The following is a 288,358-nucleotide window of genomic DNA, read 5'->3' as shown; positions in this document are numbered from 1 at the left end:
AAGAAGAGAAGCAAAAAGCAAAGGAGAAAAGGAAAGATATAAGTATCTGAATGCAGAGTTCCAAGGAATAGCAAGGAGAAATAAGAAAACCTTCCTCAGCAATCAATGCAAAGAAATAGAGGAAAACATCAGAATGGGAAAGACTAGAGATCTCTGCAAGAAAACTAGAGATACTAAGGGAACATTTCATGCAAAGATGGGCTCGATAAAGGACAGAAATGGATGAACCTAACAGAAGCAGAAGACATTAAGAAGAGGGGGCAAGAATACACAGAAGAACTGTACAAAAAGATCTTCACAACCCAGATAATCACAATGGTGTGATCACTGACCTAGAGCCAGACATCCTGGAATGTGAAGTCAAGTGGGCCTTAGAAAGCATCACTATGAACAAAGCTGGTGGAGGTGATGGAATTCCAGTTGAGCTATTCCAAATCCTGAAAGATGATGCTGTGAAAGTGCTACACTCTATATGCCAGCAAATTTGGAAAACTCAGCAGTGGCCACAGGACTGGGAAAAGTCAGTTTTCATTCCAATCCCAAAGAAAGGCAATGCCAAAGAATGCTCAAACTACCGCACAATTGCACTCATCTCACAAGCTAGTAAAGTAATGCTCAAAACTCTCCAAGCCAGTCTTCAGCAGTATGTGAACCATGAACATCCAGATGTTCAAGCTGGTTTTAAAAAAGGCAGAGGAACCAGAGATCAAATTGCCAACATCCACTGGATCATGGAAAAAGCAAGAGAGTTCCAGAAAAACATCTATTTCTGCTTTATTGACTATGCCAAAGCCTTTGACTGTGTGGATCACAATAAACTGTGGAAAATTCTGAAAGACATGGGAACATCACCTGACCTGCCTCTTGAGAAACCGATATGCAGGTCAGGAAGCAACAGTTAGAACAGGACATGAAACAACAGACCAGTTCCAAATAGGAAAAGGAGTATGTCAAGGCTGTATATTGTCACTCTGCTTATTTAAATTTTACATGGAGTACATCATGAGAAACGCTGGGCTGGAAGAAGCACAAGCTGGAATCAAGACTGTCGGGAGAAATATTAGTAACCTCAGATATGCAGATGACACCACCCTGATGGCAGAAAGTGAAGAGGAACTAAAAAGCCTCTTGATGAAAGTGAAAGAGGAGACTGGAAAAGTTGGCTTAAAGCTCAACATTCAGAAAACTAAGATCATGGCATCGGGTCCCATCACTTCATGGGAAATAGATGGGGAAACAGTGGACACAGTGTCAGACTTTATTTTGGGGGGCTCCAAAATCACTGCAGATGGTGATTGCAGCCATGAAATTAAAAGTCGCTTACTCCTTGGAAGGAAAGTTATGGCCAACCTAGATAGAGTATTGAAAAGCAGAGATATTACTTTGCCAAGAAAGGTCCGTCTAGTCAAGGCTATAGTTTTTCCAGTGGTCATGTATGGATGTGAGAATTGGACTATGAAGAAGGCTGAACACTGAAGAATTGATGCTTTTGAACTGTGGTGTTGGAGAAGACTCTTGAGAGTCCCTTGGACCGCAAGGAGATCCAACCTGTCCATTCTAAAGGAGATCAGTCCTGGGTGTTCTTTGGAAGGATTGATTCTAAAGCTGAAACTCCAGCACTTTGGCCACCTCATGCGAAGAGTTGACTCATTGGAAAAGACTCTGAAGCTGGGAGGGATTTGGGGCAGGAGGAGAAGGGGACAACAGAGGATGAGATGGCTGGATGGCATCACCGACTCGATGCACGTGAGTTTGACTGAACTCCGGGAGTTAGTGATGGACAGGGAGCCCTGGTGTGCTGTGATTCATGTGTTTGCAAAGAGTCGGACACAACTGAGCAACTGAACTGAACTGAACTGAAGTTTGGACAACAAAGCTATAGGATCTCTTCTGTCTATTTGGATGTATGTATGTCTCAGTGTGTGTCTTTGGTTTTGTTTTGTTTTGTTTTGTTTTTTATAATATTGCTGATTGCTGAGATTAGTTTGTAAATGAGCTCTAATCTAATTGGCCTTAAAAAAAAGTAAGCACTTACAAATCAAATAATTCTAAATACAAGAGAAATTAACCTAATTGAATTTCAGATTCATATGAAATGGGAAATATTCAGTGTCAAATACCTGATATTAATGTTTATTTGTTGATCTAAATAATGTAGACATCTCTAAGAATACTTAACATTTGCAGAATATTTTCATTGTACCTAGGTTTAACATAAGTTAAATATTATTATATCTGTTATAAGTTTGTCAGCAAGGAAATTACCTTGCTAAGTGAAGAAGCTTCTAAAAAATCTAAATGAGATATGGCCTTAGACAAACTTTATTAAGAATAATTATGCTTTAATAATGTCTGTCTAGGAGAAGGCAATGGCACCCCACTCCAGTACTCTTGCCTGGAAAATCCTATGGATGGAGGAGCCTGGTAGGCTGCAGTCCATGGGGTCGCTGGGAGTCGGACACGACTGATCGACTTCACTTTCACTTTTCACTTTCATGCATTGGAGGAGGAAATGGCCACCCACTCCAGTGTTCTTGCCTGGAGAATCCCAGGGACAACCGGGCCTGGTGGGCTGCCGTCTATGGGGTCGCACAGAGTCAGACACGACAGAAGCGACTTAGCAGCAGCAGCAGTAGCAATTTCTGTCTAAAATAGTCTATCCAGATTGGGGTAACTTGAACTTCTAAGGGTTCTGCTAAACTAAGTGTTGGAAGTCTGTTGAATAGCTAAGTAATTTCCAAATAAAATAAATAAAAAGATTTTGAAACATTTACTACTAAACACTAATTACCTCTTACAGAGAAACTAAAGAGATTTGGGATTAAAAAGAAATGATGTTTGGTGCCATCCTAAAATGTTCTAAGAAAACAAAGGTTTTAGAAATTATTACTGGTATTTATGCTCACCAATCTATAAAATGCTAATATAAAAGTCAGTTCTTGGTTGGTTAAAGGAAGTAGGAAGTGTGTTTTCAGTAAAGAATGTATGAGGAATCAAATTAAATTTTGTGAAGGGAAAAGGAAGCAAGCCTGACTTACAGGTGGCTTTTTAGGATGGAAGAACACAGTAACGGGTACAGAAAGTGATAAGGTTTGTGAAAAGTGAACCATGAGGAAAGAGTTTTGTATATGGTTAGGACTAAGTTTAAAATAAAGTTAATTAAGTTTAACTTTTAAGTAAAGTAAGCTGGTGCAAAAACTTGAATTTAGCTTTTCTCTGTCTTCAGATACAAGGTGTCCTCTTAACAGAGAGGAAAGCTAAATTCAAGTTGTCTGTGTTTGATAATAGATTTAAATTTCTTTATCTGTTAAATGATCTGTTCTGAAATTCTTTATTGTGACTTTGGCTAGGTGAACAGCTATTGTTTCACAATGACCTATAGCCCTATCTGACTGAGTGTTCTAAACCTTTTTGATATTTGTTGACAAAGCTTCCTAAATCATTCTAATGAAGATTTCTAGCTAACTTCGGGATGCTTCAGAGGGCCCCTGAAACATTCCAAAGAGAGATACTACACTAATTAGGTTCATTTTGTATACAGAATTACATGGGGAATATTGTTAAGTAAGTAATAAGTCTCCGGTTATATTGTATGGTAAATGTTACTAATATAGATATCCTAGAAAAACTGTATGGAGTTCCTAAAATTTTGATATGTTTGGGTAAAATGTTATCAGGCATAATTCTAGTTACTATCTCAAAATATTGTCATAGCACTAACCAAGTTTCGCAAAAATACTTCCTCTTCAAGATTTATAAAAAGGACTTTGGGATAAATACCAGTTTCTGAACTGGGTAAAGATTCTAATGAAAAACCTCATGACTTCACAAAGGTTAACAAAAGGACCTAATGAACTGGTGAATATGCTTATAACTTTTATGGTTTTTATCTGAAAAATTACTGGGTTAAATCTGTGTTTTCCAGGTGTAAGAAAAACCTTCCCCTCAGACTAATTATAATGGTACTTTCATAAAATTATATTTTATAAACAAATTGAACCAATTTATCTTTTCTCTCTATCTGAACACTCCAGAGATTGGAAACTCTTAGTTTCCAGTAACTTTATCATACAAGTTAGGAAGGATATCTCACTAACAGGTACAGAAATCTGAAGGAACTTGAAGGAATCTGGGACCTTGAGAAGGGAGGAATTCACTTAGATCTGTTAGGCAAAATCTGTGATAAACCTTTGGCATTACTTTCCTAGCCCTGAAAGGTTTTATTTTAAAATTTCAGTCTGAGACTTTTATACTCTCAACAAAGCAAAAGTTCTATGATCAATTGTGGTTATATAAATCATCAGGCCAAGTTTATTGCAACCAGATCTATATTACAAACAGGTCTTAATTTGGTTATATTTGGTAAAAATGACAGTGATTTTAGGTAGAAAAAGATGTTTCAATGAATGTGAAATCCCAGTTTGTTGATGGAGGTCTGTATCTACTAAGACTCATTTCCTGAATAGTTCTTCGTTCTTAGGGTATATTAATGTAAAATTTAATTGCATTATTAAAGGACACTCTAGGGTTGTTTCTGAAGCTTATCTTAGTAATCTATCTTTGGATGAAGATCAGATGCCTCACACATGACCTGCAGTCAAGACTGGAAGAAGACATAATTCAAGGAACTGTTTCCAACCTTGATGGAAGGACCTTTCTATCAGGAACCCTTAACTAGCTCATGCCCAGTGAAATTGAAGGGAAATTGACTCTTGGATTAACTCCCACTTCCAAAAGGCCCCTATGCTGGACTGGTCTATAGAGAGGCCTGCTGACCTCAAACTCACCTTAAAACAGAGGAAACTATGCTACAAATGCATAGTTTGAAACATAGCTACAAATGCTACAAACACCTAATGCTCAAACAGAGGAAACTATGCTACACTAGGACGAGAAGAAGATGACATCAGAAGCAGACAGCTTGCCCAAGATGCTGATCTGACTTTTATGATCATTTATAATGTTTTCTTGATTCCTTAGACCCATGCCTATCAATCAAATTTTTTCTATCATGGACACGATTCTATGCCAGTTTAAAATGCAATCCAATTGTTCACTTGTGGCCAATTTCCTGTGTCTAGTACTTCTGGATTACCTTGGTGAATTTCTGTTCTCTAGGGATACCCACTAGGAAATTTATTTTAGATGAGTGTTCAGTCCTGTTCTATCTTCATGATATTACTAGATGGGATTCTCTCACCTGGCCAATTAATAATACCTGCTATGATCCTGGCCATAGATTAAGTTTTCTCTTCAGTTCAGTTTGGTACAGTCTCTCAGTCGTGTCCGACTCTTTGAGACCCCATGAATTGCAGCACGCCAGGCCTCCCTGCCCATCACCAACTCCCGGAGTTCACTCAAACTCACATGCATCGAGTCAGTGATGCCATCCAGCCATCTCATCGTCTGTCGTCCCCTGTTCCTCCTGCCCACAGTCCCTCCCAGCATCAGAGTCTTTTCCAATGAGTCAACTCTTTGCATGATGTGGCAAAAGTACTGGAGTTTCAACTTTAGCATCAGTCCTTCCAAAGAACATCCAGGGCTGTTGGATCTCCTTGCAGTCCATGGGACTCTCAAGAGTCTTCTCCAACACCACAATTCAAAAGCATCAATTCTTCAGCGCTCAGCTTTCTTCACAGTCCAACTCTCACATCCATACATGACTACTTAAACTCAATTGGAGTGATGAGCTAAGTATCAATAAAAAAATTAACCTCTCATCTATGAAAAGGAAAAATCCCACAGTTATGGGGTGGATCTACATGGTTAACAGCAGGCTATGGTCATTTAAGTCTAAAAGCTCCTCTATGTTGGTAAGGGTTAAATCTTACCAGAAATGATCAACCTGGTAATTAAGGCTCGGTGCTTTATGAATTATGTCTATTATTACCCTTAGAGAGAGTGGTTGGTATGGAACTCAGTGGATTTGTGGCACTAATTTATGGCTTTCACATCTACAGGGTTGGATATGAAGGTGTAGCCTGGGATTCCCATTAATTTAAGGTCATACATGTTAACAACTTAGAGGTAACCCTAACCAATCTAGCACTGGTATGATCTCAATGGGTCAAAGATCTGTATTCTACTAGTATGACCATTTAGCAGCTTGTGTGTATGTGTGCCTTCAATGGGGTTAGAGAATGTAATTGACCATACCTAAGCCTTAACAGATAAGGCAGAGGAACAAGAGATCAAATTGCCAACATCTGATGGATCATCGAAAAAGTAAGAGAGTTCCAGAAAAACATTTATTTCTGCTTTATTGACCAGGCCAAAGCCTTTGACTGTGTGGATCACAATAAACTGTGGAAAATTCTGAAAGACATGGGAACATCACACCACCTGACCTGCCTCTTGAGAAACCTATATGCAGGTCAGGAAGCAACAGTTAGAACTGGACATGGAAAAACAGACCAGTTCCAAATAGGAAAAGGAGTATGTCAAGGCTGTATATTGTCACTCTGCTTATTTAACTTATATGCAGAGTACATCATGAGAAACGCTGGGCTGGAAGAACACAAGCTGGAATCAAGATTGCCAGGAGAAATATCAATAACCTTAGACATGCAGGTGACACCACCCTGATGGCAGAAAGTGAAGAGGAACTAAAAAGCCTCTTGATGAAAGTGAAAGAGGAGAGTGGATAAGTTGGCTTAAAGCTCAACATTCAGAAAACTAAGACCATGGCATCGGGTCCCATCACTTCACAGGAAATAGATGGGGAAACAGTGGACACAGTGTCAGACTTAATTTTGGGGGGCTCGAAAATCACTGCAGATGGTGACTGCAGCCATGAAATTAAAAGACGCTTACTCCTTGGAAAGAAAGTTATGACCAAACTAGATAGCGTATTAAAAAGCAGAGACATTACTTTGCCAAGAAAGGTCCATCTAGTCAAGGCTATGGTTTTTCCAGTGGTCATGTATGGATGTGAGAGTTGGACTGTGAAGAAAGCTGAGCACTGAAGAATTGATGCTTTTGAACTGTGGTGCTGGAGAAGACTCTTGCAAGTCCCTTGGACTACAAGGAGATCCAACCAGTCCATTCTAAAGGATACCAGTCCTGGGTGTTCATTGGAAGGACTGATACTGAGGCTGAAACTCCAATATTTTGGCCACCTGATGCGAAGAGTTGACTCATTTGAAAAAAAAACCCTAATGCTGGGAGGGATTGGGGGCAGGAGGAGAAGGGGGCAACAGAGGATGTGATGGCTGAATGGCATCACAGACTCAATAGACGTGAGTTTGTGTTAACTTCAGGAGTTGGAGATGGACAGGCAGGCCTGGCATGCTGCGATTCATGGGGTCGCAAAGAGTCGGACATGACTGAGCGACTGAACTGAACTGAAGCCTTAACAATTTTCATAAGCTTTAAATGATAGTAAATGGGCTGTTACCTATTGAATTTACTTTTAATTCCACTAATGTTATTAACTATATCATTTGTATTTCACTTATTTCACACGATTATTATTTTTTGTATTACCAAGTGTATAACTAAGACGCCAACGAAAATGAAGACTAGATTCGAAGCAGTTGATCAAATGTATAGCTCTATATATGATCAATGTTTGTAGTAGTGTAACTCTAGGTATGAAAATTTTGCTGGCATATTGAGTGCAGCACGTTCACAGCATCATCTTTCAGGATTTGAAAGAGCTCAACTGGAATTCCATCACCTCCACTAGCTTTGTTTGTAGTGATGCTTTCTAAGGCCCACTTGACTTCACATTCCAGGATGTCTGGCTGTAGGTCAGTGATCACACCATCGTGATTATCTGGGTCGTGAAGCGTTTTTTTGTACAGTTCTTCTATGTATTCTTGGCACCTCTTCTTAATATCTTCTGCTTCTGTTAGGTCCATACAATTTCTGTCCTTTATCGAGCCCATATTTGCATGAAATGTTCCCTTGGTATCTCTAATTTTCTTGAAGAGATCTCTAGTCTTTCCCATTCTGATGTTTTCCTCTATTTCTTTGCATTGATCACTGAGGAACGCTTTCTTATCTCTCCTTGCTAGTCTTTGGAACTCTGCACTCAGATGTTTATATCTTTCCTTTTCTCCCTTGCTTTTTGCTTCTCTTCTTTTCACAGCTATTTGTAAGGCCTCCTCAGACAGCCATTTTGATTTTTTGCATTTCTTTTCCATGGGGATGTTCTTGATTCCTGTCTCCTGTACAACATCACAAACCTCCATCCACAGTTTAACAGGTAGTCTATCAGATCTAGTCCCTTAAATCTATTTCTCACTTCCACTGTATAATCATAAAGGATTTGATTTAGGTCATACCTGAATCGCCTACTGGTTTTCCTCACTTTCTTCAATTTAAGTCTGAATTTGGCAATAAGGAGTTCATGATCTGAGCCACAGTTAGCTCCTAGTCTTGTTTTTGCTGACTGTATAGAGCTTCTCCATCTTTGGCTGCAAAGAATATAATCAGTCTGATTTCGGTGTTGACCATCTGGTGAATGTCCATGTGTACAGTCTTCTCTTGTGTTGTTGGAAGAGGGTATGACCAGTGTGTTCTCTTGGCAAAACTCTATTAGCCTTTACCCTGCTTCATTCTGTATTCCAAGGCCAAATTTGCCTGTTACTCCAGGTGTTTCTTGACTTCCTACTTTTTCATTCCAGTTCCCTATAATGAAAAGGACATCTTTTGGGGATATTAGTTCTTAAAGGTCTTGTAGGTCTTCATAGAACCGTTCAACTTCAGCTTCTTCAGCGTTACTGGTTGGGGCATAGGCTTGGATCACTGTGATACTGAATGGTTTGCCTTGGAAATGAACAGAGATCATTCTGTCATTTTTGAGATTGCATCCAAGTACTGCATTTCAGACTCTTGTTGACCATGATGGCTACTCCATTTCTTCCAAGGGATTTCTGCCCACAGTAGTAGATATAATGGTCATCTGAGTTAAATTCACCCATTCCAGTCCATTTTAGTTCGCTGATTCCTAGAATGTCAACGTTCACTCTTGCTATCTCCTGTTTGACCACTTCCAATTTGCCTTGATTCATGGACCTGACATTCCAGGTTCCTATGCAATATTGCTCTTTACAGCATTGGACCTTGCTTCTATCAACAGTCACATCCACAATTGGGTATTGCTTTTCTTTGGCTCCATCCCTTCATTCTTTCTGGAGTTATTTCTCCACTGATCTCCAGTAGCATATTGGGCAACTACTGACCCGGGGAATTCCCCTTTCAGTATCCTATCATTTTGCCTGTTCATACTGTTCATGGGGTTCTCAAGGCAAGAATGCTGAAGTGGTTTCCCATTCCCTCCTCCAGTGGACCACATTCTGTCAGACCTCTCCACCATGACCCATCTGTCTTGGGGGGTCCCACACAGCATGGCTTAGTTTCATTAAGTTAGACAAGGCTGTGGTCCATGTGATCAGATTGGCTAGTTTTCTGTGATTATGGTTTCAGTGTGTCTGCCCTCTGATGCCCTCTCCCAACACCTACCATCTTACTTAGATTTCTCTTACCTTGGAAGTGGGGTATGTCTTCACGGCTGCTCCAGCAAACCGCAGCCACTGCTCCTTACCTGCACGAGGTCACCTCTCCTGACCTTGAACGTGGAGTAGCTCCTCTCAGACCTCCTGTGCCCACGCAACCACCACTCCTTGGACTTGGGCATACTCCTCTCGGTAGCCACCCCTGACCTTGGGTGTGGGGTAGCTCCTCTCAGCCGCGCGTTCTTCTGCGTGGTCCATTGCAGCTGTCGCGCTTCTGCAACTGGAAAACGTCAGTTTTCATTGCAATGGCAAAGAATGCTCAAACTACCGCACAACTGCACTCATCCCACATGCTAGTAAAGTAATCCTCAAAATTCTCCAAGCCAGGCTTCAGCATTACATGAACCGTGAACGTCCAGATGTTCAAGCTGGTTTTAGAAAAGGCAGAGGAACCAGAGATCAAATTGCCAACATCTGCTGGATCATCGAAAAAGCAAGAGAGTTCCAGAAAAACATCTATTTCTGCTTTATTGACTATGCCAAAGCCTTTGACTGTGTGGATCACAATAAACTGTGGAAAATTCTGAAAGAGATGGGAATACCAGACCACCTGACCTGCCTCTTGAGAAATTTGTATGCAGGTCAGGAAGCAATAGTTAGAACTGGACATGGAACAACAGACTGGTTCCAAATAGGAAAAGGAGTACATCAAGGCTGTATATTGTCACCCTGCTTATTGAACTTATATGTAGAGTACATCATGAGAAACACTGGGCTGGAAGAAGCACAAGCTGGAATCAAGATTGCCAGGAGAAATATCAATAACCTCAGATATGCAGATGACACCACCATGATGGCAGAAAGTGAAGAGGAACTAAAAAACCTCTTGATGAAAGTGAAAGTGGAGAGGGAAAAAGTTGGCTTAAAGCTCAACATTCAGAAAACTAAGATCATGGCATCGGGTCCCATCACTTCATGGGAAATAGATGGGGAAACAGTGGAAACAGTGTCAGACTTTATTTTGGGGGGCTCGAAAATCACTGCAGATGGTGATTGCAGCCATGAAATTAAAAGATGCTTACTCCTTGGAAGGAAAGTTATGGCCAACCTAGATAGCATATTAAAAAGCAGAGATATTACTTTGCCAACAAAGGTCCATTTAGTCAAAGCTATGGTTTTTCCAGTCATGTATGGATGTGAGAGTTGGACTGTGAAGAAAGCTCAGTGCTGAAAAATTGATGCTTTTGAACTGTGGTGCTGGAGAAGACTCTTGAGAGTCCCTTGGACTGCAAGGAGATCCAACCAGTCCATTCTGAAGGAGATCAGTCCTGAGTGTTCATTGGAAGGGCTTATGCTGAAACTGAAACTGCAATACTTTTGCCACCTGATGCGAAGAGTTGACTCAATGGAAAAGACCCTGATGCTGGGAGGGATTGGGGGCAGAAGGAGAAGGGGACGATGGAGGATGATATAGCTGGATGGTATCACCAACTCGATGCACCGAAACTCGATGAATTTGGCTGAACTCCGGGAATTGGTGATGGACAGGGAGGCCTGTTGTGCTGCAATTCATGGGATTACAAAGATTTGGACATGACTGAGTGACTGAACTGAACTGTACTGAGGTATGAAAAGATGCAACAAGACGGAATACTCTCCTGGACCATAACTAGAACACAGGTGTCTGGAGATATTTGACTATTAAGACCTAGTCCAGTAATAGCACATTGAGTTTCTTGGAAAAAAAAAAAACCTTCTTCAAAACTGGGAACAAGCCTTCCCAGCAATGCAGGACAAAATGGTCATGAAATGCCCCCCAAAGTATGGTCAGATTTATGACCACAAGGGGGCCGTGTGAACTACAAATTAGCACTTACCAAGAGCATTGCCAAGGACTGAACAACAAAGGCCTTTGCCATATGCCTCTATAGCTATTGACCTTCAACAATCCCTGAGGGAGTTCAGGGTGGAGTGAGGCACTCTGTGCTCCAGGGAATCTGATGGGACAGGCTGTAGATAGTTGGATGTTTTTAGGAAGAGATTTTATGCTCTCAGTCCTTGCATCTCCTCATATCTACAGTTCAGTTCAGTTCAGTTCAGTTCAGTCGCTCAGTCATGTCTGACTCTTCGCAACCCCATGAACTGCAGCATGCCAGGCCTCCCTATCCATCACCAACTCCCAGAGTTCACTGAGACTCACATCCATCGAGTCAGTGATGCCATCCAGCCATCTCATCCTCTGTCGTCCCCTTCTCCTCCTGCCCCAAATCCCTCCCAGCATCAGAGCCTTTTCCAATGAGTCAACTCTTCGCATGAGGTGGCCAAAGTACTGGAGTTTCAGCTTTAGCATCATTCCTTCCAAAGAAATCCCAAGGCTCATCTCCTTTAGAATGGACTGGTTGGATCTCCTTGCAGTCCAAGGGACTCTCAAGAGTCTTCTCCAACACCACAGTTCAAAAGCATCAATTCTTCAGTGTTCAGCCTTCTTCATAGTCCAATTCTCACATCCATACATGACCACAGGAAAAACCATAGCCTTGACTAGACGGACATTTGTTGGCAAATTGATGTCTCTGCTTTTCAATATGCTATCTAGGTTGGCCATAACTTTCCTTCCAAGGAGTAAGCGTCTTTTAATTTCATGGCTGCAGTCACCATCTGCAGTGATTTTGGAGCCCCCCAAATAAAGTCTGACACTGTTTCCACTGTTTCCCCATCTATTTCCCATGAAGTGACGGAACCGGATGCCATGCTCTTCGTTTTCTGAATGTTGAGCCTTAAGCCAACTTTTTCCCTCTCCACTTTCACTTTCATCAAGAGGCTTTTTAGTTCCTCCTCACTTTCTGCCATAAGGGTGGTGTCATCTGCATATCTGAGGTTATTGATATTTCTCCCAGCAATCTTGATTCCAGCTTGTGCTTCTTCCAGCCCAGCGTTTCTCATGATGTATTCTGCATATAAGTTCAATAAGCAGGGTGACAATATACAGCCTTGACATACCCCTTTTCCTATTTGGAACCAGTCTGTTGTTCCATGTCTAGTTCTAACTGTTGCTTCCTGACCTGCATACAAATTTCTCAAGAGGCAGGTCAGGTGGTCTGGTATTCCCATCTCTTTCAGAATTTTCCACAGTTTATTGTGATCCACACAGTCAGAGGTTTTGGCATAGTCAATAAAGCAGAAATAGATGTTTTTCTGGAACTCTCTTGCTTTTTCGATGATCCAGCAGATGTTGGCAATTTGATCTCTGGTTCCTCTGCCTTTTCTAAAACCAGCTTGAACATCAAGAAATTCATGGTTCACGGTATTGCTGAAGCCTGGCTTGGAGAATTTTGAGCATTACTTTACTAGTGTGTGAGATGAGTGCAATTGGGCGGTAGTTTGAGCATTCTTTGGCATTGCCTTTCTTTGGGATTGGAATGAAAACTGACTTTCCAGTCCTGTGGGCACTGCTGAGTTTTCCAAATTTGCTGGCATATTGAGTGCAGCACTTTCACAGCATCATCTTTCAGGATTTGAAAGAGCTCAACTGGAATTCCATCACCTCCACTAGCTTTGTTTTTAGTGATGCTTTCTAAGGCCTGCTTGACTTCACATTCTAGGATGCGTGGCTCTAGATGAATAATCACACCATTGTGATTATCTGGGTCATGAAGATCATTTTTGTACAGTTCTTCTGTGTATTCTTGGCACCTCTTCTTCATATCTTCTGCTTCTGTTAGGTCCATACCATTTCTGTCCTTCATCAAGCCCATCTTTGCATGAAATGTCCCCTTGGTATCTCTAATTTTCTTGAAGAGATCTCTAGTCTTTTCCATTCTGTTGTTTTTCCTCTATTTCTTTGCATTGATCACTGAGGAAGGCTTTCTTATCTCTTCTTGCTATTCTTTGTAACTCTGCAATCAGATGCTTATATCTTTCCTTTTCTCCTTTGCTTTTCGCTTCTCTTTTTTTCACAGCTATTTGTAAGGCCTCCCCAGATAGCCATTTTGCTTTTTTTTGCATTTCTACAGAAGCACTCAATATCTACAGAAGCACTAAATCCCTTCATGGTGACATCAGATCCTCATGACTAACAAAAAACCTTTTGTAAAATGAGTGCTTCGTGGTATTGAACTCCCCCTTCACCAAAACATTATATATTGTCTTTCCCCCACTGCTGCTTTGGAGCAGTCTCTCAGAGCTCTCTGAGATGCTGCCTGTTGGGCTGCAGTCCTAATTTTGCCCCAAATAAAACTTAACTCACAACTCTCAAGTTGTACATTTTTTTTAGTCAGCACAGGTCTTTTACCTCCTTGGTTACATTTACTCTTAGATATTTTACTCATTTTCCTGCACTGGTAAATTTCCCTTTCTCATAGTTCACTGTTAGTATGTAGAAACACACCAGATTGCTGCCTATTGACTTTGTATCCTAATGTATTGATGAAGTCAGGTAGATTTTTGGGTGGTGTCTTTAGACTCTTCTATACATAGTATTCTGTGGTCTCTGGCTCTAGACTGTGGAGTTTTGGAGTTGGTGCTGGCCTGCTCATAGGCCATAGATGGGGAAACAGTGGAAACAGTGTCAGACTTTATTTTGGGGGGCTCCAAAATAACTGCAGATGGTGACTGCAGCCATGAAATTAAAAGACGCTTACTCCTTGGAAGGAAAGTTATGGTCAACCTAGATAGCATATTAAAAAGCAGAGATATTACTTTGCCAACAAAGGTCTGTCTAGTCAAGGCTTTGGTTTTTCCAGTCGTCATGTATGGATGTGAGAGTTGGACTGTGAAGAAAGCTGAGCACTGAAGAATTGATGCTTTTGAACTGGGGTGCTGGAGAAGACTCTTGAGAGTCCCTTGGACTGCAAAGAGATCCAACCAGTCCATCCTAAAGGAGATCAGTCCTTCCTTCATTGGAAGGACTGATGCTGAGCCTGAAACTCCAATACTTTGGCCACCTCATGCAAGACACATTGGAAAAGACTCTGATGCTGGGAGGGATTGGGGGCAGAAGGAGAAGGGGACGACAGAGGATGAGATGGCTGGATGGCATCACCGACTCGATGGACATGAGTTTGAGTGAACTCCGGGAGTTGGTGATGGATAGGGAGGCCTGGCGTGCTGTGATTCATGAGGTCACAAAGAGTCAGACACGACTGAGTGACTGAACTGAACTGCTCATAAGCAGGGTGTGTGTGTGTTCAGTCCTTGTTGCAACCCCATGGCTCCTCGCTCCATGGAATGCTCCAGGTAACAATGTTCCTAGGCAGGGCAGGATATCAAAGGCTGGCTGCAGGGTCCTGAAGGTGTGTGGGAGGTTCCAAGGCTCCCTGGTGTAGGGGGCCTAGTCCTGGTGTGGCTAGAGGTTCAAGGGTCTTAAGGCAGGCCGCCTGTTGGGGGGTAAGGCTGTGTCACCACCTGGCAGCTGCTTGTCCTGAGTTGTCTGAGTACTGGTGCCAACAGGCTGGTAGGTCCCAGTGCAAATAGGTTAGAACGATTCCAGAATGATATTTGCCAGTACCAGTGTCTTTATGGTAGAACAAGCTCCCAAAATTGGCTGCCAGAGTGTCTGTGACCCTTGGGTGAGCTCCAGTTACCTCCTGCCTCACTGGGAGGCTTTTCCAAGGTCAACAGGTAGATCTGACCCAAGCTCATCCCAAATTATTCCTTCTTTCCTGGGTCCTGGAACATGTGAGCTTTTCTGTGCACCCTTTAAGGGAGGAGTCTCTATTTCCCCTAGGCCTCTGGCTCTCCTGAAACTAAGCCCTCTGGTCTTCAAAGCCAAATGTTTTAGAGGCTTGTCTTCCTGGCTCAGAACCCCCAGGCTAGGGAGCCTGATGTAGAGCTTGGACGCCTTCCTTCTTTGGGAGAACCTCTGCAGTTGTAATTATTCTCCCCTTTGTGGGTTTCCTGCTCAGGGAGTTATTGGTCTTAACTATACCATATATCTGGCCCTCCTACCCAACTCTTTGTGGTTCCTTCTTTGTAAATTTCATTGTAGAACTTTCTGTTAGTCTGCAGGTCTTACTCTTCAATGGTTGCTCTGTAAGTAGTATAAATTTCATGGAAGGAGGTGAGCTAAGGGTCTTCCTACTCCACCATCTTGGCCACTCCCTCATTAGACTTTTTACTACATGGCTAAGAAATCCCCAAAATGAATGTTTCCTTCAGCCTTCATAAATACTAGGCCATTTTACCTTTTGCTTGCAACAAAAGCAAAATGTACCATGTAGGACTACATCAAAAATAAAAGCCACTGCCCAACAAAAGAAATAATGAACAAAATGAAAAGACAAGCTACAGAATGGGAAAAAATATTTGCAAACCATCTATCTGATAAAGGGTTAATATCCAAAATATATAAGGAACTCATAAAACTTAACAGAAAAAACAAATTATCAGATTTAAAATGGGCAAAGAATCTGAATAGCCATTTTTCCAAAGAATATATACAAATGGCCAACCGATACATGAAAAGGTGCTCAACATCACTAATAATCAGGGAAATGCAAGTCAAAACCATGATAAGATATCCTCTCAAATCTGTTAGAAAGTCTGTCTACTATAAAAAGACAAGTCATAACAAATGCTAGCAGAGATGTGGAGAAAATGGAATCTTTGTATACTGATGATGGAAATGTAAATTAGTACAACCCCTTTGGAAAATAGTGTGGAGGTTTCTCAAAAAATTAATACTAGAACTACCATATAATCCAGCCACCCCACTTCTCTGTATATATCTGAAGGAAATGAAATTACTATCTTGAAGAGATGGCTGTACCTCCATATTCACTGCAACAATATTCACAATAGCCAAGACATGGAAACAATTTAAGTGTCCATTGACAGGTGAATGGTAAAGAAACTGTAGTGTGTGTGTATGTGTGTGAGTGTACTCATGTGTGCATATACACACAAGGTGGAATATTATTAAGCAATAAAAACAAGGAAATCCTGCCATTTGTGATAATATGAATGAACTTGGAGGACATTATGCTTAATGAAGTCACACAGAGAGAGACAAATATTCTATGATCTCATTTATACATGGAATCTGAAAGAAAAGAAAAACCCAAACTCATAGAAACAGAGGGTAGATTAGTGGTTTTTGCAGAAGCCAGGAGGAAGAAATGAGTAAAGGTGGTCAAAGGGTACAGACTTCCAGTTATAAGATGAATGATTTCTTGCCTATCTAATGTGTAGCATGATGACTATAGTTAACAATACTGCATAGAATACTTGAAACTTGCTAAAGATTAAATCTGGAAAGTCCTCACCACACAAAAAAGGTAGCTATGTGAGGTGATAGCTGTGTTAACTAGCCTTATTTTGTGGTAATCATTTCACAATATATGCATATATTAAACCATCACATTGTACACCTTAAACTTACAAAGTGTTATATATCAATAACATAGCAATATAGTTGGGAAAAAATAAAGGCTGAATATTAAAAAAAAAAAAAAAAAAACAAAGACTGGGTCTGGAACTGACACAGTATCCCTTACATAGCATCCTATTGGTTCATGCCAGCCAGAAGCTCATGCGGCAGGGACTGTACAAGGGCACAAATACCAGTTGATGCGGTTCATTGAGGGCAATCATCAGAATCAGAAAAGCAAAAGAGGAAAGGAAAGATATACCCATCTGAGTGCAGAGTTCCAAAGAATACCAAGGAGAGATAAGAAAGCCTTCCTAAGTGATCAATGCAAAGAAACAGAGGAAAACAATAGAATGGGAAAGACCAGAGATCTCTTCAAGAAAATTAGCGATACCAATTGAACATTTCATGCACAGGTGAGCACAATGAAGGACAGAAACGGTATGGACCTAACTTAAGCAGGGGATATTAAGAAGAGGTGGTGAGAATACACAGAAGAACTATACAAAAGAAAATAAGATGGCTGAGTAGAAGGATGAGCACTCATCTTCTCGTGAGAACTCCAAAACTGCAACTCACTGCTGAACAACCATAGATAGGAGAATGTTGGGTCACAACAAAAAACGATACCTCACATCCAAGGGTGAAAGAAAAGCCCAAGAAGACGGGAGGGGTGAAATCTCACATAGAATCACACTCAGTCAACCAGCAGTTATATTTTCCAAAGAATAAACATAACCATAATTTGCAGCTACCGAGTTAGCAGGGTCTATACACTTTCTGGCCAAAGAAACCTCTAAAACAAATTCCTGAAAACTCATTCTCACCCATCTTTCAGGACTCCATATGAGAGTCCACATGTGCTTCAAAAATCAATTTTAAAGTCTGATATTCAAAGAGGAATTGACAAGAAACCAGTGAAGGGGTGATAAGAAAGATATTTTGAAATAATCTTCTGGAAGTTCATTCAAATGTTAAACCTATCTGATAAAAGATAAGAAGCATAAGACCCAGTGTGAATCAACTTGGTTAAACTTAAAACACAACTTCACCATATTATATGATGCAAACATTGAGAGCTGGTCAGAGATCAGCACTGGCAGGTGGGATCTGGCAGATTTCACAGGTCAAGTCAGGTAAGATATGAGGTACTGAGAGGCTAGCTAACTGGGCAGCAGTGAACTCATTGCATTACACCTGTGGTGATTTTTTTCTCTTCTTTAAATGTACTAACTTCTGACCTGACTCAGAACGCTTTCTGCTATGATCTGAATGTTTGCGTCCCCTCAAAATCCATATGTTGAAATCCTAATATCCAATATGATGGACGATGGGAACTTTAGGAGATGATCAGGTCATAAGGGTGGATCTCTCATGAATGGTATTAGTGCCCTTATAAGAAGAAAGCCCCCGGGAGCCCTAGTCCATTCCATCCTGTGGAGATACAAGGAGAAGTCTGTGACATGGAAGAGGGCACTTACATAATCAGGCTGGCACTCCAATTTTGGACTTCAGCATCCAGAATTATAAGTAAGAGATTTTTTTTTGTTGTTTATAAATTACCCGGTCTGTGGTATTTTGTTATGGTGGCCCAAATGGACAAAGAAACTTTTTAAAGTGGTTCATCCATCTGGAATACTATCCCTTTGCCCCATTCAGTAACTCAGCTTAAGGCCATTGACTCTGGAAACAAATTTGACAAACTCCTAGTAATCACAGTGACATACCACTTTATTTTACACTCACTAATTTGGCCAAAATGTAAAGTTATGGAAAATTCAAATGATAGCAAGAATTTGCGCCAATGGCAACTCTCACATACTCTGGTGGGACTAGAAGTTGATCCAAATATATTGGGGAAGAATATTAGATTATCATGCAAAAGTTGAACATCTGCATCCCCTATAATGCAGCCACTCTCTTCCAGGTATGTTCTCAAGACAAACTCCCAAACCTAGGCATCAAGAGGCAGGTACATGGATTTACAGCAGCACTGGATATAATAGTGGAAAGCTAGAAACAAGTAAAGAGTCCATTACCAGGAGAAGGGAATGAGACCATTCTGGTATAGTCATATAATAAAGTCCTATACATTAGAGGGGAAAAGAACTGAAAGTACGCACAGGAACGTGGATGGAAGTCACAAGCAATTATGAGTTGAGTAAAGCAAACTACAGAAGAAATGTAAAATATTTTCCCAATTTTATAAACTTAAAAATTAAGCAAAACTAATGACACGTACTTCTGGGATAAAGCATCATTGAAAACCAAAGTAATGTTCTAAAAGTCAGGATCAGGAATTCCTTGGAAGTCCAGTGGTTAGGATTTTGTGCTTTCACTGTGGAGGGTGCAGTTTCAATCCCTGGTCAGGCAGTGCAGCCAAACGAAAGAAAGAAAAAAGTCAGTATCTAAGGGCAGTGAGGCAGGACTATAAGGATACACTGGGAAATTTAATGGCACTGATGGTGTTCTCAGGTTAATAGGTTTGTGAGGATTCATGTTATTTCTTGGCTGAGTGCAGAAGAATCGATGCATTTGAATTGTGGTGCTGGAGAAGACTCTTGAGAGTCCCTTGGATGGCAAGGAGATCAAACCAGTCAATCCTAAAGGAAATCAACCCTGAATATTCATTGGAAGGACTCATGCTGAAGCTCCAATACTTTGGCTACCTGATATGAAGAGCCGACTCATAATAAAGACCTGAAGCTGGGAAAGACTGAGGGCATGAGGTGAAGAGGGGCAACAGAGGATGAGATGGATGGATGGCATCACTGACTCAGTGGCCATGAGTTTGAGCAAAATCTAAGAGTTAGTGAAGGCCATGGAAGCCTGGCGTGCTGCAGTCCTTGGGGTCACAGAGTATCAGACGTGACTTAATGGCTGAACCACAACATACAGACAGATAGATACAACCTAGATTATTTCCATGCAATGTCCTAATGATATGTTATATTTTATATTTCCCATTTACATTTCCAGTTTATTTTCAAAACCTCCTGCCACTTCCTGGCTTTGGGGAAGTGGGCACACTACTTAGCCATTCCCAGCCTCAATAGACCATCTGTAAGATGAAGATAATAATACAATGGGCACCAGGAGAACTGCTGTAGGAATTCCTTGCCTGGTACCTGGCAGTGCTAATAAATGCTAGATCCTCTGAGGGACGCTGCATTCAGAGGAGCAAATCCTCCAGTCTAAACTGGTTGTAATGATTCAGCAAAAGGAGTCAGTCTTACTTGGTTTAAAACTCATGTTTTCTCTAGGTGTCCTTCCCACTTCTCCCTCACCCCTGGAGGGAAACAGATCTCTGGCCATTAGAACTCTTTTCAAATGGAACTTGGGGCTTAAATCCCAAAGCATTTGTGTCCCTTGCCCACAGGAGGGCAGAACAGGCTAAGAATGGTGAAGTGGATACTCATCTGTCAGGATCTCCTTTGGTGGATGCTCAAGACCTAGAAAGTAATCAACTGCCAGTTCATTAATGTTGGACACTGAATAAAATGAGACTGGACAGGCAGCTGAGATCAAAACGGCTTCTTGCCATTTATGTGGCAATAACTCGAGCACAACAGGCATATGAGATTTAAACACCAACGATTTAAAGGTCAACAGACAAAATTTTTTGTCCTACAGATGCTTTCTTTTATGAAATCTCACCTGAGTTCCCATGGATACTGACGTGTGTGTTCGTGAAGGCATTTGAGGGCACATGTGCACACATGCTGTGAGCATGTGCAGGTGAGAAGATAAATGCACCGCACTGGCAGGGAAGTCTTGTGGGTAAGCACAGAGGAATTGGGAGGGGAAGTTGAGAACATCCTTCTCACTGGAAGTCCTCAAGCCTGCAATGATGGTGCACTGCCAAATGTGGGAAGGGGGCAATTTGAAATTTTGGTCAACGTTGGCCTTGGCCTCATCACACCTTAGCAGCAGGCCCTGTGCCACAGAGGTGTGGCTGGGGGCTGCTGTCCTATGAACTAGCATGTTGGGCTTCCCTTTGCCCCACTTTCCTTTATTAATGGCCCAGGAACATCCTGTGGCATTATCCTATTGTTTACACATACCACACCAGTTCATATTACCTACAACTCTTGTGGCTGAAATGACATAAGCCCCAATTCCAATCAGCAAGAGAAGGAATACAGTTCATGTTTGAACATGTAGTTAGGGGCAGGAATTCTCGATTCTCCCTGCAGTTGAAAACTTCACTGTTGACCTCTATATCCACAGCTCCACATCCTGGGATTTATTGGGAAAAAGAAATCCACATATAAGTAGGCACATGCAGTTCAAGCCTGTGTTGTTCAAAGCTCAAGTATATATGGATGTATATAATCAACCCACCCAAAAGGCAGCAATGCAGATGACCTCAGGAACAACCAGAATTGTGACTCTCCTTGGAAAGCTCTCTCTGTCTCACATCTCTGTTTCTCTTTATGTCAGTTTGATTCTTTCTAGTTAGCTTAGTCCTACCAACAGTTCCACAGCACAGGCAACTCTGAATTCATATCCTTGAATTTACCATATCATGAATTCAGGCAATCTTGGTTCCAGCTTGTGCTTCATCCAGTCCAGCATTTCTCATGAGGTATTCTGAATATAAGTTAAATAAGCAGCATGACAATATAGAGCCCAGACATACTCCTTTCCTGATTTGGATACAGTCTATCATTTCATGTCCAGTTCTAACTGTTGCTTCTTGACCTGCACACAGATTTCTCAGGAGACAGGTCAAGTGGTCTGGTATTCCCATCTCTTTAAGAATTTTCCACAGTGTGTTGTGATCCACACAGTCAAAGGCTTGGCCTAGTCAACAAAGGAAAAGTAGATGTTTTTCTGGAACTCTCTCACTTTTTCATGATCCAACAGACATTGGCATTTGATCTCTGATTCCTCTGCCTTTTCTAAATCCAGCTTAAACATCTGGAAGTTTACAGTTCATGTATTGTTGAACCATGGCATGGAAAATTTTGAGCATTACTTTGCTAGCATATGAGATGACTGCAATTGTGCAGCAGTTTCAGCATTCTTTGGCATCGACTTTCTTTTGGATTGCAATGAAAACTGACGTTTTCCAGTCCTGTGGCCTCTGTTGAGTTTTCCAAATTCTCCCTGCAGTTGAAAACTTCACTGTTGACCCACCACATCCGCAGCTCCACATCATCGGGAAAAAAATATTGGGGAAAAAAATCCACCTATAAGTAGGCACATGCAGTTCAAGCCTGTGTTGTTCAAGGCTCAAGAATATACAGATGCATATAATCAACCCACCAAATGGCAGCGATGCAGATGGCCTTGGGAACAATCAGAATTGTGACTCTCCTTGGAAAACTCTCTCTGTTTTGCATCTCTGTTTCTCTTTATGTCAGTTTTATTCTTTCTAGTTAGCTTAGTCCTACCAACAGTCCCATGGCACAGGCAACTCTGAATTCATAACCTTGAACTTACCATATGGTGAATTCAGGTTTCCCATATCAGGTTTACCACCAGTGGTGCTAAAGGAACTTCTTAGCCCAAATTGTTTGAAAAAACTTGAAGACCTCTGGTTCACCTGTCCTGAGTCACATGGCCAACTGTAAACCAACCACTATGGCCAAAGATAGGAAATGATTACTGGTCTAGCCTGAGCCACATGCCCATCCTTGTTGCCAGTTAGGAGGGATTCTATCACTGCTACCCCTTTCCAGAACCAGGCTGGGATGGGGAGAAGTGGTTTTCCAAAATAATCGATTTCCCATTCCAAGCAGATAAAACAACTCATCATGCTTGTGAGAAAATAAGAGGAAGTGCAAAGTTCTATGTATATCCATAAGATGGACTCTATCAATTATTTCATTTACATCTTCTATCTCCTTAATAATTTTGTGTCCATTTGATTTGTCTTTTACTGAGAGTAGTATATGACAGTCTCCTTTATTACTGTGCCTCTCTCTGTGTTTCCTTGTATCTCCTCTACATTTTGTTCCATTGGTAGATGCTAGATTTGATTGGCAGCCATTCATTTCCTTTCTTGGGTTCTTCTGCTGCCCTTTTTGGCCCCCCTCCTCAAATTTCATCCAGTCCTTGCTTTCTGCTTTTATGGTATTATCTGCTGGCTTACTTTCCTCAATCTCTAAAGATGAATGCACTACATTCAATAGCAAGCTAACATTTCTTGACCACTTAAGTGCTAGGTACTGTGCTAAGTGCATTATCTAATATAATCATCACTGGGACCCTCATTCAGAAGCTTCAATTACCATTCTTCTTTTACAAGTGAAGAACCTAAAGCACAGAAACACTACCTTGCCCAAGGGTCACTAAGTTAGCCAATGGTAGAGCCAGGATTTTAACCCAGTCTGGCCCCAGAACTTTACTCTGTAATGTATCTCAGTTCACAGATAAGACTCAGAGCACACACCAGACCGTCTGCAAGCATTTACCTCAGGAGACCAGAATGGGATCGAGGGGGGAAGTGGTCAGTGGGGTTCGTCATTTTTTACACTGCAAATGTTTATGTTTGACTTTCTTACAAGGAAATCATTCAGGTACTAGTTGTGTGATTTTTTCCCCAGTTTTTAAATTATTGTAAAATATACATAACCTAAAATTTACCATTTTAACCCTTTTGAGTGTATAATTCAGTAGTATTAAATACATTCACACTGGCATTAAATACACTAAAAACCATCACCACCATCCATCTCCAGAATTTTTCTAGCATCCTAAACTGTAACTTGGTATCTACCAAACAATAACTTTGCATTCTCCCTTCTGCCCAGTCCCTGGTAACCATCATTCTACTTTCTATCTTTATCAATTTGACTATTTTAGGGTAGCTCATGTAGGTGTGCTGCTGCTGCTAAGTTGCTTCAGTCGTATCCAACTCTGTGCGACCCCATAGATGGCAGCCCACCAGGCTCCCCTGTCCCTGGGATTCTCCAGGCAAGAACACTGGAGTGGGTTGCCATTTCCTTCTCCAATGCATGAAAGTGAAAGTGAAGTTGCTCAGTCGTGTCTGACTCTTTTGTGACCCCATGGACTGCAGCCTACCAGGCTCCTCCGTCCACGGGATTTTCCAGGCAAGAGTACTAGAGTGGGGTGCCATCGCCTTCTAATCATACATTATTTGGTCTTTTGTGACTGGCTTCTTTCCTAGTGTAATTATATTCAAGGTCCATTCATGCTCTAGCATGTCTCAGAATTTAAATCCTTTAAAGGGTGAATAATATTTCACTGTATGCACATACTAGAGTTTGTTTATCTATTCATCTGTTGATGGGCGTGTGAGTTGTTTCCACCTTTTGGTTCTTGTGAATGATGCTGCTTTGAATAGGAGTGTACATGTAGTTGTGTAATTTTCTAAAACTCAGAAAAACTATACTCACGGAATTATCCCACTTATGTTCATTATGTGGCTGTGTCTATCATGTACTTGGTAGTTACGTAAATATGTAGAAAAATATTTGAGTGATGCCCATGAACCATTTGTGTCATCACCTCTAGAATGGGAAAAGAATGGGGTCATCAAGGAAAAGGCTGTGACCTTTTTTTCAGGAGCTAGCATGTTACTTTGCACAGGACAAGTGCTCAATAAGCAGATATTGGATCATGATAAGGAATTTTCCTTTTTTTTTTTTTTTTTGAGGTTTTCCAAGTCTCAAACCAAAAGACTATAAAGAGCCATAGCAGAACTAAGGTGTAATGTGTCAAAAGAACAAATATTTTGGAATCATTCTGATCATAAAAGTGAATTTCACTTGATAGTTCTATCAACTGTTAAGTCTGAAATGAGCCATATATTCGTAGGTCTAGACTTGAGCCAACACCAGCAAATGCAGTTTAAGGATAGCTTTTCAAAACCATAGTGTTGTGAGGACATAGGGAAAGAAGCGAATCTAGGTTCTGGAGTGGAAGCCCTCTTAAGATACCATCAGATGCAGTAGCAGACACGGCCCTCAAGAGAAATGTAAAAATGTACCTGGCTGAAAATATACACTATTCATTTTCTAGATATTTCTGTTTTCCAGACCACTGTCTGTTTAGAGAATCCTCAAGCTATTCCTGCTTCTTAACAAAGTCTTCACAAGGAGTAGAAAGTCATCTATTCACGGCAAGAAGTTGCTGTTACCAAGGGAGTAGAGTGTCCGAAGTGTGCAAACCTCATGATCTGGTAGAGAATGTATACCCCTCCAGAGGCTTTCATTTTTGGGTGGAAAAACAAACCCAGTGTCACCTCCACATTGGGGCCACACAGACCTCACCAGCATTACAAAACCAACGTGCCAAGGGTGCAGAATGTGAAGCCAGAGGCACTCCCAGGCCAGGATCGAGCTCCAGGAGGGAAAAAAAAACAAAACTGAGCATACAGCGCGAAGCCCTAGGCTGCCTCTGGCCTCACCACGCACCCTAGGCCCTTTCGGTCAGAGTCCAGTCCCAGGGAAGTCTGGGACGGGCCGGGCTTCCACCTGAGCCTGCGGATTCACAGCCTACTCTTCCAGGTGCCTTCACTGGGAGTCTGCCACCAGCTGACTGGGCCCCTTTGGTGCAGAGGCCCTTCCCCCACTGGCCAAGACTGTAACTTTTTATTCTGTATAGTTCTTTAAGATTTTTTCATATGGACCATTTTTTAAAGTTTTCATTGAATTTATTACATACATACTGCTTCTGTTTTATGTTGTGTGGGTTTTTTTTGTTTTTTTTTTTTTGGCCCCACAGCATATAGGATCTTAGTTCCCCAGCCAGGGATCCAACCCACACCCCTCCATTGGCAGGAGAAGTCTTAACCACTGGACCAGCAGAGAAGTTCCTATTCTGCATATTTCTATATTTTTGATTTTTCATAATGAGAATAGATTCAAATATTCCTCACAGAATTTTAAAATGCAATAAAAAATTAAGGTATCTTAGCAGGCTATGGGTAACAAATATTTAAAGCAATTTTCAAGGGGTCCATAGAACTGAAGGGATAAAGAAAAGGTGAAATACTTCTGTGTGATTTGAAACTTTTATAAGGTGCATATGCTATGTTTTTAATTAGAAAAAAAAATCTAGTTGGAAAAATGAAATGAAGGCCTGCGGTGGAACTGCAGTGGTAACTGAGGCCCAGAGGAGGGCAGTAGAAAGCCATGAGGTGGAAACCCAGGAAAGGTTCTTCTTCCTCCCTCTCACCTGGAAAAGGATTCTAATTTAGCCAAGAGGGAGCTAGGACAAGTTTGGGTACTATCCAGTGGGGACCGTGCTGGCCAGACTCTGGGAGGAAGACAATTGGATAAAAGGGGGGAAATCAGAAAAGTTTAGAGAGATCTAAGGGGAGAGAAAGCAGGAAAAGGCATTCTTCACAGAGGATCATCAAACACAAGCCCAGGAGCAGAGTCCTGGGGCAGAAGGCTAGAGACATTTCTAGAGCTCTTGGGTTCACAGGCCTGTTTAGAAGCAGTGGCTGAGTCTTTGGAACCTGCCCCTCTGCTTTTGAAAATGGACAAGATAAGGATGGCCCTGCAGATTTAAGACACAGAGTTGGGATTGGCAGGGGCTAGCACAGGGTCAGATCCTGTCTTTATTTAAAATATTTCATATTTTGTACAACATGGATTTTTTTTTTGCATTCATTTTGATTTTTAAAATAATACTTGAAAATATTTAACAGCCCAATCTCTTCCAAACGAGGTAGGACAAAATATAAAAGAGGGAAACAGAGACAAAAGATATAGGAACAGAGTCCCATCCTGGGGAGGAGTCGTGAAGGAGGAGAACTTCCCACACAATAGGAAACCCTCTCACAGATGTGTCTGTGGGGAACTTTGGAAGCTTAAAGTGAAGTCGCTCAGTCGTAGCGACTTCATGGACTCTTTGTAACCCCATGGACTGTAGCCCACCAGGCTCCCCCATCCATGAGAATCTCTAGGCAAGAATACTGGAGTGGGTTGCCATTTCCTTCTCCAGGGGATCTTCCCGACCCAGGGATCAAACCCGAGTCTCCTGCATTGCAGGCAGATGCTTTACCACCTGAGCTACCAGGGAAGCCCAGATGGTAGCTTAGAGGGCAACAAACCGGAAGGGAAAAAAAAAAAACCCATAGGACACGTGCCTAACCGCAACTACCAGTGGCAAAGTGGCACAGACACGCGCATCCTTGACCAGTGAGTGTGGGTTGGGCAGGAAGGCACGGGGTGCTTTGTCAGTTGGTCCTTAGGGTAAGGACCAGGCTTGCATGCCCTGAGAACAATCTGATGGAGCTAATGTGACAGAGCAACCCAAACCCTAGGATTGCCAGAGAGACAAAAAAGGAAGAAAAGGGCCTTTCCCCCCATAAACTCTAACATTGCATGGTGACCCCTGGCGTGAACACACAACAATGGATTGTGCCCTGCTGCTTCTGCTGCTGCTAAGTCGCTTCAGTACTGTCTGACTCTGTGCGACCCCACAGACAGCAGCCCACCAGGCTCCCCCGTCCCTGGGATTCTCCAGGCAAGAACACTGGAGTGGGTTGCCATTTCCTTCTCCAATGCATGAAAGTGAAAAGTGAAAGTGAAGTCACTCAGTCGTGTCCGACTCTTAGCAACCTCATGGACTGCAGCCCACCAGGCTCCTCTGCCTATGGGATTCTCCAGGCAAGAGTACTGGAGTGAGGCGCCATTGCCTTCTCTAGATTGTGACCTAGCAAATACCAAAGGAGAGCAAGCTGGCTGCCGGTTAGGGTCCTTCCTCCTGGGAAGTAGAGAGGCAGCTGTGAGATAGCCAGAGCCAGAAGGAAAGGGGTTGCTGCAATCTTGGCTCCAGAGACCGCATCATCCACCAAACTGTGAGCAAGCTGCCAATTGTTAACCATGCCTCCCTGAGATCCTGGAATGTTCACATCTACCAGGAGTGTCACACCCTCTGATCAGCTCCCCAGAGGAGATACACAGCACACCTGGGACTGCGCCCTCACGGCACACCCAGGAAACCGAGCAGCCAGGACCAAGGAGGTGCATAAGATGCATGGCCCACCTGGGACAGTGAGGTTGCCAAGCACCCGGTCGACTGAGCGGCTTGCACCTGGGAAGGGCACAAAACACACAGCCCATCTGAGTCTGTGCCCTTGTGGAGTACCCTAAAACCTGAGTGTCTTAGAACTGGGTTTGGACAAAATGCAGGGCCCACTTGGGACAGTACACTTTCAGAGCACCATGAAGCCTGAGCAGTGTGGACCCAGGAAGTACACACCACCTTAGGATGTGGCAAACCCAGGGTGATCCATCCACTGGGAGAACTGATGCCTTTGAACTGTGGTGTTAGAGAAGACTCTTGAGAGTCCCTTGGACTGCAAGGAGATCCAACTAGTCCATCCTAAAGGAAATCAGTCCTGAATATTCATTGGAAGGACTAATGCTGAAGCTGAATCTTCAATACTTTCACCACTGATGCAAAGAACTGACTCATTTGAAAAGACCCTGATGTTGGGAAAGATTGAAGGCGGGAGGAGAAGGGGACAACAGGGGATGAGATGGTTGAATGGCATCACTGACTAGATGGAGATGAGTTTGAGTAAACTCTGGGAGTTGGTGATGAACAGGGAGGCCTGGCATGCTGCAGTCCATAGTGTCACAAAGAGTCGGACACAACTGAGTGACTGAGCTGAACTGAACTGAACTGAAGTCTCAATCCAACTATTTTTTTTAACTTTGACATAGTGTCCTCACAGTTTAAGACTGTTTTTCTGTGGTGCCTAGTGCATGCCGGAAATAGCTCTGTGTGCTTGGTTCTGGCTGCGTTGGGGAAATTCCTGATAAGCATTTCCTTTTTAAAAAAATATTTATTTGACCATGCCAGTTCTTAGCTGTGGCATGCAAACCTTTGGCTGCAGCATGTGATTCTCTGACCAGGGATAGAACCCAGATCCCCTGCCTTGGGAGTGTGGAGTTTTAGCCACTGAACCACCAGGGAAGTCCCAATACTCATTTCTAATACCACTGCCTCTGATGACTGCTACCAAAGTAAGGGTCCAGGCTCCAGCCCCACTCTCAAGGTTTTTGATTCTTTTTGTTACCCTTAAAAATGATAAAAAAGAGTTTGCCCTGTTGTGCATTCTCAGAATGGCCCAGATAGAGGTCGGATATCTACCCATTTTCTTCACATGGTACCTTCCCACTTGGAATCAGCAGGGCTGGGAGGCCAGGGGAAAACCTTGGATTTAGGTTTTCTAACTTCCCCACTGATGAGAGGTTATCCCTGCCCACTTCCAAGAGCATGGTTCAGAAAAACAGACAAAATCCTGGAGTCCCAGCCTATACTCTAGTACAGTGAGGTCAGTCCCCTGTCACATCCAGCAGGATCAGTTAAATTCCATAGCTAGCATATATTGAATGTGTACTACTTGCCAGACATTGTACTAGTCCCTTTATGTCCTGGATATTTTTATGTCCTATACTAGACCCTTTATGTCCTCCCCTCAATTTGGGTGATTTAGCAAAAGGACTCACAAGACTCAAAAGCAGATTATAGTCATGGCTGAGGTTTATTAGAGCAAAAATATACAAACCTAGAGCAACAGGAAAAAGACGTCTTTTCGGGTGAATCAGAGAGGTTGGACATGCGCTTTTGAGTACTTGCCCCTCTGGGGCCATCTAGGACATTCTTTCTCCTCTAATAATAAACTAGAGGCATGTGTACAACATGGCTCTGCCCAGGGAAGCCTCAGCATCTGAGGCTTTTTGAGAATGGATCCCATAGTAATGTCATGCTCCATGACCAGCCATGGCAAGTGAAACTCAGGATCCCAACAATGACACCAGACGCACATCGATGTTGATGTTTGTACAAAGCAATCAGGTGAACAAAACATTATCATGAACCAGTTAACATTAGAACATTCCCCCAGGGTTGGTCAATAGTCAAATCACAGTTTCCAGTTCCCTTGATATACAAGGACCAAACAACCAGACCTGCTGTGTTAACACTTTCCTCACATTTCACATATTTTATTTAATCCCCAACAGTCCCCTATTATATGGAGTATTATATGAGTTAACTGATGCTCTGTAACATATAGTAAGATCATATCTAGTAATTGATTGAATCAAGAAATGAATCTATGATGGCTTTAGATCAATCACTCATTCATGTCCAACTCTTTGCAACACCATGGACTGCAGCACGCCAGGCTTCCACGTCCATCACCAACTCCCAGACCTTATTCAAACTCATGTCCATTGAGTTGGTTATGCCATCCAAGATCTCATCTTCTGTTGTCCACTTCTCCTCCTGCCTTCCATCTTTCCCAGCATCAGGGTCTTTTCAAATGGGTCAGTTCTTCGCATCAGGTGGCCAATGTATTGGCGTTTCACTTCAGCATCAATTCTACCAATGAATATTCAGGTCTGATTTCCTTTAAGATAGACTGGATGGATATCCTTGCAGTCCAAGGAACTCTCAAGAGTCTTCTCCAATACCACAGTTCAAAAGCATCAACTCTTTGGTGCTCAGCTTTCTTTATAGTCCAACTCTGACATCCATACACGACTACTGGAAAAACAATACCTTTGACTAGATGGATCTTTATCTGCAAAGTAATGTCTCTGCTTTTTAATATGTTGTCTAAGTGGATCATAAGTTTTCTTCCAAGGAGCAAATGTCTTTTAATTTCTTGGCTGCAGTCACCATCTGCAGTGATTTTGGAGCCCAAAAAATAAAGTTTGTCACTGTTTCCATTGTTTCCCCATCTATTTGCCATGAAGTGATAGACCCAATGCCATGATCTTCGTTTTCTGAATGTTGAGCTTTAAGCCAACTTTTCCACTCTCCTCTTTCACTTTCATCAAGAGGCTCTTTAGTTCTTCTTCACTTTCTGGCATCTACATATCTGAGGTTATTGATATTTCTCCCAGAAATCTTGATTCCAGCTTGTGCTTCTTCCAGCCCAGTGTTTCTCATGATGTACTCTGCATATAAGTTAAATAAGCAGGGTGACAATATACAGCCTTGACTTAATTCTTTCCCAATTTGGAACCAGTACATTGTTCCCTCTCTGGTTCTAAATGTTGCTTCTTGACCTGCATACAGATTTCTCAGGAGTCAGGTAAGGTGGTCTGGTATTCCCAGCTCTTGAAGAATTTTCCACAGTTTGTTGTGATCCACACAGTCAAAGGCTTTGGCATAGTCAATAAGGCAGAATTAGATGTTTTTCTGGAACACTCTTGCTTTTTCAGTGATCCAACAGATGTTGGAAATTTGATCTCTGGTTCCTATGCCTTTTCTAAATCCAGCATCAATTTCTGGAAGTTCACAGTTCACATACTATTGAAGCCTGGCTTGGAGAATTTTGAGCATTACTTTACTAGCGTATGAGATGAGTTCAATTGTGTGGTAGTTTGAACATTCTTTGGCATTGCCCTTCTGTGGGATTGGAATGAAAACTGACTTTTTCCTGTCCTGTGGCCACTGCTGAGTTTTCCAAATTTTCTGGCTTGTTGAGTGAATCACTTTAACAGCATCATCTCATAGGATTTGAAATAGCTCAACTGGAATCTGTCACATCCACTAGCTTTGTTCGTAGTGATACTTCCTAAAGCCCACTCGACTTCGCATTCGAAGATGTCTGGCTCTAGGCAAGTGATCACACCACACACTATCTGGATTATGAAGATCCTTTTTGTATAGTTCTTCTGTGTATTCCTGCCACATCTTCTTAATATGTTCTGCTCTTTTTAGGTGCATACAATTTCTGTCCTTTCTTCTGCCCAGTATTCTTGCCTTGAGAACCCCATGAACAGTATGGAAAGGCAAAAAGATATGACACTGAAAGATGAATTCCCCCGGTAAGTAGGTGTCCAATATGCTACTGGAGAACAGTGGAGAAATAACTCCAGAAAGAATGAAGAGACAGAGCCAAAGCAAAAACAACACCCAGTTTTGGATGTAACTGGGGATGGAAGTAAAGTACAATGCTGTAAAGAATATTGCACAGGAACCTGGAATGTTAGGTCCATGAATCAAGGTAAATTTGAAGTGGTCAAACAGGAGATGGCAGAGTGAACATTGACATTTTAAGAATCAGTGAACTTAAATGGAATGGAATAGGCAAATTTAATTCAGATGACCATAATATCTACTACTGTGGGCAAGAATCCCTTAAAAGAAATGGAGTAGGGGCAGTCCTAAAATGGCAGAGAAATAGGACAGGGAGACCACTTTCTCCCCCACAAATTCATTGAAAGAACATTTGAACGCTGAGCAAATTCCACAAAACAACTTCTGAATGCTGCCAGAGGACATCAGGCACCCAGAAAGGCAGTCCATTGTCTTCGAAGGGAGGTAGGACAAAATATAAAAGATAAAAAGAGAGACAAAAGAGGGAGGGACGGAATCCGTCTGGGGAAGGGAGTCTTAAAAAAGAGAGAAGTTTCCAAATATCAGGAAATACTCTCTCCAGCAGGTCTGTGGCAAGCCTTGGAATCTCAGAGGGTAAAATAACTGGGAGGAAAAATAAATAAATAATTAAACCCCACAGATTACGTGCCTAACAGCAACTTCCAGTGGAGCAGCAGCCCAGACGCTGGCATCCCCCACTAGCAAGCGGGGCTGGACAGGGAGGCGCAGGCTGCATTGCTTAGGGTAAGGACTGGGCCTGAATGCCCCAATGGCAATCTGAGGGAACTAGCTTGAGATAGCAACCCACACTGTGGGATAGCTATCCCGCGAAAAGCCCTAACCTAAGACACTGCCAGGCCTGCTCACAGAACAAAGGACTGAACAGAGCTAGCCAGCTGCAGACCGGCCCATACTCCGCCAGAGACAGGCAGGCGAGGGCAGCCAGAGCTGAAAGGGGGCAATCGTGGCCCCAGAGAGGCATCCTATACCAAACTGCAAGCAGGCTTTGTTGCTAACAAAGACTTCTTGGGATTCTGGACAGTTGACATCTGCCAGGAGGGTCATAGCCAGAGATCAGCTCCCCAGAAGAGACACACGGAACACCTGAGAAGACACACCCATTGTACATCCAGAAAACCGAGTAGCTGGGACAGGTAGGGCGATAAGTCACAGCCTTCAACTGGGGGCAACTCTGTTTGCCAAGCACCTTATCATCTGAGCTGCTCAGACCTGGGACGGGCAAAAAACGCATGTCCAACTAAGTCTGCACCTTTGTGGAGTACCTGAGAACCTGAACTTGAGCAGCTTAGACCTGGGGAGTGCATACAACCCAGGGCCAGCATCAGACAGTCCCCGGCGGAGCAACCTAGAGCCTGAGCAGTGTAGACTGGGAAAGCACACATGCCATGAGCGGGGCCAAGCCCAGGGTGGCTGAATCACTGTGAGCACATGCCAGTGATATTTGTTTGCTATGTTCCTCCATCCCCACAGCACGACTGAACAAGTGAGCCTAAAAAAAGTGACCACCACCGCTCCCCTTGTATCATGGCAGAAATTAGACACTGAAGAGATCAGCAAACAGAAGAAGCTAAAATAAACAGAGGGAACCACTTTGGGAGTGACAGGTGCAATAGATTAAAACCCTGCAGTTAGCCACCAACTACACAGGAAGGGGCCTATAGACCTTGAGAAGTACAAGCTGGACCAAGGAACTATCTGAAAATGACCTGACCCCACACTGTCCACAACAGCTCCAGAGAAAGTCCTAAATATATTTTTACTGTTACCACTTTTTAAATTTTAAAAAAAATTATTTTTAAGATCCCTATTACTCCTTTAATTTTCATTTTTATAACCCACTATAACCGTGCCAAAAAAAGCCCCTATTTTTAAAGCAAACATCATATATATATATATTTTATAATTTTTGTGACTTTTTTTTTCAATATTGTATTTTTGAGAATCTAACCACTACTCTAGATTTTTAATTTTTGCTTTTTGGTATTTGTTATCAACTTTGTACCCTTAAGAACCCAATCTTCAGTACCCATTTTTACTTGAGAGTGAGATCACTGGCCTGATTACTCTCTCTCCCTTTTAACACTACTTTCTCTCCACCAGGTCACCTCTATCTCCCCTCTCCCCCTTTCCTTCTCTACCCAACTCTGTGAATCTGTTTGTGTGTTCCAGGCTGTGGAGAACACTTAGGGAACTGATTACTGGCTGGATCTTTCTCTCTCCTTTTGATTCCCCCTTTTATCCTCCTAGCCACCTCTGTCTCCTTCCTCCCTCTTCTCTTCTCTGTGTAACTCTGTGAACATCTCTGAGGGATCCAGACTGTGGAGAGCACATAGTACTGGCTAGCTTGCTCTCTCCCCTTTTGATTCCCCCTCTTCTCCTCTTAGTCACCTCTATATCCCTCCTCCCTCTTCTCTTCTCCATGTAACTCTGTGTACCTCTCCGGGTGTCCCTCATTGTGGAGAAACTTTTCATCATTAACCTAGATGTCTTACCATTGGTTCTGTATAGATGCAGAAGTTTTGAGGCTACTGTAAGAATAAGACTGAAAACCAGAGGCAGGAGGTTTAAGTCCAAATCCTGAGAATACCAAAGAACTCCTGAATCTAGGGAACATTAATGGATAGGAGCTCATCAAATGCTTCCATACCTATGCTGAAACCCAGCACCACCCAAGGGGTAACAAGTTCCAGAGCAAGACACACCATGCAAATTCTCCAGCAACACAGGAACATAGCCCTGAGCTTCAATATACAGGCTGCCCAAAGTCACACCAAGCTCATTGACATCTCGAAATTCATTGCTGGACACTTCATTGCACTCCAGAGAGAAGAAATCCAGCTCCACCCACCAGAACACCGACACAAGCTTCCCTAATCAGGAAACCTTGACAAGCCACCAGTTCAACCCCACCCAGTGAGGAACGTCCACAATAAAGAGGAACCACAAACTCCCAGAATACAGAAAGGTCACCCCAAACACAGCAATATAAGCAAGATGAAAAGGCAGAGAAATACACAGCAGGCAAAGGAACAGGATAAATGCCCACCAAACCAAACAGAAAAGGAAGAGAGAGGGAATCTACCTGATAAAGAATTCCGAATATTGATAGTGAAAATGATCCAAAACCTTGAAAACAAATTGGAGTTATAGATAAATAGCCTGGAGACAAGGATCAAGGAGATGCAAGAAAGGTTTAACAAGGACCTAGAAGAAATAAAAAACAGTCAATATATGATGAATAATGCAATAAATGAGATCAAAAACACTCTGGAGGGAACCAACAGTAGAATAACAGAGGCAGAAGATAGGATAAGTGAGGTAGAAGATAGAATGGTAGAAATAAATGTAACAGAGATGAAAAAAGAAAAAATAAATAAATGAGGACAACCTCAGAGACCTCCAGGACAATGTTAAACGCCCCAACATTCGAATCATAGGAGTCCCAGAAGAAGAAGACAAAAAGAAAGACCATGAGAAAATACTTGAAGAGATAATAGTTGAAAACTTCCCTAAAATGGGGAAGAAAATAATCGCCCAAGTCCAAGAAACCCAGAGAGTTCCAAACAGGATAAATGCAAGGCAAGACACTCCAAGACACATATTAATCAAATTAACAAAGATCAAACACAAAGAACAAATATTAAAAGCAGCAAGGGAAAAACAATAAATAACACACAAGTGGATTCCCGTAAGGATAACAGCTGATCTTTCAATAGAAACACTTCAGGCCAGAAGGCAATGGCAGGACATACTTAAAGTGATGAAAAAAAATAACCTACAGCCCAGATTACTGTACCCAGCAAGGATCTCATTCAAATATGAAGGAGAAATCAAAAGCTTTACAGACAAGCAAAAGCTGAGAGAATTCAGCACCACCAAACCAGCTCTCCAACAAATGCTAAAGGATCTTCTCTAGACAGGAAACACAGAAATGGTGTATAAACTCGAACCCAAAACAATAAAGTAAATGGCAATGGGATCATACTTATCAATAATTACCTTAAATGTAAATGGGTTGAATGCCCCAACCAAAAGACAAACACTGGGTGAATGGATACAAAAGCAAGACCCCTATATATGTTGTCTACAAGAGACTCACCTCGAAACAAGGGACCCATACAGACTGAAAGTGAAGGGCTGGAAAAAGATATTCCATGCAAACAGAGACCAAAAGAAAGCAGGAGTAGCAATACTCTTATCAGATGAAATAGACTTTAAAACAAAGGCTGTGAAAAGAGACAAAGAAAGAGACTACATAATGATCAAAGGATCAATCCAAGAAGAAGATATTACAATTATAAATATAAATGCACCCAAAATAGGAGTACCACAATATATAAGAAAAATGCTAACAAGTATGAAAGGGGAAATTAACAATAACACAAAAATAGTGGGATACTTTAATACTCCACTCACATCTATGGATAGATCAACTAAACAGAAAATTAACAAGGAAACACAAACTTTAAATGATACAATAGACCAGTTAGATCTAATTGATATCTATAAGACTTTTCACCCCAAAACAATGAATTTCACCTTTTTCTCAAGCACACACGGAACCTTCTCCAGGATACATCACATCCTGGGCCATAAATCTAGCCTTGGCAAATTCAAAAAAACTGAAATCACTCCAAGCATATTTTCTGACCACAATGCAGTAAGATTAGATGTCAATTACAAGAGAAAAACTATTAAAAATTCCAACATATGGAGGCTGAACAACATGCTGCTGAATAACCAACAAATCACAGAAGAAATCAAAAAAATCAAAATACGCATAGAAACGAATGAAAATGAAAACACAACCCAAAACCTGTGGGACACTGTAAAAGCAGTGCTAAGGGGAAGAAGTTCATAGCAATATAGGCTTACCTCAAGAAACAAGAAAAAAGTCAAATAAATAACCTAACTCTACACCTAAAGCAACTAGAAAATGAAGAAATGAAGAACCCCAGGGTTAGTAGAAGGAAAGAAATCTTAAAAATTAGGACAGAAATAAATGCAAAAGAAACAAAAGAGACCATAGCAAAAATCAACAAAACCAAAAGCTGGTTCTTTGAGAAGATAAATAAAATTGACAAACCATTAGCCAGACTCATCAAGAAACAAAGGGAGAAAAATTAACATAATTAGAAATGAAAATGGAGAGATCACAACAGACAACACAGAAATGCAAAGGACCATAAAAGACTATTATCAGTAACTATATGCAAATAAAATGAACAACTTGGAAAAATGGACAAATTCTTAGAAAAGTACAACTTTCCAAAACTGAACCAGGAAGAAATAGAAAATCTTAACAGACCCATCACAAGCACGGGAAAGTGAAACTGTAATCAGAAATCTTCCAGCAAACAAAAGCCCAGGACCAGACAGCTTCACAGCTGAATTCTACCAAAAATTTAGAGAAGAGCCAACGCCTATCCTATTCAAACTCTTCCAGAAAATTGCAGAGGAAGGTAAACTTCCAAACTCATTCTATGAGGCCACCATCACCCTAATACCAAAACCTGACAAAGATGCCACAAAAAAAGAAAACTATAGGCCAATATCACTGGTGAACATAGATGCAAAAATCCTTAACAAAATCCTAGCAAACAGAATCCAACAACATATTTAAAAGATCATACATCATGACCAAGTGGGCTTTATCCCAGGGATACAAGGATTCTTCAATATCCACAAATCAATCAATGTAATACACCACAGTAACAAATTAAAAAATAAAAGCCATATGATTATCTCAATAGATGCAGAGAAAGCCTTTGACAAAATTCAACATCCTTTTATGATTAAAAAAAAAAAACCTCCAGAAAGCAGGAATAGAAGGAACATACCTCAACATAATAAAAGCTATATATGACAAACCTACAGCAAACATTATCCTCAATGGTGAAAAACTGAAAGCATTTCCCCTAAAGTCAGGAAGAAGACAAGGGTGCCCACTCTCACCACTATTATTCAACAGAGTTTTGGAAGTTTTGGCCACAGCAATCAGAGCAGAAAAAGAAATAAAAGGAATCCAAATTGGAAAAGAAGAAGTAAAACTCTCACTGTTTGCAGATATAATGATCCTCTACATAGAAAACCCTAAAGACTCCACCAGAAAATTGCTAGAGCTAATCAATGAATACAGTAAAGTTGCAGGATATAAAATCAACACACAGAAATCCCTTGCATTCCTATACACTAACAATGACAAAACAGAAAGAGAAATTAAGGAAACAATTCCATTCACCGTTGCAACAAAAAGAATGAAATACTTAGGAATATATCTACCTAAAGAAACAAAATATATATATATATATATATAAACTATATATATATATATATATAAAACTATAAAACACTGGTGAAAGAAATCAAGGAGGACACTAATAGATGGAGAAATATACCATGTTCATGGATTGGAAGAATCAATATTGTGAAAATGAGTACACTACCCAAAGCAATCTACAGATTCAATGCAATCCTTATCAAGCTACCAACGGTATTTTTCAGAGAACTAGAACTAATAATTTCACAATTTGTATGGAAATGCAAAAAACCTCGAATAGCCAGAGCCATCTTGAGAAGAAGAATGGAACTGGAGGAATCAACCTGCCTGACTTCAGTCTCTACTACAAAGCCACAGTCATCAAGACAGTATGGTAATGGCACAAAGACAGAAATATAGATCAATGAAACAAAATAGAAAGCCCAGAGATAAACTCACGCACCTATGGACACTTTATCTTTGACAAAGGAGGCAAGAATATACATTGGAGAAAAGGCAATCTTTAACAAGTGGTGCTGGGAAAACCGGTCAACCACTTGTAAAAGAATAAAACTAGAACACTTTCTAACACCATACACAAAAATAAACTCAAAATAGATTAAAGATCTAAAGGTAAGACCAGAAACTATAAAACTCCTAGATGAAAACATAGGCCAAACACTCTCCGACATAAATCACAGCAGGATCCTCTAGGATCCACCTCCCAGAATATTGGAAATAAAAGCAAAAATAAACAAATGGGACCTAATTAATATTAAAAGCTTCCGCACAACAAAGGGAACTATAAGCAAGGTGAAAAGACAGCCTTCAGAATGGGAGAAAATAATAGCAAATGAAGCAACTGACAAAGAATTAATCTCAAAAATATACAAGCAACTCCTGCAGCTCAATTCCAGAAAAATAAACGACCCAATCAAAAAGTGGGCCAAAGAACTAAACAGACATTTCTCCGAAGAAGACATACAGATGGCTAACAAACACATGAAAAGATGCTCAACATCACTCATTATCAGAGAAATGCAAATCAAAACCACAATGAGGTACCATTTCATGCCAGTCAGAATGGCTGCGATCCAAAAATCTACAAGCAGTAAATGCTGGAGAGGGTGTGAAGAAAAGGGAACATTCTTACACTTTTGGTGGGAATGCAAACTAGTATAGTAACTATAGAGAACAGTGTGGAGATTCCTTAAAAACCTGGAAATAGAACTGCCATATGACCCAGCAATCCCACTGCTGGGCATACACACCGAGGAAACCAGAATTGAAAGAGATACATGTACCCCAATGCTCATCGCAGCACTGTTTATAATAGCCAGGACATGGAAGCAACATAGATGTCCATCAGCAGATGAATGGATAAGAAAGCAGTGGTACATATACACAATGGAATATTATTCAGCCATTAAAAATAAGGCATTTGAACCAGTTATAATGAGGTGGATGAAACTGGAGCCTATTATACAGAGTGAAGTAAGCCAGAAAGAAAAACACTAATACAGTATACAAATGCATATATATCGAATTTAGAAAGATGGTAACAATAACCCTATATGCAAGACAGCAAAAGAGACACAGATGTATAAGATAGTCTTTTGGACTCTGTGGGAGAGGGCTAGGGCAGGATGATATGGGAGAATGGCATTGAAACACATATATTATCACATGTGAAACGAATCACCAGTCCAGGTTCAATGCATGATACAGGGTGCTCGGGGCTGGTGCACTGGGATGACCCAAAGGGATGGGATGGGGAGGGAGGTGGGAGGGGTGTTCAGGATGGGGAACACATGTACACCCATGGTGGATTCGTGTCAATGTATGGCAAAACCAATACAATATTGTAAAGTAAAAAAATAAATAAATAAATAACACTGGAAAAAAAAAAAAAAGAAGACATGGAGTAGACATAGTCAATGGAAGAGTCCAAAATGCAGTACTTGGGTGCAATCTCAAAAACGACAGAATGATCTCTCTTTGTTTCCAAGGCAAACCATTCAATATCACAGTAATCCAAGTCTATGCCTCAACCAGTAATGCTAAAGAAGTTTAAGTTCAAAGGTTCCATGAAGACCTACAAGACTTTCTAGAACTAACACTCAAAAAAGATGTTCTTTTCATTATAGGGGACTGGAAAGCAAAAGTAGGAAGTCAAGAGATACCTGGAGTAACAGGCAAGTTTGGCCTTGGAGTACAAAATGAAGCAGGGCAAAGGCTAATAGACCCTTGCCAAGAGAACGCACTGGTTATAACAAAAACCCTCTGCCACATCACAAGAGATGACTCTACATGTGGACATCACCAGACGGTCAATAGTGAAATGTAATTGATCATATTATTTGCAGCCAAAGATGTAGAAGCTCTATATAGTCAGCAAAAACAACACCAGGAGCTGACTGTGGCTCAGATCATGAACTCCTTATTGCAAAATTCACACTTAAATTGTAGAAAGTAGAGAAAAACACCCAAAAAAGTAGAGAAAACCACCAAAAAACAAACCCCCAAAAGATGTATTTTTCATTACAGGGGACTGGAATGCAAAATCAGGAAATTAAGAAATACCTGGAGTAACAGGCAAATTTGGCCTTGGAGTACAGAATGAAGCAAGGCAAAGGCTAATAGAGTTTTGCCAAGAGAATGCACTGGTCATAGCAAACACCCTCTTCCAACAACACAAGAGAAGACTCTACACATGCACGTCACCAGAGGGTCAATACCCAAATCAGATTAATTATATTCTTTGCAGCCAAAGATGCAGAAGCTCTATACAGTCAGCAAAAACAAGACTGGAAGCTGACTGTGGCTCCGATCATGAACTGCTGCTGCTGCTGCTGCTGCTAAGTCAATTCAGTCGTGTTCGACACTGTGAAACCCCATAGACAGCAGCCCACCAGGCTCCCCCATCCCTGAGATTCTCCAGGCAACAACACTGGAGTGGCTTGTCATTGCTTTCTCCAGATCATGAACTCCTTATTGCCAAATTCAGACTGAAACTGAAGAAAGTTCAGAAAACCACTAGACCTTTCAGATATGACCTAAATCAAATCCCTTAGGATTAGACAGTGGAAGTGAGAAATAGATTCAAGGGATTAGATCTGATAGACAGATTTTCTGAAGAACTATGCACAGAGGTTCATGACATTGTACAGGAGACAGGGATCAAGACCATCCCCAAGAAAAATAAATGCAAAAAGGAAAAGTGGTTGTCTGAGGAGGCCTTACAAATACCTGTAAAAAGAAGAGAAGCCAAAGGCAAAGGAGAAAAGGAAAGATATACCCATTTGAATGCAGAAATTTCCAAAGATTAGCAAGGAAAGATAAGAAAGGCTTCCTCTGGGATCAATGCAAAGAAAGTGAGGAAAACAATAGAATGGGAAAGACTAGAGATCTCTTCAAGAAACTTAGACACCAAGGGAACATTTCATGCAAAGCTGGGCTCAATAAAGGACTAAATAGTATGGACCTAACAGAAGCAGAAGACATTAAGAAGAGGGGGCAAGAATACACAGAAGAACTATACAAAAAGATTTTCAGGACCCAGATAATCACGATGGTGTGATCACTCATCTAGAGCCAGACATCCTGGAATGTGAAGTTAAGTGGGCCTTAGGAAACATCACTACAAACAAAGCTAGTGGAGGTGATGGAATTCCAGTTGAGCTATAATCCTAAAAGATGATGCTGTGAAAATGCTGTACTCAATATGCCAGCAAATTTGGAAAACTCAGCAGTGGCCAGAGGACTGGAAAAGGTCAGTTTTCATTGCAATCCCAAAGAAAGGCAATGCCAAATAATGCTCAAACTACCACACAAATGAACTCATCTCACATGCTAGTACAGTAATGTTCAAAATTCTCCGTGCCAGGCTTCAACAGTACATGAACCATGAACTTCCAGATGTTGATGTTGGATTTAGAAAAGGCATAGGAACCAGAGGTTAAATTGTCAACATCCGTTGAATCATTGAAAAAGCAAGAGAGTTCCAGAATAACATCTACTTCTGTTTTACTGACTAGGCCAAACCTTTGACTGTGTGGATCACAACAAACTGTGGAAAATACTTCAAGTGATGGGAATACCAGACCACCTGACCTGCCTCATGTGAAATCTGTATGCAGGTCAGGAAGGAAGAGTAAGAACTGGACATGGAGCAGCATGTTGGTTGGTTCCAAATCGGGAATGGAGTACGTCAAAGCTGTATAGTGTCACCCTGCTTATTTAACTTAAATTCAGTGTACACCATGAGAAATGCTGGGCTGGATGAAGCACAAGCTGGAATCAAAATTGCTGTGAGAAATATCAATAACCTCAGATACGCAGATGACACCCCTCTTATGGCAGAAAGCAAACAAGAACTAAAGAACCTCTTGATGAAAGTGAAAGAGGAGAGTGAAAATGTTGACTTAAAACTCAACATTCAGAAAACTAAGATTATGGCATCTGGTTCCATCACTTCATGGCAAATAGATGAGGAAGCAATGGAAACATTGACAGACTTTATTTTGGGGGGATTCCAAAATCACTGCAGATGGTGTTTGCAGCCATGAAATTAAAAGATGCTTGCTCCTTGAAAGAAAAGTTATGACCAACCTAGACAGCATATTAAAAAGCAGAGACATTACTTTGCCAATAAACATCCATATGGTCAAGACTATGGTTTTTCCACTATTCATGTATGGATATGAGAGTTGGACTTTAAAGAAAGCTGAGCACCAAAGAATTGATGTTTTTGAACTGTGGTTTTGGAGAAGACTCTTGAGAGTCCCTTGGACAGCAAGAAGATCCAACCAGTCCATCCTAAAGGAGATCAGTCCTGAATATTCATTGGAAGGGCTCATGCTGAAGCTGAAACTCCAATATTTTGGCCACTTGATTCAGAGAACTGACTCATTTGAAAAGACCCTGATGCTGGGAAAGATTGAAGGCAGGAGGAGAAGGGTACAACAGAGGATGAGATGGTTGGATGGCATCACCGACTCAGTGGACATGAGTTTGAGTAAACTCTCGGAGTTGGTGATGGACAGGGAGGCCTGGTGTGCTGCAGTCCATGGGGTCACAAAGAGTCAGACACAACTGAGTGACTGAACTGAACTGAACAGAGAGAAACCCACAAGACCATTCAGGTATGCCCTAAATCAAATCCTCTATGATTATACAGTGGAAATGACAGATTCGAGGGATTAGATCTGATAGACAAAGTGCCTGAAGAACTATGGATGGAGGTTCGTAACACTGTACAGGAGGCTGTGATCAAAACCATCCCCAAGGATAAGAAATGCAAAAAGGCAAGATGGTTGTCTGAGGTCTTACAAATAGCTAAGAAAAGAAGAGAAGCCAAAGGCAAAGAAGAAAAGAAAAGATATACCCATTTGAATGCAGAGTTCCAAAGAATAGCAAGGAGATATAAGAAAGCCTCCCTCAGTGATCAGTGCAAATAAATAGAGGAAAACAATAGAATGGGAAAGACTAGAGAGCTCTTCAAGAAAATCAGATATATCAAGGGAACATTCATGCAAAGATGGGCACAATAAAGGACAGAAATGATTGGCTTAGTTTCAAATTTTCATTATGCTGTACTGCCTTCTCACTCTCGGTTTCTAGGGTATCTGTTTATTCACAGATCACCCAGTGCACTGGTGTCAGCAAAATCCCTACTTGACTTTTAATCAATCTGGACATTCTCTTAACCTATCAAGAGCATATAAAGATGTCTTGTGTTCATTCAGATCTGACTTCCCCATAGCCTCTGCCTCTACCAGGTAGTACCCTGGTACTCTGACCCCTGGTACTCTCTGACCCCACCAGGTAGTACCCTGGTGGGGTCTGTAAGGTTATCATGAAATTCACAGATGTCATGAAGTAGCTGCTGATGCATAAAAGTTTTAAGAGTAGAAAATGCAATTAAAAAGCATCATGGGAGCTACAGACTTGATTTCCTACTGCTATTACACTTTTGAAAAGATACACTGTAAAGGGTTAGAACTGTTCTGGGCTACCCTGGTCTTTTTAAAATTCACAAATAGAAGCAAAAGTTCTGATCAAATTTTTATGGTTTAGTATGAAAAAAGTTCAAACAAAAATGTAGAAGAAGGAGTATGAATGAATGCCCATATAAACATTGCTCAGATTCAACAGTTATCACCACGTGGCCAATTTTGTTTCATTTATACTTCTATCCATTGCCCTCCCATTTATATCTCTAAAAGATAATAAATTATATATATATATAAACACAATAGTATTATCTCACATAAAAATTAATGCTATCTTAACATAAATTATCGAATCAGTATGCGATTTCTTTGTTCAGATGATGGTGACCAACATTTGACAGCGCCTGAGTCTAAACTTTTTAAAATCAAAATTAAAATTTGATTGGGTAATCTGGCTTCATATTGCAAGATGATTTTGGAGTTTATCTGAGCTATCTGTAGCCTGGAAAATAGCCAACGTCAAAATTGTATAATTTTTCAGTTTAAATTCAACCAAAGTCTTGGTAGGCAAAGCCAAATAATCTAAGCTCTCTTTACCATTCTTAAGCTAAAGAGTTGTAATACTTTAAAGGTGGGAATAATAATATCTGATAAAAATGACTAGCTGCCAGTGACAACCAATGATAATGACACCTTAAGAACAAGTTATCAGCATGAGTATGTATGTTCCTTTTTAAATCACACTTAATTACAGAGCAGAGTCTACAGAATATTTGAAGCTCATTCAACGTGCAAAATTCTAGGTGCATACATATAAAACCAATATAAAATATGTAAAAAAAAAATGTACCCTGAGTTAGAGAAGAATTTTTGCAAAAAAAAAAAAAAAATTTAGCAGTGAAAGCTTATACAAGTTAATACCTAAAATAACTCCTATGACTTCAAAGGATAGTCTATAGGTCTTCTTGGAAATGTCCTGGTTTAAGTAAGAGGGCTCTGAATCTCTATTTCCTAGCCTTCTTGCAGCGTTGTCTTATGCGTCATGATACCTTTCTTCCGTCTGGCTCCCTTTTTATTATTTCCCGGTTCAGCAAGTGTCAGAGCTGTATCTCAGTCAGTCCTTGGCTTCCTTACATTTCCGTCCACCAGGGGTCGCTGTGAAGCCAGTTTCAATCGTGGTTCTTCCCTCTAAGACCTTCCGCACTGTGTTTCCCTTTAATCCGAATTCCTTACCTTCATCTCCAAAACTCATACATTTTTCCTGGCTGTGGAACTAAAATTGCTAATTGTTCAGTCGTGTCCAACTCTTTGTGACCCTGTGGACTGTAGCCCACCATGCTTCTCTATCCACGGAATTCTCCAGGCAAGAATACTGAAGTGGGTAGTCATTCTTTTCTCTAGGGGATCTTCCAGACCCAGGGATCCAACTCAGGTCTCCAGCATTGCAGGCAGATTCTGTACCATCTGAGCCACCACGGAAGCCCTGGGGTCACAGAAAGTCGGACGTGTCTGAGTGACTAACACAACAGTAACAATGGAACTGAAATTAATTATATTTTGCTCCTTTTATTCAGTAAAGTGCTTTCTAAAAATCTATCACTTGAAAAAAAGTGTTAAAAGATCAGATTTCAAACACTTCTCACATATATTTCTACATGAAATTCGATAAACATGGAAGTTAGCACATTGTAAATCAACTTTACTTCCATAAAATTTTTGAAAATTAAACAATTTTAAAATTTAAAAAAATTAAGAAATTATATAAACAGTGGAATATAACTCAGCTACAAAAGGAATACATTTGAGTCAGTTCTAATGAGGTGGATGAACCTAGAGCTTATTATACAGAGTGAAGTAAGTCAGAAAGAAAAAGACAAAGACTGTATAGTAAGTGAAGAGGAACTAAAAAGCCTCTTGATGAAAGTGAAAGTGGAGAGTGAAAAAGTTGGCTTAAAGTTCAACATTCAGAAAACTAGGATTATGGCATCTGGTCCCATCACTTCATGGGAAATAGATGGGGAAACAGTGGAAACAGTGTCAGACTATTTTGGGGGGTTCCAAATTCACTGCAAATGGTGATTGCAGCAATGAAATTAAGACGCTTACTCCTTGGAAGGAAAGTTATGACCAACCTAGATAGCATATTTAAAAGCAGAGACATTACATTGCCAACAAAGGTCTGTCTAGTCAAGGCTATGGTTTTTCCAGCGGTCATGTATGGATGTGAGAGTTGGACTATAAAGAAAGCTGAGCACTGAAGAATTGATGCTTTTGAACTGTGGTGTTGGAGAAGACTCTTGAGAGTCCCTTGGACTGCAAGAAGATCCAACCAGTCCATCCTAAAGGAGATCAGTCCTAGGTGTTCATTGGAAGGACTGATGCTAAAGCTGAAACTCCAATACTTTGGCCATCTCATGCAAAAAGTTGACTCATTGGAAAAGACTCTGATGCTGGGAGGGATTGGGGGCAGGAGGAGAAGGGGACGACAGAGGATGAGATGGCTGGATGGCATCACTGACTTGATGGATGTGGGTTTGGGTAGACTCCAGGAGTTGGTGATGAACAGGGAGGCCTGGCCTGCTGCAATTCATGGGGTCATAAAGAGTTGAACACGACTGAGCACCTGAACTGAACTGAACACATATATGTGGAATCTATAAAGATATTACCTACAATCCTATGTGCAGGGCAGCAAAGGAGACACAGATGCAAAGAACAGACTTTTGGGCTTAGCGGGAGAAGGAGACGGTGGGATAATTTGAGAGAACAGCATTGAAACTTATATATTACCATATGTAAAATAGATAGCCAGTGTGAGGTTGAGGTATAAGGCAGGGCCAGGGCACCCAAAGCAGGTGCTCTGTGACAACCTGGAGGGATAGGGTGGGGTCGGGGCTGGGAGGGGGGGTTCAGGAGGGAAGGGATACAAGTATACCTATGGCCGATTCATGTTGATATATGACAAAAACCATCACAATATTGTAAAGTAATTATTCTCCAATTAAAATAAATACATACATTTTTCAAAAAGAAATTATATAAACATGTAGCTGAAAGGATACTTTGAGATCCTCTCTTCTATCTCCTGTGGGGAGAGGGGGCTGTGAAGAGCTGGAGGAATGCTCATTCAGCTAAAAGACCACGTTTTACTGGGCTAACAGGGTTGAGGATGCTAGCTTGCGGTGGCATGTGCCTGGTTGGCAGATCTTTAAGTGGCCACAGAGAAGTGATACACCAGATGAGGGATATTTAAGTCTCCAGTTTTATCGACTCTCAAAATCCTCCAGTCCCTGCCACATCGTGAAATTCCTAAGAATTAGAAGCAACAAAGGAAGGGAACTAGAAGTAGGAAGAAAGCTTTCTGAGAGCTTCAGTCAAATATCTCCTTAAAGGCAACCTATTTACAACCCTCAATTATTCCTCTGCTGTTGCAACCTTACAAAACAAGGGTTAATCATGATTAATTAGTTTTGCAATTATTTATATAATATATAGTAAGGGCCATCTTTGAAATAAGCAAGGGCTAATAATAGCTTCGGAGAAGGCAATGGCACCCCACTCCAGTACTCTTTAACAACTTTGAGGTACTGTTACTTGAGAATAGTTCTACTTAGAATTATTCCCTGATGTGCCTGAATCAAAATAACACATTGAAAAGACAGCTGAAGGAGATGAAGAAATAAATTGCCATAAATCTGTCATATATAAATATTTTACATTAAAAAGTAAGATATACGAACCATATAGTCACTTTTCTCTAAACAGAAGAAATTTGCTGATAATAAAAAAAAATGTAGATACCTTCTATCATCAAACTATTCCCTTAGTCACCAATTTTCCTAGCAAAATGAACTACTTTTTAATCCATATTAAAATTACCAAAAGGCTGGGAATGTAAGCTGGCACAGCCACTGCGGAAAACAGTAAGGAAACTCAGAAAACTAAAAATAGAATTACCATATGATCCAGCAATCTCACTCTTGGGCATATATCTGGACAAAATTAAAATTCCAAAAGATACATCTATCCCTATGTCAAAGCAGCATTATTCACAATATCTGAGATATGGAAATAAATCTAAATGTCCATCAACAGAGGAATGGATAAAGATGGAATAATGATGGAATACTACTCAGTCATAAAAAGAAGGAAATAATGTCATTTTCAGCAACATGGATGCAACTAGAGATTATCACACTAAGTGAAAATAATAAGAAAGAGAAAGGCAAATACCATATGATATCACTTATATGTAGAGTCTAAAATATGAAACAAATAAGCCTATCTATGAAACAGACTGATGGATATGGAGAACAGATTGGTGGTAGCCAAGCAAGAAGGGATTGAGGGGTGGGGGTTAGCAGATGCAAGCTTTCATATATAGAATGGATAAATAACAAGGTCTCAAATATATAGCACAGAAAACTATATCCAATTCAGTTCACTTCAGTCACTCAGGCTTGTCTGACTCTTTGCAACCCCATGAACTGCAGCACCAGGCCTCCCTGTCCATCACCAACTCCCAGAGTCAACCCAAACTCATGTCCATTGAGTCGGTGATGCCATCCAACCATCTCATCCTCTGTCATCTCCTTCTCCTCCTGCCCTCAATCTTTCCCAGCATCAGGGTCTTTTCAAATGAGTCAGCTCTTCACATCAGTGGCCCAAGTACTTGAGTTTCAGCTTCAGCATGAGCCCTACCAATGAACACCCAGGACTGATCTCCTTTAGGATGTACTGGTTGGATCTCCTTGCAGTCCAAGGAATTCTTAAGAGTCTTCTCCAACACTACAGTTCAAAAGCATCAATTCTTTGGCTCTCAGCTTTCTTTATAGTCCAACTCTCACATCCACACATGACCACTGGAAAAACCATAGCCTTGACTAGACGGACCTTTGTTGGCAAAGTAATGTCTCTGCTTTTTAATATGCTGTCTAGGTTGGTCATAACTTTCCTTCCAAGGAGCAAGCGTCTTTTAATTTCATGGCTGTAATCACCATCTGCAGTAATTTTTGGAGCCCAGAAACATGAAGTCTGACACTGTTTCCACTGTTTCCCCATCTATTTGCCATGAGGTGTCGGGACCAGATGCCATAATCTTAGTTTTCTGAATGTTGAGATTTAAGCCAACTTTTCCACTCTGCTCTTTCACTTTCATCAAGAGGCTTTTTAATTCTTCTTCACTTTCTGCCATAAGGGTGATGTCATCTGCATATCTGAGGTTATTGATATTTCTCCCGGCAATCTTGATTCCAGCTTGTGCTTCCTCCAGCCTAGCGTTTCTCATGATGTACTCTGCATATGATGCTAAAGCTGAAACTCCTGTACTTTGGCCACCTCATGCGAAGAGTTGACTCATTGGAAAAGACTCTGATGCTGGGAGGGATTGGGGCAGGAAGAGAAGGGGATAACAGAGGATGAGATGGCTGGATGGCATCACTAACTCGATGAAAATGAGTATGAGTGAACTCCAGGAGTTGGTGATGGACAGGGAGGCCTGGCGTGCTGTGATTCATGGGGTCGCAAAGAGTTGGACATGACTGAGCGACTGAACTGAACTGAACTGAACTCTGCATATAAGTTCAATAAGCAGGGTGACAATATACAGCCTTGACATACTGCTTTTCCTATTTGGAGCCAGTCTGTTGTTCCATGTCCAGTTCTAACTGTTGCTTCCTGACCTGCATACAAATTTCTCAAGAGGCAGGTCAAGTGGTCTGGTATTCCCATCTCTTTCAGAATTTTCCACAGTTTATTGTGATCCACACAGTCAAAGGCTTTGGCATAGTCAATAAAGCAGAAAGAGATGTTTTTTCTGGAACACTCTTGCTTTTTCGATGATCCAGTGGATGTTGGCAATTTGATCTCTGGTTCCTCTGCCTTTCCTAAAACCAGCTTGAACATCTGGAAGTTCACAGTTCACGTATTGCTGAAGCCTGGCTTGGAGAATTTTGAGCATTAGTTACTAGCGTATGAGATGAGTTTAATTATGTGGTAGTTTGAGCATTCTTTGGCATTGCCTTTCTTTGGGATTGGAATGAAAACTGACCTTTTCCAGTCATGTGGCCACTGCTGAGTTTTCCAAATTTGCTGGCATATTGAGTCCAGCACTTTCACAGCATCATCTTTCAGGATTTGAAATAGCTCAACTGGAATTCCATCACCTCCACCAGCTTTGTTCATAGTGATGCTTTCTAAGCCCCCTTAACTTCACATTCCAGGATGTCTGGCTCTAGGTGAGTGATCACACCATCGTGATTATCTTGGTCATGAAGATCTTTTTGTACAGTTCTTCTGTGTATTCTTGCCACCTCTTCTTAATATCTTCTGCTTCTGTTAGGTCCATACCATTTCTGTCGTTTATTGAGCCCATCTTTGCATGAAATGTCCCCTTGGTATCTCTAATTTTCTTGAAGAGATCTCTAGTCTTTCCCATTCTATTGTTTTCCTCTATTTCTTTGCATTGATCACTGAGGAAAAATTTCTTATCTCTCCTTGCTATTCTTTGGAACTCTGCATTCAAATGGGTTTATCTTTCCAACCTATGGTAAACCATAAAGGAAAAGAATGTATTAAAAAAGAATGCATATATATATATATATATATACATATATATATATGTAAAACTGAATCACTTTCATACAACAGTAATTAACACATTGCAAAACAACTATACTACAATTTAATTTTTTTTTTTTACGAAAAGGCAGGTAATCACAAAGAGCAAAAGAACAAAGAAAGGCTTATGCTAATGGTGCTGCTGCTGCTGCAAAGTCACTTCAGTCGTGTCCAACTCTGTGCAACCCCATAGACGGCAGCCCATTAGGCTCCTCTGTCCCTGGGATTCTCCAGGCAAGAACACTGGAGTGGGGTGCCATTGCCTTCTCCTTATGCTAATGAATGGCTAGAATAATTAGTCCTGAAAAGACTGAATGGACTCTATCTATCATATCTATACCTTCTCTGCCAGTTTGCAAAATAAGAAAATCAATGTCCCAATTGTGGGACTCCCCGGGTAGTCCAGTGGCTAAGACTCTGCACTCACAATGCAGGGACCTTGGGTTTGATCCCTGGTTGGGGAACTAGACCCCACACATGGCAACTAAGAGTTCACATGGCACAACTGAAGATCCTGCACATGCAACGAAGATCCCACATGCCACAACTGAGACCAGGCATAGTCAAATAAATAAGTAAAAATGTCCAATTGTGTGGCTGTGCATCAGATCAATAGAACGTGACTGACACCCGTGTTCATAACGGCACTATTTACAATAGCTAAGATATGGAAACAATCCAAGTGCCTATCAACAGATGACTGGCTTAAGAAGAAGTGCTATATATATATTAAATGGAATATTACTCTGGCATAGGAAAGAATGAAATAATGCTATCTGAACAACATGGACGGACCTACAGGTTATCATACTAAGTGAACTAAGAAAGAAGAAGACAATATTGTATGATGTCACCTATATGGGGAATCTAAAAACTGATACAGATGAACTTATTTACAAACAGACACAGACTCACAGATATTCAAAAAAATTTATGGTTACCAAGGGGAAAGGAAAGGGGGGAGGAATTAGGAGTTTGGGATTAATAAACTACTATACATAAAATAGATATTATAAGGGTTACAGTAGAGCACAAGGAATTATATCCAATATCTTATAAGAGCCAACAATGGAAAACAATCTGAAAATATATATATTAAATATATAAGTGAATTTGCTGAACACCTGAAACTAATACAAAGTTGTAAATCAAGTATATTTCAATTAAAAAAAAAAGAATGTGACTGAAGTACTTACCTTAAATTTCCACATGTTTGTATAAACAAAAAGTATCCACAGCAAAATGAAATAAAATTCTTAAGTACCAAAGGACTAATGGAAGATATTGTAAATTAGTAACAATGAAGGTATGAAGGTAGTCAACTCTTGATATTTGTTCAAAAAAGGACTATATCACTGTTGTGTAAACAAGTCTTTTTTATAAACTTTGGTTTCACTGAACAAACAGTGAAGACAAAGTGAAATTGTCAAAAATAAAGGCTTCTTTTTTTTTTTTTAAGATTTTCTCATCATGTTTAATGGGAAACAACTAAAATGTCATGAAAACAGTGCAGTAGGGAGACGTTTACTATTTATCTTTCAGATCATATATTTTTTTCTTCAAAATCTGCACATATTCTTCTGATATTTTCAAAAGTAGGTCCTGATATAGATTTGACTCATCTGTAGGTCCTAGAGGAGACAGTCTTTAGGAACCAGATTCAAATTCAGCAGCAGGTTTTTCTAGTTCTCTAGTAATATTCTTTTGCAACTCCCACTGCATCTTGGTCAAGTAAGTCTCCATGCTGTTATTTGAAGGGCATAGAATTGAGACAGAAAACACTACATTTGCTCTTGGAGTAATATTTCTATTGAACACTAAACTACTATTGATATTTCGAACACAAATGGGCTCCAGGACTGGCCTCGTGGTAAGGAGTGCTGATTCAAGGTCTGTTCTGCTGTTTCTCCACCACAAGTTTGCTGCTGATCTCTGCTAGCCTCTCATTAGTCTTGTCTAGTTTGTTTGCCAATGACTTTCTAAATTCTAGCTCTTACTAGGTAGAGTGGCTTATATTTTTCCAACTCTCCTGTATTAGAATCTTCTTGAAATATTTTCACCTTGGAGAGTTCAGATTCCAAGTCTTTAACTCTGAGTTCCATCTGACTTCTTATTGAAGTATTATTCTTCTCTCATAACTGCTCTAAGTTTCCTTGAGATGCTGCTTGTATTTTCATAGATAATAATTCCTGTCGAAGAACTTAATTTTTTGCATTCAGGTGCAGACATTTTGAAGATTTCCAGCTCTGCTGTAAGATCATCAGTCTGACTTGTGAGTTGACGTAACTTCTTCTTTCAGTCTTGTACCTCATCTTGTAAGGTAGCACGATAACGTGACATGGCCTCCAGTGAAGCTTCCAAAGTAAAGTGCATTTTTAGGGTATCAGCCAGTTATTGAAATTGTCTCACAACTGCTATGGTGATCTGCATCATCAGATTTCTGTAGCTGCCGCTACCAGAGGTCCCAAGCCACCCAGGCTCCCAGTCCCGTCTTTCTCTGGGCAGTGAGAGCCCCAGCAGAAAAATTAAGTTTTCTATGCTGATCTCTTGAGGTTACTTACAGGAAAAAAAGAACATACTGCAAGTCACTTAAAAAATTAAAATGGTGTGGGGTAAGCTATTTCAAGAGCCGTATACTAATTGCTAGACTCATGGATTGTCAGAAAACCAGTCTTGGCTACTAAACACTAATTCAAGCTACTTTTCTTTTTAAATTACTGTTATATGCAAGAAATCATGCAAGTCTGATACAGATTTATGGTGTTCTAGAGCTTTCAACCACTTTTATGTTGTAGGCAGCTTCCCAAAAAACCCCTCCCCTGTTCACTAACTAGGTACTAGATGTTGGACTGGAGGGAAAAAAATATTTTTTTGTGACCATAACATCCCATGGGTCCTCTATATATGCCAGATTTTGTGGTTTAGTTTCTCTCTCTAAAGCTCATATTTTGTTGTACACTTCTGCTGTAGCACAAATAATATAGATTAAGTTTTATTCAGGCATATAAGGCCTCAGAAGGTCTGCCACACAAACATCCACACTGAAACACTTTTGTAAGAAGTACTCATAATAAGAGAAGAAACAAATTCTGGAGACACTGTAAGGGATGCGTGGATTACAAGCACTGGAAAACCTTGGCATTAGGTGTTGAACTATGCCCCTCCCCCAAATTCCTAATCCCCAGAATGTAACACTTGGAAACAGGGTCACTGCAGGCGTCAGATGAGGACCCATCATACTAGAGTGGGCCCCTGATCCAATATTACTGGTGCTGTTATAAAAAGTGTAAAGTTGGACCCAGACAAGAAAACAGAGAGAATGCCTTGTGAAGGTGAGAGCTGTGCCACCCCGGGCTAGGGAGCTATCAGAATTGAGGAGAGAGGGCTGGGAAGTATCCATCCTTAGTGCCTTCAGAGGAGGGCATGGCCCTACTGACACCCCCATCTCAGACATCTAGCCTCTGGAACTGTGAGAGAATAAATCTGTGATGTCTCAGTGATTTCCCTGCTGGACCAGTGGTTCAGATGCAGGTTAGATCCCTGGCTGGGGACCTAAGATCCCACGTGATGCCACCAAGAATTAAAAAAAGTAAACAACTGATGTTCCAGCCAACCAGCTTGCAGTACTTTATCATGGCAGCCCTCAGAACTAATATACTTGGTGAAGTCTGCTGTAGCATTAAAAATAACTAAGATCAAATAATGGAAAAAATAATAGGGGAGTGTTAGGGAGGAAGTGTCCTTTCATACCCCATCCCCACAGGAAAAGGAGTGACTAATCTGATTGTACAGAGTTCAACAGGCCACACATCATGAGTGTGTAAGGTCATTATTTTGAAAGGTGATTGTGTTTGCTATTCTCTCTTTGTTTATGCTATGCCAGCAAAGGTCTGTCTAGTCAAAGCTATGGTTTATCCAGTAGTCATGTATGGATGTGAGAGTTGGACCATAAAGAAAGCTGAGCGTGAAAGAACTGATGTTTTTGAACTGTGGTGTTGGAGAAGACTCTTGAGAATCCCTTGGACTGAAAGGAGATCAAACCAGTCAATCCTAAAGGAAATCAACAGTGAGTATTCACTGGAAGGGCTGATGCTGGAGCTGAAGCTCCAATACTTTGGCCACCTGATGCAAAGAACGGACTCATTTGAAAAGACCCTAATGCTGGGAAAGATTGAAGGCAAGAGGAGAAGGGGATGACAGAGGATGAGATGGTTGGATGGCATCACTGACTTAATGGACATGAGTTTGAGCAAGCACTAAGAGATGGTGAAGGATAGGGAAGCCTGGCATGCTGCAGTCCAAGGGTTTGCAAAGAGCTGGAAACGACTGAGCAATTGAACAAGAACAATGCTCTTTTTACCACCTTGGCATGTGATGCAGTCCTGGGGTTCACATCCATTTTTCTGATTGGGTAAGTGGACTGAATCCTGATTTAAAACTCTAGTCATCTCTCTCTCTTTCCCTCTCCTCTCTTGTCTTTCCTTCTGCACATGAATATGTAGGTTGGTCTCAGGATTATAATTTGAGTGGAAAGTCAGAAGTCTCCTTCTTAAGTCACAAGTCTAAGCTGCATCCACAATCTACCTCTTAAGAGCACTGTATGTTGGGTTATTGGGTATTGGCCAACAATTCATGAATAAATCAGTCCCTTGTAATTAGTACTTTGGTTTTGATTTGATTATTGAAGAGGAATGGGTAGTTCCCCAAACCCTAAACAAATCCAACTCAAGAAAGTAGAGATGATAGTCTCTTCAACTTCTTTAAAAGAAACTCTTCCAGGCAATATATTTTTTGAAGTTGGGGCATTCGTGATATACTCATAGTGCTCCAAACATTCCACTGAGTGACATCAAATTACCACGAGTCAGACTCTGCCCCTCAACAGCTTCTATTCTTTGGAAGAGACAATCCACCCACTCCACCAAAAAATCTGTCCTAAAATCAATCTAGAAGGAAAAACCAAGTCTTCAAAAATAGAGCCAATAATAGTAAACCATGCAATATTCTAAATGTGGACTATTGCTATGGCCATACTGAATCTCTGCTAGTCAAGAGTATATTTCAGTTTTTGGATTTTTACTCACCCTCTATGGATAACACCCAATGATTTATTAGAAAACATTTTGCTGCATCAGCCCAAGAGGTGAGTCCAAGAGAGGACTCAGGGACAAGGTTGCTAAATTTAGCAACTAAAACACAGGATGTCCATTCGGGTTTGAATTTCTCATTAACAATGAATAACTTGGGGGGCATACATATGTCAAAGAATATTCACAGTTGATCTGAAATTCAACTATAATTGAGCCTCCTGTATTTTGCTTCGCCGATGACTCAGGGGGTAAAGAATCCACCTGCCAAGACAGGTTCAATCTCTGGGTCAGGAAGATTCCCTGGATAAGGAAGTGGCAACTCACTCCAGTATTCTTGCATGGAAAATTCCATGGACAGAGGAGCCTAGCCGGCTACAGTCCATAAGGTGGTAAGAGTTGGACATGACTGAGCAACTGAGTACACGCCACTCCTGTATTTCATCTGGCAACTGCACTCAAGGAAGACAAAAAGGAGAATATAGTAAACAGATTATTAGATAGTCAGTTTGCCCACCAAAGCCCAACTTTTTCAGCTTTCACTTGGCATGTTCATGGCTCTGGGAAGGACAGTACTTCACACAATAAGAGTCCTCTCTCTTAAACCTGATTGAACCAAAAGTAGACAACTGACATCCTAGAAACACAAATTAATTGGCTGTCAGAGTTTGTCTCTTGAAAATTTTTAGTAGAAGACACAGAGACTCTAGTGAGAGAACTATGTAGATGCTTGAATTAAATAACAGGAAGAAGGACTTTCCTGGTGGTCCAGTGGCTAAGACTTCGCAGTGGTGATGCAGGCGGCCCAGGTTCGATTCCTGATCAGGGAGCTAGATCCTACATGCTGCAACTAAGACCTGGCACAGCCAAATAAATAAGTTTTTTCAAAAGTTAAAAAAATATAACAGGAAGAGTCAGACTGGGAAGGCAGTTAGGTAGAAAGTTGAAATGACAGTCAAAGGAAATAGAGAGAAGCATAGAAGAGAGACACTATGTGATCACCGAGAAAAAGAAAAGCAACCTCAGTTTCTGCTTGCCGATTCCAAATTCAATCACTGTATTTCATAGACCAGATAGCTGTAATATTGGTTGTCATAGTCTTATAATAAATTTCCCCTTCTAAAGATAGCATGAAAGAGTTTCTACTCATTAACACCACTGATCCTTGACTAAGAAACAATATCACCCCTCAAGGAGAAAAAAAGAAAGACAAATGGCTTTCATCTCAGGTGACCCATGTCATCTATTTACACAGCTGTGTATAGAGCTGGACTGCAAAAGGTTATGCAATTACTCCAAATTCAGTGACAAAGATGCCAAGATGGACTACCACTGCCTGCTGTGAAAGTGGGAGTGGGGAGTGGCAATATATATGTCATATGTTTGCCATCCCAATAGTTGAGGAAGAAATTGAGATAAGCATAGGTCTTCTTCTAAAAGATAGCAAAGATCATTGTGGAACTACATTATGGAAATATGAGGTACACAAAATATATACATTTTGATCACCTCTCATCACAGCAGTCTGCTAAACTTTTGGCTTTTCCTATCTCTTCTTTATATTTCAGTCAGTACAGTTGCTCAGTCCTGTCCAACTCTTTGCAAACCCATGGACTACAGCACACCAGGCCTCCCTGTCCATCACCAACTCCTGGAGTCTCTTCAAACTCAATCCATCGAGTCAGTGATGCCATCCAACCATCTCATCCTCAGTTGGCCCCTTCTCCTCCCACCTTCAATCTTTCCCATCATCAGGGTCTTTTCCAATGAGTCAGTTCTTCACATCACATGGCCAAAGTATTGGAGCTTCAGTTTCAGCATCAGTCCTTCCACTGAATATTCAGGGTTGATTTCCTTTGTGATAGACTGGTTTGATCTGCTTGCACTCCAAGGGACTCTCAAGTCTTCTCCAACACCACAGTTCAAAAGCATCAATTCTTCATTGCTCAGCCTTCTTTATGGTCCAACTCTGACATCCATACATGATGATTGGAAAACTCATAGCTTTGACTAGACAGACCTTTGACTGTAAAGTAATGTCTCTGCTTTTCAATATGCTGTCTAGGTTGGTCATAGGTTTTCTTCCAATGAGCAAGCATCTTTTAACTTTATGGTTGCAGTCCCCATCTGCAGTGGTTTTTGAGTCCAAGAAAATAGAGTCTGTCAATGTTTTTACTGTTTCCCCATCTATTTGCCATGAAGTGATGGGACCTGATTCCATGATCTTAGTTTTCTGAATGTTGAGTCTTAAGCTAGCTTTTACACTCTCCTCTTTCACTTTCATCAAGAGGCTCTTTAGTTCTTTGCTTTCTGCCATAAGGGTGGTGTCATTTGCATATCAGAGATTACTGGTATTTCTCTCAGCAATTTTAATTCCGGCTTGTGCTTTATCCAGGCCAGCATTTCACATGATGTACTCTTCATAGCAGTTAAATAAGCATGGTGACAATATACAGCCTTGACATACCAGTCCATTGTTCCATGTCTGGTTCTAACTGTTACTTCTTGACCTGCATACAGATTTCTCAGGAGGCAGGTAAGGTGCTCTGGTATTCCCAGCTCTTGAAGAATTTTCCATAGATTGTTGTGATCCACACAGTCAAGGCTTTGGCATAGTCAATGAAGCAGAAGTAGATGTTTTCCTGGAACTCTCTTGCTTTTTCAATGATCCAATGGATGTTGGCAATTTGGTCCCTGGTTCCTCTGCCTTTCACAAATCCAGCTTGAACATCTGGAAGTTCTCAGTTCACGTACTGTTGGAACCTCTTTTGGAGAATGTTGATCATTACTTTGCTAGCATGTGAGATGAGTGCAATTGTGCAGTAGTGTGAACATTATTTGGCATGGCCTTTCTTTGGAATCAGAATCAAAACTGACCTTTTCCAGTCCCGTGGCCACTGCTGAGATTTCCAAATTTGCTGGCATATTGAGTGCAGCACTTTCACAGTATCAGGATTTGAAAAAGCTCAACTGGAATTGCACCACCTCCACTAGCTTTGTTCATAGTGATGCTTCCTAAGGCCCACTTGACTTCGCACTTCAGGATGTCTGGGTCTAGGTGAGTGATCGCACCATCATGGTTATCTGGGACGTGAAGATCTTTTTTCTACAGTTCTTCTGTGTATTCTTGCCACCTCTTAATGTCCTCTGCTTCTGTATGGTCCATACCATTTATGTCCTTTATTTTGACCATCCTTGCATAAAAAGTTCCCTTGGTATCTCTAATTTTCTTGAAGAGATCTCTAGTCTTTCCCATTCTATTATTTTCCTCTTTCTTTGCATTGACCACTGAGGAAGGCTTTCTTATCTCTCCTTGCTATTCTTTGGAAATCTGCATTCAAATAGGTATATCTTTCCTTTTCTCCTTTGCTGTTTGCTTCTCTTCTTTTCACAGCTATTTCTAAGGCCTCCTCAGACAACCATTTTGCCTTTTTGCATTTCTTTTTCTTGTGATTGGTTTTGATCACAGCCTCCTGTACAATATTATGAACCTCCGTCCATAGTTCTTCAGGTACTCTGTCTATCAGATCTAATCCCTTGAATCTATTTCTCACTTTCACTGTATAATCATAAGGGATTTGATTTAAGTCATACCTGAAAGATGGAAGCTCTATACAGTCAACAAAAACAAGACCAGGAGCTGACTGTGGCTCAGATCATGAACTCCTGAGTGCCAAATTCAGACTTAAATTGAAGAAACTAGGGAAAACCACTAGACCATTCAGGTATGACCTAAATCAAATCCCTTATGATTATACAGTGAAAGTGAGGAATAGACTTAAGGGACTAGATCTGATAGATAGAGTGTCTGATGAACTATGGACTGAGGTTCTTGACATTGTACAGGAGACAGGAATCAAGACCATCCCCATGGAAAAGAAATGTAAAAAAGCAAAATGGCTGTCTGAGGAGGCCTTACAAATAGCTGTGAAAAGAAGAGAAGCAAAAAGAAAAGGAGAAAAGGAAAGATATAAGCATCTGAGTGCAGAGTTCCAAAGAATAGCAAGAAGAGATAAGAAAGCCTTCCTCAGCGATCAGTGCAAAGAAATAGAGGAAAACAACAGAATGGGAAAGACCAGAGATCTCTTCAAGAAAATTAGAGATACCAAGGGAACATTTCATGCAAAGATGGTCTAGTGGTTTTCCCCACTTTCTTCAGTTTAAGTCTGAATTTGGCAATAAAAAGTTCATTATCTGAGCCACAGTCAGTTCCCAGTCTTGTTTGTCCTGACTGTATAGAGCTTCTCCATCTTTGGCTACAAAGAATATAATCAATCTGATTTCGGTATTGACCATCTGGGATGTCCATGCAAAGACATGGACATCTCTTGTGATGTGGAAGAGTGTGTTTGCTATGACCAGTGTGTTCTCTTAGCAAAACTCTATTAGCCTTTGCCCTGCCTCATTCTGTACTCCAAGGCCAAATTTGTCTGTTACTCCAGGTATCTCTTGACTTACTTACTTTTGCATTCCAGTCCCCTATGATGAAAAGGATATCTTTTTTGGGTGTTATTTCTAGAAGGTGTTGTAGGTCTTCATAGAACTGTTCAACTTAAGCTTCTTTGGCATTACTGGTTGGGACATAGACTTGGATTACTGTGGTATTGAATGGTTTGCCTTGGAAACAAACAGAGATCATTCTGTCATTTTTGAGATCACACCCAAGTACTGCATTTCAGACTCTTTTGTTCAAAGGGATTTTGTTCAAAAGGGACCCATTTCTTCAAAGGGATTCTTGCCCACAGTAGTAGATATAATGGCTATCTAATGCTCAAAATTCTCCAAGCCAGGCTTCAGCAATATGTTAACCGTGAACTTCCTGATGTTCAAGCTGGTTTTAGAAAAGGCAGAGGAACCAGCCAACATCTGATGGACCATGGAAAAAGCAAGAGAGTTCCAGAAAAAAACATCTATTTCTGTTTTATTGACTATGCCAAAGCTTTTGACTGTGTGGATCACAATAAACTGTGGAAAATTCTGAAAGAGATGGGAATACCAGACCACCTGACCTGCCTCTTGAGAAATCTGTATGCAGGTCAGGAAGCAACAGTTAGAACTGGACATGGAACAACAGACTGGTTCCAAATAGGAAAAGGAATACGTCAAGGCTGTATATTGTCACTCTGCTTATTTAACTTATATGCAGAGTACATCATGAGAAACGCTGGACTGGAAGAAACACAAGCTGGAATCATGATTGCCAGGGGAAATATCAGTAACCTCAGATATGCAGATGACCCCACCCTTATGGCAGAAAGTGAAGAGAAACTAAAAAGCCTCTTGATGAAAGTGAAAGTGGAGAGTGAAAAAGTTGACTTAAAGCTCAACATTCAGAAAACTAAAATCATGGCATCTGGTCCCATCACTTCATGGGAAATAGATGGGGAAACAGTGGAAACAGTGTCAGACTTTGGTTTTTTGGGCTCCAAAGTCACTGCAGATGGTGACTGCAGCCATGAAATTAAAAGACGCTTACTCCTTGGAAGAGAAGTTATGGCCAACCTAGATAGCATATTGAAAATCAGAGACATTACTTTGCCAACAAAGGTTGATCTAGTCAAGGCTATGGTTTTTCCAGTGGTCATGTATGGATGTGAGACTTGGACTGTGAAGAAGGCTGAGCGCCAAAGAATTGATGCTTTTGAACTGTGGTGTTGGAGAAGACTCTTGAGAGTCCCTTGGACTGCAAGGAGATCCAACCAGTCCATTCTGAAGGAGATCAGCCCTGGGATTTCTTTGGAAGGAATGATGCTAAAGCTGAAACTTCAATCCTTTGGCCACCTCATGCGAAGAGTTGACTCACTGGAAAAGACCCTGATACTGGGAGGGATTGGGGGCAGGAGGAGAAGAGGATGAAAGAGGATGAGATGGGTGGATGGCATCACTGACTCGATGGATGTGAGTCTGAGTGCACTCCAGGAGTTGGTGATGGACAGGGAGGCCTGGCGTGCTGCCTCCATAATTCATGGGGTTGCAAAGAGTCAGACACGGCTGAGTGACTGAACTGAACTGAACTGAACTGATTCTGGTCCATTTTCGTTCACTGATTCCTAAAATGTCAATGTTCACTCTGCCATCTCCTGTTTGACCACTTCCAATTTACCTTGATTCATGGACCTAACATTTCAAGTTCCTATGCAATATTGTTCTTTACAGCATCAGACTTTACTTTCACCACCAGACACATCCACAACTGGGCATTGTTTCCGCTTTGGCCCCATCTCTTCATTCCTTCTGGAGCAATTTCTCTGCTCTTCTCCAGTAGCATATTGGACACTTACTGACCTGGGGAGTTCATCTTTCAGTGTCATATATTTTTCCCTTTTCATGCTGTTCATGGGATTCTCAAGGTAAGAATACTGAAATGGTTTGCTATTCCCTTCTCCAGTAGACCACATTTTGTCAGAACTCTCCACCATGACCCATCTTCCTTGGGTGGCCCTACATGGCATGTCTCATAATTTCATTGAGTTAGACAAGGCTGTGGTTCATGTCATCAATTTGGTTAGTTTTCTTTGATTATGGTTTTCAGTCTGCTGCCCTCTGATGGTTAAAGACAAGAGGCTTGTGAAAGCTTCTTGGTGGGAGGAACTGGCTATGGGGAATCTGGGTCTTGTTCTGATGGGTGAGGACATGCTCAGTAAATCTTTAACCCAATTTTCTGTTGATGGGTGGGGCCGTGTTCCCTCCCTGTGGTTTGGCCTGAGGCTAAACTATGGTAAGGGTAATGGCAGTAATGGCAACCTCCTTCACACAGCTCCCAGGACTGTTTTATTCAGTGCCCATGACCCCACAGCAGGCCCCGATGGAGATTCCTGGACACTCACAGGCAAGTATGGCTCAGTCTCTTGTGGGGTCACTGCTCCTTTCTCCTGGGTCCTGGTGAACATAAGGTTTTGTTTGTGCCCTCCAAGAGTCTATTTCTTCCGTCCTGTGGAAGTTCTGTAATCAAATCCAACTGGCCTTCAAAGTCAAATTCTTTGGGGGTTCTCAGTCCCTTTGCCAGATCCCCAGGGTGGGGAATCTGTTTTGTGGCCCTAGAACTTTTGCAACAGTGTGAGAACTTCTTTGATAAAATTATTCTCCAGTGTGTAGGTCGTCTGCTCGGTGGCTCTATGCTGGGGCTAATGGTGACCTCCAAGAGGTTTTATGCCACACACCCTGCCTCCCAGGTCTGCTGCAGCCAGAGCTCCTGTCCCCATGGCAGGCCACTGCTGACCCGTGCCTTTGCAGAAGATACTCAAACACTCAAAGGCAGGTCTGGCTCAGTCTCTTGTGGGGTCTCTGGGTCCTGGTGCACACAAGGTTTTTTTTTGAGCCCTCTTTATACTCAAATGATTCTTAATTTCTTTCTATGGAAGGTCACCAATAGACATGAACATAAATCAATTATTTTCCTGGCCAGGTACATTGAGACTCTGTTGGTATTTAAACAGTTCATGGAAAAATATGTCAAGGCTATAAATAAGTTCTCTGTACACTTGAGATCGTGAATATTGTTTATGATCTGGGCCAAGAACAAAAACTGATTAGGAATATTCCCATATATTCCTGAGGCAGCTGTGATTTAATCCAAAGAAGATACTGACTTTTCCCATGAAATAATATTAACAACTAATATTATACCGATTGTCAAAAAGTGCAGTGGTCTCACATCCCTTTATTAAATACAAAATTGATGATATCAGGAACTTTATATGTATTACAAATATGTACACCATCCAGGAAGCACCATTGCTAAAGTGAAGTGAATTGAGGCAATGGTTGAGAGTTCTGTGCTTCAGGGAACACCAGCTTTCTGGTAAACTGACACATAACTGGGGGACGCAGCCCAAAGGAGATAAGGCAGGTAACAATCTTGTAAGTATTCAATAAGAAAAACTGTTCCCTGCTGAAGTGTACACAATTGGTTCATAAACTGTACACTTTTGTGACGTTTCTATTCCTTTAACAGTTTCATTTGGGTGATAACAATGTTGGGATGGGGAGGAGAGTGTGTCTGCTGGAGACCCATAGTGATTAGATCTGGCTAAAACTTCCTGTGGAAGCCTGAGGGTCACTGGAAGCTTGTCTGCCCTGTGGTAACATAAAGAAGCCATTAGTGAAAGGAGATTGCCCAGCAGTCACGGAATGACAGAGAAATAGCCTGATTATTAATTACAGCCTAGAACTGAGCAGGAGTTGAGACATCACCTCTGATAATGTTAGTACTGGTCTGCAGGAGACAAGCTAATTAATTTCTAGTGAGGTATGAAAAGATGATTGTTTCTGGCTCGTTCCGTGCGGACCTGGTACCTCTTTTGTGAAGCGGCAGCTGAGGAGACTCCGGCGCTCGCCATGGCGGACGAAAAGCCCAAGGAAGAAGTCAAGACTGAGAACAACGATCATATTAATTTGAAGGTGGCGGGGCAGGATGGTTCTGTGGTGCAGTTTAAGATTAAGAGGCATACACCACTTAGTAAACTAATGAAAGCCTATTGTGAACGACAGGGTTTGTCAATGAGGCACATCAGATTCCGATTTGACGGGCAGCCAATCAATGAAACAGACACACCTGCACAGTTGGAGATGGAAGATGAAGATACAATTGATGTATTCCAGCAGCAGACAGGAGGTGTCTACTAAAAAGGGAACCTGCTACTTTACTCCAGAATTCTATTGCTCCAGACCAGGAAGACATTCTCAATTAGAAAACCGCAATTTGGTTCCACCGCATCCTGACTACTACAGTATAGTTTCTCTATTCTTTCATTTTCCCCTTCCCCATTCCTTTATTGTACATAAAGTAACTGGTGTATGTGCACAAGCATATTGCATTTTTTTTAACTAAATGGCCAATGGTATGTTTTGATCGACATCAAATGGAGATGGGATGGGGAAAAATACTGATTCTGTGAAAATACCCCCTTTTCTCCATTAGTGGCATGCTCATCAGCTCTCTATCTTTATATTCCAGTAAGTTATTTTGCTCTCACTGTTTAACAAAAAAAAGAACAACATAAAAATTCTTGCATACCTTGTTCGATTGGAGAATTTTAATGTTTTTCATTTATCATTGTAAAACCAAGGACAATTTTATAACTTTTTTGTACGTAGCTGTTACATGTAGGGCAATCTGTCTTTAAGTAGGGATAAATTACTCTAAAAGAAATGAATCCTAGATAGTTTTCCCTTCAAGTCAAGCGTCTTGTTGTTTAAATAAACTTCTTGTTTAAAATGAAAAAAAAAAAAAAGATGATTGTTTCTTTAAAGTTCCATTCTATCTGGTTGCCTGGGTGATTCTGGGCATTCTGTACACAGAGATACAGAGATAGCACAGAGAAGGAAGCAAGCTTCACTCTGAGTGCTAACAAAACAAGTAAGTACAGTATTTATGTGATGGGTTTGGTTTTCTCTTCACTGTTGGGTGTTCTCTGTTACCCAGGATTGATTAGGAAGAGTCTCATAAATCAGAGGTGTGGTAAGAGCCTCAGGGAGGGTGGAGGAATGGAGGGTGGAGGAAGGGAGGGTGGAGGAAGGAGGAGGTGTTAGATATTGAAAGGTAGGAAGATTAGGGCAGAAAGGAAACTTGGCCTCCCCACAACTGTAAAAGAGAAGGTATGGGACTTCCCTGGTGACTCAGTGGTAAAGAATTCGCCTGCCAATGCAGAGGACATGGTTTCAATCCCTGGTCCAGGAAGGTCCCAAGTGCTGTGGGGAAACTAAGCCCACAAGCCCCAACTACTGAGTCCATGCTCTAGAGCCCGTGCTGTGCAACAAGAGAAGCCATGGCAATGGGAAGGCCATGTACCACAACAAAGAAGTTGGTGGTCACAAGGTGTGATTTGAAGGGCAAAAGGTGAGTGAACCTTCCCTACACACCCAGGTAGCTTCCTTATTCACACTTCAATCCCACCATCAGAGACTCATTACTTTGGCTCAGCGTTGCTCATTGCCTGCGGTTCTTTTGGAGTATCTCAACATATTTTAAGTCCCCAAATTCTCAAATTAAAGAGATTTATCAGATCTCATTCCTCTACTCATAAAGGGGGACTTTGGAAGAACACTGGGCTCTTGAAACAGAGGCTAGGAAAAGGCAGTAAGGCAGTGCTGAAAAGAGGGAGGGGGGGTGTCTAGTAGACACCTGGTGGGATGTCTGCTTTGCTCACTCAACTAATCTCCTGTTTTGCTGGGAGGGCTTTCAAGAATCTCCTGGCTTGCTGATAGTTCTAGTGGAGACTGAATGGCTGGCCCAGAGAAGGTAATGGCACCCCACTCCAGTACTCTTGCCTGGAAAATTCCATGGACAGAGGAGCCTGGTAGGCTGCAGTCCATGGGGTCTCATAGAGTCAGACACGACTGAGTGACTTCACTTTCACTTTTCACTTTCATGCATTGGAAAAGGAACTGGCAACCCACTCCAGTGTTCTTGTCTGGGGAATCCCAGGGACGGGGGAGCCTGGTGGGCTGCTGTCTATGGGGTCGTACATATGCCGACATGACTGACATGACTTAGCAGCAGCAGCAGCAGAATGGCTGGCCAAGTGAAAATAAAGACACAGGCAGCCCATCACAAACACTGTTATCTCATCCCCCTGGCAATAAAGTCTGGGGTGCCCAGAAGTATTCCCTCATCTTCTGGAAGGTGTCCGTGTGGGATGGAGCCTGAGCAGGCTCTGAAGACATGCTAGTTTCACGAGCAGGTGGCCTAGACTCCCTTGTCACCTCTTCCTGCCACACTGCGGCCCCTCCTCAATCCATACCTGTGGCCTTATGGTAAGTTGCTGCTGCTAAGCTGCTAAGTCACTTTAGTCGTGTCTGACTCTATGCGACTCCGTAGACGGCAGCCCACCAGGCTCCCCCGTCCCTGGGATTCTCCAGGCAAGAACACTGGAGTGGGTTGCCATTTCCTTCTCCAATGCATAAAAGTGAAAAGTAAAAGTGAAGTGGCTCAGTCGTGTCCAACTCTTAGCAACCCCATGGACTGCAGCCCACCAGGCTCCTCTGTCCGTGGAATTTTCCAAGCAAGAGTACTGGAGTGGGGTGCCATTGCTTTGGGTTACATGTGCTTTAATTTGCTTCCTGGGGGTCCCAGAGGCTGCTCTCCAGGCAGAGGTGCCAGGCTGGGCTCTCCTGCAGCGGGCTCCCCATGCCAGCCCTGCAAACCTTCGGGAAGGACCGTGTCCTCCTCCAGGCCGCCCGTGCCCTCCACGAGCTCCTCGTAGGTGATCTTCTCGGCAAATGGCCGCAGCCCGAGCAACTCCACCATGTCGGGCCCCTCCAGCACCTCCTTCTCCAGCAGCCTCCTGCCCACCTTGTCCACCTGCTCGCGGCAGCGCATGAGCAGGTCCAGGGTGCGCGCATGCGTGGATCCGATGAACCGCCGCACCTCCTCGTCTAGGAGCTGGGCTGTGGCCTCGCTGAACGGTTTCTCCACCAGCGCCTCGCCTGGCCGCGGGAGATTGAAGGACACCTGGCCCAGCTTCTCGCTCATCCTGAACTGCACAATCTGGGCATAGGCGCTCTGGGTGACCTTCCTCAGGTCGTCCTGGGCCCCCGTGGTGACCCGTCCGAAGAACAGCTGCTCAGCCACACGGCCGCCCAGCATGGCACACATGCGGTCAAAGAGCTGCTCCTGTGTGTACAGGTACTGCTCCCTGGGCAGGCACTGGGCATAGCCGAGCCCCTTGCCCCGGGGGACGATGGACACCTTGAGCAGGGGGTCTGCATGTTCCAGGAACCAGCCCACCACCGCATGGCCAGCCTTGTGGTAGGCCACCATCATCTTCTCATGGTAAGTTACCTATGACCAAATGATTTAAGATCAAAAAGAGATATATGAGCGTTCTGTTGCTGCTGCTGCTAAGTCGCTTCATTCTGAAATGCAGTATTTGGATGCAATTTCAAAAACGACAGAATGACTTCTCTTCGTTTCCAAGGCAAATCATTCAATATCATGGTGATCCAAGTCTATGCACTGACTAGTAGTGCTGAAGATGCTGAAGTTGAATGGTTCTATGAAGACCTACAAGACCTTCTAGAACTAACACCCAAAAAAGATGTCATTATAGGGGAAGAGAATGCAAAAGTAGGAAGTCAAGAAATACCTGGAGTAACAGGCAAATTTGGCGTTGGAGTATAGAATGAAGTAGGGCAAAGGCTAATAGAGTTTTGCCAAGAGAATGCACTGGTCATAGCAAACACCCTCTTCCAACAACACAAAAGAAGACTCTACACATGGACATCACGAGATGGTCAATACTGAAATCAGATTGATTATATTCTTCACGGCAAAGATGGAGAAGCTCTTTACAGCGAGCACAAACAAGACCAGGAGTTGACTGTGGCTTAGGTCATGAACTCCTTATTCCCAAATTCAGACTTAAATTGAAGAAAGTAGGGAAAACCACTAAGCCATTCAGGTATGACCTAAATTAAATCCCTTTTGATTATACAGTGGAAGTGAGAAATAGGCTGAAAGGATTAGATCTGATTCATGTCCATCAAGTTGGTGATGCCATCAAGCCATCTCATCTTCTGTCATCCTCTTCTCCTCCTGCCCCCAATCCCTCCTAGCATCAGAGTCTTTTCCAATGACTCAACTCTTCGCATCAGGTAGCCAAAATATTGGGGTTTCAGCTTTAGCATCAGTCTTTCCAAAGAACCCCTAGGACTGATCTCCTTTAGAATGGACTGGTTGGATCTCCTTGTAGTCCAAGGGACTGTCAAGAGTCTTCTCCAACACCACAGTTCAAAAGCATCAATTCTTCAGCACTCAGCTTTCTTCACAGTCCAACTTTCACAATCCATACATGAACACTGGAAAAACCATAGCCTTGACTAGACGGATCTTTGTTGGCAAAGTAATGTCTCTGCTTTTCAATATGCTATCTAGGTTGGTCATAACCTTCCTTCCAAGGAGTAACCCTCTTTTAATTTCATGGCTGCAATCACCATCTACAGTGATTTTGGAGCCCCAAAAAATAAAGTCTGACACTGTTTCCCCTGTTTCCCCATCTATTTCCCATGAAGTGATGGGACCAGATGCCATGATCTTCATTTTCTGAATGTTGAGCTTTAAGCCAATTTTTCCACTCTCCTCTTTCACTTTCATCAAGAGGCCTTTTAGTTTCTCTTCACTTTCTGCTATAAGGGTGGTGTCATCTGCATATCTGAGGTTATTGGTATTTCTCCTGGCAATCTTGATTCCAGCTTGTGCTTCTTCCAGCCCAGCGTTTCTCATGAGGTACTCTGCATATAAGTTAAATAAACAGGGTGATAATATACAGCCTTGACGAACTCCTTTTCCTATTTGGAACCAGTCTGGTGTTCATGCCCAGTTCTAACTGTTGCTTCCTGACCTGCATATAGGTTTCTCAAGAGGCAGGTCAGGTGGTCTGGTATTCCCATCTCTTTCAGAATTTTCCAGTTTATTGTGATCCACACAGTCAAAGGCTTTGGCATAGTCAATAAAGCAGAAATAGATGTTTTTCTGGAACTCTCTTGCTTTTTCAATGATCTAGCAGATGTTGACAATTTGATCTCTGGTTCCTCTGCCTTTTCTAAAACCAGCTTGAACATCTAGAAGTTCATGGTTCATATATTGCTGAAGCCTGGCTTGGAGAATTTTCAGCATTACTTTACTAGTGTGTGAGATGAGTGCAATTGTGCGGTAGTTTGAGCATTCTTTGGCATTGCCTTTCTTTGGGATTGGAATGAAAACTGACCTTTTCCAGTCCTGTGGCTGCTGCTGAGTTTTCCAAGTTTGCTGGCATATTGAGTCCAGCACTTTCACAGCATCATCTTTCAGGATATGAAATAGCTCAACTGGAATTCCATCACCTCCACTAGCTTTGTTCGTAGTGATGCTTTCTAAGGCCCACTTGACTTTACATTCCAGGATGTCTGGCTGTAGGTCAGTGATCACACCATCGTGATTATCTTGGTCATGAAGCTCTTTTTTGTACAGTTCTTCTGTGTATTCTTGGCACCTCTTCTTAATATCTTCTGCTTCTGTTAGGTCCATACCATTTCTGTCCTTTATCGAGCCCATATTTGCATGAAATGTTCCCTTGGTATCTCTAATTTTCTTGAAGAGATCTCTAGTCTTTCCCATTCTGTTGTTTTCCTCTATTTCTTTGCATTGATCGCTGAGGAACGCTTTCTTATCTCTCCTTGCTATTCTTTGGAACTCTGCATTCAGATGCTTATATCTTTTCTTTTCTCCTTTGCTTTTTGCTTCTCTTCTTTTTACATCTATTTGTGAGGCCTCCCCAGACAGCCATTTTGCTTTTTTGCATTTCTTTTCAATGGGGCTGGTCTTGATCCCTGTCTTCTGTACAATGTCACGAACCTCCATCCATAGTTCATCAGGCACTCTATCTATCAGATCTAGTCCCTTAAATTTATTCCTCACTTTCACTGTATAATCATAAGTAATTTGATTTAGGTCATACCTGAACGAAGAAAACAATAGAATGGAAAAGACTAGAGATCTCTTCAAGAAAATTAGAGATACCAGGGGAACATTTCATGCAAAGATGGTCTCAATAAAGGACAGAAATGGTATGGACCTAACAGAAGCAGAAGACATTAAGAAGAGGTGGCAAGAATACACAGAAGAACTATACAGAAAATATCTTCACGACCCAGATAATCATGATGGTATGATTACTCATCTAGAGCCAGACATCCTGAAGTGTGAAGTCAAGTGGGCCTAAGGGAACATCATTATGAACAAAGCTAGTGGAGGTGATGCAATTCCAGTTGAGGTTTTTCAAATCCTAAAATATGATGCTGTGAAAGTGCTGGACTCAATATGCCAGCAAATTTGGAAAACTCAGCTTCCGGAGTCCAGCTCCAGCAGCCAGGTATTCAACCTGAAGAGATGGATGGTGTCGGCGATGATGACAGCCTCTCAGTTTTCTTGGACTGCCTCTTTATTTCAAGTTTGTCGGCAGACGATGATGTAGCCTCTGACTCATAGTACGGGACTACATCTTGATGTAGCCTTTGACTCAAAGTATGGGGCTATAAGTTTATTTCAAGCTTCAGGTTGTGTTTTATACTTTGACAAAAGCATTAGGTCACAGGTTTGACGTTTTTAGTTTCCCCCACCCAGATTTACTGTACTTAACTTGTGATTACATTGTAACTCATGCTACATTCCTCAGTTTATTTCTTATCTTTCTAAATCCTGTTTGCCCTTAGCATCTTAAGATCATTATCTCCTAAAAAGGCTTCTAGCTATTCTTAATTAATCCTAAACCCTAAACTCAGCAAACTTCTTTTGCCATAAACATTCCCCTCACAAACAGGTCTCAGATAATAATCCTTCCCATGGCCTCAAGCTGCTCATCCTGGAACATTCTTTGTAAAGATCCTTGAACAGATTATTTGCTGGGCACAACTGCAAAAGGCTTTGTGCTTTCTCATGTTTCTCTCAAGAAGAATAAGCACCTTAACATTCTTTCCAGTCAACTCAACTGAAGAAAGGAAAGAAGAAGTCAGAGTCACAAGGCCTAACTCCTTCATCCTCCTCACATGACTGTGAGATGAGGAGAGGGGGTTGGGGCCGTGCCTCCATTTTCTCAGTAATGCCTAACGCGGCTCCCGACATCTCCCCCTCTTATTTTTTAGAGCATAAGTGTGAAACTCAGTAGATAAAGCAGAGACACTTCGGTTGAGTATTCTGAAAAGGCACGGGGCTAATACACAAATCAGAATCACCAGGCATAAGCATATAGCCACATTAATCATTATTATAAAATGGATCCATAGGAAAGATATTCCTTCAGATTTTTAAAAAGGGAATTAGAAAGCCATTGAGAGGAAAAGTCAGACTCCACCTGTTTCATACTCTGAATATCCTGATATAACTTAGAAATACCAATACTAAAATCGAATGATTCCAGACGCCTAAAATATGATTCCTAATGCATTCCCAAGAATGTACGGAATCATTCACTTGTAGAGGGGTAACGTGCATCCATTTAAGTTCAGCATGGCACCTTAAAGACAACTTAATTTTTAAATTCGTAATTTCTTGCCCTATAAGCAGGACTCCTTCTTCTAAAGCATTGGCCTTATTTTCTATTTTCCTATCTATAATTTCCTGTGTAGTAAGAGCTATGGAGATAGTTCTGGACAGCTGATTGACAAACAAGGCAGTATGCACTTCTTTTGACAGGGCAACAGCAGAAACTGTAACTGAAGCAATTATGGCAATCAAGGCAGTTATAATCATTCCCATCAACACAATTTGATATAAAATAATTCACATATTCAACATTACAAACAGTTTCTCCTTCAAAAACACTTGCTTGAGGGCAAATGAAACAAAATTTGCCCCCTGAAATCTATCAGGGCAACTTGCCACTCATCACTATGTTGTAAAAGAAATTGCAGTTGATCCTTATTGAATGGGATCACTATATTTGCTACTTCTTTTCCAAAAAGTTCCACACTTCTTTTTCTACCTTTTATAATTAATTGTGTCACCAAGCTTGGATAAGACAAAACTATTTTTCTTGGGGTCACTGGTAGATGGAGCCATTCCAATGGGCCTTCTTGCCTCAAGCAAGAGCATACATCCTGTAGGTGTATGCATGCACCTACATCCTGTAGGTGTATGCTCACACCTACATCCTGTAGGTATATGCATACACCTAGGTGTATGCTCTGTGGCGAGAATAATTAAATCCCATCCTCTGGTAATATTAATCTTAAATAACTGATCATTTAAAGCTTCATCCACTCTAACAAGAGCCTCACTAGTCAATTCTCTCTTAGAACTCGGATTAGGATCGCCTTTTAAGCAATCAAACAAAGGCTTTAAATCTGCAGTAGTCAGTTTTAAATGTGGGCATATCCAGTTAATATCCCCTAATAATTTCTGGAAATCATTTAAAGTTAGTAAATGATCTCTCTGAAGCTGCAAAGGGGCATTACTCACAGTATGGGTGTTTAATACCCTCCCTAAATAAGAAAAAGGAGGATTTACTTGTATCTTATCTGGAGCTATCTTTAAACCCCAGCTTTCCAAGGCCTCAATCAATTCAGATAAAATTTGTTGCAACAAGGCTCTGTCGTTATGAGCTGCCAAAATATCATCCATATAATGTATCAAATATAGATCTTTATACTTTCCTCTAACATTTTGCACAGCTTGGTCTACCAATTTCTGACAAAAGGTGGGGCTATTTTTCATTCCCTGAGGCAAAACCTTCCATTGAAATCTTTTATAGGGCTGTTTAAAATTAGCAGAAGGGAGACTGAAAGCAAACCTTTTACAATCCTGAACAGCCAGGGGGATAGTAAAGAAACAATCCTGTAGATGTACAACTATCACATTATATTGAAAGGGCACAGCTACTGGGGAAGAGATACCTGGCTGAAGGGCCCCCATGTCTTCCATAGTTGCGTTTATAGCTCTCAAATCTTGTAACAATCTCCATTTTCCTGATTTTTTCTTAATAACAAAAATAGGAGTATTCCAGGGGCTATTAGAAGGTTCTCTATGGCTGGCTGTCAGTTGTTCCATAACTAAATCCTCAGCTGCCTGCAGCTTTTCAGCTGTTAAGGGCCATTGCTCCACCCATACCTGATCATCAGATATCCAGGTAATAGGGTCAGCAGCAAGAACAACAGCCTCTAGGATAAATTTGAATATCCCAGACCTTCTCTATTCGTGTTAGGAACCACCTCTAATGGAGGAGCAATTCCCTGCTGATCTTTACCAAGCCCCTTATCAGGATTATACCTCATTTGCAGTATTTGGTTAGTAACCTTTTCATCTGGGCTATATAAAAGCATTCCCATCTGAGATAATATATCTCTCCCCCATAAAGAAAAAGGTAGTGAAGGAATCACATATGGACAAAAGGTGCCTTGTGCCCCCTTCTCATCTGACCATGTCAAAATTTGTGAGCACTTAGCAACCGAGGGCACTGACCCCATTCCTACCAAGCCGGCATTGGTCAGACGTGTCAGGCAGGATGAGGGCCAATCTTTTCCAGCAATGCAAGAGACATCTGCTCCAGTATCCAACAGCCCTGACATTCTATTTCATTGAATTAAAAGATCTTTCAAAGGCCTAGAAGCTGTAATTTCCTTCATCTGAGTTAAATTCACCCATTCCAGTCCATTTTAGTTCGCTGATTCCTAGAATGTTGACGTTCACTCTTGCCATCTCCTGTTTGACCACTTTCAATTTGCCTTGATTCATGGACCTGACATTCCAGGTTCCTATGCAATATTGCTCTTTACAGCATCAGACCTTGCTTCTATCACCAGTCACATCCACAACTGGGTGTTGTTTTTGCTTTGGCTCCATCCCTTCATTCTTTCTGGAGTTATTTCTCCACTGATCTCCAGTAGCATATTGGGCACCTACTGACCCAGGGAGTTCCTCTTTCAGTATCCTATCATTTTGCCTTTTCATACTGTTCATTGGGTTCTCAAGGCTCAAGGTTCTCAAGTTCAAAATGTCTTCTAGCTATTCTTAATTAATCCTAAACCCTAAACTCAGCAAACTTCTTTTGCCATAAACATTCCCCTCACAAACAGGTCTCAGATAATAATCCTTCCCATGGCCTCAAGCTGCTCATCCTGGAACATTCTTTGTAAAGATCCTTGAACAGATTATTTGCTGGGCACAACTGCAAAAGGCTTTGTGCTTTCTCATGTTTCTCTCAAGAAGAATAAGCACCTTAACATTCTTTCCAGTCAACTCAACTGAAGAAAGGAAAGAAGAAGTCAGAGTCACAAGGCCTAACTCCTTCATCCTCCTCACATGACTGTGAGATGAGGAGAGGGGGTTGGGGCCGTGCCTCCATTTTCTCAGTAATGCCTAACATGGCTCCTGACACTCAGCAGTGGCTGCAGGACTGGAAAAGGTCAGTTTTCATTGCAATCCCAAAGAAAGGCAATGCCAAAGAATGTTCAAATTACTGCACAATTGCACTCATATCACATGCTAGCAAAGTAATGATCAAAATTCTCCAAGTGAGGTTTCAACTAAGAACTTCCAGATGTTCAAGCTGGATTTAGGAAAGGCAGAAGAAGCAGAGATCAAATTGCCAACATCCTTTGGATCATTGAAAAAGCTAGAGAGTTTCAGAAAAACATATATTTCTGCTTTATTGACTATGCCAAAGCCCTTGACTGTGTGAATCACAACAAATTGAAAATTCTCAAAGAGATGGGACTACCAGACCACCTGACTGCCTTCTGAGAAATCTGTATGCAGATCAAGAAGTAACAGTTAGAACTGGACATAGAATAACAGACTGGTTCCAAATTGGGAAAGGAGTACGTCAAGGCTGTATATTGTCACTGCTTATTTAACTTATATGAAGAGTACATCATGACAAACCCTGGGCTGGATGAAGCACAAGCTGGAATCAAGATTGCTGTGAGAAATATCAATAACCTCAGATATGCAGATGATACCACCCCTATGGCAGAGAGCAAACAAGAACTAAAGAGCCTCTTGATAAAAGTGAAAGAAGAGGGTGAAAAAATTGACTTAAAACTCAACATTCAGAAAACTAAAATCATGGCATCTGGTCCCATCACTTCATGGCAAATAGATGCGGAAGAAATGGAAACATTGACAGACTTTATTTTGGGTGGCTCCAAAATCACTGCAGATGGTGACTGCACCCATGAAATTAAAAGACACTTGCTCCTCGGGAGAAAAGTTATGACCAACCTAGACAGCATATTCAAAAGCAGAGACATTACTTTGCCAACAAAGGTCCATTTAGTCAAAGCTATGGTTTTTCCAGTCATGTTTGGATGTGAGAGTTGGACTGTGAAGAAAGCTGAGCACCAAAGAATTGATGCTTTTGAATTGTGGTGTTGGAGAAGACTCTTGAGAGTCCCTTGGAGTGCAAGGAGATCCAACCAGTCCATCCTAAAGGAAATCAGTCCTGAATATTCATTGGAAGGACTGATGCTTAAGCTGAAACTCCAATACTTTGGCCACCTGATGTGAAGAGCTGACTCACTGGAAAAGACCCTGATGCTGGGAAAGATTGAAGGTGGGAAGAGAAGGGAACAACAAAGATGGTTGGATGGCATCACTGACTCAATGGACATGAGTTTGAGCAAACTCCAGGAGTTGGTGATGGACAGGGATGCCTGGCATGCTGTAGTCCATGGGGTCACAAAGAGTCCGACACAACTGAGCAACTGAACTAAATTGCTTTACAATATTGTTTTGGTTTCTGCCATACATCAACATGAATCAGCTATAGGTGTACGTAGTCCCCTTTCTCTGGAGCCTCCCTCCCACCACCCACCCCATCCTACCTCTCTAGGTTGTCACAGAGCACCAGATTTGAGCTCTTTGCATCGTACAGCTATCTAATTTTAAATATAGTAATGTGTATGTTTCAACGATACTCTCTTAATTCGTCCCACCCTCTCCTTTCCACCTTGTGTCCACAAAGTCTGTTCCCCTCTCTGTTTTTAAACATGTTTATGTCTCCTTTAGTTTGGGGCGGGGGTAGTGCTTAATCCTGATGGTCCTCCTAACAATTGTATTCAATATAATATTTTTTTTCTTCTTCTACCATTGAGCTTTGTAAATGAATGGGTTACATCTATAAACTCCTGCCATCTGGCTTCCAGCCCAACCACGACTGAAGCTGCATTCTTAAAGCTCATGCAGGATTTCTGAAGCATTAAATGAAATAGCTCTCCTCAGTTCTGATTTCCCTTGACCAGGGGTAAACTTTTGAGGTTTAAAGCATCTTATTCCAACCTCTAAAACCACATTTTAAATGCATACTAGACATTTGTATTAGAGCATTCTATTGTTACTTCAACACAGTTAAAATGACTCATAATTTTCTCTACTGATGTTCCCTCTGAATGATTTTCCAATGTGTGACTGATGATGAGCCTGATGATGAGCCCTGTAAGAGCAGGGATCACACTTTTCAGGTACATTACTATAGGTCCTTCACGCTGCTTGGATGTAATCAACAGTCAGTAAATATTTGTTGAAATGAACAAATGAATAAACATCATTCTTCCACTCACTGAGTCTGAATTCTTTAGAGTCATTTTGGATTCACCTCCCTCCTTTGTTCCATAAATTACATCAGTGATGAAACCTTGTCAATTATGCTTTCAAAATGTCGTGATTGAGGGTATGGATGAGGAGTCACATGAGGAGACCTGTTTGACTCTTTGCTCTGCAATTGTCAAGCTCTGACTTTGGGCATGTTCCCTAACCTCTCAATTTTTTTATCTATAAAATGAGGATAGTAAGGGTACATTATGGGGTTAATGAGAATAAATGAGGTAATGTGTACAACGTGTTTTGCACAGCGCCTGGCACACAGCAAGGGTTCAATAAATGATAGTTATTGAATTATCTTTCACTGCTCCCCTAGAGAGGTTTACTTACTGCTTCATATCTTTGCTGTTTCTCTTGGCTTGAATGCTCTCCTTTCTTTCTGCCCATTCAAAATGCTATTTACTCTTCTTGTTAATTTTATTTTTTAAAGTAATACATATTCATAGTTAAAAACTTGAATAGATTAATAAGACTTCTTAGGCAAAAGAGCAGACCCCTACTCCATCTTGCCTAACTTCTGATCTGTACTAGGAAAGCAACCACTTTCAATAATCTTAACTGTTTTCTCTAACATTTACTTTCATATTTCTAAATAATGTCCTTATACTGATGGTTCTTGATCTTTCCATTTTTAGATAAATACTTATTGCCATCTTATTATGGAAGATAAATATTTAGACCTCTTACAACACCATCCTTTCCAATTTACTTTCCCTTCATCCTACAAAAGAGTTTTCTCAGAATCTTGAAGGCCAAACTATATCCCAGTGAATTCACTGTAGCTACTTGTGATTGCCTTTTCCCCTCCACTAAAATAAAATACCCTATCCTTTTAACAGTCGGTTCTAGAACTGTGTGTGCCTTTGATATCATGATTACTAGAATACATCTACTTCCCCTTTCTTAAAAGCAACACAATATTAGATCATCCACAATCCCCTTGGACTTCTGTTCTCCATGATTACTAGCCTCATTTGTCAGTACAGTATCCTCAATGTAATTAATATGGGCTATTTGGAGCACTATAACAGGGAACCCTGATCTCATCTGACAAAGTGACATTTAAGCTGAAATCTGAAAGACAAATTGCAAAGGCTATGAAAGCATTCCTGCGGAGATGGTTGCAAGTGCAAAGGCTCTCAGGGGAAAAGGAACTTTGGGAACTCAAGGAATAAAAGGCAGCCAGTGGAGAGGATGGAGCTTGGTGCATCATGGGGAAAGAAGGCTCACCAGGAGCTAGAAAGGAAAACAGGGGTTAGAGAATTCAGAGCCTTGAAGCTGAGGTCCAGGCAAGATCTGAGCCTTATCCTGAAACCAATGAGAAGCTACTGAAAAGTCATAAGCAGGGGAATGATTTTATCTGATTTGCCTTCTAAAGATTTCTATGATTGCAGGGTGGGGAATGGACTGGGGAGGGCCAAGAGTTAGAAAGATACGGGTAAAACTGGTTTCAAGGAAACATTAAGGGCAGCTTTGTAAGGGAGAACAAAATTTCAGATGGGCAAAAGGTAGTCTTGTGAGGTACTTTCAAAAGCTCAGCAGAAACCTTGGAATTTCTTTAACTTGCTGATGGCAGTGATAGGCATGCTCATATAACAGCTTCAATTTTTTTTTCCCTTTTTTTTTTTTTTTTAGTATTAGATGGAGGAGGGGACTCCTCCTCCCGCTCCTCCTCACCCTCCTGCTGAATCCCCGAATTGCTGACCAACCAATTGATCCCAGAAGCAGTTTGCCTCCCTCCTTCCCAAGCCTGGACAGCCTCCGGTCCCCACTGGATGGTCTACCCACTTGCCATGGTGAGATTTCTGAGGGGTTGAAGTGACCGAGGGGCTTGCACAGAAATAGGGCAGCAGAATTGAAACGGTCAAGGAAGAACAGTTTCCCTTCCGTTTCTGGGACGGCATGCACTAGCTCTAGTCAAGTTGAGATGGTAAAAAGGACAGGAGACTGCTTCCTCTGAACTCCTGCCTACAAGGAGCCTGGGGCTTCAGCTGCAGTCAGCTGAGGCACCATGAGAGTTGGTGTTATATACCATGGGGTCTGACAGTTCAGACAGCCGGAAGTTAGTTTTTGCAGTTCTGTTTATGGAACTGGCCGAATGAAAATGCTGGCTGATGGTCTGCTTTTCATAGCCATTGACAACAGCTTCCTACAACACCTGGGTCTTCTTTGGAAGCTGTGAAGAGGCACTGAAAAGAACAAAAATAATTTCTTCTTGTCTAAAAAAAACCCAAAAACTCACAAAGTAATCTGAATGTGTGTGAGAGTAACTCTTATTCAGGTTGCACTTGGATACGGAAAGAAACTACCTTGCATAAACTGCAGGTTTTGCTGAGCATATTTGATTTTTGTGGGATTGCATTTTTATAGTCAAGCAAATTAGTCTGGACCCATGAATATAGGTGTTGTGATGCAACAAACTAGGAAGATGAGGGAGAGACGGTGGAATTACAGTAACAAATGAAAATTTGCCCAACAATATTTCTATATCTTGGGAGATCCTAAAAGGTTTGTTTTTAAGCTGGACAAAATGGCAATGGTATATGAGAAAATACTCACACAATGATGTGTGAGAGAACACCGAAAACCAATATCCAGTTCTCTAAAGTTTTTTAAGTTGGTCTGTTTGAATCTATAAGCTAAGTACATTTTTAAAATTTATTTCACAAATTGCATATGGAAAGATATTACTTATTATTTACTAGTAAGCACTTGCATATCCAAATGTCTAAATTCATTTTCTATTACCTATTTCACTGATAACAATGTCTCTTATTGATAAGGATTCTACACTTTGCCTAGAACAATTGACAACAACCTCTTCAACCCACAAATTCCAGTCAATATCTAGAACAGTGCCTGCCACATAGTAGGTATTCAACAAACAATAAGTGTATTAAATTACGTTAGTCATTCTCCTCAACAAAAGTAGTCAGCAAAACCTTTTCTATTTGAAAATACACCTTTGAAATATTAGAAACCAAAATCTAAGATCCATTTTGCCAATATAATAAAATATCCTAATATCTGATTGGGCTTCCCAGGTGGTTTAGTGTTAAAGAATAACCCTGCCAATGCAGGAGACACAGGTTAGATCCCTGGGTTGGGAAGATCTCCTGGAGAAGGAAATGACAACCTACTCCGGTATTCTTGTCCAGAAAATCCCATGGACAGAGGAGCCTGGCGGGGACTGAGGGACTAAACAACAGCAGATTAATAGACATCTAACATAAATCTTAAAAATCATTAGACATGGCCTCAAGGGTAAGTAAATGCAAGGAACCACAATAGAGAAAGAAGTGGAAATGGACGGTTTTACTTCTAGGCAACCAGGACAGTTTGGGAACCTACCTTATGTGCCCTGCACTTAAGGCAATGAGGACGGGCTACTAGTGGCTCACACTATCAAGTGCAGACTTCCCAGGTGTTTCTGAAGATCCTAATGGGGAATGCAAAAGTAGGAAGTCAAGAAACACCTGGAGTAACAGGCAAATTTGGCCTTGGAGTACGGAATGAAGCAGGACAAAGGCTAACAGAGTTTTACCAAGAGAATGCACTGGTCATAACAAACACTGTCTTCCAACCACACAAGAGAAGATTCTACACATGGACATCACCAGATGGTCAACATCAAAATCAGATTGATTATATTCTTTGCAGCCAAAGATGGAGAAGCTCTATACAGTCAACAAAAACAAGACCGGGAGCTGACTGTGGCTCAGATCATGAACTCCTGAGTGCCAAATTCAGACTTAAATTGAAGAAAGTAGGCAAAACCAGTAGACCATTCAGGTATGACCTAAACCAAATCCCTTATGATTATACAGTGGAAGTGAGAAATAGATTTAAGGGACTAGATCTGATAGAGTGCCTGATGAACTATGTACAGAGGTTGATGACATTGTACAGGAGACAGGGATCAAGACCAGCCCCATGGAAAAGAAATGCAAAAAGCAAAATGGCTGTCTGGGGAGGCTTTACAAATAGCTGTGAAAAGAAGAGAAGCGAAAAGCAAAGGAGAAAAGGAAAGATATAAGCATCTGAGTGCAGAGTTCCAAAGAATAGCAAGGAGAGATAAGAAAGCCTTCCTTAGTGATCAATGCAAAGAAATAGAGGAAAACAACAGAATGGGAAAGACTAGAGATCTCTTCAAGAAAATTAGAGATACCAAGGGAACATTTCATGCAAATATGGGCTCGATAAAGGACAGAAATGGTATGGACCTAACAGAAGCAGAAGATATTAAGAAGAGGTGCCAAGAATACACAGAAGAACTGTACAAAAAAGAGCTTCATGACCAAGATAATCACGATGGTGTGATCACTGACCTACAGCCAGACATCCTGGAATGTAAAGTCAAGTGGGCCTTAGAAAGCGATCACTGACCTACAGCCAGACATCCTGGAATGTAAAGTCAAGTGGGCCTTAGAAAGCATCACTATGAACAAAGCTAGTGGAGGTGATGGAATTCCAGTTGAGCTATTTCATATCCTGAAAGATGATGCTGTGAAAGTGCTGCACTCGGTATGCCAGCAAACTTGGAAAACTCAGCAGTGGCCACAGGACTGGAAAAGGTCAGTTTTCATTCCAATCCCAAAGAAAGGCAATGCCAAAGAATGCCCAAACTACCACACAATTGCACTCATCTCACACGCTAGTAAAGTAATGCTCAAAATTCTCCAAGCCAGGCTTCAGCAATACGTGAACCATGAACTTCCTGATGTTCAAGCTGGTTTTAGAAAAGGCAGAGGAAGCAGAGATCAAATTGCCAACATCCACTGGATCATGGAAAAAGCAAGAGAGTTGCAAAAAAACATCTATTTCTGCTTTATTGACTGTGTGGATCACAATAAACTGTGAAAAATTCTGAAAAAGATGGGAATACCAGACCACCTGACCTGCCTCTTGAGAAACCTGTATGCAGGTCAGAAAGCAACAGTTAGAATTGGACATGAACAACAGACTGGTTCCAAATAGGAAAAGGAGTACGTCAAGGCTGTATATTGTCACCCTGCTTACTTAACTTATATTCAGAGTACATCATGAGAAACTCTGAGCTGGAAGAAGCACAAGCTGGAATCAAGATTGCCGGGAGAAATATCAATAACCTCAGATATGCAGATGACACCACCCTTATGGCAGAAAGTGAAGACGAACTAAAAAGCCTCTTGATGAAAGTGAAAGAGGAGGGTGAAAAAGTTGGCTTAAAGCTCAACATTCAGAAAACGAAGATCATGGCATCTGGTCCCATCACTTCATGGGAAATAGATGGGGAAACAGTGGAAACAGTGTCAGACTTTATGTTTCTGGGCTCCAAAATCACTGCAGGTGGTGACTGCACCCATGAAATTAAAAGAGGGTTACTCCTTGGAAGGAAGGTTATGACCAACCTAGATAGCATATTAAAAAGCAGAGACATTACTTTGCCAACAAACGTCCATCTAGTCAAGGCTATGGTTTTTCCAGTGGTCATGTATGGATTGTGAAAGTTGGACTGTGAAGAAAGCTGAGTGCTGGAGAATTCATTCTTTTCAACTGTGGTGCTGGAGAAGACTCTGGAGAGTCCCTTGGACTGCAAGGAGATCCAACCAGTCCATTCTCAAGAAGATCAGTCCTGGGTGTTCATTGGAAGGACTGATGCTAAAGCTGAAACTCTGATACTTTGGCCACCTCATGTGAAGAGTTGACTCATTGAAAAAGACCCTGATGCTGGGAGGGATTGGGGCAGGAGGAGAAGGGGACAATAGAGGATGAGATGGCTGGATGGCATCACCAACTCTATGGACGTGAGTTTGAGTGAACTCCGGGAGTTGGTGATGGACAGGGAGGCCTGGTGAGCTGTGATTCATGGGGTCCCAAAGAGTCAGACACGACTGAGTGACTGAACTGAACTGAATGGGTTTTCGAGTTCTCTCGGGGCCATGCCTGCGCACACATCCTGGGCATCTGCCCAGAGTGTGTGTTGTTTTTCTTAGATCATCTGGCACGTCCCCGCTGACCCCTCCCTCCACCCTGGACTTTGCCCACGGCGCTCCTTCTAAAGCCTTCTCACATAGCAAGGTCCAGTTTAACCTCCAGTGCTTTCGAGAAAGCTTCCCAGACCCCCTTTTGAGGTGCACCGGTGCTCTCAGCACTTGAAGCCTCTCATCTAGCAGTCAGGACTTTCTAACCTGCTGTTTTTGCAGGTGAGTAGCCCCTTACCACAGTGGGGCACCCCTCCCCCGCCCCACGCTGGGGAGGTCTTTTCAGAATTCGCTGTATCCAGCCCCTAACACAGCCGAGTACAAAGAAAATGCCCAGGAAAGATCTGTTGAAATGGATCTAAACCCCAGAGGGGAAAGGAGAAGTGCCCGTGCCCAGCATTAAAGGCCCTTCACGACCCCCAGGGGAGGCCCGCGGTGCAGCTGGCCCTGTCCCCAGCGCTTCGCTGGCAGGAGACGGTGCCGCGGCGGAGGCTCCTATTAATGCCTCTGATCTCCTTCGACTAATTTCTTCTTTACTTTTGCGGAGGAATCTACATTCTGCTCCAGCAGCCTCGGGGCACGCCGTTAAAGGGCGGTGCAAACCGAGCGACGTGGGCGTTGGGATGGCCAGTCTCAAGGCAATTTTAGCTTCGGCTTTCCTACGTAATGTTTAAAGTTTCGCAAACTCCAATTCTAAACTGGGAGCCGAGGGGGTAGAGCGTTTCCTGGTGCACAATTTTTCGCGTCCCAGGGAAGGTTCCGGGCATTCGTGGCTTTGCCTCACCGATCCTTTTCACATTTCCCACCGCGGGGAATCTAAAGAGCGCTAGTGGCCTTCACTTCCAACCCGAGCCGAGAACCGCGGTTCAGCCCTGAGGTCTCAGCCACTTCCTCCTTCAACCCTCTGGGCAAACCCAGAGCGGGCGAATGGGGGAGCTCCCAGCCTACGGTACTAGGCGGAATCGGAGGCATGGCGGGACTACAACTCCCAGGATGCTCTGCGAGAAGCGAATGGGCGGGGCTAGAGGGAGGGGCTTGGGGTATAGGCGGGAAGGGGGGGCTTGGGGGTGGCAGGGAAATCCCGCCCCGCTGCGCAGCAGCGGCGACACAAAGCCTGACTTTACAACCTCAGAGAGAAAGTGGAAGTGAGATGGTTTAGGTGGGGAGACAGGACAAGAAAAAACCTGAGGAGGGAAAGGCGCGTAGGTAGCTGAGTGAAGCGAGGGTAGTGGGGAGATCCGCGCCTCGGCACACGAGGAGGGGGGCTCTTATAATTAGTCCCCCAGCCCGCGCCCCGCCCGCGCTGGGGTCTCCACAGCGCCCCGCCGGTCCCGGCTCCTCACGCAAAGCCCGGCTCCGCCCCGCCGGGAGCGGGGAGCCCGGTTGCCTGGCGGGTTCGGGGCGGGCCGGCAGGCTGCACCGTGGCTCCCCGGCCCGAGTGCGGGACGGCCGGCGCGGCTGCCGCGGACCGAGGAGGGGCTGTGAGCGAAGCGGAGCGGCGGACGAATTAGGGCCGGGGCAGGGTAGGCTGCGGCTTCCGCACGAGCCAGGGGAGTAGTGTCGGGCTGAGGCGAGGTGAGGCGCGGGGCGCCTCGGGAGGGTCCCCCGTGGCCGCGAGCGGGGCGGGCGCACGCGGGCTGACCGCGGAAAAGCGGGCGGTGGCTCCGCGGCAGGGAAGAGTGCAGACGGCGGGGTTCCGAGCCCGGCGCTGGTGGAGAGCTCTGGGCGTCCCCCTCCCGCGGGAGGAGCCTAGCGCTCCTCCGCCATCCCTCCCCCGCGCGTTCGGCTCGCTATCTCCACGGGCTGCTGCGGGAGAGGCGGGGCCACCGCCCCCGGCGCGGGGCGGGGCGGGGGGGGTGAGTGAGGTGGGGCGGGGGCCGAGGGGGGCGGGGGGAGTTCGGAGGGCCGGCGGTTGGCGGGGCCGCGAGCCTCGCCGACCGTTTCGCGCCGCCGGCCCACGCCGCAGTGTCGTGTGTGGACGGCGCCTTCTCAGACAGCCCAGTAGAGTCCAGCACGGCGACCGGCAGCCTTCGACGCGATGTTCCGCCGGAGCTTTAATCGTTTTGTAAGTACACTCGCTGCGGCTCCCCGCGTGTCGGTTCGTTTGCTCGCCAGCCCCTTCGCCCGGTCCTTCAGAACAGTTTCCTGAGGGGAAGAGTGCGTCTCTGGGAGACACCAGCGGCGCCCGCTCTTACATTTTCACTGAAATGACGCTGCCCGGGGCGGTCGGGGTGGGGAGTCAGATAAGGCTCTCGGAGCACCCCGCCACCCCACCCCGACCCCGGCCCATTTATCCGGAGCTTTCCTGGGCTGTTCCTTACAAACTGCCTCGGACTGGGGGTGGGGGGCGCCCTCCGAGCTGGATGGTGGGGGACCCCCGGGGGTTTCCGACCCAGGGGTCCCTCGGTGTGCCAGTTACTCGAAGATGGCGTTTTATTATCAGGGAGGTTGCTTTCTTTTGTTTCCTATGCCAGGAGCACATGGAGGTAAACCTAGACCTGTCACCGTGGTCCAAAAAAGCCCTGGGGGCTGAGGGGTGGGCGGCTGGGGCCGGCCTCAGCCTGGCCCGGGGCTTGGCCGGCTGCTCACCCGAGGCCGGGCAAACTTTGGAGACCCAGCCTGAACCTCTCACCTTGAGGGTTTAATAAAAGCGAGGGCGGTCGTCGGGGTGGGCTGAGTCGAGGTGGAGACGCGAGGAGGCTGCACCGTCGCTGCCAGGCGAGCGCCGGGGCTGAAGCCTCGCCGAGCCCCGAACGCCCCAGACCCTGACCCGGGGGAGGAGGCGAGCTGCGGCTGGACTCCTCAGTCCACGTCGACCCCCGCCTCCCCGATCCCCAGAAAAGGGAATTTTATTGCCGAGGGAGTTTGGCACCCGGAAAACCGATTACTGACTTTCTTGAGTAACCTGTTCACTCCTAGATGGTACGTGAAGAATGGAGTGAAACCGGGACCATCTACTTCTATGCTGCTATTAGTAGCAACTTCCTTAATTGCAAGATGAGGTGGCGGGAATAGGATTTTATTTCTGCCAGTAATGTGAAAGGAAGGATTCGTCAATAAATGTTTTTTCTGGCCTTAGGAGAAATGGTTGAGTGCTGTGCGCGCCTACCAACCCCCCTTACAAGGTCTGTTAAAGAACTTGTCGGTTTGGCTGTTTTCCTGCAATTATTCGTAATCGAAGCATTGCTAACCTTTTTCACGCATCGTATGAATTTGCTCTCGTTATTTTTTCTGCATTTGAAACTTTCACAAATGTACCCTGGCTAAACGAAGTAATTGTATGTCCCCTTCTAGGCTATTATTATCACAAGAGTGCTGTTAATGTTTTTCTAAAGGTTTACCTCACCAGAGGCATGTCTTATGAAATTGGAGCAGGTTTACCTGTGGCACAGCAATAGAGGTTGTGCCTATCAGGATTTTGAAATCCGTAGGAATTGGCTTGTACTGTATGCTTTGCTAAAGCAAGTGACTAAAATTGGTTTCTCACATTTAGCCTGAGAAGGTAAAAAAGCATTGTGCTTCATAGTTCTATTTCATGTAGATTCTTGTGATCCTGAGTGTTGTTTGGGGGTGTTAGAAAAGGAAAGGTGACAAAGAGGACTAATTGTAATACTTGGAAAGAGGATAATCTTTTCACATGGCATTCTTATACTGGAAAACAACTGGTCTGTGGTTTGTAATATATTCGGTAGCTCAACATTGAGATGATGACACCCCCCCCCCCTTTTTTAAGGATTTGAACATTTGAAACCAAACAACCAGTCTAAAAATATCAATCTAAAAGCCCCCTTCATCTTTCTTTTGCTCAAAGTGGTCTGTGTTGTTTGAGTCTAGTAAGGAAGCAGTGCTGGCTGGGGAAGGCAGGGCATGCAGTAGAATTTGCAGCAGTTGTTGAGGTGCCAGCCTGCAGGTTTTGAGGCTAGTACTTTGCATCCCCGTCCAAGATCTCTGCAGAGAATATACTTACACTGAAAGGAGCTTTGACCTCATTGTTTCGGCTGGAATACTCGACTGCTCACATTTTCCTGAGCAACCATGACTCTGGTTAACTCTCCAGAATTTCTACCAGTGCAGTGAACTGAAAGCTTCTCAGGAGTTGTATCTGAGCCCTAGGCCTAGGGCAAGGAATTAATTTGCAAACCCTTGGACGGAATGTGAAATATACTATCAAATACTGCTAAAGAATGACTTCAGAAATAATTGGTGGGGGGCGGTTTTTAGCTCCCCTAGTCAGTAAGCAAAATGCTGTCCTCATCTTTTTCTTGGTAGAGACTGAGTGGCACTCCCATTTACATCACTAGAAGGATACAACTAAAGATTTAGGTTCGTCTTTGTCTTGCACAGCAATATAGATGTAGTCTAAGTTGTGTGCTTTTATATTTTGGAGATGGGGCTATGAATTCCTTTCAAAATTAAATGTTTTTCTTGTGTACCTGTGTACATCTGAATTTGACTTTGAATGTGATATAAATTCCAGTGATGTTGATTGTAGTTCTTGGTCACTGAAAACTAGCTACTACATGTTAGGACAGGGCTTTACATTTTAGGGGCTTCCCTTGTGGGTCAGCTGGTAAAGAATTGGCCTGCAGTGCAGGAGACCTGGGTTCGATCCCTGGGTTGGGAAGATTCCCTGGAGAAGGGAAAGGCTACCCAGTATTCTGGCCTGGAGAATTCCATGGACTGTATAGTCCGTGGGGTTGCAAAGAGTCAGACACGACTGAGCGACTTTCACTTAGATTTTAAACCTAACATGGGAAGTACTATCATCTTTTACAGCTCAGTAGAGAAGGCAGTGGCAACCCACTCCAGTACTCTTGCCTGGAAAATCCCATGGATGGAGGAGCCTGGTAGGCTGTAGTCCATGGAGTCGCTAAGAGTCAGACACGACTGAGCGACTTCCCTTTCACTTTTCACTTTCATGCATTGGAGAAGGAAATGGCAACCCACTCCAGTATTCTTGCCTGGAGAATCCCAGGGACAGGGGAGCCTGGTGGGCTGCCGTCTATGGGGTTGCACAGAGTCGGACACGACTGAAGTGACTTAGCAGCAGCAGCAGCAGCAGTATATGCCGAATCATTTTAAAAATGCCATTTATTTCTCCAGGCCCAGGTTCTCCAGTTTTGAAAGAGAAAGTTCTTTCAGTTCAGGTCAGTCGCTCAGTCGTGTCTGACTCTTTGTGACCCCATGAATTTCAGCACGCCAGGCCTCCCTGTCCATCACCAACTCAGACTCAGGTCCATTGAGACCATGATGCCATCCAGCCATCTCATCCTCTGTCGTCCCCTTTTCCTCCTGCCCCCAATCCCTCCCAGCATCAGAGTCTTTTCCAATGAGTCAACTCTTCACATGAGGTGGCCAAAGTACTGGAGTTTCAGCTTTAGCATCATTCCTTCCAAAGAACACCCAGGACTGATCTCCTTTAGAATGGACTGGTTGGATCTCCTTGCAGCCCATGGGACTCTCAAGAGTCTTCTCCAACACCACAATTCAAAAGCATCAATTCTCCGGCGCTCAGCTTTCTTCACAGTCCAACTCTCACATCCATACATGACCACTTGACTAGATGGACGTTTGTTGACAAAGTAATGTCTCTGCTTTTTAATATGCTATCTAGGTTGGTCATAACTTTCCTTCCAAGGTGTAAGTGTCTTTTAATTTCATGGGTGCAGTCACCATCTGCAGTGATTTTGGAGCCCCCCAAAATAAAGTCTGACACTGTTTCCACTGTTTCCCCATCTATTTCCCATGAAGTGATGGGACCAGATGCCATGATCTTCGTTTTCTGAATGTTGAGCTTTAAGCCAACTTTTTCACTCTCCTCTTTCACTTTCATCAAGAGGCTTTTTAGTTCCTCTTCACTTTCTGCCATAAGGGAAAGTTCTTTAGCTTGAGCTAAAAGAAATAGTGATTCATTGCATTTTCTAAAGACACAGCCTTGATGTCTTTGCCATTAAAAAGTTGTATTTCCTTTTTGATGAATTATGACTTTTCTTCTGACAATTTTGTGGTAGAAAGAAATTGGTGGATTTGGTGTAGGATTTTCGGATTTAGGTATGTAGGGGATGTCTTAAAAGATTTAAGAGTTGGGATGTCTGAGAGTATAATAAAAACGATATAGCCTATTCCCAGTCAACATCTCCAGTCTCCATAAATAAAATAAACAATGGTAGTTTTTTCTGTACAATTTACTTTCCTTTAAAAGAATGTTTAATTGGAAGTTTGGACTAATTGAGACTTAAGCATCAGGGACTTTTATTCTATCTTTTACTCTTCGTGAGTTTCGTAGTGATTACACTAGCATTTTCACATGAGTTGAAAGGTTTAATGAGAATCTAAACAACAAGAATTCCCCCCATTTGGCTTATTCACTTATTTCATGCTAACAAACAAGACATTACTTGATAAAGTAGTTCAGGGGACTTGGCCAGGTGGATGCTATTTAACTAGCCTGTCAGAGAATGATATTAACTAGGTGTGAATTTCTAGATCATTGACATATAAAAGCTTAAGTTTCGAGTTGAAATACTGGGAAAAAACTTATCTCTTTGATTCTAGTAGCTCTCAAACTGTTTTGGCTCCATAAAGAATGCAGCATATAGTAATATCATCATATAGAAAATGTTGTATCTGTCGAAGACACCCAGGACTGAAAGAAGTTGACTGCATAAGGTATTTTAAGGAAAATTCAAAATAAGATAAAAAAATATTCAAAATAATGAAATAGGTAGCTAATGTATTTCTTTGAGTCTGATCTCTGGTGGCCTTTGCCTGCAGTGGCTTGAAGAAGGATTTCCGTTTGGGGCCAGAGATTGAAGGCAGGTGGCAGCAATGAGAGCACTGAATCCTGGCCACTAGACCACCAGGGCCAGTGGCCTGTGACAAGACCCTGGCCCTTTGGCTTTGTAGAAATGAATTGCCACAAAGAGACGGAAAGTAGTGAAATAAGTAAAGTGTTTATTAGGAGGAAAAAGTGTACGTGTGGATAGACATACATAGGTGGGCTCAGAGAGAGAGCTGTGCCCTTGTGTTAGTTTGAATCACTTACATGGGGTATTTCTTCCAGGTTTCCTTTGCCTCATAATCTTGCTCTGCCTGGCTCTGAGTCTGCAGTTTGGTTTTTCTCAGTATCTTCCCATGTGTGCACCCACTTCTCTTAGCCAAGATGGAGTCTAGTGAAGAGGCCTCTGGGTAGGTTGACATTGCCTACTGTGGGGTGCATCCCCTCCCTTTTGACATCCGAGGAGGCTTTCTGTGCCTGTGTAGTCGGGAAGGCCTCCTTGACCTCGAGAATGAGGAATGTGTGGTCTATCTCTTATCTGGGCAGCTCCTCTGCTCTGGCTGTTATCTTTGTCTTGGAGTATCTGTCCACAGGGGACAAACTCCAGCTGCTCAGCTTGGGGCCCATCTGTCTGCTGCCTCAAGTCCAAGGCAAGACCAATTTAGTGAAGCAGTATATGGAGACAGTGAATAAAATTCAGGTAATTTGGGGGTCTTTTTGGAGCAAGGTTTTTTGTTTTCTCTTTGAATTAATATTATCAGAGTAATTATACTTTTTTTTTCTTGTTTCACTTTACTAAAATCCTCAGCCTGACATTGCTGTGCATGGAAAATATTTAACAGTTTTATTATGTTTAGCAAGTTATCTGAATGTATGTAGTGCAGTATTTTTGCATTTACTCCAACATTACAAATAGCCTGTTCATCTTTGCCCCTACCAGGTAGTTCATACATGGCTGGATTTTTTTAAAAATTAATTATTTATTTTGGCTGCACTGGGCATCAGTTGTGGCACCTGGGATCCAGTTCCCAGACTAGGGATCAAACCCGGGCTCCCTGCTTTGGGAGCTTAAAGTCCCAGCCAGAGGACTACCCAGGAAGTCCCCATGGCTGGGTTTAACAGGTGAATTTGCCCCTATTAAAAGCAAACTTTTATTATCGTATTGTAATTTCTTTGAGGGTGGGGGTCCCTTTTCCCGGCATAAAGAACTTCCCCCACCAGGGATCAAATCCGCATCTCCTACGGTAGAACCGCAGTCTTAACCACTGGACACCAGGTAAGCCCCTGTCATTTCCTTTTAATTTCTGTGGCACTTTACATTAGTCTTTCTCCACTGGGAGAGAATCCATTCCTAATGCCCTAGAGAATCTGTTTTATGTTATACTTATCTCCTGTGCATGCATCTGTAGATGAGGGATTCCAGTTGAAAAAGGCTGCCCTAGACGTTGAAGGCTGCTGGGGTCAGGGACAGTTGGCACAGTGCCTGGTGCATAGTAGGTGTTTGATAAATATTTGAATGAAAAATTTTTATGTTTCACATAAATAATAGCTTCTGCTCATAGTGGTATTTATGAAATTCTTATGAAAAATGGTTAAAAATGAGGAGTTCCAGTTAATTGGGTGTGATACTGTGATTTATAATAACAAATATATATGTGTATTTGGTCTTTGCCTGTTTCTGGCCCAGAGCTCCTAAGACCCTTGGCATTTCCGACTTTGAGAACAATAAAGGTATGTTTTATAATGTTAATAACGTGACTTGGGAAAGCATCTCTGGTTGGCGGCTGGTCACCAGGGAAACCAACCCTTTGATTAGAGGGTTCAGTTCCACTCCCCTGATTTCTGGGGATTGGAGAGGGCCTGGTGATTGAGTCACCAGTGACCAATGGGTTAGTCAGTCATGCCTATTAATGAAGCCTATATAAACCCCCCAAAAAAACAGGGTTTGGAGAGCTTCCAGGTTGGAGATTTGCGAAGAGCACGCTGTGCTCCTAGAGAGAGCACAGAAGCTCTGTGCCCTTTCCCCATTCCTTGCCCTATGCATCTCCTCCATTTGGCTGATCCTTGTATAATAAACCAGTGATCTAGGAAGTAAAGTGATTCTCTGAGTTCTGTAAGCCACTCTAGTGGAACTTCTGATTTATAGTCAGTCAGTCAAAAGTACTGCTAACAACCTGGATGGAGGCTGGTGTCTGAAACCCAAGGTGGAGGTTGTTGGGAAGCCCAGTTTGTAGTCAGTTGGTCAGAAACACAGCTGATAACCTGGACCTGCTGCTGGTGTATGAAGTGGCTGGTTGGGGGAGTCCTGTGGGACTGAGTGCCTAACCTGGGGTATCTGATGCTACCTCTAGTCAGAAATTGGAGAAGGCAATGGCAACCCACTCCAGTACTCTTGCCTATAAGTTGAATTATGGGACACTCAGGTGATGCCTGAGAATTGCTTGTTGGTGTGGGGACACCCCTCCATATTGGAACTATGATCAGAACCTAAACATTGGTGTGCACTGATTACCAATTTTTAAACTATTAGAATAAATACATCTATACTGACCATAGTATAATCTCTTAGATGATTACACCATTTTATGATCTTGCAGAGCATTATTTCATTCAACAAATATTCACTGAACATCTGTTATGTACTGGGCACTATAGTAGGCCCTGGGACACATTGGTGAGCAAGACAAACTCCCTGTCTTCATGAGCGTTGACGGTCATTACGTACACGGCTGTGGATTTAGAGGACATGGTGACTGCTCTGTAACACATTTGTGACAAACCATGCAACTTGCTTTTTTGTGAATAAGTTACTATTTTATACTTACTTGTTTGTCTTTCTACCAGAAATAGAGTGAACAATTTCGATTATTTTCTGGTTGTTTGGATTTCAGATAAAAAGGAATTTGTCGCATTTGACACCTTCAATATGACCTAGACATCACAAAGGGCTCGTTTGCAAATAGATGTTAGTCTGATTCTCTGTAAAGTGGGACACCTATTTAGAAATGAATCACTACTACTTGAAGTAAATATTAAATAACCTGAAAACAAGTTTTGTCTTTTTTTAAAATCCTGATCTGGGTTTTACTGATTCAGCAACATAAAACTCAGAATGTCTTCTGAACACCTATAAGGGTTTACTGTTTGCTCCTTCTGTTTATGATTATTGTGCATAATTCAACCCTTTAGTGGGTGATACTGAGTGCCTATAAATCAGGTAGTTTCCAGTGCTCTTAACGAGCTTTTAGCAGAAGTGAGATTTGAGCAGGTAAAGCTGGCCAATTTCATATTGATACAACTATCCAGGTGAGCTTGTTTCCTCATGTAGGCTGCCGGTTGACCAGTGACTGTGCAGTGGGTTCTGAAAGGTAAAGTGTAGCCAGTGGCCCCTGTGCTGTGCTTAGTCACTCAGTCATGTCCGACTCTTTGTGACCCCATAGACTGTAGCCCAGGCTCTTCTTTCCATGGGGATTCTCCAGGCAAGAATACTGGAGTGGGTTGCCATGCCCTCCTCCAGGGGATCTTCCCAACCCAGGAATCCAGCCAGGGTCTCCTGCATTGCAGGTGGATTCTTTACCATCTGAGCTACTAGTGGCCCCTAGAGAACCATAACTAACATCCCCGCCTCTGGATGATGTGCAGAGAACTAGCTCATGAGTGAATTCAAATACTGGTTTGTTGAGTGATGGGAAAAAATCATTAAGGTTGACTGCTTGTTTAACCTGGTATAAGTTCTCCCAAAGAGGTGGAAGCATGGGACACAAATGAAAAACACTTTTCTTCCCCCCTCAAGGTGGTGGAGTTCCCTGTACATCTGTAGTGCTTTATATGGAATAATCTTTTGCATCTGGAATTCTTCAGATTGGAAGGAATTTTCTGGTTGGGCAGAGTGAGGTTCTAGGCTTCCATAAGTGAAGTAGGTGCTATTTTCAAGTTTGTTTGCATTCACTTAACACTAACCTCAGAGAAGGCAATGGCAACCCACTCCAGTACTCTCGCCTGGAAAATTCCATGGACGGAGGAGCCTGGTAGGCCGCAGTTCATGGGGTCGCTAAGAGTCGGACACAACTGAACGACTTCACTTTCACTTTTCACTTTCATGCATTGGAGAAGGAAATGGCAACCCACTCCAGTGTTCTTGCCTGGAGAATCCCAGGGATGGGGGAGCCTGGTGGGCTGCCGTCTATGGGGTCGCACAGAGTCGGACACGACTGAAGCGACTTAGCAGCAGCAACAGCAGCAACGCTAACTTTCCTGGCCTGGGATAAGGGTAGGTCAGTGGTGACTGTAAAACAAACATTAGCACAACTGCAGCATATGTTAACACTACTGCAGTTTAGTGATGAATGAGTACTCAGCACTGCAGATATGGGCGTGGGGTGCCCTGTGCCAGTACATTGGCAGGCAGCCCCACACTTACTGCAGCGTGTGGAGGGATTGCTGGTTTGGCTGACTTACTGATTATTTGAGGTTTATAGATAATATTGGACTGTGGATATCCAGATTTGGGAGGTTAATATGTATTTGTGAAGTACAGATTGTCATCAATTTTTTGCCCTGTATTTATTTAATAAAATATGGGAGGATTGGTGAAGATTACCTTGTTCAAGCAGATACCGTGTATTTTTTTTTAGACTCCTCCATTATATGTTGTCATAAAGTAGTGTGGCTATATTTTTCTAGTCTCTTTTTCATGTAGATATTGAAAAAATCAGCAGTTTTCTTGATAATGATTATGCCTTTAGCACAGCATCAAGTAAACAGTAGATGCTCAATAAATACTTTCTGAATTGATAGCATAGTCTGAGTCAGTAATAGACGTTGAAAAATGACCAGCTACTGAGAAGCTTATGTGTTTCAGACTGGGCTACCAATGAGTGCATGGCACTAAAAATAACATCCTTTCAGTTACAAAATACTACACTATATTTATTCTAAATGAGAAAAAAAATTATACTTTCCTACCCACTTGAAAAGGAAAAGCTTTAGCATTTACTTGATGCTAGTTTCTCGATCAGCGAAAAAGATTATGTTTAGTGCCTTCCCCTTTGTTGGCCAGTCACAGAAAACTATAACCCATATCCTGTTCTCAACTTCTAAAATTATAAACAAATTCATGTTCTTTTTGTTAAATCCCATGCATAAGCTTATATTTTCTGTTGCCACCAGCACATCAAATCTTTTTGAAAACCAAAGCTGCAGAATTCACTCTCTCAAGAGTGTTATTTGGATTCCGGATTTCACTTGGTATTTGGTGCTGGGTGGATACCTGCAGTGAGAAGGCAGAGCAACCAGAGGAATTGTGGAGTTTGAGGGAAGCAGTTTTGTTGAGAAAAGAGCCTTAACCTTGTTTTAAAAGGTTAGTGCAAGTCCTGGTTTTGCCATTTACATCCTAGCTTGGGAATTGGGCACTGTAGGTCCTGTACATCAAACTGTTCCCCAAAGTGTGGTCCTTAGACTACCTGCAGAAGAATCATCTGGGAAGCTTATTAGAAATAGACATTCTTGAGCCTCAAACCTACTGAATCCAAGTCTCAGGTGATAGGTGCCAGGAAACTGCATTTTTAGCAGGCACTCCAGGTAGTTCCTCAGTTCACAAAAAATTGGAGAACATCCATATTCAATAACCTGGAGAAGGGAACGGCTACCCACTCCAGTATTCTGGCCTGGAGAATTCCATGGACTGTATAGTCCATGGGGTTGCAAAGAGTCAGACACGACTGAGTGACTTTCACACACATACTCAATAAACACTGAAGTGTTTATTTTCTGTGTACACTCTGTTCCTGTTTCTGAAGTCTCCTTTCTTCACCTATAGGATGAACATCACACCTACTTGGCATGATTGTTGAAGTTTGGTAGGCTATTCAGCACATACCAATTGTGCCAGAGGTCCCCAGAACCATGCCCGGGTTCGATGGCTTACTGGCCAAACTCAGAAGACTCAGCATATAGTTGTCCTCACAGCTCTGATTTATTATAGAGAAAGGCTCCAAAGCAAAGTCAGCAAAGGGAAAAGGCTCAAGAGGCCATGTCTGCAGGAACCCAGGCATAGCTCCCAACAGTCCTCTCCCAGTGGAGTCACACAGGTTGTGCTTAATTCCTCCCAGCAATGTGTTTTCTCCAAAGGGAGCTTCTCAGAGACTCAGTGCCCAGGGTGTTTATTGGGAGCTGGTCACATAGACACACCTCCTCTGCCTGGTACATGCAGAATTTCAGACTCCCAGAAGGAAAACAGGTATTTAGCATGAACCATAACGTTGTGCCAACAGTTGAGGCACAGCGAGCTATTCTTACCACTTAGGATGGTGGGAACCTTCCCCACGTCCAAATCCCCAGACACCAGCTGTGTCTATACCAACCTTGTAAGCAGACACTTTTAAGAATAGCAGTCAGACCTGCTCGGTTAACTTTTTCACTATTAGGAAATACTGGTATTTTTCAGAGAAGGGAAATGACTGACCCTTGGTCATTAAGCTAATCAAGCAGCAGAACTGAGTCTGTCTGAAACTCCCAGCAATCATCACCTTGTTCTCATTGCTGTACACATCGTGCTTCTGGACGATAGGTCATTGCTTTGCAGATCATTGAATGTATTCACTGTCGCTTGCAGCAGAAGAGCAGCCTGCCGGTGATAAATTGATGCACCCAGTGGGGGAGCCAGGAAGTATTGATGTTTCTGCCAGTTTAGCGTCAACACTTGCTGGTTTCCTCTCTGGAGCGTCACTGAATTCGTGGATTTTCAGTTTTTCTGACTTTTGTCACTGCCCCAACTCCTCCATGTTCCATCCATTTACCCATAGTCCCAGCCAACATTCATTAGCATCATTACTTCATCCCATTCTATGATGCTTAGCTGTTAGCTTATAGGCAGCCAATTTAAAAAATCCTTTTGGGTAACACAGGTCCAAAGAGCAGGCATAGTGAAGAGTGTTTGGTCAAGGATAATTATATAGGAAAGGCTGCCAAAAGGAAGTCTAAATTCTTGGGCTAATGAATGAATTTTATGGAAATGTTTATAAGTAGTACTTTACTTCAGGATTTTTGAGTTCTGTGATCATGGAAAACCTCAGTGATATCTCTGGTTATTCTTAGTTTCAATCTTTTTTTTTTAATCTGTTATCAAAAAAGAAAATTAATAATTCTGTTATGATTTGGGGCAATGAATAAATTAGGAAATCATACGAGAAGATGCAGTAATCCTGCAGCTCAACGGGGAGCAGAAGCCAGGAGGGAGCTGTCACAAATAAATAACAGCTGGGTAGAGCAGATTATGTAAGTTACACCTGTTGTGTAAGCAGTGGGGATGTTCTTGAAGCTTCATAATTAATGTAGCTTGCAGTAATATAGATTAAGGGATCTATAATGTAGTGCACAATTTACTTTTGGCTTCTTTTCTGAAAACATCCATATGAATCAAAAGCTTCCTTTGAACACCCGTTCGTAGCTCAAGCTAGAACCCTAGCTGCTGCTGCTGCTGCCACGTCGCTTCAGTCATGTCTGACTCTGTGCGACCCCACAGACAGAAGCCCACTAGGCTCCCCCGTCCCTGGGATTCTTCAGGCAAGAACACTGGAGTAGGTTGCCATTTCCTTCTCCAATGCATGAAAGTGAAAAGTGAAATTGAAGTTGCTCAGTCGTGTCTGACTCTTAGCGACCCCATGGACTGCAGCCTACCAGGCTCCTCCATCCATGGGATTTTCCAGGCAAGAGTACTGGAGTGGGGTGCCATTGCCTTCTCCGAGAACCCTAGCAGTCATCCTTAATAACGCCTTTCCCTTTATTTCCTACATCTGTTCTCAGCAAATCCAATAGGTTCTAAATCAGAAAGAGTTCTCAAATCCATCCACTTCTCTACTTGCCATCCCTACCACCATCCAAGTCCAAGCTACCACTATCACTTATCTGGACCATTGCAGTAGATGATCTCATCTACTACTGCACTCTTCCAATCCACCTTCCACACAGCATCAAAGGGATCTTTCACAGATGTGTATTTGAAAGCCTTCAGTGACTTTCCAGTACTCTCTAGATAAAGACCTGACCAGTATCAGGTGACTGACCTATTTCACTTAGCATGTTCTCAAGGTTTATTTGTATTGTAGCATGTATCAGTAGTTTATTCCTTTTTATGACTGAATAATATTCCACTAAATAGATATACCACATTTTGTTTATCCATTTGTCAGCTAATGGGCATTTGGATTGTTTATATTTTTTTGCTATTATGAATAATAATTCTGCCTTGGACATTTTTGTATATGTTTTTGTGTGGACATATTTTCATTTCTGTTGGCTGTGTACCTAGATTTGGAATTGCTGGATTAAATATTTAATTCTATGTTTAACATTTTGAGGAACTGCCAAACGTTTCCACAGCTCTTCTGTATTTATTACTTTAAAAAATTCTGTTAAAAGACATAGATAAAATTTATCCTAAACTTTTTAAAGTATATAGTTCAGTTGGGCTTCCCTTGTGGCTCAGCTGGTAAAGAATCTGCCTGCAGTGTGGGAGACCTGGGTTCAATCCCTGGGTTGGGAAGATCTCCTGGAGAAGGGAAAGGCTACCCACTCCAGTATTTTGGCCTGGAAAATTCCATGGACTCCATGGGGCCACAAAGAGTCTGACACGACTGAGTGACTTTCACTTTCACTTTATTTTTTCATAGTTCAGTAGTGTTGAGTATATTCACATTGTTGTTCAACAGATCTCCAGAACTTTTTCATCTTACACAGCTGAAACTCTCTACCCATTAAACAGCAACACCTCATTTCCCATTCCTTACTCCCCCCAGCCCCTAGTAACTACCACTGTACTTTCTGTTTTTAGGAATTTGACTATTTTAGATATCTCATATAAATGAAGTCCTACCATATTTTTCTTTTCTTTTTTTTTTTTTTTTGCCATATTTTTCTTATTGTGACCTCATATAAATGGAGTCCTACATAGTTTTCTTCTTTATTTCACTTAGCATAATAGCCTCAAGATTCATCCATGCGGTAGCATGTGACATGATTTTCTTCCTTTTTAAGGCTGAATGATACTCTGTTTATGTATTGCATTTTGTTTATCCAACCATCTATTGATGGACATTTGGGTTGCTTCCATTTCTTGACAATTGTGAATATTGCTGCTATTAACAAAAGTGTGCAGATAATCACTTTGAGATCCTGATTTCAAGATCTCATTCTTTTGGGTATATATGCATAAGTAGGATTGTTGAATCATATGGTGGTTTTGTGTTTAATTTTTGAGGTACATCTGTACTGTTTTCCATAGTAGCTGCACCATTTTACATACCCATCACCATTGCAGAAGGCTGCCAGTTTCTCCACATCCTCACCAACACTCCCCCCCCCCCCTTTGGAGAGGGTGATGTTTGGAAGAAGCCATCCCGATGGGTGTTTATATGGTTTAGGTTTGCATTTCTCTGATGATTAGTGACATTGAGCATCTTTTCATACTTTTGGCCATTTGTATATCATCTTTGGAGAAATGTCTATTCATGTGGTTTGCATATTTTTTATCAGGTACTTTTTTGTTGTCCAGTTGTAGGAGTTCTTTATATCTTAGATCTTAACCCTTTACCAGATATATGCTTTCTGTATATTTTCTTCCACTCAATAGTTTGTTTCCCTTTTTATATTTTTGATTGTTTCCTTTGATGCAAAGAAGTTTTTTAATTTGATGAAGTCCCGTTTGTCTGTTTTTGCATTTGTTGCCTATGCTTTTTTAGTGTCATCTCCAAGAAATCATTGCCAAATCCAAAGTCATGAAGCTTCTCCCCTATGTTTTCTTCTAGGATTTTTTGTTTGTTTGTTTGTTTTAGGGCTTACATTTAGATCTTTAATCCATTTTGAATTGACTTTTGTATTTGGTGTAAGCTAAAGGTCCAACTTCATTCTTATGCATGTGGATATCCAGTTTTCCCAGTGCCATTTGTTGAAAAGGCTATGTGGATTTTAGGATAAATTTTTCTATTATTGCAAAAAGTCATCCTCACTTTTTACCTTCTGTCTGTCAAAGTACGTTAGTATATACTATTTCCCTCGTCTGATAAACCTCTCTCTTTTAGTCAGTTCCTGAACTTTTACTCATGTCTCAGGGCTTGTCTTAATCTCACATCCCCAGGGACGCTGTACCTAATTCTTCCCACAGGCTATGGCACGTTCCCAGGTTCTCATAGTACTATGAACATTTCTTCTATACTCTTTATCACAGTTGACTTTACATTTGCATATTATATTTGTTTGCTAACCTATATAGTATCAAGCTTCCCTCTGTCTAGTAAGTTTCATGAAAGTAAGAATTGTGACCATTTTTGGTGGTGGTGGTGGTTTAGTTGCTAAATCGTAGCCTACCCAGTTCATCCGTCCATGGGATTCTCCAGGCAAGAATACTGGAGTGGGTTGCCATTTCCATCTCCAGTGACCATTTTTGCTTATTGCTATATCGCTAATGTTTCAGTGCCTGACATGTAGTAATATGCTCAATAAAAATTGAATGAATAAATGAAATTTGATTACTGTCTGTATTTTTAACCTTATTTCCCATTTATAATCATAGAATTTGAAAGCTTGTCTGAGAGGTAAAATTGTCCAGTCTTTAGACATCAGTGTTGTGTTCAGTTAAAAAAGAAGCATTACTCATATTTTAGAAATGACTTCATTTCCTCTAGAATGCTGTGTTTTAAACATATACAAGAGTATCTGTTTTTCACTATAATGTATTTAATGTTCTCTGATGTACTTAATGAAAAACTTTATGAGCATCACTGTTGTATACACATTTTCAACATTCACTTTGTTGAAGTTTGCTCAGTTCATCTCACTTGCATCCTACTCTTTGTGACTCCATGGACTACAGCATGCCAGGCTTCCCTGTCCTTTACCTAAACTCCTGGAGCTTGCTCAAACTCATGTCCATAGAGTTGGTGATGCCATCCAACCATCTCATCCTCTGTCGTCCCCTTCTTCTCCTGCCTTCAGTCTTTTCCAGCATCAGGGTCTTTTCCAAGGAGTCAGTTCTTTGCATCAGGTGGCCGAACTATTGGAGTTTCAGCTTCAGCATCAGTCTTTCCAATAAAGATTCAGGACTGATCTCCTTTAGGATGGACTGGTGTGATCTCCTTGCAATCCAAGGGACTCTCAAGGGTTTTGTCTAACACCACAGTTCAAAAGCATCAATTCTTTGGTCCTCAGCTTTCTTTATAGTCCAACTCTCACATCCATACATGACTACTGGAAAAACCATAGCTTTGACTAGACGGACCTTGTTGGCAAAGTAATGTCTCTGCTGTTTAATATGCTGTCTAGGTTGGTCATAGCTTTCTTCCAAGGAACAAGTGTCTTTTAATTTCATGGCTTGCAGTTACCATCTGCAGTGATTTTGGAGCCCCCCAAAATAAAGTCTCCTACTGTTTCCCTTGTTTCCCCATCTGTTTGCCATGAAGTGATGGGACCAGATGCCATGATCTTAGTTTTCTGAATGTTGAATTTTAAGCCAACTTAAAGTTGAAGTCTGCTACTATACTTCAAACATACTGACTTCGAGAATCCCCTTCTGGTCCAGTGGTTAGGACTCAGCACTTTCACTGCCAGGGCCTGGATTTGATCCCTGGTCAGGGAACTGAGATCCAACAAGTCCCATGCTACAGTCATAATAATAATAAATACAAAAAAGTACCCACTTCACTATAAATAAGAAATATCATATTTATTGATTAAAGTATTTCTTTCATTTGTAAGTCTTTTTGATAATTTTTTAATCTAGCTGTTTCACAAATATTTGTTTTTTAAATTTCAAAAATAGTTATATTGAAGAGTAAATACTTTTAATGTTACTATCTTTAGTGAATTTATTGCAGTTTTGTGAGTACCAGACAGTTAGAAATGATAATGTTAAGAGTCTCATTTAAGCCGTTAATACATGAGAATGGAAATAATCTTTTTATTTTATATGGATCAGAATTTGAAATGAGTTTTTTATCTTTTTGCCTTCAACGTAAGCATTTGTGTTCTGTTAGGCTATGTACAAAAATAACTATTTCAAATTCAGTGCCTTGAATTACTGATCTCTGATCCCACTGATAACTCTGCAGGTTTATGGAGTTGTTTTAGTTCTGAATTGTCTTTGCCTTCTTTTTTTTTTTGTCTTTGCCTTCTTACCATTATAACAGCTAAAACCAGAGTAGTAAATTCCTGACACTGTTTTAAGTGCTTTGCAAACTTTAGTTCATTATACACATTTGTTTATTGTATTAGTAAGGATTCTCCAGAAAAATGACTAATAAGGGGTGTGTGTGTGTAAATACTTATATATTTACTACTTTAGTATTATTTCTGTGTAACTATGTAAGTTTCTTCATGTATATATTTATACAGACATATGTACACATAAAAAGAAACTTACAAAGAATTGGCTTCCGTGATTTTGGAGGCTGACAAGTCTTAAGAGCTGGAGTCAGCAAGCTGGGGACCCAGGAGAGCCAGTGGTGTAGTTCTAGTCCAAGTCCAAAGGCCTGAAAACCTGGAGAGCTGATGGCATAAGTTTCAGTCCAAAGGCTAGCAGGCTTGATACTCTGGAGAATCAGTGCTTCACTTCAGGTCCCAAGGCCAGTTAAACCAGTGTCCCAGCTTAAAGGCCGTTAGGCAGGAGGAGCTGCCTCTTACTCAGAGGAGGGTTGGTTGGTCCTTCTGTTTTATTTAGGCCTTCAACTGGTTGAATGAGGTCCACTCATGTTATGGAGGACAATCTGCTTTACTCTCTTTGCCAATTCAGATATTAATCTCATCCAGGAATACCTTCACAGACAAACCCCCTATAATGTTTGACCAAATATTTGGCAGTATGTGGTGCAGTCAAGTTGACACATAAAATTAACCATCACAGTTACGTCCTAGGATCATGTGAAGATGAATGAACAAATCTAAAGTGTGTACAGCCCAGGAGTAGAAGACTTTACTATAACTGCCCATAGTCTTCTAGCCTTACCATCTCATCTGTAAAGTGAAGGACTTGGATTGCTACATGGTCTATAAGGTTCACTGAAGTCCTAGAACTGGTAAAGGATCTTAGAGACCTTTTAATTGTCCAGCCTCTTCATTTTACAGGTGAAGAAATAGAGGACAGATGGCTTGTCCAGGATTATTCAGTGACTGGGAGTTCACAAAAAGAAATTCCAGCCTCAGCTTTGTAACCTGTGTCCTCAGTTTCCTCCTCTGTGAACTGTGAGGGCTCTTGGATCATCAGTATTTCTTGAGCTTATAGAGATAGTATACTGTTATTGTTTTTTTTTTTTTATACTCAATATTAAATTGCTAAGATTCTTCATAAGTTTTCATGTAGCTGTAGTTGGTTCATTGTCACTGCTCAATAATATAATAATATTTTACTTTGGGAATCTACTAGAATTGATCCATTCTTCTGTTGATGAACTTATAGGTTATTTTGCAGTTTTTTTTTCTGTATGACCAGAAAAATATGTCTTTTAGTGTATATTTATGAAAGAGGTTCCTCCCAATGTATGTAGGATACACATATATAAACACATGCTCAGCCACATCTATAGGAAGACAAATACATGTAATAACTCTAGAAACATGCAACTTTACAAGAGGAGGTGAAATTGTTCTCCGAAGTAGTTTTACCATATGAATTACCACTAGCAATGTATGAGTTCCCATTGCTTCATATTTTTGCCTTTGATATTGGTTGATGTCTTACATTTGTCAGTTCTCTGATTACTAATGAGGTTAAGCATCTTTGCATATGTTTCTGGGCCCTTTATGTTTCCCCTCTGAAATACATGTTCATGTCTTTTAACTGTTTTCTTTTAGGTTATTGATCATATACTGATTTATAATTATGAGTCCTTTTCATAATCAGATTAATCCTTTGTTGATTACATTTTTTGCAGATATCTTAGTTTGTAGCCATATATATATATATATATATATATATATATATATATGTCTTTTGATAAAGAAATTCTTAGCTTTAATGTAGTCAGGATTTTGCTACTTTGTGGTTACTGCTTTGTGTCTTGTTTAAGCATTCCTTCCCTATTCCAAAGTTGGAAAACTAGTCTCCTTTTTATTCCTTTTAAAAGTTTTGAAATTTGGAAAATTATTTTTTGAGCTTCATTTTTCAGAACTTTAAAATGCAGGAGTTGATCTAGCTGTTTTGTAACAGTCTTTTATTCTTTAACATTGTGAGCTGAAGTAGAAAGGATATGTGTGTATATTTTCAGAGATTGCCGTGTTCTTTCAGTAATCTCTTCCATTATGAGGTTTCATATTCACTCCCTACTTCTCTTTTTCTCATTTCCCCAGCCTCTTCCTTCCTGGTTTCTTCAGAAAATAACCAGTTGAATCCTGCAGAATCCTAAAGTTTCTGTGTCGAAGCACCACTTTTTAATTGAAATTTGAGATAATGCAATTGTAAAAAATAATAGAGATCCCATGTACTCTTGACCCAGTTTATCTTAATGGTAACGTCTTGCAAAACCGTAGTATAATGTCACAACCAGGATATTGATGTTGATAGCATCCACTGATCTCATTCAGATTTCTCCAGTTATACTTGTACTCATTTGTGTGTATTGTGTATTTAGTTCTATGCAGTTTTATCCCATGTGTATGTTTGTATATCCACCACCACAGAAAGACATGAGAGGAAACAACACTTTTTAAAGTCTGAATTACTGAATACCTCTAGAGTGTTCTGCCGTACCCAATTTGGCTGGTGCCCACACGGTTCTAGAGGGCCACCTCCAGGTTACATAATCCAGAAGCAAGTTGATGAACTGAAACCTTGACCTGAGAGATGAAAGAATCTTTGATCTTTGGGTCTGAGGTCCTGGGAGGCCAGTTGGCATGCCCTCAAAACATAATCATCCTTTATTTTGAATTGTATATGCCCGTATGAACCTGCATTTGAGACATCCTAGTAAAAGCTGCTTTTGGTCCATCATACCAATAGGAGCATTCAAATTCCATGTGGTCGTTACCAACTACAAAGTAGTAGTGTAAAGGAGTAATGCTAATCCTTCTAGGAAAACAAGTAAAAGCATTAAAAACAAAATTACATAAAAACAGAAAAAACAATTAAAAGCACCAGAATATACATTAGTTTATATCCCCATAAGTTGAAACTTACATTATTGTCATGCTGGTAGTTAAGGGCATTTGAAGACTATATTTATGGGAGAGCTGTGTATGGTTTAAACTCCTGTCTACTTCAAAATATTTAAAAATGAACACTCAGCATCTTTAGTGGAGTTCATTTATTCACCCCTTTATTGCCTTGTTATGACCAGCCAGGCACTATGCTAAGCAAACAGGATTGAGTAGTAAATAAAAAGTGCTTTGTGTCCTTATGGAACTTAGAATCTAATTTTCAATTTAAAAAACAAGGCAGCAAATATTCTAATTATTCACTTCATGAGTTATGAGTGAAATGAATTAGAAACAGAGATAGCAGAAATAGGATCTGTTTTTGATAGGGTAGCTGGCAAGTTCTGTCTGAGGAAATGGCATGTAAGCAGATAACTGAAGGAATGAGGGTCTACTTCTGCAGTGGAGATTGTGAGTAGTTACTGAAACCAGTTGTTTAAAGGCCCTGAGTTGGGCAAGAGCCAGGCACATTGGGAAACTGCAGAGGAGGCTAAATGGGGCTGAAGGGCATACTCAGTGGAGGAGGGGGACGGAGGCAATTAATGGGCTATAGGAACTTCTTAGGAGCAATTTGGATCTTGTAATCTGAACTTCTTGAAGCCATGAAGGTGGTTTGAAGATGTGGAAGTGATGGTAATGAAGTTGTCTATTTAATCAGTTCACAAATACTAAATACCCTACCATGTGTCAGGCACTATTCTACTTGCTAAGGATGCAGTGGTGAGCAAACAGACAAAAATTTCGGCACTCGTGGATCTTTGATTTTAATGGGGGATGGTATTGTTAGGGTAAAGAGAAAGCTGAGAGTTCCAAAATACAATGGCCAGGAAAAGCTAGATCTTTGTCTCTCTGAAAAGTGTGAAAGTTAAGTTAGTTGCTCAGTCACATCTGATTCTTTTGTGATCCCATGGACTCTGGCCCATCAGGCTTCTCTGTCCACGGAATTCTCCAGGCAAGAATACTGGAGTGGGTAGCCATTTCTTCTCCAGGGGATCTTCTGGGACCCAGGGATTGAAACTGGGTCTCCTGCATTGCAGGCAGATTCCTTACCATCTGAGCCATCAGGGAAGCCCCTTCGTGTCTCTGGCATGCATTAATAATAACCCAGGACAGAGGCAGCTTCTATTGCATGAGAGAAGGAAATGTCTACCCACTCCAGTATTCTTGCCTGGAGAATCCCATGGACAGAGGAACCTGTTGGGCTACAGTCCATGGGGTCACAAAAGAGTCAGACACAACTGAGCATGTATGCACATCTAGGGTCCCAGGGTAGTGGGGCAGTTCTGCCTTCCTCAGCATTTGGTTTTTGAGTTCTAGCCAGCCAGAGGGAAAGAGGGATCCAGGGCAAGCTTCTTTAGGAAAATGACTAGGAAATTACACACATCACTGTTAAACACATGCCTTTGGGAGATAGGAAAATGTAGTTTACAGCTGGAAAGCCAGGTGCTCAGGAAGAAAGGAAGAGCAGATTTAGGGGGAAAACCAGTAAACAGGGAGACATAATATACAAGATAAGTGTAATATCTTGTATGCTAGAGATGAGTGGTAAAAGGTAGGAAGTATCAGGTGGTCAGGTCAGATCATTTGCTCAGTCGTGTCCGACTCTTCGAGAATCCATGAATCGCAGCACGCCAGGCCTCCTTGTCCATCACCAACTCCCGGAGTCCACTGAGACTCACGTCTATCGAGTCAGTGATGCCATCCAGCCATCTCATCTTCTGTCGTCCCCTTCTCTTCTTGCCCCCAATCCCTCCCAGCATCAGAGTCTTTTCCAATGAGTCAACTCTTTGCATGAGGTGGCCAAAGTACTGGAGTTTCAGCTTTAGCATCATTCCTTCCAAAGAAATACCAGGGCTGATCTTCAGAATGGACTGGTTGGATCTCCTTGCAGTCCAAGGGACTCTCAAGAGTCTTCTCCAACACCACAGTTCAAAAGCATCAATTCTTCGGCGCTCAGCCTTCTTCATAGTCCAACTCTCACATCCATACATGACCAAAGGAAAAACCATAGCCTTGACTAGACGAACCTTAGTTGGCAAAAATCAGGTGGTAGAGGTTGCAATTTTTTAATAGAGCAACAAAGGAAGCCCTCATTGGAAAGGTGTCATTTGCTTAAAGCTCTGAAGTCTGTGAGCAAGAAATATTCTGAATTGTTCTGAGGTTGCCATATGCAGGGTAGACTTTTACACGCCTGAATCTTGGACCTTATCTGAAAGTATTTAGGTTAGTGGAAAAGGCATCATTATAAATACTAAACTTTCACTGAGAACAAGCAATAGAAGAAAGCCTTAAACAATGAGTTGATGAATTATCACGCTAGGACCTGGACTGAGGCATCTGTCTGAGATAATTTTTTTTCTTAGATCTTTGATGGTAGGCTTAGCTCCCTGAAAAAGAAGGGACCAAGAAACCCTCTGTAGTGCTCAGTTCAGAGTGGGATTGGTTGGGGAGGGTGATTGTTTTTTTCCCCCTAAGTGTAGGAAGTTTTGATGATTTGAGTCTGCTGTAGAACTCTGGCTAATTTCAGTCAACCCCTCTCAATGCAGTTTTAAGGATGTGGTTAGAAAGAATGGAAGTATTTTCGTGTTCACACTTACTCATCCAAAATCTTCCTTAGTTGCCTTTCCAATTACAGAAATCGATAGTTGCCAATACTTGGTTATTTTCTTTAATTATATTTGAGTGCTGCTTTAGGTTATATGTCAATGTAAAATACATAATAGGCACCTTTTCCTCCTTCTACATCATTTTTTTTTTTTTAATGACAACTCATTGGGTTAATGAGACAAAAGAATTTTCTGCCTGTTTGTTTCTCTAATGCCCTTTCCATCTCCAATACTCCCATAGGTTGTCCTGGGCTTATTTCCGTGTTAATAATCATTATCTTTCATTAGAGAATTTACAGTTTAGGAAAGGAGATAAGATAAACAGATGCATAATGAGCATACAAGGCAGAAAGTGATAAATGCCACAAGAAAGGTAAAAATAAAATGCCTTTGTAGTTCACAGACCACAGAATGAGATGGTGACCCTGACAGTCTTTGCTTCCACGGTCATGAAAGGTCTCCAAAGTAAGGTTAACTTTGAGCTAAATATGTAATGCTCTCAAAAGGAATTTTCTCTTCTTGGAAAAGGGAAGCATTTGATGTATTCTCCTACTGTTTTAAGTGTTTTTGTGAGTCCAGTCCTTTTCTAGGCACAGATAAAATACATTTTTTTGCCTGTCATCTTACACGACAGAGAAAAACTCCAGTTAGACTGGAAAAGCACTACTAATCACAGCTTTTTATAGTGTTGGAAGTTACTCTTGAATCTTTCCTCCTCTCCCTCACTTCAGCTTACCTAGTTCCTCACCAAATCCCCAAGATTATGCCCCCTGAATATTTCGAGGATCCCCTCTTGCCATGCTTAATCCATCTCTGCAGAGCAGCTCAGCTGACTTTTTAAAAACATAACGTTAGTTTAAGTCAGTTTCATGCCCTGAATCCCTAGTGGCTCCCCTCACAGAGCAAGATTTCAGCTGCTGCTTGTGCGCACCAGGCTCTGCCTACCTGTTTGATAACATCCCTGACCTTTGCCCCTCGCCTTGTACATTGCAGTCACACTGGCCTTCCCTTGGGGCCCTGCCCTCCTCCTGCACACTGCTCCCACACTGTGGAATCCTCCCCTAACGGCCCCATTTCTGTTTCTTCATTACTAAACTCAAGGCATCCTTAAGGAAGCCTTCACTGACCCCTGCAGAATCAGACTACCCATCTCAACAGGGTCTCATAGCACCTTGTACTTCTCTTACTTAGGTCTTCCTGAAATTGTAATTCATTATGAATCTTGGATCTAGTTGTTAGCTGCCTCCTGGCTTTGTGGTTGTTGTTTAGTCACTTAGTTGTGTTCAACTGTTTGCGACCCCTAGGACTATGGCACGCCAGGCTTCCCTGTCCATCACCATCTCCTGCAACTTGCTCAAACTCATGTCCACTGAGTTGGTGATGCCATCCAACCATCTCATCCTCTATCGTCCCCTTCTCCTCCTGCCCTCAATGCTTCCCAGCATCAGGGTCTTTTCTAATGAGTCGGCTCTTCACATCAGGTGGCCAAAGTATTGGAGTTTCAACATCAGTCCTTCCAATGAATATTCAGGACTGATCTCCTTTAGGATGGACTGGTGTGATCTCCTTGGAGTCCAAGGTACTCTCAAGAGTCTTCTCCAACACCACAGTTCAAAAGCATCAATTCTTTGGCGCTCAGCTTTCTTTATAGAGCAACTCTCACATCCATACATGACTACTGGAAAAACTGACTAGATGGACCTTTGCTGGCAAAGTAATGTCTCTGCTTTTTAATATGCTGTCTAGGTTGGTCATAGCTTTTCTTCCAAGGAGCAAGCATCTTTAAATTTCATGGCTGCAGTCACCATCTACAGTGATTTTGGAGCCCAAGAAAATAAAGTCTGTCACTGTTTCCATTGTTTCCCTGTCTATTTGCCATGAAGTGATGGGACCAGATGCCATGATCTTATTTTTCTGAATGTTGATTTTTAAGCCAGCTTTTCACTGTCCACTTTCACTTTCATCATGAGACTCTTTAGTTCCTTTTCACTTTCTGCTGTAAGAGTGGTGTCATCTGCATATCTGAGATTATTGATATTTCTCCCAGCAATCTTGATTGTGCACAAGCACAATCCAGCTTGTGCTTAATCCAGCCTGGGATTTTGCATGATGTACTCTACGTAGAAGTTAAATAAACAGGGTGACAATATACAGCCTTGACATACTCCTTTCCCAATTTTGAACCAGTCCATTGTTCCATGTCTAGTTCTGTTCCATGTCTAGTTCTAACTGTTGCCTCTTGACAGGTTTCTCAGGAGTCAGGTACGGTGGTCTGGGATTCCCATCTCTTTAAAAATTTTCCACAGAATTTTGAATCCTGTTCCTTCGTAGAACAAGATTTAAAAGGGCATGTATGGTTTTACTTATTTATTGCTCTGTACCCAGAGCCTCTTTGCAACCACATGGACTGTAGACTGCCAGGCTCCTCTGTTCATGGGATTCTCCAGGCAAGAAGAATACTGGTGTGGGTTGCCATTTCCTTCACTAGGAGATCTTCCTGACCCAGGAATTGAACCTGTGTCGCTTGCTGGGCAGACAGATTCTTTACCACTGAGCCACCTGGGAAGTCCCATAATTCCCTCTGATATAGGTAAATCCTGTAGGCTCAGGAGGGCCGAGAGGAGCAACTCCATGTTCAAGGTCAGGAGGGGTGGCTGTGAGGAGATACCCCTCGTCCAAGGTAAGGAGCAGCGGCTGTGCTTTGCTGGAGCAGCTGTGAAGAGGTACCCCACGTCCAAGGTAAGAGAAACCCAAGTAAGATGGTAGGTGTTGTGAGAGGGCATCAGACGGCAGACACACTGACCATAATCACAGAAAACTAGCCAATCTGATCACACGGACCACAGCCTTGTCTAACTCAATGAAACTAAGCCATGCCGTGTGGGGCCACCCAAGATGGACAGGTCCTGGTGGAGAGGTCTGACAGAATGTGGTCCACTGGAGAAGGGAATGGCAAACCACTTCAGTATTCTTGCTTTGAGAACCCCATGAACAGTATGAAAAGGCAAAATGATAGGATACTGAAAGGGGAACTCCTGGGTTGGTAGGTGCCCAATATGCTACTGGAGATTGGTGGAGAAATAACTCCAGAAAGAATGAAGGGATGGAGCCAAAGCAAAAGCAACACCCAGTTGTGGATGTGACCGGTGATAGAAGCAGGGTCCAATGCTGTAAAGAGCAATATTGCATAGGAACCTGGAATGTCAGGTCCATGAATCAAGGCAAATTGGAAGTGGTCAAACAGGAGATGGCAAAAGTGAATGTCGACAGTCTAGGAATCAGTGAACTAAAATGGACTGGAATGGGTGAATTTAACTCAGATGACCATTATATCTACTACTGTGGGCAGGAATCCCTTAGAAGAAATGGAATAGCCATCACGGTCAACAAAGGGTCTGAAATGCAGTACTTGGATGCAGTCTTAAAAATGACAGAATGATCTCTGTTCGTTTCCAAGGCAAACCATTCAATATCACGGTAATCCAAGCCTGTGTCCCAACCAGTAATGCTGAAGAAGCTGAAGTTAAACGGTTCTGTGAAGACCTACAAGACCTTTTAGAACTAACACCCAAAAAAGATGTCCTTTGCATTATAGGGGACTGGAATGCAAAAGTAGGAAGTCAAGAAACACCTGGAATAACAGGCAAATTTGGCCTTGGAATACGGAATGAAGCAGGGCAGAGGCTAATAGAGTTTTGCCAAGAGAACGCACTGGTCATAGCAAACACCCTCTTCCAACCACACAAGAGAAGACTCTACACATGCACATCACCAGATGGTCAACACGGAAATCAGATTGATTATATTCTTTGCAGCCAGAGATGGAGCAGCTCTATACAGTCAGCAAAAACAAGACTAGGAGCTAACTGTGGCTCAGATCATGAACTCCTTATTGCCAAATTCAGACTTAAATTGAAGAAAGTGGGAAAACCACTAGACCATTCAGGTATGACTTAAATCAAATCCCTTATGATTATACAGTGGAAGTGAGGAATAGATTTAAGGGACTCAATCTGATAGAGTACCTGATGAACTGTGGATGGAGGTTCATGACACTGTACAGGAGACAGGGATCAAGACCACCCCCATGGAAAAGAAATGCAAAAAAGCAAAATGGCTGTCTGAGGAGGCCTTACAAATAGCTGTGAAAAGAAGAGAAGTGAAAAGCAAAGGAGAAAAGGAAAAATATAAGCATCTGAATGCAGAGTTCCAAAGAATAGCAAGAAGAGATAACAAAGCGTTCCTCAGCGATCAATGCAAAGAAACAGAGGAAAACAACAGAATGGGAAAGACTAGAGATCTCAAGAAAATTAGAGATACCAAGGGAACATTTCATGCAAGGATGGGCTCGATAAAGGACAGAAATGTTATGGACCCAACAGAAGCAGAAGATATTAAGAACTAGTGGCAAGAATACACAGAAGAACTGTACAAAAAAGAGCTTCATGACCAAGATAATCACAATGGTGTGATCACTCACCTAGAGCCAGACATCCTGGAATGTGAAGTCAAGTGGGCCTTAGAAAGCATCACTACGAACAAAGCTAGTGGAGGTGATGGAATTCTAGTTGAGCTATTTCAAATCCTGAAAGATGATGCTGTGAAAGTGCTGCACTCAATATGCCAGCAAATTTGGAAAACTCAGCAGTGGCCACAGGACTGGAAAAGGTCAGTTTTCATTCCAATTCCAAAGAAAGGCAATGCCAAAGAATGCTCAAACTACCACACAATTGCATTCATCTCACACACTAGTAAAGTAGTGCTCAAAATTCTCCAAGCCAGGCTCTAGCAATGCATGACATGAACTTCCAGATGTTCAAGCTGGTTTTAGAAAAGGCAGAGGAACCAGAGATCAAATTGCCAACATCTGCTGGATCATCAAAAAAGCAAGAAAGTTCCAGAAAAACATCTATTTCTGCTTTATTGACTATGCCAAAACCTCTGACTGTGTGGATCACAATAAACTGTGAAAAATTCTGAAAGAGATGGGAATACCAGACCACCTGACCTGCCTCTTGAGAAGCCTATATGCAGGTCAGGAAGCAACAGTTTGAACTGCACATGGAACCACAGACTGGTTCCAAATAGGAAAAGGAGTACGTCAAGGCTGTATATGGTCACCCTGCTTATTTAACTTATATGCAGAGTACATCATGAGATACGCTGGGCTGGAAGAAGCACAAGCTGGAATCAAGATTGCCGGGAGAAATATCAATAACCTCACATATGCAGATGACACCACCCTAATGGCAGAAAATGAAGAGGAACTAAAAAGCCTCTTGATGAATGTGAAATAGGAGAGTGGATAAGTTGGCTTAAAGCTCAACATTCAGAAAATGACGATCATGGCATCTGGTCCCATCACTTCGTGGCAAATAGATGGGGAAACAGTGTCAGACTTTATTTTTGGGGACTCCAAAGTCACTGCAGATGGTGATTGCAGCCATGAAATTAAAAGATTCTTACTCCTTGCAAGGAAAGTTATGACTAACCTAGATAGCATTTTGAAAAGCAGAGATATTACTTTGCCAGCAAAGGTCCGTCTGGTCAAGGCTATGGTTTTTCCACTGGTCATATATGGATGCGGAGAAGGCAATGGCACCCCACTCCAGTACTCTTGCCTGGAAAATCCCATGGATGGAGGAGCCTGGTCCGCTGCAGTCCATGGGATCGCTAGGAGTCGGACACGACTGAGGGACTTCAGTTTCACTTTCATGCATTGGAAAAGGAAATGGCAACCCCCTCCAGTGTTCTTGCCTGGAGAATCCCAGGGATGGGGGAGCCTGGTGGGCTGCCGTCTATGGGATCGCACAGAGTTGGACACGACTGAAGCGACTTAGCAGCAGCAGCAGCAGCAGCATGTATGGATGTGAGAGTTGGACTTTGAAGGAAGCTGAGTGCCGAAGAATTGATGCTTTTGAACTGTGGTGTTGGAGAAGACTCTTGAGAGTCCCTTGGACTGCAAGGAGATGCAGTCAGTCCATTCTAAAGGAGATCAGTCCTGGGTGTTCATTGGAAGGACTGATGCTGAAGCTGAAACTCCAATACTTTGACCACCTCATGCGAAGAGTTGACTCCTTGGAAAAGACTCTGATGCTGGGAGGGATTGGGGGCAGGAGGAGAAGGGGACGACAGAGGATGAGATGGATGGATGGCATCACCGACTCGGTGGACATGAGTTTGAGTGAAGTCCGGGAGTTGGTGATGGACAGGGAGGCCTGGTGTGCTGCGATTCATGGGGTCGCAAAGAGTCGGACATGACTGAGCGAGTGACGTGAATGGAACCCAGAGCCAGTGTCTGGTATAGTCCTGGGCATAGGAATAAATGCTTAAGAATTATTTATTGCTGAAGAAAAATGGCAAAATATTCCCAAATCATGTAAATTTTGTTTTAGGTTTTATTTTGGTGTTTACATTGATCCTAGGTATTTTTTGGGTTTTGTTGTTAATATTTCTTTGTAAGCTTTGGGTCTTAGTTGTGACACACAGGATCTTCTTTGGGTTATGCAGGATCTTTTGTTGTGATGAAAGGACTCTTTAGTTGTAGCACATGGGCTCCAGACTTTGCCGGGTTAGTTGCCCCATGGCATGTGGGATCTTTAGTTCCCCGACCAGGGGTGGAACCTTTTTCCCCTACATTGCAAGGCAGATTCGTAACCACCAGACCACCAGGAAGGTCTGAATCCTAGGCTTTTTAAAGTTGTTGAAATGTTTACAAAAGATAAGCATCAATGCACCTGGAAGCTGTTAGAAATACGAGGCTCAGGTTCTGATTCAGACCTACTGTATCAGATACTCTGAGGGTGGGGCCTGACGGTCTGGTTTAACAGGCCCTCCGGGTGATGCTGATGCTGAATAATGTTTGAGAACCAGGGTTCTATAAAGATACTGACTGAAGGTTGATTGTGGCTATGTAAAATATGAAGTGCAACTTAAACCTACTTTTGAAATTAGGTACATTGTTTCTAATCAATAGCAGGTGTTAATAAACCACTTTTCAGCTGTCATCCTACGCCAGCCCCCATTTTATCAACTGTTGTCTCAAGACATCAACTGAAATGTAAACAAGGTCTGCCTGATCAATCAGCCCAAACCTGGACTTTAGAAATTACATAGTATTTTTCAGCCTTCACCAGCCTGAATCTCACTTTTATCTGGGCTTCCCTGGTGGCTCAGACGGTAAAGCGTCTGCCTGCAATCCGGGAGACCCGGGTTCGATTCCTGGGTTGGGAAAATCCCCTGGAGAAGGAAATGGCAATCCACTCCAGCACTCTTGTCTGGAAAATCCCATGGATGGAGGAGCCTGATAGGCTACAGTCCATGGGGTCACAAAGAGTTCGCCTTGCAATTCCAGGAAATGATTGTAGAACTGATAATGCTCATGATTCTAGTGTTGGAGTGCTTTACTTTTATTTATTGTGGCCGTACCACACAAGGAATGTGGGATTTTATTTCTCTGACCAGGGATCGAACCTCTGCCCCGTGCATTGGGAGCACAGAGTCTTAATCACTGGACTACTAGGGAAGTCTCAAGAGCTTGTTTTTCTGAAACAAGTAACATCTTTGTCACTGAGTGGTGCCTTCACCATTGTTTTTTTGGTGTCTTAAGTTTTACTTTAATCAGTAGACAGGTATATGTGATTTACATGTTTCAAATGCTTATAATTGTGAAATGTGTTTCAGCTGATGAAGGGATTTGAAAGTAAAGTGGCTATTTCAGTGAATATTCGTTCTGCGGAAGTTAGGGGAAGTTAGGTGGTTTTGCAAATACTCCTGTGTCCAGCTGTTGCCCACATGTACTCTTATTTCTTAGCCTCCAAGCATCTGTTTGCCTGTAGCTGTTCTTAGAATTTAATTGCCTGCTAGCTAAAACCTCTATGAAAACATTTGGATAGATAGAGTGGCCCAGGATTTTCTTTTGCTTGGCAAGAACTCACTTGCTAAAATGGTTTTTAATATGTTGGTACCTCTCCACTGTGCTTCTGCCAGAATAGATGCAGCCCAAAAGATTTGCTTATCTTCCTAACTCCTTTTTTAATATCTCATCGCAGTGACAGAGCTTTTGATCTGAAGGGACAATGACAATCCTGCATGTGCTTTTTGCAAGTTCTGATATTTTAAGAACTGAGAGCTTTGAAAAAGAGCACTGCTTTACTTCACAAACTCAAGGCTTCTTCAAACCAAATAATATACAGCATATATCATAAAGAAGGTTCATTCCTAGAAATCACCAGATTTGAAGGGAGTGAAGGATGAGGGAGAAGGAATTAAAGCAAATGACAGTCTTGCTCAGAGACTGATGACCAGGGTTAGCTCCACAGGAACATTGTCTCCAGCAGCCCCACTTATTCTTTTCCTCACCACATCCCTAATTCATGTCCTTGGCTCCTAAAATACACTTAAAACACTTCTCAGAAAGATTGTTCCAGAGTGAAAGGCACATAGAAACTAAACAATAAACTTTTTGCTGAAATTAGCCTTGAGTATATTATTAGTGGTTTTGGCTTCTAGATTGACTCTTCAATAGACAAAATAGCAAGCCACATGCCTCATTATAATTAGGTATATTTCAAATAACTGAAGATAAAACATCTGTTGCAAGGCAGATGGGAAAAATTGGGGAATTTTTACCTGCGTACATTTATTAACCCAAGTTTTGACTAATAAGGTCTAAGGGGACTCCGTCCACTTGAGAGACATGCCCCAAGAGAGTTAAAGAATATTTAGGTTTAGACTCTTAATTTGTTAATGTTACTAATATCTCATATGTATATTTGTATCTGTACAAATAAGTATGGAAGAATCCCACTTATTTTTAGAATTTGTTTTAAACTTTTTTTAAGTAAACTTTTCATTTTAGCATAGTTTCAGATTTATAGGAAATTTGCAAAGATGGTACAGAGAGTTCACCCTTATTATCTTATATTAGTAATGATACATTTGTCACAATTAATGAACCAATACTGTTACATTATTACTAACTGAACTCCATACTTTATTCACGTGTCTTCACATATTCACGTGTCTTTGCTTTTTCCCTAATGTTCTTTTTTCTGTTCTAGGACCCCACCTAGGATACCATACCATAATTAGTCATCCTGTCTCCTTGGACTCCTCTTGGCTGTGACAGTTTCTCACCCCTTTTTTGGTTTTGATGACATTGACTGTCTTGAGGAATACCACCCAGGGATTTTGTAGAAGATCCCTCAAATAAGATTGGTCTGATGTTTTTCTCAAGATGAGGTGCAGATTATGGCTTTTGTGGAAGAAGACTGGAAAAGTGAAGGGCTGTCCTCATCACATCTTATCTGCCATGCGTAGTGTCAACATGACTTTTCACTGATGATGTTAATTGATCACTTGGCTGGGGTAGCATTTGTCAGGTTTCTTTGCTGTGAAGTTTTTTTTAAAAGAGATTTTTACTGGTTTTTCTACCTCTGTGATTCTGGAGGGGAATATGTTTTGTTTCATTTATTCATTCAACAGATGCTGCTGCTGCTGCTAAGTTGCTTCAGTTGTGTCCAACTCTGCAACCCCATAGACAGCAGCCCACCAGGTTCCCCGTCCCTGGGATTCTCTAGGCAAGAACACTAGAGTGGGTTGCCATTTCCTTCTCCAATGCATGAAAATGAAAAGTGAAAGTGAAGTCGCTCAGTCGTGTCCGACTCTTAGCGACCCCATGGACTGCAGCCCACCAGGCTCCTCCATCCATGGGATTTTCCAGGCAAGAGTACTGGAGTGGGGTGCCATTGCCTTCTCCATAACAGATGTTACTTTGAGTTAAAGAAAACATGGTTTTAGGTAAATTTTAGGGTTTTTTCCCCCCAAGTCCCACTCTGTGGATTGGAGAAATGAACCTTATTTAAGGCATAGCCAGTACTTTGTAGGTAACAAAAGTTGATTAAGGTCAAGTTGTTGGTGTATGGTGTATATTTGTTTAGCTTTTCTAAATATACTGAGTTTTTCAACAAAATTCTGTTTGACCACTGATGAATATTGTTAAATAATTTAAACCACACTCTTCAAATATTATGACATCTTAATTATTCATGATTTACCAGTTTAAATTAGACTTTGTTACCTTCTCTTTTCACTCATTTCATATTCAGAAGTAACAGTGGAAATGAGACCCTTTCTATCTATCTTCCCAGCTTTTGTTTAAGTACATAGGATTATATAGATATTAGGGATCAAGCACCCTCCTACTTATTTACATTCCTCAAATGCTAGTCACGGTAATGGATTCTGATCAGAAAGTACTAGGAAGAGAAGTCACCAGAGAATCTTGTGTTGAATTTTTTTAGGGAGTTTTGATATCAAGGAATGAGCATGCAGCCGATGAGCCTCTAGGATGAATTTGATTAATTCTCCACAGCAGCAAGACCTCAGAATCAGATGGTGTTGCTTGAGGCTTTGTGTTGCTTTGGAGTTGGATAATCTAAATTGTATGACCTCTAGTGGATTTCCATTCTGTCATGTATCAACCAATGTGTATCTGTGCAAATGGAAAGAGATTTTCTGTTGGGCTGTGTGTGAGCTCAGTGGGAAGGGTTAAAAATTAGGAATGAATGCATTTAACTCAACTTTGCTTCCTAATAACAGACATCTCTACCAGAATTGATGACACTGCAAACACGAAAGGAGCAGACACATCTGGGTGTTATCGCTGGCTCTGCCACTACCTGTGTAGTTTTTGGGGTAATTTTTTTCTGTGTCTCCCCTTGGTGGCCCTCAGATTTTCATCCATATAGTGGGAGTGGATAGGCCAGAGCATTGCTTATACCCCCTTATAAGTTTGTTGTTCAGAATGGGAAACAAGAGTAGCAATATGGGCTGTCCGCCCAATTCCATGGTATGATATGAGGCAGTGCATTAGGAAAAATAGATTTCTAGGTAATACATATGAGCCGTAGAGCTTTTTAAGATCTATATTCTGGACTAGGGAAGTGGTGGTAGGTAGAGAAGATGGTGATGGGTGAACAGAGACCACTGTACACTGAATTCCATAGTCCTCGTCCTTGGTCCTTCCTCTGTTACAGACTTGCTATTTCTCTTTCAATGCCAGTCTCCTCTGCTCATGGCCTTGCCTTAGGCTGTCTGTTGTCAGGAGGGCTATGAGGGCCTGTTGACTTCCCCGTCTTCACTTCTCTCCAGAGGACAGAGTTGGGGCAGGTCAGCCCCGAATGAGGCTTTGGGCCCCAGGCTGTCCTGAGTTGGAGAAAATTTGGAAACCTCAGCAGATCAGCATGTCTGCTCGTGCCATTCTGACTGTGTGTGCTTATGTTTTTGTAAGGCTGCTCTTGCCTAGTTCCTTGTGATTAAGATTGGCCTTGTATTCAGTACTTTCGTGCAGAACCTGGGCCCCTTGGTGAAGTCCTTGTCTGGGTACAGTGGTTGGTACCTTAGTTGCTCTAAGGGTAGAAACATGCTTTCTTTTAGCCACGCCTCTCAGGGACTTGAACTCTGCCTAGGTCCATGCTGATGTTTGGGGCTCTGCTGCCCATTGTTGATGAAGATGCTCACTGTCCCAATTGCTTTTTACCAGATTTACCTGTTATCATATTGTCTGCTTTCTCCTTGCTGAGTATCCTGATGCTCACTAACTGATCACCTACCTATCTGGACCTCTGCTTGATGCTGCCCACTCTCCTTTTCCAATCACACTCTCTTGCCTGCTTGCATTTCCTCCTAGAGCTTGCTTCTGAGTCCATCTCCAAGCACCTTCCCTCCAGTATGGAAGGACAATGGAGCCTGATCTACCATACTGCCTGCCTTTAGAAGCTTAATTGTGACAACAGCTTTTTCCATTCTCTTTGAAAAATTGATCAGCTTTTAGCTGCCTCAGTTGTTTTTTTCCCCTGATATCATAAACCCACTCTTTGCCATTTTTATTGGATCACTTCTTTTGTCTTTCTTTAGAACAAATCTCATGTATCCCCATTTCAGCCACTTGTTACCTTCGCAGGAAGAGGCCTCAAATCATAAAATCTTTCTGTTGGAAGAGACTTTCAGAGACATCTAGTTCAGCTTTCCATGTGATGGTAAAATAACTCATCAGTTATTTTTTTGACGGCTCTCAACTGGTTTCTTGGGCCCAAAACTATCAACTCATTCATTTATTTATTCAGTCAACACAGTTACTGAAGGTTTACTTTTAGCCAGGCGTTGCAGGTGTGTGTGTGTCTTGTTTGTCACCATTCCTGTCCTCAGGGAGCTGCTACTCTAGAGGGAATAGAGAAATAAACAATCATGATTGCTAACTAGAGACCTGTAGTGGGTGTGGGGGAGGGGTCATTTCTTCTGCAAGACTGAAGGTTGGTTCTGGAGAGGTTCTTTCTGTTGCTCCAGTTAACATCAGCTTTCTGGTCCACCACTTTTTCAGTTGCTCAGTGAAGAGAGGAATCTCCTTTCTGCCTGTGTCTATCTTTGACTTGCCCTTGAGACCATCTTTCTAAATGCACACCTTGGTTTGTTACTTCCTTGTTAATAGGCCTCCACCCTCATTGTCTTCACCCAGGAACAGACATCTGATTCTTGGGCACAACTTGTAAAGCCTTCTGGTTCATGCCTACCTCTCCAGTCTCATACGCACCATTTTTCATCAGGCGCTTAGTGCTCCCAAATTTCGAGCAGTTTCCTGGCTACATCATGCTTGTACTTCTCTCGTATATGTTGTTCCTGCTACTTAGAATGACTGCCAGTCTACCTTCACCATAAACTCCAGGGCACTGTAAAAGCCTGATGGAAAATGGTACACAGGGAGGAATAAATCTCAACTCTACCCTTTTCCATTAAGTTGTACTTTGACCTTTTGGCTGCTATTACACCATATGTACTCCACCCCTGCCGCCCAAAGATTGTAAACTAGACCAGGAAGTTATCTCTGTCTTTAGCCTTAGCAAAGACTGGCCCAGAATGGGCAGTCAATAAATACTTGTTTGGTGAATGGATAAGTAAAGAAATGAGTACAAGTTTTCTGTGGTGTCTGTATTCTACTTTAGGTCTCCCTTGGAGCACTGCAGGTGCTACTTAAAAAGACTCCTACCACAGTTTTGACTGTAGCTCCCTGCCAACCTATGACCACGCTCACTGGCTTAGCCACAACCAAACACCTGCCTGCAGCTATCACCAAGTGCTTAGTCACTCAGTTGTGTCTGACTCTTTGCAACCCCATGGACTGTAACCTGCCAGGCTTCTCTGTCCATGGAATTCTGCAGTCACGAATACCAGAGTGGCTTGCTGTGTCCTCCTCCATGGGGTCTTCCCAACCCAGGGACCTATCACCAAACAGCCTACCCAACAGGGAGAAAGACCCTTCAGGGGTGGGGGGAATGATGGACAACTCTTCACCTTCTCCCACCTGGCAGCCTCTGCTGCCAAGATAAGCTGTGTCTCTTCACAACTCTAATCAAGAGAAAGAAATTGTACAAAATGAAATTGGCTTCATTCCTGTTTGATAAATCAGAACATTTGTAAACTGAGGAGAATTAGTACTTGAACAAGTTCCTGTCTTGTTAAGCAATCCTTTAAAGAGTCATCTACAAACTCAAGCAATTGGTGAGGACAGTTAATGGCCATTTATCATTTTAAGTTGATGTGTTTCAAATAAGTAGCAAATGGAGTATTTTGTTCCTAAATTACACATTTAGCACCTTCCTACTAGAACCCCCTTTGTACATAATTATATCAGTGAGCAGTGAAAGACACACAAAACTGTCATGAACTTTGTCCTCCTTATCTTCCTCTTCTTTAATTGTGGATCTTAAACTTTTAGTCAAAACCCAGCACTTTTAGTTCTATTAGATGTAGATCTCTGCCTGAAATAGTCAGCCATTTCTGAGATAGTATACCTTTTTATTTTAGGTTTATTGTGATATAACTTACATAAAGTAAGATTCACCCTTTTTAGGCATGTACAGGGCTTCCCTGGTGGCTCAGATGGCAAAAAATCTGCCTGCAATGCAGGAGAACTGGGTTCGATCCCTGGGTTGGGAAGCTCCCCTGGAGAAGGGAACGGCTACCCACTCCAATATTCTGGCCTGGAAAGTTCCATGGACAGAAGAGCCTGCCAGGCTATAGTCCATGGGGTCGCAAAGAGCTGGACACAACTGAGCGACTTTCACTTTCAGGCATATACAAGTCTATGAAGTTTGACAAAATTATGTAGCTCATGGCCACCACTGAAATCAAGATAATAGACTTTTCTGTTACCCAAAGTGTTCCCTCATGTTTCTTTGTAGTCAGTCTCCTATCTATATTGCCAACCTTGGCAACCACTGCTCTGATTTCTGTCACTGTTGTTTTGTCATTTCCAGAACCTTATTTAAGTGAAATTAAAATATGTAGCCTTTCGAGTCTGGCTTATTTTGCTTAGTATAATGCTTTTGAGAGTCATCCATGTCATTGAATTTATCAGTAGTTTTCTGCCTTCTATTACATTATTTATGAATGTACAACAATCTGTTTATCCTTTCACCAGTTGATGGCCATTTGGATAGTTTGAAATTTGCAGTGATTATGAATAAAGTGGCTGTAAACATTTGTAGTTTAGCTTTTGTGTAGATATATATTTTTATTTCTTTTAGGTAAATACCAAAGAGTGGGATGGCTGGATCTTATGCTGTGTTTTTCAAAACTCTCTTTTTCAAAGTGACTGTGCCATTTTTAAAAAATTTCAGTCTGTGGCTTATCTTTTTATTTTTATTTCTTTTAAATTTTCTTACTATTTAAAGAGCAAAATATTTAAGTTTTTATGAACTTCAGTTGATCAGTCTTTTCTTTTATGGTTCATGCTACTTCTGTCCTATATAAGAAATAGTTACCAGACCTAGGATCATGAAGATTTACTTCTATTTTATTCTAAACGTTTTGTAGCGTTCGGTTTTATGTTTCAGTCTATGATCCATTTCAAGTTGTATGTATACCGTGAAGTTTGGGTTGAGGTTCTTTTTTAAAAATCTTGATATGTCCCATTGTTCCACCATCATTAGTTGAAAGACAAAAAGACTGTCATTTGTCTGTTGAATTAAATTGACATCTTCATCAAAAATCAGTTGACCATATATAAGATACCTCGTTTTTTTGTACGTTGCTTTATTGCACTTTGCAGATACTGCATTTTTTACAAGTTGAAGTTTTGTGGCAATCCTGTATCAGGCAAATCTGTCAGCTCCATTTTTTTCCAGCAGCATTTGCTCCCTTCATGTCTCTGTACCACATTTTGTTAATTTTCATCATATTTTAAACCCTCCACCAGCAAAAGATTACAATTTGCTGAAGACCAAGTTGATGGTTAGTATTTTTGCAATAAAAATAAAGTATCTTTTATTTTTATTTTTTAATTTTCAAGGAATGTACATTTTAATTTTTTTAGACATAATGCTATTGTACACTTAATAGACTACAGTATAATGTAAATTTAACTCATATATGAACTGGGAAACCAAGAAATTTGTGTGACTCACTTAATTACAATATTTTGTTTTTTGCACTGGTCTGGAACCAAACCCACAGTATTCTCCAGGGTATGCCTATATATATACATGGATCAGTTTCTATTCCATTGATCTATGTGTTTATCTTTTTACCAATATCACACTGTCTTGAATAGTGTACCTTTATAGTAAGTCTCAAAATCAGTTGTTTTGAATCCTTCACCTGTTTCTTTTTCAGACTTGTCTTGGTTATCCTAGATTGTTTTCCCATATAAATTTTAGAATTATCTTGTAAATTTCTCAAGAAGAAGTTGGCTTAGATTTTATTGAGCATTTACTTCAATGCTGAATTAGGGATGAATGGAATCTATAAATTGATTTGGAAGAGAATTGCAGTATTGATGATGTTGAGTCCTCTAATCCATGAACACACTGTCTCTCCAGTTACTTATGTCTTTGATTTCTCTCATCATTGTTTTTTGTAATTTTCAACATATAAATCTTATAATACTTTGTTAGATTGGTTCCTGAGTATTGTGTATTTATTGGTTCTGTTGCAAATGGTGCTTATCCAAATTTTAGCCTCCCATTTGTTCATTAATGTATCTAAAAATACAGTTCATGTTTGTGTAGTGGTCTTAATGTTTTCCATCCTTGGTAAAGTCACTTACTAGATCTAATTTTTTTTTTTTAGATCTAATTTTTTTATGGATTATTTTGGATTTTCTACTTAGATAATTGTGTTTTCTGTGAATAAAGACAGTTTTATTTCTCCTCTCCAATTTTGTGTATCTTTATTTTCTGTACCTTACTGCACTAGGACTTCTATCTAGTAGGATGTTGAATGGAAATAGTAAGAATGGGTTCCTTGCCTTGTTCCTGATCTTAGGGGGAAATCATTCAGTCTTTCACCATAAAGTATAAGCTGTAGGTTTTTTCATAGGTGTTCTTTTTCAGACTGAGAAAGTTCCCTTCTATTTCTACTTAAGTGTGTTTTTCTTTAAATTGTGAATGGCTGTCAGATATCACAGTTTTTTCTGCATCTATATAAATAAACATGGATTTTCTTCCTTGAACTGTTGATATTGTGAATGGCATTAAGTTAAGAATTATGAACCTCACATGTGTAGACCAAATCCCAAATGACTATAGTATATTATTCTCTTATACTTCATGGATAAAAATCATGGCTAGATGCTGCATAGTTGTTGGCAATTCCTGAACATATGAGTGTTACATAGGTTACTAGGACCACTTCCATCCTTGCTAACTTTACCTATGATACAATGCATGTAGAGTGCTGTTCTTCATCTTTATTTGATCTTTCTGCTATCAAAAGGGAGTGAGGGAAAAGGCAACAAATATAATGAGTGTCTATGTATTAATACTAGGCAATGTGTATGTTAATTTAATCTTAATTGGAGATTGAGGTCCAACAAGCAGTTCGTACCACTAAAGTCTTGGAGCTGGTCGATGGCACACTCAGAACAGGTTTGTTTTGTAAAAACCCATGATAAGCCCAACACATTTTAATACCTCTCCCTGGAAATGAGTGCCTGCATGTGGCAGCGGACAGTCAGGGCAGGGAACCAGGTACTGGGTGGAAGACTGCAGGGAGGGTGGTGGAGGAGAGACTGATTGAGATTAGGAAAGGGATAAATGTTCCACCACCTTTCATTGCCATCTAAAAACCTGGACATTTTTAGATATCTTGGTTTGCATCATATCTCTGTCATTTATTTGATTTGTGGCACATTTATATCTCTGAGACTCTTTTTTAAAATTATTATTATTTGAATTGTAGACTGTTAACTTGGGTTGTTAAGAAGAACAAAGTGCCATGCACATAGAATGTGCTCAATATGATGGTGTCCATTACTATCCTCATTACTGATTTCCTACCATTAAATGCACCTTATAACTGGAAATAATTTGGTTTTGGAAAGTGATTTATGTAGTTTAATTCTTTTGCCAAAATAGCCTAGAACAAGTCTTTTTTTTTTTTTTTTTTTTAAAGAATGGACTTGGTTTCCTCTACTTTTTACCCACATCCCAAGTCAAAACAATACTCACTTTACTAAATCAGTTTGCAAGTTTGATTAAAACCTCCTGCTGAATGCTTTGGGCTTTGGAAATGATTGCGTGCATGTGTGTCTGTACATGTGATCTGGAAGTGGTTGTCTCGGCCCCGAGTACTGGAGAGACCACTTTGATTTTACATGAGCAGCCAACCAATGTTAGCCAGCTTGAGTCCCTTCGCTCATGCAGATCTGACAAGTTTCTGAGTCATCAAAACTCTCTTCTCTGACAAAAACCACTTCAGGCTGTTTGGAGGTAATGATTCCTTTTTTTTGGTAAAGTTATTTTGGTTATCATAAGTAGAGCCCAACAGCTTCTTCTGTATTTCGTCAGTCAGGTCAGGAGGTAGCAGTGAGAAAAAGGCTGACACTTGAGAAAGGACATCAGGCTGTCATCCAGTGAGCTTTCTACTGCCCACACCTAAGGAGGGTTTTTGGCTCTAGTATCACCAATCCATAGCCTTTTGGGAATTGATTCTCATTATTCTTTGATTTCCTAGCCGTACACTTCCAACTGAAAATGCTGTTTGACAGACAAAAGGAAAGGAAAATCAATTGTATTTTGAGAATTTGGGGGATAATATCATACCATCCCTTGGTGTTATTGCAAATCAGGATTGGCAGTCAGTAGTCCTCTTTTTTAAAAAAACAACTTTATTGAGGTGTGATTGTTATACAGAGTGCTACTGCCCATTTTTAATTTATACAATTTGATGGATTTAAACATATCCATATACCCTTGAAATTATCACCGCAATCAGGATAATATACATATCCATCATCTCCAAGAAAGTCTCCTCCTGCCTTATGTTTATTTGTATGCATGTGTTAAGAACTCTTGAGATCTATCCTCTTAACACATTTTAAGTGAAAATGAAGTGTTTTACATATTACTGTATTGTCATATTACATATTTATATGATACATAGTATTTTACATATTACATATTGTCAAAGCACCTGCATCTTAACCACAACTTCTAATTTAATTTACACCTTAAGTACAGTAGGTCTTATTTTTACTTTATGATGAAAAAATTGACCTAAGGGATATGTTTTCCCAAAGATCACCTTTGGATATTGCGCCAGTACCCAGAACCCAATTTTGAATTTTTTCCAGTGTTCTTTGCATAAGACCTCTGGCCCTTAAGCCTGATCTGGCTCTCTAAACTTTATTGACCTAGTAAACTGTTTGAAAACTAAATGTTTAATGACTACCTTTGCCCCCACAATTAGTATCAACAAATGTGACTGATGACAGCTTCAGAGAGAGTTCATGAAACAAGTAGCTTCATGGAGATAGTTTGGAGAAGACCTTCTGCATTTCATATGTGTAACTTTACCTTTCTAGACTGGTTAGAGACTTCCAGCATCCAAGGAGGAATGTTCAAAGGCTGGTCATTAAACTTTTGGGACGGTTTTAATTAAAATGTTGGGTAGTGAGGTAAGAGGCCTTCCTGGTGGCTCAGACCATAAAGAATTTGCCTGCAATGTGGGAAACCTGGGTTCAATCCCTAGGTTGGGAAGATCCCCTGGAAGAGGGCATGGCAACCCACTTCAGTATTCTTGCCTGGAGAATCCCATGGACAGAGCAGCCTGGTGGGGTACAGTTCATAGGGTCGCAGAGAGTTGGACACAACTGAGTGACTAAGCACAGCACAGTGAGGTGTGGCCAGGCTGGTAGATTTGGTGCAGCCTCTTGAGTTTGACTTTGTGTTAAATACTTTTCTAATCATTATAGGGACATAAAGATTAAGGCGAAACAAACCAAAGAATAGTATTCTACTCTTTAGACCTGACAAGCCAACAAAACAAGATGGGAACATAGACGTGATTCCATTTTGTTTCCTCCAGTCCATTCTTCGTTCTGCCAGCAAGAGAGTCTTTTGAAAGCACATGTCCTTCCCATAAAATTTTCTGATGGTTCCCTGTTTCTCAGAGGCCCAAGTCCAAGCAGGACAGAAAAGGCCTTCTCTTATTTTTCCAGCTTCTTCCTCCATACCCACTCCTCTGGCCAGGATTGCAAATCTCAATACCCTGGTGACCTTGGTTGGACTATGAATGAGGCAGGCGAACTTTGTGCCCAGGCCCAGTTCTGTCCTCTGCATTCTCACTCGTGTCTTGTTTCTCCACAGGTGTCACTTGAAGGGACACAGGTTTCTTCATTTGTAATAGGGGGATCAATATCAGCACCTCCATCCTGGGCTTGCTGTGAGGATTCAACCAGAATGCATTCTGAGGGCTTAGACTGTGCCTGGCATAGCGTATTTTATTATTATTATACAATAGAAGAAGCAAGGGTGTGAGGGTAAAATCTTAATATTTTTAGGTGCTCGGAGCACACCTTGATTTTTCATGCCTCTTGGTTACTCATGCTGAGCCCTCTGTCTAGAATGCTGTGTTAGTCTGAGTCCTCTTAGAAGGAGAAATTTAGGATGAAACAGACAAGGATTTTATAACCAACCGCCTGTGTGAGAGATGTGACAGGATGAGGGGATGGGAAAGGTGGGCGTGCCCATGATGCCAGTCCATGATGCAAGTCTGACCCCTAGTGAAGAGGAGACCGAGTAGCTTGGGTGAAAGCTGTCTAGACTGCTGTACAGTTGAAGGGAGGTTCAGAAAAGCCTTTGGGGAGTCCCAAAGTCCAAAGGTCAGTACAGTCCTGCCCCTGCTGTGCTCAGTCATTGGTCAGGTGCAACCCATTGGAAGTGGGCCTTTGGCACAAACATTAGGATGAATTTCTGAGGTAGCAGCTCAATTGTGCACCCTGTCATTGGAGGCATTCCTCTTAGCCTCTGTAAGTGCCTTTCCTCTTGCGTTGAATTCCTCCTGCCTGTATTTAAAGGACCAACTTTAAATGTTTTCTCTTCTAGGAAACTTTTCCTTGAAAGAAATTCTCAGCATGTCAGATGATGGGCCCACTGTCTACAGTGATCATTCCCAAATCTCTGCCTTGTTAATTTTTGATACACTTACTTGAACCCCTGCCATCTGAAAAACTAGTAGGTGTTCAGGGAATAATCTTTTGAAGCAATGAATGAGTTGGTAGGACTTGGACAAGCAGAAATAAGGGAGAAGATAGTTAAGGCAGAGTGAACTGTTTGAGCCAAGTCAAATAAGTATGTCTTGCCCCAAAACTGTCATTTTAGGGAAAGTATATTATGATGCAAAACAGTGGGGGCAGGTTTTTTTTCCTGGCAGTTGAAAATGATTCATATTTGAGAACTTTGTTAAAAACAATGTTTTGAGTATTTCCTGAGAGATTTCTTTCCTGAGAGGAAACGGTGTTGATGGAAATGGAATTTTACTGCTGCCAGGAAGAGTATGATAAAGATCAAATCTCTTACAACTGCTACCAGAATAGAAATTTCCATAGAGCAAAGAGATTTAAAAGGCCCACCTAATGGCTCATAGGTATTTAGTGTTTAGTGCAGCTGAACTGTAATTCCATAATGGAATTGGACCAATTTTGACAATCCAGTTTGTAACATATGAATTAGTGGAGACTCATTCATTTTGACATTTGCTGAAGCTGCCAGATGTTGGCCATATTTCTGATGAAAGGAAACAGGGAGCTGGCCAGGATCCCAAATCTCAGTGTCACTACCAACCGCCTGCCTCTGCTACATGTTGCCAGAGGAGGTAGACATGCCAAGGATAAGGTTTCAAAAATCACTCTTTATTAGCAACGGGAGGTTTAGCTCCTAATCCGTATGTAATGTTTTGCCCTGGTGACTTGGGTTGGACTACGTATGAGGCAGGCACTCCTTTTTGCCCAGGCCCAGTTCTGTCCTCTGTATTCTCCCTCATGTCTTGTTTCTCCATAGGTGCCACTTGAAAGGATGCACGTTTCTTTATTTGTAAGAAAAGGATAATGTTGGCACCTACATCCTGAGCTCACTGTGAGGGTTCCACCAAGTAGATATGCTGAGGGCTTGGACTGTGCCTGGCATAGAGTATTTGTTCAATAAATGGTAGCTAGGTTTTATTATTTATAATAATATAGTTGAAGAGTAATTTCCCTGGTGGCTTAGTCGGTAAAGAGTCTGCCTGCAATGTGGGAGACCTGGGTTCGATCCCTGGGTCCAGAAGATCCCCTGGAGAAGGAAATGGCAACCCACTTCAGTATTCTTGCCTGGAGAATCCCAATGGACAGAGGAGCCTGGTGGGCTACAGTCCATGGGGTCACAAAGAGTCGGACATGACTGAGTGACTCACTTTCACTTTTTCATAGTTAAAGAAGCTAGGGTGTAAGGGTAAAAATCTTAATATTTCTAGGTGCATATTTTAAAAGTTGGTGAGGGCCTATTCTCTAGGGTCATGGGCTTTTCTGGCCCATTCTGTAATTAATCTCTCTCACACAGTTGCTGGTATCCAACTCTTCTCAAGTAAGAACAGTTCATTTTGGCTTTTACATAAGTAAAATCGCTTACTCCTCCACTGTGCTCTGACCTAATAGGGAATACCTTTCTTCTCTTTCTCATTGGCCCATCTCTCTCACCTTCAAATTTCTATTATAATTCTTCTGTAGGTTACGTATACCTAATATGCCCCAGACACATGAATGTAACAGGGCTGCATGGTACAGTCCCCTCCTTTGACTTTTGTTCATCAGGTTGGGAAGCTCTTTGACCCAACAGCCATTGCCTTACAGATCTTTTCTTCCCTTTTAGTGGAATAGTTCACTTGGTATATTAGCCATTTACTTCTGTCTTTGACTGCTGAGTTATTGATTTCACTAAAGAGCTTCTCCTTTATGTATGTTTATACACATCTCTTTTTTTTTTTTTTTGAATTATGAAAGTGTGATAACACATTTACAGGAAACTTGGAAAATACAGAGCAAAGTTACATATAGTTCCACTATATATTACAGGTATTTTTTTAAGTAGTTAAATTAAGATTTTTAGTTGGAGTTTCAGTATCATCCTCAAAAATTAATAGAACAAATAGAAAGCTGGGCCTCCCAGGTGGCACTAGAGGTAAAGAAACTGCCTGCCGGTGCAAGAGACAAGAGACATGGGTTTGATCCTGGGTCAGGAAGATGCCCTGGAGAGGGAAATGGCAACCCACTCTCAGTATTTCTTACCTGGAGAATCCCATGGACAGAGGAATGTGGTGGGTTACAGTCCATGGGGTTGCAGAGAGTCAGACACAGCTGAGCACACACATGATACTACAGGGCAAGCATGTTTAAAATCTCCATCCAGGTAGATCATAAGCCTTCCCTCCTTCCAAAATAACCGTTATCATGACTTTTCAAGTAATTATTTTCTTACAGTTCTTAATCAAAAGCGTGCTTTTTAAAATCGTTACTCTTGCCTATCCAGTTACCTCTATGCTGCAGCCTAGGTAAGGGCGCTGAGATTCCTTCACAGGTGTCCTCAGGCCTTCCTTTCTAGTCTCCTTTCGCTAACCACTCCTCCTCGCCGCAGTACCCGGTTTCTGGCCATACTGGGTTATTCACAGGCTCGGACGCCTCTAGGGTTTGCTAGATACTTCCAGGCATTTGCTCCTGCTTTCCGCTCTCTCTGGAGTTGCCTCTGTTCCCGTTCTCTGATGAAGTCCTGCTGATATAGACCTGCTCAAGTGTGGCTTCTTCAGTGAAGCTGTCCTAGAGCTCTCTTCCCTGACAACCTGGACAGAATGAATCTCTCCCAGCTCTGTGCCCATTAGAGATTTTTTTTGGTAGGGGGACTTGGGGGGCTTGTGAGATCTTAGTTCCCTGACCAGGGATCAAACCCATGCCCTGGGCAGTGAAAGTATGGAGTCCTAACCACTGGACTGCCAGGGAATTCCCTGGAGTATTTTATACATGTTTCCATTAGTAGTATTTATCATAGTATCTGGTTCCTAACAGATTGCTTAATACATAGTAGGTGCTCAATAAATGGTTGTTGAAAGTGTGAATCTATACAGTCAATCTTTAAAGTTTTTTCAGGGTGTCACATTTTCTTCAGAATTGACACAAATCATATATTTGATCATATGATCAAGCTTGATGTGGAATCTTTCAGATGCTGTGAACATTAACTGTGATTGAAGTAAGTTTTTTTTTTTTTTTTTTGCTGTATTAAGATAACACTCCTGTATTTTGATTGTTTGAGTTGTCTTAAAATACTCAATTTGTGTCAGCCAAACAGGGACTGAAGTGAGCTTTATAAAAACTTAAAATTCAAATCCATATCTGTCTAGTCCTAATATCAATAGGAGTGATTTATTTTAATTCAGATTCTCTCAATTACATTTTATATATAACTAGGATAGGTATGACTGAAAAAAATTTGACAGTTATCAAGATTTTTTTAATTGAGAAGTTTTATATTTGGTTAAAACTTTTTTTAAGCTACAGAACATATAAAAAAGTTTATATCCCTGCTTCATTTACAACCCTATTCCCCAGAGGTAACCACTGTTAAATTTTTCTCTGGGTGTTCAAATTGTTTTTATGTCTATTGAAGCATATGTACACTTGTGCACACACACATATGCTCATACATTTATGCTCATGCACATATATCTTTATATATACAATTGGAATCATACAATATATCATATTCTTTAATTTGTTTTTTTACTTGATGTATGTTAGAGATAATTTCATATTGGTATATACTGAGCTACTCCTATATTTTGACTGTTGCACAATAGTCCATTGTTTGGATATTTCACAGTTAGTTTAAACAGTCCCTTCCTGATGGATATTTGGATTATTTAATTTAAAATTTTTTTTTACTCTTTTAAACAATGCTGTTAATAAACATCTGTCTATATTTTATTTACTCTTGTTTGTAAAATTGTTACAGACCAGAGTTCTTGGCCTTCCCTAATCAATAGAAATTGATCAGAGGCCAGACAAGAAATTCAGGCAAAACTTTATTGGGGCCCTGCTGCAGCAGCGGGGAGCCACAACAAACAACAGGTTCCCTGTTGCTTGCCCTGTCCCTGAAAGAGGGCTAGCTTGTGCCCTTATATGGGGTGAGGGTAGGGGTGTGTCCAGGGGTCAGACCAGAGGGGTGACTTAGGTGGTGTTGTGTACAGGGAGCACGCTCAGTACCCTGTTTTTGCTCCAGGCTCTTCAAAAGTGACAGTCGGTTGTGGGTTGTTTTTTTTTTTTTTTGTCTCTGTGTATCTTTGAGGTGCAGAATTTGCCCCAGGTGTGCATGCATGCAGTTACTTTTAGTCCCATATAGTTTCTGTGTGTTTTGCTCGAGGAGCAGTATGTACAGGTGCAAGCATTGCAGCAGTGCACTAAAAGGTCCCAGGTCCCAGCCTGTCTCAGATCACACAAGTATTTCTTTTTAATAATTTTATTTATTTATTTTATTTTTGGTTGCACAGCCTTTTTTCTCTAGTTGCGGTAAGCTGGGGCTACTTTCTAGTTGTGGTGTGAGGGCTTCTCATTGCAGTGGTTTCTCTTGTTGTGGAGCACAGGCTCTTGGGTGCACAGGCTTTAGTAGTTGTGGCTCCTGGGCTGTAGAACACAGGCCCAATAGTTGTGGAGCATGGGCTTAGTTGCCCTGAGGCATGTAAGATCCTCCTGGACCAGGGATCGAACCAGTGTCTCCTGCATTGGCAGGCAGGTTCTTTACCACTGAGCCACCAGTGAACCCTGGTGGGTGTGGAGGTAATACCTCATTGTAGTTTGATTTGCATTCTCCAGTAATTAGCAATATTGAGTATCTTTTCAATATTTTGGGCAAAGGATATTAATAGGCATTTCTCCAAAGAATATATACATCTGGCCAATAAGCACATGAAAAGGTGCTCAGTGTCTGCATTTCCATAACTTAGTGTGTTATTGCTTGAAAGAATCAAATCTTTGTGAAATAAACGTGTAAATGGAATTAAAACAGATTTTTCAACAGTATTATTCTATCTTTATATTAGTGTTTTCGATTTTTAATAAATATTACAACAGCTTGTTTAAATTAGATATGTGAATATCTAAAGGAAAACCATAAACATTTTAGACAAAAATGGGAACTTTGGGACTTCAACCTTTATTAGAGCAGTAAGCCCATGCAGATTTCACTTTTTGAGGAATATTGTTACTATCATATAATTTAAGGCTGGGCTTGATCTAGTAGATCTGTCTCTATTGACATCCTTTTTACCTCCTTGTTTCATTTTTATGAGTTTCAGAGCCCTCCATCTTTTGCAGCCAGGAAGGAAATTGGTCTAGGCTTATGAAGACTGACATCTACATAGGGTTGGCATCTTAGTCACTTTCCCAAAATCTGATGCAGAAAGGCAGAAAACCACTCATTTTTGTATCTTGGAAAGTGAAACTATGTGTACTAAGCTCCATCTGGCAAAAGTAGTATTTAATATTTGTTCCTTACTCTTTTCAGAAAATAGAGGCGTGGGTGGTGGTGATGGAAATTAACACTTACTGAGTTCCAACTATGTTAGGCACTATATATATGTTATTTTGTTTAATCTTTATAGGAATATAGTATGTCTCCACTGAGGCACATAGTAGTTTAATTGCCAAATACGACATACCTTGCTAGTAAACAGCAGGGCTGGGGTTTTGATCCAAGGTCTTCTTGACCCCCGCCCCCACTATCTGTGTCAGTCACACACTTGGATAAGAAATCGTACCATTATTGTTCATCTCAAATGTTGATAATTTGTTCTTTAGGGAAGTTTTGACTACTTTTCACAAATTGGCATAGTGTTAAAACAACCTTGGATTTCTTAAAGTTAATAAACTTGTAGTATGATTCGTAGGTAAGAAGTCCTGTATTCGAAGAGCAGAGTAAATTTAATAGTTGTAAAACTATAGTTTAATATTTATATTAGACATACACTGTGATTCATTTTTATGTATTATAAATTGGAAATTATTTTAGATAGGTAAAGAATCCTTAACACAATTACATATGCTTCAGTTATTCTAAAATACTTTTTTTGCTAATATTTTTTCTTAAAAAACACTTTGAGGAATGTTTTTTTCTTAAGGCTTCAGACTTTTTGGAAATGTTGCATTTTCCATTAATAAAATTTTTCTAGTTTCTCTTCTAACTCAGAAGCAGTATTTGTATGTAATGTAAGTTGTTTACATTTAAATAGAGCATCTTAGTATTTGCATGTGACTCAGGCTGCTGTGTGGCTCTGATGAGTGCTATTTTATATGCTTCTCAGGAATGATGCAAACAAATGCATTTTCCTATGTGGTAGACTTAATAGATAAAATCAGTTTGGAATTAAAGTTCACAAGTAACAAAATTTCTCCCTGAACAATTCTCTGTGTGGCACAGTGTGTAATTGTATCAGACCCAACTCTACTACCAACAAAACTGTAATGTCAGTCCTATGTCCTATTTGTCTTCTCTTCCTGGGCGGTTCTGCTCTTATCAAAACAAATCAAAGTGCAGTACGAATTGCTAGTCCTCAAGAATTATTATTTTCTGTGGTAACTGTTTAATTCAGACATGGATGCTGCCGAAGTTGCTCCCCAAGGTACTCTGTGCCTAAGGCATTTTAAGAACTGGAGTATATTTCAGTATGATACTGCTACTCTGGAAGAAGTGTATACATAGTGGTTTACTTTCCCAGTGTAAAGTTAGATTAGAGCTCACGTTTCTGATCTATAAAAAGATTTATGGCTGATGTGTATTTGTATTCTGGCTCTGCTGCTTAGCTGGAGGACTTCAAGTGATTTAGTTCTCCTCTCTGTCCTTCAGTTTCCTCCTCTCTAAAGTGGGGATGATGAAACCTACTTCATAGCTCTGTTGTGAGGATTATTATCCAGGATTACATAATCTTGATCTTTACCTTTATTTAAGATAGTATGGTATTGGGATTAAGGATTCAAGCTTGAAGGTCAGTCAGTATGCAGATCTTGGCTCTGTTCCTTTTTAGCCACCTGAAGTGGTGAAGTGAAGTGAAAGTCACTCATCTGTTTGTGCTCTTAGTTGCTCAGTTGTGTCCAACTCTTTGCGACCCCATGGACTGTAGCCTGCTCCTCTGACCATGGGATTCTCAGGCAATAATACTGGAGTGGGTCGCCATTTCCTTCTCCAGAGGATCTTCCTGATCCAGGGATCGAACCCAAGTCTCCTGCATTGCAGGCAGACTCTTTACCGACTGAGCTACAAGGGAAGCCTGAGTGAAAGTGAAGTCGCTCAATCACGTGTGACTCTTTGCGACCCCATGGACTGTAGCCTACCAGGCTCCTCCATCTGTGGGATTTTCCAGGCTAGAATAGTGGAGTGGGTTGCCATTTCCTTCTCCAGGAGATCTTCCTGACCCAGGGATTGGACCCAGGTCTCCCACATTATAGGCAGACGCTTTACCGTCTGAGCCCCCAGGGAAGTCCACCTGACCTAAACTAAGTCATATAATCTTGTGCTTCAATTTCCTCTTCTGTAAAATGGGAAAACTAATAACTGCTTACTTTATCAGGTTGTTTTCAGAAGTAAATGACTTAATACATATGAAATGCTTTGAAAGATACCTGCTGCTGCTAAGTTACTTCAGTCGTGTCCTACTCTGTGCGACCCCATAGACAGCAGCCTACCAGGCTCCCCCGTCCCTGGGATTCTCCAGGCAAGAACACTGGAGTGGGTTGCCATTCCTTCTCCAGTGCATGAAAGTGAAAAGTGAAAGTGAAGTCACTCAGTCGTGTCCGACTCCGACCCCATGGACTGCAGCCTACCAGGCTCCTCCGTCCATGGGATTTTCCAGGCAAGAGTACTGGAGTGGGGTGCCATTGCCTTCTCCGTGAAAGGTACCTGGCATGTGGTAAATTCTAAATAGTTATTAACCATTAACAACAGCAACAATGATATTGATTCTCATCTCAGTTGTCAGCATGCAATGTCAGTGTTCATTTACTGTGCTCACTAAACCAAAACCTCTTTTGGAGATTGGGCAGATTCTTTTTAGCTTCTGAGCCTGACATAGTAGGTTGTTGTTGTTCAGTCGCTCAGTTGTGTCCAACTCTGCAACCCCGTGGACTGCAGCATACCAGGCTTCCCTGTCCTTCACTATCTCTTGGAGTTTGTACAGACTCATGTCCATTGAGTCGATGATGCCATCCAACCATCTGATCCTCTGTCGCCTCCTTCCCCTGCCCTCAATCTTTCCCAACATCAGTCTTTTCCAGTGAGGCGGCTCCTCATATCAGGTGGCCAAAGTACTGGAACTTCAGCTTCATCATCAGTCCTTGCAAAATATTTGTGGAATGAATTAGTTAGTAAGTGAAAGAATACTTTTATGCTTCTCAGACCTACCCTTGCCCCCTTCAACTTCCTTTGAAACTGTTCTCTTTCTCCCTGCCATGACCCACATGGTTTTTGCAGCTGAACTCACCATGTTGTTTAGAATAAAAGTTTGGAATACTTGGTCTAAAAACAGAACAATCTGATTAATCCAGGCTGTTCTACTATCATAGTCTCATATTTTGCCTCCCCCACACCCCCCCCCCCACCTACACTTAACTGTGAAGCAAAGGATTACATCTGCTTGCCAGCACTGAAGATAGAGTCTGGGGCATAGTAGGCGCTTGATTGATGATGTATGAATTGAACAGAGAGTCTTCGCAGCCCCAAGAAATGAGTTCATACCTTTATCCCAGATGGAAATAAAGAGCTTTTCACACCAGTGATGGTTTCAGGGTTATTAGGAGCTATGAGATCTGCCTCTGACATGTTTTGAAGTAACACATTTCAAACCTCAATTTAGGTACAGTATGTATGAGAGGGAAGAGCTTGTAGCAAGCCATTTGAAAGACTTCTTTTCTTAAAATTGGCTACTGATGCTTTTCTTCACTGGTGATTCTTCCCTCGTATCACGTATAGCATATAAATTGATGGAATTTTTCTTTCCTGGTCTATCCCAAGTCTTCAAATGGCAAATTAGATCGAAAATAACTCAGTAGTGCTTTGCAGTTATTGCACAAGGAAAGCTGGCTTCAGTGGTGCAGTTTAACTCTGGCTGTGTCACTCCACCTGGAGCAGCATGGAAATACCTTCTCTAATTATAGTCATTAAAAGTCTAATGAACTTTTCTGTTTTAAAAAGCCTTTTAAATTTTCTGTTAAGCAATTTCTTTTCATTTGTACCATAGATGCTGTTGATAATTTCCATTTATGTATTCTTCTGGCTTCATTCAATTGGTTTCATTTTTCATGTAATTAGACACATGGTTATTAAATGTAAGTTGTGTAGGTAAAAAGAGGTCATTCCTTATACAGTCTCCTAAAGATATTCTCCTTTTTACTGTTCTTCCTGTGAGAATTTACTGTGTCTTCCTTCTGATAACACAGTAAGGCTGTAATATTTGTCTGGTTGTAGGAATATTTAGCTCTTTCTTGTTTGAATTTCTTGTACCATATGGGTAAATCCAGTCCTGGTAGAAAACTCCTTTTTTAAACACACAAAAAAGAATCTTTTGTGTTGTAAAAAATAATATATGTACACTTAAAGAAACCAGTTTGTCTTAACTGACTTCACACATTATAATTGCTTCTTTTAAAAATTTACTTCTCAGAAGGTTTCAGTTCCTAAAATTAAAGTTTAAAACTGCTCATATCAATAACTACTAGTGGGTACCACATTTCTTTTTTGGGTGATAAAAATGTTCTAAAACTAGATTGTGGTGGTGTTTGCACAGCACCATGAACATAATAAAAACTGTTGTTAAATGAGTGAAATCCATGGCATGTAGATTATATAGAAATAAAGTTGTTATTTAAGAAAAAGAAAGGTGCTTGTATCACCGTTAAGAAGCTCTACTGCTTACTAGCTGGCTGTGTGGCCTTGAGTAAGTTGCTCTCCTTTCTGTGCCTCGGCCTCCTCATCTGTGCAAGGCGGTAATAACAGCACCTTTCTAATGAGCTGGTTGTGAGCAGAAAATGGATAAATACATGTAAAGAACTTAATATTGTTCTTTGGAACCCGAGCCCTCAGTGTTAACATGTGTAGAGCTCAGAAGAGAAGTCTGGGGCTAGAGATGTATACTTTTCGGGTGTCATCATATAGATGGTAATTAAAGCCATGCCTATGGATTAGGTTACCCAGGGAGAGCATGCCATGAGTAGTGGTGAAGGACAGAGAGCTGAGGGCTGAATACAGGGAAATAGGATGAGCAGATTTGGCAAAGGAAGCTCAAAAGGAGTATCCAGAGACATAAGAGGATGTGTGATGTCATGGAAGCAAAGAAGATGGTTCTTAGTGTTAGTGCTAGAAAGAGGTTAAGTTAGAAACTGTCCATTTGATCTGGCAGGTTAGACCTGTGGGAGTAGGGGCAGGAACCAGCCTACAAAGAAAGGGCTGGAAGGGTAAAGAGGAGGTGAGGAAGGAGACATACTGACTGTATTCTTCTGAGGTGGTGACTCATTTTTCAGCAACTAATTATTGAGCTTTTACTATGTGCCATTCCCTGCTCTAGGTTAGTGGTGTACCAGGGAACAAAACAACAACAACAACAAAAACCCAAGTCCTTGCCCTAAAAGAACTTTACTTTATACTGGGCTTTATTTTATACTGGGAAGGAGAGAGATAAGGCTGGAAGAGGATCCACTGTCAAGAAAAGTATGTGTGTTTAAGAAAATAAGGACTTAAACATTAAAGCTAAAAAACCAAGGGGAGATAGAGAGTGGAAATAAAATGGTTCATAGTATAAGGGAGATGGAGTAATTATTGGTGCAAAAAGATGGGCAGATAGAGATCAGGAGCATAGGTGAAAGCTCTTTATCAGTCAAGAACAAGAAAAGAAACCCCTCTTCTAAAACTGGAGGGTAAGACCTGATGCTCACACACAACAGGGAAGTATGAAGAAGTGCCCAGCAGATGTAGGAGCAAGGTCACCCACATAGAGGAGTGTGGTATGGGACTTGAGAGTCATGAAGCTTTCAAATAGGCACTTAGGATAAGTGGAGAGTACAATCAATGAGAACAAGTAGGACGTTCATGGAGTGGCACTGAAGATTTTGTAATGCCATGAACTTCACATTAGTGTGATTTTTAACAAAACTGTTCTTAGCTTTGTTCATGCAGGAATAAAGACAGTGATCTCTGAGACTGGTCCCGGAATTAGGACTTAATGTAGGTCTATTGTGGAAAGCCTAGTTGGGAAGAAGTTGACGGAGCTGGTGAGAAATAGGTTCTACGAGTGAACACTTTATAGAAAAAGTGAAGGTAAGGAATTTGAGAAACTGAAGGTGGGATCAAGAGACCAGAGGTTTTAAAGAGCTATGGTGGAAGTGAAAGAGCTAAAAGACTAAGAGCGTGCTTTTTCCTTCGAGATGTCAGAGATGAAGCAGTAGGTGATATTAATAAATCCCAGTCTGTCAGCCTAGAGCAGTTGGCTAAAGTAGAGCAAAGGTGAAGATCCTTAGAGCAAAAGAGTTCTGAGACTTGACAGTGTAGGTAGGTTTCTGGATGAGTTGTCTGTATGGATGATGGTATTTCTAAGTGCAATGGTAAGAGGAAACATAGGGCATGGGACTTAAAGCTAAATTTCAAAGTCTGCTGTTGATGTCAATAAGTGACCAGAGAGCTATTTGGTAGAAATGATGAAGGTTAGTAATGGTCACTTGAGATAACGATGTCCAAAAATTATGAAACAGGACTATGGAGTTAGTTGTCACACAGACATTAAAATTTCACAGAATGATGGTAGGAGATGGGATGGAAAGGCCTCCAGTGACACAAATGAGTAAGGGGAAATGTCCAGGAGACATGCTGTCCATGAGGAGGAGGGGGTAAAAGCTTGTATCTCTAGATCGTTTGACCCCAAAAGGAGGACACGCTTTTCGGGAGATTGGATTCATGGACTGCACAAGCAGTGGAGAGGCAAGAGGAGACCGACCCCTCACCTCTCTGGGGAAGAATCATCAGAAAAGAGCTAAGCCTTAGGGCTTCCCTTGTGGTTCAGCTGGTAAAGAATCCGCCTGCATTGAGGGAGACCTGGGTTCAATCCCTGGGTTGGGAAGATCCCCTGGAGAAGGGAACAGCTACCCAGTCCAGTATTCTGGCCTGGAGAATTCCATGTACTGTATAGTCCATGGGGTCGCAAAGAGTCAGACATGACTGAGCGACTTTCACTTTCAAGGCTTAGGGAAGGCAAGTATTTGTAGGGAACATTTTTTGATGTTAAGGATGTAGAGAGTTTGGTTAATGAGGATGGCAGATTTTGCAGGGCAGAGTTTAACCATTGAGTTAGGAGCAAGAGAGGGAAGGGGAACTGGTATCGTGAATGTGGGGTGGTGAAAGAAGCATAGAGCAGTATGAGGATCAGGATAAAGTAAGGAAGTTGGATGAGAGTCATGGGTGGAAGTGATTAGATTTGGGGCCCCCTTCCCCCCCCCCCCTTTTTTAAAATCTGCTGAAAAAGAGTAGTTCAGGGTGTCACAGATATACCTGGAAATTGCTCCCACCAATTCTTTCCCTCTTCAAATGCTGTCTGGGTCTGAACCTGACTAGAGTTGTAGGTTATGTGCTTCCCACGCCAAACTACAAAGTTTATTTTAACTAATGTGACTCAACATTGTGCAAAATAGAAGCTATAACAATGAGCATGTTGTTTTAGAAGTGCAGCCTAAATCCTTAGTTACAATATACTTATCTGTTTTTTTTTTTTTTTCTATTTTGGGGCTTTTTCAACAATATCAAGGTATAATTAACATACAACATTGTGTAAGTTTAAAGTGTACAGCATAATGATTTGATATATGTATGCATTGAGAATGGAGAAGGAGATGGCAACCAGTTCCAGTATTCTTCCCTGGGACATTCCATGCATAGAAGAGCCTGGCAGGCTACAGTCCATGGGGTCGCAAAGAGTCAGACACGACTGAGTACACACACATGCATGCATGCATACATTGAGAAATGATTATCACATTAAAGTTTCTTAACATGTGAGTCAGCTCACATAGTACTCTTTAAAAATTTTTAAATGTTTATTCCCAGGCGTGAATGAAGGAATTTCTTCATTGTATTTTATGGTCACCATCAGAACCCAATTTCTACTTTCACAATAGTAACTGGGTGGTTAGGTGTTTATTCACCTAAATAAATATATCTATTTATTTATAATGAAAAAAGGTGGCAAAAAGTAAATCTTAGAAGTGATATGGTGGATTGCGTTATACCACAGACAGTTGCTCAACCCAACCTTACTTAAACATTTACAAAGCCAGTTTTGGTTAGCTCTTTAATCTTGATAATCAGACTCCAGTCTACTAAGCCCAGTCCAGAGGTGATTATTACTGAGATTTATAGCCACTGACACTACAAAATCTTACAATTTAGCTGTTAGGATTTTTTTTTTTTTTTTGTAGGGGTCTGGAGTTGGGTGAGTGGATTATTTAAGAAGGAAATCAAGTGTTTAGTATATTGGAAGCAAATTTGTTGTTGTTCAGTTGCTCAGTCATGTCTGACTCTTTGTGACCCCATGGACTGTAGGCCGCCAGGCTCCTTTGTCCATGGGGGTTCCCCAGGCAAGAATACTGGAGTGGGTAGCCATGCCCTCCTTCAGGGAATCTTCCCGACCCAGGGATTGATCCATGCCTCCTGCACTGGCAGGCAGATTCTGTAACACTAAGCCACCTGGGAGGCCATGAATGGACATTAGTAAAATGGAAACCCTTAGCAAATCTTACTCCAGTTTGTTATATACCAGTTAATAGCTAGAGGTTATCTGTGTTTTTGCAAGAGTTACTATTTCTTAAGGTCAATCAAATGTGTGGCCCTTTCCTATAAACCTTTAAGTATAAATGTGTAGGCAAACTTTCTTCTGGAGAATCACATTAAAATCGAAAGATTCATAATGAAATTTACATGAGGAGATTGTCAGAGAACAGTCTTAGCAAACTCTATAGTGGTCAACTTTTCCTGAGGGAGTTTCTTTCTTAAACTTCAATTATTCCTAAAACAAATCATTTCGATCATATGAAAAACAAATGGGACAATATTTGGCAAGCATAAGCATGATTGATAAGGTAGAGACCCTCTATCTCCAGATCTAAACCTGCTACCTTCTGTCTGTCCAGAGCCGCTTGTCCCCTTTAGTTAGGGTTCTGCCTGCCTTTGTGTATGCTTACCCCTCCCTCTGGGTTCTGGCCTCTTCAGCATTGCACATGTGGCAGAGCTGAGCCAGTGCCTTCTCATAGTTGCATCCATGTGGTTTCACGTGGTAGCTATTTCTGCCTCCCACCTAGTGCCTAACCCAGAGCCTCCACTTGCTGAGACTCCCCAAATTCCAACCCTGAAGTTGAGTCAGGCTCGTTTAATCAAGTTAGGGTGCTGTAACCTTTGAGAACCCATCTGAAGTTGACTTTAGATTCTTTTTTGCAAGTTATTTTGAATGAAATATGTTGAAGTCCTGAGTAAAGTCACAGTGAACTACTCTGTCTTATGCTCATGTACTGATTAGGTAGTATCTAGTCAGTGCTGTGTGCATAGTCACTCAGTCATGTCTGACTGTTTGCGACCCCATGGACTGCAGCCCTCCAGGCTCCTCGTCCATGGGGATTCTCCAGGAAAGAAACTGGAGTGGGTTGCCATGCCCTCCTCCAAGGGATCTTCCCAACCCAGGGATCAAACCCAGGTCTCCCGTATTGCAGGTAGATTCTTTACCAACTGAGCCACCAGGGAAGCCCTGATCAGTAGTTAGTAGGAAATCTGAACAGTAGTTCATTTAAAGAAATGCTCATGATCATTAGGGTTTTGCAGGCGTGCTTCGTTTCTCTCCTTTTCAGTTTCACGAGATTGTATCTTTCTGTTTTTATTCTAGTCAAGAAAATGTTCACATAGACTTTATTTGTGGCACTGTGTTTCAGGGTAATAACCCTACAGATGTATTTCAATTATTTGCATTAAGGTTGCGTTTTTTTACACATTTTTAAAAAATCTGGGTTGGAAGCAACTAGATAATGGCAGCAAAGAAATTAGCTATTTCACTGTGCTGTATAAAAGCAACTGACATTTTTTCAGCACTTACTGTATCAAGGCAATGTCTCACAACTGCCTTCTAAGTCATTGATATCATCCTCATTTATACACATAGGGAAACAGACACAGTACCATTAAGGAAATCGGCCAAGATCTCTTAGGTGTAGTAAGTGGCAGAACCAGGATTTAAACCCAGACATCTGGCTCCAGAACTGACGTACTGAGCTGGTACACTTCTCTTCCTCACTATATCTTGTGTGACCCCTTTGAAACAACCTGGTAATTGCCAGGCTCTCTGAAAGAAGGCCATTAGAATAGCAAATGGCAGAATGCCTCTTGATTGAGTATTAAAAATATACCCATTAGAAGATATTTACAAGACAGTTAAACTGTGAGCTACTAGCCTTGATCAAATTATTCTCATCTCAGGTCATCACTTAATGATCCTTGGTGATCTCAAATGGCTGTAGACAATACTCTGATTTTGGAGCCATGCTGGTTTAATCAAGTGAGTGTGCCATATCTGTTTGTCCATATACCTTCTGCCACTCCATCCATCCATCTAGAGAATTCTTCATCTTCTTATGACATACACTTGCTTGAGTGTGTACATGCTCTGCTGCTGCTGCTAAGTCGCTTCAGTCATGTCCTACTCTGTGCGACCCCATAGACAGCAGCCCGCCAGGCTCTGCCGTCCCTGGGATTCTCCAGGCAAGAACACTGGAGTGGATTGCCATTTCCTTCTCCAGTGCATAAAAGTGAAAAGTGAAAGTGAAGTCTCTCAGTCGTGTCTGACTCTTAGCGACCCCACGGACTACAGCCTACCAGGCTCCTCCATCCATGGGATTTTCCAGGCAAGAGTACTGGAGTGGGGTGCCATTGCCTTCTCCGAATCGCCTTGAGGGGAAAGTAAATTAATTTGTAAAGGTCTGTAAATTTTATGTATCTACAGCTCTTCTTATGTTATAGGATCTTGTAGATCACTAGTTGAACCTTCAGTTAACTTTTCAAGGAGATTTATGTAGGTAATTCCAGTCCAGGAGAACAGCAGTTAGAAATAAACTGGGATACTTAGAAAATGAGGAGGGAGACCAGTTTGCTGAGAGCAGAGCCTTCTGGCAGGGGACTGCTAGTGGAAAATGCAGTTAGAATGGGTAGACTAGGTCAGGTTACGATAGAGAAGCCTTGAAATCAAGCACAGCATAAAACTGAAAAGAAAGTAAGTTTTCTTGTCATTATATCCAGATTCTAGCTTTGGAGCATGCCACATGTGACATACCCAGTAGATTTTTAAATGATTTGGATCATATTCTGGATTAGAAGGAGGCCAGAATCACCCAAGGCTTGGACGTGCACTAGTCTGAAACTCTATCTAGAATAACTGTGCCCAAGCAACTACATGATCTTAGTAGGGATTAGTCATAAGTCTTGAACTGGCATTTTGGACTTTTAAACATTTAGCAATATGGGTGAAAACTGCATGGAGTTGGGTATTTCCATTTTGTGTTGATTTCCCAATAGTGCTCTTTAAGACTGGAAGTTATGATCCAAGAAATAGTAGTGCTGATTGCATGCTGTTGTTTTACTCATTTGTGTGCAAGCATCATTACTAATTGTTATGTCAAATGTGTATACAAATAATGTCTGTTAATCATTAAGATGTTATTTCAAAAATGCAACTTATTTTCACTTCCAAAAAGCACAGGGATAATGTTATATTGTTTAAATGTCCTTTGACAGCTTTAGCAGAGTGTTTTTTGGTTGCACTGCATGGCTTGCAGGATCTTAGTTCCCCAACCAGGGATTGAAACCCCAGCCACAGCAGTGAAAGCACTGAGTCCTAACCACTGGACCCCCAGGGAATTCCCTAGCACAGTCTTTTTTGTGTGGAACTTTCTATAGGTCATTGAAATTGCTCCTCTCTGCTTGCAGAGAAATCCATGCTACAAAAATACCTTGTCCCAGCTTATGATTATTAAATGAGATAGACTTAAAAGATAACAGTGTGTGACTGGATGATTTGAATTGTGTTTGCCCTGGTCCTAGCCTCTTTCCATATTGCACACCAGCTGGGTGATAGCTTTTCCTGAAAACCTTGTCAACTTGTCCTTGTACACTGTGGCAGGTTGTGTTCATGGAAGTCAAAGTAATGTAAATCTAATTTGATTTTCTTCACAGAAACAAAATAGTATATTGAGGATTATATTCCTGGACTGATGCTTGACTTTTTTATTTAATAGAAATGACCATAACCACCATTTATAATCAACTATTTAATCAACTGGAAATGATTAATCTGAATGCTGCTCAGGATAAAATGGTCTGAAGTATATGTAAATCAGTTAAGGCATCACAATAGCCAGTTGCATTAAATTATGTTTAACGAGTTAGTGTCAGTGGACTATACAAAGTTCTTATTGTCACAGTAACTGTCTTGTTTTTACTGAAACTAAGCAGAAGGTTCAAAAATGCGCTTTATGCAAAGTCAAGCAATTCATAAAAGATTTCTTTGGGTAACTGTTGACAAGAATGTTTGAGTAGAGTTTGGGGGAATCTTGGAGTTAATAACTTTTTGAAAAGTTGAATTGAGATTTTCTTTTTGCTTTGCTTATTGTAAATTCCCGAAGGAAATGGCAACCCACTCCAGTATTCTTGCCTGGAGAATCCTGTGGCTGGAGGACCCTGGTGGGCTGCCGTCTGTGGGGTCACACAGAGTCAGATATGACTGAAGCTACCTAGCATGTAGCAGACACGGATTTTGGAGAACAGGTCATTGGTCTCTCTTTATTTGAGTTGCTATCAGGGAAGGCTTTAGTGAGGAAGTGACAGTTGAGAGATCTGAAAGATGGTTACCAGAAGATAAACTGGAGAGGGAGGAGTATTCTAGTGGAGGGAAGCTATAGAGTAGAAGCCCTGGGGCAAGAAGGTGCGTGGAGCTCACAAGGGTTGGAAAGAAGACCAGAGTGAACAGGGAGGAGAGACCTGATTCTGTGCAAGACCTTGCAGGTCAGAAGAAGGATTTTAGTTTTCAGTTTTAATGTCAGTGGGAGACTTATTAAAGCAAGGATTAGAGAAACAATATGATCAGGTTTGTGTTGTATGTGGTTGTTGTGTGGTCATGGCTGGGTCAGCTCTCAGAATAGTCTGCAGTTGTCATTCTTGGCACTTAGCTGATTTGATTCATATTTGATCAGTGTCTTGTCTCCTACTACACTCTCAGCTCCACGAAGGCAAGGACTGTTTCTGTTTACTTATCACCCTATCTCCAGTGTCTTGCACACAGTAAGGACTTAATAAATACTAGTTGAATGCATGCATCAACCATATCAAGCCTTGTGACCTGTTTTAAGGCAAGTGTGTTAACTTTTTTTTTGAGATGAACTTTACATTGCATAAAATTAACCATGTTAAAGTGAATCAATCAGTGGAATTCAGTACATTCACATGTTGTGAAACTATCAACTCTGTCGTGGTCCATGACACTTTCATCACTCCAAGGGAAGCTCTATACCCATTAAGTAGTTACTCCCTGTCTCCACTTCCTCCCCAGCTCCTGGGAACCATCATCCCCTTTCTGTTTAATAGATTTACCTATTCTGAATATTTAATATAAATGAAATTCTATAATATGTGACCTTTTGTATCTAGCTTCTCATTTAACAGAATGTTTTGTTATAGGTTTTCCCATGTTGTAGCATGTATTAGTACTTCACTTTTTTATGGCTGAATAATGTTCCACAGTATTCCATTTTGTGGACATTTGGGTTGTTTCCTCCTTTTGGCTATGTTAATAATGCTGCTCTGAATATTAATACACAAGTTTTTGTTTGAACCCCAGCTTCCAGTTCTTTTGGATGTATAAGTAGGAATAAAATTGCTGACTCATATGGTAATTACTTGCTTAGTTTTCTGATAAACCATCAAAATGTTTTCCACCAATGCTGAGGTATTTTACATTCCTACCACTATGGAGATTCCATTTTCTTTACATTCTCAACACTCTTTATTTTCCATATCTGTTTTAAACTCTAGCCATTCAAGAAGCACTTTATCTTTTAAATGCATGAATGAACTGCCCCTTATTTGCAGTGAATATCTCATTCTTTGATACTTCATCATTTGGTTACTCAACATTATGAAAAATTGTAGTGAGGCTCAAAGGTACACTGGACTGAATTGGATTCTAAATCCATAAAATCTATGTCCAGTGTTACTCTGGTACATTGCCTTCTAAGAAAGGTTTGCAAGTATTAGGAGAATCCCATCTTTTCCTCTTACCTCTGTTTTTAAGATAGAAGATGAAGTCTAAAGGACTAATCTGACATTTAAACAAATGTCTTCCTTTTAAATATACGCGTTGCTTAAAAGCTCTTCTTTGGAGATGTCTTAAGATCAAGAGCAGTATGGGAGCTTCCCAGGTGGCACAGTGGTAAAGAATCTGCCTGTCAATGCAGGAAACGCATGGAATGCAGATTTGATCCCTGGGTCCGGAAGATCCCCTGGAGAAGGATATGACAACCCACTCCAGTATTCTTGCCTGGAGAATCCCATGGACAGAGGAGCCTGGTGGGTTACAGTCCATGGGGTCTCAAAAGGTCAGACATAACTGAAGCGACTTTGCATACTGAGAATGATGAGGAAGCCGCATGCTGTCTTATAGCAGAATGCTCTCATCACAGCTAATTTTCTTTTGGCCTGACACATTTGTACTTGTCCCCTTTTACTTTTCATTTTCCTTTGTTGCTCATTTATTTTAAGCTTAGCTCTTCTTCCCAGAGAGTAGATGTACCTGCTTGCTTTTAGTCTGGGACAGAACTGTAGCTCATGGCTCAAAACAGAATAGGGCTGTAAGCATAATATGTTGGAATACTCAGATTATTCCTACCCATTCATAGTCATCAGTCCACCATAAATTGGCTCTCATTAATAATGCTTAGTTAATATTTGCATTTTTTTGCAAATACACTTTAATTGCCAGCCTTTGAGGGCCGCCTCCATTCTTTCAGGTTCTGCCATTTTTCTGCCCTTAACTAATGCTGTAATTATTTTCTGATTGTCAACATTTAGAAAGTTTTATATCATATCTGAGTTCACAGAGTAAGAATGAGCTCAAATATATTAACATATTTGCATACACACATGCTTTTAATGAAAACGTGAATTAGAGTGAAATTCATCACAATCAGGAGAATGGAGTCTTTGCGAACATTTAATTATCCAGTACTGGTCATGACTAATCTACTTGTGTTCCACTCACTCAGTCGCTTAATGCTGTGACTGCTGTGCTGTTTCATGATTTAGCTCAAAGCATTTTTCCTGTTCAAAGCTTGCCAGGTACTTTTAATGTTGGCTGTAAATTCTTATAATTGTTCTAGATACCCCCTATGTGTGTTTTGGAAATATCCCATTGCTATTTTCAATCATACATTTGAATAGAATTTCAAACTATTATTTGTCCTATCTGGTAAAAAATCAAGGAAAAAAAACTGGTTTAGAGGTGTGTGTGACCTTTGGTGTGAGTAGTGTTTGTTTTTAGGAAGTCATACATTTAGAATGTGTCTGGTTTAATAAAAATTCTTTCAAGTGGTTTTAAATCTGTGTGCATGTGTTTCATTTTATAGCAAAATCCTTTTGTACAAGTAAAACTTGTAATTCTAAGTGGTTCATTATTTTTTTAGATTGCACTTATCGCAGTTAATCCTAACCTGTTTTAACGTGAAGTGGTTTGTACCTTGGGTGCCAGGACATAAATTTCATTCCATTTTATCAGAGGAAAGTGATTCTCTTGGGTAACAGGTACATTTGAGAAGGCATTCATTTTTTCACATCTAAATGTTACCATTAAATAAATTGGCACTGTGGTGCTTTAAATGAGTATCCTTAGAGCCCCAAAGAGCCAATGTACCTTCTAGTGTACTGAAATTAGCACCCTGAAGCTTTGCCCTGATGTTTGTAATTTTTCATAATGTTTCTTTTATTTCTCCTTTCTTGTCTACTTTGAAGCCTACAAATAAATTTCATCCTGAATACATTATCTTCTCATGTATATTGGCTTATATACATTATCTTCTCATGTATATTGGCTTATATACATTATCTTCTCATGTATATTGGCTTATATATTATTCTTTATCCTCTAACAGGTCATCTCTCCCACTCCCTTCAACAGTTGGTTTTTTTGTTTGTTTGTTTTTGGATTTTTGGTCCAGGCTGAAACAAGTGGTGAATAATACAGCAACCAAAACCACATTTCAAATTTTATTGCTAGAAAGGTTTGACTTCCAATTCCCCTGCAGCCTTTCAGATCAGATTATTTAGTCAAGCTCTCCCCAAGTTACCACTAAAGAAACCTATTCTAGGACTTCCCCTGAGACACAAACACATCAGTCTGTGGTAGAAGGCAATTAAAACTAAGATCTCCTGGTTTCTTGCTTCTCATAATTAAGCCTTAGAAGCAAAAGCACACACCTGGGATCACGGGTGAAATTGTCACAAATTCAGCAATTATCTCGCCTTATACCTTTGGATACTTTGCCAGTATAGCTGATCGTGATGAGGTAACAAATACACTAGAGTAGCATTGCCCAAACCATGTTTTACAGAATCCAGTGTCATTGGATCTTCCTTGGGGGATGGGAACTCTGCCCCTATGGGAAGTGCTGACTGACACAAAGATAGAGGCTTCTTTACTATAAGACTTTTTAAAGCGTTTATTGTGTAAATATTTGTTGTGAACAGCCAGGAGGAGGGGTTACAGGAGTAACTTTCCACCTTCTGGAAGGAACCTCATTCTTAACTTATTCCATGTAATGCAGTTTGTGAAACATTGAATGGAGTTTTCTAATGTTCTTGGTAATCCATCCTTGTGTGGCATTCCTACTTGGCAGTACCAAAAGGCCAAATATTAAAATTTTGCAAACCAAATCAATGTTACTACACACAATAACTAATAGATATTGTATATGTTCTTCTTTCTGTGCTTCAGTACTCTGAAGGTTATACATTATACTTCAAACATATTGCTGATTTTTAATGTCTCTTTTCAGCATGTTTTAAGAATAATTACAAATAGATCACCTGTTATGTTTATAGCAGCACCCAGTGTTTATACTGTACACCAGTTACTAATCCAAAACCTTGGAAGAGAAGTGAAATTTAGAGACAATGTAAATAATTCCAGTGTGTGTGTTCCAGTGTCTGGGTATGTGTGTACATGGGTGGGGTGCGTGCTCAGTTGCATCAGACTCTTGGTGGCCCCATGAACTGTAGCCCTCCAGGCTCCTCTGTCCATGGAATTTTCCGGGCAAGAGTACTCGAGCGGCTTTGCCATTTGCTTCAGGGGAATCTTCCCAACCCAAGGGTCGAACCTACATCTCCTGCATTGGCAAGTGGATTCTTTACCACTGAGCCACCTAGGGAGCCAAATAATTCTAGTACAGTTCCCAAATGACCATGTGCTTTGCCAACAAACAGAAAAATAAATTCTTAATTGTACTCCCATGGTGTCAGATGATCTGTTTCAAAGGACTAATGGTCTGTGTTGTGGACAGCAGCCTCAGGGGACTTTTTGAGTGGCCCTCCCATGCTTCTAGATACAACATTTGTCAGCCTCCCTGGCCCACTCTGGTCCTCTTCATGAATGGTGTTTTCAACACCAGGAGCTTGCTCTCGGTCAATAGACCGTAACTCAACCTGCCTTCTTGAATAAGAGTAGCATCAGAATTGGGTATGCCTCTTCTGTAGAGCCAGAAACTTCCTTGCTTTCCTTGCTTTAAATCAAATACATATACTTGAATTGTGTGAGACCATTGCCTGGTTCTGTGCTAGCAGTTCCTAGAGCTTTAATATTCACATAATTGGATAATATCAGCAAGCACCATCCTTTTTTCACCTGGATAGCCTTTCAAGTCCTTTAAAGTGATCTCTGGGTGTTTTGTTAATGCTACTATAGGCAGTCATTTAAGTTTCATTACCTTTTTTTTTTAACTGTTAAATTAAAGCTCGGTTTTTCCCAGGTATCACACTTTACTGCTTCTCCTGTAAAAGCCTTCACCTCTAGGGAGGATGCCTTTTTCAAGAACAGATTTTTCTTTAGGATATTGTAATTTGAGCCAAGAAGTGGGCCACGATGTCCTTGAATGGAAGGGTAGAAAATGGTCACTGAAGAAGTGGTGACCTTGTATAAGGCCCCTCCCACTTTGTTTTCTTTGGTTATTCAACTCGGTGATGCTCCACAATGGAAACTTGTTTTTTACCTACCTCTTTTGTTGGAGATTTTTTTTTTTAAAGCTATAGCCTGGATGTGATATTTAAACTAATTATAACTTGGACATTTTTTTCTAGCTAGTTTGCTTTGTGTGTGATATTTAACAATGCCCCAGGGTTGGGGAGAGGAATGTACTCGTTGGTTTCAGTGGACATGCTCCAGCATATATTTGAACTGCTAGACCTTTCTAGGAAACTTATTATCACTTTTATAATAACAATCTGTTACTAAAATGGGAGATAAAACTCTGTTCAGGACATCAGACACCTCTTTTGCAATATGTTTTTTGTTCTAGCCAAAGTTTATCTCTTCTTATGCTGTGATAAGAATTCTTCTCTGGTGACCTAGAAAGACTTTTGGCTGAGAATTTGTCTCTTGTATTTTTCACCCTAATAGCCAGTGGGTCTTTCCCTTGCCGTTGTTACATATTACTGTTTGCTTCTGAGATAAAATTTTCCTACGAGATGTTTAAAAAGTGGGGAAAGGAATTCCCTGGTGGCCCAGTGGTTAAGACTCCACGCTTCCACTGCAGAGGACACAGGTTTCATCCCTGGGTGGGGAACTAAGATCCTGTATGCTGCAGGGCCAAAGGGAAAAAAATTAAATGCAAAGTAGAAAATCTTCCAGCTCTAAGGGATTTTGCTACAAAAACCATCTGCTTGAGTATTATATTTATTTTGGTATGCATTTTTTGACACTTCAGTGTACACTATGACCAATAATCTCTTACAGTTGGGGGACTTCTTGTATCACCGTGAATACCTAGGTTATATCTCTTCCTTTTATACTATATACCTGCTTAGAACTAAAAGTTCAGTTGAATTTTCCTTAGAAGTTTGATTTTTAGCCTCACTTCTTACATTGGTCCATTGGTTACATTGGTCTAACCAGGCATGGGTTAGAAAAGAACTTACAAGATGAGGAGAAAATGCTGTGTAGTGTAAAATACTAATATTTTAAAGTAATGATGCTTTAAAATCAAAAGTTACAAAGGCAAATCAAGACTTCAGATAAAAGTAACAAAAAAGATGTCAAATGACCTGATAATAGAGGCCAGGCCACCAGAGCACCCCTTCAAAGTCTTAAAGGAACAAACCAAGTCTTCTAGTACCTCCTTCAGATGTACACAAACTTGCCAGCCCCAATTGGCCATCTTCCCAAATTCTGGGAAACTTTACAAAAATCACAGGGGTTGGTACAAGTAGTGTGATAATTTGCAGTGTTCTCTCTGTGACTTACCTGCCATTGTGTTAGCAAATTTCTGGGTGTCGGTATGCAGAGGGTCCCACCTTCCTCTCCTGCCTCTGAGGTTTGTGATCTATATTTTATTCTGTTCCCTTTCAGCCTGGTTGGGCTTTGAGGTCCTGGGGCCTTCTTTAGACTTGCTTTCTATTTGCCTGTGTATTTTTACCCATTTCCTGAGGGTGATGGTAAATGTGTGGCTGGCATGTCTGTCAGCCTTACTGTTTCTCCAATCCTTAGAAGTTGTGTACCTCCCTGTTGATTAGTAACATCTGGTTAAGTATTGGGAATGCATGGTGGTGTGTAGATATGTGTAGTGAAAATGAAAAGTCACTTCTGAGGCCTTGTAGATGTGTCCAGTTCATCTCGAGTTAAGTTTGCCTTAGGAGAGATGCTGTTACCAAAAAAAGTGGAGTTCCTAAGCCCCAGCTTGAATTTTGTCTCAGGTTACCTTCTATAAATGGAAGAATCTCTGAATTATTTTTAAAAAAATTCCTGTTAGACTCCTGAATCACTAAAGGCTTATAGCACTTTCAATCTGTCGACTCTAATAGCTACCCTGTGAGAAACTTGCTGCATTTCTTCTTCAGAGCCCCATTTCTGTAGCACTGAGGTCCTTGGGGTGAGGCATGGTGGGGAAGAGGATCACAGAGGGAACACTTAGAATTAATTGTTCCCGGTGAAATTAAACTGCTCAGTGGATCACATTTAGATAATGAAAGCTTTACCCTGAGCTTCCAAACCCAAGTCCTCACGGTCACTGCTTTTTCCTAAGCTTTGTACTTGCTGATTGAAGTGTTTTTGTGGTGCTTAATATCATTTTCCTATAGGAGTTTCTATTCAATTAAATGTGCTGCCATTGGGTAATGCCTGCCTAGAGATTACCTGCACACCTAGGGATGTACTTTGGATATTCACTTGTGTTTTGCTCAGGTGTTTGAGAGTATTGATTAATATAACCATAATTAAGCTTTAAAGGCAAGAAGACAAAATGCTCTGGCTCAATCTTGCTTCACTTCCTCTAACAAAGGAGAGACAGCTTCATCACTTAAGATGCAGGAAAAGCAAAATCAGAAAAGTGCAATTTTTAAGACTCGTTTTAGAGTTATGACTGTAAATTAGGCATGAAAGCTATTCTTGGCTTGTTATAATGGGATGGGCTTAGAAGCCTTAGCAATATGACCACTGTAGAAATCTTAACCAGGAAGCTTAATACGCCGGAAATGTTGCCTGGCACTGGAGTGCTTCTAACCTTATGCAGAACTTCTGCCCTTAGTGGGCTTCCCTCATAGCTCAGCTGGTAAAAAAAAAATCCGCCTGCAATGCAGGAGACCCCTGTTCAATTCCCGGGTTGGGAAGATCCCCTGGAGAAGGGATAGGCTACCCACTCCAGTATTCTTGACTTCCCTTGTGGCTCAGCTGGTAAAGAATCGGTCTGCAGTCTGGGAGACTTGGGTTTGACTCCTGGGTTGGGAAGATCCCTTGGAGAAGGGAAAGGCCACCCACATCCAGTATTCTGTCCTGGAGAATTCCATGAACTATTCAGTCCATGGGGTCACAAAGAGTCAGACACTACTGAGCGACTTTCACTTTCACTTTTCCAACTTTAGTATAGAAATGCTGAAATTTTTATGAAATGCTCTGTCTTTCATGAATTTGGCCTTTTAAAGACTGATTATACTGTTCAAAAACACTAGAGCTTCAGAGAAAAAAAATAGCTTTGGGGGTGGAATGTGGAGAATAGTTTAAAATTATTGCCAAGTGTTCAGATTATTAATAAGGATTTTTTGTTCAGTTTAGAGTAAATATAGTAGTCCTTCAATGTCTGCAGGGGATTGATTTCAGGACCCTCAGATGCTTGAGTCCTGTAAAATGGCATAGTATTTGCATGTAAGCTACATATGTCTCCCATATAATTTAAATCATCTCTAGATTATTTACAATACCTAGTACAATGTAAATGCTATGTAAATAGTTTTTAGGTGCGTGACAAATTCAAGTTTTGCTTTTTGGAATTTCTGGATCTTCCCCCACTCGTGAAATATTTTCAGTCTGATGTTGCTGGAATCCACAGACGTGGAACCCACCGATAAGGAAAGCTGTCCTCTTGCTTTAGTAACTCACAGAGAGCAGTTTGATGATCAATAAAAGTAGTGCTGTGATTGTTGGAGATTACATTATTGATTATTTGCTGATAACCCGAGTAGCTTTGCATGTTTTCAGGGCCTGTAATTTTCATTATCAGTGATCTGAATGATCGATGGGTAGTAGATGAGTATTGACGAAGAATCTCATTTTGTGAGCAGCTTAAAATGTTTGGAAGGGTTACTACTTGATGGTTATTTGCATTTTTTGTCTTTTGAAAAGCTAATTATTTAAATTATTTTGATTGCTTTAGAAGTATAGCATTATGCCTGGTGTACTAAAAACTTGTAGGATGTTCATGAAGGTCAGTCATTAATTCAAAGAGTGAGGTTCTGTAGCAGTAATTCTCAGTCCTGACTGCAAATTAGAACTGTCACTTGGGGAGCTTCTAGAAAAATTAAATAAAAAAACCCAGCCATTGGTATTATGTTTAAAGCCAATGTGTGGCCAGACTTAAGAACCACTGATCTATGATTAAGGGATAAATTCAAGTCTGCCAATATGTGAAATGGATGGAGAGGTGAGCTGTGTTTTAGAAACTGTGCTGGCTTTCATGATGACAGTCTTGAGTTCTCTGTTTTCCCTCAGTTCTTATTGAGTCACTGGTCTAGAGACAATCAAGAAACAAATTATACTTCCAGCAGCTTTTTTTTGTTTATGACTAGCAAAGGCATAGGATTTTAAGATTGTACTAGTTGAATAACAGTACCTTTTTACTCTCGGTTTTTGTTGTTGTTGTTTTTTAAGATTTATTTATCTATTTTATTTTTTGCTCTGCATGGACTTTTCTCTAGTTGTGGTGAGGGGAGGCTCCTCTCTAGTTGCAGTGCGTGGGCTTCTCATTGCAGTGGCTTCTCTTGTTGCAGAGCACAGGCTCTAGGGTTAGAGTTAAGTAGTTGAGATGTGTGGGCTCAGTAGTTATGGTTCATGGGCCTAGTTGCTCTGCAGAATGTGGGATCTTCATGGACCAGGAATCAAACCTGTGTGCCCTGCATTGGCAGGCAATTTCTCAACCACTGGACCATCAGGAAAGCCCTACTCTGATGTTTATTGAGAGACTATGTCTTGAATAAATTATTGGAGTTTTTTTGTTTTTTGTTTTTTTTAAAAACAGGATTTAGTTTATAATTCAGGAGTACAAAAGGGTGATTTTTAGCATGAATAAGAAAATTAAATTAACTTCTGTGTTAATTCATATACTATAAATATACTTTTAAATATTTTCCACTCTTTTAATTGTAGTGTGTATGATATGTCATTAAAATAGAATTGGTGCCAACTCATTTCAATTTTAATAAATGCCATTCCTAAGGACATTTGCATGGGAAGCACTTCAACACAGGATGGACTCCTAATGAATTAAAATTCGTTACGAAGTGGCAGGAATCATACACTCCCACTCTAGACTACATTGTGTGCCATCCAAACAGGATTTTTTTTTATAATTCCTATTTAGAGTTTCTCTCCCTTGGCTAAGGCACCTACATTATTCAAAATTACAGGAGCTAAAACCACTGCTTTAACACTACATTGGCAGAAGTGGAAAATTACAATGAATTTACACATATAGTCAGTTTTGCCATTTTTATGTGAACCAAGCAACATTACAGAGTTGAAACAAATTCTACCAGAAATTCCGGGTTCATCAGATTTTTAGGTTGACAAACATGGAAAAGTCATCTATTTCACCCCACCCCAGACCCAGTCCTCAGGCAGCTCCAAACTCCAACCTGCCAGACCTGAGGAGACTTTGCCCTTTTTTGAAAAATCCTCAGGAGCATACATTCTACAACTTTTCTCAGGCTCCTATTTCCTCATCTAACAATGGTCATTGTCTGGATCTCCCACCCCCTCTCTCCCTCCCCAAACCTGCACAGCAATTTCAATCCATTTTCTCCTATTTAGTGGAGATAGAGGTCACTTGAAAGAAATCAGAGGTGAAGTATGAGGAAAGCTCTTAGTAAAACTATAAATGCTATTTGCATAGCATTCATAAAATTCATAAAAATATCACATGCCTGAAAAATTGCTTTATGCTTGTACCTTCCTGTTGTACTTTGGAAAGTTATCTGCCACAGAAGAAAGTGGAAGACAATTCAGAATTGGGGTAGTGCTACTTCAGTTTGGTTTTAGGTTAATCTGTGGCTACTGTTAACTGAGGAAAACAATCCGTAGTGGCAGTGCAGGAAACATCCCGCTTCACTGGTCTACCTCTTTCCTCTTCCCCCTTTTCATTTGTTGAATGATCTGAGAACTGGCATGAAAGGTGGTTCTTGCTCTATAGCCACTTCTTGTGTGAAAAACTAGATAGCCATGTGACTATTAAATGAAAGAATTTAAATTGTATTGTGTGTATGGACTTGACAATTTCTGGTCTGTTGTAGAGACTACAGTGGGACTGTAACTTGCAACAGAAAGCTAGGGGAGGGGAACAGAGTAAACTATACCTTTAAAAAGGTGAATTTACTTTTTGCAAAATGGATATTATGGGAAATGTAGTGCTCTTCTGTGTTCAGACCCTGTATATTACAGTTGCAAATAAAGTCAGTCCCTAAATCAAAATGTATATAGTTACCATTCAGGTAAAGATATTGTTTACTGGTTTCCAGGAGCTGTTTGAAAATTTACGTGTTAATCACTGACCCTTAGCATGCGAAGGACCTTGTACAGTCAGTTGTTCTAATGCCCTGTCTTGGGGCAGGCGGGTGAATAGCAATTGTAGAGCATTGATGACTTTGTGACTTTTTCCAGATTGCCATAGATTGAATTCCCACAAGCTCCCTTTTAGCCCATGCTGCTGCTAAGCTGCTAAGTCGCTTCAGTTGTGTCCGCCTCTGTGTGACGCCATAGTCGGCAGCCCACCAGGTTCCCCCGTCCCTGGGATTCTCCAGGCAAGAATACTGCCCATACCAGGGTGTACTTCCAGTAGTTATCATTTATATACAGCCTAAATCTCTCCTACTTCAATTTATCTCAGTTACTTTTCCAGTGATTCCCTATCGATTTTGGAGGCCAGACCCCACTAGATAATTACTTAATAAACTTCAAATGAAAATGGTGAAGCAAGAGGTCTTACCATATTTTAGGGTAATTTTTTTTTCAATCAGAAAAATTATTTTCCCTCTATCTGTTTGAGGTACAGAAATTCAGACTGGAATACACCAAAACATAGACATTTGGAGAACTTTGCAACCTCTAAGTAGTCTTGCTTAAAATGATTATTTCAGGGGTAGAGAGTTATATCTTTGACCTTTAAATAGATTACTGAACATAAATCTTTGTGGCTATATACTTTAAAACATTTTAGGTTGTGGAATTAATGCTTCTTTTTTAAAAAAATAAGGAAATAAAGAAGTGGATATTGGTTTCTATCATACTTCCTTTGACTTAAATAAATGGTTGTCTCAAACATGTTAAAACAGTGCCATCACAAGAGACTATTCCATTTAGAAACATGGTAATGACGATCCTATATGCAGGGCAGCAAAACAGACACAGATATAAAGTACAGACCTGCAGACTCTGGGAGAAGGCGAGGGTGGGATGATTTTAGAGAATAGCATTGAAACACGTACGTTACTATATGTAAAATAGATGACCGGTACAAATTCAATACATGAAGCAGGGCACCCAAACCCAGTACTCTGGGACAACCCAGAGGGATAGGGTGGGGAGGGAGGTAGGAGGAGGGTTCAGGATGGGGGGACATATGTGCACCTGTGGCTGATTCATGTTGGTTGATGTATGGCAAAACCCATCACGATATTGTAAAGTAGTTATCCTCCAATTAAATAGATTAATTAAAAAACTTAAAAAAGAGAACTATTCTAGATTTATATAAGGAAGTATATTATCCTGATTTAAGATGAGAAAACAGAGTGAAGCCTCAATGAAATAAAACTGTGAGGTAAAAATGGACCTGAATCTTGTAGCTTCTAGATTCAGTGAATCTACTTTTTAAAAATACAGAATGGGCATTAGAGTTATATTGTGTGAAATGGGACTTTTTGGCAATAAGTTCTGAGAGATCACAAAAGAATATCTTTCCTTGAAAAGCCGAAGAATTGCAACTTTTCTTTCTAGAAATAGTTGATCACTCCATTAATAGAGGTAGCCATTCTATATTCCTGTGAAGCAATTATTTTCAGTTTATAAGAATTTTGCATTCTGCTTCCTGCTGTCTGATAATGAAATTTACAAGGTTGTCTTCAACGCTTCTTGTGTAATAAATTAAATATTCCCAATCTGACCTTTTCTAAATTAGTGTTTGCTGTGACAGTGATGGTTAGATCCTGTAGATGAAAGAAAATGCTTGGCAGGAAAAATACTCTTTCTGTAGGATACTTCAATTTAAACATTTAGAATTGCAATGCTGGCCTCAGAGCAGTTGGCCTAAACAAAACTTTTACTAACAGTGGAGTTTGAATTTCCTAACAAGGTTTCTACTCTCCCTACTATTCTCTCTCTAGACAATAGCCAAAGATGCTTAGACACTTAGATAAGAATTCTGTGTTCGGTAGAAGCATGGAGAAATGTGATGAAAATCTGATCTGTTTTCCTCTTTCTCTTGGTCAGTGTGCTGGAGAAGAGAAGCGAGTTGGTACGCGCACAGTATTTGTTGGCAATCATCCAGTTTCAGAAACTGAAGCATACATTGCACAAAAATTTTGTGATAATAGAATAATCTCATCTAAGGTAAGTTGTTTAACTCAATAGATGTTCATATAGTAAGCCAAATAATACTTATTTTTATTTATGCTGTAAGCTGAGACATTTATATATGCATTCCTGAATGTGCGTTTGTACCAATCATAGACCAACTGTAGTAGTTACTCCACCAAAAGTTTCTTTAAAAGCATCACTTTGTCTCATTATAGCTGAAAGAGTGTTTCCTTGCTCTCCATTATGATTCACCATGCCTGTTGATTATATGTATGACTTTAAGCCTTAAAGTGTGCTAAAAGTGGAAATTATTTACTTGCCCAAAGCTTCCTGAATTGCCCTTGTGTGGATGGACTGGGTTGTAAATAATTTACATTCTTCCAGAGGGTGTTATCTTAGAGTGACATTTGTATCTCTTTCTGTTCCATTGCAGAGCTTCTCAAGTACACTCCTGGGTCCTAAAGGGTACATTCTGTTCTGTGCACTGCTTGAACAGTTAAGGGTTCAATCACCATGACTGTGTTACCATTTGAATAATCATCTTACTTTATTTAGCATTGTGTAATGCTAAAAGAAGTGGCCTGAAGACCTGTTTAAATCCTGGTCTGATCATTTACTAGCTGTGTGACTTTGGGCAAATTAATCTCTCAGTCTGAATGTCCTCATTAGTGAAATGGAGCTTATGTTCCATACAAGAAAGCATTATTTATAACTCAGTACCCAGTAGTCATCAATCTACAAGTATTAGTTTGCTAATCTTTCCCCTTGACTGAGGAGGTTAGGTGCTAGGTGCTAGATTGCTGGCACCATCTAGAGACTGCTGTGTCTTCTAGTATGGCACAGATCTTGATAATTTTCCTCGCTTCTTCATGCAGCATGATAAGGTAGACCTCAAATGTTGGTGAATATTGGTTCATTGCATGTTGACAGACACTGAGGATCTGAAACACAAAGTTATACCCTTCCTTTGCAAATGTAACATTTTAATTTTCAAACATGTGATTTCTGTTTGGGTAGTGATATAATGCAGATAGATTGTACTTAGCTGGGAGAGTAGCATGTAAAATATGGACAGAATGATTGAAAACTGTGTTACCTAATGAGCAGATCCATTGGACTATAGAACACTCTGAGTTTAAATGTCTGTTTCCTGTTAATCTTTAACCTTGTGGCAGAAATTTATTGTCAGCTAGAAGTTTCTGTACCTGTGCCCAAGATAGTGAATAGTTCTTTCACCGAAAATTGTGACTCACCCTTAGTATTCAAGAAAACAGTCAGTAGTAGTCCTTTGGCTCAGAATCATGGACTTAATATAGAACTGAAACATCCTAAGAGATCCTCTTGTTCAACTCCGACTTTACAGATGGAGAAAGCAAACCCAGAGAACTTAAGTTAGTCATGGTCATGAAGCAAAGTTAGTGATAAGCCAGGAACAGAACTGCTTTATAAGATATAGTGGCTCTGAATAAAGAGCTGTTTTCATATCAGTGTGCTATTCAGGCTCCTCCCTCAGTTTTCTCTCCTTTACTTTTAGGGAATTATTTTTTCCCATACTGCTTAATGTGGAAAATGATAAAGTGACACACTGATAGTCAAGCGACTTTTCACTGAGCTAGTGAAAATCTACTTGTTGTAATATACCATGTATTTTTGCATATTAAAGGGACATATAAAACTCAGTTAATTCTCAACTGTTTTTGTGTTTCATAGAATATTTTTCATATTTTAACTTTAGTTTTGCCAGTAGTCAAAACAATGCAATAGGATGTTTTTTAAATAATAAGGAATTCATGGGCAAATACAAACTGGTTCTAAACATATTTGCATATACAGTATGTATGTATGTGTTTTAGAAACCACAGTAGTGAATGCGTCTACATTGATAGACTAACACATCTTTTTCTTTGTAGATATTTTATTTTTACAGTTTGTCTAGTTAACTGCTTATTAACTGATCTGTTTTTCGTAATAGCTATAGAGCAGAAAAAAAGGAATGGACAGTATACTGACTTCACAAAAAGAATGAAATTTTAGTACAATAAATAGTTATAAGGGAACAGCATATAGTGTATTGGTAAAGAGCTTCACCCTTATAAACAGGAGATCTGTGTTTGAAGTTAAAGTTATATAACCTTCCTATGTCCCCATTTTCTTATCAGTAAAATGGGGCTATTAACTACTTATCTCACAGGATTGTGATGCGGATAAAGTAATTCACAGAAACCATTGAAGCACTGTGCTTGGCATGCAATAACAATTCAGTAGATGGTAACTGCTATTGTTATTTATATTTTTGTGATTATTATTATTACTGCAGTCCTGAGCAGTAGTACTGATTTCCTCAGTCTCCTGTGTTTCAAATATGCTAAAAAGAAGCCTTCAGGTCCAGTTTGGAGAGAAAAATGTTCCATAATTTGACTTTCTCTTCCTCACATTGCCCTTTGGCTGATGATGGTATTTGCACCAGAATCTTTTAATTGAAGAAATGTACAACACTTTTAATTGAAGAAATGTACAACATTTGTAGCAAGTGTTGATTTCCTTTCTAAACCATTCGATAATAAAAATAACTTTCTCAGTTGGCTGCCTTTTGTTTGTTTACAGATGCCATCAGTAATGTAATATCACTGGGAATAAGTCCTGTTAATACAGGAACACTGAAAATAACACTTTGATAAAAATTTAAGTTTTATTAACATAAAATTAGCATCCTTTTCTTCTTTTGGGATGCACAAATACTTTGTTTAGAAAAACTTGTTCTCTTTGGCCTTCCTATTTTAGTGCACTGAGCAGGGACCTTTGGGAATCACTAGAATTTTGTAACTGGTACAAAACTTGGAAATCCCCTTCTGCAGCAAAAGAAACTAGATCTTTAAGATCTTAGGTTCCATCATTTTTCTCTATTCTACTTTTTTTTTTTTTCATTTAAAACTTCTGAGCCTCATCTTGAAGGCCCTTCAGTGGGATAAGAATCAGGGAGCTCCTCCTAACTCTTTGAAGCTATGCCCAAGGTTAAACTTAACTTCTCCTATGTGAAAGAATGTATTAAAGTTTCAAGACTAAAATTACACTAGCATTTTCTCTCATTTTAAAAATCAAAAGCATCAGTAGAATTTCTTAGACATGTCTTTGCATTTTATCAAACTCCCTGAAGGTGCCTTTTAAGCTAAAGTTACTAAATCCTAATGTAGTACTGTCTTGGTAACTCCTTTTGCCATTCTGAATTTATGGTAGAAAGAGTGATACTTTGAAAAAGCAGAAAGTTCTGCTTAACATTGGTAATGAAAATGAAAGAAGGCTGCTGTGATGCTCAAAATTGGATTTACTGCCTACATCAAGGAGAGTTGATAATCACATGGTACAGTCATTTAGCAAAGTGAACAGTTATTCAACCTAGAGCTTTGCTTATTTACAACTAATCTTCAAGTACAGTTATTTTTGTTACATCGCATTCAAATGCCGGTAGTAAGAAAAGTCAGTGCTCCTTCACAACTGGTTGTTGATTTTGCCACTTTACATAATTAACTACTTCATTTTAGCTGGTATCCCTTTTCTCATGATACACAGAAATATTAGAACAAGTTATTTGGAGCTTTAGCTTTCCCATCAGCATTTTAAAGGCTAAATTGGAAAATTTTGGACTTTGGGTAAAAACAAGTAGTGTTCTAAAGTTTCCTTTTGTTTAAAATTTTCAGTTTAATAGACTCTCAAAACTGAGATTCCCTTCATACTCTCTACTTTAAATTAGGAAAGTTATTTATCAAAGTTACAAGGTTTTGATTTCAAATTAAATTAGATGATAGGTGTGTGAGGGTGGGGACCCACAGTTGTTTCAGTCAAAGGCCACAGTTGTGTACCAGTTGTTTAATTCACTCTAGGGAAAATGAAAATGCATTGCACATACTTGGGAAGTTGGCATTTTTCTGAAGAAACTTTTGAAGAAAATGAAAGTGAAGTCTCTCAGTCTTGTCCGACTCTTTGAGACCCCATGGACTGTAGCCTACCAGGCTCCTCTGCCTGTGGGATTTTCCAGGCGAGGGCACTGGAGTGGGTTGCCATTTCCTTCTCCAGGGGATCTTCCTGACCCAGGGATTAAACCCAGGCCTCCCTCATTGCGTGCAGACGCTTTACCGTCTGAGCCACCAAGAAACTTTTAAAACGTGTTCTAGATGTCAGGGTGGCTTTTTTAGTTTAGGCTTGCATGTTAAGATAGTATAGAAGATCCACTTACTGACTTCTCTGAGCAAGAACTGACTTTTGACCCAAAAAATGTCCATTTTCAACATCATGTATGAAACAAATGCTCTAAACATTTTCTTCCTGTGAGTTAACATTATTTTTGGTTTGTGGCAACTAAGTCTGAGAGTTCACATTTTAGGTAAACAAGTCAATTTGAATAACTTGGTATATGCAGCTTTCATTTCATTTCAGTTTTAATTAGAACACTATTTAAAAGTAGGCTTCTCTTAGTCTGCATTGAAATAATGTATGCTATATTGCATTTGTATTATAACAGAGACAAGAAGCTTAATTTACTTTTTAGTTAGAGCAGTGGAGGAAATGGCCAAAACACAAGTTTAGGTCAACATTTCTTGTATACCTTCTACATACTGAACACTGTTCTAGGCATGGAAGGGAAGGGAGCTTATGTTTATATGTTCTCTGACCTCTTAGTAGTTCATGATCTGATATAGGAAAGAAGAGGGCATGTAGTAATAGTTGCCTATCAAGAGACTGACCAGAGTTCCTCAAGGAAGCAGTTCATTTAGGAAGTTAAAACAGAGGGACACAGTGGGGGCCTAGAAACAACAACAAAAATGTTCCCTTCGACATGTTCACACCCCACAGAGGACTCTCACAGTCCCAATGTTTGTTTGTTTAATTTAAAACCCTTTACTTAAGGAACAGAAGGTCAACAAGCCAGAAGCTCAGCTGTTAGCCTGTTGGAGTTTAGTTTGTTGTTTTAGAAAACTGACCTTCAGTCATCGGGAGTTAAGTGCTCATCTGAACTAGGGCAGCTTCAGAGTGACTGGACCTGTGGTTTTGATCCCTTTTCTTTTTGGTCACAAGCTGCCTTGGGAATCTGAAAACTGTGGACTCTCTTCTCCTAAGTGATACACATCCACACACAAGTTGAATGGGCTTCCCTGAGGCACTTCTATGAACCCTGGGAGAAGAACCTTCTAGGTGGGCTGTTGGTTGTAATGCAGTTGCTTCACTGAATATATTTGCCTCCATTCATCTTTCTATTCTTGGGTTTCCCTGAACCTTGGGCCTATACACCTTTTAAAGGGAGGTTAGTAGTAAAGCCCCATCTATTGTATCATGCTCTGCAACTTTGGCTTTTTCGGTCACCTTACCTAATAAATATTTTCTCACAAATGGAGACCGTGCAAGTATAAACTTAGATCTTTAGGTTAAGAAACATTTTTTTCTTTCTGGTTTCTGGTCTTTATTAAGACATCTAGAAAATCCAACTTTGGATGATTTTAAAATGCCCTGGTCCTTGAGCTTAACGTACCAGTGAGAAAGTCTTTGTGATTTGACAGCTGGCCCAAGAGTTTTCTCCTCCTGCCCGTGTACAATTTAGCATTGAAACCTTTACCCACTACCTGTTATCAAAGTACAAGGTTGGTATGTTGTTGATTAAAATGTAAGCTGTCTATGATCTAAGGTTATATGTATACCAAGGCTGTCATGGAGGTGGGAAACAGTGATAGGGACAGAATTTTATCTGTGATGATGATAAACTTTCCAAAGCTTAGCACAGCCAGAAAAATTAATTTAATTAGTTCATTCATTCATCCAACTAATTTATTGAGTGTCTACTTTATGTTAGGCACTGTGCTAGGAGTTGGAGAAAAATAATAAAAAGACTAGATGAATAGTCTTCCCTTTTAGATCTCAGTGCCTCTTGAGGGAGAGACTTTAATTAAAATATGCACACATATAATTATTCACTGAAACGCGTGATCCCAGGGAAGTATAGGGTGATATGAGAGCAGATAACAGGGAACCTAATTTAGATTGGGCCAGGGAAAGCAAAGCTGAAGGACAGATGGCCCAGTTAGAATGCTCCAAGTGAAAACCTGACTCTTGCAGAGTGTTTTATGCTATACGTCTAAGCACACACTTATTTGTCTGTGAGGTTTGGGTTTTAACATGCTTTCAAAGTATTGTGATAATCTGGAATCTTTTTCAAGTTTCCTTTCTAATAATCTTTTTTTTTCCCTCCCATATAGTATACACTTTGGAATTTCCTCCCAAAGAATCTGTTTGAACAGTTTAGAAGAATTGCAAATTTTTATTTTCTTATAATTTTTCTTATACAGGTAAGAGCTCCATTAGAAACTTCATTTCTTCAAGCAGATTTTCAGTCCATTTCTAACCTTGAAATGCCCTGTGATTAAAAAGTTGTTCATGGCTTATTATAATAACACTTTTTAAAGTACTAATATATTTTAAGCTGTACTCAATTTTATATTTGAGACTTTGTTACTTTTTTTAAACTTTCATGGATTTCATATCTTTGTTCATCTTAGACAAACATGCATTGTGTACTTTTATATATAGTGGTATGTATGAAAATTGAAAATAGTTCAAGTTAATAAGTTTCACTTTGTTAAGCACCTGTTTCAGTTTAATTGAAAATTTATCACTTATCTTCTTGATTACCAGTTTTGATTTTCCTCATTTATTTACTTTAAGGATGAAATCCTTGTACATTGGTTTGCTTCTCAGTGTTCCTACTAATGTTTTGTGTTTTAAATTTTAGACATTTTAAATTTCATTTTCCATCTTTCAGTCTATAAGCTATTAAAATCTTTCCCTTGCCAGAATTACCCTTTGAAAATTTTACTACATTAAAGGTATTTTTTTTCTCATTTCATTGTTTTAAAGCAAAGCAAAAACATCCCAATAAAATTGCTCAAATGCCTTGCTGATCTTAAGTGCTTCTGTTTATCCACTTTGAGTAAATAGTACTATAATTCAATTTAGCCCTGCAAGTTAAAACCAGTCTGGGTTGTGATATGGGGAAGAACCAATTTCAGTCATGAATGATGGGACATTTGAGGCGGAGCTCCTCTAGATCAATGGTGAGATGTCTTATAGAACAGCATAGAATAAATAAACTGTGTAGAAGATTATGCACACAGTCATTCCACTTGGCATGCAGCACACTTCAGTTCAGTTCAGCAAGCACCTGTGTGCCAGGCAGTGGTCCAGATAACAAAGATTTTAGCAGGTACAGTAAAGATCAAGATTGCCTTTTCTACCCAAAAGGAATTTTACGTTATAGCCAAAAAAGACAATCATGTATTCACTCAATTTAATGTGGTAAATGTCATAAAACTAGTATGAGCAAAATTCTGTGCGGACACAGTGGAAGTTATGATTTTTCTTCCTACCCAAGAGAAGCTTGAGAAGACTTCAAAGAATAGGTGACTTTAAGACTTGAAAGATTAGAGAGCTTATGTGGTGAGGAATCCAGACTGATATCTCAGTGTGTGCAAGAAGGCACAGAGCTATGTAAAAGGAGAGTGACCCCATGATCCTCTTTGCCTCAAATTTAGTTCTCTTTCAGGATTTCCTATTTCAATGAATGACAACATCCACCTAGCCATGTTAATCAGATACTTGGGAGACATTTTTAACCACCACTTACAAGAAATTCCTTACCAGTGTTGCTTCCTAAATGTCTCTGGAACTTCTTTTTTTATTTGCTGCTACCACCTTTGTCCAAGCCATCATCTCTTACCTGGATAAGTGTACTAGCCTCCTAAATGGACTCCCTCCCTCCACTTTTGTTCCCTTCCATTCCATTTTCCACAAAGCAATGAGAATGACCTTTTGGAATGTGGTTCTGTTCACGTGACCTCTCCTTGCCTAAAAGCTTCAATTATTTCCCACTGTTTGTGAGATAAAGAATGAACTTTATCTGGAGAGCCCTGCTAGGTCTGGCCCCGTTTCCCCTCCAGCCTCTTCTCACACCACGTGCTCTTTTGCTGCTGGCTTCCTTTATTTTCTCACATGCCCTCCTCCCATAGAGACTTTCAATATGTGCCTCACTGCGCCTAGGATGCCCTCCCTTCCATCTAGTTAACTTCTATATACTCTTCAAATCTAACTTGTTTTAATGTCTGGTTTTCACTGTAAGTTGCCAGCTCTTATGAAGGCAGGAACTTTTCTCCATCTTGTTTAAAATAAAGCAGCATCTCTAGACCCTGGCTGATAATAGCACAAAGGCTGACAGAATGGTACTCAACAGAGTACCATTGAATGGATATATTTCAGTCTAGGGGTTAGTCCAAGCTGGCATGAAAACTAAGCCTAAATTTAGAACTATTTTCTTAAACTAACGGCTAGGTGGATTGCTTTTGTTTTAAGGAAAGTTAGCATTCATGCTGCTACTGGGATATGTTTTGTTTACATTTTTGTCTGAAATGTTTGTAGCATGTAAGTACTGCATATTAATGGTGGTTTTTCATTTTACTCTCAATTTACTTTCTTTACTTAGGTAACAGTAGACACACCAACTAGCCCAATTACCAGTGGACTTCCACTTTTCTTCGTTATAACTGTTACAGCCATCAAGCAGGTAAATTTCTAATTTACAATTATGCTTGCATTTCAGTCCTGTCTGACATGAGAGTTTATATTTTGTTCTTATTGAAAACCCATTAAAATGGTTATAAGACACATCTTTAATTTCTTTGCTCCTTTATTACTATTTTTTGGAGGGAGGAATGTAACCCTAAAAGGAGAGTAGGTAGAAGGTACACCTCACTCAGGGAGTGGGAGGTAAATTTGTAATGTGCATTGCATTTTTTAATGTGTTGTATCTGTCTGAAAAATTCCCATTCTTGTGGACTTTTTAAATTGCCACCTATAGCAGAGAACTCAAGAGTGTGTGTGTGTGTGTGTGTGTGTGCGTGTGTGTGTGCACGTGCGCTAAGTCACTTCAGTCACGTCCAACTCTTTTGACCCCATGGACTGTAGCCAGCCAGGCTCCTCTGTCCCTGGGATTCTCCAGGCAAGAGTACTGGAATGGGTTGCCATTTCCTTCTCTGAACTCAAGAGTATAAATACTTTAATTCTGTTGTCTTTCCTGATGCTGCTGAAGAGGTGTTTTGACAAATCCCAATGAAATTGAAAAACGGAAACAGGAAATGTGGTTAAGGAGTAGTTAACAATGTTTTTCCTGTACCAGAAGCTGACAGGTTACAAGGAGACTTTTAGACAGTACTTATCAAAGTCCTTTAGAAAGTGTCCCAAAGAATGTCCAAAATAAAGGTTTGCTTAACAATATTGAGAACATGGTTCCCTTTCTTCTTGGGGTTATCTGGTCTTCTATCTTGTCTACCCAAAACTGAAAGGATATTGTATCAAGTGTTTGGTTGCTAAATAAAGACTTTGGGGATGTTATTTCCCTGAGGATGTTAAGATTACTTTCTTTAACATCATAGAATTGCTGGTTCTAAGAATAGCCTGTTTGGTTTTCAAAAAGCTCTTACTGATTCATTTTACTCCCAATACTAGTTCATGCTGGGGCCTTTGTTTCCTCACTGACATCACTGAAAGTTCCCATATGAAGTGATAGTCTAAGCATTGCCCTAAAGAAGGACAGGATAGGAATCAATATAGCACCTGAGAGAAAAAGGGGAAGGTGATCAAGAGACTTTTCAAACAGTTATATTTGAAAAGGTACAGACCCTGCTGCTGCTGCTGCTGCTAAGTTGCTTCAGTCGTGTCCGACTCTGTGCGACCCCAGAGATGGCAGCCCACCAGGCTCCCCTGTCCCTGGGATTCTCCAGGCAAGAACACTGGAGTGGGTTGCCATTTCCTTCTCCAGTGCATAAAAGTGAAAAGTGAAAGTGAAGTCGCTGAGTCGTGTCCAACTCCTAGCTAACCCATGGACTGCAGCCTACCAGGCTCCTCCGTCCATGGGATTTTCCAGGCAAGAGTACTGGAGTGGGTTGCCATTGCCTTCTCCACAGACCCTATTAAAGGAAAAAAAAGCAAAATGATGTAAAAAAAGGAGATGGTGCTCAAACAAATGGAGTTCCTCCATTCTTACTTCTTTTGGCTTAAATTACTCTAGACCAAAGAAAGCCCAAAGGAAAATGAACTCATTACTTTTAATTCTAAAAAGTGAACACCAATTTATATTTTCTTTTGTCACCAAGTCAGTGGAGAAATTTAACTGTTGATCTTTAAAACTTATCATAGATACTGTTCCAAAATAATCCTACTTGGTCTTTCTATTCTGTGTCTCTGGGAAGGAATTACATTTCCTCAGAGATGATCACTCCCAACAGTCTAATATGGAAGAATGTGTTTAAGTAATTTGGTCTATAAGAGAATAAAACCTGGAAAAATGTCTCTCAAATTAAAAAGTAGAGAACATTAACATTAACTTGACTAAGAGCAGAATTAGAAAAATAAATCATAGTCTAGAAAAATAAATCATAGTCCTTCACCACTGAAGAATATTAAGTCTCTTTTACCTGTATTTTTATTAATACTTATCTCTAGAATGGAGGAACCTTTTAATGCAATAAAGCTTTTTACCTAAGGAATATTTTGAAAGCATATTTTCATTTTTGCTGCAAAAATTTACAGTGTTGTCTCTTTATTCTGCATTGAAAGTAATATTATAAGTATCTGCTGTGACTCAGAGAAGGGGTTGTAGAAATTTATTAACAACTTTACTTCATTATGTGAGTTTGACTATGTCCTTATTTTTATTCTTCTAGGGATATGAGGATTGGCTGAGGCACAGGGCCGACAATGAAGTCAATAAGAGCACTGTTTACATTATTGAAAATGCAAAGCGAGTGAAAAAAGAGAGTGAAAAAATCAAGGTATTAAGTTTTGTAGTACATTCTTTTTTTTTTTAAATTATAGTGAGAACACATCATTTTAAAATGTACACTTCAGTGGCATTTCATACATTCTCAGTGCTGTGCAACCATCACCACTGTCTAGTTCCAGAACATTCTCACTGCCCCAAAAGGTAAACCCCCATAGCCATGAAGTAGTCATCCTCCATTCTTCCCTCACCCAGGCCCTGGCAACCACTCATCTTCTTTCTGTCTCAGTGGGTTTACCTATTGTAAGTATTTCACATAAATGGAATCACATACTATGTGGCCTTTATGTCTGCATTCTCTTGCTTGTTGCTATCTTCTTGAGGTTCATTCATGTTGTGGCATGTATCATTACTTCATTCCTTTTGATTAAATAATACTGCATAATATAGCCACCACATTTTGTTTATCCAATCATCAGTTGATGGACATTTGTTTTCTTTCTACCTTTGAGCTATTAGGGGGCTTCCCAGGTGGCTCAGATGGTAATGTGTCTGCCTGCAATGCAAGAGACCCAGCTTCGATTCCTAGGTAGGGAAGATCCCCTGGAGAAGGAAATGACAACCCACTCCAGGACTCTTGCCTGGAAAATTCCATGAACAGAGGAGCCTGGCGGGCTACAGTCCATGGGATCGCGAAGAATTGGACATGACTGGGCGACTTCGCTTGAGCTATTAGGATTGTTGGTGATATGAATATTCATGTACAAGTTTTTGTTTCAGACACCTCTTTCCCATTCTTTTGGGTACATACCTAGGAGGGGAATTGCTAGGTCATGTGGTGATTCTAGTTTTTATGAATCACCAAACTGTTGGAGAAGGCAGTGGCAACCCACTCCAGTACTCTTACCTGGAAAATCCCATGGATGGAGGAGCCTGGTAGGCTGCAGTCCATGGGGTCGCTAGGAGTCGGACACGACTCAGCAACTTCACTTTCACTTTTCACTTTTATGTACTGGAGAAGGAAATGGCAACCCACTCCAGTGTTCTTGCCTGGAGAATCCCAGCGATGGGGGAGCCTGGTGGGCTGCCATCTCTGGGATCGCACAGAGTCGGACACGACTGAAGCGACTTAGCAGCAGCAGCAGCAGCAAACTGTTTTCCACAGCAGCCATATGCCATTTTATATTCCACCACCATATATGATAGTTGTAAGGTATTGTTTTTTTTTAATATCTCAAACAGTTTCATTTTTTATTCAAATTAGCCATTGACTGTTACTATACAATAAGATTCCTGTTGATAAAATTTTTGACTTGTCCAAATCATAGTTTTTATACCTAGCAAATTTTATTTTAATTAATGTAAACTTTAGAGCAGCAAAACTGAACAGAAATTATGGAGTTCACATACAGTCCTTTTCCCTACACAGGTACAACCTTCCTCACAATCAGTACCCCCCACCAGAGTGGCATATTTGTTACAATCAGTGAACCTCCAATGACATATCATATCACTATCACAGTGATAGTCCACAGTTTAGGTTAGTTAGTTTTCACTCTTGATCATGTATGTTCAGTGAGTCTGAACAAATGTATAAGGACATGTCTCCACCATTACAGTATTATACAGAATCATTTCACTGCCCTAAATATCCTCTGTGCTTAGCCTGTTCATCCCTCCCTCCAACCCCTGGTCACCACTCTTCCTTTTACTGTCTCCATAGTTTTGCATTTTTCTTAGTGTCATGTGGTTAAAATCATACCGTATATAGCTTTTTCAAGTTCGCTTTTTCCACTTAGTAACATGCATTTGAGTTTTCTCCATCTTTTCATGGTTTGATAGCTCATTTCTTTTTAGCACTAAATAATATTTCATTGTCTAGATGTACCAGTTTATTTAATAGTCACTCACTCACTGAAGGACATCATGCTTGCTTCCATGTTTTGGCCATTAGAAATAAAACTATTATAAACATCTATATGCAGCTCTATGTGTGAATATAAGATTTCAGTTCATTTTGGTAAAAACCAGAGTGTTATCTGATCAATGGTAAGAACGTGTTTAGTTTTATAAGAAACTTCCAGACTATCTCCAACATAGCTACCCATTTTGCATTTCCCATAAGCAGTAAATGAGAGTTCTGTTGCTCCATATCCTGGCCAGCATTTGTGTCAGTATTCTAGATTTTGCCCATTCTAAAGACTGTACAGTGATATCTCATTTTGGTCTTAATTTGCAATTCCCTAATGAGCATAATTCCATATGCTTACTTGCATTTGAATATCTTCTTTGGTGGGGTGTCTGTTAGGTCTTTTCCCCAGTTTTTTAATCAGATTGCTCATTTTCATATTGTGAAAATTGGTAACAGTCCTTTATCAGATATGTCTTTTACAAATATTGTATCCTAGTCTTAAGGTATTACTTATTTTTACTTTATTGTGATATTGGGATAAAAAATAAGAACACAATTAGAAAAATAAATGATAGTCCTTCACAATTAAAGAATATTAAGGCTCTAATGCCTGTGTTTTTATTAATACTTATCTGTGTTGTTGTTCATTCACTAAGTTGTGCCCAACTCTTTGTGACCTCATGAACTGCAGCACACTAGGCTTCCCTGTCTTTCACTGTCTCCTCGAGTTTGCTCAGACTCATGTCCATTGAGTTGGTGATGCCATCCAACCATCTCATCCTCTGTCGTCCCCTTCTCCTCCTGCCCTCAATCTGTCCCAGCATCTGGGTCTTTTCTAGTGAGTCAGCTCTTCACATCAGGTGGCCAAAGTATTGGAACTTCAGCTTTAGCATTAGTCCCTCCAATGAATATTCAGCACTGATTTCCTTTAGGATGGACTGGTTTGATCTTATTGCTGTCCAAGGGACTCTAAACAGTCTTCTCCAGCACCACAGTTTGAAAGCATCAGTTGTTTGGCACTCAGCCTTCTTGATGGTCCTGCTCTCACATCCATACATGACTACTGGAAAAACCTTAGCTTTGACTCTACAGACTTTTGTCAGCGAAGTTACGTCTCTGCTTTTTAATATGCTGTTTAGGTTTGTTATAGCTTTTCTTCCAAGGAGCAAGCATCTTTTAATTTTGTGGCTGCAATCACCGTCCGCAGTGATTTTGGAGCCCAAGAAAATATTTCCATTGTTCCTCTTTTTCCATTGTTTTCCCATCTGTTTGCCATGAAGTGATGGGACTGGATGTCATGATCTTCATGTTTTGAATGTTGAGTTTTAGACCAGCTTTTTCACTCTCCTCTTTCACCTTCATCAAGCGGCTCTTCAGTTATCTTCACTTTCTGCCATCAGAGTGGTATCATCTGCATATCTGAGGTTGTTGATATTTCTCCAGGCAGTGTTGATTCCAGCTTGTGCTTCATCCAGCTCAGCATTTCACATGATGTACTCTGCATATAAGTTAACTAAGCAGGGTGACAATATACAGCCTTGATGTACTCCTTTTCCAATTTTGAACCAGTCCATTGTTCCATCATGTCTGGTTCTAACTGTTCCTTCTTGACCTGCATACAGATTTCTCAGGAGACAGGTAAGGTGGTCTGGTATTCCCATCTCTTGAAGAATTTTCCATGGGTTGTTGTGATCCACACAATCAAAGCCTTCAGCATAGTCAATGAAGCAAAAGTAGATACTTTTCTGGAATTCCCTTGCTTTTTCTGTGATCCAACAGATGTTGGCAATGTGATCTCTGGTTCCCCTGCCTTTTCTAAATCTAGCTTGTACGTCTGGAAGTTCTCAGTTCATGTAATATTAAAGCCTAGCATATGAAAGTTTTTGAGCATTACCTTGATAGCATGTGAAATGAGTGCAATCTGCTTATCTATAGAATGGTGGAACTTTAACACTAAATTTACCATCTTAACTATTTTTTAAGTATACAGTTCAGTGGTATTAAGTATTCACATTGTTGTACAACAGATCTCTAGAGCCTTTTCATTTTATAACACTGGAACTCTATATCCACTAAACAATTATTCACCCTGCCTGTAGCCCTTGGTAAACACTTTTGTATTTTCTGTTGCTGTTACTTGGACTACCTTAGAGAGATACTTCCTGTGATAGGAAATGTATAGTATCTGTCCTTTTGTGACTGGTTTATTTCACTTAGTATAATATCTTCACATGACAGGATTTCCCATTTTTTAAAGCTACATAATACTCCATTGTATGTATATACCACACTTTATTAATTCATCAGTTGATGGACGTTTGGCTTGCTTCCACCTTTTGGCTATGTGAATAATGCTGCAGTGAACACAGGTGTACAAATAGCTCAAGTTATTGCTTTGAATTATGTTAGGTATATACCCAGAAGTAGAATTTCTAGATTGTATTGTAATTCTGTTTTTAATTTGTGGAGAAACTTCCATACTGTTTTCCATAATGGATGTACCATTTTACTTTAGTGCCGAATACACAAGGCTTTCAACTTCTCCCGGTCCTCTTGAGGACTTTCTGTTCTTTTGATAGTGGGCATCCTGACTGATACAAAGTGATATCTCATTGTGGTTTGCATTTGCATTTTCCTAATGATTGGTGATGTTGAGCATCATTTCATGTGCCTATTGACTGTTGTGTATTTTCTTTGGAGAAATGTCTGTTCAAGTCCTTGTGTTAAGTGTTAATCGCTCAGTCGTGTCTGACTCTTTGTGTCCCCCTGGACTATAGCCCACCAGACTCCTCTGTCCATGGGATTTTCTAGGCAAGAATACTGGAGTGGTTTGTCATTTGCTTCTCCAGGGAATCTTCCTTACCCAGGGATTGAACCCAGGTCTCCTGCATTGTGGGCAGATCCTTTACCGTCTGAGCCACCAGGGAAGCAAGTCATTGACCCAATTTTTAATTGGGGTATTTGTTATTGAGTCATGATAGTTCCTTATATATTCTGGATATTAACTCCTCATCAGCTATATGATTGGCACATATTTTCTCCTATTCTGTAGGTTGCCTTTTCACTATTGATTATTTTCTGGATATTAACTCCTCGTCAGCTATATGATTGGCAAATATTTTCTCTTATTCTGTAGGTTGCCTTTTCACTATTGATTGTTTTCTTTGATCATGTATTCTCATTTTCTAATTTTGGTTTTTATCCTGTGCTTTTGGTGTCATATCCAAGAAATCATTGCCAAGTCTGATGTCCTGAAGCTTTTTCTCCATGTTCTTCTAGGAGTCTGGTAGGATCAAGTCTGACATTTAGATCTTTCATTCTTTTCTTGTTAATTTTTGTATATGATCTAAGGTGAGAATCCAACTCTATCAATACTTTTATAAGTAGATGCCCAGTTTTCCCAAAGCTGTTTGTTGAAGAAACTCTCATTCCCTATTGAATAGTCTTGGTACACTTGTAGAAAGTCATTTGACCTTATGTGCAAGAGTTTATTTCTAGCTTTCAATTCATTGTCTTAGGTATCTGCCTTTATGCCAGTCTTAATTACTGTTGCTTTCTAGTGTGTTTGGAGAAATTTGGGAATGCAAGACCTCCAAGTTCGTTTCTCCTTTTCAAGATCATTTTTGGAGATCTTTCCAAGATCTCATGGTCCCTTGAGATTTCATATGAATGTCAGAGTTTTTTTTTTTTTTCTCCTATTTCTGAAACAAATGCCATTGGTATTTTGATAGGAAGTCCACTGAGTGTGTAGATCACTTTGGATGGTATACACATTTTAACAGTATTAAGTGTTTCAATCTGTGAACTTGAAATATGTTTCCATTTGCTTTGTATTCTTTGATTTCTTTTAGCAGTGCTTTTGTAACTGTCAGTGTACAACTCTTTAACTTCTTTAAGTTTGTTCCTAAGTGTTTTATCATTTTGGATGCTATTGTAAAGGATAGTGTTTTCTTGATTTCCTTTTTGGACTGGTCATTGTTAATGTATAGGCATGCATCTGATTTTTGAGTGTTGATTTTAGTTCCTGCAACTTTGCTGAATTAATTTGTTCTAACATTTTTGGTGGAATTTTTAGAGGCTTTTTTGCGTATAAAATCATGTCATCTGCAAATTAGGATAATGTTACTTCTTTCCCAATTTGTATACCTTTTTTGTTTCTTGTCTAACTGTTCTATCCAGAACTTCTAGTACAATGATTGATAATAGTTCTGGAGTGGACATCCTTGCTTTGTTTCTGATCTTAGAGATAAAGGTTTTAGTCTTTGCCTATTTAGTGTGATAGTAGCTTTAGACTTTCATTAGGTTGTGATCATTTACTTCTCTTCCTATTTTATTAAATATTTTTATCATGAAAGAGTGTTGAATTTTGCTAAATGTCTTTTTTGCATTAACTGAGATGATCATGCAACACATTGTTTATATGCTGCATTATATTGATTGATTTTCATATATATTCTTGGATCCCAATAATAAATTTCATTTGGTCATGGAGCATGATCATTTTAATGTTACTGATTTTTAATTTGTTAGTATTTTAATGTATCATTATTTGTTGAGAAAATTGGTACGTCATTTTCTTGCAGTGTCTTTTTCTGGTGATAATATCAGGATAATGCTGGGCTCAGAATAAGTTTGAAGGTGTTCCTACCTCTTTGATTCTTTAGAAGAATTAGGAAGGATTGTTATTTCTTCTTCAAATGCTGGGTAGCATTCTTCAGTGAAGTCATCTAATCCTGGGCTTATCTTTTGGGTGAGATTTTTGATTCCTACTTCAGTCTTCTCACTGGTTTTGGATCTGCTCAGATTTCTTTATTTCTCAGTGATCCAGCTTTGGTAGGTTGTATGTTTCTAGGTACTTATCAATTGGCATGTAGTTGTAGTAGTCTTGTATAATCGTAAAATTTTTATTTCTCTGGCATCAGTTGTGGTTTCCTCTTTTTTCAGATGTTTGAGTCTTTTTTTTTTTTGATTGTAGCTAAGGGTTTGTCAATTATGTTAATCTTCCAATTGTGTTAATCTTCCAAAATTGTTTGTCAGTGTTGTGTTATTGTTAAAAGAATGTTTCTATATGAATATGAATTACAATATGAAAGTTAATGGAAATCAAATTCTTCAGAGCAAGGGAAGAAGATGTGTGAAACAGAATTGTTCAGGGCTGTGGTATGAGTTCATACAAAATGATACTGTCCTCTCTATTGTTTTATCAATTATTATCACCGCTGAATTATTTACTTAATACCCAGAATTTCAAGCTTAAGTTCTCCATATCCCCAGCAATAAGTAAACCATCTTACACCTTCTTATAGTAATGATGGGAGGAAGGCCACAGACTGGGAGAGTTACCCAAGTTTGACATAGACTGTATTTCTCCCACTCTTTTTTCTGTTTTCCGCATCCCAGAAGGGAGGGCCTTGTGATGAACTGGAGTGGTTAGGATCTGAAGTTTCCAAACCATTAGTAGAAACTCAGCTTTTTGTTCACATAAGAACCAAAGGCAGCATAAATGATTCATATTATTAAATCTGTTGCTTCCAGGTTATGAAATAAAATTGCAAAGTAAATAAAGTCTCCCACTTTTCTCTCCTTTTCTCTCATTTCCTCTTTCTGTTTTTGCTGTCACCCCCACTGCCTTAGAAGGACCCCCATCTTCCACCTTTTCTCACTAGGCTACTTATCTTTGGCTGACCTCAGCCGGGTATAATCTCAGTTACATTAGTTGATGCTGTTGTGTGAAATGCTGCTTGATTGAGCCCTTTCTGGAGTATTTGTGTTATAAAGAGATGCCTATAAACTAAAAGTGTTCGAGTGATTGCTTGGCTGGGGAGTGTGGATACTCATGTTGAACAGGAGAGTGACTTGTTCTGTATCCTCAGTGCACTGGGTATTTTTTAAAGGGTTTCAAAGCTAGAGAGTGACTTGATCTTACTCTTAAAAAAGGCAACTTTGAAGATTAAGAAAAGTAGTTAGTGTGCCCAGTTGCTAAGTCGTGTCCGACTCTTTTGCAACACTAAGGACTGTAGCCATCCATGTTCCTCTATCCACGGAATTCTCCAGGCATGAATACTAGAGTGGGTTGCCATGTCCTCTTCCAGGGGATCTTCCTGACCCAGGGATCAAACTCATGTCTCTTACATTGGTAAGCTGATTCTTTACCATAGTGCCACCTGGAAAGCCCAAGCAAAGTAGAGGCATGAGCAAAAGTAGAATGAGGGAAACCTGTTAGGTGGTTACTGCTGTAGTATAAGCAAAATGTAAGGTTATATAGGGTGATAGTAGAAAAGACAATAACAATAAAAATAGAAATATTTGTTAACATTTGTATGTAACATAAATATGCCAGGCACTCCCTTCTACATTCTGTTAATTCATTAATCCTTACTTTACAACAGTCCTATGAAATAGGTACTTTTGTTATCCCCTCTTTACTGATGATGAAACTGAGGCATAGGGAGGTTAAGAAACTTGTCCATAACTTATAAGTGGGAAAGCTGGGATTTGAATTGAAGGAAGTCTGGATGTGGCGTCCATGCTCATAAGCACAACTTTGTCCCTCCTATTGCGTGATCAAGATAAATGGATCTATTCAGGATATTTATTGTAGATAAAATCTGGACTTACTGATGTATTCCATGGAGAGAGTGAGAAAAAGAGCAAAAAAGAATAAAGATAGCCTCCTTGATTTTGCCCTGAGCAACTACTTGTATTAGGTAGTGCTATTAAACAAAATGCTGGTGCTATTAAATAAGTTGGAAAGGACTGGGAGAAGAATAGGTTTGGGCCATGTTCATTTTGAGATTCTTATTAGATAGCCAGATGGAATTGTCAAGCCTGGAGCTCAGAGGAGATGTTTTAGGTGGAAATAGAAATTTGGGTGGAATCATGTAAAACATGATGAAGCACAAGTTGGAATCAAGATTGCCAGGAGAAATATCAATAACCTCAGATAGGCAGATGGCACCACCCTTACGGCAGAAAGCAAACAAGAACTAAAGAGCCCCTTGATAAAAGAAAGGAGAGTGAGAAAGTTGGCTTAAAACTCAACATTCAGAAAACTAAGATCATGACATCTGGTCCCATCACTTCATGGCAAATAGATGGGGAAACAGTGGAAACAGTGTCAGACTTTATGTTTCTGGGCTCCAAAATCACTGCAGATGGTGACTGCAGCCATGAAATTAAAAGACGCTTGCCCCTTGAAAGGAAAGTTATGACCAACCTAGATAGCATATTAAAAAGCAGAGACATTACTTTGCCAACAAAGGTCCATTTAGTCAAAGCTATGGTTTTTCCAGTAGTCATGTATGGATGTGAGAGTTGGACTATAAAGAAAGCTGAACACCAAAGAATTGATGCTTTTGAACTGTGGTGTTGGAGAAGACTCTTGAGAGTCCCTTGGACTGCAAGGAAATCCAACCAGTCCATCCTAAAGGAAATCAGTCCTGGGTGTTCATTGGAAGGACTGATGTTGAAGCTGAAACTCCAATATTTTGGCCACCTGATGTGAAGAACTGACTCATTTGAAAAGACCCTGATGCTGGGAAAGATTGAAGGCAGGAGGAGAAGGGGATGACAGAGGATGAAATGGTTGAATGGCATCACTGACTCAATGGACATGAGTTTGAGTAAACTCCAGGAGTTGGTGATGGACAAGGAAGCCTGGCATGCTGCAGTCCATGGGGTCACAAAGAGTGAGACACGACTGAGCAACTGAACTGAACTGATGTAAAACATAGAGAAGAGCAGCAGGCCTTGAGGAATTCCAGTGGAAAAGCATAGTCATTTGTAAGGGAAAGGGTATGGGTTTTGGCATTAGAAATATTGGAAGAGTTTCTTCAGTTTTACTGATGATTTCTTTTGTCATATCCAGTCTGCTGATAAGCCCATTGAAGGACATCTTTATCTCTCATGCCATGCTTGTCATTTCTCACTTTTCTATTTGCTTTTTTTTTTTTTTAAGTTCCCATCTTGCTGGCCCAAATTCTTCATCTGCACATATATGTTATCTGTGTTTTCCAGTAAATACTTACTTTTTTGCTGGGGAGGGGTCAAGGCATGAGGGATCTCAGTACCTCAACCAGTGGTTGAACCCATGCCCCCTTGCACTGGGAATGCAGTCTTAACCACTGGACAACCAGAAACTCCCTCCAGTAAATATATCAGTATTTTACTCATAGCTAATTTTCTATCCCTGTTTCTTAATTCTAAAATCTGATGATAGGTCATTTTTCTCTGGGTTTTGTGCATTTCATGTTTTTAATGGACAGTGCATGGAAAAGAATGCTAGAGATCGAGGCAGGTAACCTGTATTTCTGGTCTGCAGTGGTCATACCTCTTCTGTCAGCCAGTCCATCAGTGTTGGGGATTGAGTCAGTCTGGTCAGGAGTTGGCTGGCTTTGGAGTTTGCTGTAGATGTTGATGCTTTCAGTACCTCCGTGGACTCTAAATTCCTGCACGGCTGGGCTGCCACAGGGGTTTTCTCAGTGTTCCTGTTCCACTATCTGCTTTCAGCAGGTCCTGCATTCCTGAGACACAGTGGATGCCTCTCTGTGTGCCCTTTCTCCTCCCCCAATGGTAGATTAATCTTTCTTGTTATTCTTTGCAGGGTTCCTGATGGGATCCAAGTGGTTTCTTGATTCTCCTACTCTCTCATTATTAGGCAGCCTTTATGCACCTTTGCCTCAGGGTAGAACTTTCAGCACTCTTTCCTGATCTCCATCCCAATGTCCCTTGGCAGCTGAACTTTGCCTTTTATTAGTACCAGGTCCTCAATATGAGGGTGTTTCCTGTCTATCCCCAGCAGCAGTTGGCTTTGTTCTACCTCTCCACTAGCAGGAGTTACATGTCCCTGAGACCCTGCCAGGGAGGGTTTCTTGCCTTGCTCTTAGGCACAGATGGCTTTTGCACCCTATGAGGAAAGGGTCCACAGTTAGAGCATATTTTGCCTGTTTCTCCACAGCACTCAGTCAAACCTGTATGCCTGTACCTTTCTCGTGAGCACCCAGTGGATGCCCAGAGAGAAGAACTGATGTGTGCTTATGGTCTCCTCTTTTCTCTGAGGCTTGCAGAGATTTGAAACTGTCACATTGGCCCCTCCCAAGCCTTTTACAATTGGTTGAAAATCTAGTTATTTTCTTCCTGTGCACTTTTATGACAGCCATCTCTTCCTCCTGTGCTTTGTTAATTGTGAAAGAGTCAGTTTCTCCCGCCTCTCCTCAGAGGGACTTTTTGCCCTTTGAAATTCAGTTAACTTGGTTGCCCTGCAACCTCAACTCTTTGATGAACCCAAAAAACTTACAATTCTCTTGATTATCTGACTTTTTCTAATGTTTGTCATAATGGATGGTGAGGTTCTCTTGTTGACTTTGTACAAGTTAAGTGGAAACAACCCTAGAGTTGATTGTCTAACTGAACCATGTTGTTCCCTTTCTTTAAAAGTCCTTTCTCGGTCCCCCCTTGGCTTCAGGGTGAGGCCTCAACACCTGAACCTGACCTGTCAGACCTTTGGTGGTCTGGCCCCAGTCCATCTTACCAGCCTTAACTTGCACTCCAGGTGCAGAGACCTTTTCCTATCTGAGGTGATTGTCAGTGTTATAGAAGAAATTGTGGTTTATATTTATCAGTGCCTGGGAATCATCTTCCATCCTTTAGATGAGTGTTTCCTTCTTCTGAGATGCTTTAGGATTTTGTTTGTTTTTTTGCTTCTGTGTATTTAAGCATAGATTGTGCTTAAGCAACATAAGTATTTACGGATGTGAAGAAGGAAAGATCCAAGAGAATAAAATATTATTTACAAATTAGTTTCATTATTGATGCTGTTGTTCGTGGCTACTGATTAAAATTGGCAAAGAAAATAAAATCGTTTCTGAATAGATCTTGAAACCCTCATCTTTATCTGCCAAATTATGTAGCAATTGGAAGGCAGGTGTGTCATTTATTAGTTCCATGTTTTATAACCAGTGTGTCCAAACTGGTAAGCTAGATATTGACTCCCTAAAGTGGGTTGTCGTCTTTCACTAGCAGCCTCCTCCCTTTATCTGGGAGTGCTGTTAAAAAAAGTGTTAATTTATCATTTCCTATGTGTGCCATGGCATGGAAAATGTTGGAATGGACTGGGCTGGATAATTTCTTACATCCTTCTAAAAAATTTTATGACTATTCATAAGTTCGAAGTAAAGTAGTTGCAGAATATTAGTAATAATTTAATAAACAACTATCAGTTGGTAACTTTGTGCCGGGTACTTTGCGAACCACTTTACTTGTATCCTCATTTCATACTCAAAACCAATCCTATGAGGTAGTTGTAATCATCAAAGACACTTAACCCAAGGTCATATAGTTAAGTGGCAGAGCTGGGATATAAAATCAAGTTGTAAAGATCTGTGTTTTAATCATTATGATTGATTTCGTACATTATTAAATTATGCACTAGAAATCATTCATGGTTTCTTCTCTCAGGTTTTTTTTCTACTTGAGCTTTGGGCACTAACTGATAGCAGATGAATTGTTGGAAAATGACCTAATGCCTCTCTAATTAAGTGAGATTTTCTGAGCACTAAAGAGAGAACTGTCACCCGACACTAATAGCTATTACCACATGGAAGGCAAAGCATTTAGAAATATTTATCTTGATGCAGAGTGGGAGTGTAGCTGCCCAGTGTTCTTGAAGTACTCAAATGAAAATGTATAGATTTTCTTGATTCAGTCATGAAATGATAATGGTCATTCTCTTATCAAACACCAATGCCAAACATATCAGAGAGCAAAAGAGTCTCTGGGTAATGAAATCACGTATCAGAGATTAAAGTTCAATACTCAGGTAATCTGAAAGCATCGTAAGTCCTTGTGACCTTAAAGAGGACTCTGAATGTTGAGTACTATTGTTTCGTCACCTTTCACATGGTATAGGATGCTGAGACATTCTAAGCCTTAGATGGGGAGAGGTCTTTTGCTACTGTTTTGACTTTAGTTGGAGGTATAATAAATGCTTTGTTTGGAATTAAGAACATTGATACTTATTTTTCTCTCTGTACTAGGTCGGTGATATAGTAGAAGTACAGGCAGATGAAACCTTTCCCTGTGATCTTATTCTTCTGTCATCCTGCACAGTTGATGGAACCTGTTATGTTACCACAGCCAGTCTTGATGGGGAATCGAATTGCAAGGTAAACATTCTCAGCTAAGGATGGGTAATCATGCAATATTCCGTCCCACTGCCCCTAATCTTTTACCTTATTTTTTCCTATTTGTGGAAATTTTGTATTTGAAGACAGTGTTTATATAACTGTCTTTGAAACTTCTAAGCAAATACTCAGCTTTGGGGGAAAGGGTGGTGTTGGGTGAGAAGTCCACACCCTAGATAAAAGCCACCACATTTTTATAGCACTTTTTACATTTCATATTGACATTAACCCATTCCACATTGTATTTAGGCTTTTAAAATGAAAGTGCTCTTTAGGCTGAAACTACATAGCTATGAAAATAACTACATCTGAAGGTACTCTCACCTTCATCTAAGGTACTCTAAGTTTGATCTGTTTTTTTTTTTAAAGTGATGAATATCCTCTTTTTTAAAGTGTTTATTCCTGGCATTTTGAAAATCTAAGCTATTGGCTTGATTACTTTTAAAAAATACCTTAGGGTATAGTTTGGCAAACTAGTTGCTTTATTGCAACTAGGAAGAATTAAAAATGTGTGAGAGTAAATTTGTTCAAACTGGAGGATAACTGACTTCCCTGGTACTTTCTGGCACAATCAGTTCTTGTCTATCATCCAGAGTTCCACAGGGCATGAAGATTTATCCTCTATGTGCTGCTGCCTTTAAGGAAGAGCACTCATGTGCTCACCTCCGTGTATCTTCTTGAGGGCTTTCCTCCACTTGTTTATGCTATCTGAACTCAAGGACCAGGATTCAGTGTGTGGTAAAGGAACTTAAATGCCTGTTAGATAACTAATTTTGTTACCGCTTCAGGGGCATGGTGATGAACTAGTCCCATTTCAACTATTCGAAAACAAAGTTATATTTAAGGGAATGTCAAGGTGAAAATTGAGAAATCTACCTCAAGATTTCCTAATAAGGGACAAAGTTGTGTAGAAGAAGAAAACTTAACTTTCAAGTGGTTTCATTTTCCACTTAAGTTAATCTAATCAAATTAGCTAAAAGTACATAGGTTTTCAACGTCAGGAGATAGTTTAAAATATAGCTCAGGCAATTCCATAATATTCTCCAAAGATCATGCAACAGCTTTCCTTCAGCATAAGTAGTGTAGTCTTTGAGTCTGTGTCAGCCCTTCTTTGATGATTTATAAAAGGATTCATTGGAGCCTGCCCTGAGTTCTGGGTCAATCAAGTAAGTACATAATATACCCTAGTAGAATATTCTAACTGTCTGACTAAAGCAAGATACATCATGTCTCTGCTCCTCACATGAACTGTAGCTACTTGAAGCATTTTCAAGATCATTAATTTTGCTGTTTCTGTAATGGGAACTATTGATGATTTTTTTTCTTTCTGTTAGCAAAATGTTAGTATTCTTATGACCAAAAGAGTGATTCAATTCTTATTTGTATGTTAACTTCACCATATACTATGGTGAGCAAAATAATAGGTCTCAGTTCTATAAATAGGAGGGGAAAAAAAGTGTTTTAAATTTTTCATGGGGTTTTCAGTTAATTATATGCATGGTGCAAATGGAATTTTCTCTGCTGTCAGTATCAAGAAAAGCTTTTAGTTTTCTCATTATCTTTGAAATCCCTTTACAGCAGAGTTCACTTTTTAATTATTGTAATATATTTTAAGAATAATACCATAAAGTTTATCTAGTTGGAGATGTATTCGTATTATTCTGCCAAAGCCTCTTACTAAAAACATAGTGTTCCTGAAATCAGGTGGGTGTATGATTATAATTTTTTTCTTTTTGGGGGGGGCTGTTTTTGTTTTTTCTTCTGCTTTCATCTAGACACATTATGCGGTACGTGATACCATTGAACTGCGTACAGTCGAATCCATTGATAACCTCAGAGCAGCAATTGAATGTGAACAGCCTCAACCTGACCTCTACAAGTAAGAATTACCTGGTTTCATTTTACTGCTGTCTGATGGCTTTGCTTCTCTTTGCCATCAGTATTGAAATACCCACCACTTACCAGCCTCCTTTCATTTGTGTTTTTATGAGCTGTTCCTTCCTTCTGGCAGACAAATGAATCAAATCAGCCTTGTTCACTACCAGCCTAAGATAAATTATTGTGGGCTCAGGCATCTCACTTGTGGTTTTTCTTTTATTATTTTTATTTGTAGACATGGCCGTCCATCACATTTTAAGATTATATAATCCCATAAGCCTGAGCTGTCAAACTTGTGCACTAGACAGAGTTAATTAAAACAAAAATAAAACACTTTACGTGTCATCCAACAGTAAAGAGAGAAGGAAATGTGGGACCGTGCAATTAGTAGGCACTCTATCCTTTTTTATGAGGATCATGATGAACTAAGTATTGTATATAGGCTGTTTCTTGTCCAAATGAACGGCTAAGTTGAGGGAGCAGTGAAATGGTGTGATTTCCTCTGTTTTGCTACGCCTAGGCTTTCTGGAGTAGAGTTGCTGATTAACAGTCATTGTGGGTTGTCAAAAATTTGGTATTTGATTTTTTTTTTGTACTGTTTATTTATTTGGCTAAAGAGTCAGACATGACCGAGTGACTAGCGTAGCACAGCACAACACATTTGGCTGTGCCAAGTCTCAGTTGCGGCATGTGAAATCTAGTTCTCCAACCCAGGATTGAACCCAGGTCCCCTGCATTGGGAGCATAGAGTTTTAGTCACTGGATCACCAAGGAAGGCATTTGATTTTTAAGACTGCTGATTAGTTTGGTTGATTAGAGCATGGTATTAATGAGGGTAGAATAATGGGTTTATGGCCAAGTGAGCCAATTAATTATATTCTCTTCTGCCATTACAGATGGCATCCATCTCCCATGGTACTCATCTTGTTAATGAATGCTGTTGATCGTAAAAGGGGACCAAATAGTGGGATGTGGCTTACAACAATGCCCAGTAGTGGAAAAAGAAAGTTCTCATACTTCTATAAGAATTATACCCTCCCTCCTTCGTATCATTCCTTATTTTTTCCCTTCTTCTGTATCCATCTTGATAGTAGGAACTTAGGATCACAGAGCAGAATAGCTGTTTGCTGCCTTCAGGAAGCATGGAATCACAGAAAGGGGAGTGACTGATTTTGTGAGTTAGAGAGTAATATAGATCCTTACATATTTATAGGGTAACTCCTAAATTTTTCAGTTACCTTAAATATGAAGGAGATTTTTAGTGAGGGAAGGTTATTCCTAATGTCTCTAATAGATTGAGTACCCTTGGTATGTGACTTCAGAATACCTTCTATTGGATTGGCCAAAAAGTTCATTGGGAGTTTTTCTGCAACATCGTACAGAAAAACCCAAACAAATTTTTTGGCCAGCCTAATACCTCCACCACCCTAGTAATCATCACCTACATTGTAATTGCCTGATTATGTTATTTGGTGCAAGGAACACATTTTTCTTGCTTATTAGGAGGCATAGTATGGTGCAGTTAATACATGTTGAATGAATGCAGATGTTCATATTTTGTATATTTCATAATAATTCAGTTTTTCTGAAAAAAAATCATAATGTACATAGTAAAATACTCATAACATTCTTACTAAGGATTTATAACTTTTTACCATATTTTTCAGAAATGTAGATTACCATGTGCATAGCCATATATCTGATCACTTGATCAGATCAAGCTCAGTATTCAGATCAGCTGCAAGACACAGCTTGGAAATTTCCAAGATGGTAATCAATCAAGTGTTCCCTAATGGCTGTTTCTCAAAGGATGATCTCAGGCCAACAGCATCCACATCACCAGAAACTTGTGGGAAATGCAGATTCAAATTCTTACCTAAACCAAAAGCCTGGGGATGGGGCCTAGAAATCTATGGTTTAAGAAGCCCTTCAGTAATTCTGATGCATGCTCAAGTGAAAGAATTACTGAACTTATGGTTTTGAAAGATGGTTTAGCACCAGAACCCTTTCTTCACATAAATGTAAAATAGAAGCCAATTATTTATATGAAGTATAGATGAGAGGGGTATTGTGTGCATGCGTGGTGCCAAGTAGATCTTGAAAATCAACTTAGAATCTTTGTTTACATTCTTATAATCTGTAATATTTTAAAAATGAGATGAAAATGTTATATACCATATTGGTTCAACTTAGCTTTTTCTTTTAAAATTCAGACAATAGGCTTTCGTAGTTTATTGTCTTATCTTTTTTTGCATTATTTGTATTTTGATTCATTCCCATATTTGGGGTAAATAGATTTTATCTAGATATAGAAGACATATGTGCTATTATATTCTTTTTGCAGGTTTGTTGGCCGAATCAATATCTATAGTAATAGTATTGAAGCTGTTGCCAGGTTAGTTTATAATTCCTTTAATCTGCCCTTTTAGGGGAGGGATGTTTCTCTTTTAAGCCCATTAAAATAGCTAAATACTTTCTTTTATAGAAAGGGATGGGGGAAAAGTGAATAAATCTGGAGTAACTAGCCACTGATGTCCTGGGAGAGGGTGGTGTTGGAAGTGATGATGAGGGTTTCTAAAATTGTAGAACTCCAGACTTCTTTGACCATTATTCCCAAATATGTTTTATGTACTCTGTTGATTGTCCTTGGTTGTGAAGTGCCTGACCATATTGGAAGTATATCTGGAAAGCAGTGTTTTAAGGGAGAATAATTTAGGGACTAGATGGTAGACAAAATGCTGGAAGAATTAGCTGGACTTATGTAAAATGAAAGGCTTAATAGTTGATAATGAAACAATTCATATAAAAAGGGATGTTTTTTCCCCTCTTCGATCACCCAGTCAGTTATTTTAACTTTTCCACTTGGCCTTTATAGCCAGTGCTCAGAAGGAAGTTAAACACCAGGAGCTCAGTGATCCCCCCTCAAAGGCGGGTTTGCGCTCTATAAATACAGCACCATGTCTCCTTCCTTTACTTTTGCTTTTCCAGTCTTTTACAGTCACTTTTTCTTTCTGTTTCTTGCTGTCTGCTGTTATCTTGGCTTTTCATGACTCATAGTCCTTTTACCTCTGTGCATGTCTTTACCTTTTTGTGTTGCTGGCATCTCCTGTACTGTGTGCTTCTATCTGCTATACCCTAAGTAACTTCAGAGGGGAGGATTTTTCAACTCATCTTGTGTTAGTAAGCATATAAGTAGACAGATGCATCCTGAATCTTTTGAAAATAGATGTGTGCAAGAGCAAACTATGTCCCCAAAGTTGATGGTGCTATTAGTTGGACTCTTTGAATAAGTTGTGTTCATTTTTTGTTTAGGTCTTTGGGACCTGAAAATCTCTTGTTGAAAGGAGCTACACTAAAAAATACCAAGAAGATATATGGTGAACGTTTTTTTAAGATATACTTACTAGAAATAGGCCTTTTAATACCTAAATGTTCATAAATAGTGCAGTAAAAAAATTGAACATGGCATTTAATTCCATGTAGTCTAAGTCTCTTTTTAGGTGTTGGGAATTTATAAGATGGTAAACTAACTTGAAATATGACAAACTATGTTGATTAAAATTATACTATAAAAATATACTGTAAATGATTATTAACTGGTAAATAGAAGAGAGTTTAGAATTACTATTTTTATAGATTGAAAAAGTTGGTAGATCCAGCTGGGTGGGGAGTTGGGTTGACAGTCTCATTTGTAACCTCATTTTCATCGTATTGTTATTCCTTAGGAGTTGCTGTTTACACTGGAATGGAAACCAAAATGGCATTGAACTACCAAGGGAAATCTCAGAAACGTTCTGCTGTTGAAAAGTTAGTGTGCCTCACAATTTCTTTACTTGTTATTGAACTGAAATTGTTACTTCTCAATATTTCCAAGTATCAACAGTATGAAAAAACAACATAAATTGTGATAGCATTACCATTTTAAGCACTTCTTTTGTTCCAGAAACTGTGCTCATTGTTTTGTATGGCTGATTTGGTTTAATCCTTTAAGCAACTTGGAGTAATTCCTGTTAGTCTGAACACTTTACAGATAGAGAAATAGTCTTAGAGATGATAAGTGATTTACCTAAGCTCACTTAGCTATTCACGGGCAGAGTTTAGGTAAAATTTATTCTCTTTTGCTGACAGTTAATGGTTTGGGGTCCTCTAGTTGCTATATGGCACAACACAGATAACGGTCTCCTTGCAAATAATTGTGTGGTACTTGACACACCTTCAAAGCCATTTGCACAACCTTACTCTCCTGTTGCCATGGACATGCAGCATATCAGCAACACCTTCTTCATAGCTCTACTTTTGCATTAAAAGAATCCACACTAAGCTTGACTATTTCACATTTGCTTCTCTACCCTCTATTCCAAACCTTTAGGATTCAGGTTTGGAAACAATCTACTCCTTTTATAAGGGTTGAGTAGGTAATGGTGTGTGTGTTCTGTCACTTTATAGGATCCTCACTAAAGGTGTGTTGAGCTAATCAGCCATTTCCCTTTGGATTATGGTTAGGACTGGCTTTTCCATTTTACCAGTCAAGAGTAATGCTTTAGCAGTGATGACTGAGGTTCACCCATACAGGCCTGCACTATGGTTACACGTTGTACATAGGAGAAGCTTTAGAAAACTGAAAAATTTAGTCTATACCTAGTTGATATCTTCAGTATTTCAATGGTTTTTAAATTCATAATATCTTATTTTTCAGATCCATTAATGCTTTCCTGATTGTGTATTTATTTATCTTACTGACCAAAGCTGCAATATGCACTACTCTAAAGTATGTTTGGCAAAGTACCCCACATAATGATGAACCTTGGTATAACCAAAAGACCCAGAAAGAACGGGAAACTTGGAAGGTAATTTGTTTTATGCTGAAAATTGTAACCCTAGTACATTGTGACAGGGGCACCCTTAATTGAAATACTGCTTAGATAATGATACCTTGGTATTAGGGATTTCTCTTGGTTGTATGGTAGCCCCAAGCCATTAACTTTAAGACATTCTAGTATTTTTTTCTTAACCCTAGGCGTATATCCTTGTTTTTAACTCTTAGGTTAAGAGTTTTAGGCAACTGGGCCAAAAGGTCTGGCATAATATGTTATGAGCTTGTGATATATCATGATAGAAACATAATGGATGCCTACATGAAAACTTTGATCCTACATTCATATCTGAGGGTGGGAGAAACAGAGACCTTAAGGAAGTTTAAGAAGTGTTAAGTCAAGGTACATTCACTAAACAAAAGTGACAAAATTCAGGATGTTTTACATGTTTTCACATGCTCTGATGATAATGTTGACCAATGATATAGTGTCATTGGGAAGTTTCTTTTTTATAGCAAGAGCAGTGCTTTCAGCATTGAAATTAAAAGATAGAAAGTGTATATTACACTTGCTTGATGGAACTGTGTATTTAATTATCATGAACTATTCCCTTTTTTTCTAGGTTTTAAAAATGTTCACTGACTTCCTGTCATTTATGGTTCTGTTCAACTTTATCATTCCTGTCTCCATGTATGTCACAGTAGAAATGCAAAAATTCTTGGGCTCCTTCTTCATTTCATGGGATAACGACTTCTATGATGAAGAAATTAATGAAGGAGCCCTGGTAAACACATCAGACCTTAATGAAGAACTTGGTCAGGTAAGAACTCATTTTTACTTAAGGTAACATAGTGAAAATTGCTTTTATTGTAGTCTGGATCACCAGTGTTTGCGACCATTTCACATTTGGAAATGTAACTCAATAAAAATTTCTTTATGCAGGCATGTAATGAAGGCAAGTGATGTTATCTTAACTATAGTGTCAGTTTTTGCTGGCATTTTTGAGAAAGACCCGATTTATGTATTAAATTTGAATGTTACAGAAATTCTCTTTAAAGCTCAACCTGTTGGTGGTGTTGATTATGGGTTATTGCTTTGAAACAGGAAACAAATAGTCTTCATCACCATCTATAATCATTTAGGGATAGAATGTGGGATAGTGTAAATAAAGCTATTTTATAAATACATTTTGTTCCATAAACCAAATTGACCAGAGTTGTCCAATGGACATTTTCTTGGACATTTCTGATCAGATGGAATATAGACCTAGAAAGCAGAGTTGTTTATTCTGTGCAAGAATTTAAATGAAGGGAAGATGTGAGGGCATGTACTCCACTAAATGCCTTTTGCTTCATGTACCAGTATAGTTCAAGCTTTGAACTTCTTGCTAACCCAGGTTGTTTTCAAATGCTAGGCTGAAGCCTAGCTGTAATTCTTCAAGTGGTGACTTCTTGGGTTCTTTTCTGACTAGTTTTTGCGTTTATCTGAATTTACTATGTCACGTAATGATTTTCACAAGCCGAGGGGAGTGTTTTGGCTTGCATTTTCTTCTCTTTATATTTAGAATGTCAAGGCTGTGGAAATGTCATTTCTGGGACTAGGAGATGCAGAATCAGTTAATGGAACTGTGTGGCTGAAACAGGGCCTCACAGTTGTTTTAAATGGTGCTGATTTGCACGTATACCTCAAAACTCTGCTCCTGAGTTCAGTCTCCCACTACCCCCACTCTGTATTTCTGTTCTTTACACAACCTTTGCCTAAACTAGAGTATCCTCTTGACAACTAGTCACAAGGCTGAAAGGATTCTCCAGATACCGTTGTGTTGAGATCTGACTCTAGGACTCCAGGATCCCAGAGGGTGGCATCTGCCTCCCACAGAGACACTGAGTCACAGAGGATAGAATAAGCCATGAACAGGCAAATGCCTTTCCCTTATATATTGTTCCCAGAAGTTTCTTTTATAGGTCACTTCAGTGACCACAGCTGACCTTAGCCTTTGTAAACCAGAACTTTTCATCCAGGGACTGAGCCTGGTAGAACTGCTCTAGTCCCAGCAAAAGGCATCACTCTGCAACTCTTTTGCATGGGAAAAAAAAATGAGTTATAAGCCACCTCTGGTGAACTTTTCCCTGACAGCTGATCTGCCTCTTCTAGATTCAGTGCCTGACTGCATGGATTAACCTACCCAAGGGTGAACATGGCTAGTCCCCAGCTGCTGCAAATAGAACAGCCATCTTTCCACATGTGGCACCTAATTCTTATGAGAGATAGGCAGGATATCCAGGCCAGACCTCCACCTCATCAGATTCCATCTTATCTACAAGGATGTGGTTTTGTTCCTATCATCTAGACTTATTCATACTTCAGAAAGTAAAATAGAGCTTTGGATAATGATCTATTAATAATAAATATGATCAGTGAAAACAAACCAGTTTTCATTTTAGCCACCACTTCTTTCCCCCACTAAAACCTGCTTTTTTGGTTATGATCATCATTTAACCAACTAAGGTAATAACCAGACCACCACTTATATTTGTACAGTATAAAAACAACTTACCATCATACCAACTTACATCAGCTTGTATGTGTAGAAACAACCTAAATGAAAATGCAAGGAAGTCTTCAAATGATTTCGTTTTGCATTTAGTGGACCAGTACACACAAAATCAAGTGTAACCGGTTTCCTCCTTGATGAGTCATAGTTTAAAATCTATAGGACTTTTATTTTACTTAAGAGCAGTGTCAATTTCCATCAGTACCATTGCAAACACTTGCTTAACCTCTTTCAAAGTGACCCACATTGGTATTAAAAGAAAATAGGAAGATATGTTTAGAACACTGTTTGTCTTTGACTTGAAAAGCAAAAAGAAGTAGACTGCTCAGTTCAATTGGAATAGAATGGGGTCTTTTATGATTAGACATCTGTCCTTTAGACAACCAAATGGTTTTAACCTTTAAAAAATTGTGGGGATAGCCTGTGCTTTCATATCCCCTCTCAGTCTCTCAGCTATGCCCAGCAGTATGCCAGAGTATATACTCTGATTCCAGTAATTCAATCTAGTGGTTGTGCACTAAAGTTCTGTGTTATCTAAGATATGTTCTTGGTACTGGGAGCTACTGTTACAAAGTAAACAAGAAAACCTCGAGTTGTTCACCATATAGTTGAAGAAATTCACTTATTGTACCCTAACTGTAGCAATGTGATGATAATCAGAAAAATTATAGGAACTATGAAATGATGGAAAGAGTCCAGTACTGTGATTTTGATCAGGTCAGCAGCAATGACAGTCAACATCTATGTAACAACTTAGAGCTTGCAAGCATATTTAGTAATCTTTACAGCTTTGTGCAGCAGCTTTGATTATTTAAGGCTAATGTTTAATGTTCAGAGAGATGGGAGTTTTTCCAAGGTCACAAAGTTACTGGGTGGTGGAACCATGACTCCAGTAGAAGGTCTTCACTAAGTTTAAACCATAAAAAATATTTTGGCCTGTAAACTAGATGATTTCATGTGTTCAGCCTTTATCTTAGGGCTCTCTCTATTCTTAAACAGCTATCTCACTTTAGGCTTTCTGTCCATAAATTGATGACTTTGAGCTTGCTTGCTGATAGAGTAGGTCTGCAACCGGCTCAAACCTACCACTAAAGAGGAAGAGGCTGATGAGAATCAGAGGCAGGCAGTAGCCTCTCACTCGTCAGCCCTGTCTCTCCTATGAGGATACTCTTTAATAATAGCCAATCTTCTCCTCCTCTTGTCCTTAGTATAGTGCATATATTAGATCATTGGTTCTCAGAGCATGAGCTCAGGAACAGCAGCATCAGCATCACCTGGGAACTGATTAGAAGTGCACATTATCTTGTCCCACCCCAAGAGCTACTGAGTCAGGAACTCTGGGGATAGAGCCCAGTGATCTGAGTTAACAAGCACCCTCCAACTGAGTGTGCTGCAGACTACAGTTTGATAATCCCTCTATCATGGTATACTTTGTTGGCCTATACCCTTGAGATTCATTGTAGACAGATCCATACTGTACAAACTGTTATATATAGGCAAACAATTGCACTTTATGTTTTTAAAGTTAAAGTTATTACCTTTGTAATCTATAAAAGATTTCAAAATGGGTTAATGCTCACTCAGCTGTAGGAGCTGCACCAACCCAGGAGAACCTTTTGGAAGAAAATGAAGGTTAATAATTTTGATCACACAAAAAGCCCCAAAGAATTTCACTTTAACTAGAAAAATCTAGATGATACAGGAATAATAGCACTTGGATTAATTTAAAGGGAGAATTCAAACTTGGCTGGCTAACAGAAAAAAGAGAAGATTGGAATGCTATATTTGTGCCAGTGCTGCTACCGTGAAAAGCTTTGAAAAATAATTAGAAAGCAGCTACTGCCGCAGTTCATCTCTTTCTCCCTTACATAATAAAAACCTTAATCTTGTACTTATGCTTGTTCCTGTCAGCCCGTAATTTTAACTATTTAAGCATAAATTGCCAAAAAGGAGGATAAAATTGTGGGTTTCCAAAAGCCAGATGTTATAAATAGAAGAGATAAAAACTGAGATAAAATGGAAATGCTCAAAAAGGCTTATTTTACATGGAAAATTTATTTCATAGCCTATTTTTTCCATTATTTATGAAAGTATGCTTATACGTTAACCTATCATTATAAACTCTGCTCCTTTTTTTTTTTTTTTAATTTGGAGACTTTTTTGAGGAGTATCTTAAAATATACATAGTATTGGGGAAGAAATTTCATTTATGTTTTTGATCATTTATTGACTTATTGTGTCTCCTAATTAAGTAACTGTTATTATTATTTCCCCTGTCTGTCTATATTCTGTAACTGTTACATACATATAAGACACAATGCATTTCACTTCAACCCAGTATATTTATAGAAAATTTTACTTTTCAAGGAAAACTTTTGTTACATCCCATTTGCTTGCGTGCATGCTCAGTTGCTAAGTCGTGTCCCACTCTTTGCGACTCCATGGACTATATATAGCCCACCAGGCTCCTCTGTCTTTGGGATTTCCCAGACAAGAATACTGGAGAGGGTTGCCATTTCCTTCTCCAGGGCCGAATTAATTTAGTTCCTATCAAATATATTTTCTGTGTGTGTCAGAGAGATAGAGAAATAAGTGGTCCATAAAATGTTTCCTGCTTGGAAAATTGACTTTTGTTATGTTAACTTCTTTATTGACTTTTGTTATGTTAACTTCTTTATATCAAAACATGTAGGTGTTAAATTGAAGGAGTCTTAGTTTGGACAAAATAGCCACAGTTTTCCTTCCTACTAATCTCCTGTATTTGAGTAGGTCTACCAAAGAGTCAGGCATGACTTAGTGAATGAACAACAAGAACCTTAGACATGTGATACTATTTCAGAATCTTAAAAGATACATATTCATTTCTCATTCATTTGATAATACTGCTTCTGTCATTGTCTGACATTTGACAAGTCTTTGGAAAAGGTGATTTCTGTGCATATGAAAATAGCCATGCTAACTAAAAGTTAATCACATTGAAGAAAGTAAGAATGCATATGTTTGTATTCTTGTTTTTAGGTGGATTATGTATTTACTGATAAGACTGGAACACTTACTGAAAACACCATGGAATTCATTGAATGCTGCATAGATGGGCATAAGTATAAAGGTGTAGCTCAGGAGACTGATGGACTCTCTCAAACTGATGGACCCTTACCATATTTGGACAGAGCTGATAAGGTGGCATTATTTGCGTTACCATTTTGCCTTGAGAAATCAATTTAGATAGTCATATGTTAACAGAAATGAAGGATTTGGGCACGTGACATAGACTTTTGAATAGCCATTTGTTTGCTGTTGCAACTTCACCTTTCTTATTTTATGGACACTTCTGGAATTTGTAAACAAGTAGAATTTATAAAAAGAGAACATTGTGAGAAATGGCATTTGGGTAAATCTTTCACTGTGTGATCGTATTTGGTGCTTTGTCTTTAAAAATATGAGCTACTCCAAGAATGATGTCTACTGAAATCATTCAAGCCCCAGGAGTGTCTAGGCATTAAATGAACCAGAGTCTCCATGCACCTGAGCTATTGCCAGATTGTGAATTAGAACTGAATGCATTCTTTTAGGCCATGGAGATGTCACTGCTTTGGGATTAGGTGGCACTGCAGTAAGAATGAGTTGATAGAGCCCCTAAGGTATGTTAGCTGGGGACCAGGCATGTTGGCAGGGATTAGGAGAATATATAGCTCATTTGAGTATTAGGAATTCATAAATATCTGCTATTCAATTTGCTGGTGGTTATAACATGCTCTCACATTAATAACTTTTCTCTGTTCATTGACTACTTACCAAGTGATCACAGTAAAAATAATATAGTCATTTTTCTGTCACTGTTCAACAGAATCGAGAAGAGCTCTTTCTGCGTGCCTTGTGTTTATGTCACACTGTAGAAGTTAAACCAAATGATACTGTTGATGGAGTTACAGAGTCATCTGAATTAACCTATATGTCATCTTCACCAGATGAAATAGCTTTGGTCAAAGGAGCTAAAAAGTAAGCATATATGTTATGCTGGATGAATAATTTCAGGATAATAATAATGTTCTCCCTGTAGTTAACAATATGGTATTGTCACTTCAAAGTTTGTTAAAAGAGTAGATCTCATATGTTAAATGTTCTTATTACCCCAAACAACAAAAAAGCAAAAAGATACAAAGAAACTGAGAAATTTCAGAATATCTCTTCCCTTGATTGTGATGATGATGTCACAGACATATGCATGTTTCCAAAGTCATCCAGTTGCACATATTAAATATTTGCAGTTCTCCATTAGTTATACCTCAGTAAGTAATGCTATTTTAAAACCCCAAAATAAGTTGTAGAAAAATACATTAGCATTTTCAAAGAGTAAAAAAAAAATCAAACATTTCTTTTATTTCTCCAAAGAAAGTGAAATCACAGGAGGACAGGTATTATTTTGTTTTTTCTCTTATTTGTTTCAATAACCTTGTCTTATAGGTATCCTTATTCTTTAATAAGAAGCCAAGCTACTTTATTGGAAAGTTGGAAAAAATTCCCAAACCTAACCAATTAAGACCAAAAAGAAAATAACAATGCATAGTTGTAACTTTTATCACTATTTGTGCATTCCAGCCAGAAGTCCAAATGTTCACATTATATTTTGGAAATCTTCTAACAATGGTCACTTTTCATATAACACATGTTATTTCTGAAGTACTCCCAGCAATTTTGATATCATTTGGTTATTGAAAGTCCTGCTTTATCCGTGAGGCCCAAGATGATTAAGTGGATAAAAGGTCACCCCATGTGTTAGCTACAGAATTGAAATTACAAATTGCCTCTTTTTTTGGTTATGATTTGTGACTGGGCATTGACTTGGTCTGTGTTATATCTCAGCAAGTAAAAGGAAGTACAGCTATAGATTGGGGTTTTATGAAAAAGAAGAAAACAATAAACAAGTATGAATAATCCCAGTGCAAAGGGAAATTCATCATTCTTTAAAAATACACAGCGGTCTTTTTTATTTTGTTTCACAGGTATGGATTCACATTTGTAGGTGTTCAGAATGGCTATATGAGAGTAGAGAACCAAAGAAAAGAAATAGAAGAGTAAGTAGTGCCGTATGTTTGATGATTCTTACTTCTTAACTCCACAGTCAGCTTTAGATGGATTTAGGAAGGGCAGGAAAGGGAAGTGATTGCATCTATAAATATAAGACTCTGCTCTCCCAGGTAAGAGTTTTATATAAATGTAGCTGGAGTAGAAGACATTTTTCGTAGAGTGGCAGAAATTAGCGTTTGAGGTGTAAATGATTTCAGTTTTGTTCACACATCGATCCAGTAGCCTGAATGAGCATCTGTCTGGACTTTTCTGAATTTTAGATGCCATTTCAGGTCTCCAGCACATGCTGCAAGAAAAATCAGTGAACATGTATGAAACCTTCTGCTGTCTAGAACCTGACGAATCATTCTGGGATTACACGCCCTGCCAGTCATAATAGCTTTGGTGTCAGAAACTTTCTCTTGTTCTAGATACTTGAGTGTGAGCCCCAGGGCAAGTACTCTGATGCAGTAGTAAGCTCCACATTTCCTTTTTTTCTCTTTTTGCTACAGAGATCCCAACAAACAAATCTACCTTGCCTTAATAACAGGTTTTAATTAGGCCCTCTGATTAATTTTATATCCTTTATAAGAACTTGAAATATAATTATCTGACTTTCATTCGGACTCCTAGCATCTCCTGAGACCCATCTCAGAAACCTGTAACGCATGTAAATTTGCTAGGGAATATGCCTCTTTGGAAAGGAATGTTCAAGAGCCAGAGGAAGACTCTTTGGCCTGACTGCCAGGAAGGAGCCGAATTATTGTCAAAGTCCAGATTCTAGCTGGTTCACAACAGTACCCCCATCTGGCCAATAGCAAATGAGACATTATGCTACAAGTAGATGTCTTACACACATATCCTATATCCCCAAACCAGTGACCTGCTCACTCCCATCAAAGACAAGCTTGGTAGTAAATACTTTTAAATCAGATAGTTGTATATAAGTTATTTATTTTCAAGAAACTATTTCCGCACATTTTCTCAAATAACTCTTATTTTTCTTCTTCATCTACTGCATAGCTTAGCCAGTGCAACACAGAGCTGATCATGTCATTCCACTGTTTATACCCTTCAATGGATTACTATTGCCCTTAGGATGAAATCCCAAGTATCTGCAATGGCCCACAGTGTTGTCAGGTCCTAACCCCTGCCTACCTCTCTTGCTGCACCCCTATCAACTAGATCTCAGCCTTATGTGGACTACTGTCAGTCCCGCCATGGGCCATGTGCTCTCATGTTGCTCTGCCTTTGCACATGCTCTTCTCTATACTCAGAGTGCCATGATATCCTTTCTCCATCATGTCACTGCTGCAAGACACAGCTCAGGCAAAACCTCCTCCAGGAGGCCTTCCTTCTGTGCTCCTACATCTCCTCTGTGTGTTCCTTTACTTCAGTATTTGGAAGACTAGGAGGTAGTCACTTCATTAACCTCTGCCTCCCTTATCATGGGCTTTCCTGGTAGTTCAGATGGTAAAGAGTCTGCCTGCAATGCAAGAGACGTGGGTCTGATCCTTAGGTCAGGAATATCCCTTAGCGGAGGGCATGGCAACTCACTCCAGTATTCGTGCCTGGAGAATTCACAGACATAGGAGCCTGGTGGGCTGCGGTCCATAAGGTCGCAAAGAGTCGAACACAACTGAGCAACTAACTCACACACACATCCTTATCATATGATGAGCCCCTTAAGAGAAGATTCATGTGTCTTCTCCAGCATCTGTCACTGTGCCCAACACATAGTAGACATTCCGTAGATGATTAAAATAAGTGGTAGGATGGGACTATTTCTAGGTAGCCTCTAGATATGGCTTGGTGGGACAGCTCTTTGTACCTCATTCCTATGCAGTCACTCTACCCTTACTATTTTAAGTCATATAATGAGAAGGTATAGGAACCCCTTAACCACCGCTGGTATCCTCTGACAGCATGTTCCAAGTGCAGAGAAATTCCAAAGACACAATGGAAAGAACCCTTGTGCACACAAGCAGCGACCCTTAATCCAAGAGGAAATCTCTGTTAATGTAAAATGTTTCTGTTGTGTTTTTTTTCTTTTTTTCCCAGTGTGGTCTTGGTATTTCACTTTTCTCACTTTTTTTTTTTTCTATTAAAGGTATGAACTTCTTCACACCTTAAACTTTGATGCTGTCCGCCGTCGTATGAGTGTAATTGTGAAGACTCAAACAGGTATGCATATTTAAGACTTGACTTTTTCTTTCTTTCCATTTGTAGATTTGTTGATCAACTACTTCAAGAGAGAAAAACATTTCATGTAGTAGTGTTTGATTACTTAAAGCTCTTGTATATCCCTGAATGTATTTACATAAGCACCTGTTCAGCTTGTCAAATTATCAGTGGCAGAACCCCTAGTATGACAATATATGAATTTTCTTGAAAAGTGAGCTCCACTTCTCAGTCTTGGATATCCAAACAGGAACAGAAAGGGTGACTTTTTTTTTTTACAGTTCAGGGTACTGACCAATCACCACCAGTGTCTACCTGTGGCAGCCCACTACAACTGCATGGTTTGCGATTACTAGCAGTAGTTTTTGAGTGTAGAGAGTTGCTGGTTCTCCCTCCCTGACCATCCTAACTCCCCAGTGCTTTACACTTTCTGGGAGCAGGTAAGCCAGAGATGACCAAGGCCCCACTGCTGGGAAAGGACACATGATTTACTCTAGCACCCTGGGCTCTTTGTTTCACACAATAAAGAAGCTTGCCCTTTGCAGGGGAACCAGTGCCATCCTTTCAGGGTTCACCCATGTTCTTAGGAGAAGGTGTGGTGGCTGTGATGCCTTATGCTCAGATTCAGCAATACCCATGGGATAGCATTGCTGCTTCATTTGTTGGCTCGGATTCCTCTGTGTAAGTGTGTGTCTGTGTGTGTCTCTGTATGTATGTCTCTAGGTGGTTTTTCAAAATATTCTTGATTTATTTCCTATTAATTAACTTTTTAGGATTAAATCTGTTGAAAATTTCTTAATATGAGAATGGGAAGATATAGACAGACCCTTGAGGGAATATGTCCATCCTTATTCATACTTTGTGGTGTGACTGCAAAGTTACAACGTTGGTTTCATTATATGTGAATGTGGAATTTGTTCTATGACTTTTAAACACACCATGGATATGCTAGAGGAGTGTCTTTTAATATTTATTTATTTATTTGGCTGCATCAGGTCTTAGTTGCAGCACGCAGGCTCTTCATTGTGGCGTATGGGCTTAGTTGCTCCACAGCATGTGGGCTCTTACTTCCAAGACCAGGGATTGAACCTGCATCCCCTGCATTGGAAGACAGATTCTAAACCACTTGATCACCAGGGAGGTCCCTGTGAGAGAAATTAAAAAAAAATACACTTAATGTGTGGAATTCTTCTGTTCTTACCTGTACCTGTGCATGTCTGCATTCTATTGCAGATGGTGAGATGTCTGAGGAAGTGGTCTCCCAAGGGCCTTGACCTCAGAGCTACCATTTTTTAACTTCTTGAACTTAGCACTTTGCCTTATAAGATTGGAATCTCTTTCTTAAAGGTCAACTGTCTATGTTCCTGGGTACACAGACTGGTATAAATGCTATTTATAATAGCATTCTACAGAGCAATTCTCCAGTTTCCAGTGAAAATCAGCAAGCTACTGCTAAAAGCTAACATGTATAAGCTTTGAAAATGATTTTTTCTTGTTGGTGCTTGAGTTTGCTCCTTGGCATCTGTAAATGCTACATGTGGCTTTTAGACCATGGTTGACAGCATCCTCATAGTGAATTTAGTCAGATGCAGCTCCTTGACACAAGTGATTCACTTACAGGGTATATCTTTTAACAGAGGTGCATACTGTAAACTCTGGGATATTAGTTGTCTCCTTATTGGTCCTCAGAGGTGATGGATATTGTCTTGACAGAGTGAAGGTCAAGATGTCTGCTTCCGGTTGGGTGAACATTCCAAGGCAGTCTCAGGATACACAGCTGCTGGGAGGGAGAAGCCACCATAATAGTTACTTGTTATGAAAATCCCAATACCAATCTAACTCTAAGTAAGTCAAGTACTCTTTGATTCTTTATTTTAGGAGATATACTTCTCTTTTGTAAAGGAGCCGACTCAGCAGTTTTCCCCAGGGTACAAAATCATGAAATCGACTTAATTAAAGTCCATGTGGAACATAATGCAATGGTGAGCCTGCACCCCGCCCCTCAATAGAGAGAAGGAGAAATGCTAGAGATGACTATGTCTGTGGATTGCTATATAAAGGACAATTTAAATGAATTTTAGCTTATTTTTATGGTCTATTTTTGTATTGGGGGATTTTGTAATATTATTTTCCTTATTTTAATATAAAACATCCTGGAGCAAGTTTCTGTTCAGAATTTGCAACCTTTGAAGACTTTTCAAGAATCTTTGTTTTATGTTCTGCTTTTGTGTTTTTTTAAACCCAAGAGGTATTATTTTGTTATTCTGAACCCAATTGAATGTTAACCTAATGCAATCTGTTTTTTCTCCCTTTTTTAACTGAAAAGAAAATTAGTCAGAATTTCTTTTTTTTTTTTTTTTTGGTATGATAAAGCAAGAGTATTTAAAGAGTGTATTTTGTTTGTTTTTGTTATTTGGATAACTAGAGATCTCCTACTTTGCTTCTAGGAGGGGTATCGGACACTTTGTATAGCCTTCAAAGAAATTGCTCCAGATGATTATGAAAGAGTTAACAGACAGCTCATAGAGGCAAAAATGGCCTTACAAGACAGAGAAGAAAAAATGGAAAAGGTTTTCGATGAGATTGAGACAGACATGCATTTAATTGGAGCCACTGCAGTGGAAGACAAGTAACTAGAAAATGATACTCTTGTTATTTTAATGACCAATCATTTAGAGTAGTATCTGTCCAGATTGGTTATTTATTCCAAGCTTTGAAATCTTTGATTTAGCTTTGTCTGTACACCAGATTTTGAACTGTTTGTGGAAATAATTTTTGAGTTAAGTATTTGTGACTTAGAAGAATATGAATCTGTCATCTCTAAGGTCTTTTGAGTACTTCCTATGCCATCCCTTCATTTATACAGATATTTATGAAGTAGTCTTACTATGTGTAGGAAGTTTTGTGCTAGAGGTATCATTTAGGTGGTGTTTGGTAGAATGGATATGATTTTGACAGACATATGAGCAGAAGGGAAATTCAAGGTAGAGCAAGCAACATGAGAACTCATTGTAACCTGGTTACACAGGTTACACAGACTAGAGCACATTTTTAAAATAATTGGCTCTACCAGACATGATTATAGGGCTCCAAAATTGATCTGCTTGAAAAAATATGTTTTAGATTCTATTTTGGGAGTTTTCTATAAGTAATGAATGTGAATTATCAGGCTTAACCCAAACACAAAGTTATAAACATAGATTCAGCTATATTGGAAGGTTCTAATAGAATTCATACAGTATAATTTGGGCTTCCCTGGTGGCTCAGTGGTAAAGAATCGGCCTGCCAATGCACGAGATGCAGGTTCAATCCCTGGGTCAGGAAGATCCCCTGGAGGAGGAAATGGCAGCCTGCTCAAGTATTCTTGCCTGGGAAATCCCATGGACAGAGGAGCCTGGTTGGCTACAGTCCATGGGGTCACAAAGAGTCAGACCAACTTGCCAACTAAACAACAATTTCATTGTTATTCTCTAGCCAGAAGGAATACAAAGTATCCTTCTTCTGTCCTTCCCTTTGAAAATTATGCTTAAATTGTCTTTTAGAATGTTTGGCTTTCAAGGTCCTCAGGGATGGGAATTTGCTGACTTCTCTCAGTATCTCATTAGGATGTGTCTGGCCTTTTCAGTTTTGAACCACATTAAGTATTTGTAGACAACATAATGAAATATGCTAAAGTGACAATGAGTAAGACCATTTGGTGAGATTCTGAACATTTTAGCTAAGAGTGATGATTCTTATTTCTGTCATTAGATACCAGTAACCTTAAGTGAGGTCATGAACTTTCAAAACCTCATTGTCTGAAATGTACTTTAATAAGTAAAATTATGCCAACAAGAATATGCTTAGAAAGGGTAGAGGATATATAAGAAAAGTAACTATTAAAATATGTCAAGATTCCAAAATTGCTATGAATTATAAGAATATTCTCTTTAACAAGCCTTCTTGCAGAATCTGTGTCAGGAATTTTCAAAGACAACAAGGTTTCCTTTGTGTTCCCAGGCTACAAGATCAAGCCGCTGAGACCATTGAAGCCCTGCATGCCGCAGGTCTGAAAGTCTGGGTGCTTACTGGCGACAAGATGGAGACTGCAAAATCCACCTGCTATGCCTGCCGCCTTTTCCAAACCAACACCGAGCTCTTGGAACTGACCACCAAGACAATTGAAGAAAGCGAAAGGAAAGAGGATCGATTACATGAGTTGTTGACTGAATATCGTAAGAAGCTGCTGCATGAATTTCCTAAAAGTACTAGAAGCCTTAAAAAGTAAGAAAGTCCATCAATTTGTCATATTTAGACCTTGGTACAGATGTAAACCAGAGCTACTTAGGCAGAAGACTCTGTTTTCTCTAATTTAACATTGGTTGGTTGTAGGTGGTTTATCCCTGTGAGTTAGAACCTTCCCTGAGGACTTGGCTAATGGCCTATTTGAGATTATTTGGCACTTTTCACCTGTTTCTGTTTTTAAAAAAACCTACACTTCTTGAGCTTTAGAAAAGTGGTTCATTTTCTAAATATTTAGGGTCTGAGTATTTAGTATTGATATCCTGGCCTGGTCCATGTTAAGAAAAAAATATCCCTTTTCATGGTCTCTTAAATTGAATGTAATACAGTCAGTTTCTGTAACAGTTTCTGTGCAGGTTGAGATCCTGGAGCCATTTTCTATGTGAATTTTTATGCTTCAAAGGAGACCAAACACTTGATAGCATAGCCACTTGACTGCTTTCAACAAGCTGCTTAGGAAGAACTTGTAGAACCTAGGGTTCTCAAGGAAAGGCACTGATCCACAGTAGTTCAATACCCAGAGATACGTTGACCGTGGCTTAGGTTTGTCTAAACCAATTACTGGAATTTACCTTGGCCATAAGCAAATCAATTTCCTCTTCTAAATCCAAAGACCCCCTAGGTAATACTATTTCACATTTCTTAAACACACTCTTTGTTCCAGGAACAGCATTAAGCACTTTAAATTATTCTCATTTAATCTTCACAACAACCCAGTAACAACTAATTTTCTTCATGTTAAAAATAGGGAAACTAAGGCTCAGAGAGATGAAGTGACTTATTCGAGATAACACAGCTAATAAGATGTAGAACAGGTCTATCCAATTCCAGAGCCTATGCTCTTAACAACTCTGCTGTATCTCTGTCCTCATCTCTAGGGTTTTCACAGGCTTTAAAAATGAACAACCCACAATCATGAGGCGATGGCCAATTTTAAAACAGCTGTTGTTCTTCTGTTAACTTGGACATGAATGAGAGTAAACAGGTTTTTATTAATTGTCTGTGATAAATGTTTCCTTCCTTTAGCCAAATGGTACTTACAAAGGCAGTCCAGATTACATGTGTTTTACTTGTGCATTTATCTTAATCTGCTCAGGCCATCATAACAAAATACCACAGAGCAGGGGGCTTAAACAATAGAAACTTCTTGCATTTCTGAAGGCCAGAAGTCTGGGATCACGGTGCCAACATGGCTGAGTTCTGGTGAGGTTCCCCCTGCCTGGCTTGCAGAAAGTGGGCTGTATCCTTTCTTAGCTGAGAGAGAGGAAGCTCTGATGTCTCTTCCCCTTCTTATAAGGATATTGATCCCATAATGAGGGCCCCACCCTCATGACTTCATCTAGACCTCTCTATCTCACAAAGGCCTCATTTCCAAATACCCTCACCCTGAGGGTTAGGGTTCAACATGGGACTTGATGAGAGACACAGTTAAATCTACAGCACCATTCAGCAGCTCTTGGGCACTTGTGTAAAAGCCAGGGCTTATGGAAAATTGTACTTGCCATCTCAAAACATTTCCTCTTCCTCATTCATCTGCAGTTGGGTAAAGTCTTTCCCCAAGTTACACAATCATGAGACACAGAATCCCTTTCACCAACTTCTGCTCCTTCTGTCTCTTCCACTGTAAATCCGCCCCCAAGCCCTACCCATGTTCTTGTTCTCTCCACTGGGGCTTTATCAGATTCCTAGTAATTTGTGCCTCAAAGCACTTAAGCCCCTCTGCCCAATGACTGGTCCTTAGGTGTAAAGCACTGCCCATATCATAACCCTGCTCAGAAACCTTTAGTGGATCTCCATTACCCACAGAATTAGGTCATATCAAAGACCCCAGGTGACCTTTTCAACTTATTTTCCTAGTGTACCACACATACTGGAGAAATGGCAACCCACTCCAGTATTCTTGCCTTGGGAAATCCCATGGACAGAGGAGCCTGGTGGGCTACGGTCCATGGAGTCGCAGAGTCGGACACAACTAAAGCAACTTAACACACACACCACACATACATTCTCTCTTTCTTCACCTCTCTGTCCTTTCAAGTTCCATTTCAGATGTCATACCTCATAAAGAACCCATTGTTCTTTCCTGGTGTGTATTTATTCTCCCAATCACTGGATATTAACCTTTTTTTTTTTTTTTTTTTTTTTTTACAGTCATAACACATTATATGTGTCTTTTTATTTATTTATTTATTTTTTTTTTACTTTAGAATATTGTATTGGTTTTGCCATACATCAACATGCATCTGCCACGGGTGTACACGTGTTCCCCATCCTGAACCCCCTCCCACCTCCCTCCCCATACCATCCCTCTGGGTCATCCCAGTGCACCAGCCCCAAGCTTGGGGCTTATATTAACCTTTTTAAAAATTATTTTATTTTATATTGGAGTACAATTGATTAACAGTATTGTGTTAGTTTCAGGTGTATAGCAAAGTGATTCAGTTTTGTATGTATCTATTCTTTTCAGATGTTAACCATTTATCATGTTTAGTGGGGCATCTTCTCTCATGTGTGCCTCTTTCACCCCAAGGAGATTTTCTAGTCTCCAGAAAAAGCTTAGTTAATAATTCTTTCTGTTTTTCTGTATGGCTTAGTTAGAGTTGATGTTTACAGATATTGCTTGATTGATTATTGAGCCACTGTTTTCTGTACATTGTCAGCTCTGTGAGTAGGGGAGCAAAGGAATGCATGATTGATATCTCTTTAATTAGTGAATATAACATGCTCATAATAGTGTGAAACAAAATATGGAAGGAAGGAATGATGAGGCATATTAAGCTCTCACTACTTATAGTCTGTAAAACAGCAGCTCTTTAAACAGTAAACTTTGAGAAGCATAACATTAGACGAATGAATCTGTAATGATGAGACCCTGCTGTGTTTAACACTTCTGCAGCGATTCTCAAATGGCACCCAAGATTGCCTGAGCAGAAATTGATTAATTGCTGGTTTTTTCATAATAGCAAAAATATGAAATGTTAATTGGTAGCATTTTTTCAGTTGTAAGATTTCCCTCCATATGGTTTTCTTAAATAGTTGGCACCCATTATATTTGTCTTTCCTGGCAACTAATACTGCTCAGTCCTGGCTATGCATGCAAATAACCTATGGAGCCTTTTAAAACACACCTATATATTGGGTTGGCCAAAATGTCCATTCGGGTTTTTCCATGTTATGAATGAACCTATTCTGGAAAAACCCAGGTGAACTTTTTGGCCAACCCAGTCTAACCAAGCTCTGTCTAAGACACTCAGATTTAATTTGTCTGTGGATAAACCTTGAACATGGGCTTTTTTTAAAGCTGCCTAAGTGACTCTAATGGGAAAGCTATGGTCGAAAATCACTAATCTAGTATAATATGATACTTACTTAAAGAACATAAATCATTGTATGGAATTCTTTAATGAACACTTTGTCTTTTTGGTAGTCTGTCATATTTGAGAAGCCAGATTTATTGATAGGTTTTGTCAGTCAGGCAAAAATGTTAAGAATATCTTCTGTGATTTGTATACCCCAAAGCCATTTTGTCTTTTCCCTGCATCGTTCAGTTTTCAGATTGACTAATGATTTGTCTTCATATCAAAGTTTTACAGATTGAACTGTAATTTCCAAAATTCATCTTGAGTTTCTTATATGGGGACTGGCTACTAGATTTTCATTAGTTTTATATTTAGAACTTAGTGACAGCTATCTGGGCAACTTGAGCCTCAAAGATGTGATAGAAAGTCTCTATTGTGCCATTAATAGAAATGGTTGCTTCTTCAGAATTCACAGGTCCAGGAACCAGATTGATGATAAGTCTGCTTTTTGTGGTTTTTTCAAGTTCCTAAAAAGCAATGTATAGTAGATTCAAATATATTTGCATTATTTTTCTTTTTCAGAGCGTGGACAGAACATCAGGAATACGGATTAATCATTGATGGCTCCACTCTGTCTCTTATATTAAACTCTAGTCAAGACTCTGGTTCTAACAATTACAAAAGCATTTTCCTACAGATCTGCATGAAGTGCACAGCAGTGCTCTGCTGTCGGATGGCCCCGTTACAGAAAGCTCAGGTAACTGGATATTAGTTGATGTTCCATTCTGGGTACTTCTGTACACATACATACAAATGATCACTTTTAATTCTCTTCAAAGGGCCCTGAGTACCTTATTATATCTTCCCTGGCCTCTTCCTCTGTGTGGTCCAACTCAGGAGCCTTCCCACCAATTTGAATTAAACCTGTGCTTCACCTTGTTGTCCCCTCAAGCTGGCTGTCCAGTTGCTCACCTTCCAAACTTCTCTAATGAGTGCTTGGTGCCTGCTGCCTTCATCCCACTACTCCTGGCTCCACTGTTCCATTTTGCTCCATGCATACTTTCTTCCCATCTTAGTCTGTAGGATCTCTTGGAGGAGAGCAGCAAACTCCATGCCGAATCCATTGCACTGTCTTCCATTTTCTCATCCTTTCTCCATTGCAGTCGACACTGCAATTATGTCCCCATTTAAACTCTCCTAGCTTGGTTTCTGTGATAGTCCACGGTCCTCTTTTTTTTGCATCTTGGCAACATGGTGTTTTTTGTTTCATCCTCGGTCTTCTCCCTGATTATCAGGTTTTTCTGGGGCTGTGTCTTTCATTTGCTTTTCACTTACATCCTATCTTTGGATAAGCACATCCTTTTCTATGACTCTGACTAACTTGTCCTTTTTGTTAAGTCACATATTTCTAGCTGCCTGCTAGACAGCTCTATGTGGACTCCCTCTGTAACATTAAATTCTAGTATCCAAGACAGATATTTATAATTTTCTCCTTCAAGCCAGTTTGGGTTATCCTTTTTCTTTATTATTCCTGTCACCAGTGACATTATTCTTTTGCTCCCCAAGTCTCCAAACTGCCTTTGACCCTTTGCTTCTCACTCACTCCATATAATCACCATGTCCTGTTGTTCCTACCTTTTGTCATAGCTCTCATTTTGGTGCCATCTTCTTAAACCTTTTATCTTCATCCTAGTGCAAGCAAGCCCTTAGGACTTTATACACAGAGTGTTTCATTTAATCTTACTAATCCCCTTGCTTTCTCCCTTCCCCCTTCCGTATCTTTCCCCATACTCCCAAATTAATCTTGTTAAAACTGTCCGTCTCCCATCATATATTCTCGCTCAGAACCTTTCATTAGTTTCCTAGTCCCTTAGGATGAATGGCAGATGACTCAGTGTGGCAGCCACCCCTGTTGACCCTTTCCATGTGTCTGTACACACTTTGAGTCCACCATCACTCCCATATCCAGCGTGAATCCTCCACTCCTATTGGCTGTTCCCCTTTTGTGTCCCTTCCCATGTGCCATTCTCATGCCAACTTCCAGGACTTCCCTCATATCATTTCCTCATCTGGAATTGTCTCTGAATTCCTCTTGACCTAACAAAAATTGTATTCTTAACAAAACCCAGTGCAGAGGCCACCCACCATGTGCTGTCTTTTCCAGCTCCTCCAGCTTGCATTGATCTGCTTCACCTTGCCTCCTTGTACTCACTGCATCTCTGGAACCTTAGAGTGTTAGGTACACAACTTTTCACTTCTGTGTACACTGTATTCTTTTATATGTGTTGGTCTTGCTTCTTCCCATCCCTCAACTGCTTGCTCTAGACCCAGGGGCTGGCGCTGTGTCTTTGGCTTCTCCTTTACAGACTCCATCCCCTACCATGCACAGGCATGTGCATGCACCCAGCCCATCCTAATTGAGGGAATCCTCTCTCCCTACCTTCTCACTTTCAGTTTCTACTGCAATCATATGCTCTTCTTTTCTTCAAGCTTCACAGCCTCTGTTAGCCCCAGCTGGGGAAGCAGATCCTATCAGAACAATATCCATAGAAATCTGTCCCTCTAATCAAAGGCAATACCTCTTTCCCCTACATTTATTTTCCCCCTACATTCATTGTCTGCTGCTCAGATTGGTCACCTGGGTTTTGACTGCTCCACTGCCCAGGCCAGTACCTGAATTCCTAACACCATGCTGCTTCTCCCACCCAGAACATGGAGCACCGCCCTCCTCCATCATTCAGTCCTTAGTCTCTTTTATTTCTCTCACTATCATCACCTCTTCCAGAATATCACCTACCATCTACTATCACCTACTCATAGGTGTTTTTCAAATCACTTCTCCAGTCCCAGTCTTTGGAGTTCCACTTGATTTCTCCAGTTGCTTACTGAATATGTTTTCTTGGGTGTGTCATTATCACCTCAATTCAACCTTCTCTAGAGTCCAGTTGTCATTTTCGTTGTCTTTTTTTACAAGTGTTACTGAGCTCACTCTACTTCTAGATCTGTATGTTAACGTCTCCTCTGCTTTACCCTTCCGTGTGCTCTCAGTCATGAAATTCTGCCCATTTCCTAGTACATTGTCTTTTCCATCTCTTTCCATTACCTTCCATGTCCAGGACTTTAACAGCTCATTGAACTCCATGTCGACTAACTTCTCTCTTAGCCTGCAGTCTAGCCTTTTCTTCTCATTTCTCCTTTCTCCTGCACCCTGTTACCACTTTTATAATATGGCCCCATATTATATTATCTACCTGTCCATGTCCCCTTTATGAAACTCAATTGGTCTGGTCAAATCAGACCCATTTTCTGAGCATATATTGGACTTAACTCTCAGTATGCCTTAGATTATGCTCTTCCCTTTCCGTGGAATACTCCTCCAAACCCTTTTCCCCATCCATGCACATCTTACCAGTCCTTTATGGTTTAGATCAACCCATGCTTCCTTCTATAAAATCATTTCTCATCACTCTGGCCTGTAGTGTCCTCTCCCTTCTCTGACATCATAGGCCTTATGTGGACAACTTAGAAGTTGTCATATATTCTCTTGCATAAATATTGAGTATTATTACCTTTTATTGTTAATCTGGTTCTCTGATATTATTGTATCCATTCCCCATTATATGCTTCCTGAGGTGTGTGACCCAGCCACATATCCTTTTTGAGTATTTGCATTTCACTTTTGCACATTGTGTTGCATATAGTTATAGCAGATCAATAAATACTTTTTGGTAAATTGATTTCTTTTTTGTGAGGCTATCTAGAGATTGAAGACTTCTTAATCTCAGTGACCTGGAACTTGTGAAAAAAAATTTGATGTTTATCTATCTAGATCTTTCATGGGCTTATGGTCCATAGCAATATATCCTTTTATCTTTCTGCAACGACTGGCTTTCATCTTTTTAATCTGTATTTGCATGCCGAAGCTGTCACCCTTGATAATTTTATTGCCTTCCCTAGACCTTTTCTGACTGCATTTTTCTTCTTTTAGGTCATTACTGCATACAGTATAATAAGTGCAATTAGTTAAACCAGTAATGTAGCCTATTAAAAACAAATTTACTTTTGTCTTTGACTCACTGATTATTTCTGGCACTCATAAAGTTTTTATTTTTTTTAATTTAAATTTATTTATTTTAATTGGAGGCTAATTTCTTTGCAATATTGTATTGGTTTTGCCATACATGAGCCAAGTTGAAGTGAAGGATTGGGGAAAACCTGGCATTTCCTAGTAACATCATTTTTGTGTCAAATGGATTGGGCGTCAGGTTTTTTTGGTATGCAATTTAACTAAAACCTGACTGAATTTTGTTTAAAGAAAAGACTGCAGGGTGGTTTTGCCTCATATAAATTATTTTTAATCTATGTGGGAATGGATTTTATTTATGTTACCTGGTGAAAGCCTTTGAGAGTACAAAATTTTTGCAAGACATTATTCAACTACTGATTTACATAAGCTGTTTAAAAGCTGCTAGATTCCAAGGGGTTTTGAGGGTTGACACATAAAGCAGTCATTGGTAGGAGGACAGCCACTTACCCAATATTCTTCCCACAGTAACTCTGCCAGGAGAAGGTTTCCTTTATTCAGTACCTACCGTGAACACAGCATTGAGCTGCACTGTGCCATCAACATGTGGCACAGTGTCTTTAAAAGACACTCAGGGAATGATGATGCATTATACACATCTCAGGCATCTTTCTGCAAAGGTCATCCATCACCTTTAGGGTGCCCCCTTTTAAAATGCAGCTACCTGTATGAGGGATCAAATCATATTGAGCACTCAAAGATTTGGTAAAGTTTAGTTGGCAGCTAGATGGAAATAAGGGTTGGGGTGTACCCAGGGGTGGTTGGAGTGTCAGCAGGGAGGAGAGAGGCAGGGGTGACCAAAGCCATTATCCTCTCACTGCCCACTTTTGTCCTGGTTGCCCCATGCATATTACCCTAAATCAGCTCTCTGGTCTCCACTCTGTCCTTCACTACCTGATCTGAAAGGATATGTGAAGCAGTGACAAGAGGGGATGCATTCTGCTCTCTAATGTGGGTAGAAGGCATGGATTAGACAGTTCATCCATTAGCAAAACCAGAAACAAGTGGGCACTTGGTGTTACGTTTTGAAAAGCTGTGTTGTTCTTCCCTGAGAATTCGACACTATTATATGCACAGACCACCTTTCTGTTTGCATAGCTTCCATTTACAAGTGTGAAAGAGGCAAATACCCCCATAGAGTACAAGCTCACATTCTGCTTTGACCTTTTCTATACCTCTCTTGTATTTAACGTTTAGATTGTAAGAATGGTGAAGAATTTAAAAGGCAGCCCAATCACACTGTCGATAGGTGATGGTGCCAATGATGTTAGCATGATCTTGGAATCCCATGTGGGCATAGGTAAGAAACATCTAATGAGATGGCAGCTGTAAGGTATCAGTATTGCTTTTAGGTAGAGTGGTCTTATTCTAGAGATTGTTTTGGTTGTTCATCTTGAATTTGAATTCGGGAATGATCATTGTTAATTAAATGAAGGTTCTCATCTGACCATGGAATATGCCCATGCATAAGTCCTACCCCTGGTGGGAATGTAGCAATACCAGGCTGGAGGATATTATTTTATTAGCCAAGTAAACCAAATTTCTGAAACCTCCTGGCTGTGTGATTGATCATTTAGCTCTCATTTTTGCCAGCATGCAGGAAATTTTATTGATTTTTCACCACTGGCCAGATCGCCTGCTTATGTTGCTGCACTGTATCTTTTGTGGTCCTTAACTGCTTGGAACTCAGAAACGATAACTGGCTGGCTGATTTTCCTCATGCCAATATCTATGCGTGGTTGTGTGGGCTGTAGTGGTGAATTTACATGTTGGCATGCAACAGCAGCTTCTCTATGACTTCACCATTTTGCCCCCTGTTAAGTTTCTGGGAGGCAGCAATCCTAACACCCCAGAATTTTTTTGGAGGGGGAGAAATAATAGCATTATTAGTATTTTGGAGATTATTGTAAAGCAGTTTGGATTCCCAAATTCTTTCCATTTGGAAGTAACCCTATTTACTGTGGAACTCTAGTTCGACTCATGGGCTATTGACTAGAAATGGCCTGAAGCCACTTGAGCTCATGGGCTCAAGCTTGAGCATGGGCTGCTACTCAGCCTTGCAGGACATTTGATCTTGTCTAAGATGTCCATAGTGCATTTTATCCATGCCAAAAGGTCCTTGAAATTCTGTTGTTTAGTCGCTAAGTCGTGTCTGACTCTTTTGTGACACTATGGACCGTAGCCTGCCCCGCTACTTTGTCCATGAGATTCTCCAGGCAAGAATACTGGAGTGGGTTGCCATGCCCTCCTCCAGGCGAACTCCCCTTCCCTCCAGGGATTGAACCCGCATCTCCTGTATTGGCAGGTGGATTCTTTACCACAGAGCCGCCTGAGAAGCCCCCTTGAAATTTGGTGCTGTCCAGAACTATTTGGTGTGGACTAAGTATGCTCATGGGCATTTTGGACAAGAGCAAATTTCAAAGATCTTTGGTGTGAACCAGCTGCTTTGGAGAAGGAAATGGCAACCCATTCCAGTGTTCTTGCCTGGAGAATCCCAGGGACGGGGGAGCCTGGTGGGCTGCCGTCTATGGGGTCGCACAGAGTCGGACACGACTGAAACGACTTAGCAGCAGCGGCGGCAGCGGCAGCAGCTGCTTTATGGACATTTTGGACAGGACTAAGTGTTAACTAACCACTGCTCAGAGTATCATTTGGTATGAGGACTTAACCATCTCATTACGACTCTTCAATTTACTCTTAAACCATAAACCCCAGGTTTCTGAGTTGCTTTAGTATAGCACCTAGTCTGGTGCCATATATAATTAATCACTTACCAAGTACTTTCAAGATATTTTTCAGATTAAACTTTTTCCTCAGTATAATTTTTGCCTTATCATGATTAAAATAATGATTTCATTAATTGTTTTATGTTTTGTTATAAATAGGTAATTGCCAATTAAACAATTTTACTTTTTATTGATAAATCTCACCGATAAAAGCACTTTTTGCTTAAGAAAACAGTGCTAAACTATTCAATTGAACTGTACTTGTAAGCAAGAAAAACATGGAAGTAACAGATGAGGTGGTTACTTACTCTATAAAAATACCCTATAGAAATTGTCTTATTTTAGGTATTAAAGGCAAAGAAGGTCGCCAAGCATCCAGGAATAGCGATTATGCGGTCCCAAAATTTAAACATTTAAAGAAACTGCTGTTGGCTCATGGACATCTATATTATGTGAGAATTGCACACCTTGTCCAGTATTTCTTCTATAAGGTATGTGATAAAATATTTGTAATTTATGAGAGTTTAACACAGCATTGACTTAGCTTGGTTGTAGGGTTTTTTTGTTCTTTTTTCATATTTCTTTTAGTGTCTTAGCCCTGAAATTTGTGGTCAGTAAAACAGAGGCGGTCTATTTAATGAATCAGAAGCCAGAAATTCCTTTTAATGAAAGAGATTTGAGATGAAAAATTTTAAGTAAACTTTCTTAAAGTATAGTTTAAATACAGTACAGTGTACCCATTAAATGTTAATAGCTTGATTTTGACAAATGTTTACATCCATGTAACTACCACCAGAATCAAATATTGACCATCTCTATCACCCCAGAAAGTTCCCTTGTGCTTTTCCAATCTTCTCCACCCTTGCACCAAACAATGACTTATCCTATTGACATTACCATATGATATATAGTAATATAAATGATATATAAATTTAGATATAATTTATGCAACATATACGTTAGGTTTACCTGTTTTAACCGTGTACCAGAACTTGATCTCCTATCCTATATTCTGTTCTGTTTATTTTTTTCAAGTTTTTTCAGTTTTCATTTTGAGATAATTTCATGCTTTTTAAAAGTTGCAAAATTAGTGAAATCTCGTATACTGTCTGCTCAGTTTTGCCAACTGTTAGCACATTAGATAACACAGAGCATAGTTACCAAGATCAATAAATTGATATTAATTAGCACATTATTAACTAGTCTATATACTGTATTGGAATTTTGCTAATGGTCCCACAGATACTTGTTTTGTGGTCCATTTCAGGTTCATGCCTGCATTTAAGGATCCTGATCTCCTTAGTCTTCTTTAACCTGGGATAGTTCCTGTCTTTTTTGTCTTTATGATCTTAACATGTTTGAAGAATGCTGGCCATTGAGTTAGTTGAATGTCCCTCAATTTGGGTTTGTCTAATATTTGCCTGTTATTAGATTCAAGTTTGGGCACAATTACCACAGAAGCATTATTGCAACCTACTGAGGGCATCATATCAGGAGGATGTGTTGTCAGGATGTCCCATTCATGATAATGTCAACTTTGATACATTGATTCAGATGGTGTTTTGAGGGTCTCAGGACACCTCAGTTTTGCTTGTGTAATTTTGTTTGAAAAAAGCATTCTCCCATTAAACCAGATACTTTATTTTGTGTTGAAATTCATTACCATCATTCATTGTTACTCAGATTGTCACAGACCTGGCGCCCATGTCCTTTCACCATGTCCCCATCATTAACTTTTTATTTTATTGTGATGACGTGTAATAAGAGCTCTATCTCCTTAACAGATTATTAGGTGGAAGAATACAGTCCTGTTAAGTATAGCAGATCTCTAGAACTTACTAAAACGTTATACCCATTGGATATACCCATGCCTGACCATCACCTTTTTTTAAGTCTTGTCTGTTTTCTGGTACTACATGATGTTCTAGGCGCCTCTTGTATTTTTTCCTTCCTGAGTCCTGGATTCAGACTTTTCTCCAAGGATCTCTGGTCCTTTTTTTTTAACAAGTGGTATTTAGAAATGTAGATCTGGTGCTCATTGTGCTCATTGTCATTGGTATCCATATAAACTCAATACTTGAACTCAGTTTGTATGGATACCTTTGATTAAAGCCAACACCACAAGTTTCATTCTATCTAACCTTTCCCTTTTCCATATTAGTAACTCCTTTCTTCACAGAGTCGGACACGACTGAGCAACTGAACTGAACTGAACTCCTTTCTTCAGCAGTGAGAAACCTGGTTCTCATTTGCATTATTTATTTATTTGCTAAATCCTCAAGTTTATACTTAAAGTAGTTCCAGAATTGCTAACTCAAATATTCCTGTGAGAAACAAGCCTGACTAACTTGAGAAATACGTGTGTGTGCACTTCTGTCTTTAGCTCTTTAGCCTTAGAGTATGTAGTCAAAGTACTGTTTCCAAAGTTACTTTTTTTTTCCTCCTTTTCCACCATTTTGGTGTGGTTATGTTATTTATATAGAGTCTACGGGGCCTTGGACTCAGTAACTTGACAGCCTCACGTGGGGATGGATGGTTATTCTCTCTTACCTCCCCCTTGAAGGGGAGCCCATGAAGCTTTGGCCATACATATCTGCCTGGCATTCTGACCCTGTTCCAGAAGCTTGTTTGCCTCTGTAAGAGTTTGGTCTGCAATTCAAGCAACTGCCACCAGATGGAAGGAACACTCTGTTAAGAAAAACAAAACAAGTATTAAGATGGCTAATGTTTACCAGTGATCAGTAAGTTACATATCCCTGTTCTCAATTTAGCGGGTTATTTATGCAGAAACCCTCTGTCTTCATTAGAATCTCTGTGCCCATTGTCACCTTAGTTACTGACTTAGCATAATTCCTTTATTATGCTGCCTTTCGCCCCAAGATGATCTCTAATATGTTTGCCCACTCTGGCTGAGCTAAGATGCCTTCCTTCCTCTTATCTTGCCTTTGCATCTTCCAGTTGTTATTGCCCTGCAGTGACGGGTCTTCCTCCTTTCTGTTTCTCCACTCAGTTACATAATTCATCCAGGTTAATGTTTAGAAAATGCCACTTTTCAACTTGTCCTCCAGAAACTTCACTCTCCTTTGTCTAAGAATTAGTCTGGCTTTTAAGGCACCCCACCCTGTGCTACGTGATATGTTTAAAATACATATGGTCTTGCCTTGGTTCCTGCTATCACCATATCGTATTCATCTTTAACACCTAGTTCACAGTCTAACTTCTTTTTTCATTCAATCAACAAATATGCTTGAATGTGTTACCATGTGCCAAGCGTTATTTCAGGCCCTTCAGAATTCATAATGGAATAAGACAGGCAAAGTCCTTATTTTCATGGAACTGTTACTCTAATGGGAGAGTCAGACCTCCCCTTCCCACAAAGCACCCCCATAATCCACACCTAGCACTGTCTCTTCTTCAGAGCACTTCTTTTATATACATAAAGTACTGTAGACTGACAGTATTTTGCATTCTGCCAGAATTGATCCATGCAAATGAGTGTTGCCCTTCCAGAGGATGACCTTGGGAGCTCTGACACTCTGGTGCTGTAGGACTTATTCAAAACACGTGTAGCAGTTTTCTTTAGAAATGTCCTCCACACCCTGCAATGTATTTACCTAAATATCCTCAGCTGCGGCAGAGGAGCCACTGGATTTTTAAAAACAGCCTCAAGTCTCCCAGAATGGGAAATTAGCTAAGTGAGAACGTGTGACAGAAGGAAGGAGATGGTTTTTTGACGTGGCTCAAAAATGGACTATTGAAGGGGCTGCCCAAAGAGAAATCCAGAGACACGTGAGCAAGTGACAGCAGTGCTCAAATACAGTCAAAGCCTATACTGAAGGACAGCACACTTTTTGAAAACATTAGTGCCGGTAGTTTTGCCTGAAGACGTTAATTTAATTTTAGTATTTATCCTCTCACCTGGTGGCTTTTACTGCCTTATGCATTCTCAGCTTGTATTTTTTAAATCTGTTTTTCATATTCTCCCAGTTAAGTGATAACTTGCTTAGAAATGAGAGGTTTTGTTTTTTTGTATCACACAGTGTCATCTTCACTTGTAGTAGATGATCGATAATAATAATTGGTTGTTTAATGAGGCAGTAACAAAGGCAATAAACCATTAGTTGATACTTGTTTGTGTCAATATATACTGTAATAATTTCCTGACTATTTATTGGCATTAACAGACTTTAAAATATACACTTAGAGCTTTATGTCAGTCTACTTTGTGATGATTTTACAAACCCACTTGGCATTTAAGGTGCAGTACCATTAGGTGTTCATATTATATGAGCTCATTTCTTTTCTAGAACACCAAGAGGATCTCATAAAGTAAGTGAGGTTATCTTCTGCCTGGGAAGAGCAGACGTTGATACCAATATGAATGTAATCTATTGTTTTGAATTGTTTCCTTACAACTCAGGAGTAGAAGTTTATTGCACTGTGACATTAGAAGCATTTAGGACTGCCTATACTACTGAGTACAGTTTCCTGTTTTAGTTTCAAAAAGTTGATGGAGTGAAACATATTAAACCTTTTCTTCATTTTTTTTTCCAGAACCTTTGTTTCATTTTGCCACAGTTTTTGTACCAGTTCTTCTGTGGATTCTCACAGCAGGTTGGTTTCCCTAGGTATTTGTTGTAATGTAGTTTATACTTGCTGTTAATAAATTACTTTTTGTGTACTGGATTGTAGAGACTTAAAGAGGTATATCCAAAATAAAAGGATTTTTTTTTCCTCTTGGTTCAACAGTTGATCTTCTTGGCCAGGTTTTTGACCAATAGCAAAATTTTATGTCTTTGCTTCAGTAATGGTCTTATTGTTATTTTCTTTTTGAAAGTTATTTGGTACATCCTATTAGAATTGAGATCCTTTTAAAAAAACTTTTTGTCAGTGTATATAATGTTTTCCAATAACTTTAAAATGTTATACTATATTTATATTTCATCAAATAAAATTTTTTATCTTTACATTTTCTCAAGTTGATTTTCTAGGAAAAAAAAAAATGATGTTTAAGCTAGCCAAGAAGCAGTAATTTCTGGATAAAGCCTTGGATTAGTTAAAGAATTCTATACTTGTAGCCCTCTGTAGTTTTCTGAACATTTTTTGCATACAGAATGTGCTATATGTTGACTTGATATGTAAGTGGTTGGATGAGCAGGCACGTTTGTAGGTTTCTTTTAACAGCTGAAATACATTTTGCATTGCTTCTAGTGGAAGTATAGCTAACTAAGGGAGCTATAATGCTCAATGACTCAGAAATTTTGTAGTTTACCTATGATCAATTCAGTGATTTTTACCAAGCTGAGCTTCTGGTAACATCATCACAGGTATTAGAAACTAAGTTTCTATATTTCAAGGCCTGCCACATTCCTCATGATAGGAAGTGATTTTTTTCCTAATTTCTTGGCAGTATTTTTAGAGAATGTATTCTTTCCAATGGGAAGTGACTGCTGTCTTTCTCTTAAACTTGCCTCTTTGCTATATGGTATGCTGTCTCTTATATCAGTTCCATGTCATCAGCCCCACAATGCCTGCTAAGCTGATCACTTTATGAATTAGTTATCTACTGGCTGTAGGACGTGCCATAAGCCTTCTTGTATTAGAAAGTAACAGCATTGGTAACAGTTTTTAAAATTCTGATAGTTACACTTTCCTTGAACATTCAGATTGGTATTGCTCAAAATATTTTTAATTCCTCACTTTCATGGATGATGAATGCAAGTTTTAAAGACACTTTGAAATTTTGAAGCAAACTGATACAAGGAAGCTTGCTTTTAAAACCATGTTAACCAAACAAAAATTGTATGAAGAAAGAAACCCTAGGTTTTTGAAACCCTGGGCTGTCAGGGGTCTGCTTAGGTTCTCATAGCAGTTGATGTTTGCCTTCCTCAGTTGCTCAACTGGTATGTGAATTCATTTAACAAATACTTCTTGAGTGCCTACTGTGTGTGCTGTTAAGTATTGGGAATGTAACAGTGATCAAAGCTCTTACCCCATGGGGCTTGCAGTACAGTGAGTGATAGGCAGAGAGACAGACAGCAATCAAACATATTACGCTGGGTACTGATACATCCTCTGAAGGAAAAAAAAAAAACAATAAGTGAATAAGGGATTTATTGACTGTGGAAGAGAGCTGCTTTTTTAGACAACCTGATCTGGGAAGTTTTCTCTAATGAGGTGACATTTGGGCAGAGATTTGGAGGAAATGAGGGAAGAACCTAGGCAGACATCTTAGAAAAAGTGTAGCAGATAAAAAGAAGGTCTCTTGGTGGCTCAGACGGTAAAGGATCCACCTGCAATGCAGGAGACTCGGGTTCAACCCCTGGGTTAGGAAGATCCCCTGGAGAAGGGAATGGCAACCCATTCCAGTATTCTTGTCTGGAAAATCCCATGGACAGAGGAGCCTGGTGGGCTACAGTCCACGGGGTCGCAAAGAGTCAGACATGACCGAGTGACTAACATATCTGAGGTAGTGATGTTTGTAGCTTTCATTTTCACTGTGGCCTTACGCTGCTGCTGAATGCATAGACCGTTATTTGCAAATACCTGGCTCAGACGGTAAAGTGTACCTGCAATGCGGGAGACCTGGGTTCAATCCCTGGGTCGGGAGTATCTTCCTGGAGAAGGAAATGGCAACCCACACCAGTACTCTTGCGTGGAAAATTCCATGGATGGAGGAGGAGCCTGGTAGGCTACAGCCCATGGGGTTGCAAAGAGTCAGACACGACTAAGCAACTTCACTTCTGGAATACATACAGGTTAGTCAGCCTTTTTCAGTTTAGGTCTACTTCAGGTGTTCTCTGCAACCCAGGAACTTAGATATGAGCTATGGAGAAGGTAGAAATAGCACCAGGATGCAGATTATTTAAACAAAAATCAACTCTTTGTTTAGTAAAGCTGGAATAGACTGGCCTTTTTTCTTCATGAAAAGATACCATTCATTACAGGTTTCACAACAACCGTATTGTCAACTAAACCTGTTGTTTGTTTTGAGGACTTTTCTGTCTCCTCTGATTATGCATCTAAAAATTATAATTATCTCTCATATACACTCAAAGTACCATAGTGGAACAAAAATAGATGGATGATTCTTTTGTTTGAATAAAATTCAAGACTAAATTGCACAACAGTCAATCTGTGTTTTTTGTTTGTTTGTTTGTTTTCTTTCAATTTCTCATAAGCCAAAAAATGGAATGGATGGTTTTCAATGAGAATGTAGTGCAGTGTGCCAACAGACTAGTCGTCTCCCTTGAGAATTAACAGAAATCTAACACCTTTGGGGGGTATTTTTTAGTTCAGTAATATATTTTGCTGAACTTAAATCTTTGTGTGTGCAAAGTATCTCCATCTTCTATGTTCAGTTCAGTTTAGTCGCTCAGTCGTGTCTGACTCTTTGCAACCCCATGGACTGCAGCACGCCAGGCCACCCTGTCCATCACCAACTCCTGGAGTTTACCCAAACTCGTGTCGATTGAGTTGGTAATGCACTGAGTTGGTAATGCCATCCAACCATCTCATCCTCTGTCGTCCCCTTCTCTGCCTGCCCTCAATCTGTCCCAGCATCAGGGTCTTTTCAAATGAGTCAGTTTGTCACATCAGGTAGCCAAAGTATTAGAGTTGCAGCTTAAACATCAGTCCTTCCAATGAACACCCAGGACTGATCTCCTTTAGGATGGACTGGTTGGATCTCCTTGCAATCCAAGGGACTCTCAAGAGTCTTCTCCAACACCACAGTTCAAAAGCATCAATTCTTCGGCGCTCAGCTTTCTTTACAGTCCAGCTCTCACATCCATACATGACTACTGGGAAAACCATAGCCTTGACTAGATGGACCTTTGTTGCCAAAGTAATGTCTCTGCTTTTCAGTATGCTGTCTAGGTTGGTCATAACGTTCCTTCCAAGGAGTAAGCGTCTTTTAATTTCATGGCTGCAGTCACCAACTGCAGTGATTTTGGAAGCCCAAAAATTAAAGTCTGCCACTGTTTCCCCATCTATTTCCCATGAAGTGATGGGACCAGATGCCATGATCTTAGTTTTCTGAATGTTGAGTTTTAAGCCAACTTTTTCACTCTCCTCTTTGACTTTCAAGAGGGTCTTTAGTTCTTCTTCACTTTCTGCCATAAGGGTGGTGTCATCTGCATATCTGAGGTTATTGATATTTCTCCCGGCCATCTTGATTCCAGCTTGTGCTTCCTCCAGCCCAGCATTTCTCATGATGTACTCTGCATATAAGTTAAAAAAGCAGGGTGACCATATACAGCCTTGACATACTCCTTTTCCTATTTGGAACCAGTCTGTTGTGACACGTCCAGTACTAACTGTTGCTTCCTGACCTGCATACAGATTTCTCAAGAGGCAAGTCACGTGGTCTGCTATTCCTGTCTCTTTCAGAATTTTCCACAGTTCATTGTGATCCACATAGTCAAAGGCTTTGGCATAGTCAATAAAGCAGAAATAGATGTTTTTCTGGAACTTTCTTGCTTTTTCGATGATCCAGCGGATGTTGGCAGTTTCATCTCTGGTTCCTCTGCCTTTTCTAAAACCAGCTTGAATGTCTGGAATTTCATGGTTCACATATTGCTGAAGCCTGGCTTGGAGAATTTTGAGCGTTATTTTGCTAGCGTGTGAGATGAGTGCAATTGTGCTGTAGTTTGAGCATTCTTTGACATTGTATTTCTTTGGAATTGGAATGAAAACTGACCTTTTCCAGACCCATGGCTACTGTTGAGTTTCCCAAATTTGTAGGCATATTGAATACAGTACTTTCACAGCATCATCTTTTAGGATTTGAAAAAGCTCAACTGGAATTCCATCACCTCCACTAGCTTTGTTTGTAGTGATGCTTCCTAAGGCCCACTTGACTTCACATTCCAGGATGTCTGGCTCTAGGTGAGTGATCACACCATCGTGATTATCTGGGTCTTGAAGCTCTTCTTTGTACAGTTCTTCTGTGTATTCTTGCTGCCTCTTCTTGATATCTTCTGCTTCTGTTAGGTCCATATCATTTATGTCCTTTATTGAGCCCATCTTTGCATGAAATGTTCCCTTGTATCTCTAATTTTCTTGAAGAGATCTCTAGTCTTTCCCATTCTGTTGTTTTCCTCTATTTCTTTGCATTGATCACTGAGGAAGGCTTTCGTATCTTTCCTTGCTAGTCTTTGGAACTCTCCTTTCAAATGGGTATATCCTTCCTTTTCTCCTTTGCTTTTGGCTTCTCTTCTTTTCACAGCTGTTTGTAAGGCCTCTTCAGACAGCCATTTTGCTTTTCTGCATTTCTTTTTCTTGAAAATGGTCTTCCTCCCTATCTCCTGTGCAATGTCATGAACCTCCATCTATAGTTCATTAGGTATTCTGTCTATCAGATCTCATCCCTGAAATCTATTTCTCACTTCCACTGTATAATCATAAGGGATTTGATTTAGGTCATACCTGAATGGTCTAGTGGTTTTCCCAACTTTCTTCAGTTTAAGTCTGAATTTGGCAATAAGGAGTTTATGATCTGAGCCACAGTCAGCTCCTGCCTTGTTTTCGCTGACTGTATAGAGCTTCTCCATCTTTGGCTGCAAAGAATATAATCAGTCTGATTTTGGTGTTGGCCATCTGGTGATGTCCATGTATAGAGTCTTCTCTTGTGTTGTTGGAAGAGGGTGTTTGCTATGACCAGTGCCTTCTCTTGGCAAAACTTTATTAGTCTTTGCCCTGCTTCATTCTGTACTCCAAGGCCAAATTTACCTGTTACTCCAGGTGTTTCCTTACTCCCTACTTTTGCATTCCAGTCCCCTATAATGAAAAGGACATCTTTTGGGGGTGTTAGTTCTAACAGGTCTTGTAAGTCTTCATAGAACCATTCAACTTCAGCTTCTTCAGCATTACTGGTTGGGGCATAGACTTGGATTACCATGATATTGAATGGTTTGCCTTGGAAACGAACAGAGATCACTCTGTCATTTTTGAGATTGCATCCAAGTACTGCATTTTGGACTCTTGTTGACTATAATGGCTACTCCATTTCTTCTAAGGGATTCCTGCCCACAGTAGTAGATATAATGGTCATCTGAGTTAAATTCACCCATTCCAGTCCGTTTTCGTTTTCTGATTCCTAAAATGTCAACGTTCACTCTTGCCACCTCCTGTTTGACCACTTCCAATCTGCCTTGATTCGTGGACCTAACATTCCGGGTCCCTATGCAATATTGTTCTTTACAGCATCAGACCTTGCTTCTATCACCAGTCACATCCACAACTGGGTACTGGTTTTGCTTTGGCTCCAGCCAGACATCCTGGAATGTGAAGTCAAGTGGGCCTTAGGAAGCATGGAATCGGTCCGTCCATTCTTTCTGGAGTTACTTCTCCACTGATCTCCAGTAGCATATTGGGCACCTACCGACCTGGGGAGTTCCTCTTTTGGTGTCCTATCTTTTTGCCTTTTCATACTGTTCATGGGGTTCTCAAGGCAAGAATAGTGAAGTGGTTCACCATTCCCTTCTCCAGTGGACCACATTTTGTCTCCATCTTATATGTAGAACATGTTCTTAAGCTCATTGAAAAGGTTGCATACATTATCTCTTGCTTTGTGTCTGCTGCAGGCGAGAAGTGTGGTCCCCTCCTCTAGGCTCTCCCAGCTTGCTATACAGTCACCACGCTGCCTCCCCCTCTACACTTGATCTTAGCTGAAAGGCCAAGAAGTGATTGCCTCCCCCTCTAGAATTCGAACTCCTTGCAGACAGGGCATGAATCTTCTCTGTTCTCAGTATTTCACACTTGGTAAACGCTCCGTAAATATTTTTTCCCCAGCAAATGTTTTTGAAGTCAACTAATGAATGAACTGATGCTCTATTCAAGTCATTACCAATCTTTTTGAATCAACATCCACTATGATAGATATTGTATCTTTAGTAGACGTTGATTGAGAAATGTATAATTCTGTTAATTTGTGTCACATTTAAATTTAAATGCATTTTATTAATCAGAAAAATTTTGTATGTGTAAAAGATACATGTGAATATGGGATATTGTCTATTCAGGTCATAGGTAATAGTTATATTACAACATGTAGCACTGTGTAGAAATTACTGAACTCAGTAAATATTTTCATCAAAACAAGGTTCATTATAAACACCTTAATATTTTTTCAATAAAGGAATATGTATAATGTCAGATCAGTCCTATACATATACGTTATAGCTTCCAATGTCTAGTCATTCATTCATCCAGTTTTTGTTGAATGCTTCCTGCAAGCCAAGTTCTGTTCTAGGAATTCAAGATTGTCAAAGCCAGGCGAACACTTGCAGTTCATCAAAGTAGGTTTATTAGTCAATGCAACAGAAAGAATGTACACCATGAGGAACAATGGAGCCTCTTAGAAAGAGAGTGTTAGAAAAGTCTTGTACGATTTGGGCTTGAGTTAGGTGATTTGGGGAAGGGTTTAAGAAATAGTAGGGCCTTGCTGGCTGCTGTTAGCAAATGGGATTAATTTTATGACTGGCCATGTTAGTAAATCTTGTCCAAGAAGCTAACATGTCATTGGTCAAGAAGTAGTAGTCACCCGGATTAGCCAGAACATAGATGTTGGTCATTATTGTGATCTGGACAATGTTTTGTGTCTGTGTTCAGAAGTGATTATGGAGTGGTCAAGTGTTTTTGTCTCCATCCATCACAATCATAGTGGCCTTGTTTGATGTTGCTGTTTTGTGAAATCATTTGTGTTCTACAGAGCACCAGTGCCTAGCTGTGAGTGCCAGGCCAACTCTTGGGTGTCAGGGGCTGCTTTGTTTTTTCATAAGCTACAGCTATCAATAAAACAAGTAAAAATCCCTGCCCACACAGAGCTTAAATTCTAGTGTGAAGAGAGATACAGTAAACATAATTTATCATGTAAATTAAAAGGTGATTAGTACTATAAGAGGGGAAAAACAGGGTGGAATAAATGTGTTCAAGAGAGAGGACGTGGCAAGTTAAATCAAGATTGGTCTGACTAAGAAGGTGACAGGTAAAGAGAAGCCAGATCAAGGGGGACTTTACAGCCCCACCATTGTAGAAACTTCTTTACTTTTAGAGATAAAGGAATCCACTGGAGAGTTTGAACAAAACAGTGATTTGATTTCACTTATTTTCTAGTATAGCTGCTCAGGTAGTTTTGTTGAGAATAGGCTACGGGTCAAAGGGAGAAGAAGCAGGGAGAACAACTAAAGGCTTGCATGATGGTCAGAGTGGAGGGGCTAAGAAGTAATGTGGTTCTGAATGTATTTAAAAGTGAAGCCAGTAAACACTTCTTCATAGATTGGATAGGAATTGTGAAAAAGAGAAGAGTCAAGGATAAATACAAGATTTCAGTTCTGGTTGATCAAAAAGATTTAGTTGCCCTTTCCAGAGATGAGGAAGACTTCAAGAGAAGCAGATTTCAGGTGAGACAAGTCAGGAATTCAGTCCTGGACATAAGTTTGAAAGATACTAGACACTTAGGAGGTATTGAGTGGGCTGTTGGTCATATGGAACAGGTCTGGGCTACATACAGGAATTTTCAGTGAATGGGTTGTACTAAAACCACAGGACTGTATGAGATCAGCTAGAGAGCGAGTATAAAGTTCCACACATGGAGTGCTGGAACACGCCAACACAGAGGGCTCAGGAAGAAGAGGAGCCTGAGAAGGAATGGCTAATGAGGTAGAAAGAGAATTACTCAATTCAAAAAAATGTCTTGAGCAAGTAAGCACTACCAGGCACCAAGGTATATACTAGGGTTGCAAACATTGTGGGGCCACTTACTGAAGTAGGGAACATGGGTGGAAGTGGATTTAAAGGGAATGAGTTTGCTTTTAGACATTGTGAATTGCAGGTTGTCCTATGGGACAACCAGCAGGAAGTTTGGTCTGGAGCCTACGGAATTCAGGGCAAGAAAGAGTCGTGACCATGTGAATATATTTAGCTTTGATTTTTGTGAATATATTTATTTAATCCTTAGTAAATGGCCACATTCGATATCATAAATACAGTCCGGAGAGGGTCATAGTGGTATTTAAAAGCATGTAAAATATTAATCCAAAAAACTGTGACACAGGCTGTCCACTGCTTATATTTAGTTTTCCTAAGGAGTTCCTCTCTTATACTTAATTGGTCTTCATTCACTGAAAATTTTTTGAAAAGTTCTTGTTTAGTATCTGTTAGAAATAGAGTTTATAGCATGTAAACATTCTGAATAAGAGCCTATTTTTAAAGGGAGAGTATATTAATATGATGTATTACAATATGTTAGTTTCTTTTCTGTACTCATCAGAGTGACCTTATTTACAAAACCTTTTTGTGCTGTCACACGAAGTATGAAAGGAAACTGTCTTGTTTTAGCTTGTGATTTTTCTAGACAGTTTAATATCCTCTGGCAGATGATTGTTCCAGTACATTTATTTCTCTTTTGTGGTTTGTCATTATAGCCACTGTATGATGCTGCTTACCTTACAATGTACAATATCTGCTTCACATCCTTGCCCATCCTGGCCTACAGTCTACTGGAACAGCACATCAATATTGACACATTGACCTCAGATCCCCGATTGTACATGTAAGTTGAACATATGTAAGGTAAAATCCCCTCAGACATTCAAAGTTGTGGGTTTCATTTTATCTGCAGGTCAGAAAGACACAGAACTTCCCTCCTGGTTTGATTACATGGTTCTGTTCTGAATTTTTAGCTACTTAAACTAAACCATCCAGCTGGAAAATGACTTGTCCTGGGTATATGTCTTATACTTGGATGGGTGAAATTATTTAGTTTAGAATCAGTAGTTCCTGAAACTTTGCCTACATTGTCATAGAGTTCTAGAGTCTTAGATGAAGACAGACTAGTTTTAACTACCTGCCATCTCCTCACCTGCCACCTGATGTGAAGAGCTGACTCATTGGAAAAGACCCTGATGCTGGGAAAGATTGAGGGCAGGAGGAGAAGGGGAGGACAGAGGAGGAGATGTTTGGATGGCATCACCGACTCAATGGACATAAGTTTGGGCAAACTCTGGGAGATAGTGAAGGACAGGGAAGCATGCTGCAGTCCATGCAGTCACAGAGTTAGACACGACTTAGCAACTGAACAACCCCCTCACCCAAAAAAGGGCCACCCAAAGATATAATAGATTGAACTGACGATGTTATGTTAGGCTTTCTTTTGTAAACTGCCCCTGAAACATAGCCTCCCTGCCTTGTTAGCCCCCATTCTAAAATGGCATTGTTGAAGAAAATAATTAAGTCATCAAGCCTTTATATTCATGTTGTGTTAGTTGGAAATAGTTGTTTTTCTCTTGGATGGGTATTTGGCACTAGCCCCAGATGCTTAACCTTTGATTAAATTGGATTTTTGTAAGTGAAGCCTACAGCTAAGGATAAAGATGTTAATTTACTGCAGATTATAAGCATTATTGAATAGTGGGTAGCAACTGCAGTAGAGTGAGTTGAGTAAGGTTAATTTGTGCAAAGTGAAGGTGTATGACTCATAAAAGTCACAATTAGGAATTGTTAGACTTAACCACAGAGAAGGCAATGGCACCCCACTCCAGTATTCTTGCCTGGAGAATCCCAGGGATGGAGGAGCCTGGTGGGCTGCCATCCATGGGGTCGCACAGAGTCGGACACGACTGAAGTGACTTAGCAGCAGCAGCAGACTTAACCAGAGTTATAAAATTTGTTCTCATTTTAAAGATATTTATTATGAAAAATTTAAAACATGCACAGAAGTAGCAACAATATTATTTATATAGTGAACTTCCCTGTCCTCACCACTCCGCTTGAATATCAATTCATGGCCAATCCTACTTCATTAATAACCTTGTCTTCTCTATCAAGGACTTATTTTAAAGCAAATATCAATCGTTATATAAAATAGTTATTTCAGTACACTACCATACCTAAAAATTTAACAAGTCCATTATATCGTCAAATATCCAGTCAATGCTCAGGATTTTTCCAGTTGACTCATGTCTTATAGCATGCTTATTTGAAACTGTATATAAGGCCCATATACTGCAGTTGGTTAATAGGCTTCTGAGACTCTCTTAATCTGTAGGTTATTTTGACAATTTATTTGTTAACAAAACCTAATCATTTACCTTGTAGAGTTTCCCCCAATCTGGTATTTGCTGATTGCTTCCTCATGGCATTAATGTGTTCTGCTCTAGTATTTCTTGCAAAGGGTATAGTTTGATCAACAGAAGAATCATAGCACCCTTGGTAGAAATCTTCCAGAGCATGAGCTCTCATACCCTCTTGTTTAAATAAATGAAGACTCAAGGCCCAGAAATGACTTGCCTAAGGATAGAGGTTATAATGAGAGGCCAGGGCAAGATCTGATTTCCCTCCTCCTGATGACCAGACCTGGGCTCTTTTCCACAGGCTGGTGGTTTTCAAATCTTGAGCAGCAGTGTTCTATCTTCAGACAACAACTAAAGTGAAGACCAGTAGTGCAGTGACTCTGGTGGAAGAGGGATTTGGGTGGCAGGGAGCAGAATGCCTCTTGTTCAATGCCACCAAGAGCTGTAGCCTTGCCTATGCCCTAATCTCAGCTCTGCCCTTGCCGAAGTCACTTGACTGAGATGGGCCTTAGTTTCCTCTTCAGTAACAACAGATCTAGTCACAGTGTTTAGGGGAGGATTAAATGAGTGACTACATGGAAAAACTTACAGGGGTGCCCGCATGAATGCTCAGTCTCTCAGTCATGTCCAACTCTTTGTGATCCCATGGACTCTAATCCACCAGGCACCTGTGTCCATGGGATTTCCCAGGCAAGAATACTGGAGTGGATTGCCATGCCCTACTCCAGGGGATCTTCCTGGCCCAGGGATCAAACCCAAGTCTACTGCATTGCAGGCAGATGTATTACCACTGAGCCACTGGGGAAGCCCACAGCAGTGCACATAGTAAATTTCGATGTGCTTAGTCACTCAGTCCTGTCCTACTTTTTGCAACCCCATGGACTGTAGCCCACCAGGCTCCTATATCCATGAGTATTCTTCAGGCAAGAATACTGGAGTGGGTTGCCATGCCAAAATTTTCAGTAAATGGGAGCTATATAATCTTACTGTGCTATTAATAACACCCTTCTCCACATAACTTCAGGGCTATGCTGAGCACTTTTGCACATTAAGAATGTTGAAAACTTGAAGCAACCTATTGAGTACAAATTCTTGTAAGGGTTTCTATGAAGTTTTAGTAACGACACATGGGTGTAGCTCATGATTTTTTAATTATTCTTTTATTTATTTATTTATGGCTGTGGTAGATGTTCGTTGATGCATGCGGGACTTTCAGTAGTTGTGGCAAGCAGGGGCTACTCTCTAGTTATTGTATGCATGGGCTTCTCACTGAGGTGGCTTCTCTTAGGGAGCGCAGGCTCAATAGTTGTGGCTCATGGGCTTAGTTGCTCCTGGATCTTCCTGGATCAGGGATCGAACCCATGTCTACTGCATTGGCCAGTGGATTCTTTACCACTGAGCCACCAGGGAAGCCTCCTCATGAATTTTTAAGTAATTTTGCATAGAGGGTATAGTTGCCACATCTGATGGAGAAATGAAAGCCAGGGCATACCTATCACATAGCCCAAAAAGCGGCTTCCTGCCTGCCTGCCCTGACGAGACGCTGCTCTCAGCCTGTCACTGTGTTGGAGATTGCTCCATTGCTCTGAGTGTTCCTTTGTAAACAGGAAGCTCCAGTCTTCATATGTGGCTTTCTCCACATTTATACCATTTAATGTGACGTGTAGCCTTATGTAACATATTATAGATGTCACCTTCATGGACTTAGTGATGCAGGCGTTTACCAAAAGTTTTGATGTGAAATGTGACATAACTGGATCTTTTCATATTTTTTGAGAGAAATTTGAAAAGTAAACTGTAGTACTTGTTTCGAGGGTAGAGGCATAGTCTTCTACCACTTTAAAAGGCAAAAGAAAGGTCTCGGTACACCTGCTGCCTCCGATTATATGGAAATGTTCAGGCCTGTGCTGCTGGTCAGCACCCCTCATCTTCATTCCCTCCTGTTCTCTTCACGTTAGCTACCACATTCTAAGTTACAGCAGGTCCGTCATTCACCTGAGTTCAGCTGGGAAACCTCAGCTATAACCCAACACACCATGATGCTACTTCCTTTCTTCCCACAATGCGTGATGTAAATCCAGTGACTGGCTGGAAAGAGAGGAACCACTTCTTGCCTCAACCTCACTCAGTGACTCTCAAAACCCTCATTGGCTGGCATTTGCTGGGTGCTCCTTTCAAGGCTCTTTGAGAGAATTGCCTTCCCAGTGGCTCCCAGTTGCCTTGCGAACGTGACTTACTGCCTGTGGGTAGAGCTCATTTCTGGAAAGCAGTTACCTGTTTCCTCCTGCAGCTTTCTAGGGCAAATAGCAGCGTATAGCTTTATGCATCACCGCCATTGCTGTGGAGAAGGAAATGGCAACCCACTCCAGTATTCTTGCCTGGAGAATCCCATGGACAGAGGAGCCTGGTGGGCTGCTGTCCATAGGGTTGCACAGAATCAGACATGACTGAAGCAACTTAGCATGCATGCATGTATTGGAGAAGGAAATGGCAACCCACTCCAGTATTCTTGCCTGGAGAATCCCAGGGACAGAGGAGCCTGGTAGGCTGCCATCTATAGGGTCGCACAGAGTCGGACACGACTGAAGTGAGTTAGCAGCAGCAGCTCCATTGCTGATTTCTGTGTGCACTTGGACATCTTAGTAGGTAAAAGTTGCTTAATTGCTGTTTTTCAGAAAAGCCCATAGTACTCCATACCAACAGAACAGGGATCAGTTGCACTTACATTACAAAGGTCTTTCTTATTCATTACAGCTCAATGACAGTCTTCATAATATTGGCAACAGGTACTCTATTTGAGTGATTTTTTTGATACATGTTAAGAGGAATTTGAAATAGAAGCTAAAAAATTCCATGCACAGACCTATCTTCTTTCTGTAGCTCTGTCCCATTAGAATCGGTAGCCTTTTTCGACATCCTGACTTGTACCCAGAACACTCTTATTTTTGATGGATGTTAAACTTTGGATCTGTCCACCCGCCATTTATCAAAGCCTGGCTGTACAGCTTCAGACATGTTATTTGACTCATTTTAAAAATATAAAGGGCACCACAAGACCTAAGAAAGGTTAAATTCCCAGGAAGAAATCTTGATTAAAAGAAGTATTTTTATAATTATAGTTACAAAGTCATGGTAGCTTATTTGGTTGAGAGCATGTGATTTAAAGTCAGCTCTGGCATATAGCTATAGTAGTGGTTCCCAAACTTTACTGCACATTAGAATTACTTGGGGATTTGTACTTTTTTTAAAATTTGACTGTGCTCAATCTTAGTTGTGGCACGTGGGATTGAAGATCTATGTTGCGGCAAGAGAACTCTTGAGTTGCAGTGTATATAGTATGTTTAGTTGCAGCATGTGGGATCTAGTTCCCTGCCCAGGAATGGAACCTGGGTCCGCTGCATTGGGAGCACAGAGTTTTAGCCACTGGACCACCAGGGAACTCCTACCTGGGAAGTTTTAAAATTGTCCTGGTTAGCCAGGTTATACCTCATGCCAGTTAAATCAGAATGAGAGTGGGAGCCAAACATCAATGTCTTTAAAGATCCCCTTGTGATTCCAGTGTGGATCAGAGTTTGGAAACCGTTATGATACACCTTTTTGAGGCTCATTATTTGAAAATGGTAGTGATAAGAATACCTATCTCGTGGTTTTTGTGTGTACGCAAATGGACTATATAAAACTCTTAACCCATTTTTATAAGCATATAATAAGTACTCAATAAATGAGCTGATTATTATTATTGATGATATTAATATTATCAGTGATCAGAATCGTAACTTAGAAGCACTATAACAACTTACTCCAACACCTCAGACAGTAGGTGATTACACAAAGACAAACCTGTGTCTCTGTTTGATCTTTTAATGAAAGCCTACCAATCCCTCATGAGGAACTTTCATTCTATAAACAGGGTCAAACCCCATGCGCACCTTCAGCGTTTCACTGTATCTTTAAATAAACAGCCTACAGAGATTCATTAACTTGTGTTTTTTCCCATTTCTCAATAGGAAAATATCTGGAAACGCCATGCTACAGTTGGGCCCATTCCTATACTGGACATTTCTGGCTGCATTTGAAGGAACCGTGTTTTTCTTTGGGACTTACTTTCTTTTTCAGACTACATCCTTAGACGAAAATGGAAAGGTAAAAAAAAATTACGTGTTTTGCTGTTATAAGCATGGCTTAATTTTTTTCCATAGGCATTGGGTCTATCATACACATACTATAGCTGTAATCATTTTGCAAATTATTTCTTAAAGGTATGGTATTTAGTTCTCACAGCATCCTTAGAACAATTGAAATGTCAAAGTAAAAAATCACTTCCTGCTTGCACACCTAACTAGAAAGCTTATGTGCAAACCTCGGGAAGGTTAACTTGGCTGTAATTTTTACTAGATGAGCAGAATTCTTGGGACTTCAGACTTTGAACCTGTACACTTTGATGTGAGCCAGGGTTTTGCTGTTTTAAAAGCAAAGTCTGTCCCCACTCAGTTCTTAGTCTGTGCTTAGAGTGCAAGGAGGTAGCTGCCATATGTTTGTAGTATTTGCCCAATAATTAGGGAATTCCCTTCTCTTCCTCCTTCCTTTCCACATGGGTGCATAGTGTTTTCCAGAAAGGCTACACTGATCCTGCCAGTGTCTTCCCAGCAAGCGACTCCGTAGGTCAGCACCTGCATTGGGGTGACTTTGCCCTGGCTGTGCTCTAGGAGAGAATTGCTGATGGGGTGAGGTCTTTGGCAGCCACACAGTGGAAAATCGAACCCACCTTGCATGCCGCTTCCACTAGGTTCTTTGCTATTTCTCAGCTTCCTCTTTTCTGGTCGTTCATAGTTTATAATCATGTGAAGCAAAGCTAAGTTTCAAAAAGACTTTACTGAGTACAATGACTATGTCTAGAACCATGCAATCACCATCTACTACAGAAGTGATAGGCTCAGTGAATTTGAATGATATACTGAAATTAGGTACTACAGTTAAAACCTCTCTAATTTGGACTAACAGAAATCAGTTTAATCACTGAGTAAGTGTTGATGAAATACAGATTTAGTACTTTAGTGTAGGTACACATAGCATTTGCCAGGTACACATAGCATGTGCACCCTCAGGCCAATCACTTCAGTTTTCGAAGTCACCTTTGCCCAGTGGTAAGCAGAAGAAATTAGATTGTATGATTTCTCAGATCCCTTCAGCTTTATGACTTGATTCTGTAACTTTATCTTTTTATTTTATGTTTATTTGGTACATAAATTATAGACAGCTGACTATACTCTTCCACAATTCTGTTGATATGGTTCATTTGCTCAGCAAACTCTACTGGTGGTGCATGGGGAGCCTCAACCCACCCTATGTTTAATTCATCTCTCATTTTGAGTTCATTAAGTCCAAATGAATTAGATGTTATTGTATGTTTGCTAAAATTGTGATAAGAACTACTATCAGAAGTTAAACATAACACCATGTATGATTTGATCAAATCCTTTTTTTTTTGCTGTTAACCTTAATTTTTTGTTTTTATTTTTTAAAAACCTTTTACATTTCATTTTCTGTTTTAATGTTATGCATTCAGATCTTGACAGCATTTGGTAAGCATATGTGCCATTCATTGCCATCGTTCGGATTTATACATGGTATCTGCTTTTCTTTGATGTGCACATGCTAACAGCTGTAATATTTATAGCCACAAAATTATTTTGTTTTTTTATTAAGATATAACTGACATGTAACATATGCCTCAGTTGTATAGTATAATGATTTGATATTTGTATGTACTGATTGATCACCATAATAAGTCTAGTTACCCTGTCACCATATCACCATATACTCTATTTTTATAATGTAAGTTCATTTGTCTGCAAATTAGTCCTTGTTTGAGATCTTTAGAGCTATATTGGGCTTCCCTGATAGCTCAGTTGGTAAATAATCCGCCTGCAATGCGGGAGACCCTGGTTCGATTCCTGGGTCAGGAAGATCTGCTGGAGAAGCAATAGGTTACCGACTCCAGTATTCTTGGTCTTCCCTGGTGGCTCAGCTGGAAAAGAATCCACCTGCAATGCTGGAGACCAGGGTTCGATCCCTGGGTTGGGAAGATCCCCTGGAGAAGGGAAAGGCTACCCACTCCAGTACTGTGGCCTAGAGAATTCCATGGACTGTATAGTCCATGGGGTCACAGAGTCAGACATGACTTAGTGACTTAACTTTCAGAGCAATATGACAGGAAAAGCCCATATCAAACTCTGTAGAGACAGGAGACATCCAAATGAGTTGTCTTATGAACATTACTGGTAGAACAGAATTTTTCCTGTCTGTATCATGCTAGTCTGTTCTTTGTTTTATGCTACATGGATTCATGAAATAAACCCTACCAACCACACACGTGGTGTACCTCTTCAAGAAAATTTAGGCTTACAGTAAAAGCCAACATATTGGCCTGATCTTTTGAGCAGGTATTTCCCTAAACAATTTATACAAAAATCCTTGTCAGTTACACACAAGATTAAACTGGCTGTTTATTGTTTTAAGCAGGCTTGTGTATTCATGGTACATGTAATTGTTGAATATTTTTCAGGTATATGGAAATTGGACATTTGGAACCATTATTTTTACAATCTTGGTATTCACCGTAACTCTGAAGGTTAGATTTTTATTATTCAAATATGTTTAACACCATATTTTTTTTAATACTTTCTGGTCTTATACTAATATATCTTAATTTTTACTGTGAGCTGTTATTCAAGTCTGAATGCTTATTAAAATTATGTGTGGTATTAGAGATTTGGACATTTGTATACTATTTGTGATCCATTTTTTTCCAGTATATTGTCTATCCTCTTTTTTTTTTAATATACGATACTTATATTGGAAATCTCTTCCTTTGTTCCTGCTGTTTTTGAGATGTTATGAGAAGTGGTATATAAATGGACTGTGAGTGTGTTTCCATGTTAAATACTTGAATATTTTTTAAGTTATATATCTGTTTAAGAAGGCCAGTCCTTAAAGGAATTTGGATACTTAAGTTGAAAATAAGTGTCCGTGAGCAAAATATGTGTGCCAAAGAGCTTGGTAGTGATGATATTTCATATAATGTGTTCATCACTGAAATTTACCCATATTAGTGATGAAATGCATAAGAATATATGGCAGATAACATTCAAGGAAAGCAGTTTTGGCAAAATCGTTGTCATTAACATGCAGCCGTGTAATAATGCTGTATGCTGAATACTGCCCTTAAGACTCATGAGTTGGGCCACCGTTACAGTTGAAGGTGTAATCGAATTATTTTGATCATTCCAGTAATAAACACCTCACATGGAGTCCAAGAATGAGTACCTTTAAATGAATTTCATTCTGCCCATTGATCAGAACTAGATTCAGAAGTATAATTGACAAAGGGCCTCTAACCATTTCCCCTCTGCATTTTTATACGTGATCCATTTGTCGTACTGAATAGAACTAACATGTTTGCATTCTTCATGTACTATTTCAGTGATATTTTAGGCTTGCTAGAAAATGTTACAATTCAACTCGGTTTAGCCACTTACTAGCTGGGTGTCCTTGGGCAAGTGACCTTGTTTCTCAGCACTTCTATTTCCTCTTCTATGAAATAGAAATAAAAGGACCACCTACCTCCCCTGGGATTTTTTATGAGAAGTCAATTAGTGAATATGTATAAAGCAGTTAAAGTAGTGTCTGGCACATAGAACGAGATTGGTACAATAGATGCTAATTATTATTATTTACTGTTATATTTCATAGGATCATGACTTAAAAGGGGATTCTCTCCACCCTTTTTTACCCCTGGCCTTGTATATGGCCCCAGGGCCTTCAAGCACCCTTTGTAGTTAAAGTTGGCCTTACTACAACATTTTTCATCTGTCTCTGAAAAGCCATCCAGTCCATCTTCTTTGCATGAGTATTACTGTGACATGTTTCCTAGCAGCTTGGTGGGGGGTGGGGTGGAGGGGATTCAAGACTGGGCTGCATTCACAATGTTATCAATATCCTATTTATGAATGAGCGACTATTAACAGAGAGCTAAGGAGCAGGGTGTCAGAACAGCAAGTAACAAAACGGACACCACCTCCTCTTCAAGAATGAAATGCCCTGTATAGTAAGCATTGTGGCCCAGAAATTTTAAGAAAGCAGAGTGGACCATACGTTTTATTTTTAGATTGCATGTGAAAATCCCAGGTGCCACAGTCAGAAGAAACAATCAGTCCTGGAGGAAACATGAAAGGATTAAAATCTCAGGCAGCTGAAAAGGTTATTGATTCAATGGAGTAGCTGTGGGGTTTGCAATTGAAAGGCATGTTACATAGACCCGCAATCTGTGGTTCCATGATGCCTGATATGTAGAGCTAGTTGCCTTCTCATTTAGTAACCTCCCTTATGTTGTGTTTGAGGTCTCATGACTCCTTTGTGTAGTTGGTCTTTTCTTCCTAGCTACTCTTTCCCTCTTCTCCTGATCCTCAGTATACCTGCCTCCACCAGCTAGGGCTTCTCTTTTTGCCATCAGCTTCCTGACCACCACCACTTAAGGACATGGGGGCTCCAGTGTCCAGGATCTTACCATGACTTCATTCCTTGTCCTTCCTTCAGTAGTGAGGCATCTACAGTGGGTACTTCCTTGTCCATACCTCCATGCCTGTACTCTGGCATCTAAATATCTTGGGGCAGAGCTCTTTGGGAAGTCTGGTTCTGTTCTTCTAGTGCCGTTTGGCTTTGGTTGCCTGGCCAAGCTGGATCCTCCCACAGGTATCATGTATGAGTTATTGAATGCCACTAGACACTGCCTGGTGTAGTGTGTACACATCATGAAATTTCCTGTGTTGTATCTTTTCAGCTCGCCTTGGATACTCGTTTCTGGACATGGATCAACCACCTTGTGATTTGGGGTTCTTTAGCATTTTATGTATTTTTCTCATTCTTCTGGGGAGGAATTATATGGTAAGCAACTAAACATGTGGGAGTGATATGTAAATATTAAGAATATATTATATGTGCCAACATTAATTATACTTTTAAAGTTTTGATTATATAAGATGGCAAGTCTTCAATATTAATGGACTGGAAGTTACTTCTAGCCAGTAATGCTGCTAATTTTAGTTGAGATTTTAAATGTAAGTTTATAGACTGCACAAATTACTCAAAAGACTTTTTGACCTTCCTTCTGGTAGCCCTTGTGTAAATCTTTCAGCTTGAAGGTATGTAAACATCTCTCTGTGAAGTGAAACTAATTTCTAGCAGGGCCTCTCCCATATGATTTCCAGTGGAAATACTCATCCTCTGAAATTTCTGCACAGTGTAGTGGCCAGTAGATACAGCCTTATCCATGTGGACCCTGTTCTCTCTTTATGGTATATCACTCTCATTCTTGCTACTGCAGATGTGCTCAAGGTACAGAATATATATCACTGAATACTCAGAGGGTGGTTATATCTTGAAATCACCATCCCATTGTTTTGGGGAAGGTAAAGGTGGACTCTGCAGCTTAGATTTAAAGTTCATTCCATTCATCTTGGTTCAGTAGATGTTTATTCAGAATCCATTTTGCATGAGGCACTCTATGGGATACAGCAATGAATAGACTATACCCCTGCCTCAAGAAGACGAGAGTCCAGTGTGTGCACATAAGCTGTGATTGGGAGAGTCATTAGAAATTAAAATCAGAGTTTCATATCCTTTCCTTACTGCCAAAGGCCTATATTTTATTTTTAAATATCACAGTTGTTTTCATTCATTGGTGATTTCCCCTGAAAAGGAAACCAGCAGCAGAGAACAGGGCTAAAGCAAGCCATTGGTTGAAATTCCAGGCATACATATTTTCACTAGTTTGAGCAAAATCGTACATACAAAACATTCCACATTATCACAGAGGACCATGTTTATGTCCCTTGAGACTTAATTAGAAGAAACTCGTACTGTTTTGGAAAGCTTTTTAAAATAAAAGCCTCAAGTAATAAAAATATGGAAAACCGAATCACTTGCAGAAGTAGCAACTCCAGAAAGTATACTTACAGCATTTATTTGACACATTTATTTGAAGCAGTGACACTAAAGGAAGTCTCTATTTTTTTTAATAATATACAAATGCCTCAAAGTTGATTAATCAAATGTGATATACAATAGTAAGATCTGCCCACAGGACCATAATTCTGTCTAGGAATCTGTGTAGTCAGCATCTGAACTAATTGTGCAAAATTTCCTCAAGAATGAAATGTTTCTAGCAAACTGAACCAGTTTCTCACTCTCTCCAGACTGTTCCTTATTGATTAAAACAAATCGTTGACACGTTTTAAAATATTGTCATACTTGTTTCTATTGATTAGAGATGCTGACTAAAAATGAAATGTGAATAAATCTTTGTTTTACTTTCTTGCCTCTAGTGCTGTCCTTAAGTAGACCTGTCTGAGTTGAGCTACTCCGTGAATATAAAATTTATATTAATCATAAGTCAACCAGCAAAATGTGACTAGAAATTGTAAAACTTCAGCTGAATGCTGATTACAGCTAGTCTCCGGACATGCTCAACCCTGAGGCATGATGACTCACCTCTCTTCAGGGATAGGCAGTGAGAATGATTTCTGAGCTCCAAAACCCTTCTAAAAATAATATCTTTTGTCTTTTACTGCTCCCTTGCAAGACTCCATAGATGCTGTCAAAATCAGAAAGAAAACTGTGGAGCTTTTAGAAACAGAGTATTATGAGTACTATGCAAAGGAATACCCAGTAACTAGCAGTCAGAATTGTCTGCTGGACCCTTACTGTGTCTTAGCTGCCTGGAACGTTTGTCAGGGTGCTCTTCTGCATTAGAGTGGGACTTGAGCGCTGTGGAAATCTTTTCTCTATGGTAGGAGCCCTAGAAAACTCTTAAGTTTCTCCACCTTACTATTCTCGCAATGTAGTGCCCTGTGAAAGTCACTCAGTCATGTCCAACTGTTTGTGACCCCATGGACTATACAGTCCATGGAATTCTCCAGGCCAGAATACTGGAGTGGGTAGCCGTTCCCTTCTCCAGGGGGTCTTCCCAACCCAGGGATCCATCCCAGGTCTCCCATATTGCAGGCGGATTCTTTACCAACTGAGCCACCAGAGAAGCCCAAGAATACTGGAGTGGGTAACCTATCCCTTCTCCAGCAGATCTTCCCTGACCCAGGAATCAAACCGGGGTCTCCTGCATCATAGGTGAATTCTTTACCAACTGAGCTACTAGGAAGCCCCACAATCTAGTGGGTAGTGGGTCCACATGTATTCCACAGTCTAGTCCTCATCTGTGTAGAGCCATGAGCTTGATGTGATCATGTTATGTTGCATGACAGTGCACAAACATCAGTGTTTAAATGAGAAACCAGTGTATCTTATTATTTTTATTAATGTGCATAATGAGGATTCCTTTTAAATGCAACAGGCAGCTTCAGTAACACTTCTGTTTCATATAATAGGAACTCATTTGCTTTTCCATTATCTTCAGTGAGCACTATTTGTCATCTACTAAATGGGACCAGCCAGTTACATACCTAAGGCTCCTAATCCAAGGATAATTTGGTACATGCCCTGAGCTCAAGCAGCTGCTTTGCACTTCCTCCCCCTCAGCTTCAGACGACATTCATGCTAACGTAGTGAGTCTCTCAGTGGTTCATCTCAGACAGGGAAGGGCAACTGGCTGGACCTCTCAGTAGCCACCTAATGGTTCAGTGGATGACTAAACCCGGCAGAATGTCGCATCCTCCTGGATTTCTGGACCCCAAGGCTTAATGTGTGATTAGCAATAGTCTTCTGGCAACCTACTTTGCACACTCTGGTACTCCGTATATATTTGTAGATGAGAATGGTAGATTTTTCACATTTGAGAGAGAAAAACTACAGTCCTTATTATGCTTACATAGGGGTTTTGTGGAGGTGGGGTGGCGGTAATAAAAATGTCTTTTAAATTTCCAAATGTAGAGCACAAATCCTTTCTTACATTAATAAAACAGCCAAGGAAGTAAAATGTTTAACATAAAAGTTAATCATCATTTCTCTTGAATATGTCAGAAGTGCCAGCATTTTCTAATGCAAATAAATACTTTCCAGTTGGCAACCTTAAAATAGATCACTTAGTTGTTTTCAAGTCAAGTGCATTTTATTATCCCTTTGATTACTTTCAAGTCAAGTGCATTTTCCCCTTTGATTATCATCCCTTTTCTTTCCAAACATTGAGTAAATGAAATCTGTTTACTACTTTTGGTCGTTATAAAGATTATTTTTATTAATGTATATAATGAGGATTCCTTTTAAATGCAACAGTTAGTTTCAGTAACATTTCTGTTTCATATGACAGGAACTGATTTGCTTTTCCATTATGTATTCTCTTTCCACTCTAGGCCATTCTTGAAACAACAGAGAATGTATTTTGTATTTGCTCAAATGCTGTCATCTGTATCCGTATGGTTGACCATAATTCTTCTAATATTTGTCAGCCTTTCCCCCGAGATGCTCAGGATTGTATTAAGGAGTGTAAGAAGAAGAAGTACCAGGGTAAGAACTAACTTTATATTATAAACTGATTTTTGTAAGGGGCTTCAATATCTGCCGTGAACTAAAAACTTTATTTAGAGAATTGCTTAGTTACAGCATGTTAAACCCCTCCTTACAGGTTCATCACTTAATTTCCTCTTCTGCATAAAAAGTATAATAAAAAACTTCGTTATCCAATGCAGGTGGTAAGTAGATTCCTTAATAGTGTTCTATGTGACCTTTAGTGATCCATATGGAGTATCTCATATGCTCCATATGGAACTTTGAACAGAAAAAATGATTTTTTTTTTTTATTTGGCCTAGAATTTTCACGCTGGGAATTTCCACACCAACGTTTCAGCTTTTCTTTTTTTTTTTTTTTAAACAAAGCATTCCGGCTTTAACCTTAGAAATTTCCCTGTGGTTGTTTCAGACTTTTTTTTCAGTTGGTAATCCCAATTTGCCTCTTTCAAACCTTTCCCCTTCCTTTAATTATAGTGCTGCTTAATCTCTGTGTTGCTTCTAGCCCTGTCTGTCCAAGAGTATATTTAAACCAAAGAGAATTCCCTGGATGTGATTTCTACATCCTTCCCCTTTCAAACACACTTGTGAAAATTTAAGATGGTTTTATGAGTGTGTTTTTATTTTTTCTGCTTATATGGTAAATTTTTTGCAGCAATGAGAAGTTATTACCCTCTGTCAGCCTAATTGCTTGGGCCTGCATTGTCTGATATCTGTTGAACCTTTCTTAAAAAGCCTTTAAACTGAAAAAAGTAGATTAGCCTAGAAAAATGAAACTTCTGGCAAATTTTGACCTACAAGTTAAGTAAATATGTCGTATTCCTGCCAACACTAGCTAATTTTGCCCAACAAAACCCTATGTCAATCACACTGACACCAATTAGATCTTATAGCCCCTCCAAGGCAGTATTTTCAAGAAGTAGTCTAAGGTATATCTACCTGATCTATTTGATTAAATTTGCCAGTTTAGCCAGAAACCTGGTTCGTCTTGATTTTTATTTTTTTTCCTATTGGTAGATTCCAGTGGTTGGCATCATATAGAATAGGGAACTAAAATGTCTATAGTGGGAAAAATCTTCAGTGATTGGGTGTATAAAAGAGAAGCTTCATGAGCCAAGTCAGTATCAACCCCAGTGAAAAACAATCAGATTATCAGTGGCACAAGCCACATTGATTCGTGGTATAAACTGGCCAATCACTATATGGTTAGGTGGTCAGAACTGGCCTTAATTCCATGCTTCTGCATGCCTTATGGATGAAAGTGGACACAGTAACATTAACCTAGCTAAAACCACCTTAATCTCTCTAATCCTTCCAGTAGACCCGCTACTGACTCCCTCCAGCCTGGTGTTTAGTCTTAGAATGGGAAAGTGGCATTTATTTGTAAATACCAGTTGGACAGGGGTATAACAGGTTACTTCTCTAATGGCTCAAGTGGCAATTTGTATGAAACCAAATTTTAAAAATGTCATGGTAATAAATATTTTGGTGCCTTGTCATAATAGAGATTTGTCTACAAAGGATCTCTTTATTTGGAAATACACTCTGAGGAGCTCCTTGATGTTTTTCTTATTTGGGGTAATGGAGCTCATGCTAAACAATGGCTCACAGCCAGCTTATAAATTGACAAAGCTTCATCCTCTAAAGATGAGACAAAAAATCTCAGAAATCAAAACCTTCAAACATAATATTTTATCCTCTTCCATAGGCCCTTTAAAAAAAATGACACTGGCTGGATGTGACTTACATAAATGGCCATTAAATGGAGGGATGATACAAGGCAGTCACAGATAAAGACGTAGAACATTTTCTTTCCATGCACAGATTCCAGACTTCTGTTGCAAGAAAGCATGGAGTTCTGGGCCTGCAGCCCTTTTTACTTAGCAGTATAGAGTATTTCCAGGGTTCAGCATGAACTTTGTTTGCCATGAATTATGTCCATGATAGGAGGAATTCTAGTGTCTGTGCTGTAGCTTGGCATGCTGATGTGCTAGAACAACCAGAATTTCCATAATCACCTTCATTCATTCATTCATTTATTCCTGTCATCATTGAACCAGTGAACATGTGTTGAACCACCTACTGATGAACATCTCTCTTTAACATCCAAAGTCTGAAAGGCTAAATGGTTTTTCAGACCCTATGGGATTTTGAAACTTGCAGATAAGACAGAACATTGTGGGCACTCATCAGCACTGCCTTTTTTTCCCCCTTGTGAGAAAATGCAAGAGCAAAGTAGTGCATATCAATGCATAAAGGGCAACTGAAACATGGCAGCCATGACTACTCTGATAAGTCGTATCTATTTACACAAGGCTCTAGTTGGCCACATCAAAGAAGCAGAGGCCACTTCAAAAATCTTTCTTCAAAGAAAGAGTATCTTAAAGGCTTCTCTGGTGGCTCAGATGGTAAAGAATCTGCCTGCTCTGTGGAAGACCCAGGTTCAATCCTTGGATCGGTAAGATTCCCTGGAGAAGGAAATGGCTACCCACGCCAGTATTCTTGCCTGGAGAATTCTATGGACAGAGGAACCTGGTGGGCTACAGTCCATGGGGTTGCAAAGAGCTGGACATGACTGAGCAACTCACACTTCAGTGAGCAACAATCTGGCATTCTGGGTGACTTCCTACTTATTCAGTATCCCTTGCTAAGACATTGGCCTCATTTAAGGAGCAGCAAAAGATTCTTTTACACTGGGTCCACCTCATTCCTGAGAGGCTCCCTAATGGGGTAGAGTGTGTGTCCCTAGCTAAAAGTAGAAGATCCCCCTGACTTCAACTAGTAAGGGTCAGATCCTTTGCAGGGAGAGCCAGAAATGCCTGTGGCAAGTAGACTGCCTGTGCTATCTGCCTGTGAATCTTGGCAGCTGCTTTAAGAAGCGAAACTCCGAAACTCAAACTCCAACTCCGTAGTGGATAGAGAAAATGTCTCCATGGCATTTGAGAAGGAAGCTAAGCCATTTACATTTACCTGTTGTAGAAGCAGCCTTCTGTTGAATTCCATTCAATTCAGAACACTTTGCCCGAGGGTCCAGGATAAGCTAGCTGCTGTGCTAGGTTGATCATTCCAGCTCACAGGGAGCTCTCACTCAAGTTGAGTTATAAAGGGATTTATTTGGAACACTTCTGGAAGCAGGTATAAACAGAATAGTAGAGTCAATAATATGGCTTGTAACACAGCTGAGCCATCTCAGGGTCCAAGTCACTAACTCCAGAAGCCTCCGGTAAAAAGGCCAGTCTGGCAGCCCCCACCACAGCTGAGTTTTGTCTTGATACTAGCAGTATAAAAGAACTCTGCTATCTTCCAAAGTAGATTCCCTCAGTCATTTAACTCAGGAAGTAAATACATTTTCACACCCTTATTTTCAGCAGTATAGTTAATTTTTGAGCTAAAATCCCATCATTAAGGATCATAGGGCTTTTCTTTAGCTTCTAAGCTGCCAACAAGTATATGATGAAATTATCATTGAGCACTGAACAGTGGGTACAGCAGATAACACTTCAAAGGAAATGTAAAGTTTACGATTTGAGGTACTTCGAAAAGCCATGTCCCTTCTCAGCACTTTTGTTGGGCTGGCTCTTAATCAATGAAATACACCTGGACCCTCTAGCCAACTAGTGAATGAATACCAGTTACCATTTCAGGCGGAAGAATTTTCCATGTATCTTTATGTTAAGTTTTCCCATGGAAACCACCATGATCAAAAGGAGGCTTGATTTTGCCTAGTAGACATGGAAACACTATAATGTAATGAGAATGGATGCAGCAACATGGCTATACCTTGCAAGTGACGTCTGCACAAACAAAAGCAAACATTCAGTTACATAGGGAGCTCTTTCAGAGCGGCAGCCAGGAGAAGGAAGAATGTCAGGTATCTGAGCAAAATTCCCAGAGAAAGCACTTTAGAGAATACAGTTTCTCCTTTAGTAACAATGGTGACTGATGATGACTATTGAAATCCTTACAGTGTCTCATACAACCATGAGCTCTAAAGGTAACAGCCCTGTGAACTAGATTAGACAAAAATGAAGTTGAATCCTAACATTGTGGCTGTGGAGGTGGACCTTTATGCATTGGCCTCTTTGACTGCTAATTAAGCCAGTGTCAAAGCTCCCTAGATGACTGCAAAGGAATGTGGAAATTTCATACTGTTGTTTGTTATCTCTCAAGCTTCTACCCCCGCTACCCGCCCTCAACCAGTTGCTAGCTGTATCAATTTTTTATTGCTTTACTCTTTTCATGTTCTCTACTGCCTTCTGTACTCTCATATTTCTGTTTTCCTTTATAAAGTAGCCTATAAATCCCTAAAATTTCTACTTCATAGAAAAACTTTTATCTCTGACAGTTGGATACAAGGTTCTGAGCACACCAAAATGTGTTTCAAGTTACACTCTTAAATAGATGGGCTTGTATTTTAAACACAGGGTGGGAGGTTTGGTATCATGTTAATCTTGTTGCAAGGTTTTTGCCTACAAAAGAGAAGGCAAACAATTAAAAATTTTTTCTCTGAAACTAAATATTAATCTCTCTAGCTTTTATCAATTGGTAATTTGCATGTTACCAACATGTCACCAACTTTATTAAGGTAAAATATGAACAGGAGAAATGTAGTTATGTTAAAGCATATATGAATAAACAGAATTTTTCCTTTGGAAGTATAAACGTTTATTAGACTCTGCTAGATATATGTGTTACTTTAGCTGGTTTCTTTTTGTTAAGCCTATTTCTATTAGTTGCTAAGTAGATAATATGGGTAATCTTGATTAGCAGAATTGTTAAGCTCATCCCCGTAGTTTACCACTCATCTGTTTTGCTAGAGCAATACCATACCAAGTCTATAAATTAGCCTACAGCTTCAGGCACAGAATAAGGGGGGAAAAACTAACCTCTTAGGTTTTCTAACTAAACTTTAAGTCATTGATTTTCACTTTTTCTTAGTGTTTTAAAGGAAAAATTCATAGCTTTTCAGGCAATGCTTTTAAAGAGTCTCTACAGGAAAAAAAGGGGGGAAACCAATGAAATTACGTTAGAATAAAGGAAGTTAAGCTTTGGTTCACAGGTAAATGGTACGAAAGTGTGGTTTCACCAACAGTTTTCCATTATTTAGTTTTGATTAGGTTTTTAACTTGAAATGCCCAAGGACAGTCAGTCCGTATTACATGTGTGCAATTGGACAAGATGAGATAGTTACTTGAAGATAGGTCGGTGATGGATCCTGAGCATAGCTCTTTGATCATTGAATTTTAAACAATGTAAATTAGTGAATTAATGATAAGAGATGAGCTTTATTTCAGTGAGAAACATACTTTTAAATTATTTTATTCAAAGTAGTGAATATTCCCATGAACCAAAAGTTTTTAAATTGATATACAGAGAAATAGCAGTTTGCTCATACAATAAACTTCCTAACTCTAACTCTGCTTTTACTTCAGAAAGTAACGTCTTTAAAACTAACGTCATTTCGACTTCTAATTCTCAAGGTTTCTTTTAAATGTCTTACATTTCAGAGAATATTTACTTTTTTCTTTCTTTTTGGTTTCTGCATTTCTCTTTTTTCTACTGCAATTTTCCACCTTTTGTGCAATTGTGAACAAGGTAACGAAACGCCTCCCTTCCTCAGGAACATCTACTATCTTCATGCTTTCTCAAACTTCCAGCAATCACAGTTTCTCTTGGAGTGAATAAGGTGACTTCCTTTCTTAATGTACCAACTTGCTTGCATTCTCATTTGCTTGACACCATTTTCTGATTCTTTATGAAAAATTCTCATGACTCATCTTTATATCTTCTATTTGATACTTAAGAATATTTTGCCATTTTCCTTTAATCATTTGTTCACCTTCTCAATTGTCACAATGGAGAATCAAAAACCTGGACTGTAGGTCTGTAGTCCCACTGGTTCCTGGTACACAGTAGAAGCCACAGCGTGTTAGAGCTAGTCTGTTCATTAAGATAGGAATGTTTTGCACAAATTTCTCTTTGTTCAGTACACTCAGAGTACCGGAACAACTCCAGAGGTGTTCACCAAAAGGATGGTAAGGTTTACTAATCAAACCATATTGCCTTCATCTACCGCATAACTTACCAGTGTCATTTCAAAAACTCAAGTTTGCCACGTACTACTACTGTCTGTATTCTACCATGAAAACAATTCAATGTGAGGTGGAGACTTTCTTAGGTCTTTAAGTGTATTCATTTAAATGTTATGCATTTGCTATAGTATAATCATGTGTACTTTGGGCCAGAAGAGTAGTCTTATAGGAAATGATTTTTTTTCTTCCTACATTTTTATCACCAGGTAGGTTACCAATCTTTAAATGCTTTAAGTATCTTTACCTGACTATTACAGAGCAATCTAAGCTGTAAAAAGGCATCTGACTCATTATCCACCAGACCTTCAGTCAGACCTCTTCTTTTACGAACATTCTCAGATGAATCTAATATATTTTAACAGGTACCTAGTGTTACAACAAGTGGGCTGGCTTTAAAGAAACAGATTAACAGCATTATAAAGAAAAAATGAAAATATCACTCTCTAAATTTTCTCTGCTGTTGGTGTGGTGAACTTTATACTATTCTTTGAAAAAATATAAAGATGCATTACTTGGAATATGGGGAAATACATATTTTAAATTTGCTAAGCCCCAAAATAAAATTTTATGCATTTTCCAGAGCTGAAGAGTAATATAATATATTTAATTTGTAAGGGGCATGTTTTCATGGCATCACATGAAAATGCTTGTTACCACTGATCAGGAAATATAATTGGATTTTAAAAGATCATTTGGAAAATTAAAAATAAATATTCCAAAATTGCATCTGTATAATATCAAGTCAGTTTTAGTATTGCATGTTCTTTTGGAAATTATGTGGAAATAATTCAGTGTGTCTGCACCTCCATGTGCTATGTCTGTGTTTGCAGGTATATATTTATGTCTTTGTAAATGTCTGATCCCCAAGTGTATGGTAATGAACCAATCTACTCTAATCACTTTTTGTGGTGTCAAGTTTTATTCAAGCTAAGTATTTCAACTTTCGGAGGTGAAAGCTTTCCTAGCCATTCAGGGGGATGCTAGCCTAATGATTTAGAATGCATCATAATTATTTTTTCCAAAAGTGAGTAAATTCATCATATAACATGTTATTTCATTTACTTCCCTCCCCAAAAAAAAAATTGGAAGGAATTGATATGCCATGGGAGGAATTCCTCTATGTGTATTCTGTTTCCCACTGCAGAGGCCTCTATCACCCCAGGCCTTTCAAGGTGTTTTATCCATCCATGGACGTTTAAAGTACTTCATGAATGAGGTTTACAAATTTGTCAGCTTAGAAACAATTCCACACAGCTTAGGGCAGGGCATCTTTCATGCACACATAAAAATTAATGATCATCATGAATGACATTGCACATCAGTTCACTTTGATGCTAACAATTGTGAGGCCACTTCATAGGCCCATTTTTTGATCAGCTATCAGCTTCCCTACCCTTCAGCAAAGGATAAAAATTGAGCTAAAAGATTGAATCCATTGGTTCTTCTATCTCCTACAGTTCATCACAGTCTGTATCTGCAGTGTTATTTTGGGAGGCAACTCATTTTGTCTCAGTCTACCTCCTTTTACCCAGTTGGAGTGACTCAGTTCAGTCGCTCGGTCATGTCCGACTCTTTGCAATGCCATGGACTGCAGCATGCCAGGCCTTCCTGTCCATCACCAACTCCCGGAGTTTACTCACACTCATGTCCATTGAGTCGATGATGCCATCCAAAATATTTTCCCTCAGTAATGAATCTGCTTCCCAGTAGCCTTCAAAGTCTTTGACCATCTTGTCCCAGATAGCCGTGTCCTAAGTTGTGTGGTGTATTTTAGTGAATTTTTTATCCCCCTGGATTGCTTTACTTAGCTTGGTCTGTGGTTTGGGAGACTAGGCTGGGTAGCAGACATTGCTACTGCTTTTGGTCTCTCCAGGGCCTTAACTCCTACAGTGTTAAAGCTAAGTAAGGTTTTGTTTTGTTTTGTTTTTTTCAAAAACGATTGTTTTATTTTTAAAGTAATTATTTCTTCTAGGAATATATTTTCATATTACATTATTTATTCTCCAAGGAAAAGAAATCTGGCAATTAGTTTAGCCACCGAGTTTGTCCCTTGTTTGTTAAGGAAACTGCCTGACTCCTTATATAAGTTCTTATGTGAATGTCAGCCTTATTTTGGTTAGCGTCAACTTGCCCCTGCTACCTGAAGAACTAATGTGAGAATGTGTGTGTGTGCCAAGTTGCTTCAGTCATTTCTGACTCTTTGCGACCCTATGGACTATAACCCACCAGACTCCTCTGTCCGTGGAATTCTCCAAGCAAGTATACTGGAGTGGGTTGCCATGCGCTTCTCCAGGGGATCTTCCCAGCCCAGGGATCGAACCTGCGTCTCTTACATCTCCTGTATTGGCAAACAGGTTCTTTACCACTAGCGCTACCTGGGAAGCCCCCAGTATAAGAAAATGAAACATCAAAAGAAATGGAAGGTATTCTACAGGACTTCTAGTCCAAGCATGGCAAGGGCCCCCCATTACTCAAATTTTTAAAATTTGAATTTTTGAGTGTTGAATCAAGGTTAGGTTCACCTCCTTGACAATAGGACTTGTACTTCTCCACATACCTGATTTACAGGCACCAATTCTCATGCTGCATCCTAATGATAGCATGTGGTAGTGTTTAGAGGATGAAGAATCTAGATTTCTTAGGGTGTTTTCTGTGGTTTCTTTTCTAAAAAGGTAATGAATAAGGAAAACAGAAGAGTCAATTGACTCATAGATACATGATCTATCCGAAAAAAATTAACTTAGGTATTATAGAGAGGAAACATGTTTCTTTAAGTAAAAGTGCTTTCTTAACAATCTTTCAAAACTGAATATTAGAGTTTGTCTTAATTAACAACCAAAAACCAGTGATCAGTTCATTCATTCATCATGTCCTGAGCACTTGCTGTGTGCCAGACACTGGACTGGGTGCTAGAGACAAAAAGTTAAATAAAACATCCCTGTTTTCATGGGGGTGGGGCTCACAGCTAGAAGGGATCCTAGTCAGCTAAGCCTCTGCTGTCCTAGTGGTAACAGTTCTTAGGAGAACCCTGGAGCAATCCAAAAGCAAAAAGCAAGTCTGAATCTATTCAGCTGACAGATGAAGAAAAGATTAAAAACTGGCTATTGTGTCACTTTCTTCCCCAAGCATGTGAATAAAACTTGGCAGCTTTTTAAAGACAATTGGTGTACTCTCATAACAAAATTTACTACATGATTTATTTTTTTAAGTGCTAAACAGATGGTTTCACATTATTATTAAAATTAATGTTTTAACTCCGTATATTTTACATCTTTCAGAATCCGAATCTTGAACTGCCTATGTTATTGTCCTACAAGCATATTGACAGTGGTTACAGATAAAAGAGAAAGCATGAAGAAACAACTTCAAAAAGTTATCATCTCAGGATACTTGATATGCAACTAACTAAACCACTATCTTATGTCTGAGGTTCAGAATAAATGTCCAGTAAAATACCAAATGACTCTCTTAAGCATTTATAATTATTATAAGTAGCCATTATGGCCAAAGCTCTAAGTTGTGAATTATATGAAAGTTGAAAACAAGAATATATAGAATTTCTGGCTTTAGATAGAATAACTATCAAATGGGTGCTTTTTTAACCCATGAACTCTGTGAATGGATTTAAATATGATAGAATAAAGTAGAAGTCATGCAATGGGAATGAACAGATTTTGCTAAACTTACTTTTTTGCCTGGCAAAAGAAATATGCTGTTTGGATCACATTTCTTGTTCCTACTGAATGATGATCTTAAATTTTTTCCACATATGAAAGGAATACTTGAAAATATAAAAGAACTAAATCAATGCATCAGATAGTAGGTAATCCTTTCGGTTCACCTACATGCTGATTATCCTTGCCAAAAAGTGCATTGAAAGGTGGAATGTTAACCCTGGGTATTTTTGCAAAAATCAAAAAAAATTATTTATTTTTGTTCTTCTGAATTACACTTAATGGGTGGAAGAATACTAGATTTGAAAAGAAATCATTTCCAGTCACTTCAGTGACCCTCAAAATAGTTAAAGATATAACAGATTTTTCCAATATTAGCTTTACTGGGATCAGAGGTAAAATGGGCAAAACTACAGTTACATTAAAATGGCATCTGAACATCAGTCTTTATAATTTTTTTTGTGGAGAAGAAGGAAGAATAGCTTATTTAAAACTGTTAACAGTTTCTGTTTGAAAGTGGTTGCATCTGTGCACATATGCAGCACTTTTTTTTTTAACTTGGCAATTTGGGAAGGAGGAAGGGTCCATAACATGACTCTGAACATGAATATTGTCTCTCTTAGCAAACACGGCTAGGGTAATGGTCTAACTCTAAACCACAAGATTCACCTTGGTTAAATCCTCCACTTACTGGACTAGGGGGAGGTTATAGCCTCCTAAGGAGCTCACTTAAAACATAAAAATAAATGTGATATGTCTTTATTAAATGTTAAAATTAAACATACACTTTTTTTTGGATATAAATGACTACATTTGACTCCTAGATTGAAATGGTCTTTTAAAAGGTATTTTTGTTCCAGTTTCCATTTTTGGTTGTCTTTCTGGCATGCCTGTACTATTATTAGTGTTTATATTGTACCCTGATTTGGAAAAGTATTAGATTCAGTCTATACCAATGTATTTATAAAGTCCATATGACATATTTGATTCTTCCACTTACATTTTGTGTTAATGTTTAGGTATAATTTTTCTTAAATTCTCGAAAGGACATTTCAGTTATCAGAAGCCCTTCCATCATTACTGACCCTTTTTCATTATTTCATTTGTTACCATCTATCAGTATTATTTTTGAGTATTTGTTAAGTGTCATCACGCCTTCCTAAGTGTGCTATGTTTTAGTAGCCTAGTATTTGAAGTAGTCTGCTGGAAACCAAGTCAGTATATTCTCTACCTATTCCAAAGAGCTAAAAATCAGAGCCAGGAAAGCTTTTGATGTTTTGTTGTTGTTCTTGTGTTTATAATTATTGCTGTATTATTATTGTTGTTTTACATAAGAATTATAGAGACTGTGAATACAAAGAGCCCACCTTAACTAGAGAGCCTTGTTTAATGCAGACCATTGGAGGTTTGACATAATCAAAATATCTAAGGTAGCAGAAATATAACTGGTGGCATGTAAAATTCCTTGCAACCTGGAAGAAAGATAAGTAAGGGGGATGTAAAGTCTGTCTTATAAGGTACACATTACACTGCAGCTCAAATTCACGATGACAGTGATGTGTGATATGGCCTAGATTCTTGAAAGGGACCTGACTTGACTTTTTTAAAGATAGATATTTTATTAATGAGCTAAAAAAAAGGGTTGGCGTGAGGTTAGCAGAAGTAAGCCATCCAGTATTCCTATCACTACAATCTAACCACCTTATTTTGTGCCAGAGAAACTGATAAAATGTAATAATAGGATCATATACCCATCATTTGAATAATTTTGAACTACAAACTGTCCTTATAGTTTTCATAACTGTTGTCCATTGTTTGAGGATGTTAGTACTAAACTGAAAACATAAATTCCATATCTACCACATTTACACCAGCAACAGTATAAAATGTAAGCCTAAATTTGCAAAATTCATAATAATTTAGTGACAGAATTTTTTAATAACATGCAGTATATATAAATGCAGATTTTATGCAAGTGTTGACAAAATCATTTTTCAGCTTACAAAATTGGACTGCAATATTACATTTTTCACTTCAGCAATTTTTTACATCATTGCTTTCTATAATGAATGTGAATGCCATCTTTTATGAATGCAACTTGCCTTTTTCATTAAAGAAATTTTGTTTGATGTAATCAATAAACTTTGGTATGATATAATTGACATTTTCAGTCTCTTTTTTGTAAAGGTCTGTTTAACATAAAAGTAATATGGAAGAAATTTGGTGATAGGAAATAAGTTTCTAATTTCTGCTTTGCCTGTACAGCTCACAAAAGATTGACCATTTCTGCATACAAACTGGCATTTGAGGGCAGAACTAATTTTGGGATGTTCTGATATTTGGGAGTTCTGAATAAGGCTGGATCTGGTTGCTGTATACAGAAAAGTCCAGCTAAATCAGCAAATATGTATTGCTAGGTTGCTGTGTGCTAGGCAGTATCCACTTGTTGGACGTTGTGCGATATATGGTCCACGTCTGCATACCATTGAAATCATTTCTTTTTTTTAATATTGATTTATTTATTTGGCTGCACTGGGTCTTAGTTGCAGCACATTGGATCTTTAGTTGTGGCATGCAGGATCTGACTCCTTGACCCAGGATGGAACCTGGACCCCTGCATTGGGAGTGTGGAGTCTTAGCACTGGACCACCAGAGAAGTTCCTGAAATCATTTGATTCTTAAGTAGCCAAAGATGCAGGGATTTTACAATAGAGTGTGTGTGTGTGTACATCTTTCTCTCCCTCGCACCCCTCCCCCTCCCTTCCTTCCCTCTGTTGTTGCTCAGCCTGCCTCTACTGCCTTGTGAGTGTCCCTTTTCCTTGAAAAACCCTGCTTTCCTTGACTCCTAAGAAACTAGTCACCTGGGTAGCTGGTTTCATTACATTTGTACACTTCCGTCTCTGTATTTTTATCATCTTTTAATCCTGTTAGTCTTTGACCTACGTTGAGAAAATGCATTTCCTCTTTTGTTGTTGTTAAGTGGGAAATGTGCTCTATGAGGAGGTGAGACACAAGTTCAAGTTTCAGCTTTGCCACTAAGAGCCATTTCCCTCGATCCTCTTTTCTCTCACCTGTAAAGTGGTGTCTTGGGGGTGAGGGGAGAGCAAATGAGGTAAAAGATCAGCATATGAGGTAAAAGATCATAATTGCTTTGTAAAATGGCATTTACTAGCCAGAGAAATGCATTGGTATTTTTATATTAAGGGGTTTTGTTGATGCTTTGACACTTGTAATCAATAGTTGTTATTTACCAAATTTTCATACATGTGTCTTAGATTCTTTCTACCTTCTTGGAGTTAGTCTGTTTAGGTTTCCTTCCCTTCCCCCATCCAGCCTGGTAAGGCACTGCCTCACTGTGGAGTCTGCCCAGGATTGGCCAGTGAAGTAAGTATTGTGACGGACTGAGTAGTTTGGCCCCTTCAGTAAGAAGCAATGCAAAGGTTAGGGGCTGAGGTTATCACTATGGTTATTCAGTGAATGTGTCCGCGACTGAAGTGCTGCGTGCATACTAACGAAGCTTGAAAGCCTGAGTTCTGGGAATAGTTGTCAGGAAAATGAGGGGCTTAATTATTTCACAGCATTTTTTATTTGACACATTTTTCCAGCAACGGATGGGTAAGGAAATGTGACCTCAGTTCCTAGTATGTGGACCTACTGTGAAAAAGCACTGCTGTGTAGAGCAAAAAAGTCCTCATCCTATGGGCAGGCCACTGGCTGATCAGTGCCCCTCTTGGTGGAGCAGAATTCCTGCTAGCCATGGGTCTTTGGCCTTGGCTCTTTGGGTAGGGAAAGGCAACAGATGTTCATAGTTAAAATGCCTGCTGCTTCTTTGATCTCTTCATCAATTTGTTAAGACAGATTTCCTACCAGTAAAGTCACTAAATTCCTAGCTCATCATATAAGCTAACACTTAAGCAGCATTTACTATGTGTCAGGCACTGTTCCACTGACTTTACATATATTCACTCCTTTAGTAATCCCCACAACCCTATGAAATAGGTATTAACACTTTTTTGATATCAGCTATGAGACAGCATCAGATCCAAACTGAGGGCTATTCTACACTTTAACTGGCTTGTAATCATCAACATTATTAACATGATTAAAGACCAAGACCCAGGGATGCCCAGATAAAGGAAAGGAAGATGATAACAAGTGCAGCATGTGATCCTCAGATCCTGGACCAGAAATTGGGACATTGGTGGGGTAATTGGTGAAGTTTGTGATATATAGGTTATATCAATGTTAATTTCCTGATTTTTAAAATTTTGCTGTGATTGTATATATTTGGGGGGATCTGAGTGGAGAGTATGTATATGAGAATTCTTTGCACTGTTTTTGCAGATTATTTCGAAATCATAATTTGAAAAATAAAGCTAGAACATAACGAAGCATACAGATATTAATGGGAGAAGGCATTGAGCTGACTCTAGAAGACTATAATTTATTAACAAATATCTGCATCGCACTTTACAGAATGTTTTTAACATACTTCATTTAATCTTCACAGCAGCTCTGTGTAGAGATTAATCATGAGACTCTGTATTCTTACAGATAAAGAAACTGAGGCTCAGATAAGTTAATTATCTTGTCCCTGGGCCCTCAGGACTGAACCTAGGTCTGATCCATGTGTTTTCTGCTACTCTACCCTGCAGTCTGTCTAGCACTTCTCAAGCATATCTGCTGGCGTCTACAAAAATTAAAGAGGAAATTCCTGAAGTCAGTTTTCCTGTGGGCCCATCTGCATGCAATGGTCTAACCCAAATCAGACCATGAACAAGAGTCATGCCAATGCCCTTAATGTTGAGGCAAGTGCCCTCAGAATACCCCAGGCTAGGATTTCTCTTTCATCTAATTTGATTTTGTACTGGGTTTCCCTCAAGTACTGCTTTTTCAGGTGGTTCTTGAGGCAAGTTTGATCTTTCTAACCCAGCTTCCCCCGCCTCATCTGAGTGAGAACACAAATTGTTGTTAAGTCCCTCAGTCATGTCTGACTCTCTGCAACCCCATGGACAGCAGCACGCCAGGCTTTGTATCCTTCACTATCTCCCAGAGTGTGCTCAAACTCAGGTCCATTGAGTCGGTGATACCATCCAACCATCTCATCCTGTGTTGCCCCCTTCTCTTTCTGACCTCAATCTTTCCCAGCATCAGGGTCTTTTCCAGTGAGTCAGCTCTTCACTTCAGGTGGCCAGAGTATTAGAGCTTCAACATCAGTCCTTCCAATGAATATTCAGGGCTGATTTCCTTTAGGATTGACTGGTTTGATATCCTTACAATCCAAGGGACTCTCGAGTCTTCTTCAGCTGCTGCTGCTAAGTCGCGTCAGTCGTGTCTGACTCTGTGACCCCATAGACGGCAGCCCACCAGGCTCTGCCGTCCCTGGGATTCTTCAGGCAAGAACACTGGAGTGGGTTGCCATTTCCTTCTCCAGTGCATGAAAGTGAAAAGTGAAAGTAAAGTCGCTCAGCTGTGTCTGACTCTTCACAACTCCATGGACTGCAGCCTGCCAGGCTCCTCCGTCCATGAGATTTTCCAGGCGAGAGTACTGGAGTGGGGTGCCATTGCCTTCGCTTCAGCACCGCAGTTCAAAAGCATCAATTCTTCAGCACTCAAACTTCCTTACAGTCCAACTTTCACATCTATACATGATTACTGAAAAAACCATAGCTTTGACTATAGGGACCTTTGTCAGCAAAGTGATGCCTCTGCTTTTTAATATGCTGTCTAGGTTTGTCACAGCTTTTCTTCCAAGGAGCAAGCGTCTTTTTTTAATTTCATGGCTGCAGTCACCATCCACAGTGATTTTGGAGCCCAAGAAAATAAAGTGTCACTGTTTCTGCTTTTTCCTCATCTATTTGCCATGAAGTGAAGGGGCCAGATGCCATGATCTTAGTTTTTTGGATGTTGAGTTTTAAGCCAGCTTTTTCACTTTCCTGTTTTCACCCTCATCAAAAGGCTCTTCAGTTCCGCTTCGCTTTCTGCCATTAGAGAATGCAAGTAACCCCTTTCAATTTAATAATGAGACATCAAGCTAGCCACCTGGTATCTAAAATATGTACATCACTTAAAGAATGTGGGAATATTGAAGGCACTGTCCATCTCAAATGATTCTACCCCACTCCTAGCAAAAAGTCTGGCTGATATAATTGTTATTTCCCAAACTGGGTTGTATGAAGCATTAGAGTCCTGGGTAATGTTATTAGAAAATCCTTAAAAGAGAGCACTCTCTGGTTAAATAACTTTGGGAAGTTTCTGTGTATGACTGCCCTAAGTTACAACTCTGTAAGAACTCTAATATTAAACCCATTTGACTTAACCCACTCCAAACACTAGACCAAGGAAACCTTTTTGCATAGACCATCTAATGTGGAATTCATCATCAGACATCAGTTTTCCATGGAACACTCTTTCGTTCCCACTCAGTTGACGGAGTTCATTTTCAGGATCTGAGAAAGATGTAAATGAAGATAGTTTTCAAGCCAAAATCCTCAGTCAAGCTTCAAAGTAGAAATCAGACCATTCCATGTATTTAAAATGGAGGGAACGTAAAAAGGGAATTGATTACACAAGTGATGGCAGAGGGGCAAATCCAACTGGGGCTCTTTGGATTTTTTTATGGCTTTGACCGTGAGACATGTGGGATCTTAGCTCCCTGACCAGGGATCAAACCTGCACCCCCTGACTTGGAAGGCAAAGTCTTAACCACTAGGCCATCAGGGAAGTCCTCAATTGGGACTCTTTGTAAAGCAGCCGCCCAGAGATTAGAAAGAGTAGGCCTGGTGTGCTACAGTCCATGGGGTCGTGAAGAGTTGGACACAACTTGGTGACTGAACAACAACAGGAGGCCAGAAGCACTCAGGCTGAGGGGACAAGGAGAAGGTGGAGATCCTGGATCCTGGGGTCTGGTCCACTTGGCAGAAACAGGAATGATGGTAGACCTACCTGGAGCAGCTGGGCCCACACAAGCATCAACCACCGTTGGAGACACAGCCTGAGGTACAAATGCCTTGGCTTCTCCCGCCTGCCCCACAGCCTCCAGCTGGTGCCTGCCATAGGTTCCTTGAGAAGCGGCTTGATGGGGTCACTCCCCATTATCACAGAACAGCAGAGCAGAAAGTTGGAGAAATGCCTCTAATCTGAACTCACTTCTGTAAAGCATTTTGTGTGAGTCATATGATTTTATGGATACATAATTAATGGAGTAGAAGGCCTTTGTATAATACAGCCTTCTCAATTAGTAATAATAAAGACACTGTAGCATAAATACTAAAGCTAAATGAAGGAGTAAGCATATCTAGATAAATTCACCTATATCACATTCCAAATTCAAGAAAAATTCACAAGGGGTCTCAATAAAAAGCTGCAATCAACAAAGGGAATAATTTTCCCTCTATGTGTCTGCCTAAATAAAATATGAACTCACTCTCTGAAGCATGTAGAACAAGGTTTCTGCCCCTCTCCACTCACTTAAGTGCTAACTGGTGAGCCTGCAGAAGGGGTTATTTTGTGGTGCACATGTGTACACGTGTGTGTATTTCAGTCTGCTCTGGCCCTTTCTCTTTTATAGCTGCCAGCCTGGAGTCTGCTCTGTTCTTTTCTCCATTCCTGGATCTTCTGTGCAATAAGCTCACTGGGGACAGGAAGCCATATTGGAAGGGTGACTTCAGTTTTCCAGCCAGTGAAGTCTCTTGACTACATGGATCAATTCAATTCAGGGATGTCATTTCCACCGCAAGCTGAACCAAGTTTTAAAATGCAGCTTTGCAAATAATAGATGGCTATTTTGTCTGCTTTAGGCACTTCTGTATTCTTAATGCCCAGAGCAATTCTGGGACCAGAGATCCTGGTTAACAAATACATAACAAATGAACCAGTGTGTTTTATCCCTGACTGACTGATGCCTGAGCCTATTGCTCAACCGGCTGGAACTCCCAAGGGAGAGAGATGACAAGATGGGGGAGGAGTGTTCTTTGCATCTTCCCCTTTGCCTTATCCATATTCAAACTGATGGCCAACCCCAGTTTACAACTTTAAGAAGTATATAGTACCAAAAGCTGCACAGGTTTTGGCTTTTGTGTTCCAAAGGCAGATCTTTAAGAAGAATATAGAAGGTTTGCAGAGGAGAGGACAAAGGGGAGTCTTGGCCATAGAGTGTCTTGAGGAGGAGACGTGAGAAAGGAGTCTTGGAGTGCAAAGGGCAGGCAAGACCTATGCTTTCCTGCAAAGCAGCAACAGCCGAGTGCCTCTAGGCAGACAGGATCCCAGCCAGCCAGTCTTGGCAGACAATTCCAAGCCTCCACATGGCAAGAGCCAGGTGAGTTGCTGGCTGTAGGAGACATCATGTAGATCAGATGATGGATCTCTGCAGTGTAAGTGTGGATGATGAGTGAGGACCACATAGGTACCCTTGTCTGTCTCCAAAACCTTAGCATTAGCTCCAAGAACATAGAACAGCCCTGAGGAGGGGGACCCACGGAAGGACAGTTTTCATTCATTCACTCACATTGATTTATGCAGCCTGGCAAGATGGGAACTAGGCAGGGTTACAGATTTAATTGAATTGACTTTTAAAATATATTTATTGAGCACTTCCCCTTGAGTTTGCTATATTTCCTTAACAACTACCTTTCACATTATTTTTAAGCATTTTCTCCTTCATCCTGCACTGTCAAATTTCTACATAGTTAGATTTTCTAAATAGCTGCAGTTTACTTATTTAAGCACCAAAACTTTCTTTAGTGGAAGTCTTTCCAGTGTGCTGCACTGTTCTCTGCATCCATATACAGAAGGCACCAGCTACCACGTTACTTTCCATTGATGGCACTGGGTCATCGTTATGGAGATCCAGCACAGTGCCGTACTGGAAGCACGATGGTTCCTGTATTTGTGCCATGCTGTCAGCTACAGCTATTTTTGTAATGTGTCAGTCAGTTCAGTCACTCAGTCATGTCCGACTCTTTGCTACCCCATGGACTGCAACACTCCAGGCTCCCCTGTCCATCACCAACTCCTGGAGCTTGCTCAAGCTCCTGTCCATTGAGTCGGTGATGCCATCCAACCATCTCATCCTCTGTTGTCCCCTTCTCCTCTTTCCTTAAATCTTTCCCATCATCAGGGTCTTTTCCAGTGAGTCAGTTCTTTCCATCAGGTGGCCAAAGTATTGGAGTTTGTGACGTGTATAGATCTAAAACTGCTCTCTTCCTCTTAACTTTCCCCACCGATTTTTAAGATTTTATTTACTTATTTATTTTTGGCTGAGCTGAGTCTTCATTGCTGCGTGGGCTTTTCTCTAGGTGCAGTGAGCAGGGGCTATCTTCATTGCAGTGCGTGGGCTTCTCCTTTGCAGTGGCTTCTCTTGTTGCAGAGCACAGGCTCTAGGCATGCAGGCTTCAGCAGTTGTGGCTCCCAGGCTCTAGAGCACAGGCTCAGTAGTTGTGGCGCATGGGCTTAGTTGTCCTCCTGCAGGTGGGATCTTCCTGGGATCTTCCTGGGCTGGAACCCATTTCTCCTATTTGGCGGGCAGATTCTTAATCACTGAACCAACAGAGAAGTCTCCCACCAATTACTTTTTAAGTGACAACAACATGTAACTGACTAGAAATGCAGATGAATAAGTGGGTCAGAACTTGACATGCCTGGATCTCAAACTCTACTGAGCTTTCCAGACAAGGGCCCACTCACCATCCCAAGGCCTCCAGAATCATGTAAAATCTCCTTGGTTCAAGACCTTCCTCCAGGCCTCTCCAACCTGTTTCTGAGTGGTGCCCCTCTTCTGTGGAATTCTAAGGAGCTGGAACTTGCTGTCCCATTTGTGTTCCCTTTTTGTACAAGCTCCACAGGAGGCTGCTACTCTTTCCTGCTTTCACTTCCATGCTTCCAAGTCCAGCCACCCCAACTGTCCCAGGTTCCCAGGGGGCCACCAATCAGCCCTCTCGCTGGCCCTTCTCTTCATAGAGGAAGACCAGGCATTGCAGATGCAATGATGAGAAAAAAGCCCTGTTTGTTTTTTTTTTCCTGAATTATGTTTATAGATGTTTTAAATGCATAGACTTTGGCATAACTATTTGCATGTCTCAGAAGCATTCTGATTTTTGGTGTGTTTGAGATAATTAATATTGCATGAAAAATGATTCAAATGGGTATATCTTTACTTTTCTCCTTTGCTTTTTGTTTCTCTTCTTTTCACAGCTGCTTGTAAGGCCTCCTCAGACAGCCAGTTTGCTTTTTGCATTTATTTTCCATGGGGATGGTCTTGATCCCCGTCTCCTGTACAATGTCACGAACCTTCGTCCATAGTTCATCAAGCATTCTGTCTATCAGATATAGTCCCTTAAATCTATTTCTCACTTCCACTGTATAATCGTAAGGGATTTGATTTAGGTCATACCTGAATGGTCTAGTGGTTTTCCCAACTTTCTTCAGTTTAAGTCTGAATTTGGCAATAAGGAGTTCATGATCTGAGCCACAGTCAGCTCCCGGTCTTGTTTTTGATGCTTGTATAGAGCTTCTCCATCTTTGGCTGCAAAGAATATAATCAATCTGATTTCGGTGTTGACCATCTGGTGATGTCCATGTGTAGAGTCTTCTCTTGTGTTGTTGGAAGAGGGTGTTTGCTATGACCAGTGCGTTCTCTTGGCAAAACTCTATTAGCCTTTGCCCTGCTTCATTCTGTACTCCAAGGCCAAATTTGCCTGTTACTCCAGGTGTTTCTTGGCTTCCTACTTTTGCATTCCAGTCCCCTTTAATGAAAAGGACATCTTTTGGGGGTATTAGTTCTTAAAGGTCTTGTAGGTCTTCATAGAACCATTCAACTTCATCTTCAGCATTACTGGTTGGGGCATAGACTTGGATTACTGTGATATTGAAAGGTTTGCCTTGGAAACGAACAAAGATCATTATGTTGTTTTTGAGACTGCATCCAAGTACTTCATTCTGGACTCTTTTGTTGACTATGATGGCTACTTCATTTCTTCTAAGGGATTCTTGCCCACAGTAGTAGATAAAATGGTCATCTGAGTTAAATTCACCCATTCCAGTCCATTTTAGTTCACTGATTCCTAAAATGTCGATGTTCACTCTTGCCATCTCCTGTTTGACCACTTCCAATTTGCCTTGATTCATGGATATAACATTCCAGGTTAATATGCAATATTGCTCTTTACAGCATTGGACCTTGCTTCCATCACCAGTCACTTCTACAACTGGGTGTTGTTTTTGCTTTGGCTCCATCCCGTCATTCTTTCTGGAGTTATTTCTCCACTGATCTCCAGTAGCATATTGGGCACCTATCGACCTGGGGAGTTCCTCTTTTAGTGTCCTGCCTTTTCATACTGTTCATGGGGTTCTCAAGGCAAGAATACTGAAGTGGTCTGCCATTCCCTTCTCCAGTAAGAATTTTTCTTCAAGAAAATTAGAGATACCAAGGGAACATTTCATGCAAAGATGGGCTCAATAAAGGACAGAAATGGTATGGACGTAACAGAAGATATTAAGAGGAGGTGGCAAGAATACACAGAAGAACTGTACAAAAAAGATCTTCATGACCCAGATAATAATGATGGTGTGATCACTCACCTAGAGCCAGACATCCTGGAATGTGAAGTCAAGTGGGCCTGAGGAAGCATCACTATGAGCAAAGCTAGTGGAGGTGATGGAATTCTAGTTGAGCTATTTTAAATCCTGGAAGTTGATGCTGTGAAAGTGCTGCACTCAGCATGCCAGCAAATTTGGAAAACTCAGCAGTGGCCACAGGACTGGAAAAGGTCAGTTTTCATTGCAATCCCAAAGAAAGGCAATGCCAAAGAATGCTCAAACTACCACACAACTGCACGCATCTCACACGCTAGTAAAGTAATGCTCAAAATTCTCCAAGTCAGGCTTCAACAGTACGTGAACTGTGAACTTCCAGATGTTCAAGCTGGTTTTAGAAAAAGCAGAGGAACCAGAGATCAAATTGCCAACATCCACTGGATCATCAAAAAGCAAGAGAGTTCCAGAAAAACATCTATTTCTGCTTTATTGACTATGCCAGAGCCTTTGACTGTGTGAATCACAAGAAACTGTGGAAAATTCTGAAAAAGATGGGAATACCACACCACCTGACCCCCTTGAGAAATCTGTATGCAGGTCAGGAAGCCACAGTTAGAACTGGATGTGGAACAACAGACTGGTTCCAAATAGGAAAAGGAGTACGTCAAGGCTGTATATTGTCACCCTGCTTATTTAACTTATATGCAGAGTACATCATGAAAAACGCTGGGTTGGATGAAGCACAAGCTGGAATCAAGATTGCCGGGAGAAATATCAATAACCTCAGATATGCATATGACACCACCCTTATGGCAGAAAGTGAAGAAGAACTAAAGAGCCTCTTGATGAAAGTGAAAGAGGAGAGTGAAAAAGTTGGCTTAAAGCTCAACATTCAGAAATCTAAGATAATGGCATCTGGTCCCATCACTTCATGGGAAATAGATGGGGAAACAGTGTCAGACTTTATTTTGGGGGGCTCCAAAATCACTGCAGATGGTGACTGCAGCCATGAAGTTAAAAGACGCTTACTCCTTGGAAGGAACGTTATGACCAACCTAGACAGCATATTAAAAAGCAGAGACATTACTTTGCCAACAAAGGTCTGTCTAGTCAAGGCTATGGTTTTTCCAGTGGTCATGTATGGATGTGACAGTGGACTATAAAGAAAGCTGAGCACTGAAGAATTGATACTTTTGAACTGTGGTGTTGGAGAAGACTCTGGAGAGTCCCTTGGACTGCAAGGAGATCCAACCAGTCCATCCTAAAGGAAATCAGTCCTGAATGTTCATTGGAAGGACTGATGCTGAAGCTGCAACTCCAATACTTTGGCCTGATGCGAAGAGCTGACTCATTTGAAAAGACCCTGATGCTGGGAAAGATTGAAGGCAGGAGGAGAAGGGGACAACAGAAGATGAGATGGTTGGATGGCATAACCAACTCAATGGACATGAGTCTGAGTCAACTCTGGGAGTTGGTGATGGACAGGGAGGCCTGGCGTGCTGCAGTCTGTGGGATCCAGAGAGTTGGACATGACTCAGCGACTGAACAAAAACAATGAACAACAATCAACAGTCATTAGATAACTTTTCTCTTGCTTTTATGTTCCACCTGCTGGACCCAATTTTGCCTCCTGGAGCAACACAAAATCAGGTGACTCTGTCTTTGACAAAGCCTTTCACATCTTTTAGGATTGCTATCATGTCATTCACCCCTTTTACAGGATACCCCTCTCTAATGATGTCAAATCATCCTTTGTATGAACAGCTTTCCAAAATGATCACCGTCCTGGTCACTTGCCTCTAACTAGGCTCCCATTCATCCCTGAAATGTGGTACTAAGCACAGAGTGCAATACTCTGGCTATATGGTCGAAAATTTCTTTCCTTGTTCTATTACCTGGTTCTGTTACTGTGGCCCAGGGCAGCATTTGCGTTCTTTATCAGTCACATCTGACTTTTGGCCCAGATATTTTCACGTATACTGTTTTCAAGCCATGTGTCCCTGAATTACTCTCCTGGCACTGGCAGAACAAATTACTACGGACTTCATGGCTTAGTATTGTATTCTGTTGTAGCTCTGGAGGCTAGAAGTCTGAAATCAAGGTGTTGACAGGACCACATTGACTCAGAGAATGCTATAAGAATTCTTCCTTATATATTCAGGTGGCCAACAGTAATTGAAACACAAAAAGATAGTCAACATCAATAATCATCAGGGACACTTAAAATCACAATGAGATAGAATGACTATTATCTAAAAGATAAAAAAATAAGTGTTAAATAGGATATACAGAAAAGGGAACCCTCCTACACTGTTGGTAGAAATGGAAATTGGTACAGCAACAGTGGAAGACAGAATAGAGATTCCTGCAAAAATTAAGAATAGAACTACCATATGATCCAGCAATCCCACTCCTGGGCATATATCCAGAAAAGACAAGAACTATAACCTGAAATGATACATGCACCTCTATGTTCATAGCAGCACTATTTACAATAGCCAAGCCATGGAACAACCTAAATGTCCATCAACAGATGAATGAATTAAGAAGATGTGGTGTATATTATCAGTTCAATTCAGTTGCTCAGTTGTGTCTGACTTTTTGCAACCCCATGGGCTGTAGCACGCCAGGCCTCCCTGTCCATCACCAACTCCCAGAGTTTACTCAAACTCATGCCCATCGAGACAGTGATGCCATCCAGCCATCTCATCCTCTGTCATCCTCTTCTCCTCCAGCCTTCAATCTTTCCCAGCATCAGAGTCTTTTCCAGTGAGCCAGTTCTTCACATCAGGCCAAAGTATTGGAGTTGCAGCTTCAGCATCAGTCCTTCCAATGAACATTCAGGACTGATTTCCTTTAGGATGGACTGGTTGGATCTCCTTGCAGTCCAAGGGACTCTCAAGAGTCTTCTCCAACACCACAATTCAAAAGCATCAATTCTTAAGCACTCAGCTTTCTTTCTAGTCCAACTCTCACATCCATACATGACTACAGGAAAAACCATAGCCTTGACTAGACAGACCTTTGTTGGCAAAGTAATGTCTCTGCTTTTTAATATTATATATATTATATATGTATATATATATGCATATATATGTATTTATATATAATGGAATATACATATACATATATATGTATGTATATATATACATATACATATCCATATACATATATATATACATATATATATATATGTAATGCTGCTGCTGCTGCTAAGTCGCTTCAGTCGTGTCCAACTCTGTGCGACCCCATAGACGGCAGCCCCTAGGCAAGAATACTGGAGTGTATTGCCTTTTCCTTCTCCAATGCTTGAAAGTAAAAAGTGAAAGTGAAGTCACTCAGTTGTGTCCGACTCTTAGCGACCCCATGGACTGCAGCCTTCCAGGCTCCTCCGTCCATGAATTTTCCAGGCAAGAGTACTGGAGTGGGGTGCCATTGCCTTCTCCGATATATGGAATACATACGTATATATAATGGAATACTCTTCTTCCATTAAAAAGATGAAATCTTGCCATTTTTAACAACATGGATGGTCGTTGAGGGAACTATGTTAAGTAAATTGTAGGGAGAAAGGCAAATACTGTTTGATTTCCCTCATATGTAGAATATTAAAAAAACAACAACAAGAAACTAAATAAACCAAACAAAAATAAACATAGATTTAGAGAGCAGAGTAGTGGTTTACCAGTGGGATGGAGATTGGGGGGTGACAGTGAAATAGGTAAAATGAGTCAACTGTATGGTGGATGGATGGTTAAATTTTTGGAGGTGAGCATGCTATAGTGTACAGAAGTGGAAATATAAAGTTGTAAACATGAAACATAACCACTGTTACCACAATGAAAATAAGGTAAAATTGAAAAAAAAAGTGGAAATGACAACTTAAACTTGAAAAGAAGGAAATAAGAATAAAGAAAATTATTCTAAGAGTAGCAACTGCTTTATGATATGATATGATAGACGGGAGCTGAATGTAATGTATAAGGTAGCAGACAATAGTGATCTACACCACTGAAAAATCATGAACTCGACTGTAATTTTATTGTAGGATAAAAATGTCAGAGTCAAATCTCTTGTTTTCAGTACAGTTCAGCAGGATGCGTATTCATGGGAGAAATTCCACTCAAACTTCTCCAATAATTAAACTCATGTGAGCCATCACAGGACAGATGGTTGTGCTATTTAAAACAAATTATAACCTTTAAGGATGAACATGTACTATTGAAATCTAAATATAAATTTGCCTTGAATTTTCATGGAATAGCACGATTGTTTAACAGGTAAAATTGTGAAGACTTCAGAAAGTGGTTTTTATTAAGAATACCTCTTAAATGACAAAAATATTAGGCGAAAATTATTTATATAATTTGTCAATATTTCTGGAAGCTTTTGAAAAGCCTTTTTCTGACATTTAAATTATCTGTTCTGTTGAATAGTTTTGGAACTAGAAAGGAATGACAGATTTTTATCTTGTTTTCTTTTTATGCCTTAAAGTGGGCCTGTATATACAACTTAAATAGCAATTTTAACTTTTTTGTCCATCACTAAAGTGTCATCAAAGGCTGTGAGTAACACTGACCCTCCTTTGGATTATAAAAAATCTTCTGACCATTTGATTGAAAACATTGTCTACTCCAGTATTTAAATTTTAGTGGGTTTTTTTCCATTTTGATTTTCCTTGTGGTATTTAAAATGCGTTTTTGTCTATTTGAAATTTTTAATGATATAACTGTGGAAGAACACGTTGTACAAATGTAACCCATTGCCCTTATTTTGTGACTAGTTTGATATTGAAATCCAAGATGTGTTTTTTCACACTTACGGGAAATGAGTACACTCTAATTCTTAGTGAAAAAAAAATCAAAATTATCAACAGTATGATCTCAAAATGACTGGGGGGAATGTCATAATATTAATCACGGTGGCCACTAGATAATGGAATTAAGGCTAGGTTTTTTTTTTTTTTTTTTAATGCTTTTCCATAGTTTGCATAGTTTCCTGGGGAAGGAAATGGCAACCCACTCCAGCACTCTTGGCTGGAGAATCCCATGGATGGAGGAGCCTGGTAGGCTACAGTCCACGGGGTCACAAAGAGTCAGACACTTCATAGTTTGCAAATCTTCCACAATGAGCATGTACAACTCTTACAATCAAATAAAAAAAATGCAAACACAAAAAAATAACAGTTATTCTCCAAAAATAAAGGCATCCCATTTCTGAGGTAAGAGCTTTCATCTGAAGTCCTATTTTGTCAGTAAGGCCTATTTGAATACTGAATTATACATTGTTGATCCATAAAAGCTACTCATTTGTGTAAAACATGGTATAAGTGAAGTACTATGTAGACCACAAGGCTGTGATATTTATGTTCTTTAACATGTTCATTTTCAAATACGCAAACTTGCAAGATACAGTAACTGAGGACGACTTGCCTACAAATTACAGAGTGATGCACTTGGAGTGCTCTGACCATCCATCTTCTCTGTACTCTTCCACACCCCAGCTTCTGTACAGCAGTGGTCAGTGTGTGATGTTCTTCTAGTTCCATTCTCCGTGCCCTTGTTTGAGAATATGGTGATCTTACAATGTCAGTGAATGTTCACACAGAGTGAGAAAAAGAAGTGGCAAAAATTTAAATGCATGATTGATTTCCTAAAAGAATATTCATAAGATGATAAATTAACGAGTAACTTTGTACTTTTAGTACAAGAAAAAACACAAGAAGCCAGTAAAACTATTTGTTCAAATGGTGAAAAATATCTACCATGATCCTATTGTAAGAATAATTTTGGAAGAAAATTATTGCATTTCAGGAAAAAATCAATTTTGGTTTGCCTGATGTGTTTCTAATTTAATAAGAGCTTTATTTTTTCTGATTATAATGATGATACCTTCTCAAAATTAAGCAATACCTAATAATATAAGTCATGTAACATCTTACTCCACTCCCGTTAACTATATGCTTCAGACTATATGCAAGCGTATATACTTAACATGGCTATACACATGTGTGTTTTAGTCACACAGTCATGTCTGACTCTGTGTGACCCTATGGGCTCTAGCCCCCCAGGCTCCTCTGTCCATTGCATTCTCCAGGCAAGAATACTGGACTGGGTTGCCACACCCTCCTCCAGCGGATCTTCCCGACTCAAGATTGACCTTCATCTCTTATGTCTCCTGCATTGGTAGGTGGGTTCTTTACCACTAGTGCCAACCATGGATTATTTTACTATTGCCTGCTTGATGCCTATGTAACTTTCTCCTTTTCCTCTTCCTGCCTGCTACTGTGAATTGAGTGACAATGCACTCTCAACCAAAATATTTGCACACTTACTGGATTAACTTCTGATATAAAATCAAAGATGGAGAATTCTTGGAGCAAAGAATGTGCATATTTAAAATTCTGATGTGAGGACTTCCCTGATGGTCCAGTGGTTAAGACTCTGTGCTCCGTACTTCAGGGGGCACAGGTTCGATCCCCAGTGGAGGAACTAAGATCCTGCAAGCCGTGCAGTGCAACCAAAAAAAAAAAAAAAAGATGATGAAGACTATGCGACAGAGACTGTATGTGACCCACAACATGGAAATTTCTACTATTAAGAAGATCTTTACAGAAAAGATTTGTCAACCATAGTTTAGAAGAAAAATAGTGCTTTATTCTTTGTAGTATTTGCCTTTTTTTTTTTTTTTTGCTTCTTGTGAGTTCAAATATTTTAAACATGTATTTCTTCTTTTGACAGTTCACATTTCCTTTCTCACTTTTCTATTCGGTTGCTCATTTTTATTCCTTCCTTTTTTGAAAGAACCCTTTGTATCAGTATATTAGGGAAAAGTATATTTTGTCACATATTTTGCGAGTATTTTTTTCTCTGTGTCCAATTACCTTTATGTCAGGCATTTTTTACATTACAAAGGAAGTTTAATGAGCATTCAATCAATGCAAGTGTTCAGAAAATGTTGTTTTAGATATAGTAGTGGAAGAAGTTCTGTCTGACATGGTGACACTTGAGCAGAGAGTTGAAATAAGCAAGAAAAGGATATATGGATGAACATATGAGGGTTATCCTGGCTGTTCCCACTGCACAGATCCATTTACATGGCATATTGGAGGTACTGCCAAGAGATCAGTGGGACCAAAATGGAGGGAGAGTGGTAGAAGTTGAAATTAGAGGTGTAGGGAGGGAGGAGATGATGTAGACAACTGGAAGAAAATATTTGCCAATAATACAACTGATATGATATTAATTTCCAAAATATACAGACAACTCAACAACAACAAAAACAAACAACCGATTCAAAAACTGGGCAGAAAACCTAAATAAACATTTCCTCAAAGAAGACATATACTGCTGCTAAGTCGCTTCACTCATGTCCGACTCTGTGCGACCCCATAGACAGCAGCCCACCAGGCTCCTCTGTCCCTGGGATTCTCCAGGCAAGAATACTGGAGTAGGTTGCCATTTCCTTCTCCAAGAAGACATATAGATGGCCAATAAGCACATGAAAGGTGCTCAGTGTCACTAATTATCAGAGAAATGCAAATAAAAACTACAAAGGTATCATCTTACTTTCCTCAGAATGGCCATCATGAAAAAGTCTACAAATAATAAATGCTGGAGAGAGTGTGAACAAAAAGGAACCCTCCTATACACAATAGAATACTACTCAGTAATAAAAAATAATGAAATATTGCCATTTGCAGCAATGTAGATAGACCTAGAGATTATCAAGCTAAATGAAGTAAGACAAGGCAAATACTATATGATATTATATGTGGAATCTAAAAAATAGGATACAAATGAACTTATTTATAAACAGAAATAGACTCATAGACATAGAAAACAAACTTATGTTTACCAAAGTGGAAAGAGGCAGGGGATAAATTAGAAGTTTGGGATTGGCAGATATACACTACTATATACAAATTAGGTAAACAACAAGGACTTACTGTATAGCACAGGGAACTATACTCAATATGTTGTAATAAACTATAATGCAAAAGAATATGAAAGGATGTATATGTATGCATATACATCTATATGTATCTGTTTTGTATCTGAATCACTTTGCTGTACATCAGAGACTAACATATTGTAAATCAACCAATCAACACATATACACAATTATTTTGCTTACAACCTACAACCTGGCAGGCTAATTCTTTCTAGTGGAAGCTCCATTTTCCCAGCCTTGTCCTTGTAATTAAAATAGTTGTAGGTCCCCCTCCTTCACTGTGATACAGTGTATAGCTTATAAAATTGTTTTCTGAGTTCTACTCCAAGTCAAGGCTTCTCTATACTTTTAGTTGCTAAAACAGGTTGGTTTTGAAACATTCTTCCAAATATTCATGTTTAATTTGAAGTTAAGAACAAGCATGAGTTTGTTCTCAGGGCCAGGGAGAGGCTATGATATGCAAAGGTTCCTTTTGGCTGAGGAAACAGAAAATAAGCATCAACAGTCTTAAGAACCAATATCTGTGGTAAGGATTTCTCTGCCTTAGACTAATACAAGAAATGAATTTAGGCATGAGTAAGTCTATCTTGGAATCATACTATCAAAAGAGCATCCACCATAGCCAGTCCCTTGCACTCCTTTCCCTAGAACCCCACAGTTCTAGAGCTAGCTCTTGTTTTTTGTTTGTTTGTGTTAATATGGCTATGCTGGGTCTTAGTTGCACCATGTGAGATCTTGCTCCCTGTGTGCTGTGCTTAGTCGTTCAGTCGTGTCCAACTCCTTGCAACCCCATGAACTGTAGCCCACCAGGCTCCTCTGTCCATGGGGATTCTCCAGTCATGAATACTGGGGTGGGTTGCCATGCCCTCTTCCAGGGGGTCTTCCCAACTCAGGAATCAAACCCAGGTCTCCTGCATTGCAGGCGGATTCTTCACTGACTGAGCCACCAGGGAAGCCCTCTAGCTCCTTGACCAGGGATCAAACCCCAGCTCCCTACAGTGGAAACACAGAATCTTAAGCACTGGACGGCTCGGGAAGTCCCTGCAGCTCTTGTTGAGGTGTATTCATACATGCAGACTGAGGTACCTACTTCAGAGTTCTCCCCCAGTTCTTTATCTCCTCTTCAGATGTCTCCTAAAATAATTAGGGACTTCACGGAAACACAGGCATGAATTTGCCAGTTCTGGTTTGGGATTTCACCAGGTGTAAAGCTGGGATTCCTGGTGCACCAGATTGGTCTGCTGGCTCTTTGTCCTTGACCTTCATGAGACAGCTGTATGTTGGTGGTGGTGGTGGGGCGGTTCTCAATGGAATCCAAGAGTCTCAGACTCTGAGCCCTATGGTGATTAGGACATGAGAGGGTGCCTCATGCTACCTGAATGTAGGGAAGACTGGCTTATAAATTTGAACATTAAATTATTCCCTTGCAGTCAGTACAAGACCTTTCCATACCTGTGACCAGTTCATTTTAAACATATTTTCCCAGGACCAAAATGCCTGGAAACCACTTTGGTCCCTAAAAGGTGGCTGGGAAGCATAGACTTGGAGAACGAAGAGAAATCAAAGGTCTGAAGAACAATTTTGTGAAAGAATGTGATATTCTTCCTCACATTTTGGTGGAGTGGTATCTATTGAGGCAAAATGATGTCTTATTCTTGCTCTACAATATTGATTTCTGGAGGGGAGGAAATTTCTGGAGAAGGACCCCTTTGTGTAAGGAGCCTGGGGGCCTTCTAAGAGTGAAGTGTTGCAGACTCCAATTCTTCTTTCTCTGAGTTGCAGAGTTCTTTTTTTTTTTTTTTGGCCAAACCACACAGCTTGTGGGATTTTAGTTCCCTGACTAGGGATTGAACCTGCTCCGTGGCAGTGAAAGCCTGAGTCTTAACCACTGGACCAGCAGGGAAATTCCCCCATGAGGTGCAGAGTTCTTAAAGCTTCCATGGGTGGACGAAAAGGCCCCGGTGAAAGCGTACTTGAACTTGGTTAGATGGAGGTACAAAGGGATGAGGCAGCTCCATCTCAGAGCCCTCTGTTCTCATCCCTCCTGAGCTGGTTGTTTTCCAGGATTCCTACACATCAACTTTTCTAGCATTTCCCTTATTTGTGCTTGTAGACTGAATCACTTTCTCCTAGATTCCTTGTCTTCCTCTTTATTGATTTACTTCTTAATTTTGAGGGAATACATTCTTTAGTAACATCCTAAGAAAGGTTATGGGTGACAAACTTTTTAAATAATATTCTTTGCATGGCTGTAAAATATCTTCAGTCTACCTTCATATTTCTTTGGGATTTTGGCTCAATAAAGAATTCTAAGTTGAAGAGTATTTTCCCTCCATTTGTCATGTATTTTTTCCAGTAGTTTCTAGAGTCCAGTATTGCTACTGAGAAGTTCAATCCCAATTTATTTTTACCCCTCTGGAAATATTTGAGTTCTTTTTCATATTCCTGGTATCCTGAAAAATTCATAAGGGTGTGTTTCAGTGTACTTCTTTTTAAAAAATTATCTCATTTTGCTTTCTATGGGCCCTTTAATATAAATACTTGTGTTTTTCAGTTCTAGAAAAAATGTTCTTCTATTTCTTTTCTGATATCTTTGAAATGCTCCTCCCTATTTTCTTTCTTCTTTCTTTCTTGGGCTTCTGTGGGATTCTGGGCCTTCTGAATTCATTCTTTCTGTCTCTGCTCTCTCACTCAACACTGCCAGGCAACCCACACTATACTTTCCTAGAAACCCAGTTTTCCACTCTAAAAACAGTGAGGAGGAGGAAGAGGAATTCCTACCCCTACTCTTCCTCCTTACTATCATCTGTTGACATCAATTCATGACGTCAGAAAGAAAATAGATACAGGAGTCTTGTTAAGATGTGTTACTGAGATGAATTCCTGTGGAGGAGTTGGGAAGAGAAGAAAGATGGATTTGGCAGAAGTCAACTGGTGAAGCATCCTGAACAGAAGCCTCATCCAGCCCCTCCAGTAAATTCTGGAGATGGGATTATTTGTCAGAGTGGCTCCTGTTTGGAGCAAGGGAGCTAGATCTTGATACCCCATGCTCTTCAGTCATTGGGTTGCCCTTGGCAGAGACCAGGACCTTGGCTTGGGTAGCTCTTTTCAGTTTAGGCAATCCCTGTGGGGTGCTGACAGCAGAAGCAATTTATCTGGCAGCATTTTCAACAAATGGAAGAATAAATCCTTACCTCCAGAAGAGGGACCTGAATGGCACATCACAGTTTCTAATGCATCAGCCCCCCTGTACCTCAGTGGTGCCCAGGAATCGACTCAGAGCTGCCTGTCCCAACCAACACTGTGCCTCTTTTCCCAACTTGACATTCAGTGACATCGAGATAGTAGCCTGAAATTGGCCCTTTAATGGAATTTTAAAAATGTTGCCAATCATTTTCCACTCTAAGAGCTCTCTCTTTTTTTAAGACTCTGATTATTCCTTTTTCATGCATGCGTGCATGCTAAGTCACTTAGTTGTATTCAACTCTTTGTGACCCCATGGACTGTAGCCTGCCAGGCTTCTCTGTCCGTCCATGGAATTCTCCAGGCAGGAATACTGGGATGGGTTGCCATGACTTCCTCCAGGGGTGTTCCCTACCCAGAGACTGAACCTGCATCTCATGTCTCCTGCATTGGCAGGCAGGTTCTTAACCACTAACGCCACCTGGGAAGCCCATTCCTTTTCCATAGTATACTGTTATTGTTTATAGTTTATAATAGTGACTTAAATCTTCCAGTGTATAAACAATTAGCATTGTTTTTAAAGGTCTCCGTTCCCTGAATTATGTCTGTTACTGCCATGGATTTTTTTCACTTACCCATCCATCCAGGTATCATCTTGTCAAATAAAGGACTAGGCACTGTTTCAGGTGATGATGATACAATAAACAAGACACAAAAGGTACCTCTCCTGGAGCTTCCAAGCTCATGAAGGTAATTGTACAGTCCACTAAGAAATGTGAAAACATATAATCTAATTGAAGGAAATCATCTTTGCTACAAATGAATGAAACAATGTAATAGCTGGACTGGTGGGGGGCTGTTGTTTTAAATAGAGCGCCTGGGAAGTTGTCTCTGCAGAGGTAACATTTGAGTAGAGACCTAAAAATGGGCTTGTTGCAGGAACAGGAAGAAGGCTAAAGTGGGCAGAACAAAGTGTACCAGGAAGCAGAGTGCTAGGAGTGTGGGGAAGGAGGCGGGGCCAGATCATTTTTGCTGTTTATCTTGGTCTGTCATTGCATTTGGTGCCTTATGTCAGTCAAGGAGAAGTGTGGAAACGAGTAGAGAAATTACTCCAGAAAGAATGAAGAGATGGAGCCAAAGCAAAAACAACGCCAAGTTGTGGATGTGACTGGTGATATAAGTAAAGTCTGATGCTGTAAAGAACAATATTGTATAGGAACCTGGAATGTTAGGTCCATGAATGAAGAAAATTGGAAGTGGTCAAGCAGGAGATGGCAAGAGTGAACATCGACATTTTAGGAATCAGTGAACTAAAATGGACTGGAATGGGCAAATTTAATTCAGATGACCATTAAATCTACTCCTGTGGGCAAGAATCCCTTAAAAGAAATGGAGTAGCCCTCATAGTCAACAAAAGAGTCCAAAATGCAGTACTTAGGTGCAATCTCAAAAATGACAGAATGATCTCTGTTTGTTTCCAAGGCAAACCATTCAATATCACAGAAATCCAAGTCTATGCCCCAACCAGTAATGCTGAAGAAGCTAAAGTTGAACGATTCTATCGAGCCCGTGCTCTGCAACAAGAGAAGCCATCGCAATCAGAAGCGCGCACACTGCAACTGGAGAGTAGACCGTGCTCTGCAACTAGAGAAAAGCCCGTGCAGCAATGAAGGCCCAGCACAGCCAAAAGTAAATAAAGAAATCTTAAAAAAGAAAGAAAGAAAGAAAGAGAGCCCTATGATGGGAGACCCTTGAGTAGCAGAATTTGGATTTTTTTGAAGGCCTTTCATTTCTGCTGCAACATCTCTGCTCTTTCACTGGAGTGAGAGTGGTGTGTGTGGCTGGGGTCTAAGGTGTAAGGGGTGAAGCTGGGGGGACAGTAAGGACTTTGCCCACACAAAGTCTTTTCATGAATCTTCCTGTGTTTAGGCTCACATCTCACTGTCACCTTTCAGAGTACCTGATATTTCCAAATCCCCAGACTTTCCAGGGTTCTCCCAGGCAAACTGGCTCCATTTGATCCACATCCGGTTTCTGTGAGTCCCAGCCTCCCCCTATTCAGCTTTGGCTGTCTCATATCTAATCAGCCTTTATCCAGTTTTGACTTTCCAAATTGTGGTGAAATCTTCTCTTTCAGAGGCCCTTTCCCATTCTCTTCATCTTTGTGGATTTATACACTTAAAAACAAAAATAGTGTGGTGTCTTAGAGAATAAATCAATAGTAATAAATCAATAGAATTTCATCTGCAGCTTCAAAACACTCAGGCTCATTTTTCCATGTAGCAGGAAGAAGGTGGGGAAAGGAGTGTCCCTTGCATCCATGTCCATAAGAACCACAGTGGCCCAGGAGGGGTCTGCAATAGAAACAGAAGCACAAGTAGTGGCTGAAATCCAGTCCAATGCTATAGACTATCCAGGTCTTAATTGACAGCCCAGGCTCAGTGACCTGGTAGTGGTGGTGAAATTCTTCTCCAACTGCAAGGGTATTTGTTACAAGTCGCACAAAAAAATCAGCATTTTATTAAATACTGAGATAAGTTTATCTTTATCTCTGTAACACACTGTTCCTCCTGGGGGAGGCTCAGATGAGGCTGTTCTGTCTTGGCTTGAGTGTCTCCAGATAGGATGACAGACAAAGATCTTGGGTAGAATAAATTATCATAGAGGAAGAAGGATGAGATCCTAAGAAAAGAAATCTGGTTGGGATGAAAAAGGGGGGCGGAAAAGAGGAAATCCAAATTAGGGAAAAGGAGGTGTTCAAGATCAAGGAAGAGAGCTGGGAATTGAGCCTAATGCCCCCATTCTTCCCCTCTCATCATCACCCTGTCTTAGCTTCCCTCTCCCCAACCAATCTTTTTTTTTTTTTTTTTACATTCACACCTCATTCTAAGTTTACTCCTTCTGGACCTGTGGAAACAGACGAAGGGTACAGATTCCAAGAGAACTGATAAAGGACTTGGAAACAGGAAAAGATGCTCAACTCCACAAGTAACCCAGAGTCAATCAGCTAGCCAACAGTAAGTGACCTTGGAAGGGTTTTACACAGGAAAGGGTGGTTCTAAGCTTTGAAAGTGAGTGTAGCTCTGGTTTAAAATTTTAACTGTGCACATTCAAGATTAGACTTTTTAAATGACAGTACTTAAGGAGAAAAAATATTTTGTTAGTTCAAAAGTATCAAGGTCTCAATAGTGTCCCTCACCAACTGATGAGTGGATAAACAAAATGTGGTCTAACTATACAATGGAATATTATATTATTTAAAACATTTATTTATTATTTATTTATTTGGCTGTGTCGGGTCTTAGTTGCAGCATGTGGGATCTAGCTCCCTGACCCGGGATCAAAACCAGGCCCCCTGCCTTGAGAGCACAGAGTCTTAGCCACTGGAGCACCAGGGGAGTCTCACAGTGGAATATTAAACTGTGAAAAGAAATGAAGTGCTGACACATGCTACAACATAGATGAACCTTGAAAATGGTATGCTACATGAAAGAAATCAGACACAGAAGGTCACATGTTATATGATTCCACTTCTATAAAGTTGTCCAGAATAGGAAAATCCACAGAGACAGAAAGTAGGTTAGTAGCTGTCTAGGCCTGGTGTTGCTGGGGGAGCTTGGGAGGTGATGGCTAAAGAGTATGGATTTCTTTTTGGAGGGATGAAGTGTTCTACAATTAAATTATTATGCTCATTGCACAACTGTGAGCACTGAATTATACACTTTAAATGGAAGAATTATGTGGTATATGAATTCTGTCTCAATACAACTACTACCAAAAGAAAAAAGCATGGGTACTAGAAAAGTAGAATCTTAAACGATGATATTACAATTGTTAATAGGTGAATTTCTTCATGGATTGGGAGACTACACTTTGTAAGGACTATGACTGCTTTAGGAAAGAGGAAGTCTGAGAAATTAAAAAAACATTTTGGTTTGGAATAATATACTCAAGGTCCAGATTTGAAAATCACAATTCATTTGTGTGATTTTCCTCACCTCAAAAATGCTAAAATTAGTTAACTGACTAGTTCTAGTTTTCCTACAAACTAATAGCATGAGTTCAGGCAACTCAGTCTCTCAAAACCTCAGTTTCCTCACCTAGAAAGTGGGGATAAATAAACTGCATCTACCTTATAGGTTTCTTAGGAGGATCAAAGGAGATAAGAGATGAAAAAGTACTTAAAGTATGAATGAAAATGAACTGTGAAAATGAGGGTGGGACACATTAATTTTATTATTAGTAGTAATAACAGCAACCCTGGCTTATAGCAAATGAAGATTGTGACCTGCTGATCTTTTTAAAAATCTATTTTATTTTGTTAAAAAATATTTATTTATTTAATGTACTTATTTGGCTGCACCAAGTGTGATTTGTTGCACATGGAATCTCCCTTTCACCATGGCGGCATGCAAGCTCTTAGATGTGACTTATGGGATACAGTTCCCTGCCCAGGGATGGAACCGGCCCCCTGCACTGGGAGCCCGAAGTCTTAGCCACTGGAGCACCAGGGAAGTCCCATCGTAGCTTACTGTATACCTAACAGTTTGTACCTCTTACTCCCCTACCCTTATCTTGCCCCTCCACCTTTCCTCTCTCCATTGGTAACCACTAGTTTGTTCTCTATATTGTGACCTGCTAATCTTACAAAGACTTGTATCTTTAAATTTGGCCTTACATAAAGTAAATAGCATGTTTTATATATTTCACTGCTCATTGTTACTAAAGAATATATGTTTGAGAAATAATGAGGGGACAAATATAATTATGGATTTAGCATTGGTTTATTACCTATTATTGAAGTATAATTGTATCATAGAATATGATACTATCTTCAAGTGTACATCACAGATTCAATAATTTATGAAAAATGAAAGTGTTAGTTGCTCAGTAGTGTCCGACTCTTTGCGACCCCATGGACTGTAGCCCGCCAGTCTTCTCTGTCCAGGGAATTCTCCAGGCAAGAATACTGGAGTGGGTTGCCATTTCCTTCTCCAGGGGATCTTCCCAACTCAGGGACTGAATCCGGGTCTCCCACATTACAGGCAGCTTCTTTACCATCTGAACCACCAGGGAAGCCCAGTAATTTATATACATTTTGAAATGGTCACCACAATAAGTCTGGTTACCACCTGTCGTCATTCAAGGTGATTATATTATTGACAATATTCCATACTGTACACCTCTGTGGCTTATTTATTTTAGTGATTATTTTATAACTGGAAGTTTGTACTTCTTAACTCCCTTCACCTATTTCACCTATGCCCCACCCCCTCCCTCTGGCAACCACCAGTTTATTCTCTATGAGTCTGTTTCTGTTTTAATTTTTTTTGAAAATTTATTAATTTTTATTTTTTAGATTGAACACTTGCACTTCTTTTATCCTCCTGTGACTTATATAACCACTCTGGTTAAAGTGGTTTTTTAAAATTAAGCTATTTACATGAACACTCTTCAGAATTCCAGTCCACCGTAATAACTACTTGTTTGGGTAGTATAGAAATTCAGCAGTAGAATCGATTTCCATTTCATTGTTTAAGCCTGAACTCATTCATCATGGCTAATGTGGAAAGAGGTGGTCCTAGCCAAAAATTCGAGTTGGGGAATAATGATTCCAAATTTCTAATTCTGACGCAAATTTAGTCCCAAGTAGTTAACATTTACATTTCCAATATTTTCTCATACTCTGGGTAGGTACCCAAAGCGTTTCATAAAAGGACTGCCAACCTTTATAGGAGCAGCTATTTTCTCCACTGCAAGTATAACTGCATTGGAAATATTCTGAAAGCATTTTAAAGGTACTGTTTGTTTTTTTTTTAATTCAATTATACCTCAAAGCTGAAAAAAAAGAAAGAAAAAAATGGGACTTCCCTGGTGGTCCAGTGAGTAAGACTCCCTGCTTCCAATGCAGGGGGTGCAGATTCGATCCTTGGTTTTGAGACTAAGATCCCACAGGCACCATGGCCAAAAAAAACCCAAAACCATATGACCATCTAACCAGGGCAAAGTTTGAAGTATTCACTTCCTTTAACAAATGACAGGAATTAAAATATTTCCCTCTGAGGGGCTTCCCTGGTGGCTCAGTGATAAAGAATCCACTTAGCATTGCAGGAGACACTGGTTCAATCCTTGCTATAGGAAGATCCCACATGCTGCGGAGCAACTAAGCCTGTGAGCCACAACTTTTAAGGCTGTGTTCTAGAGCCCAGGAGCCGAAACTGATGAGCCTGAGTGCCACAACCACTGAAACCTGCATGCCCTAGAGCCCATGCTCTGTAACAAGAGAAGCCACTGCGTGAGAAGCCCAAGCCGCACAAGTAGAGAATAGCCCCTACTCGCCGCAACTACAGAAAGCACTTGTTGTCAACAATGAAGACCCACCATAGCCAAAAAGTAAGATAAATAAATAGATAAATAAATCTTTAAAAATGATAATGAATGAAAAGATTTCTGTGGAATTTCCTGAGGAGGGATTAATTTTAAGTCATGTCCAGCAGGGCCTGGGCTCAGATCAGTTAGTTTATAATATCTTGGAGGTCTGGTGTCAAAGGGATGTCTCTATGTTCAACATGCTTTTGTGGGTTTATGCATACATACAGAAGGTGCCCTGATGCCAACCCAGAATTAGATGAGATTATGTGTTAGCATATTAGTTGGGTTTGTTTGGTTGCAAATGAAAGAAATCCAATTGCAAACAGTTTTAAGCACAGAAGAAAATGGCTTTATCTGTGCAACTGCAGGCTCTCTTTGACTCTCAGACTTACCTCACTCTTAGAACTGACAATTCCAGCGAAGATTTACTCTCCCTTTCACTGGCTCCAGAAAGTCCTGGGATACTATCTTACTGGTTTACACCTATCAAAGTGGCCAAGGAAACAATACACTGAGCTACTAGGCCTGGGTGACCTTTCCACCCTGGAATGGGGTGGTGGGGATGCGGTTACTGGCAGTCTTATGTGCACCACGTAGATTTAGAGTGGAACAGGGATGGTTCTGCATAGAAATACTGAAGTACACAGGTGCTAAGCAGACAAAAATGGCAGATACACCTTATTGTACAAAGCAAAGAACCTATCACAGTGTGCAACTTGATACAGTCCATTGTATAATATAATCACATCTAATCTCTACACTATGGACAGAGGTTCATGACATTGTACAGGAGACAGGGATCAAGACCATCCCCAAGAAAAATGCAAAAAGGCAAAATGGCTGTCTGAGAAGGCCTTACAAATAGCTGTGAAAAGAAGAGAAGCCAAAAGCAAAGGAGAAAAGGAAAGATATACCCATTTGAATGCAGAGTTCCAAAGAATAGCAAGGAGAGATAAGAAAGCCTTCCTCAGTGATCAGTGCAAAGAAATAGAGGAAAACAATAGAATGGGAAAGACTAGAGATCTCATTAAGAAAATTAGTGATACCAAGGCACATTTCATGCAAAGATGGGCTCAATAAAGGACAGAAATGGTATAGACCTAACAGAAGCAGAAGATATGAAGAAGAACAGGCAAGAATACACAGAAGAACTGTACAAAAAAGATCTTCATGACCCAGATAATCACGATGGTGTGATCACTCACCTAGAGCCAGACATGCTGGAATGTGAAGTTAAGTGGGCCTTAGAAAGCATCACTACGAACAAAGCTAGTGGAGGTGATGGAATTCCAGTTAAGCTATTTCAAATCCTGAAAGATGATGCTGTAAAAGTGCTGTACTCAATATGCCAGCAAATTTGGAAAACTTAGCAGTGGCCATGGAACTGGAAAAGGTCAGTTTTCATTGCAATCCCAAAGAAAGGCAATGTGAAAGAATGCTCAAACTACTGCGCAATTGCACTCAAGGAAATGGCAACCCACTCCAGTATTCTTGCCTGGAAAATCCCATGGACGGAGGAACCAGGGATCGCAAAGAGTTGGACACAACTGAGCAACTTCACTTTCACACGTTAGTAAAGTTATGCTCAAAATTCTCCAAGCCAGGCTTCAACAATATGTGAACTGTGAACTTCCAGATGTTCAAGTTGGTTTTAGAAAAGGCAGAGGAACCAGAGATCAAATTGAAAACATGCACTGGATCATCGAAAAAGCAAGAGAATTCCAGAAAAACATCTATTTCTTCTTTATTGACTAGGCCAAAGCCTTTGACTGTGTGGATCACAAAGAATTGTGGAAAATTCTGAAAGAGATGGGAATAGCAGACCACCTGACCTGCCTCTTGAGAAATGTGTATGCAGGTCAGGAAGCAACAGTTAGAACTGGACATGGAACAACAGACTGATTCCAAATAGGAAAAGGAGTACGTCAAGGCTGTATATTGTCACCCTGCTTATTTAACTTAAATGCAGAGTACATCATGAGAAATGCTGAGCTCAAGGAAGCACAAGCTGGAATCAAGATTGCTGGGAGAAATATCAATAACCTCAGATATGCAGATGACACCACCCTTATGGCAGAAAGTGAAGAAGAACTAAAGAGCCTCTTGATGAAAGTGAAAGAGGAGAGTGAAAAAGTTGGCTTAAAGCTCAACATTCAGAAAACTAAGATCATGGCATCTGATCCCATTACTTCGTGGCAAATAGATGGGGAAACAGTGTCAGACTTTATTTTTCTGAGCTCCAAAATCACTGCAGATGGTGACTGCAGCCATGAAATTAAAAGACGTTTGCTCCTTGGAACAAAAGTTATGACCAACCTAGACAGCATATTAAAAAGCAGAGACATTACTTTGCCATCAAAGGTCCTTCTAGTCAAGGCTTTGGTTTTTCCTGTAGTCATGTATGGATGTGAGAGTTGGACTATGAAGAAAGCTGAGTGCCAAAGAATTGATGCTTTTGAACTGTGGTGTTGGAAGAAGACTCTTGAGAGTCCCTTGGAGTGCAAGGAGATCCAACCAGTCCATCCTAAAGGAGACCAGTCCTGGGTGTTCATTGGAAGGACTGATGCTGAAGCCGAAACTCCAATACTTTGGCTACCTCATGTGAAGAGTTGACTCATTGGAAAAGACCCTGATGCTGGGAGGGATTGGGGCAGGAGGAGAAGGGGACAACAGAGGATGAGAGGACATAAGTTTGGGTAAACTCTGGGAGTTGGTGATGGACAGGGAGGCCTGGCATGCTGCGATTCATGGGGTTGCAAAGAGTCAGAAACGACTGAGTGACTGAACTGGGTAACTAAGAGGCTGTGTGGTACAACCAAAAAATTAAAAAAAAAAAAATCAGCCATGACTGAGCCACTGAACTGAACTGAACTGAATCTCTACAGATTGTGAGGTTGCTATTATTCCTATTCTGCAAATGAGTTTTTATTTGGTAATCCTCACACATGTCAACAGAACATCTCAAAATCAAAGGTAGTAAGAAGCAACTAAGGGCGCCTTTGAATATCTTGTCCCCTTCCACTTTCAGCATTTCAGAGATTCTGGTTTCTCAAAGCCTCTGCCTAATTTACTATTCCTGTTACTCAGAGACATTATTTTGCTAACAAAGGTCTGTGTAGTCAAAGCTATGGTTTTTTCAGTAGTCATGTATGGATGTGAGAGTTGGACTATAAAGAAAGCTGAGCGCCGAAGAATTGATGCTTTTGAACTGTGGTGTTGGAGAAGACTCTTGAGAGTCCCTTGGACAGCAAGGAGATCCAACCAGTCCATCCTAAAGGAAATCAGTCCTGAATATTCATTGGAAGGGCTGATGCTGAAGCTGAAACTCCAATACTTTGGCCACCTGATATGAAGACCTGACTCATTTGAAAAGACCCTGATGCTGGGAAAGATTGAAGGCTGGAGGAGAAGGGGACAACAGAGGATGAGACGGTTGGATGGCATCACTGTCTCAATGGACATGAGTTTGAGTAAGCTCCAGGAGTTGGTGATGGACAGGGAGGCCTGGCGTCCTACAGCCCATGGGGTCTCAAAGAGTTGGACACGACTGAGTGACTGAACTGAACTGATTTGTGTTACTCAGATTCCCTCTGTTTTACCTAGGATGGGTGAGATTTATGGATTTAGGCAAATGGGATGAAAGCTTATCTCATCACTGTTATTAGAGAGAGGAATTTGTTATAAGCCTAGTTCATCCTCAGCCTTCATCCAAGGACATTAAGGAAATACCAAATGACCTGATTTCCAATCATATTCTATTGTTTGACCTGTAGCAAGGGCCCCAACAATTGCACCTAAGAGCAGTTGCACGAAGGTGGATCTGAATGTGTTCTGCAAATTGAAGAATAGAGTCATGCATTTTCTTCTTTTTTATTGAAATGTAGTTGATTTATAATACTGTGTTAGTTTCAGATGTGCAGCATAGTGATTCAGTATTTTTGCAAATTATACTCCATTAGAGGTTATTATATGATATTGGGCATAATTCTCTGTGCTGTACAGTAGATTTTTGTTGCTTGTCTATTTTATACATACTAGTTTGTTACATTTTCTTCTTTTAGCCTTGAGAAACCCTGAGATTATGTTTTTTCCAGTAATGGTCCACAGTAAATTAAAAAACTGTTATTCATCCATTATTACTTTATTCACCCATTCAATTAACTGATATTTCAAGTGTCACCTATATTCCAGACCCTGGAAGACAGTGCTTAATAAGCTCTTTTTCCTGTCCTCATACTGATGAGAATCAGTGATAGGACAAAGGATCGTGACAGAAGGGGAGTGGCTCAGAAACTGTGGCCAAGCTTTACAGAGGAGGTAATGTGAAGGAGGTAGTCATTTCTAATGACTGTGGAATCCATGGTATGGATGACATACAAGGAGCTCATGTAATCCCAGCCTTCTCTCTCTTTTATCAATTTGCTTGGCTGGCTGTTTATCTTCTGATCATCTATCCATCTACCTACCTACCTACCTCCTCAATGTTTCTTCCAACATTTTCTCAATGCTTACAGATGGCATGCAGTTGAGATTACAGTGTATATTCACTTTGCATACAGACAACCCAATCACCATCAGATCATGAATGTTTTCTCATGGTCTGAAAAATTCCTCAAGGCGCTTCCTGGTGGTCTAGGGTTTAAGAATCTGCCAGCCATGCAGGGTACATGGGTTCGCTTCCTGGTCCAGGAAGATTCCACATTTCTCGGAGCAACTAAACCCATGCACCACAGCTATTGAAGCTGCAACTAGAGAAATCCTGAGCACAGCAACAAAAACCCAGTGCAGCCAAAAATAAAAATAAAATAAATTCTTCAAGAATGTCAATTTGAAAAAATGAGAATTTTTATTTGAAGATGATTGTAGATCTATAAGCAGTTATAAGAAATAATGCAGAGAGATCTCATATACCCTTCACCCAGTTTCCCCTAATGACAGTATCTTGTAACATTATTGTATGATATCACAACCAGCATATTGACATTAGTTCAATCAAGATACAGAACAGTTCCATCTCAAGGGAATGTCATTTTTGATAACTGCATAATTGATTTTGGAATGTATCATAATTTATTAATCTTGCTATTGTTTGAAATGTAGGTTGCTTCCAATTTGGGAATATAATAAATAATGATATAGAGAATGTCTTTGTATATAAATCTTTGCCAAAATCTCTGATTAATTCTGTAGGGGAAACTCCTGGGAGATTTGCTGAGTCAAAGGATATGTACATTTTTAGGGTCTCAATACTGATTGCCAAACTGCTTTCCAGAAAGTTTGTGTCAACTTATACTCCTGTAGTACATGAAAGTGCTTGGCAGGCCACATTAACTGATGATGTTCAGTATTGTAAAAATCTTTGCCAATTCTGCAAGTGAAAATGATATTTTGAGACTTTTTTGGTGTATTTTTATAAATATGAACATAAAAAATTTATATATATATATGCTTATGTATATATTAGGTTTTAAAATTTTTTAGAGTTATCTCCTATCTTTTGACCATTTCCATTGCATTTTTCTTATTAATTTATAAATACTCTTTACATGTTAAGGATATTATTTTTAACACCTTTATTGAAATAAAATTAAAATACCATACATTTTGCTCACTTAAACTATACATTTCGGATTTCCCTGGTGGTCCTGTGGTTAAGATTTCACACTTCCACTTCAGGGTGGTTCCCTGATCAGGAAACTAAAATCCTGTCCATCAACAGAGGAATGGATAAAGAATATGTGGTATATATATATGCAATGAACTACATCTCACATAAAAAAGAATGAGATTTTGCCATTTGCAACAACATGAACGGACCTGGAGGGTATTATGTTTAGTGAGATGTCAGACAGAGAAAGACAAATACTGTATGTGAAACCTAAAAAACTAAAACAATATATAAAAAAATTAAAAAAAACAATATACAAAAAATATAATAAAACTCACAGATATAAGAACAAACTATAGTTATGTGTGGGGAAAGGTAAGGTGGGAGGGGAACAATAGGTGGGGGATTAAGAGGTACAAGCTATTATGTATAAAATAAATAAGCAACAAGTATATATAGGGAACACACAGCACAGGGAATATAGCCAATATTTATAATAAGTATATATGACATATAATCTATATAATTTTTGAATCACTATGTTGTATACTTAATACTAATATAATGTTGTAAATCAACTATACCTCAAGAAAAATAGTTCAATGGCTTTTAGCATAGTCACATACTTGAGCATCCATCTGCACAGCACAATGAATTTTGAAATATTTCATCTCCCGAAAAAGGAATTCTAATCCCTTTAGTTGTTACCCATACTCCCTCCATCCTCCCATTCATTGGCAATCATTATTCTATTTCTGTCTTTATATATTTGCCTATTCTGGACATGTCACATAAATGGGATTATAAAACATGTGGTTTTTGGGACTAGCTTCTTTCACTTAAGCATCTTGTTTTCAAGGTTCATCCTCATTGTAGTATGTACAAGAATTTCATTCCTTTTTAAAGCTCAATAATAATCCAGTGTATGGATATATCACATTTTGTTTATCCATTCATCTATTGATGGACATTTAAGTTGTTTCAACCTTTTGGCTATTATGAATAATGCTGCTCTGAACATTCATGTACAGCTCTCTGTGTGAACACTTCTTCATTCCTCCTGGATAGATTCATGGGTGTGAGATTGCTGGGGTTATATGGTAATTCTATATTTAACTTTTTGAGGAACTGCTAGACTGTTTTCCACAGTGGCTGCACCATTTTACATTCTCATCAACAATGAATGAGGGTTCCATTTCCTCTACTGTTTTACCAATGCCTGTTATTGTCTGTCTTTTTTGTAATATAATCATTCTAGTGGACTTGAAGTGGTATCTCATTGTGGTTTTGACTTGCATTTACCTGATGGCTAATGATGTTGAACATCTTTCCACCTCTTTCTTGACTATTTGTATATCTTCTTTGGAGAAATGTCTATTTAAATCCTTTGTCCACTTTGAAATTGGCTTGTCTTTTTTATCTTAGAGTTCTAGGAATTGTTTATATATTCTGGACAGTAGACTCTTGACAGATACATGATTTCCAAATATCTTCTCCCATTCTGTGAGTTGTCTTTTTATTTTCCTGATAGTATCTCTCTCTCCTTTTTTTTTTTTGGCTGTACCACATGGCTTGTAGAATTCTTAGTTATCTAACCAGAGTCTGAACCCACCCCACAGCAGTGAAAGCCTGGAGTTCTAAAAACTGGACTCCCAGGGGAGTCTCCCTGATAGTGTTTTTGAATGATGATTAAAAAAAAAATTATGATACTTAGTTTATCTGCTTTTTTGTTGCTGTGTTTTTGGTGTGATATCTAAGAAACAATTGCCAAATTCAAGGTGATAAAGATTATGCCTCTGTTGTTTTCTAACAGTTTTGTAGTTTTAGCTTTTACATTTAGATCATTAATATACTTTGAATACTTTTTGTATATGATGTAAAGTACAGGTCCAAATTCATTCTTCTGCTCATAGATATCCAGTTGTCTCAGTACCATTTGTTAAAAAAAATTTTTTCTTTCTCCATTGAATTGTCTTGGCATCATGGTCAAAAACAAATTGACTCTAGGTCTGGGCTTCCCTGGTAGCTCAGTTGGTAAAGAATCTGCCTGCAAGGAGACCCCAGTTCAATTCCTGGGTCAGGAAGATCCCCTGGAGAAGGTACAGGCTATCCACTCCAGTATTCTTGGGCTTCCTTCATGGCTCAGCCGGTAAAGAATCTGCCCCCAATGCGGGAGATCTGGGTTAGATTTCTGGGTTGGGAAGATCCCCTGGAGAAAGAAATGGCAACCCACTCCAGTATTCTTTCCTGGAGAATCCCATGGACAGAGGAGCCTTGCGGGCTGCAGTCCCCAAGGGGTCGCAAAGAGTTGGAGCCAACTGAAGCGACTTAGCACTTAGCACTAGGTGTAAGGGTTTGTTTCTGGACTCTCAGTTATATTCCACTGACCTATAAGTCTGTTCTAATGTTGGTATCATATTGTTTCCACTTTATTATTGAAGCTTTGTAGTAAGTTGTGAAACTGGCAAGTGTGAGTCCTCCAACAGTATTTTTTTCAAGATTGTTTTGGCTATTCTATATCTCTTGAAGAATCTTATTGTTTTGGAAACTATGTCTTTACTAAAGACTTCCCATTTGTGGTTTGACTTTTTTAATGAGTTTTAATTACACAGAAGTTTTAAATTTTATGTCAGTTTATTGATCT

At 40.1% G+C, this 288,358-nt stretch overlaps 2 protein-coding genes across 8 annotated transcripts; both read left to right on the top strand.

The window, feature by feature from the left end:
* Positions 1 to 63,866: 63,866 nt before the first annotated feature.
* On the top strand, positions 63,867 to 64,620 carry LOC133242386 (small ubiquitin-related modifier 2-like). Its single transcript, XM_061408530.1, has one exon. The coding sequence runs from the start codon at positions 63,933 to 63,935 to the stop codon at positions 64,218 to 64,220; it is 288 nt and encodes a 95-aa protein (XP_061264514.1). The 5' UTR covers positions 63,867 to 63,932; the 3' UTR covers positions 64,221 to 64,620.
* A 283-nt stretch (positions 64,621 to 64,903) lies between these two features.
* On the top strand, positions 64,904 to 253,224 carry ATP11C (ATPase phospholipid transporting 11C). Of its 7 annotated transcripts, none has more exons than XM_061408528.1 (31): positions 64,904 to 64,953; positions 78,301 to 78,461; positions 158,838 to 158,957; positions 165,167 to 165,256; positions 167,443 to 167,523; positions 169,682 to 169,789; positions 182,683 to 182,811; positions 184,605 to 184,708; positions 187,052 to 187,102; positions 188,020 to 188,084; positions 188,433 to 188,514; positions 189,404 to 189,554; positions 190,144 to 190,341; positions 195,094 to 195,255; positions 195,923 to 196,074; positions 197,079 to 197,150; positions 199,253 to 199,326; positions 201,202 to 201,305; positions 201,771 to 201,952; positions 203,323 to 203,586; positions 207,486 to 207,660; positions 212,185 to 212,287; positions 214,059 to 214,204; positions 218,268 to 218,327; positions 227,141 to 227,268; positions 232,795 to 232,930; positions 235,353 to 235,418; positions 237,627 to 237,730; positions 241,147 to 241,300; positions 247,650 to 247,754; positions 250,671 to 250,753. In XM_061408528.1, exons 2-30 carry the CDS (start codon positions 78,441 to 78,443, stop codon positions 247,749 to 247,751), a joined length of 3,384 nt encoding a protein of 1,127 aa, XP_061264512.1. In that variant the 5' UTR covers positions 64,904 to 64,953; positions 78,301 to 78,440; the 3' UTR covers positions 247,752 to 247,754; positions 250,671 to 250,753. The 7 variants fall into 7 exon arrangements, with proteins under 7 accessions (XP_061264512.1, XP_061264511.1, XP_061264510.1 ...); XM_061408527.1 differs by lacking the exons at positions 64,904 to 64,953; positions 78,301 to 78,461 and adding exons at positions 83,704 to 83,787; positions 84,595 to 84,693; XM_061408526.1 differs by lacking the exons at positions 64,904 to 64,953; positions 78,301 to 78,461 and adding an exon at positions 84,511 to 84,693.
* Positions 253,225 to 288,358: the final 35,134 nt, after the last annotated feature.

This window comes from Bos javanicus, chromosome X (assembly GCF_032452875.1).
Source record: "Bos javanicus breed banteng chromosome X, ARS-OSU_banteng_1.0, whole genome shotgun sequence".
In the NCBI taxonomy this organism is placed as follows: Eukaryota; Metazoa; Chordata; class Mammalia; order Artiodactyla; family Bovidae; genus Bos; species Bos javanicus.
The sequence above is the reverse complement of the archived record's forward strand: the minus strand, read 5'-3'. Positions and strand labels throughout refer to the sequence as shown.

Coding starts and splice junctions, on each gene's coding strand:
- ATP11C (XM_061408522.1), top strand. CDS start 89,918: ATGAGGAATGTGTGGTCTATCTCTTATCTGGGCAGCTCCTCTGCTCTG. Junction 182,812..184,604: donor ATGGGGAATCGAATTGCAAG/GTAAACATTCTC, acceptor GCTTTCATCTAG/ACACATTATGCGGTACGTGA. Junction 201,306..201,770: donor ATGTGGAACATAATGCAATG/GTGAGCCTGCAC, acceptor CTTTGCTTCTAG/GAGGGGTATCGGACACTTTG.
- LOC133242386 (XM_061408530.1), top strand. CDS start 63,933: ATGGCGGACGAAAAGCCCAAGGAAGAAGTCAAGACTGAGAACAACGAT.